The 288,358-nt window shown below is 37.4% G+C and overlaps 9 protein-coding genes across 33 annotated transcripts in view; 4 read left to right on the top strand and 5 right to left on the bottom strand.

Annotated features, from left to right (window-relative positions):
• The first annotated feature begins 5,420 nt into the window (after nt 1–5,420).
• On the top strand, nt 5,421–129,475 carry srcin1a (SRC kinase signaling inhibitor 1a). 18 transcript variants are annotated; one of them, XM_058768761.1, is made up of 21 exons: nt 5,422–6,060; nt 19,273–19,356; nt 74,342–74,658; nt 87,293–87,319; nt 94,955–95,150; nt 97,779–98,071; nt 100,633–101,444; nt 103,360–103,449; nt 105,386–105,426; nt 105,975–105,995; nt 107,593–107,753; nt 114,613–114,788; nt 115,519–115,649; nt 115,767–115,914; nt 116,012–116,321; nt 117,217–117,630; nt 118,609–118,761; nt 122,512–122,571; nt 122,673–123,422; nt 124,639–124,752; nt 129,337–129,475. In XM_058768761.1, the coding sequence occupies exons 1-21, from the start codon at nt 6,039–6,041 to the stop codon at nt 129,337–129,339; spliced, it is 4,323 nt and encodes a 1,440-aa protein (XP_058624744.1). In that variant the 5' UTR covers nt 5,422–6,038; the 3' UTR covers nt 129,340–129,475. The 18 variants fall into 18 exon arrangements, with proteins under 18 accessions (XP_058624725.1, XP_058624742.1, XP_058624744.1 ...); XM_058768746.1 differs by having other exon boundaries at nt 103,357–103,449; nt 105,299–105,426; nt 129,337–129,470; XM_058768742.1 differs by lacking the exons at nt 124,639–124,752; nt 129,337–129,475 and having other exon boundaries at nt 5,421–6,060; nt 103,357–103,449; nt 105,299–105,426; nt 122,673–124,628.
• A 5,100-nt stretch (nt 129,476–134,575) lies between these two features.
• Nucleotides 134,576–150,999, bottom strand: fmnl1a (formin-like 1a). Its single transcript, XM_058768762.1, is given in 27 exon segments — nt 134,576–135,053; nt 135,208–135,313; nt 135,475–135,573; nt 136,411–136,512; nt 136,605–136,768; nt 136,852–136,981; nt 138,359–138,439; nt 138,520–138,588; nt 138,681–138,915; nt 139,009–139,211; nt 139,539–139,663; nt 139,752–139,859; nt 139,862–140,002; nt 140,897–141,176; nt 142,321–142,422; nt 142,548–142,697; nt 142,848–142,958; nt 143,064–143,138; nt 143,708–143,801; nt 143,884–143,960; nt 144,048–144,159; nt 144,307–144,450; nt 145,080–145,163; nt 145,296–145,369; nt 145,559–145,645; nt 147,290–147,373; nt 150,136–150,999. Coding segments are annotated over 27 exon segments (3,267 nt in total). The 5' UTR covers nt 150,301–150,999; the 3' UTR covers nt 134,576–134,988.
• Nucleotides 151,000–158,280: 7,281 nt separating this feature from the next.
• mlx (MAX dimerization protein MLX) lies at nt 158,281–165,905 on the top strand. Of its 2 annotated transcripts, none has more exons than XM_058771700.1 (8): nt 158,281–158,389; nt 159,320–159,359; nt 159,588–159,677; nt 160,029–160,138; nt 161,819–161,921; nt 162,003–162,102; nt 162,311–162,512; nt 164,478–165,905. In XM_058771700.1, exons 1-8 carry the CDS (start codon nt 158,348–158,350, stop codon nt 164,532–164,534), a joined length of 744 nt encoding a protein of 247 aa, XP_058627683.1. In that variant the 5' UTR covers nt 158,281–158,347; the 3' UTR covers nt 164,535–165,905. The 2 variants fall into 2 exon arrangements, with proteins under 2 accessions (XP_058627683.1, XP_058627684.1); XM_058771701.1 differs by having other exon boundaries at nt 158,333–158,389; nt 159,323–159,359.
• psmc3ip (PSMC3 interacting protein) lies at nt 165,851–170,770 on the bottom strand. Its single transcript, XM_058771703.1, has 8 exons — nt 170,637–170,770; nt 170,390–170,490; nt 170,136–170,225; nt 169,930–170,041; nt 169,685–169,830; nt 168,435–168,488; nt 168,026–168,085; nt 165,851–166,138 (listed from the first exon to the last, which is right to left on the bottom strand). The coding sequence occupies exons 1-8, from the start codon at nt 170,656–170,658 to the stop codon at nt 166,082–166,084; spliced, it is 642 nt and encodes a 213-aa protein (XP_058627686.1). The 5' UTR covers nt 170,659–170,770; the 3' UTR covers nt 165,851–166,081.
• Nucleotides 170,771–171,259: 489 nt separating this feature from the next.
• Nucleotides 171,260–182,922, bottom strand: retreg3 (reticulophagy regulator family member 3). The gene is made up of 9 exons (XM_058771256.1): nt 182,278–182,922; nt 179,755–179,861; nt 177,883–177,913; nt 177,649–177,775; nt 177,183–177,267; nt 176,959–177,096; nt 176,098–176,177; nt 175,795–175,927; nt 171,260–174,798 (listed from the first exon to the last, which is right to left on the bottom strand). The coding sequence occupies exons 1-9, from the start codon at nt 182,517–182,519 to the stop codon at nt 174,236–174,238; spliced, it is 1,506 nt and encodes a 501-aa protein (XP_058627239.1). The 5' UTR covers nt 182,520–182,922; the 3' UTR covers nt 171,260–174,235.
• A 1,267-nt stretch (nt 182,923–184,189) lies between these two features.
• tubg1 (tubulin, gamma 1) lies at nt 184,190–204,553 on the top strand. Its single transcript, XM_058771224.1, is given in 12 exon segments — nt 184,190–184,524; nt 186,098–186,210; nt 187,688–187,855; nt 191,427–191,495; nt 193,609–193,634; nt 193,636–193,686; nt 194,005–194,131; nt 196,299–196,385; nt 198,747–198,896; nt 199,215–199,367; nt 199,441–199,602; nt 201,546–204,553. Coding segments are annotated over 12 exon segments (1,353 nt in total). The 5' UTR covers nt 184,190–184,475; the 3' UTR covers nt 201,744–204,553.
• Nucleotides 204,554–206,417: 1,864 nt separating this feature from the next.
• Nucleotides 206,418–210,361, bottom strand: LOC131536870 (unconventional myosin-X-like). Its single transcript, XM_058770034.1, has 3 exons — nt 210,089–210,361; nt 209,535–209,726; nt 206,418–207,948 (listed from the first exon to the last, which is right to left on the bottom strand). Exons 1-3 carry the CDS (start codon nt 210,218–210,220, stop codon nt 207,811–207,813), a joined length of 462 nt encoding a protein of 153 aa, XP_058626017.1. The 5' UTR covers nt 210,221–210,361; the 3' UTR covers nt 206,418–207,810.
• plekhh3 (pleckstrin homology, MyTH4 and FERM domain containing H3) lies at nt 210,241–251,175 on the bottom strand. 2 transcript variants are annotated; one of them, XM_058770031.1, is made up of 12 exons: nt 250,568–251,175; nt 240,052–240,107; nt 225,544–225,632; nt 222,739–222,921; nt 220,498–220,655; nt 217,805–217,928; nt 215,827–216,145; nt 214,962–215,169; nt 214,179–214,315; nt 212,781–212,901; nt 211,601–211,735; nt 210,241–210,519 (listed from the first exon to the last, which is right to left on the bottom strand). In XM_058770031.1, exons 1-12 carry the CDS (start codon nt 250,700–250,702, stop codon nt 210,241–210,243), a joined length of 1,944 nt encoding a protein of 647 aa, XP_058626014.1. In that variant the 5' UTR covers nt 250,703–251,175. The 2 variants fall into 2 exon arrangements, with proteins under 2 accessions (XP_058626014.1, XP_058626015.1); XM_058770032.1 differs by lacking the exon at nt 211,601–211,735 and having other exon boundaries at nt 250,568–251,077.
• A 16,491-nt stretch (nt 251,176–267,666) lies between these two features.
• cntnap1 (contactin associated protein 1) overlaps nt 267,667–288,358 on the top strand; it is a 35,687-nt gene continuing 14,995 nt past the window's right edge. For 4 of the 6 annotated variants that reach the window (XR_009270435.1, XR_009270437.1, XR_009270436.1 and 1 more), the window contains exons 1-9: nt 267,667–268,068; nt 284,197–284,298; nt 285,142–285,335; nt 285,587–285,740; nt 286,482–286,685; nt 286,778–286,962; nt 287,095–287,247; nt 287,655–287,916; nt 288,084–288,233. Coding sequence is in view for 3 of the 6 variants with exons in the window: in XM_058771680.1 (XP_058627663.1) it covers nt 268,005–268,068; nt 284,197–284,298; nt 285,142–285,335; nt 285,587–285,740; nt 286,482–286,685; nt 286,778–286,962; nt 287,095–287,247; nt 287,655–287,916; nt 288,084–288,233 (1,468 nt within the window). In the remaining 3 variants the exon portion in view is untranslated. Of the gene's footprint in view, nt 268,069–274,903; nt 274,953–284,196; nt 284,299–285,141; nt 285,336–285,586; nt 285,741–286,481; nt 286,686–286,777; nt 286,963–287,094; nt 287,248–287,654; nt 287,917–288,083; nt 288,234–288,358 lie in introns of those variants that run through there. The other 2 variants (XM_058771677.1, XM_058771679.1) reach the window with 2 other exon arrangements.

Below are 288,358 nucleotides of genomic sequence, written 5' to 3' on the forward strand. Positions count from 1 at the left end.
ACTAAGACCAAACCACAAACATAAAATAGCTGTCGCCAGAAATCTGCCTCAGAATGTAAGCATTTTAGAAATATTTGACGATAATGAGCTTTTAAAAATGTATCACCTTTGGCTTTGGAGGTTATCCCAACCTTAAATTATCCTTTGATTATATCCTTGTTTTCATTAACCAGTTGGGCAAGAAATAACAACTGTTCTCGTGTTGAGTTTGTAATTAAACCAAAAAAAAAAAACAATGTTGTTTATGAGGAGGGTTTATATGAAGGCTGTTTATATGCATATCCACTAATTGTTTACAAGAAGCTGTTTTTTTTTTTTTTTGAATGTGAATGAGCATTTTTATCAGGCTCCTATGTTTATGTTCAGTTATTTCAATTTAATAGCAATGAAAAGAACCTATTGTGTAAAATTAAACCTATGTGAAATTACTGAACTTACACATAGGAGCCTAATAAAAATGCTCATTTTAGAAGAAAATTTCAGACGGCACTTAGAGGCTTCTGCATCTGAACTCTTCATATAATAAATATATTATTATTATTATTATTATAAGTAGTAGCAATATTATACATCCTGCTTGCTAACACCCTGAAAAAGTTGCTGTGTTTTTGCTGAGTCTGAAGGTTTGTCCTAATATATCAAATTAGACAAGCAGAGCGCTGTTTCCCCTGCATCAATATCTCAGTTGTTTTGCATTGTTCTCTGCTGGTTTTGTCAGTTTGTTGCAGGGTCCAGTCTTGGTAGGGGTTCAAGGACTAAACTGACCCTTTCAATGTTTTCTCTCTTGCTGTTTCCAATAAATCCATATTCTTTTCTCCCTTTCTCACACTCATTGTTCCCTGTTTCTCAATCTAGTTCCAGTTTCTCCTCCCTCGCTTTTCTCCATCATGATAAAAATGACCTTGAGAATTACTCTGCTATTATAATCATTCCCATCATCATCGTCATGCGGTGTATGCGCTAGATTAGAGTGACAGTGAAAGATGAGTGTGATTGAGGGTGTGTGTTTGAGTGTGTTTAATCATGCACTTGTGTTTGAGTGTGATAGACCCCTGTGGTCCAACTGTATCGCATGCAGTACTGCATATTAATGAGCGTGCAAGTGTGTGCGTTTCTCATCTGACTCATCCGTAGTTTTGCTCTGTAATAACCACTAACAGAAACCACACTGAGGCTGATTTACAATCAGATCTGACCCATCTCATTATAACACGGCGACGAGTTTATTGGCTAAACTGATCTTGGACCTGCAAGTGATAGATTGAACTATGCATAACTCCCTGGCACAATGCCTGAGATATCCTGTGATCTCCCTCTACTTAATAGAGGTATAGCAGCAGGTTGGATCCTGTCCTCCTTTCTTTTTTTTCTGTAATTTACCAGATGGACTGCAGGCAGGCAGTCGTGTTCCCTGAGCCTGAGCTTGCCTGGCCATACATTATTAATGATACAAATCATTAAGAACTCTCTCTCTCCCTTGCCGTTCCTTTATTTGTCAATCTTAGAAAGCCTTTCTTTGAAGCATCCGTGAAAAACACATGCACAAAACAGACCCTAGTGCGCAACTCACCTGCACATACATGTTGTGGTTTCTTCTTCTGGCTTAGTTATGATCAGAGGGATTTTTGACCCATGAGTCAATGATCTATCATTAATGTGCTCACATGGATTCACAGCACTTTCTATAGCTGGACTGAAGTATGACCTTAATACAACCAACATCCTCATGCTCATTTAAACAGATTTTTGAGGCACTTCCATATAAATATGTGTGTATTTTTAATAATAATGACAATAATAGTAATAATCAAAATCATCAATGCATTGTTATTATCCTTGTATTAGGCTATATATTTTATACATGCACACAGAGCTCCTTCTGTTCAGTTTTTTATTGCTTTTAATTAAGTCTCTTATGCTTACCAAGGTTGCATTTATGTGCTTAAAGGGGTCATCGGATGCGAAATTCACTTTTATATGTTGTTTGAACTGAAATGTGTCATGGCAGTGTGTGTACACAACCACCCTATAATGATAAAAATCCAACCAGTGTTTTTTTAAAATGCCAATAAATAATAAGCAGTGTCTCAGATCAAGCCGTTCACAGACTCTTGGCAGAGTGATGTAGTTCTGCACAGGCCCCTCCCACGACTGTCGACGGACACTGCCGTTTTATCACAGAATTAAATGAAATGTTATTATTCCGCTATTGTTTCGATGCTGGAGCAGGAGTAGACAAGAATGACTCCTAAGCGATTGAGGTGTTTTGTTGTTGGATGTAATAATGAACATAGCAGTCATCATTTACTCCCAACATCTGAGCCGCTGAAGACGGAGTGGATTACCTTTGTTTTTGAAGGGAATGCGCCCCCGATCTGCTTAAATGCGTTTATGTTCGCACAGATCATTCGTGATCTAGGTCTGTGCTAAAACGGCCGTGTCAGTCAATAGTCATGGGAGGGGCCTTGGCCTGTGTGACATACATCAGGCCAGAATCTGTGAATGGCTTGATCTGAGAAAGGGGTTATTATTTGGGGGGATTTAAAAAAAAGCACTGGGTGGATTTTTATCATTATAAGGTGGATGTGTACACACACTGCCAAGACATATTTATGTTCAAACACCTTGTAAAAGTGAATTTTGCATCTGATGACCCCTTTAAATTAACCAAAAGTGACAGTAAAACGTTTATGATGTTACACAAGATTTCTATTCCAAATAAATGCTGTTCTTTTGAACTTTCTATCCATCAAAGAATCCTGAAAAAATGTTTCCGCAAAATATTAGCACCTCCCCCCAAAAAAGAAAAGTTTTTAACACTGAAAATAGAACCATTATTAAATTTTGTGTTTTTGGTGTACTACAATACTACAGCGAGAATAAAAGTCCCGCCCTCTTTCATTGCGTATACGTTTGGGCGGTGTTATGCAAATCTTCCCACACTGTGACGTAGACATGTGGGGGCGTGTTTGAATGAGCCGTTTTAGGAAGGCGTGGCAGAGTCTTAACTTTTATAAAGAATATCTCTTTGGGTTTGAGATTTTAATCTTTGCAACTTTACAGATCTTATCTATGCACAAACAGCTTGTAACACTACAAAGACAAAGGAAAACATGAAATCGCATCATATGACCCCTTTAATAACCGAGCACCAGCTTTGCTTCACAGGAATGAACTACGTTTTAAAATATATTCAAATACATTTTTATTTTATTTTACTAAGAGTTATTTTAAATTGAAATAACATTTCACAATATTACTGTTGTACTATATTTTTGAGCAAATAAAGTCTTGGTGAGCATAAGAGACTTTTAAAAAAATTTAAAAATCAAAATGTTTCCAAACTTTTGATAGGCTACTATATCTCTTAATATCTAATAAACTCATGTTATTAAAATATATCTTTTTCTTTGGTCATGTGTCCTGCTGCAGGACTAAGTATGAATTAGTATGAACAGTACTGAAGTATGACCTTAACGTGACCTTCATTAAAATGTTGACCCATTTATTCCCTTGCTGTTGCTCCTGGTTTGTCCATGTACCATGATGTGTTGTTTTAGCATGTGCTTACGTGTTCTCTGCATGATCCTTCATGTGTTTCCACCATCTGTTCCATGTCTATTCTCCTGGTGTGCATGATGTCACAGTTACACCGTGTCCACTGTGGGCTCCATGTGATATTGTGACAAGCGATGAAAGCTTTCTAACATGTAAACCTGAGCTTTTGTCCTAACTAGCTACAACTGTGGCAGGACATTTTGTTGATCACTTGGTTTCTATTTTTACAGCATTGCATCAAGCAGCCTCATCCACAGTGAAATCTCATTGGTCCAAAGTCCCTCTCAGTATATCTGTACATTAAACATCATACATCTTCTGATTGGCTGTGATTGTGTAACATTGTGCAGCAGTTTCGTATTCAAACTTCCCACATTGTAGCACATTTTTTATGTGACCTTTAGAAAACCTTGATGAATTTCATGGTCATTATGTTAATGAGAAGGTGGCTTGATTTGTGATCAGAGGAAAATAACTGATTTAAAGTGAGTGAGTGTTTGTGTGACTGTTTATTAAAGTGTTTTTTGTGTATGTATATAAGAGAGGGATGTCTGTGTTTGTTGCACTTAATGGACACAGAGTCATGTCCTTCATCTGCTAACTTGGGCAAAAATTCTCCCCTTCCCATGCAGAAGGACATGCTGCTGTCATGGCAACCTTGCCATATTTCATTGCAATCATGCAACACTTGCTTGACACTTCCAAGCTGAGCTCCTGTCAAACCCTCACACACTCAGGATCACTATCACAATGTGTTTCCTTATGCTTAACACACTCATGCCTTCACACATCCGTGCTCTCCTGTCTAAAATTGTCAATGTCAATACCTTCACTCATACTTTGTTAAATAGCTGTCATTGTCTTAATTATTTAAAGGGCTAGAGTAACCAAAACTTTAAATTCTGTCATCATTTATTCACCCTCATGTCATTTGAATGGCTTTCATTCTCCTGTGAAGCACAGAATGACATATTTTAAATTCCATATAATGGCCGAAACATGTTGGACTTCATAGTTTTTAAATGTATTGAAATGTTTTTAAATGAATTGAAATATGACCTTTCTAAACTAAAACAACATGTCCATTTAAACGAACGTTTGAGACAAGTATGTGTGTGCATTTATTTGAGAATAAGAATAATTAAAAACAAATAAAACAACAGCAACAAAAAGTAATTAAACGTAGTTCCCTACACATTGAGAAATGACGCTAAAGGGCACCCAGTTAATAAAAGTAATAGTATATTTAAGGATAAGAATAATGTTTTAAAAAACAATAACAAAAACAAAAATTAAGCATACGTATGAATAATAAAAATAAAAATATCAATACAACAACAATTAAACATAATAATAATAAATTATTATTATTATTTTAATAATATTTAAAATTAACCATACAACCTCAATACATATAATAATAATAATAATTTTTATATTTTGATATTTTAAATAATATTTAGAAATACAAATAACAACAACAACAACAACAACAATAATAATTATTATTATTACAACAACAACAATCAATGTATTGGTGGTATTATAATTATTGATATAATATAAATATATAAGTAATCTTTCTGCAAGTCAAAAAGACAGTCATAAAGATGGTCAACATGAGGGGGAGTAAATTATGATAGAATTTTTATTTTTATTTATTTATTTATTGAGTAAACTAACACTTTAACTCCTTCCTACCTTCATTTCCATGTTAAATTTGATCACCTTCCTTTCCTGGTGGTCTCTCTGAGCCTATAGAGGGACCTCCGTGGCTCCCCCTCCCTCCCCTCGCCTCAGAACCGCTCCCTAGGGCCCTTACCGTGACTTTCAGAACCACGGAGAGCTCCGATCCCTAGAGCTCCTAATATTCCTCTACAAAGGAGTCTGCAGAGACCGAGAAAGAGAGAAGGGCAAAGAGAAAAGAGATTAGCACAATCACTGCAGAGAACAGACTGTACCTTTAAGAGAGAGAGAGAGGAGAACAACAAAACCATGCTAATCTATCACTGAGTGTTTTTTTCTTCTTGTTTAGTTCAGGCTGTGTATTTAGTAAAAGCTCTTTGCAGCTTCTCCAACACTCGTAAACCAGCTCAATTGCACAGCGCCAAGCAAGGACGTATACACACACACACACACACACATGCACACACGACCGCACACGCTCGTTCTCCCTGAGTCGCACACACACACACACAACGCCTCACACGAGTACAGCGCTGCCCGCGAGAACCAGCTGGAGAAAGCCCATCTCGGACGCTGAGAGAGAGAGAGGGAGAGGAACAGAGGACAGGAGCGAGAGAGCGAGACAAAGGAAGGCAGGGACGGAAGGAGAAAAGGAGCGAATAGAAGCGCAGCCGGCTCCGGGAGAGGCTAACGACACGGAGTGAAGACAAGAGAGAGGAGGAGGACCAGGAGGGTGGATCAGGAAGCAGGCTGGTGGCTCTCTCTTGTAGGCAGCGGAGCACGGTGAAGGCATTATGGGAAATGCACCATCCCAAGGCATGTCAACCTTATCTTCATCCATTCTTATGTAGCAGGTATTTTGTTGTTTGCCGTGTTTGTTGTTTTCCTCATCCGCTGTTTTTTTCCTTTTGGTGAGGGGGTGGGGCAAGGTGGGGTTGGAGGGTGTGTGTATGTATATGTGTGTTTATGTGCAGAGTGTCCTTTGGTGCTTTGTGCCAATTGCTCTGTGTCTGTGGGATCCAAGGGCTCTGCCAGTGAGCAGGGTTTCCAGGGATGGGAGCGATGAGGATGGCTCAGTGGGTGTGGGAGCTCAGAGATGAATTGAGGGATCCATTCCTGGAGAAACAGGAGGATGGGAAAAAGGGAGAGGGGGAAAACAAACGCCGCTAATGATGCTTGAACGTGTTTGTGTGTGCGTGCTCGCATGTGTGTATATTTGTGGTTTTGTGTCTGAGCTTTCAGTGGCTGTGTAGGAATACCATAGGAAGCAGAGGAAGTCATCACACCCATTAAACCTGGAGTGAGTGTGTGAGCATGTTGTCGGAGAGAATTTTGTGGTGCTTGTGAAGGCAATTACTGTTTTAACCCTAAGGAATAAACTTCTGTGCAACTTGACTTGACTTGTTTGTGCTATGGACCTCAAATCATGTGGCTTGTTAAGTAGAAGTGTACTATGCTTTTGATATTACTTTTCTAAGCATTTGGACTTACCTGTTGGACTATAAAACATAAAAAATGACATATTTCACTCATGTCATTCCAAACCTTAAGATATTTTAAAGAGTGTTTACATTTTTTTGTCCATACTGTGAAAATCAATGGGGTCTAAAACAACATTGAAACGCCATTGACTTTCATTGTAAGGACAATTTTTAGTCTCCAAATATTTTCTTTTGTGATCTTGAGGGTGATAAATAATGCCAGATTTTTCATTTTTGCATGTTTTCATTTTTTGGGAAACTATTTCTTGGATCATACTTCAAGTTCATCCAAAAATGAAAATTCTGTCATTAATTACTCACCCTCATGTTGTTCCAAAGCTGTAAGACCTTCATTCATCTCTGGAACACAAATTAAAATATTTTTGATGAAATCCGAGAGCTTTCTACCATGTTCAAGGCCCAGAAAGGTAGTAAGGACATTGTTAAAATAGTCCTTGTGACATCAGTTGTTCAGTTGTGTGTGTGTAATTTTATGAAGCTACCAGAATACTTTTTAGTAACGATGTCCTCACTACCTTTCTGGGCCTTGAACATGTCAGTTACATTGCTGTATATGCAAGGTCAGAAAGCTCTCGGATTTCATCAAAAAGTATTTTCATTTGTGTTCCGAAGATGAACGAAGATCTTACGGGTTTGGAACAACGTGATGGTGAGTAATTAATGTTCAGAATTTTCATTTTTGGGTGAACTGTCCCTTTAAGGTGTGGTCCAACTACATGCAAATTTTTTACGCAAATGCAAACTCGTGAATTTTGCTGTTCCAAAGTTCACGTTTGGTGATTCATATGGTGAAAACAGTGTCTGTAGTCTGCAGTGTCTGTCGAAATTTTACATGATCAAAGTCTAATGTGACCACGGCTTTATGCCCACTCAAAACACCCTAGCTACCATAACATACTAATAAACTCTTAGTAGAAGAACTACTAAGCAACTGCATACCAACACCCAGGCTACGACCTATAGCAGTGTAGCATCATGGTGGTGAGGTTTGCATTCTTTTTCTTGAGAAACTATAAAAATCTAGTTTTAGATTCCTCTTTTGTCTTGTATTTCACAGTTTCAAAGTAACTCTTCCACGAAGAAGGCTGCGAAATGCAGGCAGAAAAACAAAAAAGATAGAAAAAGCCAAAGGAAGAGAGATGGGCAAAGAGGAGCTTAGAGGCATTTGTCCCTGAAGTCTGCTGGGAGAAAATATAAAGCATGAGAAGAATGATAGAAAGATTTCATATGAGGCCTGAGACAGAAATGCTACTAGAGAAGACAAGACAATTCTTCATCAGAGTAAAGCACATATACAGCAGATGAGATATAGAGGGATGGATTGAAACTAAGGGAATGCTTGCTTGGAGTGAGACTGGGGAAGGCAGGGAGAGGAGAGAAGGAGGCTGGCTGCTGAAGGCATACCCACAGTCTCTTGGGACAGACCAGCTTTGGTAAGCACAAAAGAGAGGGCCGGTATACCTACAAAAGAAGGAACAGAAGCGGATGGAGAACACTGATGCTCATTACAGGAGCTTCACTACAGATAATCTCAAGAACAGCAGAACAAGACAGCATCTGACAAGTTCTCTTCTGTTCTTTCTTTTGCTGTTGAAAAATCTTACTGATTTATAGCACTGTTAAACCAGTGGTTTCAACATTATTTTAACTCCAATGATTTTTTACTCAGTTTCTACCCGATAAAATATTAAACAGTTGGTTTAACTAGAAAAATGCATATTCATAAAATGTAAAAAAAAACAGCCATAGAGTTATAAGATTTTGTTCATTTACATGACTTCTCCAGGTCTAGAAATCTCACCTTTGTAATTGGACTACCTCATTTATCCAGGGTTTCCAAGACTGAGATCCATTGTTTTTCAAAGAAAAACACTTTTGTGAGGTGAATTAAAATATTTCCTGTACTTTTGTTAGGCATTTTTATTTTTTTAAATATATTTGATAGTAAATCAATTAAAATCATCATTAGACACTTTTAGAAGTTTACTGAGGCCTCCTAGTTGGCTCCGGTCCCCTGGTTGAAAACCACTGTGTTTAGGCTAAATGTAACAGCCAGCTAAATGTAAATTCTGCACCTGAGTGAAAGGAAATGTCTGTTTGTTTTTGTCAGTTGACCGTGGGTTGAATGGTGTGCCAAGGCCTTCAGACCATTTTATACCAGCAACATACCGGTTACCATATACAATACTAATGTAATGTGGTTATGGTGGTTTTTGAAAGATGGTTATGGGTTGGTCAGTTTGTACCAGCTACTGACTAGCTGTAGACCAGCTTCGACCCCTTAATTGGCCAGCTTTGACCAATTAACGATCAGGTAATCACTAGCCTTGACTGGTTAATGACTAGTTTTGAACAGCTTGGGCAAGCTAATGGACTGCTTGGATCAGTGAACAATTAGCTAATGAACATCTTGGACCAGTTAGAATATATATATATATATTAGTGCTGTCAATCGATTAAAAAATTCAATCGCGTTAACCACAGTCATGGACTGTGATTAATCATGATTAATCACAAATTTAAAATACTAGGATTTAGCTGTAAATGTGTTGAAATAAAGAAATGCATGACAAACTAGTTTAAGGAAACAGAACCTTTCACACTTCTGCCAGGTATGAGACATAATCCTTATTATTCTTTTATCATTATTCTTTTGTTTTTATTCAGCCATTATCAGCCTTTAAACTGGCAATAAAACGTTTACCAAGCCACATCGCTTCAATCCCAGTATACATTTACCCAACTATTATCAAAAGTATTTCTAAATAAATACAACAAAAGATTTTCTTGTGACCTTGCGTGAAGTATTATGACAAAATGCATTATGAAGAAGAATTGGACCTGTTCTGCAGGTGCATTAGAACTAATATTAGCATCATGCTTCATAAGACAATTTATGAGATTAATAGTGCACTTTTACTCAGAACTCACTTCAAACCACCATCGAGTGTTTGTAATAACTTCCTTTTGCGATCACATGTGGAATTTGGTCGTTTACTGTTGTTAAAATATGCTATTTATAGCCTTTTATATCGCTGCACAAATTAGCATTTCAGATGTACACATTCCCTCAAGAAAATACAAATACAAATATACACATACAAATATCCTATCGTAATCGTGTGTTTATTACCTTATATAATCTATAGTGGCTGTTGTCATGTTTATTTCTGCTGTGTAAAAGTCTTAACATGTATGCTCTGCTGAAACTCACAGTTGTTTGATGTTACAACCGTCTCTTCGTTCTTAAGTTGCCAGGGATACATTCCAAGTATAATACACATTAGTAAAAGGATCTATTTGAATTTTTATTTGTCTATATACACCTTGTATATAGATTACACCTTGTACATTATAAAAGTAGCCCAAAAAATCGCAACCCACGGCCCTGTAATTTTTCCCGCGACTGTATTTTTCAAAATAGCCCACTTGTGCCATTACCCTGGCAACACTGGTTTGCTGTACCCTCATCACACAATGATAGATAACCTTCCGCACTGCGATGACGGGAAGAAGTTGGGGTCAAACCTTATCAAATGATTAATTTGCGTTAAAAAAAAATATTAACCCATTAAAATGTTTAGATTAATCACATGCGTTAACGTTGACACCTCAAATATATATATATATATATATATATATATATAATCCATGGTCTGTCTGAATACTGGATTCTGACTGGCTGGCAGGTATTTAGTATAACCGTTTAATGCACAGGTAGCTCCAAGTCAGTTTAATCACCGTTCCATATTAATGCGCTGCTTTAATTGATGCACACTAACCAACACGCATAACTCGCTGGGACACAAGAGAGATATTACTATTAATAAAATAAAAGATAGATACTAGATCGCTACATTATATTCCCCCGCAACGAGGTGATAAAAAAGCTGTTTTTTAAGTATTTTTTTTTTTTGTAGAGAGAGCACGCAGCAAGCAGGTACACACAACTGTCATCTCTCTCTCTCTCTCTCTTGATCGATCGGTAATTAATTGAAATACATGCTATAATTCATTGAAATAAATGTGGTCTTACAGCACCATTTCATCTCTGTGTCTGATTTGAAGCTGGCAGAATGCTAGCGCTAACGAGCTGTAACTGATGAAAATACCTGTCATTTTTACCCATTCGTTCAAATACTGTGCTGCAAAGAGCAAGACAAGTTTTAACTCGTCTATTACTTGGCAACTGACCATGGAATAAGCGGGATAATCAACGGCTAGCCGTGCATTAAAGGATTTTAATGCACTTCGCGGAGGCAACCATGTAGTTCCAGGCAGCTCTTGACCGCATTACATGTCCATATCACTTCGCCAAATGATTTCTGTTATTTCAAAGGTCTTACAACAGCAAAATAACCAAAACCCACAACGACACTGGCCAAACAAATAAATATAGTAAGCAATATGATAAAAAACGACAGATCATTTCCATGTTTTTGCCACAAAATTACGTTGTATTATGTACGGAAAGCACATATCTCTCTCTCTCTCTCTCTCTCTCACACACACACACACACACACAGTTTGCATTCTCATTAACATACACGCTAATGTAGTAAGCGCTACTCTGATGATTTTATTAGTAACAGTTAGTTTAACAACTTACAAACCATGACTTCTCACAAGCGAGGTAACAACGGCCCTGTTCGTGAAGAAAATTATGTTTAACTAACGTTAGAGACATTAGCCGAACACTTTTGAGAGACTCACGGACTCACAGGTAGGCTAATTCACATGCTCTCTCTCTCTCTCTCTCTCTCTAATAACTTAGTTATTAACTGCATTAATCTGCTATCATCAACGGTTTAAGCCTCGTTACTAGGTGTAAAATGACGTTTTGGACTTAGCAACCGAGGTGATGGATGAGATGCGGAAGAAATTAATCCTACTCACAATAGCGTTTTAAGTACAAAAACCGGACAAATACCTTGAAATATATCATCTGATCGATGTCTTGAGGTGTGGCAACCGTAGTATAAGCGGAATAATTGACTCCGGGCTGTTGAATTATTATTTAAATTATGCTCACCCGAGGTGGTGATTCGGGTCGTGGCCGTTACACCTTGGGTGCATTATTACCAGCAGGCATCACATTTGAAATGAGCTCATTTAGTGGATACAAGTGTAAAATTTATACATTTACAAATTTGTTATGTTCTCTATGTTCTATTGTGAATAAAATATTGGTTCATGTGATTTGAAAGTTTTTTAATTTTCATTTTATTCAAATTTAAAAAACGTCCCAACATTTACGGAATTCGAGTTGTATGTATATACACACACACACACACACACACACACAGACACAGACAGACACACACATACAAATATTAAGTATGACTCGTATGTAAGTATGCTTGTTGTCTGATATTTTGTTGTGTGATGTGCTTTTCAATGTTTCCCAATGCAATGCTGTATATATAATACAGAATCTCTTTCCAAGGTCACGATCAGTTTAATGCATCCTTTTTGAATAAAAGTATACTGTAAGTTTCTTACAAAAAAAATATATATAGATGTTTGAACATTTGTAAATGTTTGAATGGTAGTGTACATACATACATACATACATACTGTGAGTGTTGTAATTTATTGATGTACTTTGCTTACATAGCAAAGCTATTAAAATAATCATAATTGATGTACAGAGTCATATACTTGATCATTACATTTTAATGCAATTTACATTCAATTTAAATACATTTAATAGAGGAGGCTCACTGATTAATCAAATTCTTAAAGGCATAGTTTACCCAAAAATTTAAATGTGCTGTGAATTTATTCACCCTCAAAAACGGGCAGCCGTTGACTTGCATTTTAGGAATCACCAAAGACCACAGTTTCAGCTAAAAATCTTCTTTACTGTTCTACTGGAGAAAAAGGTCACCTACATCACCATGGCCTGAGGGTGAGTAAATTAACAGCAGATTTTCATTTTTGGGTGAACTATCTCTTCAACTAGAGCTTTGAAGTTAACTTGTTAATTTTTTGCTCAAAATTTAGCTTGAGAACAAATCATAATTAGCAGACCACCTGCAGTACCTGTAAACAGTAACTGTGATTTAAAAAAGCAAAAACAAAAACGGTACTTTTAAAACATGAATACATTTGAAACATGTACCTGAAGTATATATAATCTCACTGAATGCACTGTCACAAGTGTCTTCTCTTATCCTGCTTCTGCACTCCACACTACTCGTAATTGTAAACACTCCCATTAACCTCCCTTTATCTGTTTAACAGGAGAAAATATTGTGTATTACATGCATCAGGTTAGTCATGTTCAAAGCAGCGTTTATACCTGTGATCTAGGTAAAAAAAAAATAGCCATCCTGACACCACCCCAATTTTGCCTCTGTTCTGATTGTTTGAGTGCTGTTGAGGTGATTTGCGCCTGATTTGAGTTTCTGCTCAGAATATGTCATTTTAAAATGAATGGCAGGTAGAGGAGTGGTTACAAATGACATTTAACAGTTCTGACAAACAGATATTAAGAGGGACGTATTGTTATACTCAAGAGGTTAGACGATTATTCAGAGTATAGTGATTTACTTCACAGAGGATTACCCCTTTAAAACTGTTTGTGTGTGGCATTGTAAAATGTGTTGTATTTGTCTGCTTCTATATTCAACTATTTAGTCTCAAGCAGTCCTGAAAATACAACAGAAGTCAACCCATTTTTCTAACTCATATTTAACCACTGTTAAGTATTAACCGTTTAATATTTAATATTGTCCTCACAGTACAAGGTCAGAATCTCCCTGTCTGTTTTCTCAGCTGATTGGTAGAGCACAGTCTGGCAGCAGAGTAAAAGTGTAAAAACACTGATTCAAATCAGCTTGGATTTGCTCCTTTACTGGTGCATGATAATCAAATCCCCACCCAAAAGTATTGTTAGGCAGGAAACCATCTTGCTATGTTCTTGAATCTTGTTATTTGTAAACTTCATCACATTGCAGGAGAAGCAGAACCTCAAAAGATGCATACAGCATTACTCAACACTTCTTGAAGTCCAAAATTTTGTTAAACTTTTAAAGGTCAGAATGAGGAAAAGTGCAATGATCTAATATTTAATTGACAAGAGTGCGATTTTGCAGAGAACATTTAAAAACTTAATGAGAGTTTTGTCTCTCTGCAACCACACAATTACATCCCAAATATTATTGGTTTCCAGTAAAAATACAACCCACAAACCCTTCTCAAAATTTGGTTGTGACTGCTAAAAATGTAGGTTGTATCTGTGGTTGTACACTGAAATGTCTATGAGAAGAACAGTATTAGCACTTCAAACAGGACTGACAGCTGTATTCTGCTGCTGCGTGACTATAACCCGAGGTGCTGTAATAGTGCGCTAGTGATGCTTTGTGTGTTTTTTTCATTCGTGTGTATTTGTATAGAACAAGCCTTGCATTAATATTACTGTCTGAATATAAAGCCATGGATTGAGAGAGGATTTACATTATGCCAGGTCTTCAGTTGTATGGATTTTGAATTAGTGTAACAGGGTTTGAGAGGAAGGCTCAATATAATACAGAGATTGTATCATACAGCAGCACACTTACAGCCTCATATGAAAGAAGAGAAGCGGTCATTCTGCCGATGTGAGAACGATAACGGGGAAATTACTAAACCTCCATATCTAGAGTGTCAGAATGATGTTTTTTTTTTTTTTACAGTGACTAAACTATGCAAACGATAGCTGTGCAAAACCCAACTTGTGTTATTAATTTCAAAATGTGTCTTATGCTTATCAAGCCAGCATTTATTTGATAAACAGTAATATTGTGAAATATTATTACAATTTAAAATAATTGTTTTCTATTTTAATACATTTTAAAATGTAATTTATTCCTGTGATTTTATAGCTGAATTTTCAGCATCATTACTCCAGTCTTCAGTGTCACGTGATCCTTCAGAAATCATTCTAATATACTGATTTGCTGCTTAAGAAACATTTTTGATCATTATCAATGCTGAAATGTGGTAATGTGCAATTGTCATTTACACAATAGTGTAAATAAAAAATACTTTGGCTATATTAAAAAACACCAGGCTTATTGAATTGTAAAAAATTATAGCTGCAACAGTAAATTCATCAGGGACAAATATCCATTATAACTACAGCTTATGAATTTTTGATAGCTGTGTGATACTACCTCAATATTCCTATCTTAAATTAAATTTTTGGCATGTTAATCTGAGTGCATTTAACCTCAGGAGAGCTCTGCCATCAGATCCACGTTTTAATGTTAACTCTCCTGTGATTGGCTAACGATGACATAATGGTTTTCTGACAGTGTGTTGATGATTGGATGCAGTGTTTTTTTAAGAGGAAACCGTAGAGTGTCACTGCTGCTGCATTAAACATCAGCCAGAGATCTATTCCACAGTATAGGGCAACATGGGATACACCGGCCTCCAGCAATGACATTGCTGTGACAGGTAACCTTGAGGGGCGTCCATCTATCCTTTCACATGTTCTCTTCTTGTTTCAGTCACACACACAAACAGGTGCATGCTGGTATAATCACCGGGGCTTTATAACAGCAGGGACAGTTATTTCTTTCCAGACTCAATCTGAATTAATTGGAGAGCTGCAAAGGGTAGATTTTTCTCTCAGTTTTTAATGGCTAATTTGGGCCCAAAAATCCTTTACTAAGTTGTCAGAGTCAGTCTATTTGTATATATGTGTTTGTTTTTTGTGTATAAAAGAGGATTTACTGGGAGGTTTTAGGTCTTGGCTCACAAGATAAACCCTAAAATAAATCAGAAAATTACATCCCTGAATACAGCTGTGTGTGTGCATTGCTTTCGAATGTGTGTGTCCATATCTACAGATTTAGTTCATAAATCCCATGCTTGGCGGCTATAGGATCCATATCAATCAGTGTGTAATTTGCTGGGAGCACAGAAAGCCCACAAATGCTTTCTTAGCACTTTCCTCCTGTGAATCGATTAGTCTTTATGAATGAACTGCCAGATCCCCTTTGACATCCTTCCTGTCCTCAATGTCGTGTTTATGCCCTTCTTCTCATCTTTTTCTCTGTGTTTTCTCTCTTCATCTGTCCACCTTTGTATATGTTGACTTGAACCTGCTAATGATAATTCAGTCATTTTGCTTTTGTCAGAAAAGAGAATTGCTGTACTGACTGACTGTTTTGTTTTTGATGGTCTGGATTAAATCACGGCCCTATTTTGTCCTGGTTGTCTCGGGTGATCCGAACACAAGTAGACAGTGCTAAAGTCCAAATGGCTCCAATATGGTTTTTGATCCAACCACTTTAAAACCATTAATTTACTCAACTATAATAACAGCAAGGACTCGGGTTAATGTCTCGTTTGTGCTTGAGGTCTCGTTTTCGAAGTTAAGAAATTCAATTACGAGTGGTGACAGGAGAAGCATGTTAATACTAGGTGTAAACGACGATCTGTCTCACCAGATTACTTGTGAACGGATTACTCAAGACAGAGGTTAATACAGGCTTACACAAGACCTGTGTTCAGATATGTGATTCTTCAATTTATCTGTTTAACTGTTGTTTAAGTCAAAAATATTACTTAACTTGACTGAATTAACCTGACTACACTACACTCTCAGAAAAAAAGGGTACAGAAGCTGTCACTGCTCAAAAGTTCCATATGGGTACTAATATGAAAACCGCTTTTAACTGTTAGTTAAAAAGATAACAATTACTTATTACCACATTTTACAGTCTATAAATACCAAATTAATATATATAAATACAGTGTATAGCGCTACTCCTCAGAAGTTCGGGTTGAGTTGAGTAAGAGTAAAGACATTTATAATGTTGTAAAAGATTTGTATTTCAAATAAACACTGATCTTCTGAACATTTTATTCATCAAAGAATCCTGAAAAAAATCAATTTCCACAAAATGGTAAACAGCAGCAGCGCAATTGTTTTCAACATTGATAATGCTTCTTGAGCAGAAGACCAGCATGTTATAATGTTTCCAGAAGGATCACGTGACACTGAAGACTGGAGTAATGATGCTGACAATTCAGCTTTGCATCACAATGATAAATTACATTTTACAATATATTAAAATAGAAAACATTTCAAATTATAAAATTTCACAATATTACTGTTTTTACTGTATTTTGATAAAAAAAGACAGCTATGGTAAGCATAAGAGACATTAAAAAATGTTACTGACCCCAAACTGTCGAACAGTAGTGTTTGTGTATATAAATACTGTGTATTTAAAGGGAAGTTAAGAAGTTAGGTTAGTTAGGGTAATTTAACCTTTTGCCACTCAAAAAGTAGGAAATAAAAAGTTAATGTGATCTCTTCTTTAAACCTAGAATGATAGTTGTTGTTTTTTTTTTGCTTTAAAATCATTTTAGGGGACAGAAAAGTTCCCCTAATTCACCCATATATGAAATTAAATTATGTGCACACCTTTATTGCTCTGATTCAAAATGGTCTCTGATATTAAGCTGAACATGAAAGGAGGCTTTCAGAAGTTCTAACTTCTTGATAATATTCGCTTCATGTCATTCTTCAGTGATTCTTATCATTAGCTGATATAATTCAAACAGTGAGGCAATCACACAGCACCACAGACTACGCAGGGGCCCGAGCCTGTTCTTCCTCTCCTGCAGTCTCTGCGCTCACTGGCTTTGTCAGACTCACTGGACACTTTGGCAGTTTCCTGCATATCCACTGTCTCTCTTTTTTGTTTTTGCCTTTTTTTTGTCTGTTGATATCAGTAAAAAAATAAAAAAAACCTTCTACCCATAAGTCACTGTCATGTATTTATCTTAAACATGTTCACTTGAACTTCGACTGTAGGTTCACCTTGAAATCACACAAATTGCTCACTGCTTGACATATTTGATACTTGACTTCTATTCTATTCTACTCTATACTTTGCCTGTATTTAAGCATTCTCCTGATCTCCCTCTCCATGTCATTCGTCTGTGAATGACTGTTCACCTGTCAGGACTGGAAGTAGTGCTGCGATTTGTGGCTGGACTGGTCTTAATTCTCTTTTTATCGGCAGCAGAACTAGGTCAGACTGGAGCCTGTGTCTGTGCCTGCAGACAGAAACAAGCAATCACCACTTTGTCTGGCCTGAGGAGCCCACAGTTGTTTGCTGTTAGCCATTAGTACCAGACAATGAGGCTCCATCGGCACCGCGCTCCATCACTCAATTCAATGAACACATTCAGCGGAGCGTCCCATGCAGACAAATATCTGCTTTTAAAAGCAGCCTGTGAGATGTCTCCCTATTTGCAGATCTCACTCTTTTAACACTCACTAGTTTATTTAAATTGTCCTCTAACAATTCCAACATTGTCCATTGTCCAACATTGTTTTTTAAATAAATGAATACTTTTCTTCAGGAAAGATGCATTCAATTGATCAAAAGTGACTGTAACAGCATGTTACAGAAGATTTCTATTTCCAATAAATGCTGTATTTTTAACTTTTTGTACTCCTGATTTCAGTAAAAATATTAAGAAGCACAACTATTTTCAACATTGATAATAATAAGAAATGCTTCATGAGCAACAAATCAGCATATTATAGTGATTTCTGAAGGATCATGTGACACTGAAGACCGGAGTAATGATGCTGAAAATTAGGCTTTGCCGTCACATGAATAAATCGCATTTTAAAATATAGTATTGGTTATATATATCTTCAATGTTTAATAATATTGTAATAATATGTCACAATACTTCTGTTTACTGTATTTATTATTAAATAAATGGAGCCTTGTTGACGACAAAAGACTTTACCCCAAACTTTTGAATGGTGATATGTGTTGAGTTTAACAGCATACTGTGGTGGGAATGATTGTAATAGAAATTACATTTTTAATATTTTACTTGAATAAAATGATGAACGCTAATTTTATAATAATACCTAAATACTCACAAAAAAAAAAAAAAATCTAAATCTAAAAATCTAATATATTGGCAAAATTACAGTTTGACTGTGGGACTGTGATAATTTTTGTAAATGTTTATATAAATCTTTTTCACACCATCACACAAAGCTTCTGAAAAGATTTATTCCACTTTGTGATTATCATGAGAAGATCACAGTGTTTCTCTTGTCCCAATAATATGTAACCTAAATTGCACTTTATGTATGGACTCCATATGTATAGAGATGAGTATGAGAGCAAAGTTACTCATGTAGTCTGTGTGTTTGCAGGATGATGTTTAATGTTGAGTGACAGAGGGAGGGAAACATCCGGTACCAGCTGCATATTTAAACACTCATGGATTTGCTTGAGGCTCTCTCTCACACACACACACACACACACACATTCATTCACACAGCTGCATCTAATCTGTAAATGTTTAAATAGTGGCCTTCAGCACAAGGTGAGGGATTCACGGGTATTCCTGGCACAAATATGTCATATATATGTATGTGTGCATGAGTCTGTTGTGTCACTCTGAAACCGTGAAAGTGTGTGTTTGCACTGAAATGGTAATCGGCTGGTCTCCCTCTGACACTCGTCTCCCTCCCTCTGTTCTTCAGCCATCACTGCTGGAAAGAGAGATAGAGAGAGAGGGCACACGGCAGCGCGACCAGAATACAAAGCAGGCCGAGATGATGTGGAAGGTGTGTGGGGGCGGAGGGTGTTATGGGTAGGGCTGAGGTGATGCACTCATGACACCTTGCTTACAATCCTCCAACATTCTTTCATGAGAAAATCACTGTTTTAATTTTCTATCCCAACAATATGTAACATAGATACTGAATTGTACTTTCAAATGTTATATTTTGGTTACACTTGATTTCGATAGTCCACTTTTGCAACTACATGTCAACTAACTCTCATTAGACTAGAGTAGTAGACAGCTAGGTTAGAGTTAGTAGAATAAGTTGACATACTTGCAAAGTTAGTTATAGCCAGTAGAATGTCTACTTTAATACTCTAATGACTGCTAGTAAAGTTAGTTATAGGGTCATTCCACATCAACTCAACCAAAGATTCCTGGCCAAAAAGTTTGATTTTTAACTTCTTGAGTTAAAGGCTTGCACGCTTCAAGAAACAAATTGCTTGTTCCCCATTTTTGAAATGTCACCATTGGCATATAATGCAACAGATTGCTAAAATCAACAGATCTTATATACTTATTGTGTAAAAATATCATAATGATGCTGTCATCATTCTGAAGTCATTTTTCCCCTTGTAATTTGCCCCCATCTTTAAAATAGTGGATAGCTTATAGTAAATATACGTCCATAACATTTAATGTTTTGGCTTTCTTCACTATTTATGTTAGTCCTTCTTAAGAAAAAATATTAATTAAATATAAAATTAAAGCCAGAGAAGTTTCTGAAATTTGTTTGATTTAACATGGAATGAGCTTATAGTTATAGTTTAGATAGGCCCGGTTTCACAGGGCTTAGACTAAGCCAGGATTAGGCCATTGTTCAATTAGGGAATGTAAGAAATTTTTACTGTATTAACATGCCTTAGAAAAAAACATTACTGGTGTGCATCTCGAGACAAAACAAAGGCACTGATTATATTTTAAGATCAGTCAGTGTAAGTTTCTTTCAGTTAAAACAGCTCAGACTTACACTTATAGGCTTAAGCCTTGTCTGTGAAACCGGGGGATAATGTCTAAAATGGACTATCGAAATAAAGTGTTAACTATATTTTTTCAAAAAAAGCTTTTTGAAATCCTTAATATATTCTTGTGTATATAATTCACTACCATTTTGCATGATTGTTTCAACTTCCACACTGTCTGCTCATGGTCATATTATGAAGTGTTGGGAAGTAACCAGGTGCAAGTAACAGTGTTACATACACTGAAAAAAATTATAAACGCAACACTTTTGTTTTTGCCCCATTTTTCATGAGCTGAACTCAAAAATCTAAGACTTCTTCTATGTACACAAAAGGCCTATTTCTCTCAAATATTGTTCACAAATCTGTCTAAATCTGTGTTAGTGAGCACTTCTCCTTTGCCGAGATAATTCATCCACCTCACAGGTGTGGCATATCAAGATGCTGATTAGACAGCATGATTATTGCACAGGTGTGCCTTAGGCTGGCCACAATAAAAGGCCACTCTAAAATGTGCAGTTTTATCACACAGCACAATGCCACAGATGTCGCACGTTTTGAGGGAGCGTGCAATTAGCATGCTGACTGCAGTAATGCCCACCAGAGCTGTTGCCCGTGAATTGAATGTTCATTTTTCTACCATAAGCCGTCTCCAAAGGCGTTTCAGAGAATTTGGCAGTACATCCAACTGGCCTCACAACCGCAGACCACATGTAACCACACCATCCCAGGACCTCAACATCCAGCATCTTCACCTCCAAGATCGTCTGAGACCAGCCACCCGGACAGTTGCTGCAACAATCGGTTTGCATAACCAAAGAATTTCTGCACAAACTGTCAGAAACCGTCTCAGGAAGCTCATCTGCATGCTCGTCGTCCTCATCAGCGTCTCGACCTGACTGCAGTTCGTCATCGTAAACAATTTGAGTGGGCAAATGCTCACATTCAATGGCGTCTGGCACTTTGGAGAGGTGTCCTCTTCATGGATGAATCCCGGTTTTCACTGTACAGGGCAGATGCAGACAGCGTGTATGGCGTCATGTGGGTGAGCGATTTGCTGATGTCAATGTTGTGGATCGAGTGGCCCATGGTGGCGGTGGGGTTATGGTATGGGCAGGCGTATGTTATGGACAACGAACACAGGTGCATTTTATTGATGGCATTTTGAATGCACAGAGATACCGTGACAAGATCCTGAGGCCCATTGTTCTGCCATTCATCCACGACCATCACCTCATGTTGCAGCATGATAATGCACGGCCCCATGTTGCAAGGATCTGTACACAATTCCTGGAAGCTGAAAACATCCCAGTTCTTGCATGGCCAGCATACTCACCGAACATGTCACCCATTGAGCATGTTTGGGATGCTCTGGATCGGCATATACAACAGTGTGTTCCAGTTCCTGCCAATATCCAGCAACTTCGCACAGCCATTGAAGAGGAGTGGACCAACATTTCACAGGCCACAATCAACAACCTGATCAACTCTATGCGAAGGAGGTGTGTTGCACTGCGTGAGGCAAATGGTGGTCACACCAGATACTGACTGGTTTTCGGACCCCCCCCGGACCACCCCAATACAATAAAACTGCACATTTTAGAATGGTCTTTTATTGCGGTAAGCCTAAGGCACACCTGTGCAATAATCATGTTGTCTAATCAGCATCTTGATATGCCACACCTGTGAGGTGGATGAATTATCTCGGCAAAGGAGAAGTGCTCACTAACACACATTTAGACAGATTTGTGAACAATATTTGAGAGAAATAGGCCTTTTGTGTACATAGAAGAAGTCTTAGATTTTTGAGTTCAGCTCATGAAAAATGGGGGCAAAAACAAAAGTGTTGCGTTTATAATTTTGTTCAGTGTAATTTAATTACAAAATAAATGTAACTGTAATCTGTAATTAAATTACAGTTACTTATGAAAATGTTAACAAATACAAAAGGGGTTACATCTGAATAAGTATTAATATTTACCATTTCTTGTTATGAATTTAAATCTGTATTTAATATTGATCTCAAAGTAAAAAGAGGTGCTAAATTCTGATTTTGTGGTGGCTGTGCTTTAAAATTAAATGATCATAAACTTTATTCAAGTGATGAAGGATTTTGAAAGTCTGACGGTAATCAGTGTTGAGTACAACTGTAAGGTTAACCCTGCCTGCTTTAAATGTTTGAAAATGATTTGAAAACATCTGCTAGAAATTTAGAAAAGTAATCAAAAAGTAATCAAATGTAGTCAGTTACTTTACTTTAATAAAGTAATTGAAACAGTTACTCTACTTATTACATTTTAAATATGATAACTTGTAATCTGTAACCTATTACATTTCCAAAGTAACCTTGCCAACACTGGTCATATGTCATCGTTGCATGCTCAGTCATGCTCAGTGTCTGAGACACTGTTTGATAGTGAGGTCATTTTGTTGTCTGTAATTACCAAGTCTTTTAGCTCAGTAATAAGAACACCAGGGTTTTGTTTACAAGCAAAGCTATAGGGGTGCAGTGCAGTGAATGCACATTTGTAGTGGCTTAATGTTACATGTAAATTTGGAGCAAGTGGTAGTGAGCTGATGTTTGGCTTTAGCGTTCAATGCATTATGGTAATGTGCCGTTAAATTGCTTATGCTCTCTATGGATTTGTGACATGAGGATAGAGAAAGGTGGAAACAGAAAAGGAAAAGCTTACAGCCTGGAACTCTGATGAGGAGTGAAGTAATGGAAAGGGAATGAGAGAGAGAGTTGCTTTCATGCCCGTGAGTGAGTTAAACTGCCTGTTGTTTGACCTTCGTCAAGACCAAAATCACAACACGGATTGATGCCAGAACACACGCACACACAGAAATCAATTACGCATTAAGCTACATCAGATGGCTTCTGAATGTGGTTATTGTATTGTCCATCCATTTTCGTTTCTGATTTAATCATATTTCCTTCTCCTGGGTGTATATATGCAGGAGTAAGGCCCAATTAGGACCAGTTTTCCTAGTGGAAGTCAGGTAAATTCATGTTTCAGGAATGTACTTTGTGTATATTTTAGTCCTGTTCGCATCAAACACTTGTGTTTTTCTCGCACAACCTTGGAAAAAAAAAATTACAGAGCAAATTACCTGCTGTTTTCTGGGTGAATCAAGTATTCTCTGAGAATTTTAATTCTGTTCAGATAGGGTTGTCTGTGGTTGCAGTATATTTATTTTTTCACTCTTCTCCTTGTTTGTGTTGACTTTTTTTGAATACTGTAGCTAATAATGTATAGTTATATAAAGCATGTTTTATAGCCTGGTGCAGCTCCATTATGGATTTAGTGGACTGTGGAATAATAGTATCCCATTTGATGTAAAGGGAATAAGCAGTGTTGTAATCAAGAGCAGCTTATTTTTTTAAGTCAGAGTCAAACCTGAGAACAGGGTAGGTTGAGTCTGAAGGTGCATCCAGCTGTCCATAAGTGTGTTGTTAAGTGGACTTCAAAGGATATTCTGCCATATTATGTGAGATTCCATTCTGAAGGAGACATTATGTTCAGTTCGAAGGGCATTGACATAGGAAATAAGGGAACATCGATACATCACTTCACAGGAAGTCGAGAGGGAATTTAACCACCAGTCATTATGCATCACTCCAGTACTAAAGAAGTTTGAATAAAATAATTGCACTGAAAAAGAGTTTAGACCTCAGCGTTTTTGAGTTTAATTAGTCCCAGGTGTGGTTTGTATGCAGATGTTTTGCGAGTATAAAGTGCACAAGATCATCTACAATGCAGCTATCATGATTACGGTTAAATAAGATCAAATACACAGCTGATAGAACCATATTATGTTTATTTTCATATTAAACATCAACAACAGGCATTTATAACTCAGTTTAATGCTTTCAAATGACAATTTATATATAAATCAATCAATCAATGATAATTTAATATTTATATAAATACACATGGATGTATTATATACATGTATGGTATTTATGTCATTAAACATTAAACTCCTATAATATGCATGAAACAAGTGTCATGTATGTTTGATGACGTTGCAGGATGCAGGATGTATATAAATGCTTTTTTTATTCAATGGCCACTTTAGTAGCAGTATCAGATTTGATCTAAATTAATTACCTCCCTTATTTATGCATGTTGCTTCAACTACACCACATCACAAGTCTTATTTCAGAGGGTTTTGTGAAGCACACATCCTGATCACATGACCGTGTGTGACGTGAATCCTGACAACAGACCCTTCTGAGATCCTAATCTGGTCTGAAACGCTGCATAAAATCACAGACGGCCTATATTAATAATTGTAACTCTCAGATGTCATTTAGAAAACAAATCTCACTTGTTCGTGCACTCACAGATGTGTAACCATAAATAAAATAAATAAAATAGCCTCATTCGGCCAGGCAGATGTCGTTGTCATGGAGACATTTGAAAGAAACCTCCTTCACTTTTATTCCTGCTCTCATGTGTTCATCTATTCATCTTCCATCACAACATCTTTTGCGAGGCGGAAGATGTTTTAGAAAGCACCCGTGGCAGATAGCAGATGACACAAACCATCTGTTGCCCCCTGCTGTGCGGACTGGATGTGATGTCATCACAGTTGGACAGGTATCAAAGTGGTGCCTTTTCTGCTGGCTGGCATCTGCCTGGGCAAGATGCTCTGGGTGTGTTTCAGTGAACTTTCTGGAACTTTACAAAGAGTTGCCTTCCTCTTTTTTTTTTTGGCCATCCTGGAATGCCATCAATAACTGTTCACTACTCTTGTCACTTAGAGATCCACTTAGATGGCAAAAACGGTGGCATTTCCTTCACTCTCTCTATCTCTCTCTTTCTCTCTGTCACTCACACACACAAAATCTCAGGCTCTAAATCTCTCTTGTGCACTCAGTTGCATTTCTCTCTAACATTCTTTGTTCCTGTCACATCTCAGGTATGGAATCTTCAAATATTCATGAACTTCTGGAATTATTGATGCAGAGTGTGAGTGTTTCCCGTGGGAGGGCTTCTGTGTTTTATGGGTTTCATTTAAACAGCCTGTTTTTCCGGTTGGTATGAAATGCCAGAGAGTGCGAAAGTATGTGTATTAGACTGAGTATGTGTGTGTTTGTCCACTGAGAAACAAGGTCTTGCAAGACAGTTTATGAGATTCCATCTGCAGTCATTTCAGCGGAATTAAACAACCATGAACAAGCAACTAAGGAAAATCCATGTCCACTGTTGCTCAGGGTTTTTGAACCAATGAGACTGAAGAGTAGAAGAAACAGAATGTAAGGTCATGCATACAGGAACTGATGAAGAGCTTTTAGCTTAATGGAGTAAACTTACATAAACATATGCATTTTACACAACCCAACACTGAAAAGACCAATTCAAAAGTCACCTAAAGACTTCATAAACACTCAATTAATTGGCACTGTGCTTAACCTAAACATTGCTTGGGCGTTAAATATATGTTCAAGTTCCCTCCATAATGACAATAGCTCTTGATTAATTCGTTCATTCATGACCTCAAGTGACTAACTGCACTGAACCTAAACAAAGTCTGTTAACATAAACATCATTGCACTGAACCTAAAGACATTCAGAATGCTAATGTACACGTCATTGCACTGAACCTAAACATTGTCTGAACGCTAATGTAAACATCACTGCACTGAACCTAAACAAATTCAGAACGCTAATGTAGAGTCGCTGTACTGAACCTAAACATCATCTGAATGCTAATGTAAACGTTGCTGCACTGAACCGAAACACATTCAGAACGCTAATGTAGAGTTGCTGCACTGAACCTAAACATTGTCTGAATGCTAATGTAAACGTTACTGCACTGAACCTAAACATTGTCTGAACGCTAATGTAAACATCACTGCACTGAACCTAAACAAATTCAGAACGCTAATGTAGAGTCGCTGCACTACACCTAAACATCATCTGAATGCTAATGTAAACGTTGCTGCACTGAACCTAAACACATTCAGAACGCTAATGTAGAGTCGCTACACTGAACCTAAACATCGTCTGAATGCTAATGTAAACGTTACTGCACTGAACCTAAACGTTGTGTGAACACTAATGTAAACGTCCTTGCACTGAACCTAAACAAATTCAGAACGCTAATGTAGAGTCGCTGCACTGAACCTAAACATCGTCTGAATGCTAATGTAAACATCAATGTATTGAACCTAAACACATTCAGAATGCTGATGTAAACGTCGCTGCACTGAACCTAAACATTGTGTGCATGCTAACATAAATGTCGCTGCACTGAACCTAATCATCGTCAGAATGCTAACGTAAAGGTCGCTGCACTGAACCTTAGCATCGTCTGAACAGTAATGTAAGCGTAGCTGCACTGAACCTAAACATTGTCTGAACGCTAATGTAAACGTCGCTGCACTGAACCTAAACATCGTCTCAATGTTAATGTAAACATCACTGCACTGAACCTAAACATCGTCTCAACATTAATGTAAATGTAGCTGCATTGAACCTAAACATCGTCTCAACATTAATGTAAACGTCACTGCATTGAACCTAAACATCGTCTGAACGCTAATGTAAATGTCGCTGCACTGAACCTAAACATCGTCTCAACGTTAGTGTAAACATCACTGCATTGAACCTAAACATCGTCTGAATGCTAATATAAACATCACTGCACTGAACCTAAACACATTCAGAATGCTAATGTAAACGTCACTGCATTGAACCTAAAAGTCGTCTGAACGGTAATGTAAACATCACTGCACTGAACCTAAACTTTGTCTGAACTCTAATGTAAACGTCACTGCATTGAACCTAAACATCGTCTGAATGCTAATGCAAATGTCGCTGCACTGAACCTAATCATTGTCAGAATGCTAACGTAAAGGTCGCTGCACTGAACCTAAACACATTCAGAACGCTAATGTAAATGTCGCTGCACTGAACCTAAACATCGTCTCAACGTTAGTGTAAACATCACTGCATTGAACCTAAACATCGTCTGAATGCTAATATAAACATCACTGCACTGAACCTAAACACATTCAGAATGCTAATGTAAACGTCACTGCATTGAACCTAAAAGTCGTCTGAACGGTAATGTAAACATCACTGCACTGAACCTAAACTTTGTCTGAACTCTAATGTAAACGTCACTGCATTGAACCTAAACATCGTCTGAATGCTAATGCAAATGTCGCTGCACTGAACCTAATCATTGTCAGAATGCTAACGTAAAGGTCGCTGCACTGAACCTAAACACATTCAGAACGCTAATGTAAATGTTGCTGCACTGAACCTAAACATCGTCTCAACGTTATTGTAAACGTCGCTGCACTGAACCTAAACATCGTCTGAACGCTAATGTAAACATCACTGCACTGAACCTAAACACATTCAGAACGCTAATGTAAACGTCACTGCATTGAACCTAAACATCGTCTGAATGCTAATGCAAATGTCGCTGCACTGAACCTAATCATCGTCAGAATGCTAACGTAAAGGTCGCTGCACTGAACCTAAACACATTCAGAACCCTAATGTAAACGTTGCTGCACTGAACCTAAACATCGTCTCAACGTTATTGTAAACATCACTGCACTGAACCTAAACATCGTCTCAACGTTAATGTAAACGTCACTGCATCAAACCTAAACATCATCTGAACGATAATGTAAAAATCACTGCACTGAACCTTAACATTGTGTGCACGCTAACATAAATGTCGCTGCACTGAACCTAAACGTTGTCTGAACGCTAATGTAAACGTCACTGCACTGAACCTTAACATCGTCTGAACAGTAATGTAAACATCGCTGCACTGAACCTTAACATCGTCTGAACGCTAATGTAATCGTCGCTGCACTGAACCTAAACATTGTCTGAATGCTAATGTAAACGTCGCTGCACTGAACCTAAACACATTCAGAACGCTAATGTAAACATCACTGCACTGAACCTAAACATCATCTGAACGGCAATGTAAACATTGCTGCACTGAATCTAAACATCATCTCAGCGTTAATGTAAACATCACTGCACTGAACCTAAACATCGTCTCAACGTTAATGTAAACATCACTGCACTGAACCTAAACATCAACGTTAATGTAAACGACCCTGCACTGAACCTAAACATCATCTGAACACTAATGTAAACGACCCTGCACTGAACCTTAACATCGTCTTAACGCTAATGTAAACGTCACTGCATTGAACCTAAACACATTCAGAACGCTAATGTAAACATAGCTGCACTGAACCTAAACATCGTCTGAACACTAATGTAAACGACCCTGCACTGAACCTAAACATCATCTGAACACTAATGTAAACGACCCTGCACTGAACCGTAACATCGTCTTAACGCTAATGTAAACGTCACTGCACTGAACCTAAACATCATCTGAACGCTAATGTAAACATTGCTGCACTGAACCTAAACATCGTCTGAACGCTAATGTAAATGTCGCTGCACTGAACCTTAACATCATCTAAACACTAATGTAAACGTCGTTGCACTGAACCTAAACATCGTCTGAACGCTAATGTAAACATCGCTGCACTGAACCTTAACATCGTCTAAACACTAATGTAAACGTCGCTGCACTGAACCTAAACACATTCAGAACGCTAATGTAAACGTTGCTGCACTGAACCTAAGCATCATCTCAACGCTAATGTAAACGTCGTTGCACTGAACCTAAACATCGTCTCAACGTTAATGTAAATGTCGCTGCATTGAACCTAAGCATCGTCTGAACGCTAATGTAAACATCACTGCACTGAACGCTAATGTAAACGTTGCTGCACTGAACTTAAACTTCGTCTGAACGCTAATGTAAACATCGCTGCACTGAACCTTAACATCATCTAAACACTAATGTAAATGTCGCTGCACTGAACCTAAACACATTCAGAACGCTAATGTAAACGTTGCTGCACTGAACCTAAGCATCGTCTAAACACTAATGTAAACGTCGCTGCACTGAACCTAAACATCATCTCAACGTTAATGTAAATGTCGCTGCATTGAACCTAAACATCGTCTGAACGCTAATGTAAACATCGCTGCACTGAACCTTAACATCATCTAAACACTAATGTAAATGTCGCTGCACTGAACCTAAACATCGTCTCAACGTTAATGTAAATGTCGCTGCATTGAACCTAAGCATCGTCTGAACGCTAATGTAAACATCACTGCACTGAACGCTAATGTAAACGTTGCTGCACTGAACCTAAACATCGTCTGAATGCTAATGTAAACATCGCTGCACTGAACCTAAACATCATCTCAATGTTAATGTAAACATCGCTGCACTGAACCTTAACATCATCTAAACACTAATGTAAATGTCGCTGCACTGAACCTAAACACATTCAGAACACTAATGTAAACGCTGCACTGAACCTAAACATCGTCTCAACGTTAATGTAAATGTCGCTGCATTGAACCTAAACATCGCCTGAACGCTAATGTAAACATCACTGCACTGAACCTAAACACATTCAGAACACTAATGTAAACATCGCTGCACTGAACCTTAACATCGTCTAAACGCTAATGTAAACGCCGCTGCACTGAACCTAAACATCGCCTCAACGTTAATGTAAATGTCGCTGCATTGAACCTTAACATCGTCTAAACACTAATGTAAACGCCGCTGCACTGAACCTAAACACATTCAGAACGCTAATGTAAACGCGTTGCTGCACTGAACCTAAGCATCATCTCAACGCTAATGTAAACGTCGTTGCACTGAACCTAAACATCGTCTCAACGTTAATGTAAATGTCGCTGCATTGAACCTAAGCATCGCCTGAACGCTAATGTAAACATCACTGCACTGAACGCTAATGTAAACGTTGCTGCACTGAACTTAAACTTCGCCTGAACGCTAATGTAAACATCGCTGCACTGAACCTTAACATCATCTAAACACTAATGTAAACGCTGCACTGAACCTAAACACATTCAGAACGCTAATGTAAACGCGTTGCTGCACTGAACCTAAGCATCGCCTAAACACTAATGTAAACGTCGCTGCACTGAACCTAAACATCATCTCAACGTTAATGTAAATGTCGCTGCATTGAACCTAAACATCGCCTGAACGCTAATGTAAACATCGCTGCACTGAACCTTAACATCATCTAAACACTAATGTAAATGTCGCTGCACTGAACCTAAACATCGCCTCAACGTTAATGTAAATGTCGCTGCATTGAACCTAAGCATCGTCTGAACGCTAATGTAAACATCACTGCACTGAACGCTAATGTAAACGTTGCTGCACTGAACCTAAACATCGTCTGAATGCTAATGTAAACATCGCTGCACTGAACCTAAACATCATCTCAATGTTAATGTAAACATCGCTGCACTGAACCTTAACATCATCTAAACACTAATGTAAATGTCGCTGCACTGAACCTAAACACATTCAGAACACTAATGTAAACGTCGCTGCACTGAACCTAAACATCGTCTCAACGTTAATGTAAATGTCGCTGCATTGAACCTAAACATCGTCTGAACGCTAATGTAAACATCACTGCACTGAACCTAAACACATTCAGAACACTAATGTAAACATCGCTGCACTGAACCTTAACATCGTCTAAACGCTAATGTAAACGTCGCTGCACTGAACCTAAACATCATCTCAACGTTAATGTAAATGTCGCTGCATTGAACCTAAACATCGTCTGAACGCTAATGTAAACATCGCTGCACTGAACCTTAACATCATCTAAACACTAATGTAAATGTCGCTGCACTGAACCTAAACATCGTCTCAACGTTAATGTAAATGTCGCTGCATTGAACCTAAGCATCGTCTGAACGCTAATGTAAACATCACTGCACTGAACGCTAATGTAAACGTTGCTGCACTGAACCTAAACATCGTCTGAATGCTAATGTAAACATCGCTGCACTGAACCTAAACATCATCTCAATGTTAATGTAAACATCGCTGCACTGAACCTTAACATCATCTAAACACTAATGTAAATGTCGCTGCACTGAACCTAAACACATTCAGAACACTAATGTAAACGTCGCTGCACTGAACCTAAACATCGTCTCAACGTTAATGTAAATGTCGCTGCATTGAACCTAAACATCGTCTGAACGCTAATGTAAACATCACTGCACTGAACCTAAACACATTCAGAACACTAATGTAAACATCGCTGCACTGAACCTTAACATCGTCTAAACGCTAATGTAAACGTCGCTGCACTGAACCTAAACATCGTCTCAACGTTAATGTAAATGTCGCTGCATTGAACTTAAACATCGTCTGAACGCTAATGTAAACATCACTGCACTGAACCTAAACACATTCAGAACACTAATGTAAACATTACTGCATTGAACCTAAACATGGTCTGAATGCTAATGTTAACGTCGTTGCACTGAACATAAACATTGTGTGCAGGCTAATATAAATGTCGCTGCACTGAACCTAAACATCATTAGAATACTAACTTAAACGTTGCGGCAATCAACCAAAACGTTGTCTGAATGCTAATGTAAATGCCGCTGCACTGATTCTAAACATTGTCTGAACGTTGTAGCATTTGGACCAATCAGACACACATTTGTTCATTAGATTTAACAAATCAGTTATTCATTAGATTAATAAACAATCACAGACCCCTCACCCAACACCAGACTCGGTGCCTATATGTCTGTGAACGATCTCCTGGCCAGGACACCGCAACCAGATCAGATAAACTTTACGACCTAAAAGTATGTAGAGAGAATCTTCCTCCGTACTCAATTCTCTCTAAAACCGACACATACTGCTATAGGAAACGACTTCTTTCATTAATTCATAGACAAATTCTTCTATGACTTTCTTATCGCAAATATCCCCATGTCTTTGTGTATGATTAATGTTCTTGTATATGTTCTTGTGTATTGTATACTGTTTTATGATAGAACCACTCTTTCATGTAAGCTTACCTATGCCATGTTTAGTATCTATTCGTCTTTGGATGATCTAATCGAAAGTGAATATTACATGTTGATACCTATGCAACATATTAATGTCCTAAGAATCTTTAGTAGTTTTTGCATTAACCCCAGGCAAATTACATGTGCAAATTACCATGTTCAGAGAAAAAGTCGTAAACTTTCCCTCCAAAATTGAAAGTCACCATTGGCTCTTTGACACCCCAGAGGTGTGACCTCTATATCAGATAAAGTTCTCACATCAGTGACCCGCCTTGCAGTCTGCGGTTCTTTTAGATCCTATGAGGATGAGGAGGATGTGAGCTCCTCAGCAACCCTTAATTTTAGGCGCCAGGCCTTGCGGCCTTGACTTTCCATTCAATAAAAGATCCTCGGATCTCAGCAGATCTCTTTCTTAGCTCTTTTTCACTTTCTACCTGGGAAGAAATTCCCAATCACCATTGAGTCAGGACATCTTTGGAATTCATCACTCTTCAACCCAGAAGAACATGATCTCAAGTCCAAAACCTTGAAACCATCCAGACTTTCATCCGAGACTGCATCCAGACTCTCGTCAATGACCAAGGCAATGCAAGTATCGTACATTTATCTAAACGAAAGAGAGATTTAGTATAAGTTATAGATCCTGTTATAAACGACACTGATGGTTTTACTCAGGTGGCTAACTGACTCTTTCCATAACTGCATTCTCTGGTTTCTCTAATGGCTTCATTCATCCACTTTAGCTCCCCTTTGTATGTACGTGTTAGTGTATGTTTATTCGTTTGTTTGTTTAGATTAGTTATGTGTGTTAGCATTTAGTTAATAAAGGTTTCTGGTTCTGCCTTGCAAATTAGTGTATCTTTACGATTTTGACCCTCGCTACATGCTCTAATGCAGTAATAGGAAAGTATTTTCTGTGGCCACGGAAATATCCTTTCTTAGAGTTGATATGAATTTACACTGAATGTTTGCTGGACGAACAGATCAATTTATGGCAATTTAATTCTGTCAGCCGATATAAATAATTGTAATTAATCATAATTAATTGTAATTATTTATATACATTTCCCTTTTGAGCTGATTTGCTACAACGTTAACATAAACAGTACTGAATCTAAACAGTCTGAATGCTAATACAAATGTCATTGCTCTTAACTTAAACACTGTTTGAACATTAACCTAAACACCACTGTACTGAACCTAAATGTCACTGTGCTGCACTTAAACACTTTGAGCGCTATCCTAACATGACTTCAGCAAGCTCAAACTTAAACACCTAACCTTTTAATAACATTCAGCACATTTCACTGTCAAAGAACTTTTCTCAATATCATTGGTAGCCACTTGCATATCTAATTTTGAAAACAACACTGTAGTAATATCAAACAATTGCATTATGCTGTTGGAGTTTAGTGCCCTGTGAATCATGTAAAATCTAATTGAGGTAGTGGTATACACAGTGCCCAGTGTGTGTATGTGTAACTGAGAGAATGAGAATGAATTCCTCGAAACAAACAAGCACACCAATACCACTGTACCTATTCGTGTCTGAAATTTCCTCTCCTCCCCACTCGTCCTGCATGATCTAACTTTTACACGCACTGCATATAAAGCAGTATTGATTTAGCTCTCTTTCCTTCCTGCTCCTCTCTCTGTTTGACACATGATTTGCTGTGATATTGCTATCTCTCTTTCCTGTCTCCCTCTGGATTATTCCTTCCATCTTTTGTTCAGTGTGCATAAAGGCTATTGACAACCAATGCCCGCCCACTCTTCAACTTGGAGCCCTGAGCCACAGATCCTGCTGTTCTCTACATGGCTGTGAACTGTGCTCCGTTAACTCGACCTTTGGCATGCACAATGCTCTAGTGAACGAGGCCTGCCATTACTAGACTGTGAATGTTTTCTAAAGTTGTCATTGGTTTACATGTTTTATACCTGTGAAGCTGCTGGGAGTGTTTAAAGGTGTGTAATTTTTGTGCCACCAAATGGATGTGCAAAAATAATGACAATGTTTTAGTGCAATGTTTTCTTGACTTGTCAGTGCTTTTTAGTGAGTTGTCTCTGCATTTTTAGCTTGAATATAAGAAAGTATTTTTGGGATGCACAATATATCCTTGGCATATCAATAAATCGTGTTTTTTTTTTTTTTTTTTTTTTTATAGATTATTGATATAATTTATTATTCTCATTTACACTATTACCTTTGCTATCATCTAACTGTAAGGTCTGTTTTGGGTTTTGTCATGTTCATGTTTTTATGTTTTTTATTCTGAAGTTTAGTCACAGTTCCTGTTTGTTTCATGCTTCCCTTGCCCTTGTGTCTTCATACTATTGGTTCCCTTGTCCTTTGTGTCACATTGTGGTTGGTTCTCTTGTTCATTGTGTCATGTTCTGATTGGTTGGTTCTTGTCATGTGTCCAGTCTTGTTTGCTATAAGTAGCCATGTCATTGCCTTTATTCCTCGTCATGTATTGATGTTTTAATCTGCTGTCGGTGAGTCTAGTTTGTCCATGCTAAGTCTGTTCAAGTCAAGTTTCGGATTATGTTTGTATTTTGGATTTCACCTTTGTAAATAAACTGTACTTGGGTTCATCACTACGCTTGCCCTCAGTGGACTCTCATTACACTAACACTCACCTAAAGTTAATCTTAAAGTAATAATTTAATAACACTGTTAAATTTAGTATAACAAATCTCAAAATTAATTTGAGATTAAATTTTTCGTATTGTACAATAATATCATTGAGTTGTACAATAATTTTTCATTCCATGCCATGAAAATAATTATTGGCTTCTTATTATTGGAATTTTAATGTCAGTACATCCCTAAAGTATTGAAAATAAATTGCATAAATCACCTCTAAAGAAAGTAAGTCCTACTTACTTTCATAATACATGTCTAGGGTGTTCATCAGTGCATGTTACTGTATAACATTTTTTGAATAATTTATAACTTACTATAAATGTAATAACTTTCTGTACCTCTGAAATGGCGAGCAAAAATATTAACTAATAACTTTATAGCCTAATGGGTTGCCTAATGTTTTCACGATCCAATCAAATCTCAGTGGATGAAATGAAGTCCTTGTGAACATTATTTTCCAATAAAAATTCTGTTTTCTTCAAATTCATGTCACATTACAGACATGCTGCAAATGGCATTACGTTGCCATATAATTTTACGCATGTACATAAATGCATAGAAATGATAAATGGACAAATTCTGGTACATCATTTCGACCGCAGCCAGATGCACGTTTTCTATTAGCTATAATCAGCATGTTATTCCTCTTTTCTCTGCATACACACACGCGGCACACCACAGTCTCATAATCACTTTAATTGGAGGCAGCAGAAAGGAGGTAATTTGGCAGAGAGCGGAAGAGGAGAGAAAAAAGATAAAAAGAGCAGGATTGAAGAGCTGTGTTTACTGAGCGACTGATGACTGGCTTTTGGCTGCTGTTTTTTGTTGATGTGTTTTCAGTATTGTCTTTGGGGTTGAATAGAGGTTAATTCTGTCATTTAAAAGCACGGATCAACCTTTAGCACACACGTGCCATAAACTGCCATTTTACTGCAGGTTTGTTGACATGCAAAGGCTTTTTTTTTCTTTTTTTTTGCTTGCATGTACTGTCCTTAATTTGGATTTTCTTACAGTTATTGGATTTAAATATAAATACAAATACAGCATTTAAAATATGATGCATTTAGCATCACTTTGTTCATTCCTTTCCTTCCCCTCTAGAAAAACCTAAGGGGTTTAACCTAAGTGCTTCTGTGCCCTCTAGTGCATGTTTCTATTCAGAATAGTAATGTTGTACAGTGCAGATCTAAGTATGTGTGTACCATTATGTATAGCATTTCTCCTATTACATGTGGTCACAAATGTATGCACACACACATGGGGGGATGGTGCATTAAATGTGTATTTGGACAGCAGTGGGCTGAAGCATCACATCACATCCTACACTTTTTGGGCTGATAGTCATGCTGCAGGAAGACTACCTGCTGTTTGGGCTGGATGGGGAGGGCTTTTACTCACCGGACTCGCCTCCATGCAGTAAGTTTTGACCAGAGTGTTTCTGGATTGGGTCCAAGAGCTTTGAGAAGTGGCTGGAGGTTTAGCTTCTTGGGTTGTGTTGGAATGTGAAATACTGTTTTAATTCATAGAGGAACTTTAATGCAGACAGCAGCTTTCTTCTCTCTGTCTGCTGTGCAGATTAGATTGTGTTGTGTTTGGATTGCGAGACAAAGAATTGAAAAGCTTTTGTCTTTTTCTTAATTGTTTGCACACATCATTAGCAGGCCTGAGATAAATGTTGTGCTCTATGGCATTTTCCCCGTGTGTGTGTGTGTGTGTGGCACAGCTTGCATATTTGATGCAATATAAAACCTTTTTAAGGGAGTGTTGAGATAAAAATAGAAAGCTCTCTGAGCTGGAATTTTAGGAGATTATGACTGTAATTGTGGGATACATTCGCCAGTGAAAAGATATAACGTTAATGATTTATTAAAAACTATCAAATTAAATTCCATTTTATTCTGTTTTATTTTATATATAAAATAATGTTATTTATAATGGAAATGCATGGATTTCATAATGTGTCAGTATTTAGCTTGTTCCTTATTGGCCTTTATGACAACAGCACTCAAGCTCCTTGATATTTTTGATTATTACGTTCTCCAGTATGGTTTAAGATTATCCAAAGAGCATCTTGAGCTTCAGTGGAAGGAAAGAACATCTCACCATCTGTAAAAATAGTCGCATGATCATTGTAACTACGGTAATTTACTTATTTTATCAGTGCAGGAATAGTGGAGAATTACATAGGAATAGTCCAGAATCCAAAAGATATCTTACTCATTTTTTGTTTTTTAAACTAGGTTTTAAAAGAAAAAAAATCAGATTTTCAGATTTTCAGATTTTCGTTGGTGTCAAGTCTCCCCACTCCCCACCCAGAAACCAATTTGAAGAAACTATAATAGTATAAAACAGTAACTTCTGTATAAAACTGTAGAGACAACTTAAATAGTGCTAATTGTTATTTATCGAATCTAACGTGCTTTATTTTAAGAATGGCTAGTTAAGAGTAAATTAAATGTGTGCAGCAGTGAGGAATGATGGAATGAATGTGACAGTGAGGAGAGATGGAGTAGGTTTCTCACTACAGGCGCTCCAGCTGATGTCTTTTGATGCCGGCACTTTCCTCTTTCATATTATGCTCTGTGGCCTTTGACAGCACAGGCCAATTAGTGCAGCACATCAGAAGAGCATGCCAGAGCCAAACTACCATGGGAAACCATGAAGCAATCCACTATTCGTATTGAGTTTGGAGAGCCGCAGTCTTTGCATATGTAAAAGTGGTTACTGTAGGCCTGTTTACAATGTGATTTATATTAAACAGCCAGGGGTCATATACTGTAAGCTTTAAAATTCATGCACCCTGTAAACTCATGTTTTTCTGAACTGTATGGTGAACTTTTCTCATTGTGCCAGGTGTTGCGAAGCAGGCAATTTACTTGACAGCCGTTGCGGCATATTGTAAATGCAGTCATTATGCATTAAAAATAACCACGCGTTGTTGGAGGCCCTGTCGGATCCCATGATTTGAAGTGGTTTAAGCTAACTTTTTTTCATCTGAATGGTGTTATATTCCTCTCATGTGCTCTGTAGTCTATCCAGATTGTGAGGAATGAGTCACACGCAGCAATCAGTGGCAGGAAACAGACTGGTCATGACTTTCAGAGAGCATTAGTGAGCGCAGGAAGGCTTAGCTAATGTTCCTCCTCCTAATTCTCTTCCCTGGGACTTTTGTGTTTTGTATGAATGGAGGGAAGCTAATACGGATTGCCGTGAGCTAATCAGGTGTGGATTTGGTGTCATTTTAAAAGTTTTTCAAATTTCTTGAAACTAAGTCATTCAGTGTATGTGGCATGTTGTGTTAAAATTGTTCAATACACTTTTCTGAGAAAAATAAATATATATGTGTATATACTGTATGTGTATATGTATATGTATATATATGATTTTTGTTTTTGACACACACATTCATTATATAGAATATTTTTCTATTTATTTACAATACATTTCAAAAGTTGGGGGTCAGTAAGATTTTTTTGAAAATAAATGAATTAATTTTGTTCAAGGATGCATTAAATTAAATTCAAAAGTGTCAGTAAATACATTTATAATGTTACAAAATATTTCTGTTTTAAAATAAATGCTGTTCTTTTGAGCTTTCTATTCACCAAAAAATCCTGAAAAAAAATCACTTTCCATATAAATATTAAGCAAATCAACATATTAGAATGATTTCTGAAGGATCATGTGACATTGAAGACTGGAGTAATGATGTGGAAAATTCAGCTTTGCCATCACAAGAATAAATTAAATTTTAAAATATATTCAAAGTGAAAACAGTTATTTAAAATTTTAGTAATATTTCATCATATCATTGTTTTTACAATCTTTGTTTTTTAGTTAAATAAATGTAGCCTTGATGAACATAAAAGACTTCTTCTAACAAAAATTTTTTTAGCAACCCCAAACTTTTGAATGTTAGGGTATATAATATTATGTCGTATTATTATATAACATAATAAAAATCATTTAATAGTGATGTGGCAGTCTCTGCAAACTATTGTTTTTTTGTTTTTTTAACAGTGTACACTGATATCTGCATCAATATTTAAATAGATTTTTATTTATGTATGAACTGTATTATTGGTAACATTTTATTTTAGGGTCTCTTAACTAGTTGCTAATTAGCATGCATATTACTAAAATATTAGTCATGTATTAGTAGTAATTAAGCACATATTAATGCCTTATTCTACATGACCTTATTCTACATCCCTAATCCTACCCAATACCTAAATTTAACAACTACCTTACTAACTATTAATAAACAGTACAATAGGAATTTATCGAGAGAAAAGTCGTAGTTAATAGTGAATAAGTGTTCCCTATTCTAAAGTGTTACCGTATTATTTTATGGTTGTGGTTTAATCTATTTCACCATCTGAATCCAAACAACACATAAAACAGAAGTTGCTGTGGTGTGTTGCTTTAGTCTGTCAATCTGACGGTCTCTTGTATTGTGGGTGGTACTTGGCCAGAATAATTTGGACCAGATCTTCTGCCATTTAGTGAAAAATTTGGCGAAGCAAGACTGTGCTGCTTATAAGACTTTATTTGCACACTCGGTCTGATATATCTTTCTCTAACTCACTCCTTACATGATTATTGTTTGTATATTGTGTTAAGATTGCCTGTTGCTATGGTTGTTGATTGTTTATCTTAAAGAAGTCACACAACAGCTTTGATCTATAACATCAGACTAAAGCTATAAATTGTTTATGTCAGATCAAAGGTTTCAAGGTCGAAAAAGATTCATCAACTTTCTGCGAACTCTTCAGCATAATGAGTCATGAAGTATGCCACAGTGCTAAACTGTTCAGTATCTATCTATAGCCGTGCGTGCGCTGTTCTGTGTGAACGACAGCTGGGGAAAATTAACAAGCACTCTAAAATCAAAAGACCCCATCCATCTTTTCTCCTCAATCGCGTTTTTATTCTTCCTCTTTTCCGCTCCTCTGCCATTCTCCGGCTGAGTGACAGATTGAAAAGATGCAGAGATTACTTATTCTTTGTCCCCGAAGTGAACAAAAAACAAAGCAAAGGAGGAGAGGGAAAATTAAAGCAGCGATATTTGGTTTAGGGGAGGAGGGAGGAGAAGGCAGAAGTATGTGTGATAGAGATAAGCACAGTATAGAGACAGAGAGGGTGATGGGGTCTTTCTCAATATAAAGATACCACCTACTAAAAAATGAGGGAGAAGAGTGAGTGGAAGAAGAAAGAAGGAATCGATCAGATACATGTGTTTCATTTTATTTTAACAAATGCCAACCTTAAATCACTTCCACTGCTGTGATCAAACACTGATTTTTTTTTCTTTTACAGTGGACACGAAAACATCTTTTGATATTGAATTGACCCAGAAATGTCTTTGAGTTATATAGAGACAGACTGAGTGCAATCCATATTTAATCACTTGTAGGGTGCATATCTGACTTTTTTTTTTAGATATTCACAAATAATTTTTGTCCTCTCAGGTTTCCAAAAGAGCCGTAATGTAGTTTAGCATGCCCACTGTCCAACTTCTCTCTCAGTTAAGTAGATTGTGTTTGCTACTATACTTAAAAAGGGATAGTTCACCCAAAATTGAAAGTTCTATTGCCATTTACTGACCCTCATGTTGTTGCAAACCTGTATGAATCTGAATATGGAACACAAAAGAAGAGCACAAAATATTTTAATGAATATTGGTGACAGGATAACATTGGACCCCATTGACTTCCATTGTATGGACATTTTTTCTTTCTGAAAGTAAATTATGTGAGAGTTTTCTTTTTTGGGTAAACTATCCATTTAAATCTATATGTAAATGGTCTCTGTTGTGATTGGCTAACCTGCATTAGTTACTGCATTACAGTGTGAAAGGTGTCAAAAAAAATCCATGCTTATATGTACTGCACAACATTTTAGTCAGATTGAAATTCACTTTGGGAACAGAGATGGTTGAGTGATACGTTTTTGCAGTTTAATTTTCATTAATGGTAGGGATGAAGCTTTGGATTGTTTGGTGTACTAGTACTTTGGCTGTTTTAATTCAGAAGAGCAAGGGAAATCCTGATTTACATGATATGCCTCCCTTTAAAAAGTGGTTTAAAATGCTAGAGGAAGGAGAACAAAGGATGCTGTGAGTTGAAGGGCGAGTGAAGGACGGCTCTTGAGAAAGATTGCGCTCTTCCTGTCCCACTGAGAGTGCAATCATTCGATCTTTACATCACACATACTGCAACTCTCCCATCTGAACCTCCATTACGTTTTTTATTCATTCCCCTCTCTAACAGATTCACATTTTCAGTTGATCCCTGTGCATGGCCCATAACAGAATGCTTGGCACTGTGATATTTGCATTGTGTATTCAAAATGCCTCAAACGTTTGTCCACCTCTACATGGAGCTGCTCTTTATGATCTTTGTTTGTGCAGATCTTAAGTGTTGTTGAAAGAGCTGCTATTTGCATTGAGAGGTGCACTGGTGCTGTCCATGGTGCTGATAAACTGGGCCAACCTGGAGCTGTCCTTGGTGCTGAAAATAATGCTGACTCCTCTGTTACCATAAATGCTTTTGTTTACGGCATATTATGCATTGTTGCTGTCTAAAATGGTACAGATCGTGTTGGTTGCAGTGATGCTGTTCTGAGAGTATGTGATTAATGTAAGTCTTACAGTATCTTGGTGTTGATGAGCTGCATTGCTTCTTATTTAACATTGTGCAGTCATGCGCAGCATATCTCGCTGCTGCCTCATTCCCTTCACCTCTTAGACATTTACATTTTTACATCAACATTGAAGCTTAAGTGTGTTGGAAGAGGTCAGTCTTGGTCTCTGCTGACTGAGCCTTTCTGATAAATGACTGTTGAGACAAATGTCCAAAGTGTTCCTTTACTGCCAAAAGCATTCAGAATAAGTTTCTTTAATCATGTGTGTTTGTGTAAATGTATTGTTAATGCATAAATGCCCAGTATTTTTTTTAAAAATCAACAACATTTAGTAAACAATAATCAATAACATAAATTAATCAAATAATACTCAATAAAATTAATTGTGTATATGATATTTCATACACCGAAAGTTTTAACACATTTTTTATAATAAATAATAAATTGATAATAAAAAAAATATTTAATCAAATGTATATATGTAATGTCAATAATAATAATTTAATAATAAAACAATATAATTTACTGAATATTTATATATATATATATATATATATATATATAGATAGATAGATAGATAGATAGATAGATAGATATAGATAATGCTGTGATAGGCTATGATTTCTCTTATAAGTTTCACTTTTTTAATCAGCTTATTTTATTCAGCAATTCATTATGGATGACCTGTGGTGTGACAAATGAGTTTTTAAAAGTACAAATATAGTCTCTCAAATGATATGAAGTGAATAAAAATTTAAAGTAAAGTATTATTAAAGTAAATAATTTAAAAATAGTATTTAAATAAATTACTTAAGATAATAAAGTTTTGTTTTGGGGGTAAGAGTAGGGTTAGTCTGTAGTTATTATAACTATCTATAAAAATATAGCACCAATAGAAGTCTATAGTATGTCTTGATTTAGCTAGAGGTGTGTGTGTGTGTGTGTGTACTGGTATATATGGTTTATGAGGACACAAATGTGTATAATAACATGGGTACTACAACGTAAACATGGTTTATGAGGACACTTCTTGTGTCCCCGTAAAACAAAAGGCTTAAAAAACATACAAAACGGTGTTTTATGAAATTAAAAAATTGCCAGTAGTTTCCTGTAAGGGGTTGGTTTAGGTGTAGGGTTGGTGTAGGGCAATAGCACATACAGTTTGTACAGTATAAAAACCATTATGCCTATGGAGAGTCCTCGTAAACTACAAAAGACTGTGTGTGAGTGAGTGTGTGTGAGTGTGAGTGTGTGTGTGCATGTATGTATCATGCGTGCTTACCACAGTGAGGCGCTGTGTGTTTCAGCAGAACTCCTCCTGCTGCTCCTCCTTTCTACACACTCTTTCTCACTCTGTCCTTCTCTCTTCTTTCTCTTTCCTCCCTCTTTTCTCTATCTGATGAGGATCTCTCATCTCTTCCACTCCATGATCAACCGGTTTAATCAAATCACCGTGGACACGCTACCTTCCGCTCTTCCTCCTCTCTTTCACCGCTCTTCATACTCTCTCTCTTTCACTCCATCCAGCTTCTTCTTTCTTTTCTCCCTCTCTTGTTCTGAATCTGGGTCATCCACTAGCATGACGGACAGTCTCCCATTATCACCCTCTCCACTTCTCCCCTAAAGCAAGAGAAGGAAATAAGAGAGGGCTAAGGGATGAGAGAAAGTCACAGAGAGTGCCCTGTTTGTCTGAACGCACGCTCTGATTGGCTGCTCGTCCCGCTGGTGTCACATTCTGCCCTCTTCACATGTTCACGCATCGGCAGCATCCACACACACACATACACACACACACACACACACATACACACACAGAGACTCATGAGTGCTGTCGGACACCGCTGGATTAATGGCTTCTTTACACTGGATTCCTTCAGCCTGTCCTCTTCTAAAGCTAACGGACTAACCATCGTCCTTGTCGGTTCAGATGAGTAAGTGACAGCGCAGTCTTCTTCAAAGATGCCTGTTTCTTACGTGCTCTTCTGTATCTGTGTGTGCTTAGAGATGCATTCTGTTACATCAAGCTGACAAGCATGTGGTGAAGCTCTTAGATATGCTTTTGCATATAAGCTTGTAGTTATGCTTTTTTAACATCATCTTATCTTTTCCGTCAGTCGTTCATCTGACAGTGTCACTCATCCTCAATCCTTTTATTGTTTTCTCGATTTGGCTAGCAATCATATCTCAACTCATCTTATATTGTTATCTTTTTTGTGCTCTCTCTCATTTAATTTATTATACTATTAATAATAATAATAATAATAATTATTATTATTATTATTATTACAGGTAAATAAAATAACGAATTATTTGTATGTGTGTATCATAATATATTAATGATAATATTAATATATATATATATATATATATATATATATATATATATATATATATGAGTGCTGTCAAATGATTAATCGTGACTAATCGCATCCAAAATAAAAGTTTTGTTTATATAATATATGTATGTGTACTGTGTTTATTTATTATGTATATATAAATACACACACATTCAGTATTTATATTGAAAATATTACATGTATATACATTTATATATTTATTATATTTCATATTCTATATAAACATATTTAATATGTAAACATAACATATTTTTCTTAAATATATACATGTGTTTGTATTTATATATACATAATAAATATACACAGTACACAGTTTGACAGCACTATATATATATCATTTATATATTAATGATACAGACACGTTTACATATATAAATAACAGTTTTTATTATGATTTTAATTCATATAATTTATTTCTCTGTTTTAATATATTAATGATATATACACTATATACACACACACTTTATAATTATTATTATTACCTTGGTTACGCTTTATTTTAAGATGTCATTGTTATAATTATACATATTAGTAATTATAGAGTAAAATTATAGAGTTAGTTGCTTAAAATTATGCACTAAAAGTTTTGTTTACACATTTTAATAATAAATAATATTTAATTATATATATATATATATATATATATATGACAATAATTTTAATTACAATTTAATATATCTGATTATTAATTCATATTATTATTAAAAATAATATATTAAATAGAATAATTATTTTATATCAATAATAAGAATTAATACATATTTATGTATATTGTGACAAGCTATGATTTCTCTTAAGTTTTACTGTTTAATAATTTACTGTTATTGCTGTAAATTATTAAACATTACAAATTTATTTATTACAAATTCACTTTTTATATATATATATATATATATATATATATATATATATATATATATATTTTTTTTTTTTTTTTTTTTTTTCATTATTTAATAACTGCCTGAACTATCCTTCAATATCTTTTTGAAACCAATGTAAATTTTAAATTAACACAGTATCTTTGGCAATGTGCAAGACGTTATATTTAAGACATAATTGCTAAGTATTTTGTTGCAGTATAATGTTTTGGTGGTGTTGGTATGAGTTTGTCTGGCTGCTGATTTGATACTATGAACAAGCTCTAGTTTGTGTGCTCTTGGTCCGTTGGTAATTCAGCTCAACTATTTTGAGCTTTATGTGTGTCAAGTGCAGCTCTGTGAGGAATTTCTACTGTTAGTGCCACCATTATTTATTTTCAAAGCCGGGGCGTGAAAAATTATGATTCCTTGACACATTGTTCTGTGGCTGGAGTCTGTAGGCGTCAGATCAGAGAGGTTGCATCTTGTGATCACCAGATGGCCTTATATTTCAGCTAACACACGGACACATCCAATGCATATGTGGTTTTGTACACAAACACTCTCACACACTCACACTTATATATCAAACTGACATTTCCAAGCTCTCTATGTGAATACTAAGTGATCCTCCATACCCTTCACAACTGAAAAAAATCTAGAATTAAATGGTTTGAACATTGGAAATACGCATTTTTTTCCCAAAAGTCTAAGCAAATTTGTAAATAGATTCAGGCTATACATCCTTTGCCAGTTTGAAACCTCCAGTCTTTGTCATTGTGCTGTCTGAATGTGTATGTGAGTGTGTGTGTGTGCTTGTGAATCTGTGTTTTTATGTGTGACTGATGCATTACATGACAGATTTCCATGTGTGACATTCTTTATCTGTGCTGAATTTGTTATTCTCAGCGTTCAGAGACACTTTGTGCTTGTTTGTGTCTATGTGTGTGTGTGTGTGTGCAGCTCGCCATAAATGTTTAATGTTAATACAACTAAAATCTTGGAAAAACATTTTCAAAAGGATGAGACGTTACAGAATACATTCACCCTGTCGGTATCAGCCAAGATACATACCCACAATGCACTGCTGCCATGCAGATACGCTCACGAAATGTGTCATTTAAAGTTTGCTGATTTAATTCGTAATTGTTGTATGTAGTGATAATAGTGTCTGGCAGCTGTAGATAATTACATGCTGTTTTTATGCTGCAATTTTTCCAAAATGCAATTCCCATTTGCTCTGGCATGAAATGCAGGGCTACTGGCTGTCTGCTGAAAAATCTTTTACCCTTAATAGTCCCATGGCTGTTTATCTATGTTGTGTAAGACAGTATAGGGCTAGAACATAAACATATGTGCTTACTGATATGCATACAGTGTGTGCTCACATTATATATTTATATATCAGCTAGTGTATGTAGACATGTTTAGACATTGCACACACACACACTCAGCTTAGCCAGACTGCTGCTCATCTGTTTGCTCTGTAACTTTAAAATGATATGGAATATTTCACTTGTTTTTAGTGACTGCCTCGGCCATGTTTTCTAGTTCAAGTTCAAGTTAATTTTATTTGTATAACACATTTACGTTTTCACATATTTTCACACATTTACATAGCACATTTTCTAACTTATCATTCCTCATTAATACTGTAAAGCTGCTTTGACACAATCTGTATTGTTAGAGGTGCTTTATAAATAAAAGTGACTTGACTTGACTTTCTGGTAAGATTTCCCAAACACTCCAGTGTTGTCCACAGAAAAGCCTAAGTCTTGCCATGTGTAGCCCTTAAATTATTCAGCACTGTTTTGGATCTAGACGTCTGGGCTGACTGGGAGTCTTCGTGGTCTCACAGTGTTGTCTGGTGAGGTGTGAGTGTGTGTATCTCTGAGTATGTTATCAGTCCCTTCGAGCTTGCCAAGGAAGGAAAACAGCCATGAAAGTGCATTAGATTTTAGATACTCTGTATCTCCCTCTTTCTATGTCCCCGTCTCTTTCTCTCACACAGAAATGTTCTTTTTTAAAAATGTTTTTGTTCAACTATGGGCTCTTTTAGAAAATAAACGTTGTAATTTTCTGAAATAACATGAACAGAGAACATTTTATTTTATTTTATTATTTTGAATAACGCTGACTTATTGGTCCTGCTAATGTAATTTCATAGCCAGCATTTATGTATCTTAAAAACACACCTTGTATTATTCGAGAAAATTACAGATTGATTTGAATAACTACAAAAAAAGGAAAAGAAAAAAAAAACATTCACAAGTGATAATTATCTTGATTTTCTTTTTCTTCACACATCACATGTGTCATATTCTTTCTAAAGCTTGGTCTTCACATTTGTCATTTCTGAGAACAAGCACATTTTTGATAACACTTAATGGCAAATTTGTTGATAGTGGTTGAAATTATGCAAAAACTGAGGCAAAGTTATTATTAATAAATTATTCAATTAATTTCCATTATAAATATAAATTATGCAAGCTTTTGTTTAATGTTGTCATATTTATTATTTGTGTATTTTTTTAAATTTTATTTAATTATTATTATTATTTTTTAATGATTTTATTTTTTTAAATCACAAGGGTAAAACAATAAAAGTGGCAAAAATTAATGAAGCCAAATTTTCAATTTATTTTTGCTATTTTTCTTTTTATTTAGATGGGCCAGTATATAGAACAGAGAGAGAGGGGGGACTCGAGCTCAGGTCACCCAAAGTGCAGTCACGCTATATGCTGGAGACACTATCTGTCCGTTTTAATACCTTAGTTGAAGAAATTCTCAATGTAACTTTAAACCCAGTTTTGCCAGGAGATATTCAATATAGCCACACTCACTCTCTCAAAGTTCAGTGCTGTGTGTTTGTGAGTGATAATTAAATGGCAGTTAGTTTGGACTCACACTGTTTCAGCCCTGCACTAATTAAAGAATCATCTGTTAATTCTGCTGAAAGACGGCAGACCTCAGTGCTCAAAGAGCACACTGGCAGGATGCACATAAATTACAGAAATTAACTCTTGCCACCTCCAGGGTGTTCCACTTGATGTATATCACTTGATGAATATTCAAACAGAAAACTATTTTTTGCTGAAAATCATGAGATTCGGTATCTAACGACCCTTTAGAAACTCTCTGTGTGAATGTTAGTTCCCTAAAGCTACATTCTCTTGTGCAACTGACGGAAAAAAAGAGTGATTCTCAACAAAGCTGGTTTGCCTTCACAACACAAACACACACACACACACACACACACACACACACACACAAGACTTTCTGCAAGTACAACATTTGAAAACCATTGCTCTCATTGCATTGAATCCAATTAAAAATAAACACTTACCATAATAATTAGTTTCTCAAAGCATAACTTTTGAAAAAGAGTCGATCTGTCTCTCTCTCTATTGTCTCTTATACAGAGACACAAACTTTCTCTCTTACACACACAAACAGAGTATTATTATACAGCAGGACTAAACGTGAATTATTTTTATGTGTATTTTTAAGCTGTGAGTGTTTCTTTTTCTTTATAGATTTTAATTATGTGTATGTGTTTTTACTGTTTTTGAAAGAAGTCAGATATGCTCAACAAGGCTGTTAATTTGATTTATTTAATCAAAAATACAGTAAAAACAGTGATATTGTTAAATATTATTACAATTTAACATAACTTTTCCATTTGAATATACAGTGTTTTAAAATGTAATTTATTCCTGTGATAGAAAAGCTTTTTTTATTTTTATTTCTTCATTACTGTATTTTGAAATAAATGCTGGTGAGCATAAGAACCTTTTTTTTTTTTTTTTTTTAAGATAATTTAAAAAAATTTAATTATTCCAAACTGAAGTTAACTTTTTCTCCCAATGGTTTATGTATTAATGCATTAAACACTCACATTTAAACTTAATCTCACTAAAAGTGAGCAGAAGTTGAACTATGTAACAGGAGTAAACTGTCTAAAAAGTTCCCGAATCCTGACTAATTACCTGAAGGGCAATTAAAACATGGTTCCTCAATGCAGAGGTCCTGACATCGGCCAATTAAAACACAGCACTGGGGAGCTGGGGGTCTAAACCTCAGGACAGGAGCTGTCTGTGTACTCATGCTTAAAAGAGCTGTTCTTGGCCCAAAAATGTAATTTAGCCACCTAAGATTCCCTCAATACATGCCATACTCGGTTTTATGTCAGTCCAAGAGTAGATTAAACAAAAAAAATCATTAACCAATTTACTGAAACCTCTTTAGCTGCAAAGAGGGTTCACTAACAACCTGATTTTTATTCAATGTTTTTCTAATTACAAACCTTTTTTCATTAAAAATTCACATTTGTGAGCAGTCAAGTGTGGGCAAAAAAGGAGAATATCTCTGGTTTTCAAAGTCATGATGCTGAAGAGTTACAGGAAGTATAAGTCGCTTGTTGCTGTATGCATGCTTTGGCCATTTAGCTAAAGCAGTTCTCAAACTTTATCACATTTTAAAATTAATTTTTGAGTGTATGCTTGTGTAAGTATGTTTGCTTACCTCCGTGCAGAGCAATGTTTCCAGCAGAATAAAGTGAGTTCAGTGGGTGATGGAAAGAGAAATGATTGCTTTAAGCAGAGGAGGAAAAAATCTGCCACTGTTGGTGACATCCAAATACTGCCTCAGCCTCCTACGCTCTAGACGTTCATCGATAAAGATGCCCTGCATGCAAACCTAACAGAAGGTTTGTGTCTTTAAAAGAAGATCAAAAAAAGATTGTTTTGGTGATGGAACAGTTAGTAAGCAGACAGGTAAATCAGGGCAGCAGTCTGTCTGAAGCTCGTTAATTATGGACGTCAGTTCCTCAGTGGAGCTGCAGCCTGAAGAAAAGTGAAATTGAGAGAAACAATCGTTCTTTGATCAGCTTTTGTTATGTAGTGCTGGAAGATCAGAGTGTATGGGCCTGTATTTGTCTTGTGTTAATAGCGGCTCGGTGCTGTAGGTATCAAGGGAATCGTCTGATTCTTGGAAATATTTCCCTAAAGGAAATAAAACTCTTAAATGTGTGTTCTGAGTTTCACAAAGACTGACAGCCCACTGTGAAGATTTACATAGGATCATGACATCCACTTTAGAGGATTAGTTCACCCAAAATGAAAATTATGTCATTATTTACTCACTTTAATGTTGATTTTAAATCTGTGTGACTTTCTGGTCACACTTTATTTTAAGGTCCAATTTTAGCTAACCATTAACTATGATTTTTGCCTCAGTAAACGCTTAATTTGCTGCTTATTAATAGTTAGTAAGGTAGTTGTTTGTCACATGTTTGAGTTCCTGTTTGCCCTTATTTGGTTTTGTTCCTGTCCTCATTATCAGTTAGTCACCTGTTCCTTGTTAATTTACTTGATAGTCCCTTGTTTGGTTGAATATTTATAGCCCTGCCTTTCCATAGTTTCTTTGTCCTGTCTGAACGTTATTTGAAGTGGTGGTGTTTTCCCCGTTTTCCCTTATGGATTTATTAAAGACTCATTTGATCATCTGCCTCCTTCGTACTCCTTTGAGCTCCCTGCTCCAGCAACCAGTGACATTGTTAAGTTTAGGTATTGGGGAGGATTAGGTATATAGAATATGATCATGCAGAATATGTGCTTTATAAGTACTAATAAACAGTTAAGTGAGAATTGGTCCCTATACTAAAATATTTCCGACTTTCTTTCTTCTGTTGAACATAAAAGATGTTTTGAGAAATGTCTGTGCTGTTTTTCTTTCTTTCTTTTTTTTTCTTTTTTTTTTGTCCGTACAGTGGAAGTCAGTGGGCACCAAAATGTTTGGCCACCAGCATTCTTCAAAATATCTTCTTATGTTGTGCAGAACTCTAGTTGTTGCTGTCACATGCATGTTCTTAAACTGATTAATAAGATGACAATGTGTGTGGTCATATCAGTGAAATGTCATAAACAGCTCAAGCATAAATTGATCAACGCAGCTAGATTTTTGCCCATTACTCCGATTTTGCAAGGCATGTAAACACCTTAACCTGCATTCTATTGGTTTATTAAAGTGAGCATATGTAATATATGTGACAAGAAAGTGTCCTTACGGCAGATCCAACCGCAGTGAGTGTTTCGCGGTAAATACGAGAGGAGAATGAGTCTGAATACTCTAGGGTTTTTAATGCTTTATTTAACATATACTCTCAGAAAAAGGGTACAAAAGCTGTCACTGGGGCAGTACCTTTTCTAAAGGTACACTTTTGTACCTTTTATGTACTAATATGTGCACTTTAGGAACAAAAGTGTACCTTTTAAAGAGGTACCGGCCTAGTGACAGCTTTTGTTCCTTTTTTCTTTGAGAACACACATATCAAAGAGAATCCTTTAAGCAGAATACAGAAATGCTTACGAGAAGTAACCAGTTTATTAATAAAGTCATAATTGTTATTTAAAAGTAAATTACATTTACTTGCATTGCAGGATTATTGGTAGCACTTTATTTTACAGTCATGTTACTCATGTACATACTATGTAATTATTAGAATTACAATAACTAGGTAAAAATTAGGTACTAAGCCTGAACCTACCCCTAAACCTAATCCTACCCCATGTAGTTACCTTATATTACCAGTACTTTCTTAGGTACACTGTAAGTACATGTAAGTATATGTGACCCTGGACCACAAAACCAGTCTTAAGTGTCAATTTTTCGAAATAGAGATTTATACATCATCTGAAAGCTGAATAAATAAGCTTTCCATTGATGTATGGTTTGTTAGGATCGGACAATATTTGGCCGAGATACAACTATTTGAAAATCAGGAATCTGAGGTTGCAAAAAAAAAATGTTCAAATGAAGTTCCTAGCAATGCATATTACTAATCAAAAAAGTTTTGATATATTTACGGTAAAAAATGTACAAAATATCTTCATGGAACATCTTTACTTAATATCCTAATGATTTTTGGCATAAAAGAAAAATTTATCATTTTGACTCATAGAATGTATTTTTGGCTATTGCTACAAATATACCCCAGCGACTTAAGACTGGTTTTGTGGTCCAGGGTCACATATGTACTGTAAAATAAAGTGCAACCAGATTATTTATTTGCATGTAAACTGGTAAAAATGATTTTTGGTAGTTATCAGTATATCACATTAGTTTACATGCATTGGAGTGTCATTGTTTTTGTACCTTATTTACCTTATTTTGGTGCTTTTGCTTGTTTTTTATAGTTTTAAATGTAGTTTTAGTTAACAAGGTTGCACTTTATTTTAAGGTGTCCTTGTTACAGTGTAATGCATTTAAATACTGAGTAATATTATTTAACTACATGTACTTACTATATGGTTAGGATTAGGGTTTGGCTTAGGGTTACTTGCATGTAATTATGCATAATTAATTGTTATTATAATAGTAAGTACACGTAACGTGTAACAAGGACACCTTAAAATAATGTTTTACCGTTAACAATAATAACCCTGGTACATGTACTACTTTAATGTACTAATATGCACTTTTTAGGGGTAGATAAGGTACAGAGTTGTCCCTCTACATGTACTGCACAACTGTAAAAGCTAAAGCTGCTGTAGCACTAGAAGTACAATTTTTGTAATGTTTTTCTCAAAGTTTCTAATAATGCAATATGCCAGTATGCCTTGGCTGTTGTGTGTCTGTGTGTGGGTCAGGCTTTACCTACTCTGTGGGTGCAGTAGACGTCAATGGAAAGTGGAATGTTTGTGTGTATTTTCTCAGTAGGCCTGTCAGGTAGCCAGGTTAGATATTACTGATGCCTCAGTGACACATCCCACCTTATCCATCACCCACTGACTGAACAACACCGCCGTCTGCTCATTCCCTCACATGCACAGACACGGACGCACCCACATTAAATCTTTCTCTTTTCTGTGCTTCGTGCAGTGAGCTGTGGATAATGAGAGAGATGTGAGTGAAACCGAGAGAGAGAGAGAGATTTCTGTAACCAACCCAAGCCACTGGAGCCAACACTTGCTCCCACCCTCTCTCTCTCTCTCTCTCTCTCTTCTCTGTCAATGCTTTGATATTTTCAGTCATATGGTTGACTGTTTTGGAAATGGATTGGAATGATGGTGGGATAAAGCTGGACAGAAGAGATAGGAAAAGTGATGAGCAATGAGGAACAAGAAGAGCCAGGTTGGATGCAAATTGTTCTCTTCTTATTCATCTTTAACTTGATATTCCCAGCTCTATTCCCTCTATTGCTAATTTTTAGTGGAATGAGTTGTGTCTTTGCCAGGGGGGTAATATGGTAGTTTGGATGTTTGTCCTTTTTCTGTTTTTATTTTTTAAGATGACTTGCAGTTATTGGGGTCAAAAAGACTACTAATGAAAATTGTTCTGTTTTGTATTCATTTATAATTTAATACTGCATGTTTCATTACAGCATATTGACGAAGTGAAGTGAAAAGTTCAATTAAAAATGTCTTTAGTATTTTTTTTTTTTTAATGGCAGCATCCAAGATGATTGAACTCCACAAGTTTGTGTTGAGCCTGATGATCATGTTCTCCAGAATGATTTGAGATGATCCATAGAGCATCTTGATCTTCAATAGAGGAAGAACATCTGACTGTCTGTACAAATAGATACAAGATCAGTGTCACTAACTAATTTACTTTGTGACCTGGAAATACTGAAGAATCTGAAACTTTTCCTATTCATTTTACTTCATAAATAAAATGTTGTTTATTTCCAAGTTTAAATTACATTTTGAACTCCAGATTTAAGGGATTTCGTGAAGTGATTTCACTTTGATCCCAGAAGGAAAATTGTGTGCATGCTGCACTTTGTCTGTCTTCTCCATTGAGAGTCTTTCTTCACTGAGAGATTATTTTATTTTATTTTATTTTATTTTATTTTATTTTATTTTATTTTATTTTATTTTATTTTATTTTATTTTATTTTATTTTATTTTATTTTATTTTATTTTATTTTATTTTATTTTATTTTATTTTATTTTATTTTATTTTATTTTATTTTCCATGCAACTGATTATCTCAGGGCTCTTATAGGTATAAAATTACAGGTGTAAAAAATAAGTTTAAATTAGATTTTGAATTCTAGATTTTGAATGTGGAAACTCACAGTATATTTGCTCTGAGAATAAAAAACATTAGACTCGTCGTCCACTATAGAGGGGCTGAAGAAGAGACGGAAAGTGCCTGTGAGGGTTTTTTTTTTTTTTTGTATCTGTGGAAAGAAATGAGACCATTTTCCCCTCCCACCAATCAGAGCGTTTAGAGAAAAGATAGAAGCAAAGTAGCATTGATGCTGGAGGGAGGATATGAAAAGGAAATAGAAAGTAAAAAGGACCAGATGGAAGTAACATAATAAAACAGAGTAGATTAAATGCAATCTAAAGGGGATGAAAAAACAAAATATAGAAAGAGGAAATGGAGGAAAAGAGGAATGAAAAATCAGAGGAGAGGGGAAGGAAATAAGGTCTATATGTAAGACAACACTGACGGCTGTAGAGGTCATATGTAGATATAAAGGATCAGGGATGTTTTATACACTCTAAAAAAAATGGTGCTATATAGCACTAAAAGTGGTTATTTGGCTCGTAATCATAGGGGAACCACTTTTGGTGCTGTATAGCACCAAGTCTCGGTGCTTCAGTGGTTCTTCAGTGGTTCTTCAGCAGTTCTTTGGTATGACTGAGGGGCTATATAGCACCGCTACCATATACAGAACCTGTTAAGCTCCTGTATGGTTCTTCACCAGTTCTTTGGGGTGATTAAGGTGCTATATAGCACCACTGCCATACAAAGAACCTGTTAAGCCCCTTTAAAGCCACTGTTGAACCACTGTTGGTGCTGTTTAGCACCATTTTTGTTGAAGAAATACAATGCAATATGGCACCTCTTATGGTTCTACATAGCACCATTTGACAAAGGTGCTGTATAGCACCTTTAAAGATATGGTGCTATATAGCACCAAAAGTGGTTCCCCTATGATTACAAGCCAAGAACCACTTTTAGTGCTATATAGCACCTTTTTTTTTTTTTTAGAGTGATAAACAGATGATGGCCTGATGAATTATGTAGAAAGGAAGGGTGTGGTACTTGGTTATGCTAAAAGAAAAAGAGGAGAACTGAAGGAATGGGGCTTTATTAAAAGATCATTAGAGCCTAGAACGGTACAGGTAATTAGCAGTGGGGGTTGTGCTAGATTTGAGGAGGAATAAACAGAAGGAGAAGAGGAGGCATTTGGCTGTGTGTTGGATTTGGGGAGCAAGAGAGACAGAGATGGAGAGAGCGAAAGAGAGAGAGGTTGCGTTTGGCACTTTAGGGGCCATGTGATGATAAATGCTCCACTGACACAAACCAGAATGCACCTTGTTCAACATGAGCTATGTGATATTTTTAGCCAATCACAGTGTGAGGAAGGTTGAGGCTAACAAGACATCAAGTGCTTCACCAAATCCCTCATGCCTCTCTCTGTCACACCTATTCCTCCAGCTTGGGCCGCCCATAAGTCATTCTCCTCTCTTCTGTTTCCCGTTTCCTTACTTTTCTTCTTTGACCACCTCTTGTCCCAGTTTTGCATGCTCTTTCGATTATTCTTGCCTTCTTTGTTCTCTCTCTCTTTACCACACACTTTCCTCTCGTGGATTCAGAGCTGACATTTTGACTTGCGCTGAAAACATTTTGTTTTTATTGCTGTTGGTTGAAGTATTTCGAACACAGATCATGATCTGTTTTGAAATAAGGTTATGATTTTGGTTGGGAAAATAGTATAAAAGTGTGTCCACTGTCCACTGCTCTACTCACAACAGCAGCAGTTAAATTCCCTTCAAACACACACACGCACACACATGCACAAACAGGCCATTTGACATTTCCCAGGTTTCTGAGGGGCAGTTCTGTCCCCTCCACTGTGAACATGCTAAAAGGGATGTCACCGAAAGAATGATGAAGATCATGAACGTTCTTCTTGACAGACACTCTGACCTTATATAACACAATGTGCTTACTGTATATCTGATCAAGTGTTTGGACTTGGTGTGTGTGGAGTTGCAAACGTATAAAACTTTACATTCAGTTTTATTTGTTTTTTATTTTTATTATTTTAATAACTTTTATTTTATTTATTTATTTATTTTTTCATTTTATTTTATTGTATTGCCCATGCAATTGATTATTTTAGGGCTCTTAAAGGTGTAAAATTAAAGGTGTAAAAAAATTATTTTGAATTCTAGATTTTACATACACTTTAACAAAAATGTTTAGTATGAAAAAATCAATAAAATTAGAATCAAATATTGAAGTTTATAAAAAACATACAATGCCTAACAAAATGCAAAATTACTAATATTACATAAGGTGAGTAAGAAAATCATGTCATGTAAATTCATTAACAGCAGCAGAAATGAATAACCAGTTTAAAATACTTTTATTTTTTATTTTTATTATATTATTATTACCAAGTGACAGGTGAATGTGTGCCAAATATCTGATTGAGTGTACATTTGACATAAACAATATACTGTTTGGCAGGGAACCTCAAACATTTTTTTGGCAGACATTATATTCTAATTATATAGTTCTAATTATATATATAATTTACTTAAAGAACCCTCTGAGTGAGGTGATATATCAATAATTTGCACATTTACTGTTCTCTGATGTCAGTTAATGGTAAATAAATGACATGACACAAAATATTTAATCTTTGTAATAAGTGTTTTAATTAGTTTGTTTTTATTTTTAAAATGATCCTTTACCATTTAGGGATGAAGGATTTGTTTTTAAAAAACTTTATTGCGATTATTGTCGTTTTCATTGATTATTTTGTTTTGTTTTGTTTAACTCCTCGTGCTGTTGTAGCTTCCATCACCTATGGGTAGCTGAGTATTAGGATAGATGGATATTTCCTGGCTGGGATTAAGTTCCTTCCAGGTGCGAGAGCAGGTGTTGTCATACAGCTGTATCTGTAAGGTTGATACCTGTAGTTTGTATAACAGTTGGTGGAGCGGTAGGCATGTTGCCATGTGGGTTGTGGGTGTTGTGGGTGAGGGGCAAGACACGTCATCTCACCAAACCACTGCCAGATGGCTCCTCTTCCTCTTCTTCCTCGCCTGTAACCACGGAAACCTACCCACCAGCCCATCTGTGAGGCTGCCCCACCCGTTCCTCCTTCCGTGCACCACTCCCTATGGGCGACCGCGAGGGACTGACAGAGACACAGAGAGCCGGAGGGACTGAGAATAAGAATGAGATTTAGACAGGCCTTCTAGGGATTCGGCTCTGTTAAAGCTTTCCACATGGAATGACAGACAATTCATTGATCCCAAAAGGGAAATTTTGTATGCCTGCTGGTTAACTTTGACAGCAAAAAAAGCATTTTTCTCCATCGACAGTTTAATTTAATTGAATTTAGTGTTGTGTTGTGTGTTTTTTTGTTTTATTTTATTTTATTTTTACCAAAACTGCCCAATAAACAATTAAAAATGTTTGTCCTTGACTGAGCGTTCGTAAGCAAAGATGGCAAATTTTGCCTCATTAACTTTCTACAAAAACTTTAAGTTAAGAAGAAGGATGTCTCTTTTGCTCTGTCGGTGTAAGAATGCCCTCCGTTTGACTTCAATGTCTTCTCATGAGGCATTCATGTATAGCACTTGGGAGTCTCTGAGCCAAAGTCAATACAACAGAATCAATGGAGGAAACATTCTCTATCCAGAAACAAATGAGCAAACACACGCAATAAAACACAATGCCCTCATCCTGTATTTGGGTCAGCCAAATACAGCAATGACTCATCGTTTCCATTGCAAATGTACGGCATGTGACCTGCTGAAGCTGATGACATGGACAATTTCTAAAACTGCCATTTTCAACAGTTTTCAGAGTTCCTTAGTACTCAGTAACATTTTTTTTTAAAATGCCTTTGTTTCTCAACTAATGTCCTCTAACTTCTCATTTAGTTGATTGTGTTTTTTTGTAAGTGATTTATTTATTTATTGCAGGAACAGCTGGAGAAACTAAACAGTTGCCATATCAAGTCACCTTTATTTCTATAGTGCTTTATACAATACAGATTGTCAAAGCAACTTCACAGAGACAGTAGTGCCATCATCCAACTTAATTAAATTCAAGTTTCGTTTTCATTCATGGTCATAATGCAGAATGGGGAACTCTCTCAAGTCACCTAGGAGTCTTAAAGGGACAGTTCACCAAAAAATGAATATTGAAGATGAGTAAATGAGGACAGAATTTTCATTTTTGGACGAGCTGTAAGTAGTTTATTCACAAAGCTTCTTTATGGAATCGTTTGTGTGTAGCAAGAATGGGGACATAAAATATTTCTGAATCTGTGGTTTGTCATGGTGAATAAATCTCTTTTTCAGCAAAGGACTTCAATTCTTTCCCTTTGCTTATTATGCTAATATTTGTTTTTCCAAGAATGTATTACTCATCATGCATTGATTGTGTTCAATTAAGATGTTCTTTTGTGCGTACAGGTGTACTAGAGCATTGTGCAATCTGATATCAGATGTTATCTTAGGTCACAAGCATTCTGCACACCCACTTTATGCAATATTTGCATCAGCCTTGCCTTATTTATAACTCCACCAGCCTTTTCTTTTCATCTACATTCACTATGCCTATGCTTTTTCTGAGTTCACCGTAAGTCAGTCTGATTCAAGTTTGTCTGTTGTGCTTGTTTTTAAAGTTTGCAGCAGTGTCGTTCGTTAATGCTTAGTCAAACTGAACTATTCAAAATCTTTTTTGGCAACCGAAATAAAGTTGGAATAAAATAAAATGTACCTATTAGATGAAAAAAAAAAAGATGAAAAAAAAAAAGCTGAAAGAAGTTTAACTAAATAATCAAACTTAAACTAAAGTTAAAATGAAAACGGAAAATAAAAAAGCAAATGCAAAATACACTGGTTTGTATTTTTAGTATTTAGTGTATTTAATGTGTTTACATCCACTCATATCTGATAACCGTGTGCAGCAGTAGACTTTATTTAATCATGATAAAGTTAAGATTCAGTTTTACTCTAATTCCCCATGACCTTTCTCCTTCAGAGGTCAGCCAGAAAAACTGCAGGGTGATTTATCATGCAAATTTATGGGAAATTTATTCTGCTCCAATTATTAGACATTGTCTTACATATTTATGTTTACATGATACTATCAGTGAGGAAACGCATGAAAGGGATTGTGTGTGTGTGTGTGTGTGAACAGAGAAAGAGTGTTTGATGATAGTTTATATGCATAAAATAATCGCTAATTTGTATAGATTCATAGGACTAATTTAATTTAATTTCACTGTCAAAGGCTTAATCAGGTTTTATCCTCAAGTTATACATCATTATGACATCATGATTATAAAGCTTCAGCCTCCCGTAGCAGGTTTAACATCTGCCGCCTCACATCCAATAAAGGAACAGACTAATCATCAACTCTGATTCATTCATTTCAGTTGTTTTAAATTAAATCCATCACTTAATGAATGAAAAAGCAATGCGTGCCTAAATGGTATTGCAAAATCTCAAAGATTTTTAAAGGAATTATGAAGGCCTAAAATATAAATGTGATGCTCTTTTGTGTGCGTCAGTGAAGTGGGCAGCGTGGAGCGGGACCGCTTGTCTTTCTTGAGAGAACTTGAAAGTGGGTCGATTCTTCTGCCTGCTTCTTCGCTTTAAGGTAAAGAGATGAGTGAAGAAGCACGCGTAGCTCTCCAACACGTCTGACCTGGCAAACCCTGTTATTTCAGCAGTTATAAAAAGAGAGAGAGCGAGAGGAAAAGAAGCAGAGAAAAAGAGACAAATATTGCTGCTGGTAACACTCCCATCCAAAATAAACCTGTTTTATTGCTGGACCTTCCTGCTCTTTGCTTGCATTATATAACAGTTAAATAACTGGAGATGCAGAACCTCGTGTGACTCAACTTTTCATGAAACAAACACTCATGTCTCTCTCCTTCCTGCTTTGTGTTTATTTTCATGATATTTAAGAAATTGCCTTTTAAAGTGATCTATGTGGATCTGTTTTGAGGAATTGATTATTTTATGCAGTGTTCAAGTTAATGAAGTCTCATGTAGACAGTGATTAACCGAATTTAGATCATGTAGGTGGGAACAGGTTGATGTCTGTGTGTGTGTGTGTGTCTGAATGCAATAATTTCCTGCTGATTTTAAGGATTATTCTGTACTGGCATTAAACTAAAACCTGACCTAACTCCACCTGACTGGTACTGTCACATCAGCAGATCTGAATCCATCAGTATTTTATTTCCTCTTTAATAGGCATGGTGAAATGGTGAGCTAACAGCTAACTAAACTCAACAATAAATGAGGGTGTGAGTGTGTGTGCAAAGAGCGTTAAAATTAAAACATCAAATATTTATAATAATAATTTAGTTTTTCATTAATTACAATCCTGTAATTATGTATTGTTGCAGTTTTCAGGGTCCTGTTTGGGTAAAATTTGGTAGCAGTCTTATTATCGCAGTGATTGAAACATTCTACTTGTACAGATGTTTTCATTTGTACTGGTTTACACATATGTGACCCTGGACCACAAAACCAGTCTGAAGTGTTAATTTTTTGAAATTGAGATTTATACATCATCTGAAAGCTGATAAATAAGCTTTCAATTGATGTATGATTTGTTAGGATCGGACAATATTTGGCCGAGATACAACTATTTGAAAATCTGGAATCTGAGGGTGCAAAAAAAATCCAAATATTGAAAAAATTGCCTTTAAAGTTGTCCAAATTAATTCTTAGCAATGCATATTACTAATCAAAATCGACATTTTGATATATTTACAGTAGTAAATTTACAAAATATCTTCATGGAATATGATCTTTACTTAATATACTAATGATTTTTGGCATAAAAGAAAAATCTATAATTTTGACCCATACAGTGTATTTTTGGCTATTTCTACAAATATACCCAGCGACTTAAGACTGGTTTTGTGGTCCAGGGTCACATATTAACTGACAGTAGTTGTAAGAGTAAAATCATTAGACACACTTAGATATGTTTTAAATGGAAATTGTGACATAAATGCTAGTGTACACGAGTACACAAAAAGTACACAGTATACGACAATCAACAGTTTACTTTGTTACACCAGTAGGTCTTTATGAGTGATTCAGTGAATCATTCACTCAGTTCATACTTTTAAATGCATTGATTAATGCAGGAACAAATCAAGTGACTGCTTGTATAAGTGAGGCATTCACTCTACCATTTCATTCAAAAACACTGAATGAAAACACTGATTACTTCAGGAACAAATCATCAATAACAGTTCACACTTTTTACTTATTTGAAACAGTTTTATTGGCAAAGCAGAAATGTACAAAGGAACTGGTAATATTGTGTCATTAAAGGGTTACTCCACCCCAAAATGAAAATTTTGTCACTAATCCTTTACCCCCATGTCGTTCCAAACCCGTAAAAGCTTCGTTCGTCTTCGGAACAAAATTTAAGATACTTTGGATGAAAACCGGGAGGCTTGTGACTGTCCCATGGACCCTTTTCACAAGACTGTGATGACGCGTTTAACGGTCATCAGCATCATAAATCCTCGAAAGTTTTTCATATTTGTATTTTTTTTTTTAATGTATGTACATTTATAACACTATTCTTTGTATTGTATCACCTTGCATCAAATTACAAAAAAACTAGTTTACGCTAATGCGAGAGTGTTTCTAATGCAGAATCTATGGGAGGGATGGTAAATTTGACATCGTTCTCTCTTCTGACTGCCGTTATCAGTCTCTCTCAGTTTTTTTCCCTTTTATTGAAAGTCATGAAAACACTATGGTGGAGTTTTTCTATTGCTATTTGAGCAAATGGGAGTGCAAAAAATATATGTGTGGTACTCTCCCATTCACCGCTCTTCAAGTTAACCCAACTATGACGACTTCCGCTGCTGAGAAACCCGGAAATGTGAAAAAGGTCCATTGACTGCAAAACAATTAACACTGTGAAGGCCCAGAAAAAAAAAAAAACGACTTTATTCAACAACTCATCTCCTCTGTGTCAGCGTAGCGCCATTTTGGAGAATATCCGCTTGGCGCAAACTGCGTATGCTGTTCTGTGTCAGCCGTGCCGCACGGATACACAATTTTTGTTCAAATCAAAGCGTAAACGAATGTAGAAGACGTATCTGTGTGGAATTGTATACAATATCACACTTGCAAGTTGTAGTGGCAATGTTGATCTGAGCTGAGCATATCTCCCAGACTGTGGTTATGTAGCAAGTAATAACAGCCTTTTTAATTATATTTCATTTATAATATCTCGCATCTGATTTGATTTTACATTCCTGTACATCTGTTATCGACTGCTATCTGAAACCGTTTGACAGTAAGTGTTCTGCTAGACTGAAGGTCTGTGGAGCAAAACTGCGAACAGATGAAGTGTTTCTCTCTCAGCTCCTTTAATGATGTCTCTTATGGTTTTCACAAGCATATTAAAGATGAATTCCGCATAGACATACATGCACACGCTTATGTGTATTAAAATATCCGTTCTTAAGTTTAAAAACTGCCTCTGTCTCATCAAACATTGACATTGTTAGCAGTCTTGTTATTGTAATTACTCGTGGGATGAGTCTCCACAGCGACTGAGAAAAGAGAGACGGGGGATGGCGATCTCTTGTTTAGTTTAATTAAAAAGCCTGCTATTAACACCAGGGGAAACAAACAAGCTGGTAATCCGCCCAACCATAGTGAGTGAGTGTTTGTATAACGGTATTGTGAACATTAAGGGCGAAACCAGATTGATTCGCAATCTCACTGTTTGAGTCTAATCAAATCTTACAGGGCAGAGCTAAATAATGAACACTTCTCAAACATCTGATGTTGATGACGGGGAGATAGGACACGGCATGCAACAGATAGAGAGGCTGCTACTTTTGTTTGCTTTTCTCAGTCCGTGTATGTCTGTGAATGTGTTTCTGATTGTGTGACTCATCCATAATGGACTTGTTAGAGAAAGAGTTGTTTCTCAGTCAGTTTGATGGCCCCTAGGCGGTAATAGCAATTATACAACAGTGAGGAAAGGTCTCTTTGCTCTGTCTGCAACCACAGAAAGAGAGAGGAGGAGTGATTGAACAGTTGCAGTTGTTTAGTTTTGTTTAACAACATCTGACCGATGGCACCTCCTCCCACTGGATGGAATTTGCATATCTTCTGAAATTAACTGATTTTTTGCTTTTTTGTGTGTGTGTGTTTCAGCTATTCTCTCTACTGTAGTAAGTCATTACATTTGATAGGGCTCCATTTAGAATATGCCTTTGGCTTTTTAAAATAATTGCAATGTTTTGAATATGAAATGTACAGTGTTTACAATACCAAAGGAATTAATTAGTTTAATTCAATTAGTTCTTACTGTACTTTCTGGATGTGATGGCTAAATCGAAAAGAGAATTTATGAGATTCATTTTTCCATTTGTCAAATAAGACAGTTTAAGTCTTATTTGGTTGGGCTTTGCGAACCCCTGGGGGTTTGTGTTTTCATGAAAAGCTAATAATTAATTATAATAAAAAATTCATTTAAATAATTTACATTCAAATCAGGCAAGATAATACATACACACATACACACACACACACAAAAATATTTTATTGCATCTCATGTGACCAATAGCCGACATAAAAATGTGTTGTTTAATTATTTGAATATGTGCTCTCATGGTAGGTCAAAGGGCTTTGGCTGACAAATACTTTTGGGAGTTATTGGGATACATGCTTAATTTTGAATGGCTCAATGGAGAAATATGTTTTTGGACTACAAAGTGTGTAGTAACTGCATCTGCCAGGAGGGTCTAACGGGGTTATGCTAACCAGCAACACCTTGACAACTTGGGTGACACTAGTGGCACAAAAATGACATATTCCACCCTTGAAAAGGTCCTTGGTGAAAAGCCAGTGTTGTTGTTGAGCAACCAAACACTAGAGGCCATTGTAAAACAGGCTGTTGCTGTTTTACTGTGTGCACTAAAACACTGATGATAAACAACAGCCTCCGATGTTTAGTGCTGGCTTTGTGTGTTTGCTGCATAATGAGCATAATGGAGGGTTCTGGGCACATCTGTAAGTGTGTGTATTTAAGTAAAGATGTTTTTGTATATCTTTGTAGGATTTATGTCATGTATTAGAAAATCAAAGGGTAAACAGGAACAAAAAAGCAACAGATAGGAGAAGTGTCTCTTATAGTCTGTGTTGAATCAATAAACTTGGCTTGTGATCTTATTTTAGCAGTGGTTTCGTTTCTTTCTGAGAATTTCAGGATATACCTCAAATATATGTATAAGAATACAAACTCACTTCAATGGAATTAGCATATATATACGTATATATATATTTATATATATATACATGTGTGTGTGCGTGTGTGTATGTAGATGTGTATATATATATATATATATATATATGTATATATGTGGCAGCCATTACTTATATATGGCAGCCATTACTTCAGTGTCACATGATCTTTGAGAAATCATTATATGCTGTTTTGCTGCTCAAAAAACAAAACAATTCTTAGTATTATGTAGCAAATCAGCTCAAAAGGGAAATGTATAATTGTATACTGCATTAGAGCATGTAGCGAGGGTCAAAATCATAAAGAGACATTCATTTGCAAGGCAGAACCAGAAACTCACGTAATTTGTGCAAACAAACTAAATGCTAACACACATAACTAATCTAAACAAACAAACTAATAAACATACATTCACGCGTACATACAAAGGGGAGCTAAAGTGGATGAATGAAGCCATTAGAGAAACAGAGAATGCAGTTATGGAAAGAGTCAGTTAACCACCTGAGTAAAACCATCAGTGTCGTTTATAACGGGGTCTATAACTTATACTAAACCTCTGTTTCGTTTAGTTAAATGTATGATACTTGCACTGCCTTGGTTATTGGCGAGTGTCCGGAATGCAGTCTCGGATGAAAGTCTTGATGCTTTCAAGGTTTTGGACACCCGATCACGTTCTTCCGGGTTGAAGAGTGATGAATTCCAAAGATGTTCTGAGGTAGAAATGTTCTTCCCAGGTAGAAAGGGAAAAAGAGCTAAGAAAGAGATCTGCTGAGGTCCGAGGAGCTTTGGTTGAATGGAAAGTCAAGGCTGCAAGGCCTGGCGCCTAAACTTAAGCGTCCAAAAGAGTTCTAGCTCACATCCTCATCTTCTCAGAATCTAAAAGATTTGCAGACTGGAGGGGCGTTACTGATGTGAGAGCTTTATCTGCTATAGAGGTCACACCTCTGGGGTGTCAAAGAGCCAATGGTGTCTTGAACTTTTGGAGGGAAAGTTTTACGACTCTTTGTCTCTGAACATGGTAATTTGCATAGCTAATTCGCCTGGGTTAATGCACAAACTACTAAAGATTCTTAGGACACTAATATGTTGCATAGGTATCAACATGTAATATTCACTCTCAATTAGATCATCCGAAGACGAATTGATAAGAGACCAAACATGGTATGAGTGAGGTGATCTCAACTAGTGATCTATCGTAAGCATGCATAAGACAGTATACAATACACAAGAACATATACAAGAACAGTAATAATATACACAATGACCTGAAGATATGTGTGTTCATTCAAAGAAAGGTTTTTCTATGAATTAATTAGAGAAGAGTTCATTTTTATGTCTTTCCTATAGGAAAAAGGTAGTGAGAGTTGCTCTGCCTGCATGCCATGAAACCAGAGGCCTGTTCTGCCTTTCTTAGGTGTTAGATGCATTTCGGGGGAAGGGTCCACAGACCCTCATAGGCTCATTGGCCCTTTGGTTGGTTGAGGGAGCATAAGAGATTATTTGTTAAATATAACAAATAGTTGTGTGTCTGATCGGTCCAAACACTACAATTATCAATTTGGAAACACTGTGGAAGGAAACCATAATGCATTTTCCAGGATTCTTTGATGAATAAGTTCAAAAAAGTTCAAAAGAACATCATTTATTTTAAATAAGTCTTCTGTAACATTTTAAATGTCTTTTCTGTTACCTTTGATCAATTTAATGCATCCTTGCTGAATGAAAGTAATCTTACTGAGCCTAATCTATATAAATATATATACATACATATTCAATTTTTCCAGTCCACGGGTGTCAGAACTGCCACTGGTCTTCCTTCAAAACAAATTGGTGCATGATGCTCCTGCCTGTTTACTTACTGTCTCTCCTCTGCCTCCCCATCATTCATAACCTCCTCCTCTCTCTCCTCTCCATATGCTCCTGATGGGCTCCCAGGCGAGCAGAAGGCAGTCTGTCTCCCTAATGGCAGCATGTGTGTGTTTCGCTGTGGTTAAAGGAACGGCCAGGGGGAAGATGAGAGGGGAGGCATTAGAAGATGTACGTTTAGGGTGCTAAACTTAAACTACTGTTTGTGTGTTTCAATACAAAATATGTAGCCTTTGATGTCATAGCTGGTTCTTTACTGTCCAGTGTCCTAGAACGTGCCAGGGATTCTCTCTTCTCTGATTGGTCACCTGTTTCACAGGCGTATTTTGATTGGGTGCAGCTGCAGTCACACAGTTCCCCTTACTTATCCATAGTTCCATCATTTTTATTTTTTATTTTAAGATGCTAGTGTTGCCAATATGATGCAGATGGAAACTTTTTTAATTTAGGAATTTGAAATTGCTTCTCTTATTATTTTTTTAGCTGCAAACTAAAGCTGGAGCTCAAGTCATTCTAATCTCTGGAAGATAAAAAAAAAGGTCTCTAGAATAAATATACAGCAATACAAGGCTGTGCTGTAAAGTTATCAGAAAATTCACAAAGACACACATTTTATTGAGCACAAGTATTGCCTTTGCACACGGTAGTTCTTCATAACAGTGGGATAAAGATGGCTTTAGTGTTTAGAGTTTGTTAGCTCTCATTTCCTCTCCCTCACTCCCTCTTGCTCGCTAAACATCATTGTTCTCTTGTACTTTTTGAAAAGGTCTTGCTAACAGTTCTCTTGCATTGATTTTGCCTGTCAGAGTAATTCTAGCTTGGCTTCTGTGATGGATGGAGGCAAACAACCCGTCTCCACTTCCGGCATTGTGTGCTCACTCTCTCTTTCTCTGTGCCTGCGGCAGTTACCTGCTTTTAGCACATCAGATGGGTCGACTGTCTTTGCTGATGATATCTGCTTCCATGCACAGGTCAAATCAATGCCCTTTGTTTCCTTACACTCAAGATGGTTATTTTGTTCCAGCATTTTGTCTTTATTAGGAGAATGAGTAGCTGAAGGTATATGATCTGAGATGAGAGAATGAGACAGCAGGGTGCAGTTTTCTTGGAATCAATGCTTGAAGCCTTTTGGCTTTATTGCATTAATCTGGCCCATTGTGGACTCAAATTCAGCCGAAGTGGTCCCCTTTGACTTTGCACTGCCTTACTTTAATTTAATACAGCTCTGAGCAGAGCTACATGTGATTGCCTTATTTATCATACGCATTAAATGTAAATTTACTGAAGTTTTTGCATAGTAATCATGCTTCAGCTCTAGCATTTTTATTAATGTATTACGTAAAGCTACAATATCCACAAGTAAGATTTTTACCATAGTTAGAGGATTACAACTACTATTATTGAAGCCATTTCAATATTTTTCTATTATTAAATAATTTAATTAGTATTTGTGTGTCTGTATATTACTATAATTAATACTTTTATTCATTTTATGTCATACTGATTTAGAATGTTACAAAAGATTTCTATTTATTTCATATTTAACTTGAACTTTTTTTATTTAACACTGATACTAATAAATGTTTCTTGAGCAGCAAATCAGCATATTAAAATCATTTCTGAAGGATCATGTGACACTGAAGACTGGAGTAATGATGCTGAAAATTCAGCTTTGCAATCACAGGAATAAATTACTTTTTAAAATGTATTCAAATGAATAAGATCTCACAATGTTCTATAAAATAATAATAGGTAAGACCATCAAATTACCATAGGCTCGGTTTTATAAGTTTATTAGTTTAACACAGTGCTATCGCTCAATTATTCAGCCTGTTTAAGTGAATTGAACATGTCCTTCTTGCTTCCATTCAAAGCTCTTACTGCTAAAGCTTACACAGTTTAGTCACATTGTCAGGGTGTATTAGTGGTTCAAACTCCCTAGAGCAAGTATCGTGGTAAGTCGGTATCAGTTCCGTCTGTCCTTCAACAGGCTGCTCTCTGAAAGATAATGCTCCTTCTCAGGAGAGTATGAGTGCTATTAAAGTATTCAATGCTAACAACATTAACCACAAGGTCATTCAATTTAGCCATTCCTCAGGAGCACCGCTGCTTTCTGTTTCTCAGAACAACCCTGATGTTTGTTTAAAGCACCAACTCTGCTTAGTAAAACACCATCTGCTTTCAGATTCAATGCTTTAAATAATATGTGAATAATTCATTGGATGGTGATGGTGTTTTTAGCCCCAAGCTTCCTGGAAGGAGGTGAAGAGGCAATAGGGAGACCATGGTGACAGTTGAGTCAGTGAAAAGAGTGATTCAAATCCCACTGAGCTGGAAGTACATGATATGTTGTTCCTCACAGAAAGAATGACTTTGGGTCTTCATTCTGTTTTCTCAAGTTTAAAATGGCACGTATTATAATAGAATAGAATAGATATTATTATAATATATTAAGTGTCAGTTCATCACAACAGTTCATACTTCTTATGTCAGGCTCTCAAACATTTCTCACCTAATTTACATTCACAAAATTAGAAGGATGTGAATAATCACACTTTAATTTAGCAAATAATTTGTTTTTGTCACATCATTTGCTACTAGTGGCAGATATTTACACTACAGCTCAAAAGTTTGGTCAGTAAAAATAATGTTACAAAAGATTAAAATTTCAAATAATTGCTGTTCTTTTAAAAATTCTGAAAAAAAAGTCTCATGGTTACCTCAAAACTATTAAGCAGCACAAACTCTTTTCGACACAGACAAACGTTAAACAGGATTTCTCAAAGATCATGTGATACTGAAGATTTGCTGCTGAAAATTCAGCACTGCTATTATAGAAACAAAATACTGTAACACTTTACTTAAAGCCTTTATGTATAATGCACTATAGAAGTAGTTTCAATGCATTAATTATGCCTTGTAATGCACCTCATAATGCATTGTACAATCTTATGAATATTTGTAACCACACTTAATACAAAACCTATCAATTCATTGTTACACTATGTATTCTTTTATTCGCTTATAATTATTTTCAACAAGATATAACATATTGCAACACACATTATGAATAATTGTAATGAATTATACCATTTAATAATCCTTTATAATGCATAATACACAAAGGCTGTAAGTAAAGTGTTACCAAATATTATAGTTAAAAAATATCAAAATAGAAATGTTATTTTAAGTTGTGATCAAACTTCACAATACAGCTGTTTCACTGTATTTTTGATCAAATAAATGCAGCTTTAGTGAGCATAAGAGACTTCTTTCAGAAACATAAAAAAAATTCTTACTGGTCCCAAACTTTCGAACAGTAGTGTAGTTTGCCATAGAGCTATTTTCCAGTACTGGCAGTTTATAAGTTTGTTGTACATACAGTAAATTGTTCTAACAAGGAACTGTGGAATGGATTGATTAGTGAAATAATGAATCTATATGGCATGATGAATAAATGAAGTAACATACAGTGAAGATATATTTCGAGCACTATGTCACCTGCAGCTTTCGGCAGTTTTGTTATGCTCGGTGTGTTCCTGTAATCTGGCCTCAGGATTAAATGTAGTATTCCATCACCAGGGGCTAGATTTTTTAGCTCACTAAAACATTCAGGTACTTCATGAACATTTTATTAACAGAATTACTCCACACAAGCGTTCAGGGCCAATACCTTCTTCTCTGACCTCACTCCCTGCTGAAAACTTTCCTAACACACAAATGCCTCACAACATCAGTTCTTATAAGATGTATTTATTGATGTGTTAGTCATAAGAGGTTATAAGGTTTGAATCTGTTACCGTGTGAAAGAGAAAATAAGTGAAGAGCAGTAGCTAGAAGGTGGAATGGTTGTTAAATTTAAAGTTGAATGTAGTGATTGTGTGGGTGTTTGTATTTGTTTGTTCAGAGGCTTTAAGGAAGCTGACAGTGAGACTCATAAATTCTTGACAGAAGGTGCTCAGGAAGGTTTTCGGTTGGAACCCCTTTCTTATTGAGGATGTTTACCAAAAGCTTCTGTTTACACACAAAAAAACGACAGCAGCAATGTGAGAAGCGCCTTTATATTTCGTGAACAGCAGTCAGAGAATACGCTCCTCGTGTAGGATTTCATTTTTTGTGTTATTGACTGAACAATGTTCCTATTCCTTTTGCATAATACAAAAGAGAGAGATGATTTGGGAATCAATTCTTGCCAACAGCACCAAAGCCAATTATCGTGCGTGTATATGAAAGAGAGATAAAGGGAATGAAAGAGAGAATGAGGAGCTTAACTGTGGTCGATGTTTTTGTTTTTTTTCTTCAGCCAGTGTTGGGGCCTGCTTCCCGAAGCAAGGTAACCACAACAAGCTACTCCCATCCTCTCATGTCGGCCTGCCTCTGGCCAATCAGGGCCTCTGACTGGCTTGTCATTTTGTTCCACTGATTTTGTCAGTTGTATGTCAATGTCTTGTCTCTGCATACTGCCTGGCCCGGTGTTGTCTGCGTGCCATGTGCATTAGCCACCTGTCTATATTAGTGAGAGAGAGGGGTAGTGAAGCTACATGTACATTAGATTGCGCCTCTTGTCCTTGGAGGCAGATTTTGAATGCATAAACATATTTGTGCCGCTCTGTCAGAAGCGTCATGCACTTTTAAACTGAGGGGGCCTGAACAGTAAACCAAGGTGTCAAGGCTTGGCTGGTTAGCATGGTTTAGTTTGCCCCTGCTGGTAGATGCTGTAACTGCAATTTGCAAGTATCTGTGGAATAAAATGTAGGTCACATATGTTTTTCACTATATTATAGAATCACCCTTTTTTAAAAAGATTTCCCTCACCTATTTGTTTTGTTTCTCATTGACTTCCATAATATGGAAAAAAAAAAACACTATGCAAGTCAATGGGGACCAGCAACTGAAGGTGAACTATCCCTTTAACGCTTCTTAACTAAAGGATTAAATGAAATGTCTGTCATCATTTACTCAATTGCATGTCCTCCCAAACACATTAATAGACTTTTGTTTATTTTTGGAACACTAATGAAGATATATTTTTTTTAATTCACTCATCCTTTTTGTCCATCCATTGAAAGTCCATGCAACCAAAATCTTAACACATCTGGAAGTACAAAAAACATTGTAAAATTAATCCATATAAATCAAGCATATAATCCAAGTCTGAATGTTTAATCCAAGTCTTCTGAAGAGACATGACTGCTTTATGCGATAAACAGATTTAATTTCTCATATAAACATTAACACACATACATAGAACACATCAAATATGGTAAACATTAATTATTTTGAATAAGAAATTACTTCGGGACTACTAAAAAAAGTATGTTTTATATAGTACAACCAATTCCGCAAATGTTGGGACATTTTTTAAATTTGAATAAAATGAAAACTAAAAGATTTTCAAATCACATGAGCCAATATTTTATTCTCAGTAGAACATAGAGAACATTACAAATGTTTAAACTGAGAAATATTACACTTTTATCCACTAAATGAGCTCATTTCAAATTTGATGCCTGCTACAGGTCTCAAAAAAGTTGGCACGGGTTCAACAAAGGGCTGAAAAAGCAAGAAATTTTGAAAAGATTCACTACATTAACTACATAAACATATTTGGCAACGAAAAATGCAACTATGAAGCAGTAATGATTTGGGTCCGTCACAACTTTCTATAAGCAAAGTGATCACACAAACAATTACAACACTTTCAGAACCTTATTGTGTCACTGTTCATTTCCTATTAAATATGTTAAGTATGACAGCATGGTAAATAAAAAATAAAGAGTATATATACATATATAATGTATGTGTGTGTGTGTGTGTGTGTGTGTGAGAGAGAGAGTGAGAGAGAGAGAGAGAGAGAGAGAGAGTACGGTAAAACAAATTCCTGTAGTAAAATTAAAGTAAAAATTATTACTGTAGTTTCAAAGTGAAGGCTTATAATAGACCCTACTCTTAAAAGTGCTCTTTTATTTCCTTCTTGGACAACCAACCAATCACAGTCTTCAAAAGACTGTGTCATAGCTAGCAACGGGGCCAGCCCCGCCTCCTCACTAAGATAAATGTTTTTGTCTTTTCCTCGCTCAGAGTTGCTCTCAGATTGGTCCTGAATCACTTTTAAGCTAAGACTCCTCGTTAGAAATTTTTAAGCTTAATTAGGAGCTCTCTGAGAGGATTCTTAGAACCTTTAAGAATACGGGCCCAGGTCTGTAACATGATTAGGTATAAAAGGGATGTAAAAATGGGCAGAGGCTTTCCAATCTGTGAAAGAGTGCGTAAAAAGATTGTGGAATACTTTAAAAACAACGTTCCTCAACGTCAAATTGCAAAGGCTTTGCAAATCTCATCATCTACAATGCATATCATCAGAAAAAGATTCAGAGAAACTGGTGAAATCTCTGTACGTAAGGGACAAGGCCGAAGACCTTTGTTAGATGCCTGTGGTCTTCGGGCCCTCAGACGACACTGCATCACTCATCGGCATGATTCTGTCATTGACATTACTAAATGGGCCCAGGAATACTTCCAGAAACCACTGTCGGTAAACACAATCCGCCGTGCCATCTGCAGATGCCAACTAAAGCTCTATCATGCAAAAAGGAAGCCATATGTGAACATGGTCCAGAAGCACCGTTGTGTCCTGTGTGCCAAGGCTCATTTAAAATTGACTGTTTCAAAGTGGAAAAGTGTTCTATGTTCAGACGAGTCCAAATTTGACATTCTTGTTGGAAATCACGGACGCTGTGTCCTCCGGTCTAAAGAGGAGGGAGACCTTCTGGCATGTTATCAGCGTTCAGTTCATAAGCCAGCATCTCTGATGGTATGGGGGTGCATAAGTGCATATGGTATGGACAGCTTGCATGTTTTGGAAGGCACTATGAATGCTGAAAGGTATATAAAGGTTTTAGAGCAACATATGCTCCCCTCCAGATGACGTGTGTTTCAGAAGGACAATGCAAAACCACATACTGCAGCTATTACAACAGCATGGCTTCGTAGTAGAAGAGTCCGGGTGCTGAATTGGCCTGCCTGCAGTCCTGATCAGAGAACATTTGGTGCGTCATTAATCGAAAAATACGTCAAAGACGACCACAAACTCTTCAGCAGCTGGAAAACTATATCAGGCAAGAATGGGACCAAATTCCAACACCAAACCTCCAGAAACTCATAACCTCGATGCCCAGACGTCTTCATACTGTTTTGAAAAGAAGAGGAGATGCTACACCATGGTAAACATGGTCCCAAAATAGTTCAACTATTTTGAGACCTGTAGCAGGCATCAAATTTGAAATGAGCTCATTTTGTGCATGAAATTGTACAATTTCTCAGTTTAAACATTTGTTATGTTATCTATGTTCTATTGTGAATAAAATGTTGGCTCATGTGATTTGAAATTCTTTTAGTTTTCATTTCATTCAAATTTGAAAAATGTCCCAACATTTCCGGAATTCGGGTTGTAAAATGTGTTGCTTGAATGTAATCAGGTTGTGCTTCTTTTGCCATGTTGTCATTGTCATGTGATTTACCAGCGTCAGTTGTGTCAATTCACTGGCATTCAGAAATCCTCTCCTGTGGCCTCATGAGATAATAATTGGAAGCGCACTTCAGACTCTCGTCTGAAGTAGATCATCTGGGTACTTTTTGCCTACTCTTTTATGAGTACTGTGAATTCTGACATACTGCTTTTGTCACATACTTCAGCCTTAATTTTTGATGCGTTAAATGGTTTGAGGGTGAAATAATGATGACAGAATTTTCATTTTTGTGTGAACTATTTCTTTAAGTTGCTGAAAAGTGCTCAAAAGCACTTATCTCGTCTAGGGCATAAAATGAGCCTGAACTGCCACTGGTGCCCCCTCAAAAAAAAATTGTACATGATGCCCTGACCTCTGTAGTCAATTTTTTCAAATGCTTTTCTCCCCCAGCTTGTATAAACATATTTTCACGTGAGTATATGTGAAATTGCATGCGGAGGAGCATGCACTTAGGGTGTGGGATCCAGTATGTATGCTCAGAAAGTAAGAAATGTCACATCGGATGACAAAAGCGAATCGACAGGCAAAGTAAAATGTAATCTCCTACAGAGAAATTTTGGCTCCATTCTTTATTCTGATCTATAGCTCAGTGCTTTTACTTTTCCTTAGTTCCCTCTTTTCGACTAAACCTGAGATCAATAACTCTGCAGGGAGCAGCCACTCACTCTTGTGCTTCTTTCTGTTGTAATAAGTCTAACATTTCATCCCATTTTTCTTTCTTCCTCCCCTTCACCCCATTCTCCTCCACCGTCTGTCTGTGAATTTGTTTGTGCTATTGCATGTATGCGTGTGGTCGTGCATGACCGAATGGATGCTGGTGCCACACTCTTCACTCTCAACTCCTCCTCGCCCCCTTTCATCTCTTTCTCAAACCAGACCCGGAGCGTGGCGGAGGTCACATGATCTCCACCGATGACTTGGAGTACCCGCGTGAATATCGCACGCTGGGAAATAGTGCGCGGCGCTTCTCCAACGTGGGACTGGTCCACACCTCTGAGCACCGGCACACGGTCATCGCCGCCCAGAGCCTGGAGGCCCTCACCAACCTGCACAAGGCCGACATGGAACGCAAGCGGGACGCCTTCATGGACCACCTGAAGAACAAGTACCCTCCCCAGCACTCTTTACCACCCTCTCCATCCCCCTCACATGGCAGCATGAGGGGCACTGCAGAGAGAAACGCACGTGAACAGGTATGTACGAGGCTTACCTTGTTTGATGTTGCTGGATCAATCAGGGTTGCTGCAGGATTTTTAAGCTAAAATTAATATCATATGTGCAGGGTAGGGCAATGTCTATGGTAAACTATTAAACTGTAAAATGACTGTAAAAAGCATGATTTAAAGTTCAGATAGAAGTTTTCACAAAAACAAATTTTTTTATAAAATTATTCACTTCACATTTCAGTCTTTAAACCATTGGTCTCAAACTCAATTCCTGGAGGGCCACAGCTCTGCACAGTTTAGCTCCAACCCTAATCAAACGCAGCTGATCCTGCTAATCAAGGTCTTCATCATTGCTAGAAACTTGCAAGCAGGTGTTATTTGGAGCTGGCTGGATCAAAACTGTGCAGAGCTGTGGCCCTCCAGGAATTGAGTTTGAGACCACTGCTTTAAACCATTTTTTAAGAAAATGGATGAGTCAAAAGTATTAATTATTATATTAATTTAAACAATTATTATCAATAAATTATTATATTAATTAAATAATAAACAAACACATTTTACTGTTTAGATTTTCATAATGAATTATCTTCTTATCGATCCACCAGTTCACATTTACAGCTCTGCATGTTTGCAGGGTGAAAACATGGGTCGATTTTCGCATTGGTCTGAACAATAACAACCCAATGTTCCTGCAATACCGGAGGCTACAGTTCTAGGACTGCATAGGACCCTATTTTTTGGGACAGTGCCATCTAGCCAATTCTATTCCAACAGAGGAGACCTGATTCAAACATCAAACAAACAGATGCAAAGACTAGATCCATGAAAACTATTCATTTTTCATCTTATTTAACATCTTATTTTTAATGTAAGAGCTAGCGTGAACTTGAGTGTTCAAGGGGGTGTCAGCAATCTCCATTTAGCCTTTTTAGCTGTGCAAAACAGTTCATTGTGCTGCTGGATGTTGTAAATTAGCATTTGTATTTAAATTATTTTACATTTATTAAAGTACTAATTAATCACACTAATTTGAACCGCAATTGTTTTACCGTTTACTGCACTTTAAGTGGGTCAAACATCAGACGTGAAGCGCTGCGGCTAATGATCTGAAGTCTCGCAGAGACACAAGTCTTTCCAAGAAAACTGAATTTTAAACCAGAATATATAGAATATATTTAAATAAATTAGGTTAAATATTTCAAGAGGGTTACCAACGGGTATGTTTAGGGTTAGGAGTTGGTTAGGACAATAATTAAGTTTATACAATAACTACATAAATAACTACATAATTCCTTAAAAATAATAATATACAGAATTGAATACCAAGTGCTATAAAATAGTATGAGCCACTAATATTTAGTCATTTAGCAGACGCTTTTATCCAAAGCGACTTATAAATGAGGACAATGGAAGCAATCAAAATCAACAAAAGAGCAACGATATGCAAGTGCTATAACAAGTCTCATTTAGCCTAACGCAGTACACGTAGCAAGAGATTTTTTAAAAATTATATAATAAATAAAAAGAAAACATAAAATAGAAAAAGAATAGAGCAAGCTAGTGTTAGAGGCCTTTTTTTTTTTTTGCTTTTGTTAATTGTATAATAAATAAAAAGAAAACAGAATACAAAAAGATTAGAAAAGACAGTGTTAGTTTTTATGGTCCCACTTTATATTAGGTGAATTAACTACTATGTACTTATTGTGAACATACATGTGTTTACATTGTACTTATATTTTTAAAAATACCTATATGTAATTACATCTGTAATTAATTTCTGTAATTACATTTATAATTACACTGTTGACCCATCCCTTTCACCTTAACCCACCTTTAAACCTACCCATAGCACCAAACCTGTCCCTAACCTTACCCGTATCCCACCTCAATAGCTGCAATAGTGTTTTGCAATACAATATGAACACATTAAGTACATTGTACTTATTTTTTGATGTAAGTTCATAGTAGTTAAGGCCGCTTAATATAAAGTGTGACTGTTTTTATTTTTTTTTAGAAAACAAGCAGTAAATTAATAGAGTGCAAGTCTAAAAGAGACAAGTTTGTTTGTTTTTTTTAAGAATAGAATTAGAATAGAGAGTGCTAGATTTAGAGGGTCAAATAAAGATTGAAGAGATGTGTTTTTAGCCAATTCTTGAAGATGGCTAAGGACTCAGCTGCTCGGATTGAGTTGGGCAGGTCATTCCACCGGGTGGGAACATTTAATGTAAAAGTCTGTGAAAGTGATTTTGTGCCTCTTTAGGATGAACAATAAAGCGACGTTCACTTGCATAACGCAAGCTTCTAGAGGCACATAAGTCTGAAGTAATGAATTTAGGTAAAGGGCTGCAGAGCCAGTGGTGGTTTTGTAGGCAAACATTAATGCCTTGAATTTTATGCAAGCAGCTATTGGTAGCCAGTGCAAATTGATAGAGAGAGGTGTGACATTCTTCATTCTTTCTTACATTCTTTTTGGCTCATTAAAAATTAATCTTGCTGCCGCATTCTGGATTAATTGTAAAGGTGGAAGACCTGACATAATACATACATACAAAAAAAATAAAAAAATAAAAAACAAACAAGTAAACAAAAAAAAAAAAAATACCATAGGGTCCTAAAAATCCAGTTCTTAAACTACAGCCTCCGGTATTGCAGGAATACCCTACTCACAACAACAGCCTTATTGAACATGCACATTCATTCTCTGCCAGCAGGAGGCGCTTTCGAACTGTTTCCGCGGTAACAGCGGAACACAAAGCATGCAGCGCAGCACCAGACTTTGAAACGTGCCGCGCTCATATTTTATTTATAGCCTTTTTAAGATTAATCGTCACGTTGAGCTGTATCGCGATTCTGGTCTGTACCCAAATTTAAGACCTCTTGAAATCATAATTAAGACTTTCTTGTACAATTTAAAACTTTTTATGACCTTAAATTTGATAAAGTACAAAAAAAGTAAAAAAATAAAATAAAAAAATTATATATATATATATATATATATATATATATATATATATATATATATATATAGTAGTCAACATTTGAAGTGGATCAAAAAGTTAATTTTACTATTTTGTTTTTTACTATTAATATATATATATATATATATATATATATATATATATATTAGTATAATTTTTAAAAGTACAATAACTTAAACTTCTGTGAAAAAAACCACTTCTGTGTTTAGCTATTTTATTTAATAAGTTGATGTTAGAGATTATGTTTTACACTAACATTCAAAAGTTTGGGATTGTTATTTAAATAAGTCTCTTACGCTCACCAAGGTTGTGTTTATTTGATCAAAAATACAGTACAAATAGTAATATTGTAGAAATTATTACAGTTTAAAATGAACATATTTTAAAATGTAATTAATTCCTGTGATGTTAAAGTTGAATTTTCAGCTTTAAGTGTCACATGATCCATCAGAAATCATTCTAATATGCTATTTTAATGCTCAAGAAACATTTCTGATTGTTATCAATGTTGGTATAGTGTGTGTATTCGGAAAAATGCACACACATAGGACGGGTTCTTGGTTCAACATCCTTGCAACATCCTTAAGCCTCTGACTGGTTAATAGCAGTGTTACTCCAGTAACTACAAAAGGATGTTGATTCAGGAACATATGCTGCTTGTGTAAATTACATTAAGCATGCATGGACACACTCTTTCACACACAAGATGCACAACATGTGGCTTTGAAATTGTACCCATCTGAGAGGTCTTCTGAAGGAGGCATTGACACATGGAGCCTGCAGTACATACAAACACTTCAGTCACTATTAATATGCCCCCATCTCCCCAGCTTTCACACAGCTTTAGAAACGCTGTCAAAATGTCATTGAAACATTTTGTACTCACCATAGAAAACAGGCAGTTGCATGCTAGACTGCAGCGAAACAGCAGCCACTCTGTGAATGGAACAACTGGTTTTATGGAGGAGGGTGACGTAATGTTGAATTCAAATATGGATGATGTCACTGCATCAAACCGGTATCAGCCAATCAGCTGTGCGCATGAAAAGAGTGAGAGACACGCAAGTATAACAGACATGTTTACGCTCAAGTCTTTCAAAATCCACCTGCGCTGATATTTTCAGAGGGATGAGTGTTGAAAAAGAGACTTTTCTGCCTCGGCTTTCTAATTATACTCATCATCCCATTATCTCTCCATCAATATATCCCCCTAGAAAATGATTTACTGTTCAATCCTTTGTTCTTCTTTTTTTTCCTGTTGAAATGACCTGCAGTACTGGTCAGCAGCATATACTGTGTTGTGGCATACACCGGTGTCCCTATCAGGCTTCTTAAACTAGTTTAAAGGGATTGTACACCCAAAATTTCTGTCACTATTTACTCACCCTTGACTTTGATGGCAGATGTGGATCCAGAGGGCAGAACGACAGACTTAAAGCTGAAATATGTATCACACAATTTAGAGATAGTAAATAACGCTGCAATGAAATTAACATTAAAATTTTATTCAATTAGAAATTTATACAGTACACTGAAAATGAATCAATATGAAAAAATAGTTTAAACTTGATGAACAAACCTATAAAATAAACTGATTCAAACTGTAGCCTATTTTTTTACAAATAAAATTATTAAAAACATAATACTAAAAAGAAAGTGAACACTGTAACCAACACTGTTTGCAAAATCAAATATTTATTAGATATTCAACAACTTATTTAAAATATATAAATGTGTATTTGCTGAATAATTTGCTTTAAAAATAAACTAATGAAGATTGAAAACAGGAGCATCTGAGCTCAGATGCTGGAGTTTTCAGTGATGCCAAAATAAAGGTCCTGCTTGTGGACAGAAAAACTTATTGACTGATGACGATAATAAAAAAATTCTAATGAATTAGTCTAGGTTACATATTGGTCGATTACTAGTCTCTCTTGTTGTTTCCATGCAGTTAAAATGAATGTCATTTAAAAAAAAAAAAAAATGCAAAGCACCATAAAATTATTATAAAAGTAGTTTGGTCGCCTTATTTTAAGGTCCATTTCTCACTTTTAACTATTAACTACGACTTTTGCATCAATAAACTCCTAATTCACTGCTTATTAATAGTTAGTAAGGTAGTTGTTAAGTTTAGGTTTTGGGTAGGATTAGGGATGTAGAATATGGACATGCAGCATATGTGCTTTAAAAGTACTAATAAACAGCCAATATGTCATAATATGCATGCTAATAAGCAACTAGTAAATAGTGAGAATTTGTCCCTAGACTAAAGTGTTACCAGTAGTTCTTATTAATAAAATTTAAATCATTATTTGAAGCTTGAAAGGTTGTTGTTGACTAGAATGACCAGTACAATCATATTGTGCATCACTGAAAGTCATGCAAGTTTAAAACGACATGAATAATGATGCAAATTTTCATTTTTGCATGAACTATTCCTTTAAGCAGATTGGTCATTGTGCATTTTTTGTTGGCGAACAACATATGAAACGTCACTATCTGTGACATTATCATTATCATTATCATGTGTGAATATGTCACTAGAATATGATAGTCCACAATCTAGATAGCACCAAACCAGCATAAACATGGGAACTCATGCTGGTCTAAGCTAGTCTTTTCAGCAGGGCTCTCTTTTGTCTTTTCATCACCTATTTTACAGCTCTTTCATCCTCATGTATGTGATTCTCATCACAGTATATACCTGAGTGTGACATTAATGCCCAGTGAGTGTGAGAGAGATGATAGGATCAAATGAGAGAGAGAGAGAGAGAGACGGGGAGGTTGGGTGAGAGACAGGTGGAGTCCATGGTTGCCAAGGCAACACCGCCCTTATATGGAAACTGGTGATATCATATTGCAAAGGTCAGGCTGGAGAGAAAGAGAGAGCGAGAGAACAAGGAATAAAGAGAGTGAGAGAGAGAGAGAGACAAGAAAAAGGGGAAGGCTTTCGGAATATCCTCACCTCTGAAGGAAGACGCTTCACAGGAATTCCTCCTTATTTATTTGCCTATGGTGGAATAATGGAAAGGGGGAGGGGAAGAGGAGGACAAGAAGAGAGCGAGAGAGGGGACAGATGAGTGCAACGGTGTGTAAATCGGCGGGAGGAGAGTTAATTACCCTCTGCCAGCCTTTTCCAGAGACTCCAGCACGGAAGAGTTAAAGCAGCAGCCAGTAGCCAGCCGATGCTGTAATGAATTAAATAAAGAACCTGCCGTCGCATGTGCCGGAGAGAGAGAGAGGGCAGGAATAAGAGAATGAGTATTCTGCACACCTGACAGCCAGCTGCTAAGACTGAAGGCATCTAGCTAGTGTGCACGCGCGCGCGTGTGTGTAGGGAGGAAGCACACTCACTAGCGCACATGCATGCAGGTGCAGGTGAGATTCGCGCTGATGGCTTCATTTGTTTGGTCATTGCGAGATTGTTTGCTGTGGTGACTGCATACAGATGGACACTATGGTTTGATTTTTTTCAGTGTGAGTGTATGTATTTGTATGCGTGTGTGCATGTGAGGGGAAGGAAGAGCTGTTTTGCATGCGGGGCAGGTGGTGTATAGCTGGATGTCGTCTTGCTGGGCTGACACATGTTTCTCAGGTGGAGACTAATGCTGGTCACAGGATCAGATGCAACTAGTATTCAGGCCTGATTGTTGTGTTTAGCGCGCATGACGATGTGCTTCTGCTTTAATAAAGGTGGATTGGGTTGTAATGCTGACGTATAGGTGCACATGGTGGCATTTGACTTGCAAACAAAAGCCACTATGTTTCTGATGCATGCAGGAGGTGGATTTAAAGAGGACTTGCTCTATTGCACTTTTGAAGTATTTTATTTTGACCTCCTGATTAATGCTAGTTAGGGATTATTGCATGAGGATGTGTCATAATTTATATTTCAATACCAGTTTTCTCTTTATAGCATTTAACAGCATGTTGTATTTGTTCCTGTACCTTTTAAGACTTACTGTAGGATTGAGGTCGGCTTATGTAAATAACCTCTGATAGTTTAACTTCCATGTGTCAATGCAGTTCAGTACCGATCACAACTGGTCAGCTGTTTTCACCTGATAGTAACATGTTGCAAATGAACATGTTGCATGTTTTCTGAAATGCGCTGTCTGATTTTGTGACTACATTTTAAAAATGATTTTTCGAACTTGTGTATAAAGCGAAGAATATTAGAGTGCATTTTACAGTAAAATCCTATTTTAGATTTTTTACTTCAAAATTTCATGTTCAACTCCGTGTTACTTGCCATTTCTTTGTAATTATTTGTTAAATGTACTACAATTTCTGGGTGAAAATGGTTTCAACATCAATGTTTTCAAAGTCACTCTTAAAGTTAGTGCATCAGTGCATGTTGATAAAATGGCACAATAGTATCAAAATTACATCCAAATTTGAATCTCACCACAAGCATTATGTTCTGAGCAGAATTTTCAGTTATTTTAGTCAAGTAACTGTATTAACTGTACTTTGGATGTGATTTTTCACATGATCTGTGTTGCTGCTTGTTGATGTCAGGCAAATTCTGCAAAGATTTCAGCATTATTTTATGTTCAACTGTTGAATAAACACTTACATTAGGGCAATGGGTGATTGACAGGTGAGACTGATGGATTAGCATTTTCAGCTGCTTCCAAATGTGGGTTGAGTGATCGAATCACAAAACAATTTGAACCCCTTTTATTTAGTGATGTACATATGAAATAAATGTTAGTATCAGGTATAAACAGAGTTTTAGTTTGCATAGATGGACTGGGTGATGTGGGAAGGGAGCTTTGCGTTCTGAAAGAAATCTGTTTTGCATTATTTATCCCTTTTTTTAAATGTTTCCTTTTAGATGCACCTGTATCATCTATTAACCCTTAAACATGCTGTTGATTTTCCGCTGGCAAAAGCAGCCGCAGCTTAGACAGTCAATTATCCCCCATTTAGTGTTGTTTCTTAGCAACTGAGGACGCCGGCCTCATACCACTCCATGGAATTCTGCTTGTTAGGGGAAAATAACATCACCAAGCCGCAGCTCACCGGCCCTGCAGTGCATAAATCCATAAGACGCTGAAGCGGCCCCTCAATTATGATCCAATATGATGGCGTCGGTAGTTGTGTTATTTCAGTTATTTATCAAATGCTATGTCAAAGTGAGAAATTTAGGGCTGTCACATTGAAATGATTTAGGAAACTTTTCATTGCTGTGAATTTTTCACTTCCTCTGTGGTTTGGCCGGAGACCACAGCACAAATTGAAATGGCCGTGAAGGGTGTGTGTGTGTGTGTGTGTGTGTGTGTGTGTGTGTGTATGTGTGTATGTGTGTGCGTGCTTCTAACTTAGCCATACTTTTCAGACAAATGTGCTATGATATATGTTGCTAGGAGTTTGCTAAAACTGACAAAATCTCATTTGGGAAAATGTGGTTCATAAATAAATGTAATTTTATATATTTACTTTTTTATGTAATTTTATACATTTACTTTTTTGTAAATTGTATTAGTACTTTTCTGAGAAAATAATTTACGAGCATCATTTAACTATATATTTATTTAATGTAAATAATATATATATTTGTGAATCCAGTGAATCATGCACCTTTAATTGACATTTTAGGTGAATGTTTGAGTGTGTGTGTGTGTTGAAAATAAGGGGTGTATAGACTGGCTACACTGCCATTCCTTTCATGCTTCAGACAATCATGTCCCACGTAATACGAGAATGCTTTGGCTTAAAAATACTGCTGGGAGACATCTAATATTACGTCCTTGAGCAGGCACTTGAATCTCAAGCTGTTCCAAAGTACGGTTTATCCCAATGGATTGACCATCAACTGCTCAAAATGCTTGGCTTTAGGCTGAACTTCAGTACCAGAACACCTCCTGGCAGCAATGCAATGGGTCCATCTGCCGCTCAGTAGTACCTGACATCAGGTAACCCAGAATGAATCCCTGCAGGCGAGGCCCTGCCCCTATATCTGACCCATTTCTGTGTGGAGGGGCAGAGTCAATCATTAAAACAGCCCAGACGCAGAAACCAGTTAAACCTGCTTTATAACAGAATAAACACAGAGAAGGGTTGGCCAGTTTTTTTTTCCATATATCAGCAACACAGATACACTGAACACTGAAATATATATTATATGATTATAGGTAAATGTGGTATATTCTTTTTGGAGAGACCCTGATGCAATGTGTGTATACTAGTGTCTTAACCTCAACTTTGGGGCGTTTGTGTGTATTTGATATAAATACATGCAGCACATGTTTGCAGAGCTGTATGTATTTTTTATATTGCTGCTCCTTGTAGGGCATTGGCAGGATGAACTTGCACAAAGTTGAAAGCAGGTGAATGAATACACAGATATTATTTTACTAGAAATATAATGCTGAAGTATTACTATATGAGCGGTGAGCTATTATACACCAATGATATCAACATTCTGCTTCAAGGGAGTTCAGCAGCATTTTTGGCCTTGTGTAGAAGGAGATGTTTAGTTGATGTTAAGCTTTCCAGTTGATACATTTCCCTCTCTAAATGTTTGTACACACACACACACTTTTAATCAGCTGACTATGAAGTCTAGACTTGGCCATGAAATATTCAAAGATCTTGATCGATCAGGGTTGGGTTCACCAAATAAGCGGCAGTCTGAGTTTTATTCAAAGAATATATGGGAACTCGGGGCACTTTAGGCCCTTAATGAACTGAATAAAGAAAATAAACCACTTTATTAACCATTTATTTAACTTGTCTTCTAATAATGTGATGTTGTCTGTCTAATAATGCAGTGGGCATACGTACAAGACAGACGAATTAGTGTTTAAAATATTGTTTTCACCACGGTGTCATTTCCATCACATCTCAAATCATTCTGTGGTGGAAATGACAGTGATTTAAATGAGTTTTCTTTCTCTCTCTATCTCTCTTTTTTTAATAAAATTGCAACAAAAGAGTAAAAAGTGACCAAGAAAATAAAAAAGACAACGTCATAATCTGGTTTTAGCTGGTAATGTCTTTGACTTTCTGTAAATTTGAAATTCACGGATGAAATGAGAGAGATAGGTGTGAGCGCTTCAGACAGCTGACCAATTTCAGTATGATTGATAGATCTGGGCAGCAGGCCAGACATAGACACAGAGGGGTTCTTTTTAATTAATTTTTTTCTCATTTGCTGCAATCTTGTCAGTTAGTCCGTCAGGCAGGGCAGCTGATGGACAGATGAGAGAAAGCCTCAAAATACCTTCATGCAGACTCATTTAGAGGGCTGGCCCATTCAGAACAGCTCCATATGATGACCAGACTAGAGGAATCATGTGTCACTGTCTCACCATCTGCTTTAATGCCGTCATTTTGCAAATCTCTGTATATGAAGCCGCATATGTGGTGTAAAAAGACTGTTTATCGCTGCTTATACACTACCAACATTTTTCGACTCGGTAAGTTTTTTAATTGTATGCAATGTAAATTGACCAAAGGTGAGAGTAAAGACATTTACAGGTGCATCTCAATAAATTAGAATGTCCTGGAAAGTTAATTTATTTCAGTAATTCAACTCAAATTGTGAAACTCTTGAGTTGATTCTGTGTGATTGAAAATTCAATGCACACAGACTGAAGTAGTTTAAGTCTGTGGTTCTTTTAATTGTGATGATTTAGGCTCACATTTAACAAAAACCCACCAATTCACTATCTCAACAAATTAGAATACTTCATAAGACCAATAAAAAAAAACATTTTTAGTGAATTGTTGGCCTTCTGGAAAGTATGTTCATTTACTGTATATGTACTCAATACTTGGTAGGGGCTCCTTTTGCTTTAATTACTGCCTCAATTTGGCGTGGCATGGAGGTGATCAGTTTGTGGCACTGCTGAGGTGGTATGGAAGCCCAGGTTTCTTTGACAGTGGCCTTCAGCTCATCTGCATTGTTGGGTCTGATGTCTCTCATCTTCCTCTTGACAATATCCCATAGATTCTCTATGGGGTTCAGGTCAGGCGAGTTTGCTGGCCAAACAAGCACAGTAACACTATGGTCATTGAACCAGCTTTTGGTACCTTTGGCAGTGTGGGCAGGTGCCAAGTCCTGCTGGAAAATGAAATCAGCATCTCCATAAAGCTTGTCAACAGAAGTAAGCATGAAGTGCTCTAAAATTTCCTGGTAGATGGCTGCGTTGACTGTGGACTTCAGAAAACACAGTGGACCAACACCAGCAGATGACATGGCAGCCCAAATCATCACTGACTGTGGAAACTTCACACTGGACCTCAAGCAACATGGATTCTGTGCCTCTCCACTCTTCCTCCAGACTCTGGGACCTTGATTTCCAAATGAAATGCAAAATTTACTTTCATCTGAAAAGAGGACTTTGGACCACTGAGCAACAGTCCAGTTATTTTTCTCCACAGCCCAGGTAAGACGCTTCTGACGTTGTCTCTGGTTCAGAAGTGGCTTGGTAGCCCTTTTCCTGAAGACGTCTGAGCGTGGTGACTCTTGATGCACTGACTCCAGCTTCAGTTCTCTCCTTGTGAAGCTCTCCCAAGTGTTTGAATCGGCTTTGCTTGACTGTATTCTCAAGCTTGCGGTCATCCCTGTTGCTTGTGCACCTTTTCCTACCCAAATTCTTCCTTCCAGTCAACTTTGTATTTAATATGCTTTGACGCAGCACTCTGTAAACAGCCACACCTTTCAGTAATGACCCTCTGTGACTTACCCTCTTTGTGGAGGGTGTCAATGTTCGTCTTCTGGATCATTGCCAAGTCAGCAGTCTTCTCCTTTATTGTGGTTTCAAAGAACAAGAGATACCCAGAATTTATACTGTAGGGATGATCATTTATTGAAATTCAAATGTAAATATTCTAATATTTTGAGATACTGATTTTTGACTTTCATGAGCTGTAAGCTCTAATCATCAAAATTAAAACAACAAAAACTTTTGAAATGTTTTACTTTACATGCAATGAATCTAAAATATATGAAAGTTTCACTTTTTTAAATAACTTTTTCACAACATTCTAATTTATTGAGATGCACCTGTATAATGTAACAAAATATTTTTTATTTCAAAGTAATGCTGTTTTTGAACTTTATATTCATCATTTATCACAATTTCCACAAAAAATAATCAGCAGCTCAATTGTTTCTTGAAAATGCTGAAAATTCATATTGAAGTAATATTTTGCAATGTTACTGTTTTACTGTATTTTTGATCAAATAAATGGAGCCTTGATGAGCATAACAGACTTACAAAAAAACCATCTGCCCTTAATTTTGAACGCAAGCTTTGGTGATATAAATACGTATTGCATCAAATGGTGAATGAAAATATTATATTGTAATTAGAGAATAAATAATAAAGCAGTAATTAGAGCAGCTCTACCTTGCTAGTAGAAAGAGGCCTTAAGTTATGGAATATATTAGTTGTAGTTAATTACAATTGCTTATTATTAAGAGTGATTTGAAGTGAATGTGAGTCCAAAATTCTCAGTAAATTTTGACAGATATCCTCTCTGGAATCTGTTCTCTCTCTCTCTCTCTCTCTCTCTCTCTCTGTTCATATTTTCCTTCACATTATTTTATCACAAAAGATGTCAAATGGTTGGGGATGGTGACTGTGTATGAGGTGTCACCACACACAGAGATAAATGTCTAAGTAACGCTATCTCTCTCTCTCTCTCTCTTCTCTCTCTTTCCATAGCAACAGCCAAACTACTGGAGCTTTAAGGTCAGTACTTTGATTACTTCTGTGTGTTCCTATATCAAAAACTTGTTCTTTTGATACCTGTTTGTGTGTTCTTATGTTGTATGTACATGGTGTATATTGATGTCTGTTGTAGGCCCACTCTGAATCCACATCAAGTTTTAAACACCTTACATCCCAAAAATCAACAAAGAAATGCAAAAAATGACAGCGGATTCTGTCTGGGCTGAGCAGTGGGGACATAACTGTTGCCAAAAGTGAGATAAATCTTACAAAAAACAACCCTTTGGTGGCTCGCATGGACATCCTTAAATGTTTAAAATGATGATAGTCTGTAGTAATTGCAATGAGCAACAGATAAAAACAGTTGAAATCTATGGTGTTGAATAGGTGTGTATCACGTGTCAGGTGTGTTAAAGTCATTGATCTGTGAGCCGCGCAGGTCTGATTTGTGATGATCTGCTTCACTGGTTTTTATCTTCTAAATTTCATTCCCCTGTTATTTCTTTCTATCTCTCTTTTCCTCTCCTCCATTTTCTTACACACCTGCCCACAGAACCCATAAAAGTCTTACAGCTGAAGTCAACTTAATGGAACTGAACACATGGGTCTCTATAGATGTTTTTAAGAACTAAATTTCTTTTAAGTTGTCACAGCATCTTAAAAACCCAGGGAATGAGACCGTAAGAAAAAATAATCAGAAAGCCACAGCAGTGAGTATGCTGGTAGGATGTTGGTTCAGAAACTTTACAGACTTCCGTACTCCATCAAATCCCTCGTTATTGAACCTGTCCTATATTGTGAATGATATTTATTCTGTCAGGGATAAAATGCCTATTCTATGTATTAGCGATGTTGGAGGGTGTGTATAATTGTCGAAGGACACAGGAAATGGCCTTAGGCTGTGATAAACAGTGTCATTAGACTGAGACTCAGTAATTGGATCCTCCTGATTCTGTTCATTCATATTCACTCTCACACTTATTTACTCACGTTACACTCCTCCTGTCAACGGACACACACTCATTCTCTATGTCTGGCAGTAATGTCATGTTTTTTTTAGATTTGACTATCCAGATACTAAATAACATGTAGACAGCATGTTTGAGTTTATGTCGACATTGATTTGGGACTAACGAGATCTTGCTGTGTTTTTCTTCCAGAGTGTTGGGCATCTCAGTTGGGTTTGTGAATCAAATCATCATATTATTTATTTCACTGTAGACTTTCTAGAGTAATGGACTCCTTCTAAACCCCCCCCCCAATCTCTGGCAACATGATACACCTCAAGCTCTCTCGTTTATCCAATACTTCATTTTGACACTCTCTATTCTTGTCTATTTGTTTCCTGAATTATGTCTCTTCTCTTCTCTTCTCTTCTCTTCTCTTCTCTTCTCTTCTCTTCTCTTCTCTTCTCTTCTCTTCTCTTCTCTTCTCTTCTCTTCTCTTCTCTTCTCTCTTCTCTTCTCTTCTCTTCTTCTCTTCTCTTCTCTCTCTCTCTCTTCTCTTCTCTTCTCTCTCTCTCTTCTCTTCTCTTCTCTCTCTCTTCTCTCTCTCTTCTCTTCTCTTCTCTATGTTTTCATGTTCTTGTCACGGTAAGATGAATTGTCAGATGCTTTCAGAACATTTTTTCCTTTAGGTGTGGATTCTAAGGCCCCAAACAGATGCCTGTTAAAAGCAAACGTCTCCCTTGGCTGGTTACGCCACACAAAATTAGCCTCTCTGCAAATTACTGTCAGAGCTGAGATTTGTTGGTTTGATTCCTCTCTCATTTGCGCTGCCTTGTTTTTTACTTTGATAACTTCCTCATATGTTGAAATATGTTTTGATGTCCAATTGCTGGTTCATTAGCATTTTCTGTTGTTCTTTTCTTTATCAGATGTTTCAAATGTTTAGAGCTAGCCATATGCTAACAGTGAAGAGAGGGCAGAGCTCGTCATTGACAGCATTGGGGAAGAGCTAAGTTCAATTTGTGGTGCTACGAAAACATTCAGTAGCTCGACAATAGTTTTCCAATTTTTCTGGCTTTTTAAGTAACTAGCATTTTTCAGGTAGCTCTTGGAAGTCTGATTCATTAATTAAACATTTTGTGAGGATGCATGAAAGATTTACTGAATTCTAAATTCATCACTTAAATGTTTTCCTTTATTTTAGTAAAATGTTTTTCTAAATTCTGTTGCTTATCATAGCGTTTTGTATAATTAGGGTGTTTTGTTTGTTTTATTAGTTGTTCTTTTTTTGCTATACAGTTGTATCTACCAGTTTGGTTGTGTTGGTTTCAGGTAAAGATTTCTCAGATTCAACTTGGGAAAACAATTGGGCTGTGTATCATTTCTGACAAGTGCATTTCTTTCACATTTTGCAACACTTTCAAAGTGAAATGTCAGTTCAGTTTCATCCAGAACCAATATACATGAACCACACAACCTTTCATTTTGTTTGTAGATATCACAGCGGTTTTTAAAATGAAATGTCCAGTGAGCAACGCGAATGGTTAATGCTCTATCACCTGTTAAGAAAAGCAAATTTGACATAAAAACACATTTGATGAAGAAAAAATGCCATTTTTTGTGTGCTTCTACAAGTCTTTGAGATTTTTTATCGGTTCACATACCTGAACCCTCCCCATCAATAGTGCAGTGCTGTACCAGGTGTGCTACTAAGCAAGTTTACTGCATTTAAATCTGGTTCTGTGATGCATCAAACTGTTAATTTACAAATCATGCACTATTATAAGTGTTCTGAGGTCATAACATATTATGCAAGAAAATGTCTTTATTAACTGATAACCTGTCCTGTAATCATATTTTGTCTGAAAAGTGTTGGTGTTTTATTACCACTAGTGGCAGTTTCAGCTGGAAACTGCAGACAGTGCAATGTACAATATAGGTAGGTTTTTGAACTTCTGCAAAAATGTGGGTAGAGGCACGGTTCTCCAATGAGCCTAGGTTCAATAGATATAGTTTTAACTGTGATTTTATTTATTTATTTTGTAATATGTGAAATAAGAAATAATAATATCGTTTTTTTTTTTAATGTAGTTTCAATATAATTAGGTGTTTTCCAAAGAGTAACCAAAGTACTGTAGCCTGTCGAATTACATCTCCAAAAACAGTCATTACCAAATTCAGCCCATTGAATGAGTTTCAAGGTATCCTAAAAATCACATGCAACATAAACAAAGACACACTGCCTGTATATCCAGTTTAGCATTATTTTTCTGTTTTTGTTAAACAGTGTCACCTGTTATCTCTTGTTTTGAGAGACCGCTCACAGCTTGTCCTCCAGCAGACAGTAAAGGTGTACTGAACTAATCCATTTTCCTCCTTCCCTTCCTCTTATCATTTCAGTCTTCATCATTGCTATAATTCCCCAACGATAAGTGCAGAGAATGCCGCCATTTTATGGCCACCTACCAGCTTACCATTTCCTTGCTTTCCCTGCCTCTCTCAGCATTGAACTGAATAGGCCACAATCTACTGCAATTTGTTGGAGCAATTTCTGCTGTGCCTTCAGCCTGTGTCTAACAATAGCAGGAGAGAGAGAAAGATTACTCTCAAGAGCAATTATTTTCTTTCCTTTTCTCTCTCTCTCTATCTGATTCCTTTTCCTTCTCTGTCTGTCTCTTTGTAATAGTTAATAATGTTATTTTAATAAAATTGTGCACATTATATCTTATATTATACTATGTCTCCCATCAACTTATCTGAAATAGACACACTTCTCTCATGTACAAGGAAAGAAAAATATGCCTCTCTCTTTTTTTATTTCATTCCCACACGCACAAAAGAGGTTTCTGTAATATCTTAATTGTTACTCATAGACGGCAATGAAATTAAATGGAGAACTAATGGAGACTTTTGCTTTTTGCTTTTTCTCAGATTTTTCTCATAAGAAAAAGATAATGGTAATCTCATATGTCAGAAGAGCTTCAAATAATGTGCTCAGTTTGAAATAATCAGAGATGTCGACATGAACTCATATTTCAAAAATTTGATGTAGGCTATGCTGTCCACGTTAATTTTACTGCACTATACGTCTGCTGCATATTATCTCATAATTTAAATTTGTCAGGATTTTTAGGATAAGCACAAATGTGTGTGTGTGTGTGTGTGTGTGTGTGTGTAGTATGTATGTATATATGTATGTATGTACACTCTCAAAATAAAGGTACAAAAGCTGTCACTGGGGTGGTACCTTTTCAAAAGGCACAGTTTTGTACCTATTAGGTACACTTTAAGTACTAATACGTACCTTTAAGGTACCAAAATGGACACTTTAGGTACAGACATGTACCTTTTGAAAAGGTACTGCCCCAGTGACAGCTTTTGTACCTTTATTTCTGAGAGTGTATGTATATATATATATATATATATATATATATATATATATATATATATATATATATATATATATATATAACATAATATAAAGCCAACAAGCTCAACCTGTTTACCACTATTGCTCTTTAGGATTAAAAAGGATTATTAAAACAAGGTGAATTAAACACAAACTGAGAATTTGATTATGTCCCCTGAACTAAGTGTAATATTTGTGCATTAAAATATTTCTCTTGGCACTTTTCTCTGAACAGCTAAACAGTTTTGTTTACTTTATTCCAAAAAACATATGCACACAAATATAAGAAAGAAAGTACTGACAGCTCAGGAACTTTATCCATTAATTTTAAGGACATTTCCGATAACTCTAAAACAATGCAATGCAATGTAGTGTAAAATTCCAAATACTGGTAAAACTTGAAAAATAAATTCCTTTCAGAACATTGTGCGCTATTTTTACTTTGAGTCATTCATTTTATTATGATTAATTTCATTATTGCATGGTATTTAATTCAAAGGTTGTTTGTTCACTGTGTGGTACTCAGTATAGTGAGTGAGCGAATAATAAGTGATTTCGTTCTCAGATTTGTACTGCCTCATGTTGCATTTAGTATTACTGCTTCTGTTGTTGTAGTGGATTTCTCAGCTGCATCTGTATTTACCATAATCATATGCCGTTCACACTACAGTCCTGTCAGATGCTGTTACCTTCATTTTATTTTATAGTCAGATGTATTTTGGCATGAGGTTGTCCTCCTTGCTGTTGGAACAGAACTGAAGTGCGTGTGTGTGCAGTGAAGGTGGAGATTTATTGCAGAGAATCCTGCAGGGATCCCTGATTCTGTTTAATTCAGAAAATACAGGCACTTTAGGATTTAATATGACACACACGCTGACACGTTTATTGACGCAAATACAAATTTGAAAGGAAACTGAGAGCTGGTTTGTTTATTGCATTTGACAAAAAGCCGTTTGAAAGTGCATTAGTGCTTGAGAGAGAAGGAGATCTTGATTATGTGGATGGTCTTAAGGGTGTTTTCACTTGCAGCATTGATTAACAGTGTGCTGCGTTTTCTCCCTCAGTTTGGTTCAGGTTTGAAACCGCATCAAAACAACTGAGAGTTTGCCATTTGTTGGCCAACAGTCAGAATTAAAGTATTTATGAAAGCTCAAATGTATTTAATCTATATGGAAAGTATCAGCAGTTTACACATTTAGATATCTGTGCTCTTACCTGCAGCAATGTGTCACATCATTCCTTACCTTCTGATCTGTATTTACTCATATTTGCCCTTATCTATTTTTTTGATCTTAAAGAGATTCCCTTTACAAAATTCCTCATATGACGCAGTCAAACCTCATAGCAGATTCATGTTCGCGTTATAAACTCAACAAGAAAGAAACGTCCTCTCACTTTCAACTGCTTTCATTTCCAAACATGTAAATATTTTTTAATATAAAAATTTAAACTAGTTTACAGCTTGTTCAGTCATAAACTGAACAAGTTTCACAGACATTTGATGTGTCCACCAGCTGGAGGCCTGGAGAAGTTTTGAAATGCCCTGACATTTGTGCTTTTTTCAGTATCTTAAAAACATATTAATGTCTAAAGTCTGATTACACTGCAATCAGCACAAACTGTGATACAATAATACTGTATGTGAGCAGCATGAATGAATGAATACAGACATTTTTTTCTTGCTGAGTTTGTAGGCCTATAGCATTTAGTTTAGCATTGGATACATGAAAGCTATATGGCTATGTGTCTTTGTGTGGATAAACAAGCTCTTATTTTATAGATGTATGTATGTATGTATGTGCGTTTGTGTATGAGTAGCACCCGGACTGCTCTCTGTTGTGGATAAATGACCCCATTATAGTTAAACTGGGAGGGGTCATCTATCAGCTCAACTCGGCCCCTTTGTGCTCAGACACTGTCTGCAAAGGGACGGACACAGCACTGCTTCTTTGCCTCAGCATTTGTGTGTGTGTGTCTGAGCTTTTACTGCTTTTATGAGTTTTATTTTTATGTGTATTAGCTGATTTGTTTTTGTTCACTTTTCGTGAATCAAATCTAGTTTAAATCTAATATAAACTTTTCTAAATGTTCCTAAATGAATGGTTAAAACAAGAAAAAAATTATTGTTTATTAACTGTAAATCAAGATATACACTATTGTTGAAACGTCTAGGGTCGGTGAGATTTTTTTTTCTAAAAAAACAAAAAACTTTTTTCAACAAAGATGCATAATTGGATACAAACTGGCAGTAAAGACTTTAAAAAAAAAAAAAAAAAAAAAAAAAATTGTAATTCCATTATGAAGGATCATAAGACTGGACAAATTAATAAAATTGTAATTCCATTATGAAGGATCATAAGACTGGACAAATTAATAAAATTGTAATTCCATTATGAAGGATCATAAGACTGGACAAATTAATGGAAATTTCAGCTTTGCCATCACAATAATAAATTATATTTTAAAATATATTACAATAAAACAGTTATTTTAAATTATTATAAAACTTCACAGTATTACAAATTTTGTTCTATTTTGATCAAATAAATTCAGCCTTGTTTTCTTTCAAAAACATTAAAATATCTTAAGGAACCCAAACTTTTGTACGATGTTTTATATTCTCTGAAAATAATATTATAGTATAGTAAATTTGTCTAGTTTTAAATATGTTCAGCTTTAAAAAGGGAAAAATACTGATTTATAAGCAGATTTATTTCAGTACAGAGGAGAATTGATTTGATGTATGGTGATGCCGCTCTGTGGATGTGTCCTGCTCTGCAAACCAGCTTGCCAGTCTTTCCCCAGTGCACCCTGGGAGCTCATTACAGGTGTCTCTGAGCTCGTGAAACACACCAGGATGCATTTGTGTGGATCCTCTTCATTAAATACTACAAAATAACCAGAAACATCTGACAAGAAATCCACAGATGTGCGATTCACCGTTACTGTATATGCTATAGTGAGGCAGACTGTTTTGTTCTGTGTAATTGTTAGCGTCTCTGTCTGTTTGTAGAGACACATCCATAGAGACTTGTTTGTTTGTGAGTGATTTTCCTGTCAATGCATTGCTGTTTTTCCCATCATTACACAAACAGAGAATCAGGTCCTTTTTATCTGCCTTACTTTCTCACCCTGAGCTGGAGCAGTGAGTGTTGTTGGGTACAAACTTGGGAGGTTTAGGTGCAATTTACTCTGGTTGGAGGAATTTGCTTTTGGTTTCTCCTTGTGAGTTAGTAATGTCTGCCTTTTACATCATGCCATTTAAAACGCTGGAAATCTCTCTCTTACTTTGTCATTTAGAGCCGTAGTCCACGTCACTCCCAGTCCACTCAGTCAGGTTTGGCAGACCAGGCGTCTAAACTGTCCTTCGCGTCTGCTGAGTCTCTGGAGACCATGTCTGAGGCCGACATGCCGCTGGGCTTCAACCGCATGAACCGTTTCCGTCAGAGCCTCCCACTGTCCCGCTCTGCAAGCCAGAATAAACTACGCTCTCCAGGTAACATATACACACAGTATCAGTCTACTGCTCTCAGGAAATCACTCCCTTTACCTGACACTCAAATGACTAATACGCCCATGCCCACATAAACGCAAAGCATTTTAGCAAAGATGCATTATATTGAACAAAAGTGACAGTAAAATCATTAATAATATTACAAAATACTTCGAAATGAATTCTGTTCTTTTGAACTTTCTGTTCATCAAAGAATTCTGAAAAAGTATATCACAGTTGAATGATTTCTGGAGGATCATGTGACACTGAAGACTGGAGAAATGATGCTGAAAAATCAGCTTTGTCATCGCAGGATTAAAATGGAATTTTAAAATATATTAAAATAGAAAAGAGTTATTTTAAATTGTATTAGTATTACACAACATTCCTGTTTTACTGTGCTTTTGATCAAATAAATGCAGCCTTGGTGAGCTTTAAATTTGATTAAAATTCAATTTAGTAATTTTCCAAACACTTCTCTTCTGTTAAGGCCTGTAATGCCCCACAAAGCCCATAAATAATAGAAAATTAAACAACTTCACTAGTGCCTCTCATTCATCCAATCGACTTTCTGTAACTTTCAAATGAAATGATTGTTTATGAATCTCTTCTGAACTGTTACTGCATAACCAATTTAAATTTAACTCTAAGCCTCTTGAGAAACTATTTCAAAACAATTTCAGGGCGCAATTCAAAATCAAAATGCTTTGTTAAAATGTAAACATCATCCCAAAGGTTATGCAGAAAGTTACTTGAATGTTTAACAATCAAGTATTCATTATGATAAACATTTCCTTGTAAATAACTCGGGAGTACAAGGACAGTTCAAGTTGCAGTCAAATTAACCTCAGGAAATATCTGTGCTATTTTTAATAGTGATGTGACAGAGTGCTACATTACTTCTTTTAATGTCACATTGCATCACAGTTGAGTGAGATGACACCATAATTAAACACATTCTGCTGTTGTTCATTTGTGGTGATGGAAAGTCTGATTCATTCTGTTGAATCACTTTGTTTGAATGGTTGGATGTTATAAATGAATCAGTGGGGGTAAAAAAAAATAAAAAAACATGTGCCCCACAGTTCTGGTTTGCTTTTGGCAGAGGATGACATTTTGCTGTCCTGCAATTAGATACTGTGAAATGTTTTCTACTTGTTGGTAGTTAATAGCAGTGCTTTAATTACAGCAGTACAATGCATTCAGATGAACTGACCTTTGTTTTTCAGCTTTGGTTTCCATGGTGCAAAGTATCTCTTAGACGTGATACAGTGTTGTTGAACTTTTATAGCTGAGTGCGTGTTAGCAGCAAGCGCACAATATTTGCTGAAAGTGATTCGGTTGGAGCTCTTCCCCACAGAGAGATTATTGTCCCATCAGCAGGAATTTTAGGATCACCTGCTGCCCCGTTAGGTGAAGTGCGCCGAGATAAACTGACTAAAACTGATGACAAAAAGTCTGCAGGAGGAGTTCAGCAGCCCTGAACGAGAGACTTGCTGTCGCTGACATCCCTCCTAAAATCTGTCTGTCACTCTCTCTCACAGTGGTTTACAACACTTAAAAAATATTTATGACTAAATGTATTATTTATGCAAATGAATTGCATATAAAATTTACATGTATTTGGATTACACAGTTTTAACATAAACAGACAAATAAACCTAATGTGATGCTTGTCACACTTAATATTTGTCAGTCACACATAAATAGAACAGATAAGCAGCAGGTAAGATTTCTGCACAGTTTATTATCAGCAATTTTCATCTATTTGATTTTATTTAAATTTTTTCTTCTAAATGCATTCATTCAAATTGCTTAAAATCTGCATAAATCTGTTCATTGTGAAAAACATTTGAACTCATTCCATTAGAATAGAATGAGATTTATACATAGATTTATACAATAAATAAGCTTTCCATTGATGTATGGTTTGTTAGGATATTTGGCCGAGATACAACTGCTTGAAAATCTGGAATCTGGGGGTGCAAAAAAATCAAAATATTGAGGAAATCGCCTTTAAAGTTGTCCAAATGAAGTTCTTAGCAATGCATATTACTAATTAAAAAATTAAGTTTTGATATATTTATTGTAAGAATTTACAAAATATCTTCACGGAACATGATCTTTACTTAATGTCCTAATGACTTTTGGCATAAAAGAAAAATCAATAATTTTGACCCATACAATATATTTTTGGCTATTGCTACAAATATAACCCAGCGACTTAAGACTGGTTTTGTGGTCCAGGGTCACATATGTGAAACAAGCCAAATTCAATTAGTTAAAATGTATTAGTCAGAAAGTAACTGAATTTATGTATTGAGAATAACTATTGTGGCTTTTTGAGGTTAAAACACATTCAGTTTATTAATACTATTACAGAAATCTTACTTTTTTCTTACCTCTTTCATTTATGTATGACTGATGATAAATACTGTATACATCACATTAAGTTTGTTAGTTTATGATAAAACTGCGTAATCCAAATAGATGGGAGTTTGATATGCCATTCAAATACATACGGTAAATCTCACATTTAGCGTATGGTGGAGCGTATGCTTCACCATTTTCATCTTCATCATGGTGGTCTCACCTGCCTTTCTTCTTACTTCTCTCCTTCTCTCTCCTCAGGTGTCCTTTTCCTGCAGTTTGGCGATGAGACCAGACGTGTTCATATCACTCACGAGCTCAACAGTTTGGAGACCTTGCACGCACTTATCGTGCACATGTTCCCTCAGAAGCTGACAGCAGGAATGCTGAAGTCCCCAAACACGGCCATCTTGATCAAAGACGAAGCGAGGAACGTCTTCTACGAGCTGGAGGACGTGAGGGACATACAGGACCGCAGTATCATTAAAATCTATCGCAAAGAGCCCATCTATGCCTCCTATCCTGCAGCACATCTGGCCAACGGAGATCTCAGGGTGAGATATTCCTCCTGCATTCAATGATTCAGCTGTTTGCCGTCTTACATTGTCTCAGCATGGGCTTATGGGTAAAAGGCGCCAAGCATGATCCAGATTTAAAGAATGTTTTCTTTCCCAAGTCAAAATACGAAATCACAAGGTTAAGGATGTAGATCGCAGTATGTGGCGAGATGAAAGGCAAACCTAACCTTCAAATCAACGTCACGGTCCTTTTTGTGTGTTAAATATTTTAAAGGGAAGTACCCGTTGTTTGATCCATTGAGCGACGTCTTTCAGATTCGGATGTTTTTGAACTCGGAGGTTTTTGAATTATGCACAGTTTTTGGCATATCACTTGGGAGTTTGTTTCACTTTGTGAGCTCGCTGTGCTACCACAGGAGTTTGATGTGGGTTGACTTTGAAATGCAATCATGTTGCGTCACTTTGTTGATCAAATGTTCTTTTTTTTTACCATTTCATACCTACTGCTATTAGACATGAGTCTCTCAGCTAACATTAGACATGAGGCTGTTAATGTATGCATATGTTTCTGTTTATTGTCTGTTTGTGTGGGGTGTGCTGTATGTGTGTACACTGATGTCTGAGTGTTTGTGTGTTTTTTATAGAGTGTTATCAGAGTTGGGAAAGCAGAATGGGTTTTCACTCATTTAGACTTAAATCAGTGTAATTAATTACTGACTGGTTGCTTGTATGATAATGGGATGCTAAAGATTCACATCCATAACAGATTTTTGTTGTAGCAAAAGGTTATTTAGTATATATTTAAGACCAATAATTGTTTACCCACTAAAACAGTCACTTAATTCAGGGATTTTCAAACTTTATTATGCCAAGGACTACAAAATATGATGATCCCCTGTGCAGGACTGTGTCATAAAATATAAAGGCAGTTATATATTTATTTACTTATAAAAAAAAATTAGGTGTGGTATTACAAAGACAACATGTTTCTGACTAATTTCATGATTTCTAATTAGATAGAATAAAACAGTAATAATATTATTTTAATGTGTTAAAAATGATCAAATGAAACATGTAATTAATTATGCACTTTGCTAGTCCTAAAATAAAACCTCCTAGCACTTACTTACAGCACCCTAGGACCCAGTTTGAAAATATTACCCTGGTTTCATTACTTACGATTCCCATCTTAAGTGTTTATGCAATTTGTGTATTTGTGTGTGTGTGTGTGTGTGTGAGAGAGAGAGAGAGAGAGATTGTGCAGGTTTTTTCAGTTTTCGTTTAAAAATAATTAATACTGTACAAAAATTCTATACACTCTAAATTGGAACTTGACTTTTTTTTTTTAAGGTTAATTGCTGCTTTCATATTTTAAATAAAATAAGAGGTTCAAAAGTGGCAGCCTGCAGTGACAAACTCATTGCACCTTTTGACCACTTTGAATTTGTTCAAATTGCCACTCGAGTTGAAACTCCACAGCCCTTCGCTGTTTGTGTGTGTTTGAGTGAATATATATAAAGCCCATTTCTCTATCATCAACAGAACTCTAGACAGAACATGTCAACTGCTCCCTGGAGTGTGTACTTGCATTTATGTCAGTGTGTCCGTGTATGCAGGCTAACAAGCTACATCCCTGTAATGCTTCAGTAAGTTCGACTACTCTCAGAGTAGGGGAAAAAAGGGAACAGAGATGTAGAAAAAATATAAAGAAAAGATGGACGAGTGCCTTAAAATAAAATAAAAAACAAGCTGTGGAATAAATGCAAGTGAAGTGACAAGCAGATATAACATTTTTAGAATGATATGCAGGATGAGGCAAAGGAGAGGTGAGAATGAAGAGAATGAAAGATACTGAGACGCAACAAGGCAGAAAAAAGGATCTATTAGATGAGTGTGGGTTTCCTGGTGTTTGTGAATGGAGAGTTTAAAAGCTCTTCCTTCTGCTCATTGTAGCTTAGTAAAGTATATGCGCTCACTCAGAAGCGCTGGTGAAATCTGAATACAGTGTCATGTAATCCAATGTTATGCCATAGCTTTAGCTAGGCTGGGTGAAAGGAGTGAATAGGGTGAATGGAGCTCCCCGGAGTTGAATTACAGACCCATGAAAAGAAAGAGTGTGAGAGAATGGAGGCAATGAGTCTAGAGCTCTCCTCTTGGTTTCATGCTAACCTCAGAGGACTGCTCTTGCTTCGAGATGTTTGATTTGTCAGCAACTCATTTTCACTTTTGAGTGATTTTTGGCAAATATCCACTTTAACACTTTTTTAATTGACTGTGATGTCAATTTATTTAATTTATCAAATGTTTATTATTATATTAATTACATATTATTATTTTTATTTATTTTATATATTTAAAAAAAAAAAAACATTCCGAGTAACAGAAGTTAATAATTATTTCTGTAAATATATTATATAATATATTTAAGTTTGCACCTTTGATCTATGTAATGCACTTTAAATGTTATGAACATAAATGTACTCCCTTCACAGAAAGACATCCTTTAATCATTTCTATGTTCATTCATTCAATTTTTTTTCTTCGATGACTTTGACAGATTATTTATATAAATTATTATTTTCTCTGTTTTATTTTAGAGAGAGATGGTTTACTCATCACGGGACTCGTCGCCTACCCGTCGCCTCAACACTCTCCCTTCCTCCACTGCCTCGCCCTCCTCCAGCTCTCCTTCCCGATCCCGTCTCTCCTACAGTGGAGGTCGGCCCCCCTCTTTTGCTGGTCCGGGTCACCCTCACCCACAGGGTCCCCAGCATCCGTCCCACTCCCACCACCCTTCGCCCTCTCACGGACAGGCTCAAGGCCTAACCCCCTCCTCCTCGGCCATCCTGGAGAGGCGTGATGTCAAACCCGATGAGGAGATGTCTGGTAAAGGCATGGTCCTCCTGAAGAATGAAGGACTTTATGCTGATCCGTACAGCTTGATGCACGAGGGTCGGCTTAGTATCGCTTCTACTCAGTCCCTGGCCACCATCGCCGACCCCTTCGGCTTCCCGGTGTCAGGAGGTCTGTACCGCCGAGGTTCGGTGCGGTCTCTCAGTACATACTCAGCTGCGGCACTTCAAAGCGACCTGGAGGACAGCCTGTATAAGCCTGGAGGTTCCTTATACTCCGATACCTACAGCAGCTCCACGCTCGGCATGGGCTTTCGTCTGCCGCCCTCCTCCCCGCAGAAGATTCCCGATGTGCAGCTGAGGGACAGGGATTCGTTCACTGGGTCTCCCAGCCGAGGGTCGCCTGTGAGAACCACCTTCCGCAAAGATTCAGCTTCCTCTTCAGTGTTTGTGGAGAGTCCGAAGTCCAGACCCAGCTCCAGTTCTGAACCCCTAGGAGATGGGAGTAAGGGACCTGGATTTGGGTCGTCGTTACCTGGGGGCGAGACGGACACACGGTGAGCACTAACAAAAGTACATGTAGGCAAGGCCTATATAAGTTTATTTATATAGCACATTTCATACACAGTGATAATTCAAAGTGCTTTACATAAAAGGAAGTGAAAAAGTCATTAAAAAAAAAAGTCACAACAATAAAACAAGGAATTAAAAAAATAAAATAAAAACAAGATATGAAAATTGATTTAAAAAGAATTTAAAACAGTTAAGAATAGAAAATGATTATACATAGTGCAATCATGTACATGTATGTGAGGTTATTTTTTTATTTTTTTATTGACAAACACATTTTCATGGACAAAAACTGAACGTCAATCTACACACCCTTAACATCAATTAATAAACAGCATTTCGAGGGGTGAGAACCAGAAAGGCGTAAGTGACATTTTTGGTGAAATGGAGACATATACATCAAATGAAAGCTCTTAATGAGCTCTTTCTACTGGCAAAAGTACTGTCATCCATGAGTGTACAAATTTGTATTATAAACAATTGAAATCAGTACACAAAGTCAGATCAAACTATGGTAGAATTTTTGTTTTGGCTCTCCTGTAAAGTTGGTGAAATGTCACTTACGCCCTTTTGGTTCTCACCCCTCGATTTATTATTATGCAAATGCAAGAAAGAAATCCTTATTGAAGGGATAGTTCACCCAAAAATGAAAATTCTGTCATTAATTACTACCCCTCATGAAGTTCATCTTCAGAACACAAATTAAGATATTTTTGATGAAGTGGGAGAGCTTTCTGACCCTCCATAGACAGCAATGCTCGTTCAAGGCCCAGAAAGGTAGTAAGGACATCATTAAAATAGTCCATGTGACAACAGTGGTTCAACCTTAAGGTCCTTGCACACTGAGTCCGAAATTTTCTTTTGCGGGTTTTTTCGTATTCGTCATCCTTTCCTATCAAAATGCTTGCTACGGTTACGAAAACGCAGAATTTTTTTTTATGACAGATGAAAGTTTCGGAGGCAGTGTGTAAAAATGATTGAGAGACAACGCGAGATCGTATTTATTTTTTATTTATATTTCGAACAAGAATTTCAGACTCAGTGTGCAAACACCTTTCATTTTATGAAGCTACGAGAATATTGTTTGTGCGCAAAGAAAACAAAAATAACAGACTTTATTCAACAATTTCTTCTCTATATACAGTATACTTTTGAAAGTAATTATTTAGGAGCATATGTTATTGTTGTTTACTTCATGGTTACTCCACATGCATTAAATATATTAATATATAGAGTACATTTTTAAGAACTTGGCACATGATTTAAACAAGCTTTTTAATATCTTGTTTGCCTTATGTTATTTATATCTTTATCTTATTTATTTTTGGCATTGTCTTTTCATTGGGAATTTCTGGGATGGTGTGGCACATTTTTTAAAGATACTGGATTCTTCTTACTCGGACTTCTTCCAAATGTTATGATCCAACAGCTAAACAGTTTTTACTCTGTGCTAAGCTACACCTACTCACTAGAAAACAAAACCTGTGCCCGGGCACTGGCACTTTATTATTGAGAGATATTGAGTGATGCCCCGAGGCCAGGGGTGTCAAATCCTGCTCTTGGAGGGCCACTGTCCTGCAGAACCCAGTTAAACAAACCTGTACCAAAGTAATCAAGGTCTTCAGGATTGGGAGAAGGTAGAGCTAAAGTCTGAAGGACGTTGGCTCTCCAGGACCTGGATTAGACACCCCTGCCCTAGATAGTCCACTGTTAGGGGAAATGTTGCTGTCTTTGAACAGATATGACTGCCAGTAATGGAACATCTACTACTGCAAAGAGAAAATCTACTACTACTACTACTACTACTGCAGTCTTTAAGAGAAAATTTAAGCAAAAAACCCTGGGAAATGTATGTTAAAAAAGTATACACTTATAAATTTTTTGTCTCTGTCTCGTTAGCAGGGATCGTATGGAGGCAATGGAGAAGCAGATAGCCAGTCTGACTGGACTGGTTCAGAGCGTCCTAACACGAGCACCAGACAGTGACAGCACGTAAGACATGACTACATCCACAGAGCCATCTATGATCCATTAACATGGAACCAGTGCCAATCAGATGCTCACTTACATTGACAACCAACCTATAAAAGCCATCTCACTCATACAGGCTTCTGATAAGTCAGTCACAATAAGCATCTGACATGTAAAGACCATTGTACATGGTACACAGTAACTGTGAGTTCACAGTTCAACTTATTTTATGGAGAAATAACATTATATGGAGAAATAAATGGCATTTTGTAGTTTGTAGTTTTGTATCGAAGCAGCCTGTGGTTTGTTAGCATTGAGCTAAAGCAGTAGTGAGTGTTGTTGTGCTCTCTCGTGTATATGGAAAACATATGCACCTAAGAATGTGTACCATGTAAAATGTCCTTGACACTAAAAAACAGTTTTACACAATACATTCAACCATTTCACACATGCTCAGTGTTGTTATCATGGTACCGTTTTGCTGTCATGCGGTAATATCCTGTGTTCTCTTGTTTGCTATATAGCCATTGGCTTTTCTTATGTTTCATAAGCTTGCAAAAATGTCTTCACTTGCTGACTGTAAAGTGCTTGTATTGTATAATTGTGTGTGCTGGTGGTCTTTTTTGTCCTGCGATGGCCATGAATCTCTTTGTACCCGATGCTTTGATGTTGCTGGACATTTATTATCATTCATATTCGATGCGACAAGTCATTCACATCAACTATTTTATGAAAGGAAATGAATAATATTTAGATTCTAACTTCAAAAAGAGAGTTTTGAAGAAAGCATTGAGTAGAGATTATAAGATTATTGTACAAGTAGGGTGTTTCATTCAGATTAGGTGGAGTTTGAGATAGAAATGCCAGATGTAAATCCTATTGATTAGATAGTTTTATTTTTTTTGAGTGTATGGAAAAAAGTCAGATAATCACAGTGCAAATCTGTGCATTTTGGTGTTAAAATCCTTTTGTGCTGAAATATTTGCTGATAATTTACCCTGGTGTAAATAGGCCTTAAATATACTTTTAAGTGAGAGTTCTTTGCTGAACTTTAGATGTTATTAAAGCCAGTGACGTGTGGTTAAGGATAGTGTTTAAATTGTTTTGGAATATAAAAATAGGTAGGTCAGAATGAAGAATAGTAGCATATTGGATTGTATAGCTCAGTTCTAATACACCACTATTCAAAAGTTTGGGGTTGGTAAAATTGTTTAATGTGTTAGAAAAAAGTCTCTTTTGCTCACCAAGAGTGCATTTATGATCCACAAATACAGTAATAACAGTAATATTGTGAAATAATATTACAATTAAAAATAACTCCTCAATTTAAATATATTTTAAAATGTAATTAATTCCTGTGATGCAAAGCTGAATTTTCAGCAGTCATAACTCTAGTCTTCAGAGTCAAATCATTATAATATGGTGATTTGCTGGTCAAGAAACAATTCTTATTACTATTAATGCTGGAAACAGTTGTGCTGCTATTTTTTTTTTTTTTTTCAGGATTCTTTGAATAGAAAGAAGTGAATTTGATTATAGATATCTTTACAGTCACTTTGGATCAATTGATCTCATCCTTACTGAATAAAAGTAATAAATAAAATCTTATTGACTCCAAATTTTTGAACAGCAGTGTACATGGTTTAACACAATTGTTTCATATGTTAAATAAAGCTGTGTTACTCAAAGGAATTGTAATGTGTGGAGATAGTAAAAGGTGCAATAACAGTAGCATAATATAAGATAGATAGCGAAACCATTTGTTAGCCATAGAGAAGGCTAGTGCAGTGGTCGTGTTAGAGTAGTGCAGTGTCAGTGTAGTAATAGGTGCTGTAGTACAGTAGTAGTATCATGGCTGTATGATCCTCAGATGCGGCCTGCTGCGTCTCTGCATGATGGCGGGCTGCCCTCCGGACCAGGGGGCGGACTTTTCACGGCCCTTCCCTTTCTCTTCCAGCGAGAAGACCGAATCCACCAGCGACGGCTCCGCCACAGGAAGTGAGTCCAGCTACTTCTTTATGGTTGTTCAGAGCAGTTGTGAGGCAGGCTGTAAAACTAATGTCTAAAAAACTGCTGATCTCAAACAGGCCTTTGACGTATTAAAACAACCAGACACGATTCTGCAGAATGCACTTGAATGAAGGACCCTACTTTGTTTTCACTCCTTTGTTCTTCTTTGTCAGAATAACCTTGATGTTTTCACGGATATTGCTCAATGCTCCTTTTTTTGTTAGTTTTCAATTTTGTTGCTTTTCAAATCCGTAACGGTTGTCCTCAGAGAGCGTCTTCATCAGTGGCCAAGCCTTCAAAGGCTGCAGCCAGAGTTTTGATTTGCTAGATTTGTCTTTGAAGGTTCTTCACGGTTAAGAGAGGTGAGTCTAAGTCGACTCTCACCTCAGTAAAGGACCATCGAGAGAGTTTCCCATGAGTCCTAGTCTCCCCCTTTGAATCTGATCCACGACAAGTCCAATTCAGCACTCTGCTTCTTTACTTTATTATGGTTATTTAGTTAACTGCAAGCTGAAAGCTTCTAATGTATGTTACAGCTGGCCGGCTGAAGAAGAAAGGTAGCCTTGTCTCTGCTCTCTCATATTTAATCTGTCTTTCCTGGTGTATGTAGTGGGCGTGCTTGTTTTTATCTATATGAAAATGTGATCCTTCTGTTTATTTAAAAAGATAGACCACCCAAAAATGAAAATTCTGTCATCATTTACTCACCCTCAATTTGTTTCAAACCTATATGAGTTTCGTTCTTCTGCTGAACACAAAATAAGGTATTTTGAAGGATGTTGGTCAAACATTTGATGGTAGCCATTGATTTCCATAGTATGGATAAAATACTATGGAAGTCAATGGCTACCATCAACTATTTGATTATTCACATTCTTCAAAATATCATCTTTTGTGGTCAATGGAAGAAAGAAACTCAGGTTTGAAACAACATGAGGGTGAATAAATAATGACAGAATTTTCTTTTTTTTTGGGGTGGACTATCCCCTTAATGCCTGATCTCACTGTAGTTTTCTACTGTATCTCCTCTGTGGCCTGCCTGCACTAGATATTTCTCTCCCTCAGTCTGTTTTCACTCCTGAACTTAACACATTCACACGCTGAAAATGAAGCGTGGGGAGGATGTGTTGGTTTTCTCATTTCCTGAATCTTGGGGAATCAGTACATGTACCCTTTTGTTAAAAACAGCTGACTGGAGAGTGCTGGTATCTCTGTATTCCTCACTAACAGCATGTTCCTGAATGGGTTCTGGCGGTGACAACACGCTTTGTGTGTGTGTGGGTTAGTGTATCTCTGTCTGAAAACACAAAGAAGGATGGGTGTAGAGGAAAAGTCCTTGATCTGGTTTCTGGAGATCTTCCTTCCCGCAGAGTTTAGCCTCAATCCTAATCAAACACACCCGATCCAGCTAGTCAAGGTCACTTGATTGAATTTACAGCCAGGTGTGTTGGAACATGGCTGGAACAAACTGTGTTCAAATCCTCCTGGGAAGTTCCTCCTTACAAGTTCGGAAATCATAATTATGACATTATGAAGTGATTTTGCTCAGAATAAAATAGACTCGCTGGGCAGTTTCATATTTCTTTCTCTTTATTTTCACTTGCGGACTAAGACAGAAAGCTTTTAGAGCTAATGAAACAAAATAAAGAGCAATAATGAACATTAATTGTGTATTTACTGTTGTGTTTTATCACTCCATGCTTTCATGGAGAATGAGAAATGTACATTACTTGTTACATTCCATGCCTATAGTGTAAAGATAATGCAGGTGTATTCATTAGTGCTTATCTACGGATACAACAGAAAAAAAAAGAGCTTTTCATTGTTTCGTTTTGGATATTGTGTTTTCAACTTGAAAGTGTGATATATCCTAAAAGCAATTACCTAACTTGGCTGTAAGAGCTTCCCAGGTGGACTTGAATCCAACATTATCCTGCATTTCCGACTATTAAATATGACTTTATGTTTGCATTAAACTTTTAAACACATTTGTTGTAACATGAAAGCACCATAAACTCTGTTGTAAGGTCGATCTCCAGGAGCAGGACTAAACAATGCAGGTGTAGATGGGTAAGTGCAAACTAATTCGTATTTGATTGAGTGCGTCTTTCAAGCTCACAGTGTCGAATCTTTGTCCTGTGTTGTGGTTATTAGCGCTGACTCCATCTGCCCCGCTGGCACTGATGCCTCCGCCTTCATCTGGAGGCTCTCAGGCCTCCACCGTCTCCAGGCTACAGATGCAGCTCCACCTGCACGACCTACAACAGAACGCCACCGATCTGCGCAAGCAGCTCGCACAGCTCCGTAAAATGCAGGTAAGACGTTACAATCTCGTGCATCTTGACACACCGCAGGTAACTGAACAGGCATGACGTGATAAAGCGGCATGTGATAAATCACATTTCTTCCATGCTAATCTGAGTTTTTGTCCTCACCGTGGGTGACCATCAAAAGCGTAGCATGTCAAGACAATTTGTCACCTGCTTGGTTTCTATTTTCGACACATCGCACGCTAGGTAGTAATTTCATTGGGGCTGCTCCACATAGCTGGTTATGAAACTTTAAATCAAACTTCAAACTTGTTCTGATTGTGGCATTTAGCTTTCAGGAAGTCAAGTTAAATCACATTTATTTATATAGTGCTTGGTATAATACAGATTGTGTCAAAACGCAGCTTCAAACTAATAAACAGGAAAATATTAGTGTTAATATTGCAGAATTCCTGATGAAACAAATCCAATTTCAGCTGTAAGCAGCTTTATAAAAGACAATAGTTAAATGTTGATTCCATTTAGTTCGGTAACAGTGTAAAGGTTGCAACGTTCATCAGTTATGAAACAAATCCAGTTCAGCTGTAAGCAGCTCTAAAGAAGGCAATAGTGTTAATATTCAGTTCAGTTCAACGTTGAGGACAAATGTTTCGTGAACTTTGTAAATTCTCTCCTACTTGGAGAGGTGTCACTTTTCGATTGACAACAACACTCATTGCATCAGTGCAAATGATCACACATTACACAAAATACTGCTCCAGATTGCTTTCATTTGATAGCATAGTTTCAGTCATAGAAACACACACTATTGGAAAAGTTAGAAAGTCAGACATTGTCATTATTGTAAGACCTCAGTCTCAAAGTAAGGAATAACTGACAACGGACAGCTGAAATATTGAAAACTGAATGCATACCTGAGATCGAAATACAGCATGATGCGAAGCCAATTACCAGTTACTAAAATTTTAATTCTTAAGCAGTTCATTGTCAATGATTCCATTTATTCCATGGAAATCACTTGTACATGTGCTTATCTCTAGACATTAGTTAAATGTAAAACACTATTTGCAGACCTGGAAATACTTCATAGCCATATTGGAATGAGTGTCAACCAGTCCGAATCGAGAATTGAACAATGCTAGGAAGTGTTGCACTAACCTGCACCTAACACTGCAAGCCATCTAGATGTTTGCCTGCTGACAGGGAGGACGATTTAAGGAGGTGATACAGAAGGTGGTACAGAAGGCACAGACGGCAGGAACAGCAGCACCGATTTGTAGTCTTCACAATATCTCACAGTCTAATTTATTTACACACAGCAGCGAAAAACAAGGAGGACGTGCTGAATGGCCTCACCTGGTGTTTACGGCAGATTTGTTGCTCCGTGTCCCGATGGTGTTCAGTGTGCGTGGTGTAGAGGAGGAAATGCATCGATCTCGGTCATGTTTACAGTTCAGTATGGAAAGTTTGCATGCGTTACCAAAGATTATAGAATACCCAAGACGTGTCATTCGTATAGTTTTGAATGGGGGGAAATGCAACGCTCAATATGACCGCTCAATCGCCTTCTGAGCCAAAGAGTCAATCGCTAATCGGTAAAGTCAGCGCCGTTGAAGTCCCGGTTTCTATAGAAACAGTCGGCATTCTGAGACGTGCGCTTAGGACTGCGCATGCGCACTGGTTGGTCTAGCCTGAGAAATAAGCTTTTTTAAATGTGATTTGAGCAAAATAAACAAAATTTAATCGTAAGCTTGGCGACCAGTTTTGGAGAAATAGATGTATCCCCATTTTAAGATAATAGGAGCTGCACTTGCGTGCCCGAGATGCGTTTCAAAGATGGCCGCTGAGTGACATGACTTGCCTTAAGGACTTTGGCGTTACACACTTGAACATCCAAACAAGAGGACTTGATGGTAAAATCAAACCTATTTGAACGTTTTTGAACATTTTCGATTGTGTTACTGATGATACATATTTACAAAAGATAGACACTGAAAATTTTGGATTCAAAATCGCTTACTTTTTACATTACAGAAAGTTTAGATTGAAATGCTGGTGTTCTGTACCTGTGTGTGTTAAATTGGGCAGAAATACAGAGAAACAGACAGAAAAAGAGGGAGAAGAGTGATGTTTGATAAGTTGCCTCTATGGGGAACAGGGAACATTCAGATACTGTATCAGTCAGAAATGTATCTGTCAAAATGTCAGATTTTTTTTTAGATATGGGCCAACTATCCCAGGACAGCAGTCGTCTCTGACGAGCAGGATGGATATAGAATCTGATGTCTGAATGGGGCAAAATGTCTTAAAAAAAATACATATGGATACTGTTGTAAACTGTTGAAATTCCTTGTACGGCCAGCTGTCAGATTATCATGGTGACATGTTGAGCAGGAGTATGATAAAGGGAAATATTTGTGTTGGTGAATGTGTGAAGGAGGAGAGAAAGGAAGGATGTGGAGGGAGCTTTAGGGAGGGCTGAAAGCCAGCAGAGAGGAGATGGCACACTAACAGTCTGACAGATCCTATTGGGTTGTGTGTCTGTCATACGCTTTCCTTTCTATATTCACAGTTCCCATAGTCTTGCAACACCTAGAAATGTGAGGGAATTTTTAAATGATTTTTTCTAGCCTCAAAAAGTCATGGAAATTTTTACAGCGGAAAATAATTTTTTCAAGTCATGCTCTGCTATAAAATTGCATCAGACATTTCTCTTTGTGAGTGCAGTGTCTACAAACAGGGATCGCACAGCAATGAATCTTCATGACTTTTCCAGTCATCCATGATTTCTAAAAATAATTTTATATGGATTGCACTCACGAAGAGCAATTTTAACTCATTAAATATTTCAAAACCAAGTATGAATAAATAAAAAAGAAAAAATATAAATATAATAATATTTTTTTATTTTATTTGTTTAATGTACAATGTCCCTGTTAACTAATATAATATTTCTGTAAATGAACCAGAATTAGCCTATTTTAGGCTAATTTTTCAATCTCTTGAGCAACAAATCAGCAGATTATAATGATTTCTGAAGGATCGTGTGACTCTGAAGACTGGAGTAATGATGCTGACAATTTATTTTAACATTTTAAAATGGTATATTACAATATTACAATTTAACTGTATTTTTGATTAAATTAATGCAGCCTTGGTGAACATAAGAGATTATGATTACATTACTTGATTACATTACTGTTCATAAGTATATCTAAGTGTGTGTGTATTTATGTGTAAGTGAGCATGTGTTCAACTAGTCATTAATTTTCCGGCTGCTGCTGTGTGTGATTCACTCCTATAGCAGGGCAGGCAATAACTCTTAATATCATACTCGATGAGATGGTATGGGCCAACAGGGATACATAGAAGAAGAGAGAGGAAGCCGGCCTCAAATCAAGTCAGCTTTTCAGTCAGCAGTGCTTTAATAAAAATTGACTGTGGAATGATAGCTACCGGTGTGATTCACGAGTTAACACCCCCATCTCAACTCTCTGAATAAACAGAGTAGAAAAACAGGAAAAGAAGCTTCTAGAGAGACGTCTGTTTCACTCAATGCAAGCAAGGAAATTTGATCTTTTATACAAAGGAGTTCACATTATTAATTTGCTTATTCAATTAGTGACCTAGAAAGAGTGCAGGATCTTAAATATTCCTTGTTATTTCATACACAATGGTTCTTCATGTTCAAAAACCTAAAACCATTTATTTCCATATGTAATTTTCTAAAAGATTTAGATTTCAATATATGGAAGATGAAACATTGTAGTCCTTATTACATAACATAAACCCTGCAGCTGTAAAGAGTCTGCATTTGCAAAAAAAAAAAATAAAAATACAATCCCTTAATGCAAAATGAACAAATAATTATAAAATATTAAATATTCTTAATTATGAAATAAAATATATAGTATATATTAAGCATAATAAGTATATGTAAGTATCAACTAGTTCTTAAAACAAGATAATTTTGCTAGAGAAGCAAACCTGAAAGCAACCTGCATAGGACATTTAAGAGCTGTTTAGCAAATATTTAGAGGGAGATTTTGGTAACACTTTCCTTAAAGCCTTTATGTATAATGCATTATAAAAGTAGTTTTAATGCATTGTAATGCACCTTATAATGCAATGCACAATCTCTTGACTAATTGTAACCACAGTTAATATATTGTAACACTTATAAATTCATTGTTACACTTTGCATTTTAAATTCGGTTCGAATTATTTATAAGTTATAACGAATCACAAGGCACATTATGCATACTTGTGATTTTGTGAAATGGTGTGATGGTGCCTGTTTGCAATTGAATGTGTCCAAGACAAAAGATATGACTTTTAGAATAAAACCACATTCTTCCCAGGCTACCATTATCAGGGGTGAGAAGGTAGAATGTGTGGACAGTTATAAATACTTGGGCACAACTATTGATAACAGATTGTGTTTTGATGTGAACACAGAGGTTTTATGTAAAAAGGGACAGCAGCGCCTATATTGTTTAAGAAAATTAAGATCATTCAATGTAGATAGGACAATGATGGAATTGTTCTATAAGTCTTATATTGAGTCGGTACTATCCTTTTCTATTAGCTGCTGGTTTGGAAATCTCAGTGTGAAACATAAAAATGCATTAAATAGAATAGTTACTCTTAGTGGGAAGATTATAGGCAAAGAACAAACAAGTTTGTCATTTTTGTTCAGTAGGAATGTTTTGAGTCGGGCCCAATCTGTGCTTCTGGACAGTGACCATTTTCTGCATCCAGTGTTTTTAATGCTTCCTTCAGGTTCCCGTTATAGACTACCAAAGATGAAAAGTAACCGATATAAATACTCGTTTGTACCCTGTGCAATTCGGCTGTTAAATGGTCTTTAAGGAATCTGTTAGGTGAACTTTATTGTATTTACTGTATTTTATTTATATATTTTTATGTATTTATGTTTTGGAATGTATTGTATGGGTCTGCTGTGCTTATGATTCTTGCTGCATCCAAATTGCCTGTAAGGGATCTTAATAAAGTTTGACTTGACTTGACTTATACTGCATTATACCCTTTAATAACCCTTTATAATGCATTATAAATAAAGTCTTTAAGTGTTACTGAGTTTTTTTTACTATATAAATAGAGAGAGATTTATATATTTGTAAGGGATGTAAAAAAAAACTGATTGAACCCATTAAGATGTCACTTTTGCAGCTTATGAACATTTAGCACTGAAGCAGAGCACTATACCCCAATTTTGGGGTGGATGTGAGTTGGAAGCCAATAAGGCAAATGCATGGAGAAGTAGAGGGGATGTTGCGACAGTCTGAGCATGTCGCGTGGGGACTGTGAGATTGGTGTCAATTGCTTTGGTGTCGAGAGCCAAGCCACTGGTGTCATGACAACTGCAGATTGCTGAGTTAGACTATTACCTGCCTGAATGCCAGAGCTCAAGACACGGCCCCTGCCCTCATCCCGTTACCTAGGAGACATGGATATGTTGAATAATGCATGAGACTCATAAATAATTCAGCTCGAGGAGGAACTACCGCCAAATGACACTAAAATCGTATCGTACACACAAACGTAGAGTGTGCAAAAACACAGTTTTTACACACTTTTCTCATTATCGGCGCTACGCAAGTGACAAAGTCCACTCTGTTTTTCTCTCAGGGCAAACAAACATTGTCTGCAGAGTGCTTACGCATCACAAAATTATGGTGATAACTGGCACTCTAACTCCCACACAACCTTCAACATGCACAAATTGAAAATACTAGAAAATAAACTCAAGGACATGGATGCGCATTCACATTAGGGCGTTCAAGAGACCTTAAACGAATGTGATCCATCATAAACACTATCAAGGATGGTATACGTTATATATGCACACACTGTCAAAGTCAATTCTATAATCTCATACCTTCACATTCAAGATGACAGCTGCATATGGTCAAAGACAGGTCAGTGTTACATATGGATACATATTTGAGTCATCTGATAGCTGTGTTGTGATGGATTGTGACAGCTGACCTTCTGTAAAACGCTCCCACACCGATACACCTGAAACGTCTGAAGACTGTAATTCATAGATTAATACTGAACATAGAAGGGCTTGCGACTGGTTGTTGTTCTAGGAACAGTAACACTATTCTAGGTTGACCATATAACATGTCCTGCATTATTATTCTCAATTTTTTGACCAAAAGCCTCTGCTGTCCAACACAATATTTTAACACCCCTGTCACATATTGGCATATATTTCCTGTATTTCTACGGTAATTATAAAAAGCTGCTCAGAAATTGCTAGTAAATTTCACAAATAATTACAATAAAAATGCTCCCAGCTTAATTGGATTTACACAGCCATACATGTTTATAATATGCATTTACGTGACGAAGGCATAGCTAGTTTATAAAACTGTAGTAACAATAATGACAGTTGGTGAAAAACTGTTTAGCGGCCTTACTCCACAATTCAGTACTACATAGTTAACAGTCTTTGTAACGTGTTTTCAGCAACACATTTATAACATTTATCATGTGTTTAGAAACGGGGTCGCACTTTATTTTGATAGTCCACTTTAGACATTCTACTAACTAAGTAACTTTGTAACTACATGTCAATTAATTCTCATTAATTTGCAACTACGTGCCTACTAACTCTCAGTAGGTTTAGGGTTAGTAGAATAAGTTGACATACTTGCAAAGTTCCTCATAGTATGTTGTATGTTGTGGACCCATCAAAATAAAGTGTTAGAAGACATTGAGCAGACAGTTTACTAATACTCTAATGACTGCTAGTTGACATGTAGTTGCAAAGATACTTACTGTTAGTAGAATGTCTAAAGTGGACTATCGAATTAAAGTGTTACCAGAAAAAGTGCCTTAACACGGACTTAAATTGGATTGTGTTTGTGTGTAGTTGCAGAACCAGGACTCCATACGCAGTCTACTGAAGAGGACCGAGACAGAGCTGAGTCTGCGTCTATCAGATGCGTTGAGGAAACAGGAAGACCCTCTCCAGAGACAGCGCCTCCTAGTGGAAGAGGAGAGACTCAAATACCTGAACGAGGAGGAACTCATCATACAGCAACTGCAGTGCGTCTCTCACACAATATGTGCTGTAATACTGCAGTCTGAGGCACTAGCTTAGTGACACTGCTGCATAATGTGCAAAAAATAATTTCCCAGTTATTTTTATTGCACAGATTCTCATGAACTCATACCCGAAAGTGAATAAATGCATGACAATGAGTCATAGACAGTCTCAGTTAAAGACCTGCAGACCCACACCTCAGCGTTAGCCCGTACAAACAACGGACAGCATCTCATTGATTTATTTTCTTCCAATTAAAAGCAGCAGGGTGACTAAATCCGCCTCTTCAACTCGCTGCCAGATCAGTCGTGTTGCTTTTAATTGATAGCGGTTATTAAGTATAGCTAACAGCCAGTTGATGTGATTCAATTATTAACGGGACGCTGTTTGTAACAAACCATTTTGTGGGGGGTGGATTTATTTGACGTGGTTAAATTGGATTTCGAGTGTAAACACTCCGACTGTGTCTCAGTCGTTTAGTGCTAATACACCCTGCTGCACTGACACTTATTCAAATGCGTGCCGACGCCACAGTGCAGGGAGGCGGGTTTGGGATTTTCACGCTCATCTCGTGCTACATTTTTGAACTTTTAAATGTCAGAAACATCAAAATGTGCAAGATTCCCTTCTGCTTTGTGATAGCGTCAATTAATATGTCATGCAGGTTTATGCTCTTTCTGAATCTCAATCAATATGTAACGAAGCTAATGAGTGGGTGTTTGCGCTTGACAGTGATCTGGAAAAGTCAGTGGAGGAAATCCAGAAGGAGATGTCTGTCAATCACCGACATGTGACAGTGCAGGAGCTGGAGGAGAAAAGCTCGCTGCTGAGGAAACTGGGAGAGACTCTCACCGAGCTGAAGAGTGAGACAGACTCAGACTCTTTTCTGTCCTTCACAGCCAGACACTTGAACCTCGCTTACTGAAGAGAGTTGTTCACTTCTCTGCCTGTCTGTTTTTCTCTTTGTCTCTCTCGTTCAGATCAGTTCCCGGGGCTCCAGAGTAAAATGCGAGTGGTGTTGCGAGTGGAAGTGGAAGCTGTGAAATTCCTGAAAGAGGAGCCACACAGACTGGACGCTCTGCTTAAACGCTGCAGATCTATCACAGACACTCTCACCACACTGAGGAGGTAGACAAACACTTATTTAATCATTCCTTGTCTAGCTACACGTCTCAAATGTAATTTACTCTTCATTATTTTGAGTGCTGTTTTATGGTTTCATCAGGCTGGTGAATGAAGGAGTGTGGAAAACCCAGGATGAGTATTCCGGCCCCTCTCCTAAACTCGGAGGAGGGGACGAGTACAGGAAGAACACAGACTTTGATATTCCAACCAGTCCACCGCTAAACCTCAATGAGACCAGCCTGGCTAACTGGAGCCCTCACTCTGGTCAAGTCCACAGCCACTCGAACCCCTCTAGTGCACAGCGTGAGAAGGATTCTCATGGGATGGTGGGCTCGTTGAAGGGACGGGAGCTGGGCGAGCTGGGAGGTCGAGGAGGGTCTGATAAGGCCTCATCCGTGGAAGTTAGACTGGTGAGGAATGAGATTTAAAATGAAAGAAACCGTTTGTCTAAATGTATATAATAGCAATTCCTTTATTTAGTAATGTTGTTTTAATATGTAAAGGCCAAAGTCTGAAGTCATTAAATTAGACAATAGTACGAAGGTATGTTTTTAAATTAGAAATGAACCTTGGACAATTTGTGTTGCTAAAAAGAATGACAATGTTTTAATCAACAATTTAAAATACTTACTATGCAAAGGGGCACAACTGTTGATGAACTGTTATGAAGTTCAAATGTTTGAGGTCAGTTTTTTTTTTAAAGAAATTATTTATTCAGCAAGGATGCATCAAATTGATTAAATGTCATTTATAATGTCACAAACATTTTCTATTTTAAAAAATGCTGTTTTTTTTTAGCTTTCTATTCATCAAAGTGTCTTTAAAAAAGTGTCACAAAATATTAAAATATTTCCACAAACTATTTTCATCATTAATAATAATAAATGTTTCTTGAGCAGCAAATCAGCATATTAGGATGATTTCAGGGAGGATCGTGTGACACTGAAGAGTTAGAGTAATTGTTAGAAATTGTTAGAGTAATGATGCTAACAATTTAGCTGTGCAACACATTACATTGAAACGTATGTTAAAATAGAAAACAGTTATTTTAATTTGTAATAATGTTTCACAATATTACTGTTTTTACTGTATATTTAATTGAATAAATGCAGCCTTGGTAAGCATAAGAGAAATGAAACGAACTCAAAATATCTTACCATCCTCAAACTTTTGAATAATTGTACATATTTATGTTTTTAGAGTTGAAAATTCTGACTTGGTGTGAATAGGCTTTAATACTTCAGCTTCTTTAGCTGTTTTGAAGCACTAATGATCTTGTAAAATGTAATCTGTATGTCTCCTCAGGCAGCTGAGCGGGATTGGGAAGAGAAGAGGGCCAGTCTAACACAGTACAGCGCTCAGGACATTAATCGACTGTTGGAGGAGACTCAGGCTGAGCTCATGAAGGCCATTCCTGACTTGGACTTTGCTGCCAGGCAGATCAAACCTGCTCAGAACCAGATTCAAAACCAAAACCAGGGCCAGGGTCCATCTAGCACCAATGCCACACCTGAACACAAGCCTAATAAACCTCAGAATAAACTTTCCAGTAAAGACGGCGGATCCAGACGAGGCTCGGATGAACTGACAGTGGCGAGGTATCGAACAGAGAAGCCCTCAAAATCCCCCCCTCCTCCACCACCCCGCCGGAGTTTCCCCTCCACCCCTGGCCTGACTACACGCAGCGGAGAGATGATCATTCCTGGAAAGAGTATAAAGGTGACTGGTGACATTCAGAATGACACCCACACACAGATGATTTTGCATGTGTGTGTTTATGCATGCAAACTTTCTCAAACATTCATATGCAAGCTGTTACTGAAAGAGCAGCACACGGACCGTCAGAGGAGTCAGGGGAACACATAAATCACTTTTATTTGAGTGCAGGGTCTCAAAAATGTCAGGCATCTCATAAAAGCCGCCTGTGTTTGTGGGTGTGTTAGTCATGGTTGATATTTTACCTCAGTTGTTCCTACGCTAATAAATCACCTTTCGGTCACAGGTGAATTTGAGAGAGATTGAGAAAGATTAAGATGGTTCTAGGTGTTCATTTCCCTTGTCTTTACTTTCAATTAAGATTCAGTCATTACATTACAATGGGATATATTCTATACTTTTGCAGCCTTTTAGTTATTATTTTCTGCAATTCAGTTATCATGTCAGTCTTAACAGCCATAATTATTTTGATTCATTCATTCTTTCAACCATATAAAGAAATAAATATTTGTATTTTTAAATATTTATATAATTATTTATTCATTCATCCATTCATGACGTAATAAATGAATGTTTACATTTTCAAATATTTATATATATTATTTATTTATGAATGATTATATTTTATATTATTCATTGATTGATTGGTTCTGTCATCCATAAATAAAATATGTATATTTCATAATAAGTTTTCATAAAGAAAAACAAACAAATATATAAATGTATTTTATATTTATTTATTAATTCATTCATTTCATACAGTCTTGTTGCAGACATTCAGACATTAATTGTAACTTAAGTGTCCAGAAATATCTAAATCTGTTTATGTAGATACATAGACAATGTCTCCATTACATTACAGTACAACAAACATATTTTAAAAGAGAAAATCATATATATATATATCTTTGAAGTAAGTCGCCTTTTTTAAAATGCATATAGTATATACAGATTTGTCCTTTTGTCTGTGTATATAAACAGAAATCAGAATCAGAGGAGACTGATTCTCAGAAGCCACACGTTAAGCTGAGGAGGAGTATATCTGAAGCCCCCCGACCGGCCTCCACCCCTCCGACCATCGCTGGTGGAGAGCGAGAGGAGGGCAACGAGGAGAAGTTTGCAGCTGAGCTAGAGGTGAGCACGTGTATTACCTGAGGAGTCGTATCAGACCGTCTGTACCCTAACGGCTGAAGTGTTAATGTTGGTGATTAATGTCCATATGTCACACGCACCAGATGTGTCTGGTGTACACCCACAGAGCAGTGCAATTACATTCACACACACACACACTCATACACACATTGGTGGCTTCTACCAGTTGGCAGGTTCGCTCATTCATTAAACACACATTAGCAAGCAGGAGATCTGAATTTCTGTCTGTGCTCTTTGGCTCATGAACTATTAAGTTCAAATGAGTGGTTTGACAATGTTGTGTGCTGTACTGATGTAAAGTGCTGTTAGTTAGGCACTGGTGAATATATTGTGGGATACCGTTTGTGTCTAATTTAACTGTACATAGAATCAACAACCATAACATCTAATATATGCCATCTCACTTACCCATATACTTTATCTCTAGATACATTAGCAACTTCAGAGCAGGGTTATGCACCACTCAAATTGAATTGGGAATGCCTTCTACATACTAATTTTATTCCAGAATTTAAACTGAATTTAAAGAATGCAGAACTGTAATTCAATTAAAAATTCAATTCTGAAATTCTTAGAATTTAAGAAAGTTGACACTTTTTTTATTTATTTTTTTTTTATAAAATTCAAAGAAATTCATATACAGTACCTGCTGTAATACTGATGTTCTGTCATACCTACGTACAACACACACTGGATATTTCTAAAAACAGTACACATTATCAGTCTATGTAAATTCTATAATTAATTTAAATTTCATTTGATATTTTCTATTATATTACACACATACACTGTTGTTCAAAAGTTTATAATGTTTTTGAAAGAAGTCTCTTATGCTCACCGAGGCTGTGTTTATTTGATAAATACTTTAATACTGCAATATTGTGAAATATAAAAAAAATTGTTATTTAATAACTATTTATTGATAAAATTGTTATTTAAAATAACTATTTTAATATATTTCAAAATATAATTTCAGCAGTCATTACTCTGGTCCTTTAGATTCAGCTTTTTAAGAAACATTTGTTATTATCATCAATTTTGAAAAAAAGTTGAGCTTCTTAATATTAAGTTCTTTATATAGTTTTAAAGTTCAAAAGAACAGCATTTATTTGAAATAGATTGTAACATGTAAATGTCATATAATGTAATATAAATAGAATGCGTCCTTGCTGAATGAAAAAAGAATAAATCTTACTTACCCTAAACCTTTTAACAGTAGTGTATATATGTATAATCTATGGGGAAATTATTATTTTTGAAAATTGTACCTTTTAATCAGTTTATTTCAGTTCAGTTTGTTTTATTTTAAACAACAAACCTTAAGGATTTTACCCAGTCCTACTTCAGAGCATGCATCAAATCTATTTATATTTGTTTAATTGATGCACAATTAAAAATTCTATCCTCTCTCCCCAGCCGCCTCCATTGACATATTATCATTTTGCCACGGGGCCATAACAGTGCATTTCTCCTGACTGACACAGCTTGAGCCTTGATTTTAGGCTTCCTTGACCTGCTTCAGGGCAGCAATACACACACACACACATACACATGGCACACAAACTACAATGCTCATTAACACCAATAAGCAGACAGATTTTGTTGTCTTGGTTGAGTGGATGACAGCGTAAGCGAGCAGATGTCTCTTGTCCTCCATCCCCACTGCATGTCTCTGTTGGAAACCCTGTGGAGACCTGTGGAGATCTGGGCACTGCTGCAGTGACCCTCTCAAACCTAATGAGGCTCACAAGCTGCATCTCAAAACAAATCCATACTCCGTAACACCCACACTCTACATACACATTCATGAAGAGAAATAGCTGAGCTCTAAACATTGTTTAAAGGTACAGCGTGTCATTTCTGATGTTCCGTCAAATTATAATGTCATTTTGTGTAAATTGTTTTAATAAATTATGGGATTTTCCCTTCTGTATGTGAATGTGCATAACCTAAATGATTGAGTTTCAGAGTTTTTTCATGGAAAATCCTGAAATGTCACAGTCTGAACTGATATTGTGCATCCCGTATTTTTCATTCATTCTCTTCAATCTCCCTGACCGCTCAGCTTTTTGAGCGACATCTGACTCTCCCCCTGCCCTCTCCCAGGAAATATCCTCCTCCCTCTAGTTTACAGCTGTTGCCCCATGTGTCCTCGGCTGGACAGGTAACAACCCCTGCTGCGAGCTAGTGTGGACTGCTGTTGTGTACTCATGCACACAACTACACAATCACCACATACTGTGCATTGTGTGTGAGTGTGCACTTGCCAGTGCATGTCTGTTTTTATGTTGAAATGCCCAATTTCCTTCACTGAATCTAGAAGTGGTTTGTTGTGGTGGCACTTGCCCCGATTTCTGAATTTTGCTGTTTTGTGAGCACAGAAGCAAAGCTCTGTGATCTTGAAAGGAATAGTTCACCTAAAAATGAATGTTCTATCATCATTTACTTACCCTCATGTTGTTCCAAACCCTTCTGAGGAACAGAGGAGGAGACATTTTGTTTTACTATGTTTTTTTTCATGAAGTAATATTGAGAGGGGACTGAAACTTTCAAAATTCAAAAAGTATTAATGTACTAAAGATATAAAAGTAGCCCATATTCCATATTCCAAGTTTTCTAATTCCATAATATTTTTAATACTAAATGTAATAAGTTCATGAGAGAAATAGCTGGTATGTAATTAATTCTTTTGAATTCTTTTGGATATTTCTTTGAATCAGTTAATCCGTTTCACAAAACTAGTCTGAATGATTTGTTCACGAATCACGCTCGAGTTCAGCACACTGACTCAATGATTCAGTCACAAGTTAAAGGGTTAGTTCACCCAAAAATGAAAATTCTGACATTAATTACTCAGTCTCATGTCGTTCCAAACCTGTAAGACCTTCGTTCATCTTCAGAACACAAATTAAGATATTTTTGATGGAATCATAGAGCTCTCTGACCCTCAATAGACAGCAAGGGAACTACCACCTTCAAGGCCCAGAAAGGTAGCAAGGACATCGTCAAAATAGTCCATCAGTGGCAAAGAAAACAAAAATAACACATTTATTCAATGATTTCTTCTCTCCCGGGTCTGCCACCATTCACAGCAGTACCACAACACATGCTTGTGGAAGAGAAGAAATTGTTGAATAAAGTCATTATTTTTGTTTTCTTTGCACACAAAAAGTATTCTCGTAGCTTCATTACATTTCAGTTGAAGCACTGATATCACATGGACTATTTTAATGATGTCCTTACTACCTTTCTGTGCCTTGAACGTGTCAGTTGCATTGCTGTCTATGGAGGGTCAGCGAGCTCTTGGATTTCAACAAAAATATCTTAATTTGTGTTTCTGAAGATGAACAAAGGTCTTATGGGTTTGGAACGACATGAAGGTGAGTAATTAATGACCGAATTTTCATTTTTGGGTGAAATATCCCTTTAACAACTCAAATAGAGGATAAGATTATGAATGAATAGCTATGTAGATTTTAGTCAGTTCCTCACAAAACATTACAAAAGACAAGATTAGCATGAGTCAAATTGACTATTTTGAACTATTTTGTGCTTTTCCATTCAGACATTAAAACATTGTAATTACATGAAAAAGAGTAAATGTAAGTAGTAAAAGTAAATGAGGACTGAAAGGTTTTTGAGTGAACTATTCTTGGGTGAATGCTTTTAAATATTTGTGATTTCTTTATTTAATTTTGTATTTGTATGTGTGCTACGCTACGTATGTGCCAGCAGTTGATCGCATCTAAGGGTGGTGATAATCACTCCAGTGATTTTACAGAGAAATCTCTGGTAAGTTTACTTTAGCCACCTTTACATTAACCTTACAACCTCAGACATTTATGATTCACATTCACTGGTTAATTATACAAATTACTCCTGTTAAATTGCAGATACAGCACGGGATGTCCTCCACTCCAGTTCCCCAGATAGTCTTAACCGAGTGTAACTCTCTTCCCACGTCCCCCTCTGAGGACTCAGCAGAGACCCGACGGTCTGACAGCGCGCAGACAATTAAAGAAAATAACACTGGAAATGACATCAGAGTAAGTTACTTCAGCCACATTGTGAGGACTCCCCGTCTGCCGCTGTGGAAACAAGACTTGTCAGCCTGCCAAAAAGTCCCTCGATTACAAGACTTGGATGCAACCCAGAGGGAGCTCCAGAGTCCCGTCCAGGATGTGACCCAGTCATGCCCGCCCTTAACAAGTGAGAGAGCAATTAAACAGCCCCTGAGGAGGGAGCCGAGGGTTCAGGATTCTCTCGAGGTGGCGACAGAAACGAAAGAAGAGCGAATGAGAAAGTCGGACACTACATTGTCCGTCTCGCCGCAAAACGGGCCGGCAGAGACATCTCAAGTGGGTTTGATCCGCACTCAAGGCGTTGGAGGGGAAAAGGAAGACATCTGCCACAGCACGTACCGTCGTCTGGACAGTCTGGAGGAAACCATCCGTGAGCTGGAGCTCAGCCTGATGGAGTTCAGCACTGATCCTCACACGGGGAACATCTTCCCAGCATCCGTCCAGACGCAGAGTTCCTCCACCAAGAGATCCGGCAGCACCCGATATACAGCAGACGGAGGAGACACAAACAAACCCACTGTCCCACCTAAACCGTCCTGCATCAGCACATCCACAGCCAAGGTTCAACCTAACCTTCAGTATCTTCTCCAGCCCTGGTCTTTCTGTCTTTTCCATCTTCTTACTTCCTGTCTGGTGGAAGGTTTTTGGTCTCTTCCGCTGGGTTGCTCAACTAGATCAGTTTGTTCTCTTTTGCAAATGCTTTGATAAATTGTTTGCCTCCAGACTCTGTAGAAATACATATTGTATCTTTCTCACAATAAATTCTCTTGTTTCCTATTCTTTATTAGCCCACTCTTTTTTTTTCTCCTCTTAAAATGACTTTGCAATTTGATTACTTTCCCCTTGTCTTATTTTCCTCTGGTACATAGGACATAATATGTGGTTTTCTCGTAAAATAAAAAGATAAAGCCAGGGAAGCTCTTCGTAACTACTCAAGTGATTTTGTTGCGTAATTTATGCGGTATTGTCTCCTCTCGCATTTGTCTTTCGTCTTTAGAGAGTAGTTGTCAGGATAAACCGCTATGAAGCAGCGATCCACCAGACGTCATGTGTATTACTCAGCTCCGCTGAGAACAGGGCTGATCTCTGTGAGTGACAGAAGGGAAGGATTGGGATGAAGTCACTTGTGTTTTCCACTGTGTTGCTTTCAGCCCACACATTTGTATACAAGCCAACATTGCATCATCCCTCCTAACTGTTGTGTTTGAGCCCCTTGCTCTAGGTCCTTGCACGCTTTTCTCATAGGACAGATGGAACCTGGCACCCGCAGGTCCACCTGATTGCAAGCATTAGATCCTCTTACAGAGCCCTTCTTTCAGTGAGGTGCTCATTAGCATAAAACACACAGCTAATGTGCCTCCTTGAAGCTTTAAAAGGACTGTTGGCTGGTTGTGACTCTAGACTTTGGTCTAGTGCTTGATAGGTAATATATGCAGAGAGAAAAGACTAGAGAAAGCGTCCATTATTTTGTATTGCACTGAGAGCTTTTGTCAACTTCGTGCAGAGGCGTATAATTTATATTTTCTGAATTTAATACAAGAAATTATAGGTAATATGTGTCTGTGTGTGTGTGTGTGTGAGAATGAATGAGAGGACTGTGCTGAGATGCATGTGTTCTATTAAAAACACATCACCCTCCTGCCTGTCTTGCACACTATTCTCCTCCAGCACTTCCTTTGACTGCTGGTGATGGCAAATACACTGTTGGAAATTGGGTGGAAAATATTACCAAATATAGAGCACAGATTGATCTCTTCTTCTCTATCATCCTTCTCAGACTGGTGGTGGAAAGGCATTGTCTCGTCTCAAGCACCTACAGCAGAGCGGATCAGAAAAGAGCAAAACAAGCAAACAGAGAGAGGACTTCCTTAAGAACCAGGGTCAACAGCAGGTATGATCTGTCTTTCTGTCTATCTATAGTTGTGCTCATAAGTTTACACACCCCTTACAGAATATGCGAAATGTCAATAATTTTAACAAAATAAGAGGGATCATGAAAATTGCATGATATTCTTTATTTAGGACTGCTCTGAATAAGCTATTTCACATTACAGATGTTTATATATACTCCACAAAACAAAATAACTGAATTTTTTTAAATGACCCCATTCAAAAGTTTACATACCCTTGAATCTTAATACTGTGTGTTGTTTCCTGGATGATTAAACTGCCCGATATTCTTCAGACAAATCCTCCAGCTCCTGTACATTCTTTGGTTTTCCAGCGTCATCTGCATATTTGAATCCTTTCCAACAATGATTGTATGATTTTGAGATCCATCTTTTCACACTGAGGACAACTGAAGGACTCGTGCATAACTATTACAAAAGGTGAAAACATTTACTGATGCTTAAGAAGGCAACACAATGCATTAAGAGTCAGTGGGTGTAAACTTTTTGAATTGGATGATCGGGGTAAATTGTATTTATTTTGTCTTCTGGGAAACATATAAGTATTTATGTAGCTTCTGAAGTGCAGTACTAAATGAAAAAAATATGATCTTTAAACAAAATAAGAAAAATGTAATCATCACCCTGTTCAAAAGTTTACACCCTCTGGCTCTTTTTTCTTGTGGAGTAAATATAAACATCTGGTATGTGAATTGGCTTATTCAGGGCAGTACTAAATAAAAAAATGACATGGAATTTTCATGATCCCTCTTATTTGAACATATTTGCATATTCTGCAAAGGGTATGTAAACGTCTATTTCAAAACTATTCAAATATATCTATGCCTAGTCTAATCTCAGTCTAGTTTTGGTCTATCTTTAATCTTAGTTTTGGTTTATTGTTTGTTTAGCCTAAAAATTAAACTGTGTGTAGTTTTAGTTAGAGTTTTGGTCAAGTCTTAATCTAGCCTAAGTGTCGATTTTAGGCTTAGTCTGGTCCCAGTTTAGTCTTAGTCTATCTGTAGTCTTGGTTTGTTCTTTTTTCAGTCTTGGTTTTGCATGTAACATGGTTTTAGACTTGTTCTTAGCTTTACTGTTGTGTAAGTTTGTATTAACTTTTAAAACGGTTTGCTGAAAGCTAAGAAGATCATTTTCAGCTTGAAACCAATTCATAATGTCTGTCTGAGGGCATTTCAGAGCTTAGATTCCACAGCTCAGACTATTGCCGAAAGCCTTAGGAGAGATGTGTGTGTATATGTGCGTGTTTGTCTGTGTGTGTCAGTCACAAGTGAAGTGAGGCTGGGAGAGAACTTTCTAGCAGTGACGCTTTGAAAAACTGAATTGGAGCGTCAATCGCAGAACATTTGGGACTCTAAAGTGCACTTAAAACCCTCGAACAGAACAAAGAAACCAGAGACAGGTGGGTCTCAGGAGAAGGGGGAGAGAGAAAGCAGGAAGCCAGAGACTAGGGAAATGTGAGCTCTACAACATAAGCGAAGTGAACGAGACAGGTGGAGAAAACAGGGGAGGGTTTGAAAGATGGATTAGTAGGAGAAAAAGACGCACACACACACAGACAGCTATGGGCCTGTGTGCTGTAGGTAAGGAGAAGATAGATATGCTGGTGCTCTGTAAATCTCCTCAGTCTGTGTTTAATAAATCTGGCCCCTGTTCAACAGGCCATGAATATTAGAAAAGAATCTAATCTTTTATGGGGAAGGAAGAGAGAAGCAGATATTGGCAAGAGAGCGAGCAAGATCAGAGGGTTCATTGCAACTATAATTACAGGAGAGCATATTTGCTGTTATAGGCACTCCTGCTAAGCTGGATATGATCAGGATTTAGTCTTGTCAGTGTAACAGCTAATTATTCCCTTTGAAGTGGACTGGGTATATCTCCTTTTTGTCTTAACCCTCTTAGCAGCAAATGGATACAAACATTTATGCACACTCATCTTTTCACCCGTACTTTCATCATTTCATTGAGGCTTTTTTTCTGCTTGCTGTGCCTTACACTGTGCCTCTCGGCCTCTTCCACGTTTGATTTAGTTTTGTACTCTATAGCCTTCTCTCGAAAGACTTCATCTTTGAAATGATTGCTCTCCCTGACTGCTTAAAGTAAATTAACACATCACTGCTCCTCAAACACTTCACACAGTCAGTACGTTTACATGGACATCAATACTCCGATTTTAATAAGGCAATACTCTGGTTAAGAGTCTACCATGTAAACAGAGATTTTTGATTGCCTTAATCCGGCTAAAGTCATAATCGAAGTAAACACAAATCAAATTAAGACATGTGGAGTATTCCTATTTTAGTCGCATTATTGAAGGGCAGTACAGACATGTAAACACCTTAATCACACTATTACCGTCGTGTAGGACTTTTCGCCGCATTTTGCGACAGGATACACACACGGCAGCGGACAACCGGCAAATAAAAGAGCTTCAACACCGCCATCGTCTATATGCACGTACAAATAATTAACTGCACTTGAAGCTTTCATAACATTAAAAATGAAACACCCAAAGCTGTATATGGCATCATCACGAAGACGAACTATGTTTGTATGTGAAATTCTGGAGGAGACGTCAGATGTCGTCGCGTGGGGACGTAATGACGCATGCCATTAATCGATCTATGTACTGTAAAATGGGAACATGAAAGGATTATTCTAAAAGCAACTCATGTAAACACCTTAATCATAATATTGTCTTATTCAGAATAAGGTAAATAATTAGATTACTGATGTCCATGTAAACGTAGTCAATGTCTTTTGGTCTGATTCACTTGCCATTTCTGACCTCTTCTCCCTGTCTTTATTGGACTAATTGTAAATGAAATGCACACCACCTTTCAAAAGTTTGGGTTAGTAATAAGTCTCTTATGATCATCACAAAGTCTGCATTTATTTGATCAAAAGTACAATATATTAAATTAAAAAAAAAAAGTTTTCAATGTTAATATATTTTAAAATGTAATTTTAGCAGCCATTAGTTCAGTGTCAAATGATCATTCAGATGTCATTCTGATATTTCTAATATTTTTGGTGCTCAAGAACTATTGCTTGTTATTATCAATGTTGCTTTTATATTTTTGTAGAAACTGTAATGCATGTTTCAGGGTTTTTTTAATAGAAAGTTCAAAAGAACAACATTTATTTGAGACAGAAACCTTTTGTAACATTATACGTGTTTTTACTGTCATGTTTGACTGTTACATGAATCCTCCTTGCTAAATGCAAGTATTAAAAAAACAACAACAACAACAAAAAAAAAACTGACCTAACTGACCCCAAACTTTTGAATGGTATTGTACAATTTTCTTTTTTTCTGGTAACATTTTAGTATAGGGACCAGTTCTCACTATTAACTAGTTGCTTATTAGCATACCAATTATTAACATATTAGCTGTTTATTAGCACTTATAAAAAGCACATCTTCTGCATGACCATATTCTACATCCCTAACTTAACAACTTCCTAATAAGCAGCAAATTAGTAGTTTACTGAGAAAAAAAGTCTTAGTTAATGGTTTGTTAATAGCGAGAATTGGACCTTAAAATAAAGTGACCTCTTTTCCCCAAAAAAAATGCTGTCAGTAGAATGAAGTAATCACAAGTCTTGCAGACAAAATTGGTTTTCTCAATGCAAAATGCAAAAAAAAAAAAAACACCCTTATACATATTTCGTTAATGTATCTTTTTATCTCTATCTCAAGTTGTTTGTGTACCCCCCTAGCACCCATTTTCATTTCACATATGACTTCCTTGAACAGCTTTATGTCTATTCTCAATTACATGAGCTTGTGGCACATAAATCTTAAAAGGGCAGAGAAAGTAAGTGGGAAATGGCCAAAAGGGAAATGTATTCCTTATGACTGTGCAAAAGCAGTAGCTATTTTAATCTCCATCATAGTTGTGTTCTCCAGGGACTTTTTGAGAAGGCTCTGTGAAAAGGACATGGGCCAGCAGGTTTGGAAAAGAGTGAGAGAAATGAAAGAGAGGGAGAAGGTTAAAGGGAAGAGAGATACGGGCGAGAGAGAGATGGAGAGTCTTTTTCTGCTCTATCAGGGTGGAATAATTGGCACTTCATGTGGAAAGACACAGGCTCTCTCTTCACCCTCATCGCTCTCTCCTCTTTGCTCCTTGTATCCGTGCTGTCCATCCATCTCCCTCACAACTTATTAGAGTTTGAGCAGATCTCAATGGAACTCTTTCAGCGTCCTGTCACACAGGAACCGAAAGAGTGTTTGTGAGTGACTGATGGTTATAGAGACGCATATACGCTCATGTTCAATAAACCCACCAAGATCTTGTCAAATGGTCAGTTTCTTCTAGCATAATGCATTGTGGGTGTTATAAATGTACGTGGATTCGCCCTCATGTGGTGAAATCCACACGCAAAGCTGTGTACCAGGCTAGCATCATGCATGAATGATCCTAACCTGAATAACGTTGTCCTGTGTTTGTCTTCATCCTTCCTCCCATTGTCCCCTTCCTCTTGCATTTTCCTCTTTGTCACCGCTACCTGCCATCCTTCGTCGGCCCTCATGGCAACCATTCACGTCCAACTCCTTGACCCAGTGAGCAGAAGCGAGCGACCCAAACCAACCTGACCTGACCGAAGCTTGTCCACCTCCTCCTCTGCCGTCTTCACCACCACTTCTTCATCAGCATCTCCTGACTGAAGCCCACAATCCTTTACCCAGTTCCTCCTAGTCAGTCCTGTATACTTTTATGGAAAAAACATCATGCAGCTGTCAATATTCACCAGAGCCTCATTCATTCCTTAAAGCAAGTGTCTTGTGAGAGAGATTAATGATGTATTGCAGCCAAGCCAAACCTTAAGAGCCTCCCAAAATGTTCTTAGTTTTTACTCTGTTCTTCTCTACCCACTCCTCTGTCCTTTATCCCCCCTACTTTTGCCCTCAACACCCACCCCTCAGGCTCTGAGTCTGAACATCAGCAGAGCCAGAGCAACCGAGTCGCTCCTCGCAAGCACCAGAGCCGCAAGCTTCTCCGGCCACCTGCCCTCCAGATTGCAAAAGTACCCCCAGGAGGGGGCGCTGTCCTCCTTGACGGCCTCCTCCAACCAGGCCAAAGCATTTCTGGCTAGCCTTTCCGCATCCGGCCTCTCGGCCGAGGCACTCCTCCTGTCGTCCACCTTAAGACAACACCGGTTTCTCAGAGAGCAGAAGTTCAACTCCTCAAGCCTTCCTCCTCCCATCTCCAACGGCCGCTCCCCTCCCTCTCCGACTTCACCTACTTCCTCCTCCTCACCCTCATCGCCCTCTGCTCTCACCTCGCTGAGTCTGTCCTCGCTGGCCCTGAAACCCTCCGTCACCGGCAGCTTGGAGCGGAACAAGACTGAACCCAAGACGGCGACTCCAGATGATAGTGATTAAGGAGCATGTGGCTGTAAATGATCCATATATAAGGTGTGGACAGTGCAAGTAGATGAATTGAAATGTGACAGAAACTAAGCCTCCAAAAAACCTCTTTTAGGTCAATGGCGTTTTGTTTCCCTGACTATCCCTACCAAGACGCCTTGCGGAGAACGGTGACGTAGGGCACGGAGGCGGATGACTTACCGCTTTGCATCATAGGTTCACTTTTTTTCAGTTTGTGAACGGATCCAAACTGTAAACCCTACCTACTCTGCGTTTCTGCCAGTTCCCCAAACTAGAGAACCAACAGATGGGCTTGGACACTCACCACCAGCCTGTTTCCAGCTCCACTGCACAGCCAGCATCACACCACCCACGGGAGGCCTGGGGAAGGACTCTTTACCCAAACCCTCATTCATTTGCCAAATCTCACATGTTGGAGATCTAGCTGAGTTCGGTAGATGTCCATCAAGTGTAAAATCAAGACTGTAAGACTATGTAAAACCAAGTAGAGTTGCAATAATCGAAAGTGAGTACTGTAGTAGTCGGTGTTTGTTGAGATGTTTTATTGCTCATATCTATATTAACGAAAGGAATGTTAAAAAAAAAAAAAAACAGCAAAACCTTAATGTTGAGGCAGCATCGCTCGTTCTAATGTAGATTTTGGCTATCAGTCGTACTACTAAAGGAAAATAACTGAAATTGGTGCTATGATTAACATTTTGATGATTATACACTCCCTTAAAGGGATAGTTCATCTAAAAATGAATGTTCTGTCATGATCTACTCATTCTTGTATTGTTGCAAATGTCTTGGTTTATTGTCTATACAATGGAAGTCACTGGGGTCTAACATTGCTTCGGACTCCACTGACTTTAATTGTGTGGACAAAAACCTTCTTCAAAATATCTTCTTTTGTGTTCTACAGAAGAAAGCAATTCATGCAGAATTTTTATTTTCCAAAGAACTATCCCTTTGATATACATACACTGCCTAAGAGTCTATTTTTGTTCTCATTTGCACTCAAATAAGTCTTCATACAGCCATTTTACATGTTTGCTGTAACTTAGCACAAGTTGTCATGGCAACAGAGGAATTGTGGGAAAGTGGAGGGCTGCCTGCTTTTTTAATCACTTATTATGGGATGGTGTTGTTAGGCTATCGTTTTCTTCAGTCACAGTTTTCCTACATAAGGATATAGGATGCTCCCCTGTTCTTGTCATTAAAGAAGCACAAGAAGCTAGAGAAAGTACAATGATCTGACAATCATCAAACATTCGGCACAAGCTGTCTTAACCTTTGGGCTTCCCAGATTGTGAAACTGAATTCCAATTTAAAATGAACAAACAGATGGTTAGGTTCACCATGTAGGGGTTGCACAAGCAAGAAGACTGAGGGTAATTCCACAGCACGTATGCCAGTGGACGTGATCCATCGAGTGAAAGACATCTGTGCAGTAGAGCATTCCAACTCATCCTTTCTCCTAATGAGCCAGCCAAACCCTCCGCTTACTTTTCTATCAAACCACAGACACTCGGATTCAGTATCATTTTTAGAAGGTAATTGTGTGCCAGTTTATGATTACCTAGAAGGTGATACAAATATGAATATCACCACCTCCATTCTTTGGTTTCATTGCTCTCCACAGTCATAATACTAAAACGCAAGAGCATCCTTTTTTTTTTGGTCATTGAGGCTCTGGTTCTGCCCACCCATCTTCTTTTCTCATTCCAGTCCTCATGACATGCACACACACACATACACACACTCACAGATAAAAGATTTTTTTTCTTCTCACAAGGGTATTCCTATGTTGTGAATTTGTCAATGCAACAACCTGCAGGTTTCCTCATGAGCCCAGAGAATTTAAATGTGTAAAGGTGAGTGAAAGTGGAATAGAATTAGATGAGTAGAGCAAGAGGGGAGATTTTTCCAGCTTTCTGACGAAACGAATGTGTGAAATTGATTGCTTGTGGTGCAGGGTTTAAAATAATGGCTTAAGCACTAGGTCGACGTCGAGAGTAAATGGCCAGAGGAGAGATTAGTGGTGTTAGTCCGTGTCTCGCAGCCAAATCGGCCTGTAATTCATGTCTGAAATGTGTAATGACTCACGAGGGTGGCAAAAAGGTCAAGCTTAGGCTATTACATGCATGGAAACGCCTTCATTTAAGCCATGTTGTTTGAATTTAACATCTGTGAATGAAAGAAAAACAAAGCTTTATTTGAAATTCATGCCTGGATCTGCTAGTTGCACAAAAAGTTGAGCAGTGGCTTGCAAATTCCTTAAAATTACTTTTGATAAAATGATTAAAACTTGATTTGTACTCCAGATTTGTTACACTCTATTTGTCTGGAAGGTTCACAGCAAGCATCAGATTCACAGCTCGGTCTATTTAAGGACCCAGACAGAACTATTATTACAATCTAGCAAATGAGACAAATTTAGCAATTGGTGCCGCAGTGAGCGCTCTCAAACATTCAAAACGTTAACCTTGTGGCTACAGTTTCGCAGAAACGAGAAGCGGGTTTCGTGCTTAAATGGAGATGGTAAGAATCTACAGCACTTCCTGTCAGGAAGTACACTTCATCCTCATAGTAAAGCCAGAGGTAGAAATTTGTAAGCTAAGAAAAGACTTTCTTGACCCCCTCAGAGACTGCGATGGATAAATGTAGGAAGGTGGTGAAATCTCCCTTTTTAAAGTAGAATCTTTCTCTCAAAGCATAGTAAGATAACAGCTCAGACATGATATATAAATACATCTTTAAAGTTAGTCATTTATTTTTCACTCAACATGGTTGGTAAAAAACAAAAAGTATGATGCGAGATTTGCGTTTGTATATTTTTTTGTTTGTTGATTTTATATTAACAGATTTATTTGTACATATTTTTGTTTTTTGTAAACCTGAGGAAATATATAGCACACTAGAAAATTATTTATTCATAAGAGAAGTGTTTTGTATATTGAGTTGAAAATATTACTCTGTACAGCCCAGTTCATGTATAAAGTATAGCTGCATCTAACCACGGGTTGATATTTTGTTAATTTTCCGAGTTGTTTTAAGTGTTGGGTGAATCTGAAAACGCCTTTATCCAGCCAGCCATTCAAAAGAATTGAATTAATGTGATCCGAGTGAAATCGGGTTCATTGTTGATACTTATGAAGCTCTAATCTGTATTGTGACCTGAGAATGTCATTTGCTAACTCTTAATTTGTTTGCTTTGGGTGAAATGAACTATGTGGATATAATGGCAAATGTAAATGAACTGTCACTCACGGCCCTCTTCTGCCCTCTAGTGGTAGGGAGTAAGTCTGCAATTTCATTTCACTACTGAATAACAGATGTTTAAACTGTCAATGTACAAATGCCTTGGTCAAGGAAACAGTTGCACAAGTGTTTCTGCCACATTATGCAGGTTAGAATTTCCCCCGGAAAGACTGCAGGAAATAGGAGGAGCTGGATGCTTCTGCTAGTTATGTCTGGCCAAAAATAACACAGAGTAATTTGGAGAAAGCACATTCTATGATGGAACGTCTTTATGTAGAATATTTTACCAGAGCTCTTTAGTCCCTTAAGTGAGATTTTTGTGTGGATGTTACAAAATTCTGACATCAAACGATAATAATAAAATACTTGAAAAGAGTAAAAGGGGAAAAAAATTATGAAAAGAATATAGCGTGTAAATAAAACCGTAATTATTAGAGAGTCCTACAAAATTATGTCCAGAAAAAAAGTTTTATTTAAAAGATGGAGTTATAAGGTATATATTAAAAGTTTTAAAAAATATTAAAAACAATAATTATAGCAATGCATGTACATTCTAAAAGCAATCGCACGGTGCAGATGATTTAAAAAAAACAAAGTTATCTACATTTTTTTTTTTTTAAGTCAACGGAGAGAATAGTGAGGTCAAGTGCACTGATATGAGGTTCACAGCTGTAGAGAAAGTAGGAAAAAAACTTTTTTTTTTCTGTCTGATTTCTTTGTGGCTCAGGCATGTCCAGTCGTACTGTAACCTGTGGTGATGTGGTAACCAGACTTGAGTGGTGAGCTCTGAGTGTGTTTTACTGAGCAGATTAAACTCCGCTCTGACCATCAGCGCACTAGTAATGGTGCGAGCCCTTTACCCACGCTGTGACCCTCCCATCTCTAGAGTAGAGTAATATACCAACTGAGAATCGCTCTATATACAAATAAGATATATAAACACCTATAGATACAGAAGAAAAAGAAATTAATTTGTCAGTGTGGATGCCATGATAACTTTGTGAGAAATGTGACTTTTTTTCTTTTTTTTTTTTCCTGTGAGAAATCGTTGAGAGCTGAGACCTTTTGTACATACTTGCTGTGGTTGTGTGTCTAATAAAGTACAGCTCTCTTCTATGACAATATTTCTACTGAGTCTTTTTTTGGTTTTTCATAATAAATGACATGTCTTACAATGTTTTCACTGTTTTATTCAAATATCTAAGAATTCTTAGGGTATTCAGGGTATGCTGTAGTGCCTCTATGAGCACTTTTTACAATTTCTTAAGCAATATAAACACAGCAAAATGTGAAAATTGAAGCTCAAGGAATTGTTTACATATTCCAAAAATCCTTTTTGTGCCTTATGTACAATCCTTTTAAACATTTTCAGAAGGTTACGTGTATCAGAGCATATATGTAAAATAAGTGTGTGTGATGATGGGTGTCTGTTAGTGTGACTCTGTGTTCAGCATCTGTTGTTGTGTATGTTTGGGAGTCATTTTCTGTACAGATTGAAAAGGTTTTATTATATAAAGAAAAAGACCAGGTGTTATGTACAGAAGTGTCCGGTGGGAAGGAGAGAAGTCTCTGCAGGTAACCCTCAGTTGTCTTGTCGTGGAGTTGCTCTCCGACCATCACCTCTTCTGTAGGGTGCATTTCTCAAATCTGACACAGACAAATGAAAAATAAAATTCTAATTCTTAAAAAAAATATAGATTATAGAATAGTAGGTGGCTAATAGCTCTTGCCAGTTTATACCATAAGGGAAGTGCTTAAGGTATATTTTGACTTTATGACTATTTTGGCTGTATATTTTTACCTGTTATAATGCCCTCGATGGCCCCATCTGTGACTTGGGGCTTCACCTGTCTTTTCTTCAGCTCTGCAATCAGGTCCATCTGAGGCATTTTGGGCATCATGGGACCCTGATCATAGTAGGAAAAGGTTTTCAGGGGAATAACTTCAGGTGTGCAGTTCCACTCAATGCTTTATTTAAATCAAATAATAACCAAATAGTTGATATATTAAAAAATATATATTTTATGAATAAAATTACAAACACATTTTAGAATTACACTTTTCCAACCTTTTGATGAGTGCTATCTTTCTTCTTTGGGGAAGGGGTTGCCTGTTCTTCTGCTGCAATCTCTTGTTTCTTCTTCTGTTCATTGTCTTGTTCTGCTTTCTGTGACAATAATAAACCACAGTTTTTAATAATCAATTGATGAAACACTTGCAGTATCTTTGCTCTTTGTGTAGAGCACAGCTCCTTTAAAGTGCCCCTATTATGGATTTTTGAAAATCACCTTTCATGCAGTGTGTAACACAGCTCTTAAGTGAATGAAAACATCCTGCAAAGTTTTAAATCTGAAAGTGCACCGTGTATAAAGTTATTGTCTCTCAAAAGAAAGAGTCGACTCCAAATCATTTAAACGAGTCGTTTTAAAAACGAATCCCAAGCCGTTTCATGTTGACTTCAACATGAAACATTAGCATATTGCCCGCCCACTTGTTGCACGCACAGACGTGGGAAAACTTGATTTTCGCGTTGGTCTGAATGAAAATGCAAATTCATTCTTTGCCACTAGGAGCCCTTTTGGAGCAGTAAAAATAGCTGTTTCCCTGGTAACGGCTGTACACAAAGCATTACATGCATGATGAAATGGAAATGAAATCGACCAATCGGACCAATCACCGCAGATTAGTGTCACGCAAAGGAGGGGTTTGGAAAAATGAATCATTGAGCGAATCATTTGGGAGTCGTTGAGCAAAGTAAGGTAATAATAAATGCATATTATAAGAAAATGAAAGTGTTTTTTGACCTTGCATGCATGTCAACCTGTTGTTGGGGACTCCCAAAACCAATGCTTATTCAACATTTTATTCATTTACTGTATTTACAGTACTTCAATCAATTCCTATAAGCATGTGAACGATCAAATAGTAACAGCTTTGTTATTATGTGTATGTGTTGACATGAACAAGTTGAATAGCTGTGGATAAATGTTGCTGTATCTCTCACCTTATAAGCTTTGATAAACCTGACGAAGAGTGGGAAGAACATGGAAGGCTGTGTCGTCTTCGGATTCTCTCCGTAGTACTCCACCACAGACATGTATGCCTCCTTGTTGGCAAAAGAGAAAAAGTCAGCAAGACTAATTAAGCAGAATTGATGTCAAATAGTTTGTGTGCATTGAGCATACACTGTGCTCTCACCTGTGCTGTCTTGCCATCTTTAACAAGCGAGTCTAATACGTCACTGTTAGCCTTAACAAACTCTTTCAGTGCCGTGATGTCGTCCTGCACCATGAACTCCTTCTTGGTCCCTTCCATCCCTCTCTCCAGAGATCTCACATCCTGGAGCACACTGTCCAAAGACACTGAGAGAGCAAAGGAGTGAGAAACAGAAAAGTCTACGTATCCCCATGTATGCAGTATGTACAGTAACTATGGCATGTCTTACCCAGAGCAGCCTTGTCTACAAAGCGGAGTTCAGTGTGGAAGGAGGCAAGCTCAGGGTATTTCTCCTGCACCATTTTCGCAATGAAGTGCAACAAAGTCTGTGTGCGGTCTGTGGACTTAGTGTCCAACAGCTGAAAGACACAAGAGAGTGAGACTGAATGAGGACGCTGGGAGATTTTACTGTGGCCACCAAGGACAAATGCAGAGATGAGATGAAGTTATTGCAAAGGTAGAGGGTAGAAATAAGGTAAGGTAGATGCAAATATAAGATCCTCATGAAGAAAAGAATCAGATCAACATATTTGGTAACACTTTATTTTAGAGTCTCTTAACTAGTTGCTTATTAGCATGCATATTTCTAGAATATTAGCAGTAATTAAGCACATATTAATGCCTTATTCTACATGACCTTATTCTACATCCCTAATCCTACTCAATACCTAAACTTAACAACTACCTTACTAACTATTAATAAACAGCACATTAGGAATTTATCGAGGGAAAAGTCGTAGTTAATACTGAATAAGTGTTTCCTATTCTAAAGTGTTACCATATATTTATACAGCAATTATAATGTGAATATGAATGTATGGAAACTGCTTCAAATTTTGAGATATAAAATTTGATAGATGACTAGTTTCTTATCAGTTCTTTGTAATTAGTAAACGAAAATGTGAGATAGGATGCTTATTTTTTTTTAAATTTGAAGTTTTTCAAGATTTGAGATCTATTTCATTTGAAATTACAAATAACCTGCAAATTGTCACTGTTGGTATTTATTTTAATGAATTTTAATTGGGGTTATTATAGTTTAAAACTTTCATTTCTTGAAACAAAATGAACGTAAACTGGAATAAAATATTATATACTAACTTATTTTATTTCAGCTACTTTATTTCACCAACTTTTACATTTTCATTTAGTTTAGCTTGATGTACTAACATAACTGAAAGTAAAACTGAAAAAAAAAATATATATATATATATATATATATATATATATATATATATATATATATATATATATATATATATATATATATATATATATATATATATATATATATATATATATATATATATATATATATATATATATATATATTTTTTTTTTTTTTTTATTTTTTTTTTTTTTATTTAAACATTAATTAAAAAGATGTGGTGGAGGGGCAATCTGAAACATTTGAAAATCTAGAAAACAGAGATAAAGGTCAAATTTATTATTTAAAATGTATTAATTTATAGGAAATTTCAGCTACAGAAGATTAGCGTGCAAAGTTTTCATTCACATGCAAAATTTCAATCCCTATTTTTTCAGAATCCATTAGCTTCTTTGTTTCAGCATCAAAGGCCTCTACATCAAAGGTCTCTCATAACTAATATAAAGAGAGCTTCCTAAAACACACACCTGGGCCTGTAACTTTCTGATGTTATTTACAAAGCATACATAACACTTAAGTCCTGCATAAAAACATGAGCCTTAAAGCTACAACCTACAAACTCACTCACCAGGTCAAGGCTCTGCAGACGGAACCCATAGGCTGCTCCTTTTTTACTGCTGTTCATGTAGTTCCCAAAAGCCAGGATGATCTGAAGCAGGAGACTGATAAGTGAGCTGCACTGAAGGAGCACACCATTCATACCTCTAAGCACAAATGCGGTCTACTCACCTCTAACATCTTCTTCAGTTTTGACGAAGACTTGAGGGACACAGAAGCTGCAATGATCGCATCTATTTGCTACAGAAACAGGTGGGGGGAAAAAGGATGACTTTTGAATAAAACATATGAATTGTACTAGGTACAACAGCCAAAGAGTGATGTGAACTGACCGGCTGCAGACGTTTCATGCTCTCTGGGAAGTTGCCCATGAAAGTGAGGGTGTTGATCCGCTGAGCAAGGCGTGGGATTTTACCAAAGCGGCTGATGAATCGGTCCTCGTCGCTCAGGTCCTCTAGTGGCCGCCCTTCCTTCTCGTAGTTCTGCAGTAGCTTCATCTCATACTCCGATGGGATAAAACGTTCCAGAAGCTCCAGAAAGTCCAGACTCAGAGACTGCTGATCATATCTGAGAGTGAGACAGAGAGAATAGAGTTTCCATGCTGGTTCAGGTTGGTTTAAAGCTTTTTTTTTGCTGCAGTTTGCTCTTGTTGAAACACACCTCTCAATGGCTGTGCAGATGTCATTGGGGCTCATGCCTCCCTTGCGGAGGGTGATAGCAAGGTTTTTGGCTTTGTTGGCTTCCAGCAGGGACACCTTACTAGGTGCCTTCTCAACCACCTTAACCTTGAGCTTAGAAAGATCTGTTGGAGGACCTTGAGCCTTGGTTTTAAACTGCTCTGCAAATACATCCATATTCAGCTCCTGAGACAGAGAGAGTGTAATAGATTAACTGACTGATTAATTGACCAATTAATCAATTATTTAAAGATAGTTCACCCAAAATTGTCAATTCTTTTACTCATCATCTTTATTCCAAACCTGTATGACATTATTTCTGCTGTGAAACACAAATTAAAATATTTTTGAAAAAAATCCTTTCATCCACACAGTGAAAGTTAATGGGTCCCAAAGTAATTTTGTACCTCACTGGCTTTCATTATATACATTCTTCAAAATATTTTATTTTGTGTCCTCCAGAAGTCATACAGGTTAATTTTGGGTGCATTTTAAGGATTTCTTTGCTGTTACCCCTAACAGTTGCTCATCATTCAGCTCACTAAACACCGTTCCCGTCACTTGATTGGGCTTCAAAGCCTGCCAGTTCAACAGAGGCATCCTAAACTTTGGTTGAACTGGTTTACGTCCCTTTGGTCCTGTGCGAAACGATGGAAGATACAGTGACTCAGCTCAGGTTGCATGTCTGTAAAAGTATTTCTTAAATTTCTTTAGTTGACCCTTCACCTGTTTCAGCCCCAGGGGCAGGAGGAGCTCCTGGAGGGGGTGGTGGCCCACAGCCAGGTGGGGGCGGGGGTGGTGGTGGACCTCCGCCAGGAGGGGGAGGAGGAGGGGCGGTGGAATACCTTCACTTCCAGGAGGAGGAGGTGGTGGTGGAGGAGGTGGAGGGAGTGCTGCAGCTCCAGGTAGTGGAGGAGGTGGAGGCGGTGCTGCGGCTGGAGGGGGCGGCGCTTGAGAAGCTGGATCTGACACAGTCACTGTGAACATTAAACAGACATTATGATAATATCCATGTAGTTAGCTAAAGGTAAACATTTTAAGTTCACTAGAAGCATTAAAGGGGTCATGAACTGAGAAATCTAAATTCCCTTGATCTTTCGATAGAGGTCATTGTGCTATTAAAACATCCTGTAAGTTCCAGAGCTAAAAGAAGCCAATCTACAAAAATGTCAGGTTGTGGAATGTGCCACTTTATGACGTAATAGTGTGGCTGAACACCGCCTCCGCAGAAGAATATCAACGCCTGCTTCTACATCGCTGCTTAAATAACAAGAGAGGTAGACGCAGGTCTACGCAGATTTATTTTTTAATGAAGTGCCAGACCACATCAGTAAGAACTTGGTCCTTTGTTCACTTCATTTTACCATGGATTCATTTACAAACAAGGCACAATTCGACGCAGGATTTTCAGAGAGATTGAAACTAAAAGACGATGCTACGCCGATTATATTGAATCCGATGTCGCACCACACAAGTGTGAGTAACTGTTTTCATTACATGGTCACTATTGCTTTGTCTGTTATAACAGATTGTTTGATATGTACTGAGTATTTATGCGATTTTATTCTAAATCAGAGCAGTGTTTATTTGTGAAGGATGTAGGCTGTCAAACATACACAAATGTTAGCCAATCATAGAAGTGGGCGTTTACTTCCGAGTCTACAATCCGCCATATCTATTCAAACAGAGCATTCTGATGAGGAGAGTTAAAAACAGGACAGAAAATAGCTTATTACTTCTAAATTATGATGTTTTGATGTAAAAATCTGGATAAAATTATAAGTGGACCTCAGAGAACAGCATCTAAAATTAAAGGGGTCATTTTTTTTTTTTTTTACTAAGCAGGAGAACTCTTGCAGAAGTGCTCCTACCTGTTTGAGTGACAATTTTCTCTACGGTGACTGGAATCACTTCGATGTCCAAGCTTCCAGAGGATGTACGCTCCAGTCGGACTAAGCCTTTCTCCTCCAGTTCCTTCAGCTTCGCCTCCAGTTTGGACTCCTTTTCACTCGTCTCTCTGTTTCTTTCTCTGTTTACCTGTGAGGGCTGCGACAGACGCTCCTGCTCTCGTTCCCTCTCTCTCTGAATCTCTCGTTCTCGTTCTCTCTGCTGCAAAGTGCTCACTTGGGCACAGGACTCTCGCAAGCTCTCCTGTTACACACACATGTAAAGGTTTGAGACAATGACTGATTCCCAGTTTTGATATTCTTATTATTCTAAGAATGTACTGTATGTACTGCATTTGGCATATCGTATGTAAGGCATACCGCATATTTTACATCTAAATATCTAAAACAAAATACATTTATTTTCATAAGATGAGATCTTGAATTATTTTTAATTAAATTTAAATTAAAAACAAATAATGATAATTAAAGATACAGTCTCTGACACAAGTACAATTATTTTTCACAATTTGTGCTTCTCAGGTAAACCCATAGTTTTTATACATTTTTATTAATTAAGTTAATTATTTTTAATGGTTTTAGTTATTTCTTTCTTTATTTAAAAATCACAATTAAAACAATCATGGGTTAACCAAAGTGCCGTACATAAAATCACCTTAAGGGCATTAAATAATATATAAATCGATATACTAATTTTCAAACAATGCTATGAAACATTTGACTCAGTCAAAAAAAAACATTTAAGCCATAATCACCTGTTCAAATAAATAAGATTTAATCATAGATTGGCTGTTTGCATGGCTACAGGGAGATAGTTAATAGTTATAATAACCCTGAGACTCACTCACTACATCTAATCTTATTAATTAACTCTTCTAATTAACTGTTAATGTTAAATGTTCTAATTAACTGTTCCCTCCTGGTGGAATGACCTGCCCAACTCAATCCAAGCAGCTGAGTCCTTAGCCATCTTCAAGAAACAGCTGAAGACACATCTCTTCCATCTACACTTGACCCTCTAATGCTAGCACTCTATATTTTATTTCTATTTTATCTACTTGTTTTCTTTTGATTTATTTAAAAATAATTGCCCCAATAACATTTGCCCTCTCTATTCTGTTTCTATTCTAACTTGTTTTCTTTTAATTAAAAAACTGACCCTCTAACACTAGCATCCTCTATTCTTTCTCTATTCTTTTGTCCTTGCTACGTGTACTGCATTAGACTAACTGAGACTTGTCACAACACTTACATTATTGCTCTTTTGTTGGATTGTCCTTATTTGGATATAAGCGTCTGCAAAATGACTAAATGTAAATCTAATCTAAAATACTATTAGATTATATAGTGCAGATAGAATGCAATGAAAGGAAAATGCAGTGTGGTACCTTAAGCAGTGCTGACTCTTTAGTGGACTGCATTAGTTGTTGCTCTAGTTCTGCCATTTTTTCCAGTGCTCCATTCTCATATTCCTGCAATCTGGCATTCAGCTACAACACAAGAATATGCACATACTTATGAGGAACAGAACAGCCTACCTGCAACATGAGAGCATGTGCACTATGCAGTAGATGATTATGTGCAAATGTGTTTGTGTCCATAGAGTATAGTTAACCTGTGCATTGGTCTCCTGCAGTTCTGTTAAATGCTCCATTATTTCCCCTTTATTTTCTGCATCCTCCAGCAGAGCTCCAACATCAAACACATTATCCAAGTACGCCTGGATCTGTACTTGCAACTTCTCACTTTCCATCTCCTTTAAGGACTGCGGACACAAACAGTTGTGTGTTACACTTCATGAATACACGCTGCATATAAAACATCTCAAATCTAACATCCAGTCCTGTGTTAATTATATGCAAGATGTACGTTATGCTTTTATAAAGTATTTATCTGTCCTGTTCACTAGTCTCACCTCTAAGTACTGGTCGAGACCCAGCTGGGTGAACTCATACTGAAGATGCACACGGAAGTTCATGTTCTCCACTGAGTGAACCACAATGTTTATGAACTGCATGCAAGCCACCTGTGAAGAAAAACATCAAATGGATAGAGTTTAAAATCAATCATATTACACAAAAAAAGTGAGCAGGTTAACTGTCGTGTTATTGTGATTCACATCAAAGCTCACCATGAAGTCTATATTGCTGTCATCATTCATGAAGTACTCCATTAGCTTCTCAAAGCGGTTCTTCTCTCCACTCACCTGTGAGAAAGTGGGCCAAATTCAGAGGTAAGTGTTGAGCATGACGCTTGTAATATTATATGCTACAAAATGTCTAGACTTTTAGTAGTGTCTGAAAGGCATTAGTGTAGTATGGGTAGCATAATTTGTGATATTTGTGTCACATTAACTACCGTTCATTTTTTTTTTTATTGAAAGAAACTAATTTTTCAGGAAGGATGCATTAAATTGATTAAAAGTCAAAGTAAAGACATTTTATAATATTACAAAAGATAAATATTTTTAAAAAATGCTGTCTTTTTGATATTTCTTATATTGTTTTCCACAATTACATTAAGCTGTTTTCCGCTTTTATAATAATAATAATAATACATGTTTCTTGAGAAGCAAATCAACATATTAGAATGATTTCTGAGCACAGTGAGAGGAGATAAAAGATTAAAAAAAGAGTTATTATGGTTAAGTTTTTAGAGAATACATCTGGGCAGAAGAAAATGTATCAAAACCAGACCAAACCATTTCATGAGGACATCCCATTTGATTAAAAAAAAATGAGTATGTGTATATGTGGTGAAGGCTGGTCATCTTACTTCTTTAAAGTTGTCAAAGGCCAAGATGATGATATCATGTCCTCCTCTAACCAGACACACTGCAGCCAACAGCTCCAGCACAAGTGCCTTAGTCCTAAGGACGGTGTATTTAGATGTATTACACGCTCATAACAACATAAACACACAAACCCCTACACTCCACAAAAAACACTCACCTGGGGTTTTTGTTGTTGAGGCTGAGCGTAATTTCATTGACACATCTGGGGTGAGTCATGACTAAATTGAACCCAGACTGCAAAAAAATAATAATAATGGTGAATCACAAAGTTCATAGTGCTCAAAGTCCTTGTGTTTGTATGCATTTCTCACGCCAGCATACCTGATAATTCATGATAGCACGCAGACACATAATGCAGAGGTGAACGTCATCTCTTTGGGTGGCCAATCGGGCATTTCGCATAGTTTTTCTGGCATGGGTCAAGTTGCTTATTCTAATATGGAAAGGCAGGGAATGAACAAAAGATGAACACTGAATATACTGAATAAGAACAATATCTAAACATCATGGTTTCTTCATTTTAGTCCTTATACTGAGCAGCGATCCCTGTATTTTGGGGTGTGCTGTAGTGATGACTCACCGGACAGTGAATGCACGTGCCGCTCTGGTCACGCCGTGTGTGGAAGAATGGTTAACATTTTTGGCTAGATCCTCCACTGATCTCTCTGACAACCTCCTGCTGTCTGATACAGATCCGCCGTTTTCCACAGATTCTACCTCAAACCTGAGAAACACGTCAGCACACAATCGGAGTTCATTTTTAGCCACTAAGAGACTACATGCTTAAAAAGAAACTTTCTTTATAAGCATCTATGGTTCCATGAAGAACCTTTAACATCCATGGGACCTTTCCATTCTACAAAGGGTTCTTTGGATTTTTAAAATGTCCTTCACACTACACTCTCACAAAAGAAAAAAAAAAGGCTGAAAAGGGGGCTTTTCATAGCAACATCATGAAAGAACCATTTTGGGTTCCCCTAAAAACCTTTCAGTGAGCAGTTCTTAAAAGAAGCATTTTTTTCTTAGAGTAAAGAACACTGTAATAATCTAAAGAACATGTTTACACTATAAATATCCTTTTGTGTAATGGAAAGGTTCTATAAATGTTAAAGAATCTTTATGGAACCTTTATTTTTAAGAGCTGTTCACTGAAAGGTTCTTTAGGGAACCAAAAATTGCCCTTCTATGGCATTACTGCAAGAACCCTTTTTGGAATCTTTATTTTTAATATGGCAAGTGAATTGTAGTTACTTCTTGTCAAAATCTACTGTAGGATTTACTCATAAAATCTTTTTGGACACCCATGATGGTGTTAATGGGAAATGTTAGACAGAAATGACAGAATAAACATACGGCACATCACTTTGAGCATATGACAAGTAGTCCACCAGGACATCCAAGCCTTGGTTTTCCTCATTCAGAAACTCCTGAGCCCACCTATAGAGTACAAAAGGAATATCATGATATGCATCTATGGAGATTTTCCATTATTCAGGTCTTTCAGGTTTATTCAGGAGTAGCGGTGAAGTCTATCTTTGCACTGCACAAGAAAACAAAGCTGCCACTAACCCAATGTGATTGGTTCTCAGCGAGATCTCCAGCTCTCTCAGGACTTGAGTTGACTCCTGCACACGTTTCTTGAACTGTGGAGAAGGAATCACAGAGATAAAATGACTCGCTGACAAATAGTCATTCACTTCTCATCGAGACTCTGAACGGAGTTTTCATTTGGGCTTTTTGAGCACGTGGGTGTCAGCACTGATATGGGTAAGAGAAATGAGAGTGTATGGAGGTGTTGAGGGAAAGAACAGAAAGAGAGTGATGGTACTGACCCTGCGCGCCACTCCACCATGGTCCTGGTAGAAGCTCCTGATTTTAGTCAGATAAGCCGAGGGAGGGTTTTTCACCTGAAAACGCTCCTAATAGAAAACAAGAGAAAGAGAAGCAATAAACGGACTGGTTTCCAGCTGTGATGAAGATATTTAAATGCTTTTTGATGCAATAGAATAATAGAAAGGATGAATAATAGCATTCAAATGTTTGGGGTTAGTAAGACTTTTTAATGTTTTTAAAAGAAGTCTCTTATGCCCATAATTACTTATTTGATAAAAATACAGTTAAACAGTAATATTGTGAAATATTATTGCAATTTAACATAAAAGTTACATTTTATTTGAATCTATTATTTTAGAATGTAATTTATTCCTGTAATGCAAAGCTGAATTTTTCAGCATCATTACTCCATCAAATGAGTATGTCACATCTCACATGATCCTTCAGAAATCGTTCTAATATATGTACTGATTTGATGCTCAAGAAACATTTTTTGAGAACAGTTGTGCTGCTTGATATTTTTGTGGAGACCAAGATACGTTTTTTGATGAATATAAAGTTCAAAAGAACTTGAAGCTTTGAAATGTATTTACTGACGCTTTTTGAACAATTTAATGCATCTCTGCCACATAAAAGCATTAATTTCTTACAAAATAAATAAATAAAACTTCTTACTGACCCCAAACTTTTAAACTGTGCTGTACACCCATCTCAGATACTTATTGATTTTTCTTCGGTCGTATTAATACATATTTCCACCTGAAGGTGGTATATAGCCTACAACATTTTAGTTGTGTGCATTCATTGCTATAACAACCTGTGCTCTCTGCATGCATAGCTACAAAACTTGCATCCCACAGTTGTCATGGAGACACAAATATTAACACCGGAAGTGCGTAGACAGTTTCACCACCATAAGAGTCTGACCTCATACCGCTGCTCTTATTTTCCCCTTGAAGCCTTTTTCTCCTGTTGAGATGTCTGCTCTCTATCAGCCTTTACATCATCTCCTTTAACCGCACACTTGCATCATTTTTTTTACTGTCATTAAAAGGTTCAACAAAAACGTATCTGAACTTAAGAATACACCTCCTTTGCAAAACCTACCATTGCGTCTTTGTAAGCCTACTTAAATTAACATCATTTTACATAAAGAGTCTACCACGGTTGATTTTTCCTTCTTAAAGGCCATGCATTTTCTGAAACTGATCACTACAAATGCCTCAACCTGTATTTTAATTATTTTGTCACAACATAGAACAAGAAAAACAGGTCAGATCATTAAATTTGAAGCATTTTTTAATAAGCCCTAGAGACATTTGAAAAACATTTCTCCTGATACATGTATGATTAGTCTTATATAAATTGGTTACAGTTGCTTGAGCCCTGGTTTCAGTCCTCATATAACTTGTATAAGTTTGGTTTTTGTATTTGTGTCAGTGTCAGTGTAAAGATCTCTTTTATGCTTCTGGTGTGTCTAAATGTAGCCTACCAGATAACTTCCTCTTGAAGGTCACACCTACACTGCAGACATGAAGTATTATGACAATACACAGATAAAAACTGCTCAAAAATGCACTGGCTTACGTATTTCAATGTGACTAATTCATTACGTATTTCAATATGAGTAATGTCTCACTCTCTAAATGAGAAGTAAATGGGAGAAACGATCAAGATACTCTCAGTTCTACTTTGCTGCCATTATTTAATGTTGAAGTTGATCGACTCACCTGATCGCAGACCAGCTCCCATTTCTTCTCATTGTCATACTGACTCAGAAGCTTCATCTTGTCAGGAGGCAGATTCATGGAGCCCTGAGAAGAGAAATTAGAGGTTCATCACAGTAACCTGGAGAGTGGGTGAAATCCTTTCTAGAAGAACTGTACAAACATGCTAGCAGACTCATGGAATCAAATGACTGCAGTATCAATGTTAATACACTTATAAGTAAACATATTGCTATTCTTATTGCATATCCGTCACACAGTACTGGATTTCAATAGACAGATTACATCCATAATATTGGATATTAAAAAAGTTTCATTATTGCCACCAGTGGTATGTAACCCAGAACCAGGCTTAAACTGTTTAAGAAAACGAAGAGAAGTTTGTCAGTGTTATAATACTAATTGGTTTGTGATGTTGATGGCAACATCCGAATCCTGGAGTATAGCATGGGAAAGTCGGAGTTTATGAAAGAGACTGGCATTAACGTGTGTATACTGCAGTCTTTCAAATAACGTCTGACTTGCCATTTACATCATGAATTTGTAATATTGATAATCACCATTTATATCTGATTCAAGACGTTGGTGGAACAGACATAGAGAAGGAAATGTCTACATTACAAAACGTGCTATGATGCAATTATTGTTCCTTCTTTAGCCTACTTCAGATTGTTAAAGGCATAGTTCAGGCAAAAATTTAAATCCTGTCTCTGACTATTTTGCTTCATTTCATTTTAAACCTGCATGGCTTTTGTGGAAATTTGAAAAACTGTCACAATAAAAGTCTACTCTTGTTTCTCAGAAGTCGTACAGGTTTGGAATGACACGAGGGTGAGTAAATGATGATGCAATTTTCATTTTTGAGTAAACCATTTTATTATGTACATATTAATTTTCCCTTAAGTTTATCTACTTAAGATCATATGCTGTGTCAGTCATCAGTCTGACACAATGTGACTTCCTGAAAACATGGCACTGGGGCTAAGTTGCTACATGTCTTGCACTTAAACGCATATAAAAATTCATCGTTAGCAACATGTTTTGTACATTCACACCAGATCTGGAATTGCACCTTTCGACCAAATTAAGCGGGTGTGGTCTGTAAAAAAATATATAAAAAAGGTGTAAAGTTTAGTGTAAAAACGCCTGTGATCTTGGGTGTTTCCTCCTAAAGCACTAAGATGTTTCCGCTCTGAGCAAGGTTATTTTTTTTTTAAGGCTGTGTGCATAAAGAGCGAAAGTGCATTTAGAAACACATTGAGCGGTTACTGGAGGAACAGAGAGAGCAGGGTGCGAGGGGTGGGGTGGGGTGGGGGACTAACTGTGGTCTACTGGTTCAAGAGAGTGAATAAAGTGTAGACTAGATTAAGTTAATATTATATATAAAGCACAGTTCAGGGCTTATGGCGGTAGGGCTTGAGGACAGCACTCTGAAGTGTGACCCTATGTAATGCATATGTGACCCTGGTCTTAAATGTCAATTTTTCGAAATTGAATAAATAAGCTTTCCATTGATGTGAGGTTTGTTAGGATCGGATAATATCTGGCCGAGATACAACTATTTGAATATCTGGAATCTGGGGGTGCAAAAAAATCTAAATATTGAGAAAAACACCTTTAAAGTCGTCCAAATGAAGTTCTTAGCAATGCATATTACTAATCAAAACTTAAGTTTCGATACATTTACGGTAAGAAATTTACAAAATATCTTCATGGAACATGATCTTTACTTAATATCCTAATGATTTTTGGCATAAAAAAAAAATCTATAATTTTGACCCATACACAGTGTATTTTTGGCTATTGCTACAAATATACCCCAGTGACTTAAGACTGGTTTTGTGGTCCAGGGTCACATATATCCATTAGCACACACTAGTAATCTAATCATGGTAGTAGTTACTTGAATTTATGGGGTCAAGGACAAAATTGCAGGGATTGTCCCAAATTCCTTCATACAGTACTTTACAGAATTGTAAAGATGAGTTTAGTCGGTCCAACTCATCACAGGGCCTGGGGCAGTCTGGTTGTGCCCACCTGTGCATAGACCAATAACAGTATGCTCAGAAGGATCAAATGGCCATTTTAATAATCAAGTGCTTTTGTTTTTTAACGTTGGTAAAGTTATAATGTTATCTTGAGAAGTTAAAAACAAGAAACAAAATCATTCTGAGAGATTTAAAAGTCACATTTATGAGAAGTTACAATATTTATTCTGAGATGGAAACAGGCTTACAATGTGTTGCTGAAGTGGAACCAAATGGAAAATAACTGAGCTTCCATTAGGAATCAATTAAATGATACAACGCATTGCTCAACACACGGGGTGGCATAACTAGGAGTAAAACCAACTGACAATGTTGTCTTGTCATGAAGCGAAAGACAAAACAAAGGTCAGTCGTCACCGAGAATACAGGACCTCTTTTTATCTTATGACTTCTCTTAAGAAGTTGCCTAATTTGTCATCCCGCCACTGCCATTTCCTATACCAAAAGCCCATGTGGAACTAAAGTGACAGTGATCAGATTGTACTGAGTCAGAAGTGTTTTTCCAAATGTTACTTCATTTTGCATTTCAGGTGGACGACTGCAATTGCTTTGAAATGTTCATATTGTATTTGATTTTGTTTTTAGATGATCACTGTCAAGAATCATCAAGAATACAAGAAGTTCCTGTGGGGTTTTTTTCTACAGCTAGTATTTATGTTTCTAAAAGGCAAAGACAGAGAATCTAATACTGTTGTAGTTCCTAACACGGCTGTTGTTTTTATCAGAACAGGAAGTATCAAGATTAGCTACTTTTGTTGTGTTGATATATAATGTTTACATGTCCGTGTATAAAGAACTCACCAAAACCACGCTGAAGCGTTCTTCGAGCTCTTCCTCAGGAGGCATGGGTAGTTTAGCAGGGGCACATTTCTTTTTGGGTGTGGAGGGAGCAGCGTTTGACCCTCCCGTTGAGCCTTTGGCCTCTGGCCCATCCACCTGCTCCAACCCGCCGGCTGCGTTACCCATCACAACTTTCCTTAGGAATTCCAGGATACTGAACTCTTTCTGGATCAACCCCTGACTATTCCAAAAGGCCGAACTCTGGAGAAACCCAGACAAATCACTCTGCGAACCACAGGTAAAAATCCACGAAGGTTTCTAGTCACTCAGATCCTGTGTAGGTGGAAGCACATGGAGTCTTTTAGGACATGCTGTCAAACAGTATGGATACCTTTCAAACCAAAAACGGTGTCCAGGATGTTGCAAGTGATTGTGAAGTATCTCTCAATGAGGATGCGAACTTCAATCAAACTCACAATCAGAAAATTCCTCCGATTTCAAAATGGAGGGTACAAAGAACTTTCACCTTTGCTTGGTCAAAAAAAGGAAGAAGAAAAGCCTCTGTTTATGCTTTCACAATAAACACAATAGAGGTCCTTTAAAAGTTCAGCTCTTCAGCCTCTCAGTGTGGCTGAGTGTGTTGATTACCAGTGTAACAGGCCTTTTCTCCAGTTGTCTGCCTCTCATGTGAGTGCTTCAGATGTTGGAGCATCTTCCTTTAGGTCCACCCCCTCGGATCAAGCCTGCAGAAGTTTCTTCCAGAAGAAAATACAGATGTTGGCAAATTTACATGAAGGCACCTGGCCGAGCACACTGGTGTTTCTTACAGAAATGAGAGAAAAGCAGTTGTGACAGCAGGAGGAAACCACAGAAAAAAGCAGAAGCATCAGCGCTTCCTGTATACCTCGCACTAGAGAGAGAGAGAGCGAGAGAGAGAACGCTGGGTGTGTCAGTTTAAGTTCTGTTTGTATTTAAAAAATATGATGATCTAAAACATATCACAACACTCATGTGCATATTATGTACTGTATGTATGTTACGACACTGATGCTGTTGATCAGGGCTTGTTGTCACAAGGCTACTTGTTTTCTCCTTTTTTCCAATTGTCCTAATATCATAATATTTTTTTTTGTAATGGCCTAAAACAGGGTTCCTCAATTAGTTTTCGCCGAGGGCCGAATTCTGCCAACAATACCAAGTCAAGGGCCACTGACCTATATAGGCTATATATATATATATATACAGTGAGGAAAATAAGTATTTGAACACCCTGCTATTTTGCAAGTTCTCCCACTTAGAAATCATGGAGGGTCTGAAATTGTCATCGTGGGTGCATGTCCACTGTGAGAGACATAATCTAAAAAAAAATCCAGAAATCACAATGTATGATTTTTAACTATTTATTTGTATGATACAGCTGCAAATAAGTATTTGAACACCTGTCTATCAGCTAGAATTCTGACCCTCAAAGACCTGTTAGTCTGCCTTTAAAATGTCCACCTCCACTCCATTTATTATCCTAAATTAGATGCACCTGTTTGAGGTCGTTAGCTGCATAAAGACACCTGTCCACCCCATACAATCAGTAAGAATCCAACTACTAACATGGCCAAGACCAAAGAGCTGTCCAAAGACACTAGAGACAAAATTGTACACCTCCACAAGGCTGGAAAGGGCTACGGGAAATTGCCAAGCAGCTTGGTGAAAAAGGTCCACTGTTGGAGCAATCATTAGAAAATGGAAGAAGCTAAACATGACTGTCAATCTCCCTCGGACTGGGGCTCCATGCAAGATCTCACCTCGTGGGGTCTCAATGATCCTAAGAAAGGTGAGAAATCAGCCCAGAACTACAGGAGGAGCTGGTCAATGACCTGAAAAGAGCTGGGACCACCGTTTCCAAGGTTACTGTTGGTAATACACTAAGGCGTCATGGTTTGAAATCATGCATGGCACGGAAGGTTCCCCTGCTTAAACCAGCACATGTCCAGGCCCGACTTAAGTTTGCCAATGACCATTTGGATGATCCAGAGGAGTCATGGGAGAAAGTCATGTGGTCAGATGAGACCAAAATAGAACTTTTGGTCATAATTCCACTAAACGTGTTTGGAGGAAGAAGAATGATGAGTACCATCCAAGAACACCATCCCTACTGTGAAGCATGGGGTGGTAGCATCATCTTTGGGGTGTTTTTCTGCACATGGGACAGGGCAACTGCACTGTATTAAGGAGAGGATGACCGGGGCCATGTATTGCGAGATTTTGGGGAACAACCTCCTTCCCTCAGTTAGAGCATTGAAGATGGGTCGAGGCTGGGTCTTCCAACATGACAATGACCCGAAGCACACAGCCAGGATAACCAAGGAGTGGCTCTGTAAGAAGCATATCAAGGTTCTGGCGTGGCCTAGCCAGTCTCAGACCTAAACCCAATAGAGAATCTTTGGAGGAGCTCAAACTCCGTGTTTCTCAGCGACAGGCCAGAAACCTGACTGATCTAGAGAAGATCTGTGTGGAGGTGGGCCAAAATCCCTCCTGCAGTGTGTGCAAACCTGGTGAAAAACTACAGGAAACGTTTGACCTCTGTAATTGCAAACAAAGGCTACTGTACCAAATAATAACATTGATTTCCTCAGGTGTTCAAATACTTATTTGCAGCTGTATCATACAAATAAATAGTTTAAAAAATCATACATTGTGATTTCTGGATTTTTTTTTTTAGATTATGTCTCTCACAGTGGACATGCACCTACGATGACCATTTCAGACCCCTCCATGATTTCTAAGTGGGAGAACTTGCAAAATAGCAGGGTGTTCAAATACTTATTTTCCTCACTGTATATATATATGAAGAGTTCAGATGCAAAAGCCTCTAAATGCCATCTGAAATTTTCTTCTGAAATGAGCATTTTTATCAGGCCCCTATATTTATGTTCAGTTATTTCACTTGAATTGCATAGAAAAGGACCTATAATAAAATTACTGAACCTAAACATAGCAGCCTGATAAAAATGCTAATTTTAGATGAAAATTTCAGATGGCATTTAGAGGCTTTTGCATCTGAACTCTTCATATATAATTATTATTATAATGATTATATTATTGTTGCTTTAGTCACAAGATGGTCACAAGATAAATATTCAGATATTTTCCCCCAGTAATCTATTCTTGCATTTAGATACAGAAGAACTTTGCCTGTTGATTATTAAAAACAAATGAACAAACTAAAAATCTGGATCTCCAAGTCTGCCATTCAAATCAACTTTTCCTGCCCATCTCCAGACTGAATCTCTTCTCTTCACTTTCCGTGATTGCGGAGTCAATTATTAGATCTGTCAGCATTCATATTTTTACTTATTTATTTATTTTTTTAAATGGGGGGGTATCTTTTCCCGCAACAGCGACACGTGACAATAAGCGACACGGTATTCTATTTTAGAATTTTTTTTTTTTTTCTGCGACGTCGCGGCAGGAACAACATACAAAATATGACAGTGATAATCTCAGGTAATGATTATGTGCTTTATTCAATGTTAAAAGTGAATGTTAAAATGTGAATTTGAATATTATTTTGCGTGAGGTTTATAGCCATAGTGAAAGCAACAATAGATATTTTACCTCAGATCTTGAAAATAAATTAAAGCAAACTTACGTTAAAACTGTGAACTCACTGCGAACCAACATCCATAACAAAGATAGTATCAGTCACTCACTCAAACTATCTGATGAGAAATGAAAAAATAAAAGCTTTTTACAACTTGCATATCCATCTTGTATCTGTAAATTCACATAGTTATACAAGTAAAACCCAGTCTCCACAATTTTTTTTTTACTTTAGATTAACAGTACACCAGCCCAGGGTGTCACTCAGTCAGCCCTCCAAAAACTCATATATAACCAGTTTTGTCTGATTTTGAATAGCTCTAAAAACGAAACTCCCTGTTTCCACAGACCAGTTTTAATTCAGATTGACAGCCCACTACCCCCCGGTGTTACTTAGCCAGTGTCAGGATGGTCTGATGTAGAATTACATAAGAGGGGGGAGGGGGGTGTTCTTGTGGCTAATTTTACACAATGATTACAAAATTGGTCTCATTTTTAAAAAGGTTTCTATTTAATGAAAAATTAGCCTTATTATACGACGGCGTTTTAGTGCCTCGTTAAAAAAAATAAAAAATCTAAGATTACGAGATTAAAGTCGTAATATTTCGAGAATAAAGTCGAAATGTTACGAGAATAAAGTCGAAACTACGAGAATAAAGTCGAAATGTTACGAGAATAAAGTCGAAATGTTACGAGAATAAAGTCGAAATGTTTCGAGAATAAAGATTATATAGTTATAATATTTTGAGATAGGCTATTCTAGCCTTTTGTTCATGCAAATGGCCCGGATTTGGAGCACCGGGAGATATTCCAAATCTCAGTTTTCGAAATCTGTCAGTTTTATAGCGAAATACAAACAATATGTAGGCTATATTGCAATAATGTGTTTGTTAAGCGGCATGTGAGTCAATCATCTTTCCGATTACAATAACGAACGACGAGACATTTTCATTATAAATTAGGCTAAACTTTTTTTTTTTATGCCTTATGATGTTCCTTCAATTTATATCTTGCTATAAACTTGAAATAAAGAGCAAAAACACATTTATAATTTGTATTTCGTTATAAAACTGGCAGAATTTGAAAGCTGAGCTGTGTGTAAAAGCAACAAAGCACAAAATTGTTGTGATTACTGGTTGGCTGGCGCGCTACAAATAATGAATGGAAGACATTAAATATTATTTCCTCATTTACAGTATAAAAGGAAAAAAACAGTTTGTGAATGGGCACTTAACGTTTACAGCAGAAAAGACAACAATATAACATGTTAACAAATTTGAGTCCACTTCAACCTTTAGAACGTTTTATTGCTGTTTAATTAAACAGGCTACATGTGAGGAATGAAAGTTTGGGACGTTTTCGCGGAGCAGGTGGAATTTTCACAATAATTGAATGAATTTATTCACATAAATACAGCGATCTGTCACGCCACATTAAAGATCTTGAAAATCACATTATTGTAAGACACATAATTTGTGTTTCGTTATAAAACTGATTTTGAAAGCTGAGACTTTGTTTTATATTAAAAGCACTAAGAGCACAAAGCTTAAGCTACTGCTATTGTGTGGCTGGCGCACTACAAATAATGAATGCAATGGAATACATTAAATATTATTTCCAAGCATACTGTCCCCGCGAGTATGACACATGGTATGATTTCTGCTAATAATCCCACATAGCTATATTTGTAGTGTATTAAAAAAGGGTTAAATAAGAGAGCTACAGCGCCCCCAAAGGAATGTCGATTGAGTGTGTGAGCTGATGTTAAGATAAACAGTTGTTCCTGTTCAGTCTGTTAATAAATATCATATTCTTCATATTAAGCTGTTCCCGCGAGTCCTTAAAATTGACATCCCAGTAACATGATGCGGTCGCTCGGACGCAACAATATTCAAATCAATTCAGGAGGTCTGGCAACTTCTCCCGGTGCTCTCAACGCGGGCAATTTGCATGCGCGATATAGGCTATATACTCTCAAAATATTATAACTTTAATTTCTACGATTTAAATGATCGAAACATTTCGACTTTATTCTCGTACACTGTAAAAAAAAAAAAAAAACTTAAAACATTTTTTACCAGCTTCAGCAGATTTTTGAGTTTGCTCAACTTGTTTTTGTGGGAGATTCTCAAATTTTTGTTGTATAAACTTAAAACAACAAGTTGAGAAAACTCGAAAATCTGCTGAAGTTTGTTGCCTTAAAATTTGAAGTTGGCTCAACTTTTTTTTTTTACAGTGTAGTTTCGACTTTATTCTCAAAATATTACGACTTTAATCTCGTAATCTTAGATTTTTTTGTTATTTTTTAACGAGGCACTAAAACGCTGTCGTATTATTAAATGAACTTTTTTTTCCTTCTGGGGCCTGCCCTGAAAACAGGGGCGAGGCCAGAAATGTTTAAGTGGGTGGGCCGACATAAAACCGGGTGGGCAAGGTGCGTGTAAGAAAACTGCATAATTGCCAACAGAAAATACAGCGCAAATGTTCAATGCACAACACTTCTAAAGCATTAATTAACATTAATTTTAATTTCAACATTTTCTAATAATTATTAAAATTAAAATGTATCTGTTAACATTCGTACCTGAGCTAACAAAAAGTTGTAGCCTATTTTTATTAACTAACCTTAAAAATGAATTAATACTGTAACAAATGTATTTCTCATTGTTAATGTTAGTTAATGCATTACCTAACCTAAGTTTATTGTAAAGCATTACCTTAGTCTGAGACGACGGAGCTTCGCAGATGATCTTATAATCAGTCTCTGTCAGCTCGCGTTCAAAGGAGAGTAAACGAATACCGCAGAAATGTGCACAGCTGCAAATATGCAGTTTGTTGTGGAGAAGAGTATGTATCACAACGTTTATGTGTTTCTTTCTACAAAGGACGCATCTATTTAGCGGTTTAAACACGTTGCTAATATGATGCTTTAAACACACTCATAAGTTTCCAATCTAAATCCATCACCCGGTGGTCTGGTTTCATTTGTAGACGGTCTGGATTCAGTGCTGAGACTTAATTTTCATTTGGGATATCCAATATTTTTAAAGACTGATTGAGGTTTGTTTCACTATTTTCAAATTCAACATTATTTTAAAACGTGCTCATTTTACTATGTTCTTACGTCGTAAACATAAATGTGGGTGGGACTAACTGAATCACTGAGGAATCATCATTTTTGACAAGGGTATGCTATGCACCTATAGGAAGAAAACTCACGTTAAATATATTTTAAAGTAAATATATGAAGTTATAGGGAAACTATACGTTTATTATTATTATCGTTTAATAAATATCATTCATAAATATCATTTGCTGAATGTGTTTTTGTGCTGGCACCTTGGCTGGTTTAGGTCTGTCATGAATTAATAAACATGACAACACAACCGCCAGTAGGTGGCAGCAAGTCCCTGTTGTAATAAATGACTTACTGAATCATTCAAATCAACCGATTCGTTCAAAACGGCTGATTCAACAGAAACGAAACAAGTGAGTCCATCTGAATAGACCGCTGAATCACTGGCTCACTCGATTAGTTCAAAAACTGATTCATTCACGGAATGAAACACCGTGTTGCTCTGAGCTGTTGTATAAAACTAATAGCACATTTGTGCTCGCGGCCTCGCGCACATGTGCTGATATACAGAAAAGCACATTGCTTGTGCAATGAATATAAAAACGTATATATATATTTTTTTTTTTTTGTTTCATTGCTGGAATTATAAGGTCATTCTAACTGCATTCTAATGGGTTTCATCGCGCAGTGAATGCTTTTGGACTCTCAAGACGTGTTTTTTTTTCTTTCTCAAAGTTGGATAATATCAGCTCTCCTATCCTCTCTCAGTCCCTCACAGTCACACACACATTATGTCAGGAGAATGTCTTTAAATTCTAATCAAGGAAAAATGATTTTCCTCTTTTGAAAGAACTTCAAAAGTTGAAGTTCCATTTTGAGCGAAAAATGATGAAATTGTTTCCGCTTGTATGCAGCTTGTTACAGTACCAAGTTCTGATTGGCCAATCGCCGTTATTTAGTTCATAAATGATCATAAGTAGAGAATTTTAACATTTCATGTGCATGATAAGTTTCACGTAATACACAAAATTAATAATGCAAAGGGGATGGTAAGGGAGGATGGTGGTTTTACAGAGGGGATGTTTTGTGTCATTTTTTTTCGACCAGGGGGGATGCCATGACAAACTCTTAGAGCTCCACCATGTGGAATACATGACCACACACTGATGTTTGTCTTTACTCATATAGGTGACCGATGTAAGGTATATGTGAATAGGCTAATATAATACATAGACAATGCAATGAGTGGACACGGACTCAGACTTTTTTCAGAAATTTTTCAGAGTACAGACGAATGCATGTCATGTGTGACATATATATATAAAATAACAACATAAAATTAATATGAAAAGACATTAATAAACTCGGCACTGGACTCGGATGCAACACTGGAACGAACAGATAAATATATGAATGAACTAGAGTGCATCGGAAGTCATAGTCGTCGGCAGTCAGGAGAAAGACAGCAGGAGAGAGTGGAGGATGAGTCTCTAGAGGTCAGACCAGATAATAGCCGATAGGGGGCGCAGCTCGTAACATCCAGTCATTGTTTATTTCAAAATGACTGAAAACAGCGCGTCACCGGAGGATCCCTGGCTCAAAGTAAGGAAAAATATTCAGATAAAAACTGTCCGTTGATTTTAAACAGCCATATCCTCCCAAATCGCCCTCGTGAAGTGTGTTTCTGTTTATCTGTGTAACGTTAGGTCTGCAGCGGTTGGTTTCACTCTCTAGCTCAGCTGGCTAACGTTAGTCGTAAAGTTCAGCAAGTCAAAAGAACAATTACCCCGCTCCCCACATTATCGTGGTCTGAAAATGCAGTGTATTTAGCGGTGATTTAGACAACAGATCACTACAGAAACGCGGCCGAAAGCTGTTCTGCGACTATTCATGTTGTAAATGTTAGAATGGAAGCTATAACACATGTGTAAGAGTTGAATCCGCTAAGCTAACTTGCTTGTTCGCTACATTGACTCTTTATGGCTGTGTGTTTCGAAACGTATTTAAATTGTCACTAGATAGAATTTTTGGGCTTCGAAGGCGCGTTCGAACGAACGAATCGACTCCCCAGAGAACGGGATTCGATTCAAGTGACAGATCATGCCCCAAAATACTGTCAAGACAGCAAAATAAAGCTCACTAGTTCTCTTTGTTTGTGCCTTCACTGTATTTGTGCTGCTGTTCCAGTGCATTATAACGTCCTGACAAATTCATATGCAACGAATAAAATAATAAAATATGCCCTCAATTGCACCGACTGTAATGACAGCTTGACAATACGACAGAGATTGCTCAATCGGAGAGTTTGGAGACGCATTATGCATGTATATTAAATGCACCCTTTAAAGGGGTTATTTAGGACACTTCACAGTGGGGAGTTGATAAGTGTCCTAGATAAAGGTAAGGCAGGACAGGTCAGGCTCTGTTTGCATATGTGATCATCAGTTGGCTGGTCTCTGAATATTTAGTCTGGCTGGCTTTGAGTTGTTCTTCTGTTTGTCTTTTTATATCACCCGTCTCACCATGTCTCAGCAGACGGACGGCGCCTTCAGCGACAACGGCTTCGATCACAGTGAGCAACAGAGATATAAAATATTACTTTATAAGTCTCAACTAATGTGTTTTTTTCTTCTCCAGCTTATATACCAAGATTAAGGTTAGACATGCAGTTATAAAAATATAATTAACTCGTAGGCTGGACTTGACAAACTGAAACTACTTTGTGCTGTCAAATGTTTAAGTAACCAAAAATGAACACTGGTGTATACATTTATACTTATTTGAATTTCTATATCATTAGGTTTCTTTGCCGAGAGTGCTCGCAAAGGAAGTTTGGTGTCAAGAGCCAACAGCATCGGATCCACAAGTGCCTCTTCAGTACCAAACACAGGTAATGATACCTCAATCATCTAATATCAGACATGGCCATTATTTTATAACCTTTGCTCTAAAATGGTCATCGTTTCACTGTCATGAAATACTAAATTCACCCATCTATTTTCTAAAATGCATGTTAGATCTAATTGTGAACAATTAAATCCATGCATACGTACTGTATGCCAGACCATTCTCTGCTCTCTCTGATGCAAAGAACCAAGTCTGTGGCCTATATTGTTTTCTTTTTCAATTATGTTACACTCAGCTGTGCGATATAAAGGAAAACATATGTTGAATATTGCAACTTTAAAGACAGATATCAAGATGCAGTCTGCTACAACATACATTCTTCTCTTTGGTTTAGACGATGAAGACAGTGATAACAGACATGAGACACCCTATAAGGAGTCGTATAAAGACCGGAGGAGACAGGCGCACACACAGGCAGAGCAGAAACGCAGAGATGCCATCAAGGTAAGAATGAGAAGAGCAAATTGGTTTAGGGAAAACAAAGACAAAGAAAATATGTGACCCTGGACCACAAAACCAGTCTTAAGTCACTGGGGTATATTTGTAGCAATAGCCAAAAATACACTGTGTATGGGTCAAAATTATCGATTTTTTGTGCCAAAAATCATTAGGATATTAAGTAAAGATCATGTTCCATGAAGATATTTTGTAAATTTCTTACCATAAATATATAAAAACTTAATTAGTAATATGCATTGCTAAGAACTTCATTTGGACAACTTTAAAAGGCGATTTTCTCAATATTTAGATTTTTTTGCACCCTCAGATTCCAGATTTTCAAATAGTTGTGTCTCGGCCAGATATTGTCTGATCCTAACAAACCGTACATCAATGGAAAGCTTATTTATTCAGCTTTCAGATGATGTATAAATCTCAATTTCGAAAAATTGACACTTAAGACTGGTTTTGTGGTCCAGGGTCACATATTAGGGGTGTAACGGTATGTGTATCGAACGGTTCACGGGCAAGTTCCAAATGGAAGTGATCTGCTGACGGACAACATGCTGCGTTGTCACAGGAACATCCCAGCTGAAGATAATGAGGAAATTAGATCGCTCCCTTTGCCAAGTGCATTCCAAACGACTAAATAATGGCTCGCATGTGCCCTGCTCACTCCAAAGTCCCCACTCCAAGGGGATAGGGATGATCACTTCCATTTGGAACTTGCCCGTGAACCGTTCGATACACGATACGTGTACCGTTACACCCCTATCACATATAGTAGCTTACATAAGCACAAGGGAACCTAAGTACTTGGAAGTGACGGCAAAAATCAATCATAAAAGCACAGTAATTACTTGACTTGATTACATTCAGTTTGAATTTCTTCCAAACATTCCATTTTCAATGTTACATTAGGTAATGGTGGTCTTTTGGGTGTTACCTTGTGGTTCAGTTGCTTTTCTGACAGCAGCTGTACTCTGTGACTTTCAGTTCAGGGCAGCAGCATTGCAGTTCTGTCTGATGCAATGAAATGGAGCAGTGTCATGAGATGGGTTTTTATGTTGAAATATGTTTAACTTCACATGCTGTCTTGAAAATATAGCGCAAGATGAGATGTAACTGCCAAAGATGCCTGTCCTTGGATTGATTTAACTTTAATTTAGCACTAGTTTAAGAGTCTAGATCTGGGTGGGTGGGCATTTTTGCCAAATAGAAATACTGATTTTGTAAGCATAGGTCTGCACAAAGAATATTACTTTATTCCCTGATAAAAATGTTTTTTTTTAAGGCTCCAGGTGCTGTGCTTGTTTGTAGGGCTGCTCAATTTGGCAAAACACTTTGTGATTATAGAAATATGGCAATAATAATAATCCATCAAGCTTTCATTTTGTTGGAAAAATTATGCAGGGACCCTTTAAATCATCTCTTCTGCTGACAACAGCTGGTTTGTAAGTGCTTTTTATTACAAATTTGGGAAGATGATCAGTGCATGTTGTGTTCCCAAATACACAGTACAAGCAACCCAAAACATGCAGAGATGAGTTTATGTGGAGCAGAATTTACTGTGAACAGAGCCGTTTTGAGATCTTAAACACTGGATTGTGAGCTGCTCGTGTGTAAAAGAACACAGCGTTGTACTTCTGTCACTCAAATGTGTCTGTATGGATCTCTGTCCCACAGAAAGGCTATGATGACTTGCAGACTATAGTGCCTACATGCCAGCAGCAGTCTGACTTTGCCATGGCCACACAGAAGATAAGTAAAGCTACAGTCCTGCAGAAGAGTGAGAACCTTCATTATATTTCCTTGTCACATGTCTTTCACTCTGGAATGGAAAAGCTTATCAGCTTGTGTGTGTTTGCAGCAATCGACTACATTCAGTTTCTCCACAAAGAAAAGAAGAAGCAGGAAGAGGATGTTTCCACACTTAGGAAGGAGGTGATGGCGCTGAAAATTATGAAAACGTGAGTGGGGGGTTATTTACAGGGGGCCGGGACATTTTTCACTGCTTAAGCAGATAAATGTAGTTTCACTTATTCTCACGCAGGGTTGTTTTCGGCTTTATCTGAAACTGTCACTTTTCTGCCAAGAAAGATAACACCCTCAAGACCTATAAAAGGGAGGGAGGAAGAAAAGTCTCAGATACTAATGTGTTTCCAATGTTGTTTTCAGGAACTATGAGCACATTGTGAAGGCCCATCAGAATAACCCTCAGCAGGGCAGCGAGCAGGTTTCAGATCAGGTGAAGTTCAGTGTGTTTCAGAGCATCATGGACTCTCTGTTCCAGTCCTTCAGTGCCTCAGTGTCGGTCAACAGCTTTCAGGAGCTCTCTGCCTGCGTCTTCAGCTGGATCGAGGAACACTGCAAGCCCCAGGTATAGCACATACACGTGCTCGCACGTTTAAAGGGATAGTTCATCCAAAAATGAAAATTGTCATCATTTGCTCACTCTCATGTCATTTCAAACCTGTTTGAGTTTTTTTTCTTATGTTGAACATAAAAGATGATGTTATGAACAATGCAGGTAATCAAACAGTTGATGGTCCCCATTGACTTCCATAGTATTTCAATGGGAACGAACAACTGTTTGGTTTTTCAACATTTTTCAAAATATCTTCTTTTGTGTTCAACTTAAGAAAGAAACTTATACAGGTTCGGAACGACATGAAGGTAAGTAAATGAAACAAAATTTTCATTTTTAGGTGAACTATTCCTTTAAGGCTTGTTAATTGCTGAATTATGACATGAACAACGAGTTGCAGTTCTCAGCTTTTTTTAACGTAAAGGTCCACAACAATACTTAAAGGCCCCATGAGTTTTCCAGTTGTTTGTGATCTACTGGATAAGGATTTTTAAAAATAGTTTTCAATCAGTTTCTACCTGATAAAATATTGTAGAGTTTGAAAACTAGAAAATAATGTATATTCATTAAATATTTTTTTATATTTAATTAACTTGACTTTTCTAAGTCTAGAAATCACATTTAAAATTAGGTACGGTACACAGATGTCATGGTTCGGTACGTACCTCGGTTCGATACGATTTCGGTACAAGGGGGAAAAAAAGAAATCTACTATGCTGTTTCTTTTCATTTATTTTTAACAGACAGTAGTGCAAATTTAAAAAAATTCCATCTAGATGTGAAAATACTAATTATTATTACATGTTTTATATATATATATATATATATATATATATATATATATATATATATATATATATATATATATATATATATATATAAACTGTTTTGTTTTCATTGTGAGTGTACACAAATAAAAGCAGACCTTTATACAGTGATTATTAATAAGACAATAACTGTTTAAAGCTGATTCTGCTGGTATAAGGAAACGGAGCGCACACACACACATCAGTTCCAGCATTGCTAACTTGACAGCGCAGTTGGTACTTTATCAAAATAAAATACAGTGAAACAAACATCAGCGCGCGCGCCTCTGTGTCACCGTTGGTACGCAACTGAAGTACAAAGCCTATCATTTACATAATAAATAATAGTTTAGCATTCAGATACGTTACATCGCAAATATGGAAATATTATGGAATATTTGGATTTGTGCCGAATGAGAGAGGTAAGATACACGAGCACAAAGCTCCATTTCGCAAACAGTTGAGTGTGCAAGCCTTTAAAGTATACTCCCTTGTCAGTCTATGTGAGAGATGCATTCAGAATCAGCACATGATCACTGTCTGGGGGCTTTGTTTTCAAGTGCGCAACTCATGGCATTCGCTATTCATCTGCTGGCGGTTATCAAACAGCGTTGCATTACTGCTGGCGCCCCCTTCTGGATTGGGGGTGAATTGCCTGTATTCGTCATAAGGCCTCATGCACCGAACCGAGATGCCTGTACCGTGACGGAATACATGTACTGTGCCACCCCTACCCTTTCATTTAGTCTGACTTATTGTCAGTTGATTTAGTTCAAAATAAGTCTGGCTTTTTTGGTAAACCTGTTTTATGAAACAGGCCCCTGGTTGAGAATTACTGTTTTATAGAACATTTACACACTTTTTTTTTTAAATCACATAGCTGACTGCTATTTTTCTTAACAGGAAAAATGCATGAAGCGATCAAGTATAAATGCCCCTCGCCAAAAACACAAAGTATGTGCTCATACCAACCAGACAAAGCAACTGGAAATGCATTAAACACGCAAAACATGCCATAAAAACATTAATAACACTCTACTCAAATCAATGTAGACAACCAGATCACTACACAAGCAACAAGAAGCTTCAGCTTTTCAGTCAATCACCTACACAGGCTTAGATAAACGCGGGAAACTCACAGACTGATCATGTTTTTCTGTATTGTTGACAGACGCTGAGGGAGTTTGTGGTGACCGTGCTGCAGCAAATGAATGGTCAGCTGTACTGAAGCTGTCAGTCTGTATGTTTGTCCGTCTCTCAGGCTAATATCTCATTCAAGAACAGTCTCTCTTTCACACACACACACACACACACACACACACACATACACACACTATGCAGCAGGGTATCAGCACACTAATGGACTGGGGTGCGTTCAAGAACTCTAAAGAGATGAAGTAGCGCTAATTTATTCCAATCAGTCATTTTATTACTAATAATTTGGAAAGTGATAATCTGATCCAAGATGTTTGCGATTGCATATTGTTTCCTCAAACACCTTCAGCTGGTTTAGAAATGAAAGAATGTGTAAGTTCTGTTTAGTCGATGTTTTCGAACACACCTCAGTCCTGAAGTTTAATAATTTCTTTTTGTTTAGTCTAAAACCAGAAGAGTTTCATCAGTATTCATATTTTCAAAAGTTTGCAGTTGTGATGCTAAGATAAAATAGCATCTTGAGAACCACAAATATGAGGAATACTCAGCTGTCAGACAACTTCACCCCCCGTATACTGAGGTGAGAGATATGTCTCAATTTACTGCATTTTAAACCAGACAGCTGCCTTTGAATGATTAAGCTTGGTGTGTTGCATTCAGTTATCATCTTTACCTCATGTTCAAATCATTTTCCAAAGCACAACTACATTTTCACCTTTGCGAACAGCCTAGTGCTGGAAAGGGGAGCCGAGAGGTCTGGTTACACTGTGATGTATCACTGTCAGTTGGTTTTTACGTCCAGAAACAGCTGTCTGGCATGCTTTAATATAAAGTTAGGCAATGCTGAGCCATCTTAGTTCCTCTTTGTCCTTGGGATGCTGTGACCAAAGATTGCAGTGTCTATGCACAAATAATGGAAGATAAACCTCTTTTTTGTCATGTTATGTCAGTTTTTGTTCAGCTTTGTGTAGCGCAATAATGTTTTATTCTACATTTATGTAAATGATTTAAGCTCTTGTGATCAGTATGTTTTGTGCTGCATAAGCTATCAATGAAGACACAGTCGCATCCGTGCGTGGTTGCAGCTTCACATGGTGTGACCGCCCAATTCTATTTATATTTTTAATTAATGTTAATTAAGGCGTAATGAAAATTAGAATCGAAGTGTACTCAGGACACAGATTTTTAGGTATTGAGATCTTTTTTTAAATAGCAGATGATAGTACAATCAACTGTTTGACCTGTGCTGGAATAAGGGACATCTTTACAAGTTAAGCCATACAGTGGAGCGAATGCCAGCTCACAGAAACGAGGCTACATTGTGCTGAACTACTATACTAGACTCTGTGCTTCTGCATTTCTGACTTCAACGGAAGAATCTGGTGGAAATATTTTTGTATCAGTATAATTTTTTTAATTGAAAAATAAACAATGTTCAAACTTATTTACAGCTTGTTTGTTCTTTCTTTCTCAACAGAACTTTTATAAATAGGATTGGTTTTTAACAAAACAGTTCTCTCAGTGTCCTAGAATCCTCTACATTACTTTCCAACCTTTCCAAAGGTCTGGTGTCCCAGCAACGATGTTGGCGGCATCTGAATTTAATCAGTGAGTCCTCCATCAGATGCTGGGCATTGTCACTTTATGGTCCTCATCTGTTTCAATCCCAGCCTCCTCCTGATTTCAAACACAAGATGTAGAGGAAAGAAAGTTTTTCACTTGCCAGTATAAAAATACTCTAAGGCAGGGTTTCCCAAATCAGTGGCTGTGAACTCCTAGGGGTTTGTGAGGGAACTGTGGGGGGTTTTAAGTTGATGAAAAGCTAATAATTAAAGAAATAGTTCGCTCAAAAATGAAAATTCTGTCATTAATTACTCAACTTCACGTCGTTCCAAACCCTTCGTTCATCTTCAGAACACAAATTAAGATATTTTTGATGAATTCCGAGAGCTTTCTGACCCTCCATAGACAGCAATGGAACTGAAATGTTCCCAGGCCCAAAAATGTAGTAAGGACATTGTTAAAATAGTCCATGTGACATCGGTGGTTCAACCTTAATTTTACAAAGCTACGAGAATATTTTTTGTGTGCAAAGAAAACTAAAATAACTTAATGCGTTGGGGTACTGTCAATAATGGCGGCCAACAGGGCTGCGGAAGAGAAGAATTGTTGAATGAAGTCATTATTTTTGTTTTCTTTGCGCACAAAAACGTATTCTCATTGCTTCATAAAATTCTGGTTGAGCCACTGATCTCACATGGAGTATTTTCATGGACTGCAGTGTTTCCCATACGATGATTTATTTGTGGCAGGCCGCTACAAATACCTACCACTGCCCCTGCGTCTCACACACACGAGCGCGACTTTAGCGCAATATTTAGCAACTTTCAAACCCTTTTAGCGGCTTTTTTTTTTTTTGCATAAAAAGGTACTTACTGACAAACCTAGCGACTTTTTTGAAAAAGCCTTAGCTTTCATTCAGTTGGAAGATGTCTCCAGTACTGCCCCGCTCCCGGTGCAGTGTCGCCTCGCTCGGCGTCTGTTCTATTGGCCGTACTGCAGCTGACTCCTCAATAAATCATTTACAAATTAGCGTTTCCAAGCACCTGTCGCTTACTGACTGCTTGGACTTTTAAATATAAACATAATTTGTCTGTTAATATGCTCAGTTTGTTACTCAGCAGTGCGTGGCATGAGACAAAACAGTAATATAGCCAAAACCACCGCATACAGTCGCTTTTTAGTGTAGATGTTGATTTTACCAGACAATGTCGCGATTATAAATCAGGATTTAAGGAGTATAGTGAGAATGATTCCTGGTTAACAGGTATTATTAATGGGTCGTGATTAGTCACTATTTACACTTGTTTTATGTTTTATGACAACAGAAAATATATAAATGTGAACAGCTTTATTGGGCATTTAATTGTATTGCAGTATGTGACGGTTCATAGAGTAGAATAGATCTGAAGTGCCAAAACTTGTCTTTTTTTTACAGTCTATGGTCTGAACGCAAACTTGATGCAATGACGTCATAAATATGCAAATTAATGTGTGATGTCACCTGCTGCCACAAGGCCCACAAAATTGTGTGGGAAACACTGGACTGTTTCTGGGCCTTGAACATGTCAGTTGCGCTGCTGTCTATGCAGGGTCAGAAAGCTCTTGGATTTCATCAAAAATATCTTAATTTGTGTTCCGAAGATGAACAAAGGTCTTATGGGTTTGGAACGACATGAGGATGAGTAAATATTGACAGAAATTGAATTTTAATTAAAATCTCTTTAATCATATCCAAAGTAAAAAGACTATCTCCGCATGTGCTGCAACTTTAACATGCATTTGGCTATGTTACTTGAGGTAGGTTCGCTTTATGTACAGTCACAATTTCCAATATTTTAATAGACAGAAGTTTAAAGTTTACAGCATTTCAATAGTATTAGGGTAAAATAAAAGCTAACGTGATGTAACTGAAATATTAACATTAAGTAAATTTGTTACTTCTAAGGGGTTTGTCTGTCAAAAAAGTTTGAATGGGAAACCCATTTTAAGGGAATGACTCACCAGAAACTGTTTCTTGCTTTTTGGGTACCCCTCCAAAATAGCTCCAACCATATCGGTAACCTGGCAGGTAAAGAGACATAAATGACTTAAAAGCCGTGCGTGGAGTTTCATGTTATGGTACATAAGACTAAATATATACCTAATTATCTGTATAGTGTAAGTTATGTAGCATTATCACAGGTATCATTTGTTAGGTCAGTTGACCTTTGGCGGTGATAGTTAAGACCATAATGTGCAAGAGCATTTTCCATTCATAAATAAACCATAGTGCTGGGGACACAAAGATAAATCTGAAATGATTGCACTTTCATAAAGACACGCCTTATGGCTGTATCATTAAAAACTAGCTGACATTTTGTCTCCTGGGCAGAATCTGAAGTTGTGAATAAATGTTTTTATGGATCATTACCATTCTCTTCCTCTTCCTCCACTCCTTCACATAAGTCTCTCTCTCCTTGTAAACCTGAGGGGCAAGAAATACATTTGTCAGCAACATAAACAAGCGTAATACACTGTCGACTGCCCCAGGACATCCACATTATCTGTATAAACTTCACCTAATGAATCAAACATACTGCAGAGATGCTAGAAGGCTTTAGATTAGTATTTTTGCATTGCTTACAAGAAAGCTATTTAATGTGCAGGGCTCAACAATAAGAATGGCCCAGGGCCAGTGTGGGAGAGATTCAGGTCAGTGGATGGACTGTCATTTGCACTTACTCAACACTACATTTTGTGTTCATTAATCATGCACAGAGCTGGTAAACATTAACACTTGGTTTTCTGTCATGTATTGCATATTGTTGTTATGATTTAGCTCATTTAAATAGGTTACCAATGTAATGTCATGTAACTGTTCAAAGAAACTGATCAAAATTATGAGACTGAGAGAAAATGTTGTGCACAATATGCCAGTTTTCAGCAAAAAAAAATTTTAATAGGGATCATGGTGTTAAAATATAGCTGTATAATTCCAGATATTATTGCAGAATTTTTTTGTTCAAACATTTGATGAAAAATGCAGTAAAGTAATGAATTATTGTTACAATTTAAAACAACTTTTCTATTGGAATATGTTTTGAAATGCATATTATTCCTATTATGACAAAGCTGAATTTTCAGCAAAATTACTCCAGTCTTCAGTGTCATCTGATCCTTCAGAAATCATTCTAATATGCTGATTTGCTGCTCAAGAAACATTTATTATTATTATTATCAATGTTAGAAATAGTTGTACTGCTAAATATTCAAGTCTAAACTGACTTCCCCCAAGGTGAATATAAAGTTCAAAAGAACAACATTTATTCGAAATAGAAATAGTTTGTACTTTGTAGCATTATTTTGTAACATTACTGTCATACACACAAACACACTACTGTTCAAAAGTTTGGGGTCAATAAAATATTTTTCTAAAAGAAATAATAAATATAAATATATATATATATATATATATATATATATTTCCTGACATGTATTGCCAAAAAATAAATACTATCATTTTTTGGGTGGGTCTGAGGTAAAAATGCTGGCAGGAAGTAAAAATATGAACCACTAGTCTGACCTACTGTTGGTCCCAGAATAGATCCTGCATGGTTAATTTGACAAATGGTGCCAAGGCCAAAGGATCACCAGATATTAAAGAACACAGTGATTTCTAACCTTCTGCTTCTCCTCAGGGGTCACATGGTTTGTAGCTGACTTGATTTTATCCAGCCTCTCTCTGTACCCAGAGCACTCCGCCTGCAGCTCCTGGATCTGTGCCTTCATCTCTGCTGTGGTTAATGAGCCGTTCAGCTCCTTCAGTTCTGAGGGCAAAAAGATGAACTTTTTTTATCAAATACAGACAGTCTGTGCACAAGTTCAAACCACACGTCTTTTCCCAGCAGCACATGTTGAGTGCACACCTGTATCCAGCTGCCTGCAGCTCTGTGAGATGGTCTGTACTTCAGCACTGAGTTCTGCAACACGAGCATCCATCTTCTTAAGTTCAGCATCACTCACATCCGCAAACTGAGACTGAAGGGTTAGAAAGGACATCTGTCAGGCTGATTACCCAGCACCAGTTCTCTTCATATTAACAGCAAACTGTCTCCATCCTAATCAGACCAACCTGATCTGCAAAGTAGATCTTCTGCTTTCCATAGACTTTCTCTTTAATCTTTCCTTCCTGGGCCAGCTGCTCCATTGCCTTGACCACAGCCTGAGAAAATAAAGGTGTTTAACGTCCCAAAATCATATAACATAATACACTCTGTAATATTTAACACAACGGTGGTGAGCACCACAAAGAGCTCTTGTATCATCACACACAGATGCCATTGAAGCAGAACGGGTCAAAAGAGGTAAATCTGAAATGCGTTTTACCGTTTTACCCATACCACACTGCTTCTGTAGGTTTGTAAAGACATCCTGAGCACTATAGGGTCTGTTTTTCTCATTCAGGTAAGCGAGGATCTGTGCGACACCTGTGTGGGAGACAAAGATGGAAATCTGATGTAGTTTAGCTGATTATTGTATTGTAGCGTCGTGCTATAACGCTACCATTTATGAAATCACAACCAAATGAAGGCATAACATGTTCAGTAGGGTAAGTAAAAGATGCATCGCCAACCTGCGCTGTCTTTTTTGCTCATTGTGTAGATTTGTCAGCGAGCTGCACTTCTTCCTGTTGTTTACCTCAGTCAGCTTTCGCGCGCCGCCGAGTTGAATTGTGGGAATACCGGTGACGACGACACGCAAGTCATCCTGATGGTTATGAATGAACGTGTGTCATTGTGTATAAAACATTGTGTCGTTATAATGTACAATGTACTCATTATGTATACTGTATATAAACTAATGAGTTTATACATTTAAAATTCACAATTAAAATGTCCTTCGCTAATGCATTCTTCTACATCTTTAGCTTTTTTTTTTTTGCTTCTTAAACATAGAATAAAATAAACATTTTTTTTTTCAAATTATCCATAGTTTATAATATTTCTAAATGAATTAAAACAACTTGCCAATTTCATGTAAAAAGTTGATTGACTGTTATTTGTACATTCATGAAATTTGCTGTAGAAGTAGAGCTAGTTAAGATTGACCATGTTTGCTGTTTATTTTATTTACTTTTTTATTTCTGTGTTAATAATAGTCATTGTTATTGAAAATTAGACTAGAAAAAAATTTGGTCAAATAGGTCACAAAACAAAATTAAATGTATCCAATAACTAATAGAAGAAAAATCACACCTTTTACATAGAGAATATATTCATTCATCTCTTTATTGTCTTGCACATCAAAAGTTATCAAAAACCAATTACAGGGAATGGAAGAGGGAAATAGTTCTGTACAGAAATAAAAATCACTGCAGAATCCAGCTACAGAAAGACTCCTGTAAAATGCTCACACAAAGAAAGAAAAGATGAGTGATTCTGTATTTTGCATTTGCCTCAACATGGTAGACTGCTAACTGATTTATGTTTAAATCACTAACATCAATACAACATCAATAGATGACGCTGGGCATAATTTTCTTCCAGTATATAAACCACCACTTCATCATCCCATTTGAATTGCTGGTGATTTTTGTTGAAATTGACCACAAAAAGGTGAATAGCTAAAATGGGCAGAGAACTTTTGCATTTAATAGTAATCACACTGACACGCTTACAAACAAAAATCTTGCCATGTTTTTTTCAAAAGTAGTATTGATAACCAAACCAATGAATCAATATTCATAAAAGAGTGTGTCCATATAAATAGCTAAGTATATTATTAATAATAGTATTAACTATAAACAGGAAAGTAAAAAGGGGAAAAATAAACGGCTTTCCAATCTACGAACTTACTATGCATTACACTTCAATGTCACATTTAACACCTAAAAAATGAAAATAATATAATAATAAAATCAAACCTTTTTTAACACAGCAATCCAAAAAATTATCATCAGCAATTCAGCAATTAGGGCTCACAACCAAACAAAAACAAAACTGAAAAGAAGAAAAGAGGTTGAATAAAATCACAGGAAAGTGGCAAAATATGAAACACTCCAATAAACAGTACTGCTCTTCTAACCTAACTCAAGTTGGCTGGATAAAGTAAGACTGTTTGAAATGTAATAAACAAACTGGAATAGCAGGAAGTGACAGACTGCGAAATACACATGAGAAAGATAAGACGCTTCCTTATAATTCCTCAACGCTCCATTACCTTAAATTAAAATGAGAAAACCAATGCCTGGAAAATAGAAAACACTTCACTGATCTCTGGTAACAGAATACCTTTTTATCGCTACAGCAGTTTTCCGGTACGTTTCCTACTTTCCAGCGTACACAATAATGAAAGCTTAAAGCCAGCAATGATGGCTCTCATTAGCATTAGGTCAGAAACAGAAACAGTTCACTTGGGAAAAGTGCAATGAAACAAAAAAGGTTCAGCATCTACTAAAGAAACAGCAAAGAAAACAGCAAATTGAACTCATTTAATTCCACCAGCTTCATCATACCACAAGAAAGGAAGTGAGAAAGGCGTTTTCTCAAATCCTATGACCTTTAGTACTGTACTGAATGTTAGACTTTGCTCTAAATCTCATATCAGACCAGACCAGATGAGATGAGAGGATGCAGAGATCTACAGTTTTTCTGCTGCTACCTGTATAAAAGTTCCTGCATAAAGTCAGAGCAGTTAAAGGTGTGTTTGAAGAGAGGAGGCTGTGTACAAACGGGTGGCAGTTACAGCCGAACGTCTTGTTTGAGGTAGAGTCATTACAAACTAAATCAATGTACTGCCATATTATCCAGATGAACAGCATTGCTGAGCTGTTAAACAAGTTGGTATTGTTAGATTTTGATTTTGTTCAATTTGACTGATGAACAGACAAAGAACAGCCATTTGAAAGACAATATACTGTCATTTTCCCTATTTTTACAACAGAGGTCTTTAAAAGTTTAGGAAAGAGCTAATGTCATTTATTAATATGTGGTTTTCAAATAATGCAGAAAAAAAAATCCAGCCTGTATGAACTTAAATGTAAATATCATTGTGGAAGAAACATCTTCTTGACTACTAAATTTTTAAAATCGTGTTGAGATTAATAATTAATACATTTTTATTGTATTACTCCTGATTTAAGAAATTTTCATTGGCATCAGATAGACATGATGAAAAAAATGTGTGCAGTTACCATATAAAGAAATAAACAAATGGGGGGAAAAAACAGGTGCAAACAAGGTGAATTCAAGTTATTTGGGACATTTTCCCCAGTCGTTTCAATGGCAAAAAGCATCCCAATTTACCTGAATTCACCCCTATATGGCAAGATGAGGTAACTTGACTGCTGTTTATCACTCGGTGACCTTAAGAAAAGTTCATGTCTCAGAGTCTTAAAGTAATAGGCCACCCAAAAAAGAAAATTGTGTCATCATTTGCTCAGTCCTCATGTTGTTCCAAACCCTTAAGACCGAACAGTTTTTGTTGCCATTGACTCCCATTGCATGGACAAAAACATTTCTCAAAATATCTTGTATGTTCTACAGAAGAAAGAATGTCATACAGGTTTAGAAATTGCGAGTTTAGATTTTTGGGTGAACTACCATTTTAAAAACATGAGATGAGGCTGCGGCACCGCTACTTCATCAGACTCCTCTGCTCAGCGACGTCTTGACTGTAGATTTCAGAGTCTTTCTTACAGGCGACTTCATATCTGTGTACATTGATGATGGAATGTCTGATTTGGTCCCATGTGTTATTATTGAAGACACAAACAATACAGCGATTGATGTGAAAGACCTTTAAGACTTGGATGTAGTAAAAAGATCTGGTGTTTGTTTTGCTGGTTTCTAAGAAGTTAAAGAGATTTTGGATCTTTTTAAATGTTTCTATGATTGTTGTCCTATTGCTTAGCCTACAAAGTAAATCGGAGTCTTTCACACAAACGAGTGAGAGAGGACACGGAAGCTCACGGAGCATGAACAGAGAAGATTCAGACTACAAACAAGATTACTTCACAGTGATATCAACTGCAGCCAGTGGAGGAAACCTGGCAAGTGAATATAATATTACATTAACAGTGCAAAACAAACACACTCTCTCTCCGTCGCACTCACTCAGATAAATTGAAAGCATCTCAGTAGACATTCAAACCAACACTGCAAACTTCTACTCGGATCAAGGTGCGAGGGACATGAGGAGCAGACAGACGGAGGGAGTTTCTGTAAGATGGGCTCACTGTGGCTTCCCCAGCAAGTTGGACAGGAAACTGGATCCCTGGGTTCTGTTCTGGCCCCCCTGCCCCCCTCCAAAAGGATCCAACTGGTTCAGCTCGGACTGATCCAACATCTCAAACTCCTCGCCATCAAAGTCCAGGTCTGTGTCTAACTCAGAGCTCGACTGCTTCCTGTATCCCCTTGGAGCAGCTCCTGCCCGTGGGCCGCTCTCTCTCCGAGGGCCTTGCGGTGGGCGGGGCTGCATGGCTCCTGCGATGGCTGCTTGGATCATGTTGCTGGCGATGACCCCTGCCAGGTTACTAGTTAGGTCAGAGGTAGCATTTAGGGAGCCGAAGGAGATCTCGGGGTCGAGGTCTTCCTGATCAGAGTCCATCTGGGTGTCCAGGTCCAGCAGGGCGGAGGTAGAGCCGCGAGGGCCAGAGAGCGCGGCTGAGTTGAGACTGGGCAGCCCGATGCTGGCATCATCATCGTCCTCCATCAGGGTGGCATCTGGGTTGATGGAGGGGAAGTCTGGAAGCCCACAGGCAAATGATTCTTCTGGATCACTGTGTCTGTCTAGATCTATTAAGTGAATAAATAAAGATTAATATATTATAGCATGAAAAAAATAATGATACATTGGTCATCGACATAACTCTAATTTTTGTCCTATTTATGTTATATTTTGTCCTATTTAATTATTAATAATTGATCATTTGATTTAAAAAGAAAAATTATTATTACACTTCAAAATAATAAAAATACAAAAATTACCTTTTTTTATTTTAATATATTTTATAATGTAATTTATTCCTGTGATGCAAAACCTGAATTTTCAATATCCATTACTCCATCTTCAGTGTCACATGATTCTTCAGAAATCGTTCTAATATGCCGATACATTTCTTAATATTATCAATCTTGAAAATGGCTGTGCTGCTTAAAATTTTTGTTTCAGGATTCTGTTATGAATAGAAAGTTCAAAAGAACAAGATTATTTGAAAGAGAAAACTTTTATAACATTTTAAATATCTTAACTGTCACTTTTGATCAGTTTAATGCATCCTTGCTAAATAAAAATATTAATTTCTTTACAAAAAAATCTTACTGACCCTAAACTTTTAAACAGTACTGTATCAAAAATAGAATTCATGCATACAGTCATTTAATTTCAACTGATTTTGATATTTAGTTTTGTTTGATTCTTTTTTTTTTCAACTTACTGACACAAAAAAATTACTTTTAACCTTGAAAAATATATATATTAAAAAAACAATGATTTTGATTAGATGTGTACACTCACATGTATTCTATGAGTGAGGAAATATTTTATTACCTATTACTTGATCGTTGTACCTCATGAGTCATTAAACTGAAGATTTTCTTTAAAATGTTATAAAGGTCTTTCAATACCGTATGAAACCAACGTGAATACAAAATGCATATTTCTAAGAATTTGTTGTGTTTTAAACCAGATTTTTTTTCTCCCTTTTCTTTACTGTAGACAATCTTGTGATTGACTCACATACAAAGACTGAAAAAAAAGAGTCAAAGAGTAAAGACGCCAAGGTGTCTTACCCTCTGAGCCCTCTGTGAGGGGTGTTTGACCCCTGGAGAGGTTAAAGGTGCCGTTATCCATGTACGACACCTCAGCATCCGAGTGCTCGGAGTCAGTCAGTGCCAGCTCCTTAGCAACTGCTGCTTCATCAAACTACAGGTGCAGAATATTTAGAGAAGTGCGAGTGTATTAGAAAAAAAACAACGATCTTCCAATTTGCTTTTTACTGTCATGAACCCCTACAGATCCCCTAACCTCATGAGTCATGACCATGCAGCTGCTCTAAATCCCTGTGTTATAAATAACCCTGTTTCTGGGCTCACCGTTGGGCAGAACGCAGCCAGTTCTTCTTCGCTGTCACTTGCGTCATATGAGGTCCCGCTTCTGATGGGCTTACGAAGAACTGCAAAAACAGAAGGGTAAACATTAGTTTGGATCAAAACTTCTGAAAACTACTACACAGTAAAAGACAGACAGCTACAAGAGACATCAACTGGTCATGTTCACAAATGCTTATTGTAATATTTAACTGTCAAATACAATTGAGAACCTGTGTCTGTCAAAGTAATTCAAAGTTTCTGTACAACATTCAGTATTACCTTATGTGTTGATTCATTCTTGAGCTAAAATCATTTTTTGTTAATTTTGTTCTACTGTCAAACAAGCAACTGCACAACACAGCGATGCTATTGTATGCAATAGAGCCTTGTTAGGTTAGATGCCATATGAATATCTTCATGTCAACAAAATATATATCAACAAACATCAAGAACATTTGTAACTAAATTACATGGAGAAGACAGTGGTTTGGAGCTAAAATGGCACTTCCATTTGCTACAGCAAGAAATTTCGCAGACGAACTCCAGTCTTTTCAATCAGAATTAACTAAAAATTTTGTTTCAGGGTGAAATATTTCCACATGCAGGTTTTGCATTGTGTTCGTATTTTACATGCAACTTTGCTGGGTTGACCAACAGAGAGCTGCTTAGTTTAAAAGTGACTTCTGTGTTAGCTGTGCATCACTACATTATTAACAATACACAATGGACCTTTATGCCCACAAAATTTTAAACTGCATCTTCAGATACCTGAACAGATATAGTCCTTAAAATACAACTCTAAAAAGGCAGAATTTGTCTTCAGTTTGATGGGACTCACACTGTATAGATCTACAGTGTACTTACACTGGTTGTCTATAGGCTTTAACATCATATATCCTTTGGCACTGAAGTCTAGCCACTGCAGGGCCGGCTCCAGCTTCACACATGCATGCTGCCACAGCCGATAATATAGAGCCAATGGGCACAGCAACACACCCAGCACTGAGGAAGAGAAAGAAAGTAAATATTTTGCAGTTGTTAAGGCACTGGAGAGGATGAGTAAGCCCTGAAGGATTTCTGCTACTCACAAGCCATGTATGACAGCACCAGTCCAGGGATGTAGCGCCCCACCATGGCCACTGAGGTGAACAGGCCACAAACCAGCATACAAAACTGTAAAACAATGGAGTTTCATGATTTGATAAATGTTTAGCATTAAAACAAAAGTCTTTGTATATTATACCAATAATATAATAATTCAACCTCATAAAGCAGTCATAAAAGCCATAATAATAATAATAATAATAATGAAAGGCCTTCTACGACACGAATGCAAAACAAAATGCATCGTGGTTGGTCACTTTACATGTTGGTCAGAAAGTCTCTTCCTGTCTAAGTGGGCGGCTCTTAGCCAGAAAAAAAAAATAAAAATGCAAACTGGATCAAATTATTTTCCGCAAGTCAAAAGTCTGGCTACACAAACAATATAGGCCTCACTATGCAATTGTAACAAAGTCGATTTTAATAGTGTTTCAGGTTTGGACGTAATCTCACCTTCCCTGGATTTTTCTGTTTGAACTGCACAGTATCTGTTGCACAGGAAGAGCCCATAACCCAAACTTCAGCCAGGTGGTGGCATAATTCCGGTACACTCAAAGTCCCAGGCTGCACCAGGCCCCAGCTGAGAGCCAATCAGAGAAGAGCAGAGAGAATTAACAATTAAATTAAACAACTCTCAAGTCTCACACCACTGGAAAACCCTGAAAAGAGTAAACAAATAGACATTACCTTTCATTCTCACTCTCATCTTGCCTTTTAACTGTAAAAGAACAAAAACAAACAATGTCTGGTACATTTGTGAGTATTACAAGACTTTTTTCACCATTTGTTTAAAGGGATAGTTCACCCAAAAATGAAAATTCTGTCATTAATTACTCACCCTCATGTCGTTCCAAACCTGTAAGACCTTCATTCATCTTCAGAACACATTAAGATATATCTGATGCATTCCGAGAGCTCTCTGACCCTCCCATAGACAGCAAGGATCCTTACACGATCAAAGCTCAGAAACGTAGCAAGGAAATCGTTAAAATAATCCATGTGACATCAGTGGTTCAACTGTAATTTTACGAAGCAAGAGAATAATTTGTGTGTGCAAAGAAAATAAAACAACGACTTTATTCAACAATTCGTCTCCTCCGCGTCACCCTATAGCGCCATTTTGGAGTGTATCACATACGTAAACAACGTATGCAACGTATGTATGCAGATACGTTGTTTACGTTCAGATCAAGGCGGAGAGCTCTCGGAATGCATCAAAAATATCTTAATTTGTGTTCCGAAGATGAACGAAGGTCTTACGGGTTTGGAACGACATGAATGCGAGTAATTACAGGGATAGTTCACCCAAAAATGAAAATTTGATGTTTATCTGCTTACCCCCAGGGCATCCAAGATGTATGTGACTTTGTTTCTTCAGTAGAACACAAACGAAGATTTTTAACTCAAACCGTTGCAGTCTGTCAGTCCTATAATGCCAGTCAATGGGCACAGAATCTTTGAGAGAAAAAAAAACATGCACACACAAATACAAATTAAACCTTGCAGCTCGTGACGATACATTCATGTCCTAAGACACGAAACGATCGGTTTGTGCAAGAAACTGAATAGTATTTATATCATTTTTTTACCTCTGATACACCGCAATGTCCGACTGTGACAACATCTGGTGCGTGACGCGTCAACCTGCTCTGGCACATAGATATATATACATAGATGCCTCATTAGCGACGGTTTCTATGAGCCGCGATACCTAAGGATCTACATATATATCTATGTATATATACATCTATGTTCCAGAGCCGTTGAGGCGTCACGCGCCAGATGTTGTGGATGAGCTAAAGGTAAAAATATCAGAGGTAAAAAATGATATAAATACTGTTCAGTTTCTCGCACAAACCGATTGTTTCATGTCTTAGGACATCAATGTATCGTCACGAGCCACAGGATTTAATTTGGATTTGTCTGTGCATGTTTTTTTCTCTCTCAAAGATTGTGTGCCCATTGACTGGCATTATAGGACTCACAGGCTGCAACGGTTTAAGTTAAAAATCTTCGTTGGTGTTCTACTGAAGAAACAAAGTCAACTACATCTTGGATGCCCTGGGGGTAAGCAGATAAACATCAAATTTTCATTTTTGGGTGAACTATCCCTTTAAATGACAGAATTTTCATTTTTGGGTCAACTATCCCTTGAATTACATTTTCACTTCCATCAGAAATATGAATATGTTGACAAGTTTTATGAGAGTAACATTGGCTTTTAAATTAGTATCTGGTTTTAATTCTATTAAAGACTTCCCAGAATGCAGATCAAATACTAATAAGCCATTGTGTAACAGCTACATGCAAAATATTGATTCAGGTCGATACTGTTCTCCTCCTGGAAATGCACTAGTAGGAACTGTCAATTTCATAACTTGCTAGGAGCTGAGTGAATAAGCAGGGTGAAAATGAAACTCGAGTGGGTCACAGCACAGGGAACACAGAGATTTTAATTACAGCCAATATGATTCATATTAAAATAACAAACAGATGGAAGAAAGATGAGGTCTTATAGGTAGCAGTTGTAGACAGGCAATAGAGGAAGATCAGTTGTACCTCTGATCTTAGGCCAGATCTTATTCCTCCAAGTGTCGACACAAACAGCCAGGGCCAGACCTGATGCCAGCAGAAAGAGCAACCTCAAAGAGCTCAGAGCAAAAAACCTGAGAAGAGATCAGAAAGACTGTAGTCCATTATTTATACTCTCTTTTTAAATGTTTTCGTCATGAAATAACCTTGAATAAAGGCCTTTTGATCATTTTTGTGAAATGTCTTTATGGATTACAATGTGTGCTTTTTACTGCAACAACAGCTCTGTTGTGGAATCTCTGACCAAAACCTTGTGACGGCATCTGTCACGCATTTATCATGCTGAATGTATGAGGAAACCTTTGTTACACAGGTGTTTCCGGCCTCAGTGTCTTCCTGTGCAAATCTCAGAGACAGCGTGTGCTGCACAAGCAGTTGTGATTTCCCACAGTTTCACAGCATGACTAATTACCGCTATGTGCTACAGTACTTGACCAAAAGGTGAGCCGCCACTGAGACCAGGCTCAATTCTACTGATCTCTCGCCGTGGAACCAGACAGCGAATGCTGTTTGATGACTGGATCAAACAGCATTCACACACGACCTGTCAAAACCACTACAACCAAATGTGAGGGTTGAAATGTTCAATTATAAATAAATGTCTTTACAGCACAGAAATGCCACAAGCAGTTCCTCTGCTGTTCACTGAGGCAAATAAAAGGAGATAATAAGATCAGGGAGAATATTTCTCTGATGGAGAGGGTGACTGCACTAAGTGAATGAAGACTGCATGCCTGAACGGCTAAGAAAAAGAGTGAGCCATCCAACCTATAACAATTCTTCCCTGTACATCTTTCCCTCCTGAAGCATTTCATCTGAAGCTTTTCAGACTTATTGATCATTTTTATAGCAAATAGTCAACATGAAATCTCATTCCCAACTAATTTTACTTCTTTAATGTGACATATTTCCAAGAAAGGAGGCAAAATTATCAGGACCTTACCCATTAAGGATTTAAATAGGATGGCAAAAAGTTGGTGTCACGTATCAGAATGGAGCCTTAATGCAAGTTTGCATAACAAATTCTTAAATATTCATTTCAGAGGAAGAGCATGTTGTTACATTTTGATTAAAGTAGGGCTGCAAAACGATTAATCACATTCAAAATAAAAGTTTATGTTTACATACAATGTGTGTACTGTGTACATTTATTATACATAAATACACACACATACATGTATATATTAAGACAAAATGTTAGAATTATAAATAAAATATTTATATATAATATAAATTATACATACACAAGTATTAATATATATATATATATATATATATATATATATATATATATATATATATATATATATATATATATATATATATATATATACACACACACACACACACACACACACATACAAATATATATATATATATATATATATATATAAATAAAGGTGTGTGTATTTATATATACTTAATAAATCTACACAGTACACACATAGTATGTAAACAAACTTTTTTGAATGCGATTAATCATGATTAATTGTTTTGCAGCTCTAGATTAAAGATTACAGAGGCAAACAATTTGTAAACTTTGTAGTAACTGTACAAATAAAATGACTCATAATAAGAAAAGGACATGCATTAAGAAAGTAAATAGGGTCCAATTTGAACTTATGTTGATTTTAAAAGCACAAATGTCTAAGTGTGTACTAACAGCACACGGCTTCCCAAGTTAGGCTGGCCTGAGAAAAAGTCTTAAGGCATGAACAAGAAATCATACAACTGTAAGGCCAGGCCCAACAAACCGGTTTGGGAACATAATGCATTAGTTGGCATTATTATTCAATTTTAACAAATAAAAAAAAAAATAACAATACAACTTGTTGCAAATCTTTTTTTTTTTTTTTTTTTAAATAGTATAAAATCATGATAATGCCATGATTAATATATTACTAATACAATAATAGTAATATATATACACACACACACACACACACACACACACACACACACACACACACACACAGAGTATATATATATTTGTATGGTAGTGTCTCTCGTAGTTCCATGTAATTATCTACGGTCCACATAACTGTGGGAGGTGGAAGACTACATGCAACATATATAGGCCACAGAAATCCAGTGCAAACTGATCTCTGCTTAACATGCCTTGGTAAAAGCTGTCAAACATGGTACCTAACACAAGATTAAACGTAATTGTTCGGTCAGTCACAAAGTAATTCACAAAAACACAAAGTGTGCGCACACAGCATTGTGTTTACAGTAGCACCAATACAGCCAGAGCTCAGTCTAAATATAGGCACCCAGCCTGACCATCTGTTTCTTATCTTAAATTAAAGGGGCAAAAGTCTGGAACATGTCGACACGTATACATCAGATACAAAAATAAAGGCTTATACAAGATCCTCAAAATGTTCATGAATAATGTAAACGTTTCATCTGAAAGCACTAGGTTGTAAACAGAGTCCGAGTAACTAAGAGATAACGTTAAATCCATGGAGATAAAGCTCAGCCACTCACCAGAACATGACATTGGCGGCCGTGTACAGTAGGACGCTGTGAAAGGGTCTCTCCCACAATAATACAGACTGCAGATAGGTGAGCAGGCGCTCGTGGGGTCCCAGCCGCTCCAGCAGCATCGCTTTCACGGCGAGGAGCTGCTCTTGACTCTCGCCGGAGCACGAGCCGCTCCGGAGGCCGACCCGAGAGCGCAGCTTCCCCGCGCAACCGCTCCCTTCAGCCGCGTCTTCCGCTCCAGCCATACTTACGCGTTTGGAAAAACGTGACAGCAAAAATAGCAACAAAATCTAGAACAATAGAGTGCTGCAAATAAACCCCGTGCTTTAGAAATGATCTGGACGTATGTATCGCTAGCTAACGTTAGCTTTAGCCTGAAGCCGCTCAGGGCAGAGCAGCAGAAGACAGACCTCGTGCGTTCAAGAGGCTGCCGCCGTTGATACAGAGCAAATGTGAAATAAAACCCATTTTTTGGGTCTGGTTTGCTATATTTATATGTTTAAGTGTCTGCACAGGTCCTTTTTATGTTGTCACCGTGCTGCTGTCATGTCCAGTCGCTGTTTTTGTCGCGGGAGCTACAGTGAGAGCTGCGGAGGACGGGCTTGATCTGGCCAATGGCACCAGGATTACAGTCAGAGCTGGAGAATAACAACCAACACCTATCAGTCAGCTCTCTCTTCAGATGCCTCCCTCCACCAATCATTCGTGAAGAACTTTCAAAATGTCCCAAACAAAAACTACATGTTTGTTTGTTATAAAAGGGTGTCATAAACTCGATTTTACAGTGTGGTTTATAAAATATCTCTTATAATTATTATTTTATATAAAAGAAATACTAAAGATATTTTTGGATTTGATTTTAAAGGTTTATATAATTAAGTGCAGAGGTGCCCACATTTTTCACTATGAAGCACCAAAAATCCAACTTGATTGAGGGCCAACAGTGAATGTTACATTATATCAAAATTTAAATTTCATAAAAAAAATTAATAAAAATCTAATTCACTTCCAATATATTCTCTACACTTTAATGCAAATATAAAACAAAAGGTAAGGATAAATTAGACATGTAGATATGCTCCAATCACACACACACTCACACACACACGCATGTTTGTTTCTGTGGGGCCTTTCCATAGACTTCTATTACTTTTATACTGTCCAAACGACATTTTCTATCCCCTAACCCTAAACCTACTCCTTACAGAAATCATGTTTGCATTATTACACTTTCAGATAAACATTATTTACTGTTTTTTAATATATATATATATATATATATATATATATATATATATATATATATATATATATATATATATTTTTTTTTTTTTTTTTTTTTTTTTACTACAGGTCGGTCCCCACAATGTCAAAATTTCAGGTTTTACTATCCTTGTGGGGACATTTGGTCTCCACTATGTAGCATAAACAAGTACACACTGTATAAACAAGTACACACACTGTATATACACAGACACACACACATATGCAATTGGAGCATATCTACATGTCTATAGTTTAGAACATGTATTCTCTTATTTTCTCAAACAGAATAAATGGGTCTGTTAATACATGTTTGCAAAATGTAATCATATAAATAAATTATATAAATTAATACATTTTATAAAGAATCTTAAGGAGATCGTGATATTTGGGAATCCTTTGCATCAAAATGTTTGAAAACCCTTTATATAAAAATAAATGGTAAACTTGTTGCATTTTGCCAACAGTGATTCAGTGACTACAATTATCACACTATTACAATAGCCTATATTAAATTAAGGCAATACATAAAAAAAAAAAAAAATTGCTATACACTGAGAAATTGAACAAATAACCTGCAATTTAAACCTGACCTGAATTCCCTCTGTTTGCGCAACTGATGCGCAGCTTTGATGTTGTTTAATGTATACGCATACGTCCTACGTCATGCATCACGGCGCGTCACGAAAGTCTGTTCTTTCTGCTTGTTTGTGTATTTATTTTTCACTTGTTTCGATAAAGAGTTATTTCGGTACATTTTCAGCAAGTATCGATCGGTTCACGTTTGCTGGCCTTCACATTGTGAAAGTATACGTCTGCGCGTGCGCAGTGCGCGTCCGTTAGGCCGTTGCTGTTGGAGCGGGAATACGCACAGTGGTTGACAGACAGCAGCACATCTCTCACCTTTACTGGTCCTACAGCTGAAATAACAGCACAGCATGCCTCGAGAGATCATCACCCTGCAGCTCGGACAGTGCGGGAATCAGAGTGAGCCATTCGCTGTGTATCACGCTCTGTTTGATAGTCTCTAACGTTACATAAACAGTTAACGTTAGCTAGCTAACGTTAACTAGCCAGCTAGCTAGCACACTGGATAGCTTTGAAATGACACAATAGATACAGTCAATGTGGTTTTGGTTGTTTACAGGAGCTTTTCGTCAGCAAGAAGCCAACAACTTATTCACTACTTTCCACTTATTGACTGCTCTTAATTTTTGTTTGTGATAATATTATATAATGCTGTCAGTTGGAGATAACTGTAATGATGACTCAAATTGTAATGTAACCAACCTGACCTTCTAACTTAGTGTGTTTATGTATGCAAATAATTCTAAACGCTGCTTTGTATTATTTACAGTCACGTTTGGCAGTGTGAGCTAGAGGGATTTGCATTGTGTTTATCTTTTACTCTGAGAAATATGGGGTTCATATACAGTGTGAGTCTCATGTGAGCTGAGATAGACTGTGTCAGACTTGGTCATTAAAGGCAAATGATCACTGAGTGCAAGATATGATTTCTGTCAAAGATGTGGTATAAACAATAGCCATTACATTAATATCCTTAAATCACACCACTATATAATGGCATGCAGTGTTGGGCTAGTTACTCAAAGAATGTAATATATTACTCATTACTAGTTACTCCTTTCAAAAGTAATATTGTTACTTTACTTATTACTTTCTGGCAACAGTAATTAGTTACACTACTAGTTACATTACTTTTTCTTCACACCCCACAGAAATTGTAACTGTGTATCTTCCAGATAAAATTCTTCTAGAATGTTACTAACAACATATTTCTGCCTCATCATTTGACCAAAATCCACATTGGATCGCAGTCAGAAGTTATTACAAACACTCAATGATTGATAGTGGCATTCAAGTAGAAGTGTTGTATTCATCTCATTGATTGTCATGTGTAGCTTGAAGTAATTTTTCCGTTACCCATATGTGATTAAATTTAATTTAATTTTAATCATATGCGTTATGCATTTTATCAAATCACATGAGTTTGTAAGAAACTGTTAAATTTTCCAAAAATATTTTCAATTATATTAATATAATATACCACATGCTGATCAGAGGGATGCAACGCCAGAGTAAAGTAAAGCCACAACTTACACAACAGATCTTTTTTTCCTGACAAAATCAATATAATGCAATATTTCTATCTGCTGAATGTAAGCTTTTCCATATTCCAAGCTTGCCTGCTGCACTGGGGACATCACATGCATGTGTGAGTCATGAAAACTATGAAAATAAATCTAGGAATTATCGGATTGTTAGATTTGAAATCAGCGGGGTTGAGGCATCAAAAGTAACTATGTAACTAAGCTGTTTTATGAAAAGTAACTGTAATATTATTACTGAAATCTTATTAATAATTAGTTACACTACTAGTTACTGCAAAAAGTAATATTATTACAGTAACTAAATTACTAGTAACTAGTTACTGCCCAACACTGATGGCATGTGACAATAGCTTACAGCCTTTTTACAAGTGTTCTTAAGAATCCAGCATTAATGGACTGAATGGTGTGTTTCTTTTCTCTCTGTGCAGTTGGTTTTGAGTTTTGGAAGCAGCTGTGTGCTGAGCATGGCATCAGCCCAGAGGGCATCGTAGAGGAGTTTGCCACTGAGGGTACAGACCGGAAAGATGTCTTCTTCTATCAGGTACACAAATATAGACTAATGAGGCATTTGGAGCTAATCAATCACCAACCATAATCACTACACAACAAGATTTCTGCTCTAAAGTCAGCGATATAAACCACTGAGTTTGTATGTAGACACCTACCTTATCATCAAGACAACAAGCAACATATGGATCATATTACAGTGGCTACTTGGCCAGCGTGAACAATTTCAGTTTAAATTTTAAAGTACTTCACTAGCATGATTGTGTTTACATACAATATTGCTAAAACATTATACACAAAAGGTAATATCAAGAAAAATAAATACTGCAATAACAAACAAGTGCAATACAAATACTACTAAAACAAAGCTACAAGTAAAAAATAAAATAACAATAAAATATAATGTATATATAATATGAAAAACAAGATTTAATTTCTCGCTAAGATTCTTCATTGTTAGTTGGAGTTCACATCATTGACCACCAGGTGGAGCTATGTTCCAATGTTTGCAGCTGTTGTAAGTCCATTATCCCGCTGCAGTAATTATGTGGAGGCCTTTTCACAATCTGATGGAAAATTAATTTGAAATAAATGGCACAGCTTCTAGTTCCATTTTTTTCGGAACAAAAGACTATTCCAATTAAAGAACAAAATTAGTTATTTCACAGAAACTGCAGTGAAATCCTAATGTTTTCAAAGGGACTGCTTATATTTTTTCTGAAATGAGGCATAAAGTGTTAAAGCTCTCCTCTGATGTGAATAGATTGCGTGAGTCACAGTATTATAGTAATTTCCTCTGTATTGTGGCTAGCTGTGTGGTATGTAAATTAGTGATCTACTGATATAATTTTTTTTTTGATGGTGATGCCAATATCTTAGAGAGCAGGGTGGCCAATAAAAAGTGTGTGTGTGTGTGTGTGTGTGTGTGTGTATATAATAGATTTATACCTATTGATATCAAAGTCTTGATTCTAGAATCTTATTATATTATTTTCACACATAAAGAAATTTAGTCTGGCCCGTCGCTCAGGCTCTAAAATGCACACGTCTAAGGAACTAACTGCTAGATTCGCCAACTTTTTTGTGGATTGTGGAATTAAATAGTTATTAGATATTCAAAAGCTTTAAGAGTTAAAGAGTTTAAATTATGTGTATTTGCTTGGATATGAGAAGGTATTATTGCATTTGCCTTTCAATTAATGCATTGATTTTGTCAGCACTGTCAAAATAAAAGTTCCTCTTCTGACAACTATAGACAGAAAAGATTTGATCGATGCCGATAAGTAAAAGATGCTAATTATCTGCCAATATGTCAGCCTTGCCTATACATCGTTCAGCCACTAATGTAAAGCAGCAGTAGTCAGTCTACTACTGATACATTCTAAGATATATTTTGGAATTCTCGTGGATGCTTTCATTTTTTAAATTGAGCATCCAAGTTTTGTCCTTTCCTTGTAAGGAGTATTGAGAAGCTTCCATTGCTCTTTTTCTCCTCTGTTTCGCCCCCTCAGGCAGATGATGAGCACTACATCCCTCGTGCTGTGCTGTTGGACCTGGAGCCCCGAGTCATCCACACCATCCTGAACTCTCCCTATGCCAACCTGTACAACCCGGAGAACATCTACCTGTCTGAGCATGGCGGTGGAGCCGGTAACAACTGGGCCAGTGGCTTCTCTCAGGTACACTGAGTGATGTTACACATCAAATAATTGCTGACTAGTGTTAATTTTGTCAGCTATTTTCAATTTTAGTCACCTTTCCACTGCACACAATGTTTGGACACGACTGTTGCATTTCTTCCCCTAGTGGCAGTCGCACAGTACTTTCAAACTGGTCGTGCAGCAACCGTTACCTTGGCATATACACCATGGTAAAATTAATGATTTTAATGATTATAAGTAATGTATGAATGTATCGTCACAAAATAAATGACCCCCAAAATGAAAACATAGTAGATTTTATGGGGCTAATCAATGTAAATAATGATTTAATAATTATAAAATAATTATTCTGCCATAATTACTCTAAAGCACCATTTTACAGATACAGTGTTTAAAGAATAATGTTAAAGTGAACAAAATATTGGTAATTCTAACCTTAAGCTCATATTTTTTAATAGAATACATCACATCCTGTCGGGCAGTCATATATTTTTAATTTAGTCTTAGTCTTACTCAAATGTACATTTTAGTTATCATATTTAGTCAACCTTGTCCTATTTTTGTTTCGTCAAGTTTAAGTCAATGAAATGTATGAGCAATTTAGTAAGGTTTTAGTCAAATCTTAGTCACATTTTGTCATGCTGTATATTGGTTAAACTGATCAAAATGATTTTTATAATTGTAATGATTGTTGTCATTTGATAAATTCACTTTTGCATTTCAGTTATTGCACTTTCACCAGTAAGCACAAATCAATAGAATGTGGACTCATGGTGTATTTTACCTCATCTAGTGTACTGATTTATTATAGGCTTTTTAATTATATAAATTTATACCAAAGACTAGGGGTGTAACGGTACACAAATATGACGGTTCGGTACGTACCTCGGTTTTAACGTCTCGGTTCGGTATGATTTCGGTACAGCAGGAGGGAAACTAAACTTTTTTTTTCCTTCTTTTTTTTTTTTTTAATAAACAGTGGTTTACTGAACTAGTTGCTCTTTCTTTAAATACATTCAGTTGTAGTTTAAATTTTCTTAGTGATAAAAATCTACCTTAGCTTATGCTTAAAACTATAGGGAGCCCTTTTACATTATATAAGGTTACAATTAGGCCTAACGACTTAACCTAAACTTAAATTTAATTTCTATTTATTTTTAAATAGATGATCAACACTCAATTAAAAAAAAAAAAAAACAATTGTATGCAAACATGTAAATTGCACATAATGCAGTTTTTAAATTAACTTATAAATAATAAAATTTCTAGGCTATTTGTTAAAATCTATTCAGTTACACACTGGCTGTCATAGCATGTTTCATAACAGATTAATTTAAACATGCATTAAATAATTAAGACTAACAGGTTCAGTAAAATATAAAGAGTATATGGTGTAATATTTTGCGAAATGCTCCTCTCTAGACTTCATTTGTCTAGTGAACTAACGAGCTGTGGACACTGATGACTTGAATGAAATGAAATGCTACGTGACATTTTATTTCCAAGCTGTTTTGTTGATGTCTTTCCGCGGTTGAAACACTGATTGAGCAATTACATGAGGCATGAGATGTTCAGTCATGTTTATTCGCATTAAAACTAGTAGTAAGGAATGATCACGTTCACTCGTGCTCCGCTCTGCACAAGTTTGTGGCGCGTCACGGCTCAGACACGGGAACCAGAGCTGATCGCGGCCACTTGAGTCAGTGCTTGTGTTGGGTTTATGGTTTATACCAGCATGTTTCTGAACCGTCCCAGAAGCGGCTCTCCAAGGCGTTTATACAGTGATCTGTCATGCCAAATCAAAGACTGTCAAAACACCATTTATTATTTGAATTTCCTGAGAAAAACTAAAACAAAAAATACTGTATTTGTTCGGTGCACATGCGTACCGAACCGGTTTGGTATGAATACTTGTACCGTTACACCCCTACCAAAGACTTATGCAATCTCTCTGTCTACACTATGAAAACTGCCAAAAACAAACGAAAAATATTATTATAGTGAAATTCTACTATAATTCCAAATTGTAATATCCTATTTCTTTATTAAAACAACAGTGGTTGAGTGCATTTATTCAGCGATCACAATCGCAAACAATATAGTCGAGATCTCATGACAGAACACAGACCAGCTGAGTGACACTTTCATTTAGATCACTAAACTCGTTTGTCGGTGTTTTCAGATAATCGGCGGTGGCGCTCATGCGCATGGTTGCCAGATTGCTTAAAATAAGAAAAGCACTGTGCAGAAAATGTATCCTTGTAACAGCAAAGCTCTGATTCGGGGATTTGAACTTTTGATATCTGGCAACTGCACTCACGAAAGCTTGCGTAGTCGAGGCGTGTAGAGCAATCCGCAATAACATTTTGTTTTTTTGAATACGTTTTAGTCTTGTCTTATTTCGTCAATGAACTATTAATATAGTCGTAGTTATCGTTTATTGACCTTATTGTCGTTTCATCTTTGTCTTGTCTTAGTCATGGGAAAAACGCTCGTCAACGAACATTTTTTGTCATAGTCTTCGTTAACGAAATTAACACTATTGCTGACTTTTATTTTAGGTTAAATTTCGGTTATATTTTAGGTGATTATAACTTGTCATCATTCCTTTTAAATTTTTCACGATGTTTAGTCACTTTTTTTGCTGTTCATGTAGCGTGACAATTTAATTTTTAATTAGATATTAATAATGACTATTAGAGATATTTAATGCAGTCCCTCGGAGGCCTGAATTTTGGTGTGGGATTGCAGAAACTGGACATAATTTTACATGATTGTTTCCTGCAATTTCTGCACTTATAATGCAACATTTATTCAATAACATGTAGGTTGAATTAGCAAATTACTCCAAACAGATCATGTCAGTAATTTGAAATCTTTCTGTCAGACTGTAATTTCAGAGACAGCACAAGTGATTCAGCGTTTTTGTAGTTTTGTGTCTATGAGAGTGTGAAGGCTGATAATTAAAGCAGCCTCTGTTTCTGTCAGACTCGGTGATACCGGTTATACTCGCTACGATTGGGATGACGTACTGTTTCAAAATTTTAATATAGTTCCTATATTAATAGTCAAATGAACAGAACATCTTTAAATAACGTGTCAGAGATGTGTTCTTTATCGACGAGTCAAAACCACAAGCGGCACAGGCTTGCACTGACAGCTATTGATGAACAACACAAAACTCAGTCTGACTGCACTTTATTTTTCCAGTTTCATTTTTAGTTCAAATAAATTCAGAGTTTTTCACTTTGTGTAAGCAGTTGCACAAGAAACCTAGCCCATTTCATCATTTAGCGAAAGTTGTACACTTTTAAATGTATGTATGTATGTATCTTTCTAACAATATAAACATGATTCAGCACATTGCATCAATTGTAGGTACACAAATACATTGAGTGATTTAAACATTTAGGTGATATAATTTCTTAACAAATTATGCCGTTTTCCAAAATGAAATTCAATTATGATGTGGTCAAACAACAGTTGTATAATTATTGTACTTACTGTTTGGGGAAAATATTACAGGCTCATGTTTAACAACTTTAACTTGTTTTGGTAATTATGTGGTCAATATATTTGTTCGTTTCAGGGAGAAAAAATCCATGAGGACATCTTTGACATCATTGACAGAGAGGCAGATGGCAGTGACAGTTTGGAGGTATGATTCTCAATGAGTGCACTCTTCTTTGTGTATTATGAATGGGTTGGTTTTTACCCTTTAGTTGTGTGTCATTCATTAATACCTTTTTCTTTGACTTATGAAGAGCATTTGTGTTTTTAAACAGATTCAGTTTTTAAACAAAGTAAAACACTTTCTGATGATCTCCAGATGGTAAAGTGACGTACAATTTGACGTACTTCCATTTTTTTTTCCGTTGCTTTTTTTTTCTCCTGCACCCCTTTCTACGGTGCTATGTCTGTTCTTTTTTAGGTTGCAGACATACATAGACCTATTTAAACGTATAGCTACATTTATATTATATATATGTATATGTATATGAGATTGCCACAGATGGTTATACAAAAGTGCTATTTTATAACTTTTTTGCACTCTTAATTTACAAGATACAGATGTTCCTCCCATTAAAACAACAGACTGAGCCCTCCCTACATAATCTGGGTCGTTCACTTTGTTAACCACAATTACTGGTGTGTGCGTGCACATGTATAACTTGTATGTATCTGGAGGTTAGGGAGTGGTTTGGAGGATGGTGTTACCAGTCAGTTAGTTGCATGCACGTGTGTGAGTGTGTGAGCGTGTAGCATATCATGCTAACTGGAAAGGTGAGTGACTGTCACAAATACTAGTTAAGCCTTGAGGCAGAAAAATTCCCCAGATATTTCAAATGTGGGGGCAAAAAACACTCCCTCAATTTACCCAACATGTGATATATTTCACAGTATTCTGAGAGGAAGAATGTGATAGAATTGACCATATTGTTTAATTTTGGCTTAATTATACCTTTAAAATATATTCCAGCAAAGTGTTTCTTTTTTTCTAAACAAAAAATAATTATTTAACCTAACTCCCTGTTAAGTGAAATATTAAGTCAAATAATTTAGTTGTAGTATTGTGAAATATTATAATTAAAATGTTAATTCATTTTTGAAATGTAATTTATTATTGTGATGCAAAGCTGAAATTTCAGCATCATTACTCCAGTCTTCAGTGTCACATGATCCTTCAGAAATCATTCTAATATACTGATTTGCTGCTTAAGAAACATTTCTTATCACTGTTGAAAGCAGTTGTGCTGCTTAATATTTTGGTGGAAACTGATATTTTCTTCAGGATTTTTTGACAAGTTAAAAAAACAGCATGTATTTGAAATAGAAATGTTTTGTAGCATTATAAATGTCTTTATTGACTGTTTACTTGTGCACCAATAATGCGATTATTTCCAATCAGAGTAAGAATTTAATTGCAGTTAGATGTTTAATTGCACTTTGCCAAATACATCAAAAGCAAAACATGACTACAGACGTATTGGAAGGTACTCAGTGCTCTTTGATTTGAACAGAACTTAAAATCAATGAATCTCTCTACACTGTACAGTGAATCACAATGCACAAAATGTCTGCACTTTGTTTGTTATAATGAGAGGATTCGCAAACTTGCGTAACTCAGCAATGGACAAAACTTTGGTGTTTTGTGGTTGCTGAGAGTGCTCTTGCTTTCGTTTGAGGGTGATTAGCACCCCTGTAGAACTGGGCCTGCTTAAGAATAATGTCAAGGAGTTAATTTGTGTAGTTGTGTGAACAACACGTCCGAGCATATGCACACTTTGGTCAGAGCTGTAATAATGGGATTAAGGTGTTTAAATGCCTATTTATTGCAATTAGAATTGGCGTACACCACATATTTTAATACAAGTATGCTTACTACAATCATGATCTTAATCCCGTTATTTTGATTAAAGTATTGTTTACATCATGTGTAGTTTAATCGCAATATTGCCAAAATCCCATTATAATTGCATCATGAGGGTGCATGTAAATGCACTGACTGAAAATGCTTTGTTATTGTTTATATAATTTGAAAGAATATTTCTTCGTAAAAGGCTAAAAATGTCTCTGAACATCAGTTCTAGTGGGGTAAATATTTCCCGTTGATAAACTGACACTAGAGAGTGGGCAGCACAGCATTAATCTATTTGAGACAAAGAACAACTACTTTTTTTCTGGTCACAGCTAGCATCTAAAGCATCTTAGAACTCACATACATGTGTTTTGAATGTGAAACATTCTGTTTCTGTGTTGTTGTTTTTTAGGGGTTTGTGCTTTGCCACTCTATCGCTGGGGACAGGATCTGGTCTCGGGTCCTACCTACTGGAGCGACTGAACGACAGGTGCGAAACACAATTCACTGATACAGGACTTTGAATCCCCCTGCTCTGACTGATTTTGCAGTCCACACTCCCTCTCCTGAAGCACAGACCCACGCCCTCTGCATTGCTCGTCTAGACTTACAGTCATGAAGCGTTTGGGTGGCAGTCAGTGTAATTAGAGGGAGATGCAGGCGGCAGCGGCCGTCACCGGGTGTAATTACCTATCTTTAGGGGTGTGTTTAATACCATTGCTTGTGCAACCTCAAGGGCACCAGGAGCGTTCAGCTGGACGCGTGTTCTTGTGCCTTAAACATTCAGCCATTCTTCTGTCTTTTTTAGGTATCCTAAAAAACTGGTTCAGACCTACTCTGTCTTTCCTAACCAAGATGAGATGAGTGATGTTGTCGTACAGCCGTATAATTCTCTTCTGACGTTAAAGAGACTGACCCAGAATGCAGACTGTGTGGTGAGTGAATGAACACACGCGCACACACACACACACTGTCTCTTAACCTTTTCAGCTGGCCTTGAATTCGGGAGGAGGTGTTACACACTGGTACACACACACACACACACTCCAGGGTTGTGGAACTTAAATGAATGTGTTTCTATTTGAAACAGAGCCCCTCTCATATACAGCCTGCTACTCTAACTGCACATTTCCTCAGTTACACAATCCACCTTCCCAAACAGACCTTCTTTCTTCCTCTCCTGCTTTCATTTCCCAAACAGCAGCGGATGGAGAAAAGAGGGTCAGTCCTATGCGATTATCCACTTCTCTCCTTCCATTTCTTCCTTATTAACAATAGCTTGGTCCGTAGGTTCATTTCATAAACCATGCAGAGTACTGCCATATCTGTACATCTGGACTGTTAATTTATAGATATGTCAACAACACTTTCTATTTTACTTTCATACTGATATCCATCAGCACATGATTGAGCAGATATTTATTCAACAAACACATCCTATTGACTCTCTGAGGAGCCAGTAATTGTGTTTGTATATCCTTATTTGAGTTTTAAAGGGATTTATGGGTTTGATCACCATAGCAAAAGACTAAAGCATTACATCATTATTCATATCTCCAGCTAATCTCTATGTGTGAGGGCTGCGGTTCAGAATAGATTGGGCTTTAGTGGAGCAAATGTCATAAGTAAAGGGTAAGATCTGTTTTAAGCATATTGTGTTTCTTGCAGCTGTCTGCTAGATTCATTATCATCTCTGGCACAAATAATAATGTCAGATCAGAGAGTCAGCACAAAAGATGAGGAGGTTAATAGAGGTAGATGATTTTCTGTCTGTGATGAGAATACAGATCTAGAGTCTGAGGCATTATTCTTAACTCTTAATTAAAAAGAAAGAAATTTATTCATAATTTGTTCACCACCATTTTGTTTTAAACCCATTAGACTTTTGCTTATCTTCGAAACAAATTTAAATGAAATCAAACAAGATTTCTGTTCTTCCTTTAAAAAGTCAGTTTCACTCAAATATTCTGGCTTGTATACAAAAATATTGTATCTATACCAGGGGTTCCCAATAGGTAGATCACGCTTTAGGTCAGTGGTTCTCAACCAGGGAGGTGCGAGATAACTTAAACTAAAATAGAATATATTCACTAATGTTGTGACTAATATGTTAAGTAATGTTAAAATCTATAGCCTATAAATAAATAACAAAACCACCTCTACGTATTCTGTGATATTCTGTGTTTCGGAACAGCAAACCATTTCTCATCGTGCTGTGTGAAATACAGACTGAATGGCAGCTCAATTCGTGCATTAGGCGTGCGTTGTGTCTGTTATAATTGGTGCGCAAACGAACCGTGTATGTGCGCTCTCGGCACACTGATCACTATAACATTATATTTCTGCTTGAATACAGCTCAGTATATTCACGTAGTTCAATACAGCAGGTGTTTTAGATCAGATGCTCACATGTGTTGAAGTTTGTGAGGATCGGTGGTGTTTATGTACATACGGCATCAGACTCTCCAAACAGCTTGTTCTTACAGACTATTCACTGATGGCGTTTCTTAATGTTTCTTAAGCACGGTCAAAAAATGAATGGAGCCATCAAAAGAGTGTATAATTGTTTTCCATACCACATAATGTTAACCACATTGTTTTGAGATGAAAATAAATATTGATATGAAATTCTGTTGGAAAAATAAATATTGAGATTGTTCTACACTGTGACTGTAAGCAAGATGGCAATTCTTGATACAACTCTCACAACAAAGGATTTCTTTCACTCTGATTCCACTTCTTTAAATTTACATTTATTCATTTGGCAGACACTGTTGACTTGCAGTGTTTTTAAGACCAACCTTGTATCCATTTGTGTTTTCTGGAAATCGAACCCATGACCTTGCCGATGTGAGCGTCTTGCTCTACCACTTGAGTGTTGCTTGGTTCTGCAAGATTCTCTATTTTCTAATTTGAAGTGCAATTTTAAATACTGTTGCTATCTTAATTCAGATATAATTAGCATTGTCAGTTCCATTCAAAATGGATTTTTCGACTCAAACTGGCTACAGCTCTTAGGACCTGAAAAGACTTGCAACACACAGTCTTGACATGTGGTTAAAAATCTCTTCCCTTTTCTTTCTCTCTCCATGTCTCTTTCAGGTGGTGCTTGACAATACTGCTTTGAACAGAATCGCCACAGACCGGCTGCACATTCAGAACCCCTCGTTCTCTCAGATCAACCAACTGGTGAGTTTTAAAAGTCTGTCATTTACAAATTTAACATGTGAAAATACAGGCCCCTATTCATCCATCCTGAGCTGAGGCATCCAACCCAAAGAGTGTCCTTTTTAAAGCCCATCCCTGCAGCAGATAGAGGGACAGGCCTGGTGTGGTTCATGCAGGGACAGTAGAGTCACTCCTCATCTATTAATCACAGTTGGGCGCTGGCAGCTCTCCTGCGATAAGGGACAATCAGAAAATCAACCTAACTAAAGCCAGCCGTGAGTTTGTTTGGCAACGAGACAAATGAGAGAATGATTTCGGTGTATACAGTGGGGCAAAAAAGTATTTAGTCAGCCACCAATTGTGCAAGTTCTCCAACTTAAAAAGATGAGAGAGGCCTGTAATTTTCATCATAGGTATACCTCAACTATGAGAGACAAAATGAGAAAAAATCCAGAAAATCACATTGTAGGATTTTTAAAGAATTAATTGGTAAATTCCTCTGTAAAATAAGTATTTGGTCACCTACAAACAAGCAAGATTTCTGACTCTCACAGACCTGTAACTTCTTCTTTAAGAGGCTCCTCTGTCCTCCACTCGTTACCTGTATTAATGGCATCTGTTTGAACTTGTTATCAGTATAAAAGACACCTGTCCACAACCTCAAACAGTCCAACTCCAAACTCCACCATGGCCAAGACCAAAGAGCTGTCAAAGGACACCAGAAACAAAATTGTAGACCTGCACCAGGCTGGGAAGACTGAATCTGCAATAGGTAAGCAGCTTGGTGTGAAGAAATCAACTGTGGGAGCAATTATTAGAAAATGGAAGACATACAAGACCACTGATAATCTCCCTCGATCTGGGGCTCCACGCAAGATCTCACCCCGTGGGGTCAAAATGATCACAAGAACTGTGAGCAAAAATCCCAGAACCACACGGAGGGACCTAGTGAATGACCTGCAGAGAGCTGAGACCAAAGTAACAAAGGCCTCAAATCCTGCAGTGCCAGACGTGTCCCCCTGCTTAAGCCAGTACATGTCCGGCCCGTCTGAAGTTTGCTAGAGAGCATTTGGATGATCCAGGGGGTGGAAACATCATGCTTTGGGGCTGTTTTTCTGCAAAGGGACCAGGACGACTGATCCGTGTAAACGAAAGAATGAATGGGGCCATGTATCGTGAGATTTTGAGTGAAAACCTCCTTCCATCAGCAAGGGCATTGAAGATGAAACGTGGCTGGGTCTTTCAGCATGACAATGATCCCAAACACACCGCCCGGGCAGCGAAGGAGTGGCTTCGTAAGAAGCATTTCAAGGTCCTGGAGTGGCCTAGCCAGTCTCCAGATCTCAACCCCATCGAAAATCTTTGGAGGGAGTTGAAAGTCCGTGTTGCGCAGCGACAGCCCCAAAACATTACTGCTCTAGAGGAGATCTGCATGGAGGAATGGGCCAAAATACCAGCAACAGTGTGTGAAGACTTACAGAAAACGTTTGACCTCTGTCATTGCCAACAAAGGGTATATAACAAAGTATTGAGATGAAATTTTGTTATTGACCAAATACTTATGTTCCACCATAATTTGCAAATAAATTCTTTAAAAATCCTACAATGTGATTTTCTAGATTTTTTTTTCTAATTTTGTCTCTCATAGTTGAGGTATACCTATGATGAAAATGACAGGCCTCTCTCATCTTTTTAAGTGGGAGAACTTGAACAATTGGTGGCTGACTAAATACTTTTTTGCCCCACTGTATATATATATGCAACTGTCAAGAAAATGTATAAGCTAAACCACAAAATGTTAGCATTAGAAAGCAGCTGGGTGTTCTGTCACAGTCATATTGTATTATCTGCGTAAAATTTGAAATAGCACAGCCTGCCAGTTTCAGGAGGATGAAACATGGGGAGTTGCCTGATCCGAAAGTTGTCATCAGCAGCCTGACATTCTATTGTGTCACATTCTAATGAGCTGGTAATAAATAACCAGTGACATCCCGTGCAACGCTCATCTATGCTTTCCTCTTATACGCCCATTCTTATAGCACCCTGCTCCGAGGTGAATAGTTCACTTTGTCAACTCATCCATCACTGTCTTCAACACCTCTAATAGACTCAGTCATATGAAATGGTGAACGTTAACAATACAGTGTGTAGATTTCTGTAAAGGGTGACTAGAGTGCTAATAGAAGACTGGTGAAACAGGTTTAGGCTGTTGTGTTCTTAAACACCGGCTGCTTTTATATATTATACGACACGTTTAGTATACCATTAGCACACCCAAATAATTAAGACAACACAATATAAAATGAAAATAAAGGAGGCTGGCCTATTTTTTTCCCCACCCACTTGGATTATCAAAAGACAAGTGTGCTTTTCTTTTAACAGGTGTCGACTATAATGTCAGCAAGCACAACAACCCTCCGTTACCCTGGATATATGAACAATGATCTGATTGGTCTGATTGCATCACTCATCCCCACTCCCCGCCTCCACTTCCTCATGACTGGATACACACCGCTGACCACCGATCAGTCCGTAAGTTGGTCAAACGTAGGAATTTGCATTACGATCCTTTGCAGAAATGCAAAGTCGGTTGAAGCTCTTTGTTCAACTCACTATTGATTCCAGTAGTTTTATATTAGCATGTTGCTGAGTTAATGACTCTGAGTACAAATGACTCATTTTTGATTACATCAAATTTATTTGTCAGTTCCGTCTGTCTGTCGTTCTGCCTGCCTGTCTGTCTGTTTTTTTCATTAGTAAAGACATGAAATTTCTAATTTAGTTTCTCTCTTTTGCGTCCACTATCTTGGTTTTTAATATTCTTCTTAAAATTGAATGTCATCTTTTCAGGTGGCAAGTGTGAGGAAGACTACAGTTCTTGACGTGATGAGGAGACTCCTGCAGCCCAAGAATGTCATGGTGTCCACAGGCCGAGACCGTCAGACCAATCATTGCTACATTGCCATTCTCAACATTATTCAGGGAGAGGTGGACCCCACACAGGTGTGTGCGTGTTAAATAAACATTTATTTGAAGTTATATGTGCATGTCCTCATGTTTATACGTGTCCCTGCAGGTCCATAAGAGTCTGCAGAGAATCAGGGAGAGGAAGTTAGCTAATTTTATCCCATGGGGTCCGGCTAGTATTCAGGTGGCACTGTCCCGCCGATCCCCCTACCTGCCCTCAGCTCATCGTGTCAGTGGACTTATGATGGCTAATCACACCAGCATCTCTTCAGTAAGACCTGATCCTAAATTCTCTCTGTCTGTACTGCTTAAAAATGGGTTTGAACTAGGTACTATACTGGTGATTAGAGATCTATATCAATTGGTATTGGTATCTATTGGTACATTTGAAGTCTCTTATGCTCGTCAAGACTGCAAATGTTAAATTAAAAAATCAGTAATATTTAGAAATATTTTAAAATTTAAAATAACTGTTCTATTTTAGAATATTTTAAAATAATTTATTCCTGTTGCGGCAAGGTTGCATTTTCTGCATCATTACTCCAATCCTAAGTGTCACATGATCCTTCAGAAATTATTGTAATATGCTAATTTGCTCCTTAAGTAACAGTTATTCTTATTATTAATGTTGAAAGCAATTGTGACGCTAAATAGTTGTGGCGCTAAATATGACGCTATTTTATTAAAAAAATTTCTGAAGTAAATCAATAACAGTTACATTTCTAACAATATTTTCAAGTGAGTTATAAGATTTGTTGTATTTCGAATCCAATTTTTCTTTATAAAAGGCAAAAAGATGATCATACGAATTTCAAAGTTAAGGATCCATTAGTTTGAATATACATTGATTGATTGAATCAGTAACTATCATAACATCTTAGTTGATAATTCAGTATCCTTTATTTTTGACAAAACATGTTTTGGTAGTGACTGCACATTTTTGGTAGTGACAGTAATGCTTTGGTAGTGACCACATCACATTACAGAATTTTAACTCGCATACTAAAACAAAAAAACTTTTGTTTATTTCCCCCAAATATGAGGATTATGTGTTCCCTTTTGTCACTACCAAAACAATGATGACATGTTTTGGTTGTGACCTTTTCGGTAGTGACAATTCTATGGGATAACCCCCCCCCCAAAAAAAACTTTTTTAGAAACTTTTGAATCTAGGTCAAAGATGCTAATCAGCACATGGTTAGCTAGCACAGTTCTGAACATTGGTGCACATATAAAAACTAAATGTTATGGAATAACTCCCAAAAAAAGTTGTGGTAGTGATGTTCCTTAAAGTTACACACAGATTTTCAGACTTTTGAACACGTTTATCTCAAAATTATGGGACCCATCTACTCACACCTTGTAGATACATGAGAGGGGGACACAGGAATATTTCCTGATCATAAATTTAGGAGTGTAGTTAAAATCAGTCTCAGCCAGTGGGCTAAAACATGCGCTGTTGTCGATAGTGACATGAAAAATGCAGTACACATTTTTTTACATAAAGTTTCATAATTTACAAAGAAAATATTTAAAAGAATCAAAAAGATTTTAAAAACAGCAATGGAAATAAATACAAATTATTACAAAATATTTTCATAAGTTGAAATTTAGGGTTCGGTACAGGCACCTTCCAATTGAAAATACCCAATAAATGATGATTTTATATATGTTAAGCTTACTAATGTTTTAAACATTATTGTGGGTTTCAATAGATAATAGAAGGATCTTAATAAACATCTAAGATTTGAATACTTAAATGCTTTTTAAATGTGTTTCCATGGTTATGAAAAATATCCAGGATATCCAAATATAAACTTGTCTGGTTATGCTCAACTCTAAAATAATTAATCAGCTAGACCAGGGTTGTCAAACTCAGTTCCTGGAGGGCCGCAGAGAGTTTGGTTCCAACACACATACTATGTAGTTTTCAATTGAGCCTGAAGGACTTGATTAGTTGGATCAGGTGTGTGTAATTAGGGTTGCATCTAAACTCTGCAGGGCTCCGGCCTTCCAGGAATTGAGTTTGACACCCCTGAGCTAGACTGTTCAAGTGTGCAGTTGCTATGAAATGTTTTTAAAAATTCATATGCATTAATTGCATATGATTGGAAACTCAATCAAAGATGTGGGGAAAAACCTGACGTCTTGTATGTAGAAAGGGTAGATTTGAGCAGACTCCTTAATCTCTGATCTCCTCTCCCTCACTCCTAGTTGTTTGAGCGTACCTGTCGTCAGTATGATAAGCTGAGGAAGAGGGAGGCCTTCCTCGAGCAGTTCAGGAAGGAGGACATATTCAAGGACAACTTCGACGAGCTGGATAACTCTCGTGAGGTGGTTCAGCAGCTCGTGGATGAATACAGCGCCGCCACACGTCCCGACTACATCTCCTGGGGCACACAAGAGCAGTGAAATCCCCTCCGCTCACTCCCTAAGGAGGAGCTCTTAGAGCGAAAAAAGGCAGGCTCTAAACTCATCCTGTAAAATACACAGTGACTCCAGTAGCGAATAACAGAATTTCAGTAGTGAACGCACCTCCAGAGACTCGTGTCCATAAATCTTTCACCATACTGTTCTGTGAGAGGCTTCTCTGCGTTACCTCTCACGTATGTATATACATGTCATTTGTCATGTTTACGGGCCTCTTCATAACCTGGTGCCTCTATCCCGAGCTGTAACTTTCACTCTTTCTCTCTCTCCTCCCGATTTCCTTGATTTCTTTGATCAGAGAATTTATGGCTCCGTCTTAATCTATTTTTGTACTGCACTCTGCACTCTTCTGCACAAAATCTACATCAATCTACGTCAAGGTGGCCTGCACACAAACTTCCCTGACCACACACACGTTGGACGTCTACACCGATAAGACTGGGTGGTCTCAGATGAATGTAACCGTAGGAGGGAGTGTGAAAGATTAAGCCTCTTAGAAGAGATCAGACTAGAAGCAGCTTATGAATACACCATCTCACTCCCTCACGTTCATGCATGCATGCTTTTAGACAAAAGGCGCTTGCTTTCAGGGGATAGACTATGATTGTGCGATTGAATCAGTTTTCCTCTCGGCCTCTTCGTCGCGGATTACTCTCGAAGATTATCTTGAGTTTTGAGAGACGATCGGTAAAGTCAAGTGTTATGCTGTACCTCAATCCATCCAATCGGCGAACCCTCATCGGGTTCTTCTTCTAGTCAATCAAATCAGTGAAGTTACCTCAAAGTCTGGCAGAGTCAATCATACACCACAATCCCAACACATCACGTTTGATTTGAATAGTTTATTCTTCTGCTCCGGTCTTCCTTGTGCTGGAGTGAAACTTTCATGCCAGATTTCTGTCTCAATGCTTTTTTCCCCCTTGGTTACCACGTTCTTATTATTAATATTATACTGTGTATATAGTTTGCTGTCAGACTTGATGCATTTACTTGAAGTTCATGAGATTTGAATAAATGTTTTTCTACAAGAATATTTCCATAGTGTGCAAATACTGATTACTCTCAAAACCATCTGCGCTCATGTCATAGTCACTCACATGGGTCATTTGACCTTAAAACACCAAATATCTCAGGAATTAATGCCTTTACCTTTGATAACCTCTTTGGTCTTTGTCTCATATTCCACTGATAAGCTGAGTCAAGGACATACTCTATATCAGGTGTGTCCAATCCTGCTCCTGGAGGGCTTTGTTTAGCTCCAACCTGTCTTAACACAGTTGTCTGCTAGTTTCTAGTAATCCTGAAGACCTTGATTAGCTGGTTAAGGTGTGTTTAATTAGGATAGTGGCCCTAGGACGCCCCACATGGTAGCAGTTACACTTTCTTCCGAAATGTCTTCCCAAGCAGTTTCTGTTTCTTCCAAAGGTTGCAGACATTTCATGTCTCTCCAGTGGAATTTTTTATTAGGGACATGCTGGTCCCAAAACGTAATTTCATATATCAAATCAAGAGACCGTTTCTCAGAACTGCATGTTACTTTCCTTGTAACTGGCATGTTTATTTTCAGCAGTTGGTTTCAGTGGGGTTTTTAATCTTTTCTACTCAACATTATAGGATCTTGATGCCTGGTTAAACTGAATGCTTGAAAACATGACAAACAGGCAAAACCATCTAGATTTGGACTATTCATAACTGTTAGCAGTCAATGCAAGTTATTTATAACATTTCTAAATATTATTACGTCTATTAATACACACTGTCCGTCCAAAAAAAAAAAAGTCACCACTTGGATTTAACTAAGCAAATAGGTAAGATCCTCACATTGAATAATTACTGCATTGATGATTGTTATGTGCCCAAAGAATGAAGTCAGCTGACTTCCTGTATATACTGAATGACCAGGTTATTCCATCAATGAATTTTTTCTTCCCTGATGGCACGGGCATATTCCAAGATGACAATCGGGCTCAAATTGTGAAAGAGTGGTTCAGGGAGCATGAGACATCATTTTCACACATGGATTGGCCACCACAGAGTCCAGACTTTAACCCCATTGAGAATCTTTGGGATGTGCTGGAGAAGACTTTGCGCAGCGGTCCGACTCCCCCATCATCAATACAAGATCTTGGCGAAAAATGTATGCAACTCTGGACGGGAATAAATATTGTGACATTGCAGAAGCTTATCGAAATGATGCCACGGCGAATGCTTGCCGTAATCAAAGCTAAAGGTGGTCCAACGAAATATTAGAGTGTGTGGCTTTTTTTTTTTGGACGGGCAGTGCATATACTAACATATCAAGGCACTATATTCTTCTAATATTTTTCTATAAATCGGCTTTAAAATAGTAAGCATATAGAATGAAATTCACTATATTATTGAAATTATATCACTTTAATATATACACTACTGTTTAAAAGTTTATGGGTTGATAACATTTTTAAATGTTTTTGGAAGTCACCAAAGTTGCATTTAATTGACAAACTAAAAATTAAAATAAAAAAAGTTATAGTGTGAAATATTACAATTGAAAATAAGTTTTTATACAAATATGTATATACAATGTACAAACTGTAATTTATTTCTGTGATAACAAAGCTGAATTTTCGCCAGCCATTAATCAAGTCTTCTGTTGAAAACAGTTGTGTAAACCATGATGCATTTTTTTTTTTTCAGAGTTAATGAATAGGAAGTTAAAAGAACAGCTTTTATTTGGAAAAAAAATACATGTGTGTGTGGCAAAAACTTCTACATTTTACAGAAAAATTACTAAAATTATTTATATATATATATATATATGTGTGTGTGTGAGACCCTGGACCACAAAACCAGTCATAAGGGTAAATTTTATGAAATTGAGATTTCTTCCATTGATGAATGGTTTGTTAGGACAATATTTGGCGAAAGTTGTCCAAATGAAGTCCTTAGCAAAGCATATTACTAATCAAAAATTAAGTTTCGATACATTTATGGTAGGAAATTTACAAAGTATCTTCATGGAACATGATCTTTACATAATATCCTAATCATTTTTGGCATAAAAGAAACATTTATAATTTTGACCCATACAATGTATTTTTGGCTATTGCTACAAATATACCCAGCGACTTAAGACTGGTTTTGTGGTCCAGGGTCACATATTAATTTTTTTTTTTTTGTAAAATGTAGAAGTTTTGCTGTCACTTTTTATCAAATTTATGAAATTATCTTTGATGAATAAAGTATTATTTCATAAATATGTAATGTACCAATAATATATATTTTTTATTTTCCACATAAACCGCACATCTGACACTCAAGTGATGTTGTAATGGTGCTGCTTTTTATTACATACAGTATTCATCATTTTGCATTATTGCACATTTAAGTTAGCTGTACAAACAATAGTGCAATTGACTATTACACGTGTAACATCATTAAGGTACCATGCAGCATACAAACCATCTAAAGCATCAGAGGTTGTCATTCGAGTTTTGTTACATGTATGACAGTGGGCGGAGCTGCCTGCAGCTAAAGAGTGACATGAAAAGAACATAAAAGCACGTGACAACCGCTACTGCCGTCACAGGGGCTGTAGGAGCAAAAGACGCTGCTTAAAACAAAAACCAAAATAAACAACATTGAAGATGTGATTGCCCTCCACCTTTGAATTTCAAGTAGCTGGTAACCTTTTCTCAGATTTGTATTCAGACAGACAAGCTGCCCTAGAGCAAAGATAGTGCAAAACAAAAAAAAAAATTAAAAATGCGCCTGATTATGGAGTATGAGTGAACTAAAGATTGTACAGACTGTCTGACAGGCACTAGTGGCTCCTCTTTAGGCAACCTAAAGCCCCACACCGAAAATGGGCTCATACTCAGGACGACTGGGCAGGTTTTATTGCTTCAGTAATAGTTTGGCAGTCATTTGATGGGGGGAAAAATAAAAGAAAACGAGGGGAAAAAAGCTATTTGGTCCATGTGACTTTAAAAGGGGCAAATGACTCTTCATTTTTTAGTTATGACAAAATGTCAATAATCCTACTGAATATACAAAAACGGATTACTTGCCATATGTAGACCTCTCACGACAGGGGGGAAATAAATGACAAATAACCAAAACGGTAAATAAACATTATGACATCATATTTTAACTATGACATCATCTGCTCTTTTGTAATTATTTCAATGCAAGCACTAAAATACAAATACAGGTCTTTATGAAAGATATATAAAACAAAAGTAAAAAGGACAATAAAAAGTCACTTCCACACAATGTATACAACAGACAGCCATAAATAAAACTAGTGAAAAGTAACACAAATTAAAGAAGGACAATATTAACTCTCAGCAGATAAAAAAGCCGGCATAAGGCTTCATAACAAAAAGCACAACTGACAGAGGCTACAATTTACGCTCAAAGGAATAGTTCACCCAAAAATGATCATTTTGTCATCCAAAAAAAAAAAAAACTTATATATATATATATATATATATACACACACACACACACACACACACATACATACATTATATATATATATATATATATATATATATATATACACACACACACACACACACACACACACATATATATATATATATATATATATATATATATATATATATATATATATATATATATATATATATATATATATATATATATACACATACACATATATATATATATACATATAATTTTATTTTTTTTAATGAAAGTCAATGGAGTCCAAAGTAATGCTGTTTTGAACCCTATTTACTTTCATAATATGAAACTACCAGAAATATATCTTCTTTTGTGTTCAGCAAGATGAAAGAAGGGTTAGTAAATGATAACTAAATTTTCATTTTTGGGTAAACTATCCCTTAAATGGAAATGTACTATCATTAGAATACGGGATGACAATGTTGCATATCAATAGTGTCGATTATTTGTCTATCTTCAGTGTTTGAAAATGTGTTCGAGAGGTCTGGGAAGCTTGGTATGAACCAAAATTGTCTTTTTGTTGTGTTTTTGAAAATGTCAAAATGTCATTTACCTTCACAGGTACCAGGCTGCAAACGGTTGTCTAAGTTAGTCGGCTTTAACCGGATCTAAAGATCTGAGGCTGTTGTGGCTACAGGACGCACAGTGCAGAGTTACTGTAAGCTAACAGCACAGTCAAGCAGCACCAGGTCAGGCTCAAAGCATTTCACAAATACACTCACATCATACAGACGAGCTAAAGATCCTTTGGTTTCTACAGCTTAAAATGTTCAAATCTGTCTCTCACGCACACACGCACCACCGTCGCTTCAGTATTGGACAGTTCTGAAGGTCGACGCGAAAGTGACTTGCACCTGCTTTCATTTCAAGGTCAGGTACGGTTTGATGAATGAGTTTAATGGCGATCCAGGCAGGAGTCTGGAAAGGAACGTTTAAAGCTGAGCGAGTGTTTGTGTGCGAGTGCGATGGCAGCGTGAAATACAAAGACATCACTGCAAAAAAAAAAAAGTATTTTTGTCATGATTTCCAATAAAAAAGAAACATCCTTTAAACAAGGTCAATTTACATGAGATGCAAAATAAGAAAAAGAAGCTTCCTTGAAAAGTTACTCTTAAAATAGTCTTAATACTTGATGAATTTAAGGAAAATTAAATGTATTTAAATTTTTCAAAGCAAGTAAAAATAAATTAATGTTGTTTTAAGGATGTTTAAATATTTTTAAAAAAACAAGGCAAAAATACTGCTTAAGAAAATGATTTTTTGCACTCTGAAGTCGGGCTATTATGCTCTCTGTGATATTTGGCGGGCTTCCAGGTGGCAGGGGCCGGTTGAGGGCCCCGTGTCCTTTCTGGATTTGGCTGGTGGTGTAGCAAGCGAGTTCCTGAACCTGCTCTCCTGTTTGTGGCTCCCTGGACACCTTCCAATCCTCCTCCATTTCCACAGCATCTGCTCCTTTCAGTCTCATTTGAGTTTGTCCTCTTTGCAAAAGCTCCTCACAGGGAAGCATTCGGTCAGGACTGCATTTGCATGTGTGCATCAGTCAGAGTCCGTGTGTGTGCGCGCGCGAGTCCTTCTCTCTTCACACCGGGTGAGAGGGGAGCTCAAGTAGGGAGGGGCGGAGCTTAGGGTTTGTCTCCATGGAGATGCAGTCATCCTTGCCTAGCTGGCGACGGGTGGCACTGAAGTAAGCATTCATCAGCTGCATGATCTCAGTCAGCTGAGAGAGAGAGCGAGAGAGAGAGAGATGACTTGAGTAAATTTCCACTGTCAAATGTGTGTCAGACATTTTATACTTTTGCAATCACTTGGTTATACTCTTGAAGGCTTTGTGCACTAAACTTTAGGTTAGCATGGCTCTAGATTTATTCATGTTTTTGAAAGAATTCTTGTGGTGCAAAGCTGAATTTTCATCAGCCAGTCTTCAGTGTCACACGATCCTTCAGAAATCATTCTAATATGCTGATTTTATTATCAGTGTTGAAGCTGTTGTGCTGCTTAATATTTTTTTGAAAGCTGTGATACTTTTTCTTTGATTCTTTGATAAATAAAAAGTTAAAAAGAACAAAGAATCCTGAAAAAAGTATCACAGGTCCCAAAATATATTAAGCAGCACAACTGTTTCCAACATTGATTATAAATTAGCATATTAGAATGATTTTTGAAGGATCATGTGACACTGAAGACTGGAGTACTGAAGCTAAAAATTCAGCTTTGCATCACAGGAATAAATTAGATTTTAAAGTATATTAAAATAGAAAACTGTTATTTTAAATAGCAATAATATTTCACAAAATTACAGAGAAAAGAGAAAAGTTCATTTAAATGAAATCCAACAGAAATTTACAGTTGCACTTGTTTATCACATTTAACATTCTTAATTTGTTATACTGACTTCCATAAGAGTGATTATGGTTCAGAATAGCTATAGGCGTATGTTGATGACTGACAATGACTGGACGTTATTAACAGTTTATGTGTGAACAGATGTTCTTGCATCACTCAGAAGGCAGGCAGACGTGAAGTCAAGCGGTTTGGTATGAAAACTCAAGAGATTCATCGGGTTAAAGTGCACAGGAGTGACGGCACAGGATGGGTGTGAGCCTGCAGCTAATATCAGGAGAAGATAGACTGGTTGTCTCAGTGTTTCCACATGTGAGCACACAGAAACACACAGCTGGTCTGACCTGTATTGTTCGAGGACTGGAAAGAGGTTTATAGTACGCATGATACAAACACTTTGACGTCAATGTCTTTCTAGTTTAGAACTATTGAAGGTTACATGTTTCATATGTTAATTCTTAATTTACATAAAATACATATGATGCATTTTGTACTTTGGTGTAAAACTCTGCCTTGGCTAGGGGTATATGCTTCCCCTATTATATCTGGAGTATTTTGGCCTAACAGTATGCATGCATGATGCTAACATGAAGGCATTGTTGCTAGAGTAAAACTACAGGTAGACCTGCATAAAATGCTCTGGCAATAGTTTTATTCGTTAAATGTTTTAGATTTTCTGAAATGTGAGTGGTGTTTCCCTGACGCAAAGATATTGTGAGTGGTTTTGTGGCTACCAGTAATTTAGTATTATCTATATAGTATTATAACATTTACTAATATTTTAAATTAGCTCTTATTTTTATTTTATTTTTTCATTTTAAGTTTTGGGTTTTTTTTTTTTTACTTTTTAAAAATATCAATATCAATTTAGCTTTTTTGTATTTTAGTTTTAGTCACTTTATTGCTTTAGTTATGACACCAGTTAGGGATATTGCTGATATAACAGCTATGTTGCACGCTTACCTTGGAGGTCTCGAAGAGCAGATCTCTGTCTCCTGCAGTGATCCTGAATGTGTTGCTATCAGAGACGCCATAGGAACAGATCTGACCAATCGGCAGAGACTCCAACGCTTCAGCCTCACCCTGACGATACAGAGACACACAGGAAGCCGCCACGCCCAGCCACAACTTCTGAGAGAAGCTTCCTGTCGAGCTCTATGAGAAACAGGAGGATGATAGGCACAGCTCTGATTGTCTGGTGGTACAAACGTTTAAAACCTTTAAGATTTTTTATGTTTTTGAAAGAAGTTTCTTAGGCTTATCAAGACTGCATCAATTTGGCAAAAAAATAAATAAAACACAGTAAAAACAGCATTGTGAATTATTATTACAATTTAAAATAACTGTTTTCTAATATATTTTAAAATGTAATTATTCCTGTGACGCAAAGCTGAATTTTCAGCATCATTACTCCAGCCTTCAGTGTCACATGATCCCTCCGAAGTTATTCTAATATGCTGAAAAAATGTCTTGTTATTATCAATGTTGAAAACAGTTGTATAGTGAAAAGCACTCACGATGTAAAAGTCCACTTCATAGAGCGTGCAGCCAAAACCCGACCACTGCCGGGCGATGGTGAGATAGGCGGCCATGCTGTCTCTGCGACTGTATCCCGCCAGGGCTTTCCAGCGCTCCAAAATGGCCGACATCACCACGGCTCCCTCTTCCCTTAGTCTGGCCCGCAGTCTCTGGTCCTGTTCCTGACGCCGCTTGTGTCCCCACAGCGTCCCAGCCAGCAGACCCCCGGGGAATGAAGGACAGCCAGGGGGATCAATGGGGCCAGTAGGGCCCGGGCCTCCACCACTTCAGCCGGAAAGAGCTGCTCCAAGGGCGGGTACGGTGAGAGGGTGCTGAAATCTCCCAGTAGACACTGCAGTCTCAACGCTGCCAGGGAAAGAAGGTCATCCTCACAGGCTGGCAGCTGCCCCCGCACCACCATCTCATGACACTGAGACAGAGAGAGGGAGGAGGAAGTCAAGTGAGGGAAAGTTTACCGAGTTCACTAGTGTGCTGTGTTTGTATGTTTGCTTTTCACTCAACTGATAAAGACGTTATGCACACATCGGTCCACACAAGTGTGAAACTAGTTGGCATTAAACAAACAGAGGAACAATTGGAAAGTCCCTGTTTAAAATGTTCAGAGGAAGATATTCATTATTATTATTAGCCTTTTATAAAACACATTCCACTATAGGCCACTTCTCTTTTAGTCTTCTTTTTCGCTGTATATTTTTATTCAACAGTCAAATCACCTTTAGTTCTTCACAGTATTGCATTGATGCAAACTTCAGAAAGGAGGCAAATCCAAATTCTGCCATAAAGCAGCTGTAGCCAGACAACAGTGTCATTATTCAGCTTCAGTCAGTTCAGTGTTGATTCATTTTAGTTCAACAACTGTGTAAAGTTAATTTGTCATAAAACAAGTTTAATTCAGCGATAAGCAGCTCTACTGAAGACATGTTGTTACTCAGCTCAATTCAGTTTAACGTTAATTCAATTTAGTTCAGTTCATTAATGTTGCAAAATTCATGAATTTCAATCATCTACATTCAGCTTAGGGGTGGGCGATATAACGGTGGACACAATTAACCAGTAGAAATACATGTAACCGTTTGTATATTGGATCCGGGCAGCTCTTAAAGTGACAGCAGTCTAATATTCCTGCTGCCTGTCATTCATGTTAATCAAACACCAAAAGAAAGAAAATCTCTCACTGCTCTTGACTAAATCACTTTTGTAACTTTAATAAGAAGAAGTATATATTTAATTTACACAGGAAGAATTTGCACTGTTTTTATACTTATTTGATTACTTTATACAATGAATGTATAATTTCTTATTTATTTGTTCTATTGTAGTTTTTATGTCCTATTGCTTGTAATTAGTTTCTTATTTAAATCGCTGACTGTCTATTTGTCTTCAGTGTGCTTTTTTTTTAAATTTAGGCTAGTATTAGTTTTTTTGTGATATTGATACTGGTGACAAGAATTATGAAATTTCTATGGTATCAAAAATTTTGATATAAAGACCTTATTTAAAGCTGCGGTCCGTAAGTTTTGCCTCTTTGTCGCCATCTCTGTTTGAAAGCCTGGAATTGCAGCTCTGTGCGGAATTATCTTCCTTGCGTGGGGTGTTACTCCGACACAACTCCAGCGCAGATGAATCTAATGTTTTGAGGGGTATATGTGTCAGTCTGTCAGTCACCGCACCGGTGTGGATACTGTACTTAGGAATCACAGATTCTAGCCTACATCTTGGAATATATGACCCAAATAAGAATTTTCACCGTATATTGCCATCTGAACAAGTAAGTAACAAGTCTGCCACGTTTGTTCTGACCAACTGAGGAAAAAAGCATTACAATAAATCACGCTACCAACGGTGATTAAATCTAACGATCGGTTAGTTCATATCACATCTAACCGTGCAAATGATTATTATTGTTATACTTTATTCTCAAATTATTAATGTTAACAACATCAGCATTGCATGACAATGAGTATAGCGTGTATTAGCATGTAGATTTCAATTTCTGTACAGTCTAATCTCTAATTGTCATAACATTCAAATTTCATATTAAGAAATTATTTTAACCCAAAAAGCAAACTATGCTCCCTTTGAACTGGTTTTCTTTAAAATACAAATCTTGAGTAATCTCAGGCTATCTGTAATCAGAAGCACATTTAAACCTGGAATATAATTTAATTTCATTCACATGTGTTTCATAAACACAATCCTTTCTGGATTACAATCCGCCAGCAAAATGATACATTTAATTATTCCAGCTGCTGTGAGAAAAGGCTATAAATGATCCGCCACCTGCAGGGGACAACTTCTTTATGTTTACAGACGTGACGTAATGACGCAGTGCCATGCTTGAATTTCCCGCGAAAACCTACCCGTACCACTCAAATTACAAAACATATATATAAGAAGCTAACCGTTGTGAATTGGGCTAAAGTAAGGTGATAGTTTTGAACACTGGCTGGTTATGTACTTTCGATGATTATGTACTTATGATTTCGGATCATTTTTAACCCAAAAAAGTTACGGACTGCAGCTTTAAAGCAAAAATCACTATATTGTGATATATATCGTTACAGTCAATTAAAATGACTCATATCGTGATATAAGATTTTGGTCATATCGCCTACCCCTAATTTAGCTTTCTCATTTCTGCTCATCTCTGCCTGTCTCTTGTCGTTTTACCTGCTCATACAGGAAGAGGTACTCAATGCTGTCTGTACTAATGTTGTCGGTGTCCAGCAGACAATACAGTTTAAAGCAGAGTCGGCACTGGCAGTCAGAGTCTGGATCTTTAGCTGACAAACTGGAAGACAGAGATAGAGATTCATTAATGGAAAATACATATGAATCAGATACACATCTGAAGAGGGCCCGGCCCTCTTATAGGCTTATTATTTAACCCCTTCTCAAGCAACCTAAAACTATGTATTTGTCTTAAACTAGGAGTCTTCAAGTAGCTCAGAAGACTTGTCGAGCAGAGCACGGCAACAAATGAAACCCGCCAACGCTTCCTAAACACACGACTAAAATCACCCCAACAGAGCAATGTCATCATTCCGAACCATATGACTCACCCTGATTTGTTAAGCTTTTTCTGCTGCATGTGCAGTTTTGTACGCGCGGGTTTGTTTGTGTGTGTACACATGAGTGTGAGAGAAAGACTAGGCGTGTGTCCATGAACCCTCTTCTGGGAAGAGTTGGCACTGAGACGTGCAAAAACACACATAAACACACTTCCCAGAATAAAGTGGATGCCTTGAATTCAGACTGGCTTGGCTTATCTCTCCTTCAGTTTGCTTTCCACATCAGTTAATGCTGATGACATCAGTCTCACCTTGAGATCCCTACTGGAACACTGAATACTAATAAAGAGCTGCTTGTCCATTCTCACAGTGTGTGTGTTCATCAGGGGGGTTGGTTAAACTGTGATTTATTCACTTTCCCAGCACTTTAGCAATGATGAAAACACAGTTCTACACTGTACTGTACATTGGTGCTATCGTGGATGGTAATATCAACTTGACATATACATATTGGGAGTCGTGGCCTAATAGATAGAGAGTTGGACCTGTAACCCAAAAGGTCGCGGGTTCGAGTTTCAAATCTGGCAGGGATTGTAGAGTGAATGTCCAGCGCTCTCTCCACCCTCAATACCACGACTGAGGTGAGACCCTTGAGCAAGGCACCGAGCCCCCACCTGCTACCCAGGCGCCGCAGCATTGGCTACCCACTGCTCCGGGTGTGTGTTCACGGTGTGTGTGTTTGTTCACTTCTCAATGCTGTGTGTGTGCACTTGGATGGGTTAAATGCCGAGCACAAATTCCAAGTATGGGACACCATACTTGGCCACACATCACGTCCTTTCCTTTCCTCTTTCCTTTCCATGGTACTGATTGATTACGTGGTCTTTACATAGTACTTAAAAAATACCATGGTATTATCATGGTTAATGTTCAAAAAACATGGTACTTGCATAGTACCATGTCCAACAAACTATAGTGCTGTGGTACTTTAGGTTCAGTACATTAGTTGTATTACACATATTACAATAGGCTGAAGATATTTATTAAAAATATTTACTTTTCAAATCTGGTGATGACATCTGCAATTATGGTGCTGCCTCCGATAGCTTTTTCCCAGCACGAGTTCTGCTCAAAAAGAGCAAATGTGTTTCGGCTGTCCTGCAGCCCGAGGCGTTCCGCCATCTTCCTCACGACCTGGACAGAGAAAATGAGAGTGAGATTGTTATTTTAGTATTATTTATATACTATTATATTATTTATTCATATTTTGAATGAGATTTTATTTTTGTATTTTCAGTTTTGATTTTAGTTTAATCATTTTATTAGTTTACTAATTATATTAGTTTATATTTCTGTTTAGCTTTTATTTATTTCTATTTGAGATTTGGTTTACTTTTCCCTGTTAGTTTAGTCATTTAATGCATAAACTTCAGTCACTTAGTTGCCAAGTTTTTTAAGTTTAAGTTTATCATCTAATATTCATCTCTAGTTTATTATTTTTTATTTTCTTTTATTTTAGCCTTATTTCAATTAACAAAAACAACTTTGATTTAAAAGTAATTATTTTAGTTTAAATAACAACTGCTCGAAAGAGGAAAAATCCATGTTAAAGTAACCATGTTTAAGCAAATTAATAAATAAATACATATTCTTACATTTTTGTGGAAGGGTAATTGCAAAAACAAAATTTAACACTACAAAAATAAATACACTTATAAATAAATGCATATGTCTGGTTCTTATTGCTTGCATGCTAATGATTAAGCCTTTGTGTGCCAATGGTGGCACATGGGCTTAAGGTTCCCAACCCCTGCTATAAAGGAAACGGTTGATGCAATACCTCATTAGCCGTGGTGTGCGAGGTGATCGGGATCTGGCAGCAGCCCGGTCCAGGGTAGTGCACAGTACACAGTATCTCCTGCCTTCCCATCAGCCCCTGGATCTCCTCCCACGAGGGGACACACTCTCGACCGCGCGTCTTCTCCAGAGCCTGGGCTATGAAGGATGCGTAGCTCTCCACCTCCGGGTCCACACTCAAACTCTGAACCCTGATAGTAAAATAAAGGGATTTTAAGGACCATTTCCATAATTTTGCAATGGCAAAATTTCCCTCCAAAAAAATGAGAGGGATGTTGTGTGGCCTCTCTGTTTAGTTTGTCTATTTGCGATATAAATTGTCAGCCACTTGGTAATCACATGCATGGTGTAGGCCCTATTTGTGTTAAGTAAACACATGCGGGAAGTGTCTGGGGGCCTCAGGAGAACAGAGACTCGTCCGTCTCCATTACACCAGCCACCTCTGTAATCAAAGCCCTGTGGTCAACACACCATTTCCTCACGGCACAAATGATAAGATAAATGATAAATAAACCATATTTAGCCATTCTCTTATTTTCTGTCTATCCTCCGGGCCTGGCTGTACTTTAAGAGTCAATTAACCATGGGATGCAGAAAGCATCGTGCCGTTTCCCAATCCCTCAAGGAGAGGAAAAGAACGAGCGAACAGGAAGTGCACTTTCCAATCCAGTCAACCTCAGGCAGCCCATATTTCCTACACACTCGACCGCAGGACCAGAGGCAGTTGTGCGTGTTTATACTCAAGGACTTCAAGGTAATGTATATGTTTGCATGTTGAGATCCGGCTGGTGGGTTTGTGAGTATACACATCCAGTACACTGTATAGATTTGTGATGTGCATAACTCACCTCTTCAGGTGAAAGCGTAGGTATCGGAGTATGCTACAGCTAGGCAGGAAGGTGCAGCTCATGCAGGTGAGCAGCTGCCAGTATCTGAGCTGTGGATTCGGTTGTATCTGCGTCTGCGTCAGGACACGTGAGTTGGTAACGCTGGTCTGTTTGATTAGCTGGCAGTAGAGTTCATCTCGGAGCGGCCGGAGGTCGAGGCAGGTCTGGAGGATCCCCTGTATGAGAGGAATGGGCTCGCGGGCCGACTCCAACTGTTGGAGGCAGTTAAAAAGTCTCACCGCCTCTTCACGGATGGATGTGTAGCCTTTACCTACCATATCTATGAAGAAAAGTGAGAGAAGGTATGTTAACGGTGTATATATATTTGGTAGTCACTAAAGATTCAAACTTTATTTCATATGTTTCAACTTCTTTATTCAATAACTGTCCTGGAATATCACACCTTTGTCTCTGTAAATGGTCAAATAAAATTGGCTGCAGGTCAGATTCTTTGCTTGTCAAATCAGAATGCCTTTGAGGTGCTTTTTTGCCTGTCAATCATTTTGCGCATTCAGAGTGACATATATAGTATATAGTAAGCCAGATGCTGAGAGCAAGACAGATAAGCTTGATGCATTTTGGACCAAATTCATGAAAAATGCTTCAAGAACAGCTTATATAGCCAAAAGTCATTCAAGTCACCATTGAACAGAAATTGTGATTGCATTTCTTCACTATTGTGATATATATTTGAGTGAAACAGCTGCTTGATCAAGAATAAAAAATGTAGGACAGGACTTGATTTTGTCCATCGGGAATTGATTTGATCATTGAATGGCTGTTTGTTATTTGCTGCAATCTCATGTCAGCAAGTTGCTGGAGGGGAAAGGTCATCAGAGATGAGATGTTGCAAAGGGGAGGAGACTTATTTTTTATTACGTGGGGAACATGAATTTAAAGAAGACCTATTATGCTCCTTTTAACACTATGTATTATAAGTCTCCCCAGTGTCCCCAGAATGTGTCTGTGAAGTTTCAGTTCAAAATACCCCACAGATCATGCATTATATCATTTTGAAAATGCCTACTTTGAATGTAAGCAGAAACTGTTTTCATGCATGTCTCTTTAAATGCAAATGAGCTGCTGCTCCCTGTCCCGTTTTCCAGAATAGAACTTTGCCTTTACAGATTGTTCCTCAGATATTCTGCTAAAAAACATCAGTTTGATATTGATTATCATGTCTATCACGCTGAAATCTTGTGTTTTGAAGCATATTAGTTTAAAAATCTGATATATACGGAAAAAAAAACGTGAGGTTGTATTTATTTTTTAACGTGCGAAAATTTCGGAAGAAAATTTCAGACTCAGTATGCAATGGCCTTAAGAGGTGGTAATATTATAATAAGATCCCCTTTCTACATCAAAGGAGAAGCAAAAGCTTGCAGAGAAAGGCTTACCAAAAACTTTTCCACATTTTCTGGGTTAGCAGATGCACCAACGGCACGATTATAGCACTTAAACATGAAAAAAGGCAGATTTTCATGATATGTCATCTTTAAATGATTCAGTATTTAACACTGCGATATTCCGTAAAAGACATAAGAATGGTCAGTTCTGATTTCATGGCGAATTTAAAAAAACAGGAGACCAAAAAACATCGGTAAAGGTTTTCATTTCATAAAAGGTTTTCAAGGAAGCTGAGAGCTTCAAAGCACTTGAAAACAGATGCTGAGCTTGCTTTGCTTCTGCTTGACGGGTAAATATATTGCTTGGTGACCATGGTTACACCAAACAGCAGGGTTGTAGAAAGAGAGGGTGTGTCTAATCTGATTGGTTCATTGAAATGTTCTTTATGTGAGCAGTGGTGTGTATATGTGATATATGCAACGTAAGTAAGTAAGTAAGTGTGTGTGTGTGTGTGTGTGTGTGTGTGTGTATGTGTATGTGTATGTGTATGTGTATGTGTATGTGTGTGTGTGAGTGCGAGTGTTTGACTCACATGTGTGGTGGAGGCTGCCATAGGGGAAAGGCAGCAGTGGGGCATAGAGGGGGCTCGTCGTGTACCTGAGGATGGGATTATGTTCGTAGATGTGTTCTACAACCTCTGGATTGAATTTATTCTCCTGTACAAAAACAACACATATAAACACACATAAAGCAATGCAAGGTCAATTAAACACTTTGATGTATAAATAAACTCAAGACAGATATATCTGATGTGTATCATTATATCCCCATAAACACATGACCTCTTTGTTATGGGGTCTGTAATGAAATGATGAAATTATGTTTTATATGGAAATGTTGTGTTTGGGAGAATGGCTGAGGGGGGATGAATGAAAGGGAAACATTTTCAGCTTACAGATGGACTTGTTTATGAGAGGTAAAATAAATAGTACATACATATATAAACTTAAGATTACAACACTTTAATCAAAACAAAGCTTATTTTATTGTATATCATTTAAAGGGGTCATATGACGTTGCTAAAAAGAACATTATTTTGTGTATTTGGTGTAATGCAATGTGTTTATGCGATTTAAGGTTCAAAAAACACATTATTTTCCACATACTGTACATTATTGTTGCTCCACCCTTCTGAAACGCATCGATTTTTACAAAGCTCATCATTCTGAGAAGCGAGGCGTGCTCTGTTTGTCCAGCTATCCAGTGCATTGTGATTGGCCGAATACCTCAAGTGTGAGACGGAAATGTTACGCCCCTTACCGTATTGTGATGCTGTGTCCCGGTGCGACGACACAAAAGCAATAAAACCCATTACAAACGAGGCATTTGTTGCATCCAGTGGGGACATAATTACTGATTATAATGTCTTATACTGTCTTTTTACGCATCGCGCCACGTAAACATTACCATGTCTGCATTTGTGATCGGAGAAAGGACAAACAACAAGCGCTACTCTACACAGCTCAAAACTCGCGTTTGAATAGTCAGTGGCAAATTCTTTAAATAAGAAAACGTACTTACAGGCTGAGAGTCAGAAGCGGCAGACTGTCCTTGCAAATTTGGAATTGCCCCATTTTGTAGAAACAGCCTTTGCGCAAGCCAGAATTGTAGGCTACTCTTCCAGGTTCAGGAAATAGTCCTTAGTAAAATGCGCTGCACATACTCTAATATTTGGGTTGAACTGTTCTGGAACAGTGTTGTAAATACAACTGAACCACTGATTTCTAGTTGTGTCCTCTATTGGAAGGCCAAACAAAATACTTTCGCTTTCACCACGAAACAAAACAGACATGGCGCCGGTGGCAGCAACAATACTACAGCGAGAATAAAAGTCCCGCCCTCTTTCTTTGCGTATACGTTTGGTTTGGGCGGTGTTTTGCAAATCTTCCCACACCGTGACGTAGACATGTGGGGGCGTGTTTGAATGAGCCGTTTTAGAAGGGCGTGGTCGAGTCTTAACTTTTATAAAGAATATCTCTTTGGTTTTGAGACTTTAGTCTTTGCAACTTCAGGGATCTTATCTATGCACAAACAGCTTGTAACACTCCAAACAGAAAGGAAAACTTGAAATCGCATTATATGACCCCTTTAAAAAAAACAATACGGCAAAAATATAGGCTAGTGTCTTTTAGCCAAGACTATATTGAGAATAAAGCACAGCCTCTCTTTTCTTATTGTTTAAATATTTAATATGCATGCATATCTTATCTATAAGAGATATATAGCAATCAGCAAGGTCATTTAGGGGTCTGGGCACTTAACATTTCAACCACTGCGGTTTTCACGCCTGTCTGCCTGTCTGTCTGTCTGTTTATGTGCGACCTCAATGGGATTCCGGGGAGTTCTGTGGGCTAGCAACTAGCATCCTATTAATACAGATCTATCCAAGAGCGCCGGCATTACATCATAACAACAGGGCTATTCTGAAGAGCTACTCGCTGCCTTCAAAACTATTTCCAGAGACACGGGATACCGAGGAACACATCTATAAGTGTAAAATCACTAGCCAACAAACTAAGAATAATATAGTGGGGCAGAAAGATGACAGTGGGTGGGGTTTAGCTGGTTTACACACAGTGCCTGTATATGTGTGCTATCCTGAACTTGTCTTTAGGAGCTAAGCTGCCACACACACACATACATTGTGTGGAGACAAAAAAAAAAAAAAAAACTATTATTACATTATGCACTATTTTCCAAAATCTGGGTTCAATAATATTTTTAAATATTTCTGAAAATGTTTCACACGCTCAACAAAGGGGCATTTATGTGATCAAAAATACAGTAAAAGCTGTAATATTGTGAAATATTATTTGAATTTAAAATAACTGTTTACTATTTTAATTTTAAAATGCAATTTATTCCTGTGATGGCAATGCTGAATTTTCAGAAGTCATTACTTCAATCTTTAGTGTCACATGATCCTTCAGAAATCATTCTAATATGCTGATTTGCTGCACAAGAAACATTTCTTATAGATGCTGAAAACAGTTGTGCTGCTTAATACTTTTGTGGAAACCTTTTTCAGGATTCTCTGATTAAAAGAAAGTTCAAAAGAACAGCATTTATTTGAAATAGAAATCTTTTATGAATGCGTTTAATGTCACTTATGCTCAATTTAAAGCATCCTTTCTAAATAAGTTGTGTGCATGCAACATTTATAATCCTTTTTGATATATGTTGACATGCTGTCATGTTCATCTCCGTTGCTGCTTGTTCTCTCACCTCAATGTCTCGTATGAGGAGCTGTGTTGGCGTCTCGACCGGCGCTTTGCTGTCTATGACTTTCTGTACAGCACACGCCCAGTGCACCGCCTCATTGTAGTGCTTTGTGAAGAGTCTGTAGCAATGTTTGCGGCCATACACCGTCAGACTCCAGTAACCTGTCACACATACACATTAAAGAGGCCCATATTTAGTGCAACTCTTTAAAAAGTGCCATTCAACAAAGTGGAACAATACAAAAATAGCATCTCCTAACAATTAGGAGAGTACATAAACAAAGAAAAACAAAGAAAAGCAAAAAAAACAAAAAAACAACAATAAAACATATGGTAATACTGTTTCTGATTAAAGACAAATGTCCTAGAGCTCCAGCATTCTGACAACCTCATATTTCACATGTCTGACCTGCAGTAAATGTGTTCAGATGTTCTGAGAGAGTTGGATCTAGATCTTTTATGAGGATCTAACTAATATCTCGTTTCTCCTCTGTTGTTAACTTTGGCAGTCAAAAGAATGAAGCTTTGGTTCAAAACTGAGGTTCAAGACACCATTTCTGTATAATCTCCATGAAGTCCACCAATCTCTCTCTAGACTGTTTGGGGGCAAGTATTCACTCTACACAAGCACTCACAAAGAGCAATATCTAGCAAATAAAATATTTTACAGCAGAACAATGTATATTCGCTGTGGAGATTCATTTCTATGACTATTTCATGGTTACATTCCCTGGTATTTCCAGGTTTCTCAGAACCAGTGGGTGTTCTAAAATTTACAGGCCAAAATATTTGGTGACCACTGTAAACATCTCCGATTTCTTAGGTGAAAATTGTACCTCATTAATGTTTTCATTAACAGATCTGTTTTACTCTGTGGACGAGCCAAAGCATTAGCCATGATATTATATGACAACTTGTTTTTTAAAAGAAGAAACTGTTTCTATCGTGTCCGCTGTGCTGGATAATGAATGACTCCTGACCAACTGCTGCCCTTGTACACACACACAAAGCTTTACTTTCAGACATACACACACTTTTATCTAGGAAAGTCCCTAAAGTTAATCTGGGAAAAGTTCAGAGTTTTGTGGACGGTGCTGGTTGAATGTTTGTGTGTATGTGTGTGCGATTCAGAACTCAAGCTGAATATGTACCACGTGAACACACACACACACACACACACACACACATACAGTATGACTAAGCCTCTGAGTCTGTCTGGTCATTCCCTACCATCTTCCCAGACAACAATGCCTCTCGTTTGTCTGCCTTCATTTCTCTTGTTTTTTATCTTCTCAAACAATTCCGCATTTCATTTCCTCAATCAAAGTCTTCCCACAAGAAAGAATTCACGCCAATGCCGACAAGAGATCAACAGGTCTCACGGCCTCTTTGTGCCTGTGATCGGTCCAAAAGATCAGCTCTCTCTGAAAAAATGCATCTCATTGTGAGTGCAAACCCTAAAATAGTGAGTGAAATATTGTGTTTATATTCCACTGGACTATGAATCCTGGCTCACACTATTTACTGACCAGGACAAAAAGTGACAAGCAAATAAATCATCCAGGGTTTCTGCAGGTTTTATGAAACCTTTTTAAAAGACCTTTTTAAGACCAAGTAAAAAAATAAAGGAATAAAATGAACAAAACAATATATCAATACGTTTTCTAAATGTAAATCTCTAGGGGGCAAACAATGAGTCTATGAAGCGCACAATTAAGTTACAACCGATCTCCATGACTGAAAAAAAAAAAAAATTACAAACCATTTTCAATCAAAAATTGCTAGTAAATTTCACAAAAAATTACAAAATAAAAGCAAGTAACACTTTCAATTACACATTACGTTTTAAGTAGAAAAACTGAAATAGTATTTTGTTGTAAAATGTAACTGTCATCTCCTCAGGGGTGTTCGTTCATACTGATGCAAATTTTGTCAGTATATTTTTGTGGTATCAAACAATGTTTAAGGAGAGGTTGATTGTGGAATTTAAAAAAATAATAATATTATATGATAAAAATCACCAAAACAACATTAATCATCAAAGTCATGAGAAACATGTACATATTAGTAGAAAAATAACATGTACCTTTAGGGTACTATGGTACCCCTTCCAAGGGTAAATAAGACAGAAAATTTTTCCTTTAAGTGTGACAAGCTGTTGAACTTCTAAATGTAGAATCTTGCACACTTTTTCTGAGAGTGTATACAAGACTAGACTGTCCTAGTTTAATTGCAGACGTGTTACCTGTCTGTTTGTAGGTGTGTTTATCCGGCCACAGCACTGAACAGAGGGATGTGAGTACTAGCGTGCCCAGTCTGCGAGCATCTCTGTCCGGGCCGCTGTAGTAGTCAAGAGAGTCTGTTGTCAACACAAACCAGAACCTCCTCTGCCGGAGCCAACCTCCCTGTACCTCCCGCAAGAGCCAGCCTGAAAAACAAAACAGAGAACAAGACCCATATTATACATGGTAAATACTGTAACAGACCAATTAAATGAGGATATAGAGATTTAATTTCAAAACCTGACAGAAATGAACGATGTGTCATTTGAAATATCATTCTTTGAGAGCTAGTTCACAGCGCTCATGCAGAGTCAGACTGAGTGATCATGGAAAAAGGCGAAACAGCACAAACCAGCCCGTCCACATCCAGCCGAGAGCAGGATACCAAACCACCACTCACCCAACTTAATAGAGGGTTGTGTAAAGGTCACACTGGGGATAAAATCTCCTTACAGACCTTCAGAAAGTTTGTTTTCTACGCACAAATGTGTATCAGAGCCAATAATCAAGAAACATATCATGGGAAAAGTGCTTTTTTTTTTTTTTTTTAGTAAACCCTCATGACACTCGGACCATGTTACCTTTTTTCCGCTGCGGCTTGCAGATGCATTGCACCTGCTACCTTTCCCTTTGAATATGTGTGTGTGTGTGTGTGTGCGCAAGTGAATTTGTATAATGACAAGGGTATGACATAGGTGTTACAAGGAGAAGGTGACTTTTCAGGACATTACCCCATGTCCCCACTTTTCAAAACGCTTATAAATCACAGAATGGAGTGTACTGAAAATCTGAAATAGCACAAAGTTTCCTGTAAGGGGTAGGTTTAGGTGTAGGGCAATAGCACATACAGTGTGTATATGTGTGTGTGTGTGTGTGTGTGTGTGTGTGAGTCAGCCAGACAGACTGGGGGAAGACTGTCTAATTTAGCAGCTCTGCGGGCCAGCATGAGACAGGCTGGCGGAGTATTTGGACCCCTCTACACTAATATTACTCTGCCCTGCTTATTATTACTCATTACATGTGATTGAGTATTATTACCACTCCAGTGCAGCAAATACCGCATAGCACTCACATTTACACACTCTGAGATCATGGACGACTCTGAATAACACACACACACACTTAAATCTGTGGTCAGCAGCTTAAGTGTTGGTTAACGATGTCTAACTGTCTCAGTTGGTGTGCAGTATGTCAGTCAATTTGAGTGTCACCAATAATACCTGAAAGCTATAACTGATGTGCGTGTGTGTACTGGGGACTATGGACTGTTCTCAAAAGTGAGCTAAAGCTGAAAGAAAAAAAAAACTTCCTTTGGGTGAATTTGAATTTATACTAAAAATATTATTTGTAAACGTAGTGTTTTTTAATGCAAAATGTGGATTTAATTGTAGGTATAGGAGTCACAGATTGATCAATATTGGTATTTCCCAACAAATACAAAAAATAATAGTGATTATTTTTAAGTGTTAAATAATCGATGTGTTGTCAACTGATAAATATTGTTTAGTTTCTGGTGGGGGGGGGTGACAGTATTACTTGAATATTACTGTAAATGTAAATTCTGAATGTTACAAAAGATTACAATTTCAAATAAATGCTGTTCTTTTGGAATTTTATATTCATCAAAGAATCTTGAAAAAATATAGTTTTCACAAAAATACTGACAATAAGAAATTCTTGAGCAGCAAATCAGCATATTAGATTGATTTCTGAAGGATGACACTGAAGACTGGAGTAATGATGCTGAAAATTCAGATTTGCATCACACTTGAAAATATTTTCAAAATATAAATAGTTACTTTATAATATTTCATAATACTTTTACTGTTTCATATTATTTTGAATATTTTTTATCAAATAAATGCAGCCTTGGTGAGCATGAGACTTCTTTCAAAAAAACATTTTAAAAACTTTTTAATAACTAACTTTTGAACAGTTGCATGTTTATCTGTACACCTGATAATTACCAATAATGATAAAGTTGAATATTAATATCTCTAAACAATATTGCTTAATTTATCACATGTTAGTCTATTTGAGTTAGTTTATACTAATTGTAATTATATTTATAAAAAGACGGTAGAGATATATGGTATGTCCTCATTTAGATGGCTAAGTTTGTGTGTGTGCGCGTTTTTGTGACAAATGAGGACATAAATTTGTAGAATGACAAGGGTATGACATAGGTATTACAAAGAGAAGGTGACTTATGAGGACATTACCCCATGTCCCCACTTTTCAAAACGCTTATAAATCACAGAATGGAGTGTATTGAAAACCTGATATAGCACAAAGTTTCCTGTAAGGGGTAGGTTTAGGTGTAGGGCAATCGCACATACAGTTTGTACAGTATAAAAACCATTACGCCTATGGGATGTCCCCACTTATCACAAAAACAAACGTGTGTGTGTGTGTGTGTGTGTGTGTGTGTAGACATTGTTTAGCCTGCTGCACCCTGGTTTATACAGAGGTAATTATGAGTCAGATTTGAGATTAACTCACTACAGATAAAGCTACCAGAGTGTCAAAGTTTAAAACACAATTCAACCTTTGAAACTATAATCGACATGCTGTAAAACTGAAGCAAGTACAAATCTAATTTACTTCAGATTAAGGTTTCCAAGTAACCAGCAGAATAAAAAAAGGGGACATAATACACACAAATGCACAAATGCATGCAAAGAATACGTTTAGTTTTACAGCCATGATGACAAATATGACTTGATCTGGTGAATCAGAGTTATTAAGAAGAAAAATTTCTTCCTCACCCTTCACAAGCACCTCAGGGTCTTCGTCCATCGTCATCTTACTCTTCTGTGTGATGAGACTTCTCTTCTCCTCAGGAACTCCTGACAGACTGAACAACATGAAACAACACAGACGTCAGCAATGTGCCTACTGTAACCCAGTAAGTACTGTACAACCCCCTCCCCTAGCCCCCAAAACACACACACACATATGCACACCCACCCCTTGAGGGAAGTTGGGGTCAACATCACACTTCTGCTGCTAAAACGGACCCCAACATAGCACAAAACCACTTCACATATGCAGACATTTCACATCTCGCACACACAAACACAACGCACACACGCACATCCCTCCACACTCCACCACCATGGCCAGGCAGGCAGAGCTTTATCGGTCTGGCAGCCAGGGAAAAAACTGAAAATAAACGTGACTAAGAGAAGCCAAGGACACTCGCACGCAAAGAGAAAACTAGGAAGAGCCTAGGAGAACGAGTGGTCTAGAGGAGTACTGACAAGAAAATAGTTGTCATCACTAAACGTTCACAGGGCCTGGGACAAAAATGTCATGGGTGGGTCCACTTTTCCTCGGGGCTCAATAAATATGCACTATACTATAAAGGACCTTAGTAGGACACTCCTCATCATTTTAGACTGTTTCTTTGGGAATTTTTTCCCATTCATCCAGCAGAGCACTTGTGAGGTCAAGCGCTGATGTTGGAGAAGGCCTTGTAATGTGTTCAATGGGGTTGAGGTCAGGGCACACAGTCAAGTTCTTCCACACCAAACTCATCCAACCATGTTTTATGGGCCTTGCTTTGTGCACTAGGGCACAGTCATGCTGCAATAGAAAAAGCCTTCCCCAAACTGTTCCCACAAAGTTGGAAGCATTGCTCAAAATGTCTTGGTATGCTGAAGCATTAAGATTTTCCTTCACTTGAAGTTAGAGGCCTAGCCCCTGAAAAATAGCCCATTCCATTATCCCTCCTCCAACAAACTTTACAATTGTCACAATGCTGTCAGACAGGGAACATTTTCCTAGCATCCATCATTAGACTGCCAGATTCATCACTTCACAGAACAGGTTTCCACTGCTCCAGAGTCCAATGGTGGCGTGCTTTAAACCACTCCATTAGACGCCTGGCATTGTACTTACTGATTTGAGGCTTGCATGCAGCTGCTCAGCCATTGAAACCTATTCCATGAGGCTCCCGCCGCACAGTTTTCTGCACAGGTATTATTGCCAGTAGAAGTTTAGTACTCTTCAGTTATCGAATCAGCAGAGCGTTTGCAACCTTTATGCACCATGCACCTCAGAACTCTGTGACTTTACAAGGTCTTCTGCTTCACGGCTGAATTGCTGCTGTTCCTAAACACTTTAAGTTTCCAATAATAACATTTAGAGTTGACCATGGAATATTCAGCAGGGATGAAATTTCACAAATTGCTGAGGTTGTTTCTTGCAAGAAAAAAATCAAGGTGTCAGTGAATGGCTGATTGTACACCTGGACTAAAAGACTCTTGTTAAGAACAGAATAACAGCTTGTAACGAGCAGGTAAAAGATTAGTCAGAGGACGTCATTAGCTAACAAATGATAGATGTTTTGGGGAATGCTGGGAGCACAAGTACCTTGAAGTAGACAGTGATGGATGGATAATCACTGGCACTCAGTCTAAAACACACACACACTTTGGGCCGCAAAGGAGGAACTGAATGTGACAGTGTCGGTTAATCAAACGAGACATTCCTGAATATCCTGTTATCTGAAGTCAGAAGTTCATTTGCCACTAATTATCTGGACTTGCTTATTTCTCACCCAAATTAGCCATTTGTAAGTCAATCAAATGGAGAGTCCTGAAAGCCCATTTCCTCATGCTGATGCTCTGGAAAAACATCATGGTATGTTACCAGAGATTATATGATCATTTACTGGCCCAGTGTCGCTAATGGAAGAGCCCGATCACACACACAGTATGTGTACTTATATTAATATTTTGGACAATATCAATATGCTTATTTTCATGATATGTCCGGTAACAAAATGCTGAACAAGCTAAATCAAGCAAACTGAAATCAACTGTTTTAAATGCTACAAGTCAATTTAGGCATCACAACATTTTAATGTAGAATATGAAAAATTGCTATTCATTTTGAGATTTGCTCAAGATTTAACTGTGGTATTAACAGTTATCATTAAATTTACATTTAGTCATTTTGCAGACGCTTTTATCCAAAGTGACTTACAATTGGGGAATACATAAAGCGATTCATCTTGAAGAGGCAATCCGACAAACGAAGTGCTTGTAACACCAAGTCTCAGGCATTGTTTAAATAAGTACAAGCTAGCAAGGGAAGGAATAAATAAAGAGAAATCTTTTTATTTTTTTTTTATTTAAGTGTAGGGTGAAGTCAAGTAGTGTCGAAAGAGATGAGTTTTCAGCTGTTGCTTGAAGATTGACAGGGATCCAGCACTCCGAATTGAGGTGGGAAGATCATTCCACCAGCCAGGAATGGTGAACGAGAATGTTCTAGAGAGTGATTTTGAGCCTCTTTGTGATGGTACCACGAGGCGTCGCTCACTAGCAGATCTCAGACTTCTGGAGGGGATGTAGATTCTTAATAGTGAGTGCAGGTAGGCGGGTGCTGGGCCTGTGGTTGTTCTATAAGCAAGCATCAGTGTCTTGAACTTGATGCGAGCTGCGATTGGTAGCCAATGCAGTGAGATAAAGAGAGGTGTAACATGGGCTCTTTTGGGTTCGTTGAAGACCAGTCGTGCCGCCGCATTCTGAATCATTTGTAGAGGTTTGACTGTGTTTGATGGAAGTCCAGCCAGAAGAGCATTTCAGTAGTCCAGCCTAGAAATGACAAGGGCCTGGACAAGAAGTTGTGCAGCATGCTCCGTCAGAAAGGGCCTGATCTTTCTGATGTTGTGTAGTGCAAACCTGCAAGATCGAGCAGTCTTTGCAATGTGGTCTTTGAAGGTCAGCTGGTCATCTAAGATTACACCAAGATTTCTGACCGAAGTTGATGGGGTAATTGCTGATGAACCTAACTGGATCGTGAAGTCATGCTGTAGAGTTGGAGCGGCGGGAAAGACAAGAAGCTCAGTCTTTGCCAGGTTGAGCTGAAGGTGATGTTCTTTCATCCATGTCGAGATGTCCGCCAGGCAACCTGAGATCCTTGCAGCTACCGTTGGATCATCTGGTTGAAAAGAGAGATAGAGCTGTGTGTCATCAGCATAGCAGTGGTAGGAGAATCCATGTGCCTGTATGATGGGACCCAGTGATGTAGTGTATGTGGAGAAGAGGAGGGGTCCAAGAACCGATCCCTGAGGAACCCCAGTGACCAGTGGATGTGCTTAGGATACCTCCCCTCCCCAGGCCACCCTGAAAGACCTACCAGTGAGATAGGATTCAAACCAGCAAAGTGGAATTCCAGCGATGCCCAGTGATGAGAGGGTGGAGAGGAGTATCTGATGATTGACAGTGTCAAACGCGGCAGATAGATCCAGCAGAAAGAGGACTGATGATTTGGAATGGGCTTTTGCAATTCGCAGGGCTTCAGTGACCGAGAGAAGCGCAGTCTCAGTTGATTGGCCACTCCTGAAACCTGACTGTTTAGAGTCCAGTTTGTTGTTCTGTGAAAGAAACAATAAGACCTGGTTGAAGACAACACGTTCAAGTGTTTTCGCTATGAATGGAAGGAGAGAGACAGGTCTATAGTTTTCTATAAGAGAAGTGTTTAATGTAGGTTTTTTGAGCAGTGGGGTTACCCGAGCCTGCTTGAACGCAGTGGGGAAGATGCCTGTGAGGAGGGATGTGTTGATGATGTGTGTGAGTGCCGGTAAGAGTGTGGGAGAGATTGCTTGCAGAAGGTGCGAGGGGATTGGGTCAAGAGGACATTGGATACTTCAGACTCCGTCAGGGGACAGAAGGAGAAGATGGGAGTTTTAGCAGTGGATGTGGTTGGTTGGGGGTCCTGTGTGCGTGGAGGTGAGAACTGATCACTGATCGATCTAGTTTTGTCTGTGAAAAAAGTTGCAAAGTCATCAGCTGTAATAGAAGTGGTGGGAGGTGGTGGAGTTAAATGACGACAAAGGTGATTTCAATTTAAGAATACATATGAATATGTACAATTAAATATCTGTTGTACATTCTGGCTTTAGTCTTTCTGATGCTGTACTTTGAAGCCTGCCAATCTGGTCTAAGAGTATGTTGCCTCTTCACTGACCTCAGATACGATAGCGGTGTCTGAATATTTTTGTGTTCTTTGAATATCTTGAACCCTATCAGTGTTCTGTACATTTATTTACAGGTCTGTTTACAAGTGTATGTGTGTAATGGAGATGCAGTGGTAGATCCCTGCGGATTTGTATCACTCTCTAATTTAAGTTGAAGCTCAGACGGAGTCAAGAGTTTACAGACATCCATCAGAAAGAGAGAGAGAGAAAATGAGAAAGAGAGGCAGGCAGCACAAAAAGAGGAAGCCTCTGATCGCAGGAGCTGTGAGGGCTGGAATCAGCCAGTCAGAACCTGCCAGAACCGGTTCATGGATCAGAGCAGAATCAAGATCAACAATCCGGTTTTAACAAAAAACCTTCTCTGTCCCGCAGGCATGAGAATAACCCTCATCCTAATCTAGACAGCATTAACACACATATACACACACACACACACACACACACACAGATAAAATGAGCTGAGGTCTCTACTAGAGGCCACTGGAATGAGACCAGCGTGCAGATACGGACAAACATGCTCTGCTATATAGAGACTTTAGAGGGCAGTAAGATATCTTATGGATGGATATGCGGTATAAAAGTGGAGATGAGCTTTATGACTCATGTCTCGGGGGCTAGAACTGTTTTACTATCTGTCTAGACTAATCAGTAAAACTAAAAATGTTTTTTATGAATATGGAGTTAAGAGAGGTCTGTAATGGTGACCTAAAAGGACAGATATTTTGGTACTAAACAGAAAAACCGGAGCAGCAGGCGATGACTGATCCAGGTCGGCGCACGCCTCGTTTCACTTAAAGGCTATAGAGAGATGTGAAACACTGACTCATCGGATTATCTCCTACCACTGTTCAGGACATGACAGTACAAGAGCCTGTAATACTCAACACAGAGTGTGCACTACAAAGGAGGAACTCACAATCCAAGGCCTGTTTCCAAAAGCAAGCACATGCATTGGCACTGTGGCATAACTGCAAAAGTAGACTTACAATATGCACTGGCAATGTTTATGCTACATAAGAGCTGTGGCTTCATGTAGAAAATAAAGTGATTTCTGGGTTGTAGCGGAGAATTTATTTATAGTGAAGATAGATAGATATATGGATAGGTAGATAGCTAGATAGATCTTGTACTTTTAGTATACTAAACTGGTATACTTAAAGGGTAGGTCCAATGCTGTTTCATGCATATTGAGTTATTCACACTGTTAAAGAGCTGGATTCTCATGCTAAACATGGCCAAAGTTTAAAAAAAACGATTTGGACGTATAACAGAGAATGTCTGTGCCAAATACACACTTCCGGGTTTCTTACCAGTTTCGGAAAGTTTTTTCGATCATGGCTCTTCATGACATAATGAAGGGTGGAACTACTTGTATGGGCATTTCTCCTGGAAGAACGCGCCCGTGCACACATCGACCAGCGTGAGCGCAAAAGCGTCCATCTCTGCACGGGACATGCTCGGGAAGAATGTCTCTAAAGAGTGTGTTTTTGGTTGTAAGGGAAAGATAACCTTGTTCAGCTTCCCGAAGAAACCAGCATTACGTAAACAGTGGATGCAGTTTATTTACCGGGGCAGCAACAGAGTTTTGCAAGTATGTTTTTTTGATGAACTTTTTAAAAACAAGGCCCAGTTTGACGCTGGATTTGCACATCGTTTGATACTGAAAGATGGAGCCGTCCCAGCTATAAAAGATCCTGGTCATGATTCAGAACTGCAGATGGAAAGTGAAACGGCATCAAATGTCTGTGTTTTGTTGGCGATCAAGTGCTCGTCACTCTTCAGCTCCGCCCACGGCGTGCCAACAGGAGCTCGGCTGTTTTCGGAAAGAATCGTAAAGCCGTATCTTTCTTTTATAAATATGATAAAACTAAAGACATTTTGGAGATATGAAGGATGCAGTGCTACTCTGTACTCAAGATTAACATGAGATTGGGTGAAACTGTGTGTGTTATGCACCTTTTAAAGTCTGTTAAATTGGAACAACTAATTTTGTGCTTAATGCACTTAAATTGTGCAGAATTAATCCAACTGAAAATATACTTAAGTATATTTGATTGTGCTAAAGTGGAACTATTGCAAGTATACTTCAGGTGCATTTTAAAGGGATACTCCACCCCAAAATGAAAATTTTGTCATTAATCACTTACCCCCATGTCGTTCCAAACCCATAAAAGCTTCGTTCGTCTTTCGATCACAATTTAAGATATTTTAGATGAAATCTGGGAGGCTTGTGACTGTCCCATTGACTGCCAAGTAAATTACACTGTCAAGGTCCAGAAAAGTATGAAAGACATCGTCAGAATAGTCCATCTGCCATCAGTGGTTCAACCGTAACATTATGAAGCGATGTGACTACTTTTTGTACGGAAATAAAACAAAAATAACGATTTTATTCAACAATTTGTCACTGTAATGTCACCATAGCGCAATTTTGGAGAGTATCCACTGCACGCAAAATGCGTACGCTCTTCTGTGTCATCCGCGACACAAGGATACGTTTTCTACGTGGATTTACATTTTGATTTGAACGCAAACAGCGCATCCCTACGGAAGAGCGTACGCATTTTGCGTGCAGCAATACTCTCCAAAATGGAGCTACGGTGACCTTACGGTGCCGAATTGTTGAATAAAGTCGTTATTTTTATTTTATTTTTGTACAAAAAGTATTCTCATCGTTTCATAACGTGGCAGTCAATGGGACAGTCACAAACCTCCCGGTTTTCATCCAAAATATCTTAAATTGCGTTCCGAAGACAAACTAAGCTTTTACGGGTTTGGAACGACATAGGGGTAAGTGATTAATGACCAAATTTTCATTTTGGGGTGGAGTAACCCTTTAAATATCTTAAATATCTTTCATTTAAAGACTGATATTATACAGAGATACACTCACCCCCATGCCATCCAAGATGTTCATGTCTTTTTTTTCTTCAGTAACAAAGAAAGTTTTTTGAGAAAAACATTCCAGGAATTTTTTCCATATAGAGGATTTCAATGGCAGCCAATGGGTTGAACATCCAAATTGCAGTTTTAATGCAAGTGAACTAATCATTTAATATTACGAAATGTGCATTGTGCACAAGTTATACTCCAAATAAAGTTGAATTATAATTTTATATCAGTAAGTCTTGAGTGATATGTCAGTAAATATGTTAATAGAATTGAACTATTCTTGATACATAAATGTATTTTAAATATATTACTTTTTAGAACCATAGATAAAGCAATGAATAGATTAATAGACAGAATGATAGATGGAAAAAAAAAAAAAAACGATAGACAGATAACTTAAGATAAGAAACATACCATATCCAACTTAAGACGCCTACACAGTAAAGAATGGCTCTTGATAACAATGGTTTGTAATGGGGCTAAAGAACCTTTGTTAAAAGTGCAGGCATGAACGCAAAACCTTGTTATCTACCCTTTTCTCTGGGAAAATATAGTTAGTGGCTAAAGAAAGCATTAAGAAAGGCAGGAAGTGAGGGTTACGGTAGCTGGCCTTTGGCTGTCTAAACAGTGGTGCCCTTCTGAGTGAATGAGCCACTCTAGATCAATATAAGCACCTTGGACCCCAGAAGTCAGATAACATGTAACACAATTATGTAGTCGATTACCTAACAATACAAGCTCCCGATCAACACGAAGCAGGTCACGTCTCATTCAAAAGTATACGTGTACACATGCGCAAGTGAACACACACATGTCAGTGCAGTTATTGTGTGTCTGAACTTGAAATGCCACACCTACACGCGAAGGCACTGATAAAGCACAGGGTTTGGCGTGGTGTGACTGTTTGATCCATTATATAGGATAAGAGTGGCGCACAGTGACATCAGCATGGCAGTACGCCAAACCTTTGCGCCCTGACTCGGCCATTCCTGTCAGCTGTATGAGGGTGAAGAAACTAATACTTGCTCTATAGAAAAAGGCATGCAATGAACGAGCCGCTGCCATTCTGACTGAAAAGTCAGTGGTTTAAATGATGATGCGATCGTTTTTTAAACTATTAATGTGTATCATGATGCCGTTATCATTAATGTTTACAGAGTGTGTGGATATGTTTGCCCAAATTAATATTTTATTGCTCAGACACTAATCTGTGATTGCTTAAGAGACTTTGTGGAATTTTAATTTGCGTTTCATATAAGTATCAACTTTGTCCCAGATGTTACTCCTACAATTAATTTGGAGACATAATGTAATTGTAGAACTATAAAATTTATGTGAACAGCACAGCTCAAATACTGTATGGGATGAATTTAAATCCAAAGTGATATTCATATATTCAATTTTCCAGGATGTGAATAAAATTTGCAAAATGCTAGAAAAAAAGGATATGCTCACTTGAGGCGGATACATTTTTTATTTTGTAAGAAGACATGCATAAACTACAATAGAAACACACCAAATTAATTCCTAGGTAAAGTCATAAGACTTTTGTCTCAACAAGCCAAGTAACTAAACAATTTGCATCTTAATTTTTCCTATCAAAATGATTGGCTCATTCGCTGTTGCTCTCTAAAGTATTTACTGTCAGTCGCTTATTGTGCTCTAAAACATAATTAATTCATCACATTTAATAAAAGAGCCACAGTGGCTTCCCCAGTGTATACCACTTCCATTTCTATTTTGTGCCAATTTCCCTCCATTTCTACAATGTTCAAATTTCCTAAGAAATGTTTAACACAATTTTCGCAATAACTTGGATGAAAACATATCTATTGCTAAGATCTATTATTTAAAAAAAATCTCCATTTGCTTTCTATTTAAACTTGTCATGTAAGAGAATAAACTGGGACATTTAGAAGTCTCATTTGTCATTTTCTTTCCAATGTGAGACTGAAGATTGAAATTTATAGACAGATTTGTGTTGTGTGATTGTGTGAGTGAATATGTGTTAGATGTGGAGGCGTGTTTGAAGTTTATGCCTGGAAACCGTAAAGTAGAGGTTTATTCAATAGTCACAGCTGGAATGCAGGTTTGGACTGGTGTAGTGGATCTGTAAAGAGGTGAGGGTTGTGAGATAAGTGTGTGTGTGTGTGTGTCTACAAGGTTTCCACAGCTGTCCAATCAAACCCATCCCAATGCTACCCACTGCTGCCCACTCTTTTCCCAGAGTCCACAGCAGTGGCCCCCAAGAGGGGCCCACAAGTCGACTTCCTGTAAGAGGGAGAGCAGAGCAGGAAGCAATTTGTCACACAGGATTAAACGACAGGAATAATAAAAGGAGGAGAGGAAAATGAGTGTGCCTTTCTCCAAATCTAGACATGGAAGCCTTGAGGGAGAAACAGCAAGAGAGAAATACAAATAAATGGAAATATAAGATAAAGTAGCCTAGACAAAATATTAAACCAAACTGTCAGTCAAGTGGGATGTTGACTTTACTGAAACATGGATAGAGACATGGACATCAATTCAACTCATACCAAGATGGTTAAAGAAATTGAGAGAAAGGAAGAAAGTACAGGAAGGACGATTTGGAAGCGCTGCAGAGAATGTAGCTGTTGTTTGGTGAGAGATGTAAAATGAAACACCCTGAGAACTAATTTGATGAGGGGAAGAAAGGAAAATAAGCAAATCGAGCTTGTTTACGGAAATGAAAGCAAATTCACCCTGAGAAACCTATGCAGTCCAGCTGCAAAACCTTCTCTCTCCTGACATTACAAGTACAAAACTGTGCCTGGACATTGAGAGTCTCAAACTAAAATGACCTGGAAACCAGTTGAGTAAATGAAGTCGTTTTATAAGCAAAATTAAAATATGCAAAGTTAATTGATGAATATTTGGGGTCAGTAAGATACGTTTAAAATAACAATTAATGGTTGTGTTCAAGGATGCAATAAATTGATCAAAAGTGACAGTAAAGAAATTTACGTTAGAAAAGATTTCCATTTCTAATTAATGCTGGTTTCTTTCTATTAATCAAAGAATCCTGAAAAAAATTTCACAGTTTCAGCAAAAGTATTAAGCAACACAACCCATTTCAACCCTGATAATATTAAGAAATGTTTCTTGAGCAGCCAATCAGCATACATTTGCCATCACAGGAATAAAATGCATTTTAAAATATATTAAAATAGAAAATAATTTTAAATTGTAACAATATTTCACAATATTACTGATTTTAATGTATCTCTGAACAAAGCATGAGGCTTCTTTCAAAAAGTTCAACAAAATCTTACAACAAACTTCTAAACGATACTGTATAAAGACTAAAAATACATACATACAAACATATTTCAGTTAGATGTGGTGTAGTTGTGCAGCATGTGAAAAAATGGAATAATATTAAAAGCCGAAGAAGACTGATTTGCAGATTTAAGGATAAAGGTGTGAGGTGGCCGTATGAAACCATTTTGTGATTGGAGACGTGAATTCAAATGTTTTGTATGTTTTCAGTGGAATAGCGTCATGGAACTGGAAACTCTGGTTGGTAATACTGCCAGGCAGAATGGTTAATATGAAGGCAAAGTAGCAATGTGTGTGTAACCCTCCCTCTCTGACGCTCTCGGTGGCATAAGCTCACTAACCCAAACCAGCTGTGTGGCCCACACTGACAGGAAACTGATAAAAAGAAACGGAGGGATGGAGGAAAGGTAAAAAGAAGGGAAACATGTTTTATGTGTTTCTCCATAAATGTCCGCTGAATCAAGGAGATTCTTTTACTTTTACTGCCAATTCCATGTGACTTACAGTAACAGACATCAATAGCCTGATTAATCAATGGTTAACACAATCATGATAAAAGCTAATATGACCCAGTTATCCATTATACACTCCCACACACACTTTCTAGATTTAAATAAATCATTGGTTTGTTACAGGAAGACAATATGAGTTTTTAGGCAACTAGCCTGTGAGGAAAAAGGCTAACTGCCAACTCCCCCAATGTCATAGCATTATTAAGACATGACAAACAAAAAAGTAGTAGGCGATCTTCATTCTTTGTTACACTGTGAGTGCATACTTCTCTCTGTAGTACACTTAACATTATTCTCTATAGTTCACTTGTGGTATGTTGAACTGTAGTCAATTGATGATTGATTTTAATCCAATTAAAATGCAGTGCTGCTTATTTATTAACTATATAAGCAATGTCCTTGCTGGAAGGCCTGCACACACTTGACCACATGTGTATATATTAGGGCTGTCGATCGATTAAATTTATTTTATTTTATTTATTTATTTTAATCGCGATTAATCACATGATTGTAATGAGTTAACTCATGATTAATCACAACTTAATCACACATTTTTATTTGTTCTAAATGTACTTTAAATTTATATTTTTCAAGTTTTTAATACTCTAATCAACATGGGCATGGACAAATATGGATGCTTTATGCAAATGTATGTTTATTATTATTGAAACCATAGTCAACATAGAGCATGAAGAGTAGACATGTTTCAGAGGTCATAGATGTTTTTCAAAGAACTTGTTCATGTCTATTAGACACATGAAAAAAGAAATTACAGGTTCCCATTACTCCTCTTTATTTGCACTGAGCAATTTACTTACACATACACATACACACACATCTGTTTACATTTTTGCACAACAGGGCAGCTCACTTCTTCTGAACATGCATCTCCATTTCTCCAACTACAGGCGAGGCCACGGGTCAAACAGAAAATGCCCGTAGCGTTAATCGCACATTAATACAATTAGTGCTGTTAAATTTTTTTTGCGTTATTTGCATTAACGCATTATTAATGCGTTAACTTTGACAGCACTAGTATATATGTATGCACACTAGGGCTGTGCGATATTGAAAAAAAATTATATCTCTATGTTTTTGGGGATTTTTTCGATAACGATAATTAGACGATATTTTGCCGAGTGTGTTATTGTGCTGATATCGGGACTACCGTGGACAACTGCAGTTTTTGATATTCTTCATATTCTGCGTGGTCAGTTCACATCAGTGATAGAAATTAATCTTTTCATATAAGTTTAAATAGATTTTTACCTTTTATGGGCAATTTTACCTTTAATAAAGCCATTTTTTCTAAAAGTGTGCATTTTTTGAGTCAAAATGTTACATTTAATCAGTCAATTAGAATAATAAGACATTTAGTCTGTTACCAAAACAAATGAAACCAGTATCAACAAAATTAATCTTTGCAGAAGTTGCATCTGAAGTGGCATTTAGATGTATTTACACACTGTTTAATGCAGCTCAGAGGGACATGGAGTGCTTTAACCTGCAGTTACAAATGCATAATGTTTTGATATTTTAAACATAAAACATTGAATACTGATATTTTGAAATTATTTTAAGAATGAAAAGATACTTTAAATGTGAAATTAAAATCACCAGTAGGTGGCAGCAAGTCACTGTTAACAAGTGAGTCATTGCGATTGAACCGAATCATTTAAACGGTTGATTCATTCAGGAACTAAACATCGTCATGTTGCTCAGAGACGTGTTTGGAATTATTTTTGTTGGCGAAATGGAGCAAAAACAGGAGGCTTAATATTAACATTGTTTTTTGAACTGTTGTATAAAAATCAATATCACATTTGTAATCATGCCTATTTTTGAATAAAAAACAGCACTCTTCGTGTGATTTTAACTATATGAAATGATATACACACACACATTATATATATATACACACACACACACACACACACACACACACACTTTATGCCCCCGTATCTTGAATTTTGTGATCATTAATGCATTTTAATAGACTCAATCATGCAGTGAAAAAACACACTCTAAATGCACACGTGCACTGTTTAACCCACTAGACTTCATCAAGTAATGTATGTGTGCACTCCGTAGGTGTTTTGTTTGGTTTTTGCAAAATACTCGATAATGTCAAATTGCACATCGTTAAAACAACAATTACAATATTCTCGTAGATGATATATATATATATATATATATATATATATATGCTTATCCACACTATTACATCATAGAGTCGTACATTTCACAAGCTGTTGTTTTGGCAGACAGCCTTCAATATAAGCTCTTTTTAGACTAACGAGAAAGATTTGAGTTCTGAAACTTTTATAGTACAATGACCTCTTACATGTCAAAAGATCAAGGGAATTCTGGTTTCTCAGTTCATGACCCCTTTAAAAAATAGGTTAAAAAATATTTCAGTCAAAAACAACAACAAAAAACAACAGATTTTAACCATGAAAGTCCAAGCGCTCAGCTGTTAAAACGTGAGAAATCACATTAGCACCAAGCTGTGACCTGTCAGGTTGATCCATTAATGGACTGACAGTACAGAACAGCTGGCAACAGGAGAAAGCCAAAAATGAGCAAAATGTTCTTTGGTTTGAGATTTGAAAAAAAAGGCACAAGGAAATAAACCAAGAGTGACGGATACAAAGACAATGCTTTCTTTTGGATATGGTGACTGAGGACAGTATGATGGAGTGAGTCTTTCTGTCCTCTGCTAAAAATAATACAGTTTACTCAAGAATACTGCCAAGACATTCCACATCCAGCCAGCCGAGAGAGACAGAAAGCACTCAGGATGACAGCACGTGTGTGTCTAATCCGTGATGAGACTGAGCGACCTCTACATGCGATAAAAAAGACTGAGTCACTGTCTGGCTGAAGGTTTCCTGCAAATCTCAACCTGCTATAACACACACACACACACACACACAGACTTCCTCTAGATTCAAAATTTCGATAGTACAATAAAATTACGGCTCATTTGCACGGAGTTTTTGATGATTAATGGTAAAACATTTTGTGTGTGTGCTTGATTCTTTGTGCTGTAACACACCCAAAGCTGACATACAGTAGTCAGGCTAGCTCACATACTATTATCTTACAAGTGGCTGCTGTATAACATGGTACGCCAAGTGTGTACATTTCAAACAATGCTTTTAAACTTTTATTCATCAAAGAATCCTGAAAAAGCATATAAACACGGTTTCCACAAGAATATTAAGTAGCACAACTGTTGTTTTTAAAAACTGAAGTATATTATATTTTTAAATATGTTCAAACAGAAAACACTTATTTTAAAAAATAATACTTTATTTAATATTATATATGTAATAATATTTCACAACATTTGCTGCATTTTTGATCAAATATACATAGCCTTGGTGAGCAGAAGAACTAATTCTGTATGCTATTTATATCAAAATAAGTTGGTATTACCATCTGATACAATCCACAGTACTTTTTTGTAAGGATATGTACTGTATGCACTGACAAATCGATCTGTCCAGGTTGTGAGGGAGAAGTAGGACAGAGACACACACACACACATCTTATTAAACATCATTAATTGCTGAACTCACCAGGGTGTGCCGTTGGCTGTGCGAGTGGGCTGAGACAGAGTGACCTCTAGTTGCCCCTGTAAAAGAGAAAGGACAGAACACATGGGCATCTGGCAGGTATTGATCTCTCACTTCCCTTCCAGTAAACTCTGCTAGATATTCTCGAAGGATGTGCAGTACATGAAGAACAATCTGTCTCTTTCACTTCCTTTGTTTCGATATGTTCAACACACATCAAATGGTTTTATTTAGTACTTTAGTTTCGGGTTGCCATGATACCAAAATTTCCGTGGGCGATACAAACTGTAAAAAAAATGTTTCTAGGGTAAACGCCTGTTAATTGGTTAACTGTAAGTTATATTACCATATATGGTGAAAAACCGTAAATGGTTTAGCATCACACTGTATGTAACATTATTGTAAAATTCTGTCAAATGTATGGTTTTTGCAAGTAAAAACTATGAATTACTGTATAATTTAAGTTAGTCTCTTCATTTGTGCCATCAGTAATGCACAGATCAGGTTGTTGTGTTACATTTTCTATATACAGTACATTAGTTAATATTTTTGCATTATATTAGTGTCATATGTGTTTCCCTTAAAGATTAAACGAACAAAAATCCACATTCTGTTAACATTCCAGGTGGAAAAAAATAGGTTGCTCATGAAACAGCTGGTCTTTAATTATGAATCATTATAAATAATTATGACTTGGCATTATACCAAAAATCTAATGCCAGCATATGGGTGAAAACATAACCGTACATTCAACTCCACTGTTGCACAATGTGCTAGCAGTGGCCTCAAAAACTAGCTGTCTGAGATGATTGACAGCATGGCGGGCTACAGTTCGAGGGATGTCCGGATTCTTTAGTGCATTCCTCAGGTCTGGCTTCCCATTCCCCATCTCAAGAGCTCATATTAAAGAGTGGAAGACGGAAGGAGAAAACAGCTCTGGACTGCAGCAGGGGTCCAGGAAAGGTCAACCAGAATGACCTGGAAAGCCTTTGATGTGGCTCAACGTGACTAACCAAAGAAAATGTAGCAATTGGTCATAATAGCAGTCAGCCGACTTTATGGTGTTTCATCGTTCATAATTGTCAACTAATGATGAGTTAAGTCATGTAATTTGTATGGTAATTGTCAAACAACTGTACAAATACCTAAACCATGCTGTGAGCCATAAGGTCATTTACTGGATTCTAAAAGTCTCCCTTGGTTAAAGAAAACCCCGTGGGTTTCTGCAGATGTAAACCAGAATGGTACCAAACTGACCACACTTCCTATTTGCTACATACATACAGAGTCATATTCTGAAACTACCACACGCACAAACACATAATCACCTAGCAGTCTAACTTTGGATTTCTCATTGACCTTTACTGTTCTTAAATTAAGCTAGACAAGCCAAGCTCACGCTTAGGGTTACGTATTTGAACAAACCCTTAGGTATTAAACTAGGCCTCCACTATTTGATATCTTAAACCACATAGCTTATCAGGAAGAAGGGTGCTATTTCATATAAGTGGACTTACAATTTCATATAATTTCAGTAATTTTTACTTGGTATCAATGCAGTAAAAATACACTGCACAGTGCTAAAACAGTCGTAGCAAATCACACAGCAGAACAACCTAGAAACTCACAACATCCTAGCAACCATTTAGCAATGCACTAATGACAACCCAAGCAACTGCACAGGAACGTGCTAAAAACAGCAAGAGCACTCTAAAAACTGCACAGAATCACGCTAAAAACAAGCACATACCATAATATTTAGTTTAATTTTTCTGGATCTTCCGGTGCAACAGCAGACTAATGCATGTCTCTGGTGACGTACATTATGTGGGACTTGACCCTAGACAAAGAGCTTGATTGACAGGTGATCTGACCAATTATAACACTGAATCCGCCATCTTGTCTAACAAACAAGTCAGACAAGAGAGAATAGATTAACTTCGGTGGACATAAACTTGAAAAATTGTGTGTATTATTGTCATCGTTCCACAGTTGAAGTAAAATATGTTCTGATGCCCATACATGTTTATTTCATGCTTTAAATATGAAAAGACGATCGGTTCACATGCTGCTTGAAATGAGGTGCTACAGTGATCTGTCATGACACATTAAAGAGCCACAAAATCGTATTTATTGTTTGAATTTCTTACAAAATGATCAAATTTGAAAGCTGAGACCTTGTTTCATACTAGAAGTAACCTGCTCTGTCTTGACTGTCGGCATGTTGTCAGTTTCCTCTTTCCTCTGAGATGTATTTTTCAATGAGCGAGAACATGAGTGAAGTATGAGAGCGGCATGGCTTGTCAGACATAGCAGTAGCAACTAAGGAGGGCAGTTTTTTTAAAGATTTATTTTTTGGCATTTTCTCCTTTATTAAGATGTGGAAAAGAGATAGGGGGCAGGATCGGGAAAGGTCCAAGAGTCGGGATTCGAACTCGGGATGCCTGTAGTGCAATGGCGCTACATGTCAGCGCACTGTCCACAAGGCTATCAGTGCCGACAGGAGGGCAGTTTTTGTAAAGGGTCAATTAACTGCAAAATTCACATTCAGATCAGCAACCAATTTTTTTTTCATTATTATTTTCTTTTATTTAAATTTTTTTATTATCTGTTTTACTCAAATGCATGTCACAATGCAGAATAAAAGATATGTTGCTACTTCCGTTTCGCTAGAATTTTACCATTTTTCGACACTACATTATGAAAAATGTAACATTATTTAGTTTCTTTGTAAAGCATTTTTGCATTTGAATTTTGCAATTTGGCTAACACTTAGTCACTAGGTGACTTAGAAACAGCACCTCTTCTGTAGTACTTGGCAGTGAATTCAAATACACAAACACTTAGCAGTCCTGGGCACTTGACTGTTGCATGCATAAAATTCGAAATAAGGGCTGTTCTTAGAACTGACAAAGACACAGCACTTTTGTGCTCAATCCGTCTACATGCAATACCAACCCAGTTCTGCCCCACCCAACCCCTCTGGACAAACTCTGTCCTGCAGCGAGCACTCAGACCCTTCACACCCAATGGACAGTAAATCCACACTGTCCTTCCCTGCGAACAGATCTGATGTCAGCTTTAGTTTCCTCTCTGTGCTACCTGACATGCATGTACTTGAGCCTGAATATTACAGTAAAAATTCAGTCACTCATGTCAAACCTGTATGGCTTTTCATTCTCCATTCACTTTCACTGTATAGACAAAAAAAAAAAAAAAGTCAGTCATACAGGACTGGAACGACATGAGGGTGATAAACGATCCCTTAAATGGCATACATGAGGAAGGGACGAAGAGAAACAAACGTCAGACGTGGAGGGAAACATTTCCTGCTTTGAACTGTGTTGCTTCTGTCAACACTATTAAACTAAAACACACACAAAGTGAAGCCTCGAATACCTTCTGGGAGGTGACGGCTAAAAAAAAAACATGTACAAAAGTATCCTGAAAGATTAGTTGGCTCCTACAGTTTTGCCAGCAATTTTCTTGTGAATGGCCCTGTAGTCAATAAAAGCAGTGTTTCGCAATACAGGCAGCGAGCACGCCGCAATTTGCAATAAATACTGTTTATGAGTGGATTCTAGTTAAAGTTGATTTCCAGGAAAATTACAAAGAGGCTCATTTACACAACCATGTATTTCTTCCCACTGAGATGACCATCTGACCCCTGTCAAGCACCCACCCACTGGCAGGCCCAGGCTGCGGTGCCACGCTCGGCTCGCCTGCGGGTTCCCGTTAATGACTGGTATGCATTGGCTCCGATTCTGCCCTTTGGTCCAGTGACTCTGTGAGGTTTATCAGAATTGATCCCGGCTGTAAACTGCCTCAGTCTGACTCCCCCACATCAGCTGTAACTCTAGCCCCCCCCTCACCTTGACCTCTTTCACAGACACGCACCTCTATGTGTGTGCGACTAAGTCTGTGCCGCTCTGTGGCATCGTGTTTCAGGGCTCTGGCACGGCATTGGAGGAACGTTCCGTGCCGGGCTGCGGGCTCCTGAGGGTCATGAGGCTAAAGAGTCAGGAAGACGGTTCTTTTCTTACACAAACTCTTTCAAAGAAACAACAAACATTTCATTTGAGTGTGAAGAAAATATTTTTTTATTTTGTTTACATAAATAATTATTTCTTACTTTAGGCCATATCTTCTCTTTGTTTTAAAAGTCACCATAATACTCATAAAAATGTCTATTTTTCAGGTATCGATCAATGTTTTAATGGTTATAATATACAGTATACACATGCATTAGGACAGTAAGATTTTTTGGAACAAAAATATTACTTTATTCACCAAGAATGCATGAAATTGATCAAAAGAGACAGTATTTATAATGTTACGATTACTTTTTAACTTTATATTCATTAATGAATCCTGAAAAAAAAGTATCAAAGTTTCAGTGTATCAGTGCAGTCAAATCGAATTAAATCGCATTCAAAATAAGTTTGTTTACATATTATGTGTGTGTGCTGTGTATATTTATATTTTATTTACATAAAATATCAAAATAGGTTATATTTCTTAAACATATACATGTAATGTATGTATATAAACTTACTTTAAATTGTAATATTTCACAGAGTTACTGTTATTACTTTATTTTCGATCAAATAAATGCAGCCTTGTTGAGCACAATTTATCTCTTTCAAAAACATTTACAAAATCTTATCAACCCCAAGCTTTTGAACAGTAGTACGGAGGTTCTAAAGCTTCTAAAAGTATTCACATAATTGGTTAAATGATCAAACACAGCAAAATGTAAAGCTAAATGCTATTTGAATGTAAGATTGATTGCTGTTAGACAAATATTGAAATATTATTGTATTCTAAGGTGCATGTGACAGGTTTGGCGCTAAATCTATGAAACGCTATCCAGGTCAGCGGCAAGACGCTTCACGAACCAGCACGCCACAGTTTACAACTAGAGCTGCTAAGTTTAGTACATACGCACACACATTAACAAAGATGGTGTAGGGAGTAGGGAAAGTTGTAAGTCCACTTGGCATAGGGAGATGGACTGGCTGAGGTCCCTGGAGTTAGAGGAAGAGTGCAGTTAAAAGAGCAGGATGGAGGTGAGAAAAAGTGTGTTACAGAGCAAAAGGGGCGTGTATAATGAGACTCGCTTAATGTTTAACCAGGGTGGAGAAGCACCATAAATGTTGGACAGGCTCAGCAGGAGAGACTCTCTCTCGTTCTCTCTTCGCCATTCGGTTTCTCTGAGTAGCCCACGCTTCTCATTCATTTACTAATGTGGTGTACGTGCATTTCTTCACATGTTAAAGATGTCCTTTTAACCTGTAGGGCTTCAGGCAAAAAAAACACAGATCAGAGTTCAAATTCAGAAGAATTTCAGGAAACCACACATCCAAATTCTTGTTCAATGTCATACGTTCCACTACGAACCACTTCCCAAGACATATAAAGAGTTCACAGCACTGAAAATGAGTCTGTCTGTTTCACATAATATCTAATAAAGCTTAATCGGGGGATTGAGTCGGTTAGGAAGGCTGGGAAAGGTATGGCGTGTGAGCGGGACCTCTGGCAAGAGCGTTCCGGGATGAGGAGCAGGATGATTCATCCGGGCAGGAGATGCCGTGATGGGTTCGTTCCGTGGCTGACTTCCGTTCCTGTGTCCCAAGAGATGGGGTTGAGTAAGCGGGCGGAAATGCCGCTGCTCTGCCAACCATGGGCCTCTGGAGCAGATGTTCGTCTGTGTGCTTTTTGTTTTTTTCTATGCTTCTACCCTGAGGGGACTTTTAGGGACAGGCAGGATTAGCCAAACAAAACAAACTTCATTTACTTTTTTAAATTTTCCGAATGGCCCGAAAGACCACCACTTTAACTTTTTATATTGAATTTCAAGGTATCATGCAATCCGTTTTTATGTTTATGTAACAGTTTGTCAAAGTTACTGTGTGTTGCTGGGAAACTAAGTCTAAAAAGTGAAAACATAAGGGGAAAAAAGCAAATGTAGCGTTATGGAAAATCAGTTTATTTTGCCCATATCGCTCCAACAAAAACAACAACAAAACATTAAACCTCAATTTAAACCTGCATAGCGCAAGATTTTGGCTCACCGTAGAGGGTGTGGGGGAAATACCATCTCAAAGCTCTGTGGTTCTACCGTTATACATTAACAGCACTGAGTCTGTGCCAGAAACTCCTGCCAGTTTGTGTTTCTTTCCCAGGATGCCCTGCTCCTCACCCCAACAGCTGCAGTGGGCGGGTGTCCTGGTGTCATAACATCTTCAAGGCACAGCATGAATGTCAAAAACATAAAGAAAGAAAGTTCTGTGTCTCCTAAAACACGGAAGAGTGGAGCAAGGGATGTTCGTCGCTCTAAAATAGGAAAGAGGGGGAAGAGCAAGAGCAAGAGCGTGCAGGACAAACAGAAGCGCTCTTTCAGCTTGCCCGCTGTCTGTTTGGCCAGCTTGATTGGGGAACGCTGCTGACGTCAGAAGAGCAGATCCCTGAACCAGCAATGCACCGCTGCGTGCTTACTATTATGAAGGCCTTAAAGGGAAAGTTTGTCACCTTCATGTCATTTCAAACCTTTATAACTTTCTTCTGTGAAACCAAAAAAAAAGATATTTTGAAGAATGTTATTGGACCTCTTTGACTTTGACAAAGAAAAAAAAAAAAAGAAAAAAAACGGTTGAAACATATCTCTTGTGTTCCACAGAAGAAAGAAAGTCATTCAGGTTTGGAACAACATGAGGGTGAGAAAAGCATTAAAGTTAGCATTAAAGTACAAAGTTATAAGCCTGAATGTCAGCTTTACATACTGTAGGACAAAATGTAGGGCTTGTTTCAGCATAGATATAGTACAGATGTACATGTGATTAAAAGTGGATCTGTGGAGATGATACATTCAGCTGCGGTCTCCTGTGGCACAAAAAAGGACCGTTAACAGACGCTGCAGAGAGGAAGTATCCAAACACACACGTCTGTGGGGTCTGACCACCTGCTTGAGTGTGTGGCCTACAGAGGGTTGGGTGCAATGGAGGAGGTCTTTGTGTAAACACGTCAATGGATGTTTCCAGAGCAGGCTTTCCTAGACTTCAGCCAAACCAGGCCTCTCTGTACCCTCCGTGTCTTCCAAGCATGCATTTCCTCTTCGGCAATAATAGTTGACAGTGAAAGCCCAACTTCTATAAGTATCTGGTTTTTAGTTTGATTTGGGGGAAAAGGTTACTAATACTTCATCAAAACAGAGCAAAATGGGTAAAGTAATGAAACTAAGCCAGAGTGATTTAGCCAGCAAAATTCCCAGCTTGAAAATCCAGTTTAAGCCCTTATCTATATGACGGAAAATGGTAGATATGGTCACATTAGCAAAATTTCAGTGAAATTTTGTGGGCAAAGCACAAGCACTGCTCACACAGAAGTCACTTTGAAAGCAAGTAGCTTTCTGTTGGTCAATGAGGTGAATTCACATGACCAACTTGAACCAGATGTGAAATCTGAATGGGGAAATCTTTTGCCCTTACACAAAATTCCCATTTGCGTGGATTCTTAATGAAATTCCTGGAATTTTGCACATGGAAATTCGCTGAGTAATGGTAAATGTGACTGCACATTAAGCCAATCATTAGTAAATCCAAAATGATCATGGGCTGGTAGACAATTTTGGACTCACACCACGATGGTCAAGCTGGTTTTTGGTGGCACATGGTGACTGGTCAACCAGTGAATGTCTACGAACAAATTTAATCACCAGTTTAGTCCAGTTAGAAACCACCTACCACTTTAAGCTTAATATTCCAACAAGTTTTAAAGTCCTTAAAGAATAAGCTTTGATAGTTCAAACCACCAAAGGGGCTAATTATGAACAACAGAAAAACACGCGCCACCCACCAAGACCTGATCAGCAACCACTTAGTTTGTCTTAGGAAGGACAACTGAAGGTTGTTTGCTCTGACTATTGATCCTGCCTGGCACGAAGAGGAAGCCTGGCTTTGCAGATGCACTCTAGATATCAATATCTTTTATCAATAATCGATAAAGGCACAGTGGCAAAAGTGAAAACAGCAAAAGTCAATTGTGGTGGTGCAACAGCAAGAAAAAATTTATAAATCATAATAAAAGTTCAGGCTCTGTATGCTCTAAAACAATGACTCAGCAAATGGGCACTCATATTACAATAGCCATTCATATAGTTAGAGCTGAAGTCTTTAAAGCTGCTTCATTACTGTATATGCGATACCCCAAGATGTGGCATGCACTCAGTTGACTATGTAACATTATCTAATGGTTACATCACATACTGGAGACTGACAGTGTTCAGTGGATCAAGTTCATCAAATTTAATCATCCCATCAAATTCAAACTGAGTTTATCTGAAACTCTGTGTCAGAAATCACCCATTCACATGTCTAAATTTGTCTGTATTATTAGACTATCCCATATTACAACACTTTAAAAAGTTTTTTTCATGTCTTTTCTTGCCAGTTGGCTACAAGGACTCACACTGGTGCCTTTTAAAAAAAAAAAAAAAATTAGGCGTATGATGACCCTGGGGAAGAGGGGGATGCATTGACCTATTAACCTCCTATATTCTACCCCCATTACCCTGAGACACACAAACACACACAGAAATCCTTCACAGAGCCATAAATGGGTTAATGGCATAAGACTTCGGCAAGGAAATATGGGGATTATTGATCTCAGGGCGATTAGTCCATAGAGGATAGATGGAGTGGGGATAAAGGGAGTAGGGAGAGATAAGAGGTCAGTCCATAAGAGATTGGCGCAAAAGGTCCCTTAGGCTGTTTCTTATTGATTGGCCCAGTGCATTTGTGTGTAACACGGTTTCACAATATGTGACTGATTAGAAAACCAGTGGGTGTCTCGTAAAGCGTGTGTGTATATGTCCAGACATGTCAATATGTCTTTATACCCGCCTATCAGAGAACTGATATGAACTGTAGACAGTACACTTGAGGTAAGCCAGCATTACATGAGTGTTGGGTCATAATGGGGTGTGGAATACTTTTAGATGTAGGCGATTAGCCATCCCAAGAAGTACACGGGGTCTACTGAGTGTGAGATGGAAATATTTCTGCTTTAATTCAGAAGTGCTCAAAACTGTCTTTGTGTGAGTGTGAGAAAGGCTCGCTGGCTGTTGAAAAACTCATTTAGTGTACAAAAGGGGATCAATACCAGAGATTTTACTGACAGAGGAGCCATTATTAAATATTTGATCATGCGGATGTGTTCAGTTGCACAGAGGCGTAAAATAGATGGGGAACCTGAATGCTGCCTCAGCTGAATGTCCTTCACTGATCATTACATTTCACAGGAGCCCTTCATCTCTGTTCTTCACTATGATTTGTGCCTTCCTTTTTTAAACGCACATGGGCTAATCATAAAACACCACAACAATAAGATCTTGTGTGTGACAACAGTGGAATACTTTTGGATGCATAGTTGCCTTACAGACAAAGGACAATTACATATTTTATAACTACATATTTTGACATACATGGTGTCCCACTAACAGGATTGCTGGAATTAAAAAGCTCTCAAAACCAAATACATAGTGAGCATACGTATTATTGGCTCACAAATGATACTTTGGGAGCATTGGTATCTTAGCATGCAAACCCAGAGCGCTTCTCTTTGATTCTCAAAATATGACCAGAAAAACTAGTTTTGCTAGAACAACCTTGGTGTTCTTATCACACACTATTTCCAACACTTAAAACTGAGAAATCAATACTATCAATTTGCACATGTCTGTGCTTCAAAAATATGTCTGTATGTCTATAATGTCTGAATATATATATATATATTAGTTACTAGTAAATAATCCAGTAGTGACAACTAGTATCCTTTCCAATTTCACTAGTAATTACTATTTATTTAAATATTGGTGCTTATTCATTATATACTTATAACAATAGTGACTAATAGCTATTCAATAAACCACTAGCACTTAAAATTCTTTACATGAACACTGGTTCCTTTACTACTAATAATTAGTTCTGAATAAATAGACACTAATACTTAATCATATATGACAAGCTAAACAACCACTGAATGAGACAAGTAATGTAGCTAGTGGCACTTAGGATAGATACTAGTGTCTAGATAAATATATACATGTATCTAGTAAATAAGTACTAAGCAGAACTAATTACTAGTTAACACCCAACAAAAAAGTACTTGTACCAAATGAAAAGGTACTAGAAAAGTAGAATAGGTATCTGCAACAACTAACGTTAGCAATACATGCTAGCTGGAAGTGAATAGCTGAGATCTGAAACACATCCCCATACAATTCAATTGGGGGGTGCCGGGGGTGCCAATATGTTACTTTATTTTACTTCAAAACAATAAAAGTTACTTGTTATGTATGGGATCATGACTAGTGAAATAGTAACAAGTATATAAAAAATAAAACAAGTATACAAAAATACTGTTACGTTTTCAAAAAAAAAAAGGCATCAGAACAGCTATTAGCTAGTTTAAGTTACACAACATTATTGATAGTTGCACAGCTTTAGTTTTGTCTACATACCCGTCCCGTGTGTATGTGCTCGTCCTGATTGCGTAACTCAAAAGACTCTTCCTCCTCTTTCTCCCCATGATCCCGAGCCAGCAAACTGAAGCCTTGTCTGCAGCACACAAGCCAGCAAAGTCCCTGCAAAGGCATTCAAATCACGGCGTGTCGTCCAGTTTCTATCCGTAAAAGTCCAGTGATGTCCACCGTCCTGTCGTGCAGATGGGACAGATGGAGACTGTCTAGTCGCAGGAAACGAGATGATCCGAGAGCATAAACTCCTCGATTTCGGTTGGGACACCTGACAATACCGCGTTTTATCGCGCGGGATGTATCCAAATACGTGTCCAACTTCAGAGAAAAACTGATATGATAAAAGTGCTTTTTATTATTATTTTTATCCCACGGCTACTTTCAAAAGGAGAGTTGATAAAACAACGCTTCTTATCGCCTTCTATTGCGTCTCTGATTCTGCGGGACATGAGCATGCAGACTTTTTGAGAAGCATGAGTGAAGGGGCGGGGCGAATCACCCCATGCGTTAGGATTCGCAACATGATTGGATCACCACGCACACGCCCAGAACACGCCCCGCCCACTGTCGTCTGGCTCGCTGCACATGTGAAGTAGGCATTTCAGGAAATGAAAGCCGATTCGGTGATGGGATCAGAAATGTTTGAGTCTCTTGTAAAGCAACAACAAATGTGACCACAAAACCAGTCATAAGGGTCAATTTCTTGAAATTGAGAGTTATACATCATCTGAAAGCTGAATAAATGAGCTTTCCATTGATGTATGGTTTGTTAGGATCGGACAATATTTGACCTAGATACAACTATTTGAAAATCTGGAATCTGAGGGTGCAAAATATCAAAATATTGAGAAAAGCGCCTTTAAATTTGTCCAAATTAAGTCCTTAGCAATGTATATCACTAATCAAAAATTAAGTTTTGATATGTTTACGGTAGGAAATTTACAAAATATCTTCATGGAACATGATCTTTACTTAGTATCCTAATGATTTTTGGCGTAAAAGAAAAATGGATAATTTTGACCCATACAATGTATTGTTGGCTATTGATAACAAATATACCCCAGTGACTTAAGACTGGCTTTGTGGTCCAGGGTCCCAAATGTCAAATCCCTGTCATTTACACTTTAAATTTAGGTTCAAATGTAATTATGAACCTGACGGCACTCTTTGCTTTGTTTACTATTTTCTAGGTTTTACCCAAATCTGTCATTGTACAAACTATGATGTCATCATAGAAAGGCTATCTACTTTGAATGGCAAAGTGAAATTCGCCTTCTATTATTTGGATAGTGCTGGGACGTGGAGACTGTGCAGTATTATCAAGTTAGTGTGAAGTTCTGGGTAAAGGGGTGAATGAGCACTCTATGTTTTGTGTGTGTGTGTTGGGGGGTAATGTAGTCTCCTGAAACGCATTATGTGCCTGAATGGAAAGCAGATGGACTCCTTTATTCCAGGAAACTCCTGTCACGAGAGGCTCTGAAGAGAGGGAGACAGACAGAGAATGAGGGGAGAGGGTAGAACACCAGAAAGACTTTTTTGTGTGACTTCCAAAAGGTCTGATGATCCCTCTTCCTCTTTATTGTCTTGTGCAATGTCTGGTTTCTACATTTTTTTTCTGTCATTTATTATATGTTTATGGCTTAGAAAGCAAATGACTCCTTGTGGACACCAAACAAACATCACTCATTTTCATTTAGTTTTATTGTACCTGTCTTCCAGGAAATAACTGGTCAGATCAGAACTGTTAGTATGAATCAAATAAATCAGTCTGAAAACTGAATTTAAATAGCTGAGAGATTAATAAAAAGATCAAAAGAACGATCAATAAAAGTAAATCATTTAATATGCGGTTTTGAAAATTTTGTTTCAGGATTATTTGATGAATGGAGAGTTCAAAAGAACAGCATTTATGCAAAAAAATATACATAATATAAATATACATGGAAATATACATATGAGACAAAATATCATGACTTTTGATCAATAATAATTTGTCTAAAAGTATTAATTTCTAAAAAGAAAAATAATAATAATAATTATACATTATATTGCCAAAAGTATTGGGTCACCCCCTTCTAATGAACAGGTTTGACTACTTTAGTAATTTCCATGAGTACAAATCTCAATGTTTAAGCATATAATGATATTCTAGGGAATTGTGTGCTTCTACTTCTATAGCAACAGTTTGGACATGACCTTTTTCTATTCTGACATGACAATGCCTCTGTGACTAAGGCAAGGTTCAAAAAGAAATGATTGATTGAGTCAGTGAGGAAGAACTTGACTGGTCTGCATAAAGCCAAGTCCTAATCCAAGCTGAACACCTCTGGTGTGACTATAAATGCAGACCTTGAGCCAAAAACTCATCACCAAACACCAAGACATTAAGATTTGTACTCATGGAAATGACTAAATTAGTCAAACCTGTTCATTAGAAGGGGGTGTATATATATATATATATATACACGAGACAAAATATAATGAACTTTGATCAATAATAATGTGTCTAAAAATAATAATAATAATAATAATACTGGCCTTAAACTCTTGATCTTTATAAAATAAATGGCTTATGTAGTTGTAGTGATGATTAAGTATTTAATCATTGATAAATTCCAAAATTCTCCCCTAAAAATCCAATTTTTAAACAGGACTGAGTGCAAATACAGCTTCTTGAAATTTGATCATTTCCTCAATGTGCGTTCATAATTTTTACCATTTATGTCTTAAAGCTTAATTTTTCCATCACACACATTGTCAGTCTTTCCACTCTAATCCTTCTTTTCCTGAAGTCTCACACAGAACGCAGCTCACTCACTTACTCACTCATGTACACCCATAAATCACGCTTTCTAAAAGCACACCAAACACACTCTCTCTTGCTCACATTCACGCAGATGACACATGATATTTTTCAAGGCCCCTATGTGCCTGTGCTCCCTTCGCACTCTCTATATGCCTTCATTTCCTCTCGTTTGCTCTGCTCTGCTCTCTGCTGACTCTCTCCACGCATTCATCATTCTGCAAGCTGGCCCTGGTGTTTGTCTTTAAGTCTGCCTGTGGCTTTACCAAACACACATGCACACAAACGCACACACTCGTGCAGGGGGCTAGCTAGTGTGCTGTCCAGTAAAAACCCCCTGCTTGGCATCGTTCTTTCTCTATCAGTCAGTTCCTCGTCCTCTCTCTCTCTCTAACAGATTACAGTATCGTTTTCCTCACGGCTTATACCTCTGCTTTTCTGTCTTCTCGTCTTCCTCGTCATGGCGCTTCAGACCTGCCTCCCACCTGACCTGCTCCTGGAACAGATGTTTTATTTTTAGAGCACTGTCTCTCTTTCTCCCTCTCTCTCAATCTCTCTGCCCACGCTAAGAAGAAAAAGGGAGTCTTGTGTCTATATATGGCTTGTGAGAGAGTGAGGTTTTCAAGAAAAAACAGACTATCATTATCACACCCATCTTTTGTCTCTGAATACAAGGGAGTGAGAGGAATTTGACCACGCTGATGTTTTCAGTTTTCTGTCTCATTTTCACAAAACAAACCCTAAATCTTCATTTGGGGCCCTTTTTTTGTTTTCAGTCTTGATGCCACAGTCTGTTGTGCTTCCACATCCTCCCAACTGTTCAAATGTGTATTTTACAGCTTATAATGTTTGAAACACCATTTTATATATAAAAAATGACTGAAATGCTTGTAAGGGCTAAACATTAATAATATCTGAAACTTTATTTATTTTATAGATTCTTTACAATTTACAGGGACATATTTAGCAAATAGTTTAATAATAACATTGCTTTATGGAATGCTTCATTCTGACAGGTCAATAGCAGAATTCTCTGATCAGATAACAGCATTAAAGCAATAGTTCACCAAAAACTGAAAATTACCCCATGATTCACTCACTCTCAAGCCATCCTAGGTGTATATGACTTTCTTCTTCCAGACAAATACAATCAGAGTTATATTAAAAAATGTCCTGGCTCTTCCAAGCCATACTTTGCATAATTGCAGTGAATGGGTGTCGTGATTTTGAAGCCCAAAAAAGTGCATCCATCCACAAGTCTCTACAAGTCAAAAAGGCCTACTAAAGAGAAGCGATGCGTTTGTGTAAGAAAAATATCCATATTTAAAACTTTATAAACTGTAATCTCTAGCTTCTGCTAACTGTTGTATGCATGTTCACGACAAAATGGTGTTCCAGCGAATGACGTAGGCGTAGCGCAACCTCCAGTGAGAAGTGACGAACACGTAAGCAGAGAGGAGAGAGCAAAACAAAACACTGGTTACTAATTAGGATTTGCAAAGAAAAATGTCTGAAGATTTCGATATAGGCCAAGAGGAGACTGGTTTTCTTTTGCTGTAAACAAAACTTTATTCTCACCGGAGCTTACGCTACACCTACATCCTACGTCATCCACTGGAACACCACTCTCTCTCTCTCGAGGACACGTGTACGACAGTAAGCTAGAGATTGCGGTTTAGAAAGTTTTAAAGATGGATATTCTTCTTACACAAACGATTCGCTTCACTTCAGAAGGCCTTTATTAACCCCCCAGAGCCGTGTGGAGTATTTTTTATGATGGATGGATGCACTTTATTGGACTACAAAATCTTTGTACCCAGGTCTCGGTTATCCTAATGGACAACATCGGCTGCAACCCTGGGCCCCGAACACTGGGGGGCCCCCGAGACAAGCCGCAGCCCTGCAGAGTTATTCTTCAACCCTAATCAAACACACCTGAACATGCTAATCAAGGTCTGAACGGTTACTAGGAAGCTACAGGCAGGTGAGTTTATTAGGGTTGGAGCTGAACTCTGCAGGGCTGCGGCTCTCCAGGACCGGAGTTCGCCACACCTGATGTAGACCATACAAATAACAAATGAATTATTCCAAATCGTTGTTTGAATTGCGAACGTAGTTGAATCACGGAATCCTATGCAGCCTAGTCACTCCTGCTTCACAGCGAGTGGAACTCGTGATTTCTGCAAATAGTTTTGGGGAATGCAAAGACGTGACTATTGATCATAAGCACAACATCCAGCTAGAAAACATACAGTCTACCTGAGGAAAGACGTCTTTCACTATTGTAAGTTAATGTTGTTAAATAGAGAAACAAAATTATACATTTTCAAAATTTTAACTTATTAGAAGAAGAGCAGGAAGAAGCCCTTTTAGTGGTTAGTGATAGGCTATTTAATTAATTTTATTAGCTGGGATGTTTCTGATTTGTAAGATTATTACTCGATAATATTGTTCATTTATGTACATCATTTTTAGCCTACTATAAGATTATGACGTGCGCATTGTGTTTTCTTTATTTTTATTTCATGAGTACAACATATGCGTCAGTGTTTGATTGCACATTTGATTTACTAATTCATTGAATATAACCGGCATGTAACGGGGGATGAGGGTGGGTGGGCCCAAATCTGCATTAGCCCATGGCCCCACAAAGGCTTAACACGACACTGTTTGTACCTTCAATATTACACACTAAAGGAAGTTGAAAATGTAAAAAAGCTTAACAGGACCCCTCTAATGTTTAATTGCATGATTTGAATTAAAATCGTGAAACTTGGAGTCAGATTGACATGAAATCATACAAGAAATTCTTGTATTATAGTTGGTCTTTTTCCCCTCCTGCTTCACGTCTCCTCTCTCTCTTCATGACTTGCACTCAAGTCAGAACTTGGTGTAATTGACGTTTCCTGTCTATGAGGTCGTTTTAGGCCTTAAGGTGTTGATTCTACTTGAGAAATGGGATAGAGTCAATCCCTGAGTCAGCGTGACAATAGACAGACACCAAACTCATAGTATTCATCCTATAAAGTTCTTCCACCTTGAACTGCTCTGTGTCTCTTTCTCTTCTTTTGTTAGTATGCAGCCTTATTCTCCAGACTTTTTTCTTACTTTGCCTACTGGCTTGTCTGAAATGTGTCTGAATAGCTCATAGCTGTAGAAGTCAGAGGTCACCCGAAGCCTTGTAAATCTAAGTTGAGGACATCACAAATGACCACCATACAAACATTTACTATACTGTGTCATGGTAGAGTTGTTAGAAGGAAATAGTGCTGCCTTTAGGGTAAATTTTGTGACACTGGTGCAGTTGTCAGAGTAAAGACAAGGTTTATATAATATCTGTGTTTGGTTTATTAAAGGTTATTACTGAGAAGGTTTGCTCACATATAAGTGGCACCAAACAGCACAAGCTGCCTCGTAAATGAATACATTGTTTTAAACTTTTCTGGGCAGAATAGGAGAGTTTGAAGGTCTGTTTTTTTTTTGTTTTTTTTAAAAGATGAAGTTTAAGAAAAAATAGTCACATTATGAGAAATAAAGTCACATTGTGAGAGTCAAAAGTCACAGTGTGAGATATGCTATCACATTTTGAGATAAAGTCAAACTGTCAGATGTAAAATCACATGAGATATACAGTCACACTGTGAGATATGAAGTCACATTATGATATATGCAGTCACATCTTGAAATATGTCACATTATGAGATATAAAGTCAAACTGTCAGATATAAAGTTATTTTGAGATATACAATCACACTGTGAGATATAAAGTCAAAGGTTACGTTGTGAGATACAAACTCAAATATGAGATATGAAGTCACATCATGAGATAATCACGAGGTTACCAGATTTGGTGGTTTGGAATCTGGCAACTCTGAGCATTTTAAATGCTCATGAAAGCTGTCTACAGTAAATGAAAAGTGTTTTTATAATAAATGACCTGCAGGCCTAAACCATATGAATTCTGAATCCAGGCTCTGGCGCATAGTTTGCAAATGTCTGCTTTAAGAGAATCAGTGTATTTGTATATGACTCGCTCTTCTTTGTTTTTCTTTCTGTGTGTGTATGTGTCTTTCCTTCTTTCTAAATCTCTCTGGAAGGAGGGGTTTTAGGGAGAGGGCACATAGGAGAAAAAAATATTCTCTCCATAAACTTCTGACCTCTCTTCCCAACCCCCTCTCACCTCCCTTCATGGTCTCCATTACTCTATCTTTAACCCTGGTTCCTCCAACTCCCTCCCAAAAATCCCAAATCACTCTGACAAAAAAACTCTCACAGCCCATTTCATTTCCATAAAGTGCACTGTATGTGTCCCTTAACCATCTCCCTTGTGGACACATTCTGCTGCTCTTTTACAGGAAGTTGTTGTTTTACTTATGAGAAAGAAAAGTGCCACTCTTTTTGTTCATGTTAATGCCATTCATCGTGAACCTCCTGGTATTTCCTTCTGTGAAATGTTTCTCTTATGGTCACGGCACTGACAGAACAGGATCTGAGACACTTCTCGGCTATCTGATAGTTTGCTGATTTCTGTCCATTGTGAACTGGCCTAGAAAATTAAAGGAGAAAGGAGGACATAAACAAAAGCAGACCTTATCATGTCTTGCATCAGCGTCGTACAGCAATATCCAGGAAGAAAGGCACAGATCTGTGAATGCATATGCAAACACAGAGATATGTTCATATAGGGCTGGTTGGAGCACAGGAGGAATAAGACAAAACAATGGCAAAGCAAAACAAGCAGCGAGAAAGATCCAGCACCCAGCATCTAGACGCCCTCATACTGCATGGTATATGCACACACAAGAGGGAGAAAGATAAGACCAACCTCTCTCTTATGTTGAACATAAAAGAAGATATTTTGAAGAATGTTGTTCTTCGTCAGTTCTTGGTCCCCATTGACTTCCATTTCTTTCCCTATGGAAGTCAGTGGGGACCAGCAACTGTTTGGTTCTTCAAAATTCCTTGAAATATCTTTTTTTGTGTTCAACATAAGAAAGAAACTTATGCAGGTTTGGTACGACATGAGGGTGAGTAAATGATGACAACATTTTCATTTTTGAGTGAACTATTCCTTTAACTCTCTTGTTAACTGTAGGCCCAGACAAAATGTGCAGAAAATCTGTGGAATTCACCATTTAAATTTGGTAAAATAGTTTAAACTGAGCTGACAGGACTAAACTCTTGGCAGCTAAAAGTACAGATGCACTGATATTCAAATTCTAGCTAAATTTCTTGTTAAGAGCGAAACCGACAAATGACTGCTAATAAAATTATATACAAATTAAATTATTAGTAATTATGTAATGTTATAATAACATATGTAAATATATAAGGCATGCACAATCCCCTATATCAGCTGAAACAGTATCTTTAATATCGACTGATAGAAAACATTTTTAAAAATCTCTAATAATAACCAATTTTACCATTATATTGTACATTCCCTGCTAAAACATCATTAATTAGCTGCAATATATAATAAACTATCACTCAAGTAGGGATGTGTAGAACTCATAATGCTTCTGATATGCTGTGGGTAGCTACATTTTATTTCACAATTCTGTGTGAGAGTGCCTGTTTTTAATAGAGCATAATGTAAACTAGAGTGAAAATGCAAGCTTATTAACTTTTTCATCCAAGCTTCAAAAAGCTATAAATTACCCATCTAATGTTTCTAAAAGCATCCAAAATCCAGTATATTTATGAGCATGTGTTTACGTTCATTTACATGGTGTATGCGCTCTTAAAAGAGGCTTTCTTACAGGTTTGCGTGTGAGCAGAAGTGCATGGCCCGTAACTGTAGGGTAGACCCACTGGTTATTAAGAGTTAAGGAAGGGTGGGCAGTCATCCAGAGGCCTTGCTCTATTTATAGCCTCTAGACTGTGTGAAAGTACTCAGAACTCGTACAGAGCTGCCAAAATCCCTGAACTTCTGTGTGTGTGTGTGTGTGTGTGTGTGTGTTTGCATTTTGCATGCATCTTTATACATGTGACAAAGTATTAAACCATGTCTGTCTAAAAGGAAGATTTCAACTTCAATGTGCGGTAGGGGCAAGGAAAAGAAAAAGGAAAGAAATGTTGGCACATTTAGGGTAAATAACCAAGGGTCTGTTAAACTGAGTGGAAATCTGTGTGTGTTCCCAGATCTCATATAACTGTGCTGTGATTTCATATGCATAAGGCCTCAGAAAAAGCTTGGCTTGCTTTGCTTTAGGGAAGGGTGGAAGCCACAGTGAACAATCATAGAAACCTGCAATTTCACCCCAAATACACACACACATACTCACATTAAAACATATGGGTGAATGAAACCTATTTCAGTATTGAGGTGGGACCGAACTGTTAACCATCAGACCAGTGTGTCGAATTTACAAGCTATTGTGGTCAAATGCCTGAGCAATTATGACTGTTAATGAAAGACATTAGCTTGCTGCTTAGCCTGCAGACACGCACACAAGGAGACGTATGCAGACATCGACATATACACACATTCATATTGTATGTATAGCTGTGCACGCAGTCTTTCGCAAAGATACAGACGGGGCAGCCAAGAATAAGAGACTGTGGGTCAAAGGGTTGGCAGGGCGTCCACATGCTCGCTGGATCAGTTTGCACTTGGAGAGTTCAGTAAAGCTTCCAGCACACACAGACAATCACACTGCATATACAATATACAGTCCATTTGTCATATTGACGCTTTTACAAAGCCTTAAGCAGCTGGAATGAATTCTGGCACTGGTGGCTGGGGATTGTGGATTAAAACTCGGACCCCTTTTATTTCAAATATTTACTTCGCACGTCACACCACATACATCATATACACACATTCTCCCTTACATTCAATTTGTGTGCACTGAAAAAATTAGGTGTTTGTAGAATGTCAGAAAAAGGGCAACAGTTTGCATTGTTTTGTTTTTTTTAGTTTTGTTTTCTTTAATGCGTGCATAAATCCAGTTGAATCCATTCTTGTCATTGGGTAAATGTTTTGACTGAATGTAGAGTGTCAGGCTGTCTTGACTTAAAATTGTTACATATCTATTTAGAAGTGCGTCCAAGAAGAAGTTGTATGCAAATTGTTCTCTTTATTTAAATGGATTTAGTTTATTAATATTATATGCTTCATCTCAGGTTTTCTGTGTACACATTGTACAATGTGAGCATACTGTAAAAAGAAAGTGTTTATTATAATTAAAAAAAAAAAAAATTCACCACAAAAATAATGAAAATGTCAATATCATTATATCAGTTAACTCAAATCTGCTTTGGAGTACAAAGTGCTTGCTGTCTTAAACTATGACAATATCACATACTTTGTCAAATACTTGTTATGTGTGCAATGATGAGCCAAAAAAATGCCTTATAAAATTGTTAATGCCCTTGATGTCACCATAAATTTCATGTATTGGCCTAAAACCTCTGCAATCAGTGATCTTTTTATTACATAATAATGATATGTATGATTACTGGAATAAACTTGGCCCAGGTTTTTCCCTTTATTTATTTGTTTGTTTGTAGATTATTTAGGAAACTCATCTGCATAACTCTACTTGCAGTTAAAGTTAGTGATTGCAATAGCAATTTAATAGACAACAGACCAATTAGAATATAGTTTAGAGATGTGTTTGTTGTGTGTGTACCTGTTTTTCTATTCAGGTGGCGACTTAAACCTGAATACACACAGACTCATGGGGACTCGTGTCACAGTGGGGACCTAAATTGAGATCCCCACGGGTAAACAAGCTAATAAATCACACAGAATTAAGTTTTTTTAAAATCTAAAAATGCAGAAAGTTTCATGTAAGGGGTATGTTTAGGTGAAGGGTTGCACAGTATAAAAAGCATTACGCCTATGGAGAGTCCCCACAAGGATAGCAAACCAAACATGTGTATGTGTGTGTGTGTGTGTGTGTGTGTGTAATGCACTGCATTCATAGTTTGTAGTGTCCTCTATCAAAGCAAAATCATAAGGATTTATTTGGCTATTATCTAAAACCCAACAAGTGTGTTTCCAAACTTTTGTAGGACATGTACAGCTTAAAACATTTCATCATGACACAACATAGTAACTTAATTAACATGACAATAAAATGAACATGTAAATAAAACTGGTAAAAGCTCAAAGAACACAACCATATTAATAAATCATGTCCAAGAGCATTCTGGGAAAAGGGAAATTCGGACTGAACCACAAAACCATTTTTCTTAGTAGCCAATTTGAACTCCAAAATTCCAGCTGACCTGCTGTGCATGATATTTTGACTTGAAAAACCATAGTGCAAGTTCCAGACTAGTATTTGAACTAAAAAAGCGACAGGTATTTTTTCAGAATTATTTGTTTATCTAAGAATTTTTTTACTGTATAGACAGTGACACACACAAAAGACATATCTCTCACTGCTCACAGACATACAGCAGCAGCAGCTACATATAGTCTATACACACACACACACACACACACACGGTTTCATCTCTCACACGTCTGACAGGCCTTGCATATTTGGTCTCCCCGTTTGTTTGCACGCCAAAGTGTTTGTTTGATATTGACAGCACTGTGCTGACTATCATACTTGGCAGCGGTAACCAGTGTTGTGTTTCAGTGGTCGAGTCCAACGTGTGTGCTTGTGTGTCAGCAAGGGTGCAGATAGCATTTTGCATTCTTCCATATGCATTTGCAAATGTTTGCAAATTTTCCCCACTTGTAATTCACTAATACATCTCTCTTTAGGCTTCTGCAGTGACTTCAGTAAAATCATAGAGAGAATGGATGGGTGCTAATTTCATTTCAAAGGTGTTGGTGGATGGCCATTGACACCCTGATAAGGCAAACACTATTCTAGCCTGTGAGCTGAGCTGCAGTCATGGTTATTTAAAACTGTAAAGTGGAACTTGATGACAGGACTAGTCTGGGCTCTGTAAAATACAATACTTGCTTACACCGCTTGCACTCTAATGCGCCTGCTATTGAAACTCTTGCTGACAGAGCTAGCACGCTAACCTCCGCAGTGTCTGCATGCAGGCCCCAAAACTGTCCAAAACAGATTATTACTTGAAGGAAATTTGCAGATTTAGGAGGTAGTAATTGGTCATTTTCTCTTTTTAGATGGAAAGTTCTCTTTATTGTCTGTGGTAGATGGTGTCAGGCAGCTGGCCAATGCTTGCGGTCAGGATACTTATTTGTTTATTTGCCCATTAAACTCCACCACAGCCATCTTGTTGTAGCAGCTGTCCTGTCAGGGGATGATGAGCCACGGAGATGCTACAGGTGCCCCCCACCAGCACCGTCAAGACTCCGTTTGCCCCTGCTGGGCTGCAAAGCAGCTGAAGTGTTCCAGGACCTGACAAGAACAAAAATAGCTGGATGACATGACGCTCATTTTTCTCGTTTCTAATCATTTTAAATCTATTAATCCACTGAAAATGTAATTCATATATGCAACAACTTGTTTACACCTCTTCTATGGCATTGCTCACAACAATATTTGACTTGTCCAATTGTTCATGATTTACAGTATGTTTTACTCATAATTTCTACCTGATAAAATATTTTAGAGCTTGATGTAACCAGAAAAAATGATATTCGTTCTAAAAATGGTCATGGTGTTATAATATTTCATACATTTACATGACTTTATGGTCTAAAAGTCACATTTTTAAAATTAGGTTTCCTCATAGTGTATAGGTTTTCCAAGAACATACGAACCATGGTTCTTCAAAGAAAAAAATCACTTGGTGAGGGATTGAATTAAAATAAGAATTATCTTGATTTTTAGTTGTTTCAGCTCATTTTAATTATTGTTTTGCTTAAATCATTTAAAGTCATCTTGAGGCCTCCTTGAAAGTTTGCTTAGGCCCCCTAGGGGGTTGAGAACCACTGTTTGATGAGCATATTTTAAAAATGTTGAATTAAAATTACCTTTTGGTATTTTTGGTGCCTTTTTGATGTCAGAGTTATTCAACTGTCCTGATGTCATTTTGCATCTTACTATTATTTCATTTAAAAAAAAAAAAAAAAAAATGTTTTTACTTCTTTTCACTACTTATTAATATTCTAAACACTTTTATCTGACAAATCAAACCCATTAAAACAAAACAAAACAGGAAATGATATCATAGAGTCATTAATAGAGTCTGCAAGACTTGAACTGTATGTGGCCTTATGAGTGAGACATACAAAATGTGTAGTGTTTAGGGGTCCCCAGGACAGGTTTGAGAAGCACTGACCACTAAAGGCACCTCATGATCATGTGCTATGGTCAATAAGTCACTTAAAATGTTAGATTTACCTTTTATGTAAATTAGTGCTTTCAGAACTTGTCACATTTAAACTATTCCCTCCCTTTCCAAATTCTATAGCTTATATGACTTAGTTCCCTACATAAATAAACATGCATAAATTTCAGCCATTTGTATGCTTTTGTATGTAGACCTTCAAGCAAGTCTGTTCTGGATTTTCATAAACTTTTTTTGACAACTAAATGCCAACTAACATACAAAACTATGTGTTTTGTAGTACAAAATTAACTTGGAGGTCATATAATGCAAGTTTTTGCCTGATTTATCTTAACTTCGACGGACGACACCGCAAAACTATCTTGGGTATGTTTAGAGAATGACCAAGAGATAAAAATGCAAATACCCATATGGAAAATTCATATACAGCCTGTGACAACCACACACATGCCTACATAGGCTAGATCGTCTGATAAACCGTGAAGAAACTATTAGATCAAAGGAAAATCCAGCTGAAGGGAGGAAAACGAACAGAAGAGAATTGTTTAGGGACACGTGTGGTTTTATGTTCATTGCTGGGTACAGAATTTGTGTCAGAGCAATGCAGAGACTATGGAAATTATTTACAAAGCAGAAGAGATGAAGAGGAAGTGCATTTACATTTGAATGTATAGTTCCTACTGTCTCTATTTGCATGATTCTGTAACCTGAGCTAAAGCAGCACACTTTGTTAGATCAGTGGTTTCACTTTCCATCCAAAGATGTTTCACAGCCTGAGAGGGAGAACTGAACCAGAACCAGCTAAGCTTTAACCTGACGAATGGCTACCTTGAGACCAAAGCAAAGTAAAGTAAACCAAACAGCTGTGCGTATGCCTCAACGTGAAACTTCCCTCACGTGTAAAGACCCAAAGACAGAAATTCTGTTCCTCACTGAGTCACACGAACAGCTTTATTTCCTCTTTTTATTGGGGAGGTCACTGGTTGGAACAGAAAAGGGAAGTGGATATGATGGACAGTCCCAGATTGTTTGACCAGCTAGCTTCGTTTGGTAGTTTCTAGGTTTCTCGCTGGCATTTGTTACACTGGAAACCTCACGCTATGACTTGTGTGCGCCATCTGGTGCTTATATGAGGCATTTTATCAGTTCATGTCGAGTGCTAGTCTTTACTGTACATACACAAACAGTCTAAATCAGGGTTATTGCAGATAACTAAAACCATAAAAAACAACAACAACAAAAAACGTCGTTACTTGAAATAAAAGCCTAATAAAAATAGCCTAATATTGAACATATTATTTCAGTTTATTTTTCATTTAGTTTAAGTTGATGTACTAAAATAGCTAAAACTATATAGACATTAAAAAAAATTAAAATGATCAACACAATAAAATTGCTAAAACATAAACTAAAATTAAAATTAAAAAAGAACATAAAAATAAAAACTAATCCAAAATATTAATAAAAAGAATATTATATCAGTAATAATACTTAAATAACACTGGTCTAAATACAGAATTGATAATAGAAAACTTTTTTTTTCAAAAGATGATATTCTGAAACATGTTAATAACCAAACCGTTTTGGTTACTATATTGACACTGTATGGACTAAAACAAATAATAATATGCAGAAGAAAGAAAGTCATACAGGTTTGGAAAAACATGAGGGCGAGTAAATGATCACACAGTTTTCATTTTTGGGTGAATTATCCTTTTTAGGGGCTATTTCTACCTGGTATACTTTGTGTAAGCTAATGCATCCACCCAGGTTGATACAATAATATTAAATATTATAGAACAACCACAGGCTCAGCACCCACCTACATGCACTCACTATTAAGAATCTACATCCCCTCCAGAAGTCTGAGATCTGCTAGTGAGCGACGCCTCGTGGTACCATCACAAAGAGGCTCAAAATCACTCTCCAGAACATTCTCGTTCATCATTCCTGGCTGGTGGAATGATCTTCACACCCATATTCGGAGTACTGGATCCCTGGCAATCTTCAAGCAACAGCTGAAAACTCATTTCTTTCAACACTACTTGACTTCACCTTACACATAAAAAAAAAACTCTTTCTCTTTATTTATTCCTTCCCTTGCTAGCTTGTACTTATTTAAACAATGCCTGAGACTTGGTGTTACAAGCACTTCGTTTGTCGGATTGCCTCTTCAAGATGAATCGCTTTATGTATTCCCCAATTGTAAGTCGCTTTGGATAAAAGCGTCTGCAAAATGACTAAATGTAAATGTAAATAATAGTTTTGACTTATCTAATTTAGATGTTATCACAAAACATGATTTTATAATGTATGTAATGAATTCAGGACCTTAATCTCAAACTTATTAAACTAACACATTGACACGGTTGTGTTTTGGACTTGGAACAGATGGTGATTTAGGGATGATGTTAGGATTATAAAGATAGTAGATTTTGTCGGTGTGTAAAGAAAATCAATGCATGGATTTATCACTTAATCCTTTGAATCTATTGACTTCTATTTTATGTAAAAGCAATAACTGATGCTTTAAATGTATTATTCTCCTGCCCATCAGGATGCCCACATAACTTGATAACCAGTAATCTATTTTCACAAATCAAATAATGTGAAGTTTTCCTCAATTATGTAGCGATTGCGAATTGTGTGTGTGCATGAGAATAGAGACCTTAGGCCTATTTTTATTTTTTATTTTTTAAAGAAAGAAACATCTTAACCCACTGCACTGCAGATTGCTTTCCCATGCATATTCATATTCATGAATGAGTATTGATGTGTGTAAAATGATTGTAAGAACAGGGAGGGACTTTGGTAAATCCCAATCTGATTTGATTAGAAACACTGCAAATCCCCCTCTGCCCCTGTATGTGCCCTTGCTCCCACCCTGCTCTGTTGCTGTCCTACAAACCCACTTCTTAATCCCAAAGCCTTTTTATATCACAGAATCATGGACAGACTGCCTCTTCCAACACAAATCTGGATTTTCCACCCACCTTGTACATATGACCCCCACAAACAAATCTGATTGTAAGCAGTTGGACTGATTGTAGTAATGGACTTGTGCTCTCTGGGCAAACCCACGCTGCAGGGAAGGGAGACACGGCAAGATGTTGGTTGATGCCATGTTGTTAGATCTCTGCATTGGAATTAGTGCTGTCAAATGATTAATCGTGATTAATCACATCCAAAATAAAAGTTTTTGTTTACTTAATATATGTGTGTGTACTGTGTATATATTTATTATGCAAACAGTATATAAATACACACACATACAGTATATATTTTGAAAACATTTACATGTATATATATATTCATATAATTTATATTATATATAAATATATTTAATATTTAAACATATTTTTCTTAAATATATACATGCAAGTGTGTGCATTTATATATAGGCTACATAATAAATATACACAGTACACACACACACACACACACATATTATGTAAACAAAAACTTCTATTTTGGATGCAAATTAATCACGAATAATCATTTGACAGCACTAACTGGAATACAAGGGACAACTGTGCTGAACTATTATATTTCTCACATGACACAACTAAAAATATAAATCATTGAAATGGTGCATGATGCAATACTTCAAAGTGAGTGATGTCTGGATTGTGAACAAATCGAGTCAGATCTTTTCAATGAATCGGTTAATGAGTATTTGGAGTGAACTGAAGATTTGGCTAATTAGGTAAAATTTGTAGGCCTATTTAATTTAAATGGCTTATCAAGGCTGCAACAAACGTAAGTGAGACACATTGCAATAAAGAGTCCTTCTTAAAAAAATAATTTTTTTTTTAGATTTTAGGCCTGTTTAAATCTATATAAACTCAATTTATGTGCCTTGTCAATCAAGAGCAACGTAATCTCGTCATTACGTTAAAGAATCATTTTAAGAGGTTCTGTTCAAAAGAGCCGATTCACGGAAATGATTCGGACTTTCCATCACTGTGACGAACTGCTTGAGTCCAAAACTTTTATTTTTTCTTTCTGTTCTCATCTTGCGCCCCTCCCTCACTGCGAACCCGGACACTTAAGTCGTGACTGTCCACCGTCTACCCAGACCATACGACTGCACATTCCCTCTGTATGTAATAACAGAGAGTTTATATATGTATGACGACCAGACTGTCACAACTTTCCAAGTTTCAAGGAATTTGGTTTAATGAAAGTATGCGCGCTCCCGCCAAAGCGCAGCATCAGCACCACTATCTCGCGCGCGCGCCCGCATCTAACGATCGAGTCTATCGCCATCCCGGCCGAGAGAGTTAAAGTTGGCCGAAAGGACGGATAAACGATGCTGTACTGTCCGGTGACGAGGAGAGGATAACATTTGATTTACTCATCTAATAGCGACTCCATATCCCGGAGAGGATGGCTATCAAAATTCTTGCCCCAAGCCTTTTACTCTTTCTCGCCTTTCAGCATTGCTCATCACGTAAGTCAAACCGCAGATGCAAAATGCAGTGCAAATACAGTGTTTCTTATTTGCTATAAACGTGACTGTTATTCTCTATCAGGACAGGTGCATCAGTAAAGCTATGACATAATGATTTTGATCTTAAAATTGCGATATTTTAAGCTTGTATTGTTTTAAATCAGCGCGAGATTGTAAAAATGGTTGCTAATCCATATTTAGGTTAATAAGTCAAGAGGGTTTCGGCTGAAAGTAAAGCACTGTTGTAGTCCTGAGTCCGGGCTCGCGACTTTGCCTGTGTCTATGGGCTCTTTCTGCATTGCAGTGCTTCTGCGCGCTCACTTGGGCAAGTTTCTGCATGGAAAGGTGCGCCTTGCGCAGGGGACACGCGGGAAGGACACACCGTCCTGCTGTTAAACAGAGACCCTTGAAAGCACGTATGAGCGGAAGTAGCCGTGTCTTTAGTGCCTTACGGGGGAAAAGTTGAGATTATCCGTGTATTTGAAATGGCGTGACTCGTATTCTGTGAAGTTGCTTGTGGGAGCAGCCCTATGCGGAGACAGAGGGCGGGCGCATTAACTCACCGAACTCCCAAATTCACATGACGTAGAACACTGCATGCGAATCCTCACGTAAGGTTACCTTCAAGGCAGCATTTAAATATATCCTAACACAATCAGCATTCTATTCTTTGATTTAAAGAATCTCCGCAAAACACCACAGTTAGGTTGTTATACTGATAAAAAAAATAAAATATTTTTTTTAAGTCGCTTTGGATAAAAGCGTACTGCTAAATGCATAAATGTAAATGTTATTTTGGCGCAGTAAGAAAGCTTGTGATATTTTATCTTGCATGTACTTAAAATGATTTCCATTGTGTAGTCATTCTATAATTAAGGATGCATTTCATGTCTATTGATGGTAATTTTTCAAGCAATTTTTTCATATTTCATCTATTAAGAGAATGCCTATTATAATCTCACACCAATATTTTGAGCGCTCTGTTTCAGATTGCTTAAAATTACCCTGTTGTCCCTTAAATTACAGTTCTTGCAATTTAAAAATGAGTTTAAATTTAATTTTCTTAAAATATTCTTATGTCAGCAAAAGTTCTGACAAAGTGGATATCCTTGTTTATATATCAGCTCTAATACTACATTTGCTAATATTAATTAGTGACTGTTTTTCAAAACAGTGTTAGCATGAACCATAATAGCACATTGTATCTTGAAACAATGAGGTTTTGTGAAATCCCAAAAGTGGGTTTTTGCTAGGCTCCCACTTCACTACGTTGACAACAATGAGAACTTCAGTATGACGTATTGTGAAAAGAAGATAATCCAGGCAGCACTGAGCAGGGAAATGAGACAGAACAAACAGGGTATTTGGCATAAATCTTTGGAAGGGAGTGGAAAATGTCCAAACTGAAAACGGGTGCTCTGTTGACACAGAAAAACTGCTTGTAAATGTCATTTTTAATGAGATTGAAGATACCATGTCTGTCTGTATGCTGATTTTAGGGAGCGTGGTTGGTGAGATAATGATAGAGAGTACAAATGTTGTGTTTTGGATTTGAAACAGGGCTACAGATTTGTGTTTGTGTATTTTTAGTCTGTGTCAAGTGGGTGCGTGTGCTATGTAGAAAGATGTGTTTTGGCGTCTTGGATTGACTCAGTATTTTGAAGTCCTTTTTGAGCTTATCTTTTATTTCATTCAAAGACTGCCACCTACTGTGCTGCAAGTCTTGTTATGAATAATTCATGCCAACGTGACCCCCCTGGTTTCTATTCACCATGATAAAAATGTAACCACAGCCTCTACACCTATATGATAGTTAAAATCTCAGCCAGCCCAAAGAGATTGATCTGAACTAGCAATCTTAGTCTAGACCCATGTGTACTGCGGCCTCTTCCCAGTGATGAAAGATAGCTCACGTGATATGCACTCGATAGAGCAAAGTGCTGCGTCAGCCTGCAGAGACTGGGGGAGTGCCTGTAATTCAACACATGTGTTACAGAGAGGGAGAGAGAGAGAGAGAGAGAGAGAGAGCGTTCAAGGAGCTGCTTCACATGTGTCACTGTTCTCTCTTATCTTTGAGTGGAGAGCAGCCAAGGTCTTTGGAGGGAAAGAGGAGAAGGAACAATTGAGAGTGAAAAAAATAACATCACAAGGGAGTGAAATGGAACCGTTTAAAATTCAACAAGGCGTTTTGCAAAAATTAGAGCACATAGAGCACAGATTGAGTGAGAGGGAGCAAGAGACGGATTATTTATAGATTATCAAGAGTTAAAGGGTTAGTTCACCCCAAAATGAAAATTCTGTCATTAATTACTCACCTTCATGTCATTCCAAACCTGTAAGACCTTAGTTCATCTTCGGAACACAAATTAAGATATTTTTGATGGAATTTGAGAGCTCTTTGACCCAGCATAGACAGCAACGCAGCTGAAATGTTCCCAGACCCAGAAAACAAAAAATCAGCATTGTTTACGTTCAGGAGAAAGCATGCATCGTGGTACTTGAGGACAAGAACTGTTGAATAAATTATGCTATTTTGTTTTCTTTGCGCACAAAAAGTATTCTCGTAGCTTCACAAAATTGAAGTTGAGCCACTGAGGCAACAATTTAAAGGCGTTTTGGTGAGATCTTTAGATGAAGATTGTTGGTAGCCATCTTAACTATGAAGCCCTCTAAGACAACCTCATTGTGTCCCAAATGACTCACTTTTACTATAGGCTAGATCAGTGGTTTTCAAACTTTTTTCAGAGCGACCCTATTTTTGACTTGTTAAATTGACGCGACCCATATTTATGTATGTATGTATTTATTTATTTAGAAAGAAAGAAAGAAAGAAGGAAGGAAGTAAAGACAACTGCGCTACAGACCGATCTCGAGTCGCACTGTAGAGCTCTGGAAGCAGGGCCGGATTATCCATAGACGGGATTGGGCGAGTGCCCTGGGGCACCAGCCAATAGGGGGGCACCAAGTGATTACGATAATGACAAGACCTTTAAAATATTTTTTCATGTTTTGTATATATTATTTTGCTGGAAGAGATACAGATGCATAGAAAATGAACAGTTAATGATACAATATACAGAGAGAATATCAAATATATGCACGCATATAAAGAATTGCGATTGGGTCAGGTCCCAGTGTATTTGCCCCTCCCCAGTCAGAGTCGAGCATATTTATTCACAAATGGATAGGCAGCATCGACTTGGCGGTTGTGCGAAACGTAAATTTAAAAAAAGAAGAGAAAATATCATGACACATTGCCAGGGCTATACAGGGCGACTGAAAAGTAGCTACTGTGTGCGACTATCAAAACATATTTAGGAGCACCTGTGCGACTAACCCGATCAGCCAACCCATTCTCACTCCCAAGGCGTCAAAAACTGAAGCATGGTCAAACGCCTTCGCGTCACTATGAAGACGCCAAAAGTGCCCCTAGGCGTCATTATATGACAAAATAGGAACTCCATTGCTTTCAATTGCTTGCTTTATCGTCAGGTCAAGACGCTTATGGAAAATGACAATCGTTCTCCGCCGTTGTTTTCAGTTGTTTGTCTTAGTTTAATGGTTTGCATGCATTTGTAAAAAATATAAATAATTTTATATACATTTATACTTTTATTGGAGCACCTTACCCACCCCTACCCTAAACCTACCCACTTCTGAACAACATAAAACACGTAACAGTTAACAGGCAAATGTAAGTTAAGTCACCGGTGTTTATTGCAAAACTGCCCATAAACAAGCAGTATAAAAGCATTACAAACAAGTCGTGCTGCATTCCAGGTCTTCTGAAGCCATACGAAGTCTTTATGAGAAGAAGAGAGCAAAACATAAGGTTTTAATCGCTGAAAATGACCCCGCTCCGTTAACGCTCACATCTCATTCAAAAGATACTCAAGTCCCGTAGCATGACGCAATTGGTCACGAGACACAGAAGAGCCAATAGCCTGTCAGAACAGCAAAACGCAATCGGTCACGAGACACACAAGAGCCAATAGCATTTCACAACCAAGGCTTCTTCTGGCGGCATTTTTTGAATTCGCGCACAGACTGCATACGGGATGAGCTTAACGCGTCTACTCCTCTCACAAATCAAATGTTTTGCCTCGGAAGACTTGGAATATTAATATTTTTTGAATAAATTATGACAGTAGTTGTATCTGCCTGTTATATCTTGTGTTTTATTGACAAATTTAGGGGCAGGGGTTGGGTTATGTGCTCATAATGTGTAAATAATGTAATATAAATAAAACTGTTGTGGCTGTTTACATTGAAAAATCACACCCCAACATATATGCAATAATGGCAATGTTATTACACAATATATAATTTAATTATGACGATAAAATTCCCAGTATGGCGTCGGCATATTGACGCTAAGGGTTTCCTATTTAAAGCAACGGAGGACCCTGCAAGTCGAAAAATGACGCTAAGGGGTACCTTGAGCGTCAAAAAGCGACGCCAAGTGGTCCTGACCAAGCTTCAATATGTGACGAGTTGGGTGTGAGAATGGGTTGGATCAGCATAGGCTATTTGTGTTTGCGCTGAGAGGAGCTTCAAAGATTTCTACTTGCGTGTTTGTGCAGCGTTGAGTAATGTATCGCAGACATATGTTGATTCCTTGAATGCAATGTTAATCAGAATCCACTCACTGCTCAAAATACTTTTGTTCATTGCTGAGTTATGCACGCTCACAAATGCTCTCGTTATAACAAACAAAGTGTAGATGGTGTAAATAAGAGATTCGTTGTGCAGTGTAGAGAGCTTCATTGATTATAATGGAGTTTTGGATTGACTCAGTATTTTGAAGTCCTTTTGAGCTTATCTTTTATTTCATTCAAAGACTGCCACCTACTGTGCTGCAAGTCTTGTTATGAATAATTCATGCCAACGTGACCCCCTGGTTTCTATTCACCATGATAAAAATGTAACCACAGCCTCTACACCTATATGATAGTTAAAATCTCAGCCAGCCCAAAGAGATTGATCTGAACTAGCAATCTTAGTCTAGACCCATGTGTACTGCGGCCTCTTCCCAGTGATGAAAGATAGCTCACGTGATATGCACTCGATAGAGCAAAGTGCTGCGTCAGCCTGCAGAGACTGGGGGAGTGCCTGTAATTCAACACATGTGTTACAGAGAGAGAGAGAGAGAGAGAGAGAGAGAGCGTTCAAGGAGCTGCTTCACATGTGTCACTGTTCTCTCTTATCTTTGAGTGGAGAGCAGCCAAGGTCTTTGGAGGAAAGAGGAGAAGGAACAATTGAGAGTGAAAAAAATAACATCACAAGGGAGTGAAATGGAACCGTTTAAAATTCAACAAGGCGTTTTGCAAAAATTAGAGCACATAGAGCACAGATTGAGTGAGAGGGAGCAAGAGACGGATTATTTATAGATTATCAAGAGTTAAAGGGTTAGTTCACCCCAAAATGAAAATTCTGTCATTAATTACTCACCTTCATGTCATTCCAAACCTGTAAGACCTTAGTTCATCTTCGGAACACAAATTAAGATATTTTTGATGGAATTTGAGAGCTCTTTGACCCAGCATAGACAGCAACGCAGCTGAAATGTTCCCAGACCCAGAAAACAAAAAATCAGCATTGTTTACGTTCAGGAGAAAGCATGCATCGTGGTACTTGAGGACAAGAACTGTTGAATAAATTATGCTATTTTTGTTTTCTTTGCGCACAAAAAGTATTCTCGTAGCTTCACAAAATTGAAGTTGAGCCACTGAGGCAACAATTTAAAGGCGTTTTTGGTGAGATCTTTAGATGAAGATTGTTGGTAGCCATCTTAACTATGAAGCCCTCTAAGACAACATCATTGTGTCCCAAATGACTCACTTTTACTATAGGCTAGATCAGTGGTTTTCAAACTTTTTTCAGAGCGACCCTATTTTTGACTTGTTAAATTGACGCGACCCATATTTATGTATGTATGTATTTATTTATTTAGAAAGAAAGAAAGAAAGAAAGAAGGAAGGAAGTAAAGACAACTGCGCTACAGACCGATCTCGAGTCGCACTGTAGAGCTCTGGAAGGATGCTCTGTTCCAAAATCAAATCACTGTCGGTGCTTCTGCAATTAGTGAGGGTGCTTGCCTTCATGCACATCTATTCTGATATCATATTTTGCCCAGTCCATATTATGATTATCACAATGTCATTGCGATTTCGAGAGAATATGTGGTTGTCACTTCCGAAACTTAGTACGCCACATTGGTCCTCTTAGCAGCATGAAAAACGAAACTTTTATTCAAATTCTGAATGGAGGCTATATACAGCAAAGAAAGTGCGCAAAGTGTGCTTCCTTAAAAAGCTGTCACTCATTTCAGTTTATCACGATCTCTAATTCTGCTATAATCAATGAATATGTCAACACAGCACAGTTAATCTCTTATTTACATCACCTACACTTTGTTCATTATAATCAGAGGATTCGCGTTGCGAGCTTCCAGAACTCTGGACTGAACAAGAACCCTCGAGTTCTGAGCGGTGAGTGGATTCTGACTCACTAATGCTGAGTTCACACTGCACAATTTTCAAACTCGTCGGATCGCTGTTGTTTTCACACTGCGTGACTATCTGGGGAAGCATTCAGTCGCTGCTGTGTTCACATTGCACGATGGATCGGCGACAGGGGCTTTCACATTGCACGATTTCACAATAGGAAGAATCGCCGACAACTCTGATCCGCAAACCACGTTTCACAACAAAACACGCGCGAGAAGTGATAAGGAAATAACGCGAGAACCTGCGTGCGCGAGACTGGAAGTATTAAAAAAATATAGCCCGCAAATTGTCTGTGCGCTGATTTCCAGCTAAAAAAAGAAAAACAGATTATGCAGGAGGGAGATGCAGGGAACAGGGATTGTGTTCTGCAGAGTGGTAAATAATACTTTTGCAGTAACTGTTATGCTGATGTTGCGGTTGTTCAAGCTTTTGTGCGTGTTTCTGTATGATATAATTGTACATATTAAAATACTGATATGGTCTATAACTCCTCACCGAACTTCCCTCTGCCCTGTATCTTTGTCTCTCATTGGCTGAAGGTCATCGTGATGTAGTTTTCAGTCAGAAATCATTGCACACAGCGTGATTGTGAATCGCCGTGTAACGTGGCTGACGAGACGTGAGACGTGCGGATCCATGTGCAAGCTTTTATTTAAAGGCATGGTCATAAATACAGGCAGGGTCGAAACAATGGCAAACAGGTATGGCACGGACAAGACAAAGAGTAAACCTAGGGCAAGCGTGGGTCGACGATCGGCGAACAGTATCAAATGTGGCAAGGCAGAGAGATAATCCAGGTACATGAGCTATAATCCAGGCAAGGGAAATAATCAGAGTCGAACAGGAGACAGGGTAAACACTAGGAACACAGACTAGAAAACAACAAAAGTTCCAGATCGCAGCTAACACTAGGGGAGTGAAAAACGCAGAACAATACAGGAACTGAAAAGAAACACGGAATGGCACAGAAAGGGTTAATCCAGGAAACACGGGTTAGAAACAAACACAGGTGAACAGGTAATCCAAGACTATGATACTGACAAGGGCTCTGTAGAGTAGCTACAGCTAGAGGAGCGGTAAACGCATACAATACTCAGCAGTGAGGCAGAGAAAGTCCAAGGTTTAAATAGAGTGTGTGATTGCGTGTGCATAGGATCAGGTGTGTGTGATTAGTGCAATGAGTGATTGGTCACAGCTGTGATATCTGTGCAATGGATGATGGGAAATGTAGTTAGATGGTGAAGTGCAAGAGTCCATGTGATGAGCGGGTGACCTCTGGTGGTGAGGGAGCGGAAGTGAATGGACCAGATTCGTGACACGCCGACAGCTCCAGATATTTAGCATGTCAAATATTTCACAGGCGTCGGCGACGTGTCGGCGATTCTCTCAGATCGCGTCTTTGGTAATTCACACTGCGCGATTGTCACTGGCGTGAACGAGCTCCGATTTGCCTCCGATATCGGGCATTTGTCGGCGATTTATCAAAACCTGTCGGCGAGTGAAAAATCGGGCTAAAATCGTGCAGTGTGAACTCGGCATAAAGCTCCTCTGATTGGCCATTGCGTTATAGAAATCAACAGATATGTCTCTGATTTGCTACAATGTACAACGCTCCAAAAACAGAGCGCAAACACAAATACACATTTGATTCTGACCTGAGGCGGCTGCCGGTTACTTTCGTTTTGTTGTTTATGTTATTTAATTGCTTCTTTCCTGAGTCTTGAACTTGGTTACGTTTTCCTTAAATCATCCTGGCGACCCATTTTTTTAAAGTCTTTTGAAAACCACTGTGCTAGATTCTCAACTGTCTAGTGTATAAATAGTATAAAGGTTATTTTGTCATCCAGTGTATCACAACATGGTGTGTATAATGATCCAGAAGGACGACGATGAAGAAGAGTTCAATAATATTTAATGTGCAACAATGGTAGATTAGTAGACCCGACAAAGACACACCGAACAGAACTAAATACACAAGCAAATGAGGATAATTGATAAGACACAGGTGAAGGAAAACTGGGTCAAGGAACACACCAGGGATGAAAACACAACAAAAAAGTCCATGGGTGTGATACCCACATTTCCACATTCCACTTTTTTGTTTTGTTTAACCCTATAAAGCCTGTACTGTATCATGTTTGAAATGTTTGATTATGTTTATTCATGTTTTTGCTATAAAGTTCTTAATGGTTTTTATGAAGTAAATACAAGAATAACTTTTATATTGTTTGTGATATTTTAAGATGAATACTTACTGGACTGAAGCAGCTAGGTTTACTTGATTATACGTACATAGTTTTTAGAAAAATCATGTTAAAATGTGAATATGATACATCATCTCTTATTTGTATTGCATTGCACTGCATTGCATTATTTGTTTTGCCCCACAGAGCTTTGATCATAAAACTATAGCATTTAATTATCATGTTACTAAGACATATTATTGGGAGATATAGGTATATTTATATGTTCAACTGATATTTAGATGCATTTTATGTAAGTAGTTTGCTATGCAGTTAGAAAGATTTCATCAGAATTCAACAACAGCACCAAATTGCATATATTTTCTCAGTTTGGGCCTCATACTATTTTTTGCCATAAAAGCTTAATGTATCAAAAATGATGCTCAACCAAACGCACACCTGCAAATATTTTTAGTTTTTATTGTGGATATTATTTTTTTATTTTTTTTACTATAGATTAATAAATTGTGCCATTACAAAATTACAAAGAATTCTTCATAGGTTTAAATAAATGTGTTATCCCGGAATTTGAAGTGAAGTTCTTCTTTTTGGAATGTATGGTGTGAACACACTATTCTATAAAATGGGATAGGATAGTGCGCAAGTGGGACACACCTATTGTTTTAGCCAGATTTCAAAGCAGAATTGCTTGTGTCCTTCACAGAGAAGACAATCCCAGAATGCAATGGGAAAGGTTCACTGGGGGGGATGAGATGAAGGTGAACAAAACAAGGGTGGTTTATATTTGATAAAATACTAGAAATTATTGGTTATAAATAGTCCAGTGTTCATCCGATTTGTATGTGTGCTGTGTTTTTGTGATTATTAAAGAATTGCACTGTGCAACATGCTAACATCAAGCTACTGAAATCGATGGTGTGGCGAGCATCCTGTGCTGTTTGCAAGGTGTGCACAATTGCTGACTGAGTAGAGCATTCTGAATCCATCACTTATTAGCTTCCATAACAGTTAGGATGCTCCTTTAGAAGGCAGCTGCCTATGTGGGCTATATAGAAGGTAGCTCACTAGTAGGTTTTTGAACAGAGCTTTTGTATTTAAATAGGCAAGTTTTGCACAAGCACGTCTATGTGCAAGTCTCAGCATATATCTCCATGACCCTGTCATTGCTTATTCCCAGTTTACCTCACAGCTCTTCTGCACTGAGTGCTTTAATAACTGTAATGCTTCTCCTGCAGGGCAGGCACTCCTCTGCTCTGCACAGCTGTAGTGGGGAAAGAATAGCACAGGGTGGAGATCATCGATCTCAGAGCTGGTGAAGAGGGACAGACAATCTCTGCGTCTCATATTTTACAAAGACAGATGGGGCTGGGTCACATTGAATCGATTAATTTATCTGCCTAATGTGAATCAGAATACTGCACTGGTGCTGGTGCTTTTGGGACAGTATGGAAGTGAGGCTAATCTTAGATGAGAGTCTTCAACATGGATCTTGACATGGATTTTTTTAGCTTATGCTTATAGCACTATATTAATGTCTTTGCATTATTATGATAATTACTTCGAAATGTATTCAAATACCTGTTGATATACAGATTCATACATTTATTTGAATATAATGTATCAATGTCCAAATGCTACTGATATCATAAAATTCAACAGCATGAATAATTGTCACCTTTGACTAGAGAATCAAGGCCACATCCTGACCAAACCCACACCCACACACATGTTTGTTTTTGTGAAAAGTGGGGACACCCCATAGGCGTAATGGTTTTTATACTGTACAAACTGTATGTGCTATCGCCCTACACCAACCCTACACCTAACCCTACCCCTTAAAGGAAACTTTGTGCTATTTCAGACTTTCAATACACTCCATTCTGTGTGATTTATAAGCGTTTTGAAAAGTGGGGACATGGGGTAATGTCCTGAAAAGTCACCTTCTTCTTGTAATACCTATGTCATACCCTTGTCATTATACAAATTTATGTCCTCATTTGTCACAAAAATGCACGCACACACACACACACACCTTCTTTGACCAGCCAAGGTCATTCTCGGTCAGCATGTTTTTCACTAGGGAGTCATATCTCAGGGAACAGATGTGCAGCTCTTCCCATGGATCAGCTGGAATAAAGGAATATTCACAGGATGTTTCCACCACAAGCCATTTCTTTCAGAAGACTTTCATAATGGAGTTCATGGCTTGATGAATCCGGCTAGTCAAAGGCTGAAAGATGACAGAGCAGGGGACTTTGAATCAGATGGGAATTGAAATCACTTGAGAATAAACTAGATGACTCATGCAGTTTTCTGTTATATTCCTTGCTTTCGCTCTCCATCTCTCAATTTCTCTCTCTCTTTCCATCAAACTGTTTCTTTTTCCACTCTGTTCCCTCACTGGCAGTTGCAGTGGTCAGAATACTAATAACCTCTGCTGTGTTGAGCAGTCTGACCCCTGCAGTCTCTTTGTGGTAGCTAAAGTTAATACCTTGTTAAGAAATACACACAATTAAATAAGAACATTACATAATGGACTTCTGTTTTTTTAGAAGTTAATTATAATAAAACAAATTAAGCCTGACCCAATCATTAACTGTATTCTCGAAAGAAAACATTGTAACTTACATTGTAAGATTGTAAGATAAGATGTTATTTATGAACCATTCTTCCCATTAAATACATCCCCAATGGTGGTTTTAAAAGACTGATAAAACATCAGGGAACATTTTTAACAGGATGTTGTCGTTGTTGCAATGTAATTGACCTTTTGCAGGGAGTTTGATTGACAGGCAATCTGTCCAATTATAATGCTGAATCTGCCATTTTTGTCCGACAAACAAACCAGACAGGAGAGCAGCTTAACGTTGGTGGACTTGAGCTTGAAAAATGGTGTGCATTGACGTCTTTCAAGATACCGTCTGATGTTCATTTATGTTTATTTCATGCTATAACTATCAAAGAGGAAGAGATGATTGTTTCATATGCCGCTTGAACTGAGGCGGCATGTTTTTACCCCCATGTTGTTCCAAACCCTCAAAAGTTTCGTTTGTCTTCGTAACACAATTTAAGATATTTTGGATGAAAATCGGGAGGCTTGTGACTGTCCCATTGACTGCCAAACAATTAACACTGTCAAGGCCCAGAAAAGTATGAGAGACATCGTCAAATTAGTCCATCTGCCATCACACCACACGGATACGCTGTTTTCGTTCAAGTCAAAGTGTGAATAAACGTAGAAGATATATCCGTGTGGTGTGGCTGACACAGAACAGCGTACACAGTTTGCGTCCAGCGGATATTCTCCAAAATGGCGCTATGGTGACGCAGAGAACACAAATTGTTGAATAAAGTCGTTATTTTGTTTTCTTTGCATACAAAAAGTATTCTTGTAGCTTTGTAAAATTACGGTTGAACCACTGATGGCAGATGGACTATTTTGACGATGTCTTTCTTACTTTTCTGGGCCTTGACAGTGTTATTCACTTGGCAGTCATTGGGACAGTCACAAGCCTCCCGGTTTTCATCCAAAGTATCTTAAATTGTGTTCCGAAGACAAACGAAGCACAGAACTACAGGTTTGGAATGACATGGGGGTAAAGGATTAGTGACAAAATTTTCATTTTGGGTGGAGTAACCCTTTAAGTTGTTTGTTTTTGTGTCTTTCTGCCTTTAGTTTTGTCTTCAGCAAATTAAATGCATGCTCAATCAGGTTGAGATCAGGAGATTGACTCGGCCATTGCAGAATATTAATTTTTTTTACCTTCAAAAAATCCTGGGTTGCTTTTGCTGTATGTTTTGGGTCATTGTCCATTTGTACTATGAAGTGCCATCCAATCAGCTTTGCTGCATTTGACTGAATCTGGGCAGACAGTATAACCCTATACACTTCAGAATTCATCCGGCTGCTTCTGTCTTCTGTCACGTCATCACTAAACACCAGTAAGCCAGTGCCACTGGAAGCCATGCATGCTCATGCCATCACACTGCTCCACCATGTTTCACAGATGATGTTGCATGCATAAGCTGTTCCAAGCCATTTCCATCCTTTTTTCTTCCCGTCCGTTAAAATATATTGATACAATATTTTAAATTGTTCTCTGATATCTACATAGAAGGTATGTGGCTTAGGTAAGGTCAAAAAAATCTCCAGAAACAGTTTTACATGTCCATTTACAACCCTAGGAATTCTCCCTAGAATGAAACGGTCTGTTATTGGCTTATTTGGAAGGGTCATGAATAATAATGTTGAGCTCTGCTCTGATTGGCTGTTTCACAGTGCAGCTCATTTCAATAGCTTACAGGAAGGAAACACAGGGAAAATATATATATTTCAATACTTTCTCGCACAGTTATATCGTCGGGTAATTATACTGTAAATAAAATGCGGACATCAGGGAGCCGCTATTAATATGCTGGGCATTGAAACTGCATTCAAATGCAGGATGGCGTTATAGTTTCACTTTCGCTTTCGAGATTCGCGATTGCACGAACTCTGTTTATACTATGGAGCGGCAGTACCACACATTTTACAAGATCAGATGCTTGTCAGTGGTGCTCAGGATCTGTAAATCATTCGCCATCATCCTCAGTCATCTCTCCTTACTCTGTTTATGTGGTAAGTGAAATCTTATGTACTGTAATGTAACAGGCTACCGCTAACAAGCAGCTAACCATGTCCCTTTAGTGGCTCGCGTTATTTTATTAGAACGCGTTATTTGTTTTCCATGCCTTTCTGAATACAGACACCAACCCATCCCTGCACTTCACATCCCCTGCACAACCTGGAACATAACATTTATTTCCATGATCTGCCATTTTCGCTGTTGTCCTCGCATGTTTCTTCACAATAACTGCAGAACTTCTGATGGTTCGGCTGGTGGCTGGCCTCGAACATGGGCGTGTATATGCAAATGTTGGGGGCGTAACTATTAGTGATCCCAGTCGGTGTTATGTTCTGATTCGCCTATTTTTCAGTGGTCTTTTTTATTCACGAGATTTACATAAGAAGGAGGAAACAATGGTGTTTGAGGCTCACAGTATGTCATTTCCATGTGCAGAACTCTTATTATTCAAGTATGCCAAGGTAAATACAGTTTTCCATTCTATGGCACCTTTAAACCCTCTGTATTTGCTCTCAAGAAGTCTTCTCTTGATTGTAGACTTTGACAGTGACAAGCCTACCTCCTGGAGAGTGGATACTTCTCTTGGCTGGATGTTGTGAAAGGGTTTTTCTTTAGGATTCTCCGATCATCCTCTGTGGACATCCATGCTTTTTTATGTTTCTGAGCTCACCAGTGCGTTCTTTTTTCTCAGGATGTACCAAACGTTGATTTGGCCACTCCTAATGTTCCTGCTATCTCTCTGATGGATTTGTTTTGTTTCTGAAGTCTAACAATTGTCTGTTTCACTTGCATGGAGAACTCCTGACTGCATGATGTGGGTTTACAGCAAAAGCTTCCAAATGCAAATCAACACCAGACCTTTTACCTGCTTAATTGATGTAGAAATCTGTCCATGAAATGGCTTTTGAGTCAAATTAAAGCTCAGAGTGTGCACTTTAAGCCCATATTCATTATTTAACTGTAATTTAAATATGTTTTGGTCAGCAGCTAAAATAATAAAAATTGTGCCTGTGTCCAAATATATACATCTTCAATAAGGCATAAATAATCTCTTCGTTTTCCAGTTTTTTTATTTTAATACTGTAATGCTGCTTTGACACAATCTGCATTGTAAAAAGTGCTATATAAATAATGGTGACTTGACTTGACCTTCAGTATTTCTTTCTCAAATGAACCCCATAAATATGCTACTCTACTGTCTGTATGCTGTTTACTTGTGCTATTTCTATAACCTAAGATATTATCGCCTTATTTGTTATGTTGTACTACTCCTCCCCTGTTGTTTCATTGGATAAAAGCATCTGATACATGAATAAATGTGAATGAATACAGTATTTTGGGTGGAGAACACAATTTGACTTATGTTGTTTGTAGAGCAATGCTATAATTTTGTCCGTGAATTACAGGGCCTATTTGTCTGTGTCCACATGTCTGTGTCTTGCCTCTTGGTTGTCTTTTCATCTTGGTAGCTTGTCAGCAATCTCTCTTCATGTCTTCCTCTCTTACCCCTGTTGTTTTGTGCGTCATCTGTTGTTAGAGAGGTGAGGTGGATGGGCTTTGAGATGCGATGCCATTTGGGCAGATGGCTTTATTAGAGCTCTGTTGAGAGGGTGAGATTGAGGTGGGTTTATCTGACTCTGCTGTTTAGATTAGGCTGAAATGTTGCCAGGTCTAATTGAAGCAGGGATTTGTGTACCAGAGGGACTGATGAAACGCCACAGCAAGACTTGCTAAAAGGGCCGTATTTATGTTCTATCAGTCCACTAAGTAAGACACATATTTTTGTATGTTACAACTGCACCGCCTGTTTCACACATGATCCGTGTGCAGTGCACATGCTGTACAAATGCGGTGCAAAAGTACATTATACCACAAACAATCTATTCGTTCTCCATTATTTTGATTTTAAATCTAAACGTTGTTGAAGTTACTGAAAAGGCTTTTTCAGTATTGTGGACAGATGATTTTTTATAATATAAACATTCAGAAAAGGACCTGAAGGTGGAGGATGCCAGGACTTGAAGTTAAGAGCAACACAGCACAATAATACAATCTTTGAGAGATGTATTTATGTTTAAACTCAATAAGTATACTGTAAAAATGTAATATTCCATTCATTACTTCTTAGATTTGCATATTAATTTGCTATGCAAATTAGCAAGAATAATTAGCAAGAGGCAAAATATTTAAACATGGAACTTTGTCTGAGCTTACAGTAATTCGCTCTCAAAGATGTATACGTTTTGTTGTTTGCTTTGGCATTGAATAGGGTTACATGGTCGATTAGATGCCATTTTCAGCGCAATGGCAAATGTCATTGTTGTTCATTAGGCCTAGTAATAATCTCAGCTATAGAACAGCCAATGCATTACATTATGTTGTCCAGTCAATTTTTCGCTTTGGAGAAATGGATATTTGAAATCACACTTAGTTCTAGGGTGGTTTTATTGCGTTTATGGTGGTGCTATGAATTGGATAAACTGTATATCATATACCAGCTAAAGGATGATTTTTAATTTGAAAAACTACAACTTAAGTTGGAAATATTATACATAACAGAAATTTAAATTATTTATTGCTGGTAATTTATGTAGATAACTTCACAGAGTTTCATTGTGTTCTTCCGTTTGCATTAAACTGCTATCTTGTTTCAGAAGTAAAAAAAAAAAAAAAAGAAAGCCTCATCTTGCTTTTATGATAATGCTTTCATAATTCATTCATAATGCTTTTATGAAATGCTGTTGTTGTTGAATATTCTCAGCAATTTTCTTTTTCTTTCTCTTTATTCAGGGCCATGCTTAGATTCGCTGATCTCTCCGCTCTACGCTTCCTCTTTCCATGCTTCCTCCAGATATAACTTTTTTTACTCTGCACACTTTGCCAAACTGTATGGTAAGTGACTACACCACAAAAAGCATGGGTTGTGGAAAAAAGTTTGAATAGGTCTTATTGAGAATAGTGAAGTGAAATAATATTAACCTTCTCCTCTGACTTTTAGAATTAGTAGACATTGTAAGCCACTATAATTACTAGCAGACTGCTGGATGGGTTCCCTTTTGAAGCAAAATATCTTGCTTTTTGTGAATAAAAGCATTTGTAACTATATCTGACATTACTGAGCTATGAATGAAAAAGAAAATAATATACTGTATGAGAGAAAGTAAATGTCACAAAATCACTTGAAACAGAGCTAAATGCTGCACTAAATGCTGACTACTTCAAGACTGAGCAAGTATATTGTCCTGTAGTGTTATCAGCCTGATTATATTTTAGGCAACAGAACAGCCTGTATTTTATTTTATTTGTTTTGTTTTGGTTTTTACCTGCCGTTAAATCTGTAAAATAAGATCTTCTGTACACATACACATTTAAATGAGGGATTCTATAGGCATGAATTCAATTGGTTGGTGGAGAAAAATATCAATTTGAACTTTTTGCTTTATTTGAAGTGCCAAAAACACACAAGGGATTTGAGGAATTTCTCTTTATTTTCCCCCAGAGGAGAACTCAAAAATACAAAAATTATTTTTATTTTTTTCAATATCTATCAATTTATGAATGCCCAAAATAGGGACCAAGGCCCTACCAACTATAATAGTTCCTGCAGCCCATGACAAGAATGGCTCAAGAATGTTTTTTATGAACTGAATTTCTCAAATGTTTGTGTGATGCATTTGTAAGTAACTTTGGATAAAAGCATCTGCTAAATGAATGAATGTAAATGTGATGATGTAGGGAGCAGCGGCTGGTCTCCGTCCCCTCGGGACAGGCAGCCATGGATGCAGATTGACTTGGGGAGGAAGTATCGTATTATGGCCATTGCTACTCAGGGTACCTTCAACTCTTATGACTGGGTCACCAAATACATGCTGCTGTACGGGGACCGATTTGACGCATGGACTCCATACGTCATGAAAGGAGGCAACATGGTAAAAATAATCTATGTTTTATGAGTGTTTGGAAAGAGAGTGTTTGTATGATTTGTGCTGATCAAGGATCCTGATGTTTGGTGGTTCAGGACAGGTTAAGAGGTCATGCATTTGTATCATTTTTGACTCAGAATTTAGAGTTTACATTAGTTTTCGATGTAGGATTAGTTGTAGGTGAGAGAAGCGGTTTGTTTGTTAAACGGTGTGTAACATTCATAGAGCCTCTAATATAAGCTTTTTGTGTCTCTCAGACGTTGCCTGGCAACTGGAATTACTACCAGGTGAAGAGGAACGTCTTTCATTATGCGTTCACTGCCAAACATCTGCGCATCTATCCCATGGGCTGGAATACTGAGAACGGAGGAAAGATCGGCCTTCGCGTAGAGTTCTACGGCTGTCCTTACGGTAAACAGCACACTGAGTTACTGGCAACAGCTTTGGTTTTATCAGCAGCCAAGAACTTTATCTTAACATGATACAGAAAATCTCCTCAGTGTTTTGTAATGTTAACTGGTCCTTTGAGCTGTACTGCAGAAAATAATAATTTAATCAGTATTTTGGTCTTGTTTTCCAGTAAATATATCCAATATGTGCTTAAGAAGGAAAATGGCATAAGATCATTTTCAGAAGTCATTTTCATCAAAATAAAAAAGTGAGGTTTATGAAACATTTTAACCCTCTAAATGAAATGATATTTTCTTACTGCAAAACATACTATATCATTTTTACTCTTGTTTCAAGAATGTTTAAATATTAATACTAGAAATCATGAGATGTTTGTGCGTGTGTGTGTGTGTGTGGGCAGTGTGCCAAGCAGAGTATCATTTAAATGTTAATATCTTTGCACTGCAAAAAATAACAATACTTTTTCCAGATACAATATCAAGCACTCACACCTGCCTGTTAAGCTTATGGATTAATTGAATATTCATTTGTAAATTCAACAACTATGAACATTGTATTATGCAAGCTAGAAGCAATTAGGGAGACACTGTGTACCCCTTGATGATCTGGGTTCCTGTCGCTCAACTAGTAGAGCCGGACATATTAGCTTGTCTGTTTTGTGTTTGGTTTTTAAGATGAAGAACATCTTCCAATACAGTTTTTGACAGTCCTCTTCATACTCTTGACCTTTGACCCTAACAGACTCATATGTGATGCAGTTTGAGGGGGATGACATGGTGGCGTATTCATTCCCACGGGGCAGGATGAGGACTCTTCAGGACCACTACGCTTTAAACTTTAAGACTTTGGAGAAGGATGGTATTCTCCTGCACAGTGAAGGTTTGCAGGGAGACTCCATCACTCTAGAGCTGAAGACTGGGCGCCTCTACTTACATATCAGCTTGGGTAATGATGACAAATCTGTCTATCTGTCTATCTATCTATCCATCTGTTGTTCTATCTACATTCACAGAACATGTATTTCTGCTCTTTTTCAGGGAGTAGCACTGTCCATAACACCAATGGGATGACCACAATGATGCTGGGAAACCTGCTGGACACTCAGCACTGGCACTACGTCACCGTCAAGCGCTACGGACGAGAGGTTAACTTCACCTTGGACAGCCAGACTGAGACTGCTGTCCTCAACGGAGAGTTCCAGTACCTTGATCTGGACAAACAGGTGTTATGTTGGATTAAACACATGAACTATTAATGCACACTTCACTAAAGGACTCACATTTGTTCAGAAGATTTAAATGAGGAATCAATGTTCCCTACATCCTGATCATAGCAATTATCCATTTCTCTTTAGATTTATGTTGGCGGCGTGATTGAGAAAGACGTGCCCCATCTGCCCGGTAAGTTTAACTTCCGTGGCTGCATGGAAAACGTCTTTATCAATGGAATCAATGTCATCTACAAGACACAGTACCAGGAGCCTGAAATACGACTAGCTCCTAAAAAGGTTTGTAGAGTTTTCCTAAAATTCACACAGTCAACAGCAAGAGCATAGTGTGGGGTGAATTATTAGATGAAGAATCACATCGAGGGTGAGAACCAGACTCAACCAAACTTTACAGGAGAGCCAAAACAAAAATTTTACAATAGTTTGATCTGACTTTGTGTACTGATTTCAATTGTTTATAATACAAATTTGTACACTCATGGATGACAGTACTTTTTCCAGTAGAAAGAGCTCATTAAGAGCTTTCATTTGATGTATATGTCTCCATTTCACCAAAAATGTCACTTACGCCCTTCTGGTTCTCACCCCTCGATATGATGTCACATTTGGATGGCCATTGTATTGCTTTTGCAAAATATTTGTAATATTAATTTGTATATATTTCCATCTCATCTGCCTTTCTTCAGAAAAAGATGCATTATACTTGCCGTGATCTCCTCTGGAAGCCCATGACCTTTGCAGGACCCAACAACTACCTGCAGCTGCCCGGCTTCTTCCGGAAGAACCGTCTGGCAGTGAAGTTTAAGTTTCGCTCATGGGACTACACAGGGTTACTGATGTTCACCAGGTTTGCAGATGAGTTGGGCTCTCTGGAGCTGGGCCTCAGCGAAGGACAAGTCAATGTCACTCTAATGCAGCCTGGAAACAAGAGATTACGTTTCGCTGCAGGTATGATTGAGGATTGTGTCCATAGTATTCGTTATGACATTTTGAACACTGTTTCTATAAGAGAGGACTGAATGGAACCCCTGTAGAACAAGAGTTTAGCAGAACCAACACCAGATGAAAGATTATATACAGTACAGTAAATATTATCCTATTTTGTCTTGTCTCAGGGTACCGTCTCAATGACGGCTTCTGGCACACAGTAGACCTGACCGCCAAAGACAACTTATTAACTATCACTATAGATGAAGATGAAAGCTCACCACTGAAGATCACCAACCCCTTCATGGTTCGTACAGGAGACCGCTACTTCTTTGGTGGTAAGTAACAGAACATAAGGACGATCAGTCTGTTATGATTCAGTGCCACATGACTAAAACTGCATGACTCTCTCCTCTAAAACTGCCTAAAATTACTGTGAAACAATGTTAATGTTTGCAATAAT

The sequence above is a fragment of the Onychostoma macrolepis genome, chromosome 03 (assembly GCF_012432095.1).
Source record: "Onychostoma macrolepis isolate SWU-2019 chromosome 03, ASM1243209v1, whole genome shotgun sequence".
Classification (NCBI taxonomy): domain Eukaryota; kingdom Metazoa; phylum Chordata; class Actinopteri; order Cypriniformes; family Cyprinidae; genus Onychostoma; species Onychostoma macrolepis.

What these genes read in the sequence shown, in the direction of transcription:
- plekhh3 (XM_058770031.1), bottom strand. Translation starts at nt 250,702, where the DNA reads ATGCCTTTGCAGGGACTTTGCTGGCTTGTGTGCTGCAGACAAGGCTTC. An exon ending in ACACACCTACAAACAGACAG is followed by an intron (nt 220,656 to 222,738) that starts GTAACACGTCTG and finishes TATGTGTGACAG; the next exon opens with GTTACTGGAGTCTGACGGTG. An exon ending in GTCATCACCAGATTTGAAAA is followed by an intron (nt 212,902 to 214,178) that starts GTAAATATTTTT and finishes TCTGTCTTCCAG; the next exon opens with TTTGTCAGCTAAAGATCCAG.
- mlx (XM_058771700.1), top strand. Translation starts at nt 158,348, where the DNA reads ATGACTGAAAACAGCGCGTCACCGGAGGATCCCTGGCTCAAA. An exon ending in AACGCAGAGATGCCATCAAG is followed by an intron (nt 160,139 to 161,818) that starts GTAAGAATGAGA and finishes TCTGTCCCACAG; the next exon opens with AAAGGCTATGATGACTTGCA. An exon ending in AGCTACAGTCCTGCAGAAGA is followed by an intron (nt 161,922 to 162,002) that starts GTGAGAACCTTC and finishes GTGTGTTTGCAG; the next exon opens with CAATCGACTACATTCAGTTT.
- retreg3 (XM_058771256.1), bottom strand. Translation starts at nt 182,519, where the DNA reads ATGGCTGGAGCGGAAGACGCGGCTGAAGGGAGCGGTTGCGCGGGGAAG. An exon ending in GGTGCTGTCATACATGGCTT is followed by an intron (nt 177,097 to 177,182) that starts GTGAGTAGCAGA and finishes TCTCTTCCTCAG; the next exon opens with TGCTGGGTGTGTTGCTGTGC. An exon ending in CCTCACAGAGGGCTCAGAGG is followed by an intron (nt 174,799 to 175,794) that starts GTAAGACACCTT and finishes TTCACTTAATAG; the next exon opens with ATCTAGACAGACACAGTGAT.
- srcin1a (XM_058768742.1), top strand. Translation starts at nt 6,039, where the DNA reads ATGGGAAATGCACCATCCCAAG. An exon ending in CAAACTACTGGAGCTTTAAG is followed by an intron (nt 87,320 to 94,954) that starts GTCAGTACTTTG and finishes TTTGTCATTTAG; the next exon opens with AGCCGTAGTCCACGTCACTC. An exon ending in ATTTTACAGAGAAATCTCTG is followed by an intron (nt 122,572 to 122,672) that starts GTAAGTTTACTT and finishes GTTAAATTGCAG; the next exon opens with ATACAGCACGGGATGTCCTC.
- LOC131536870 (XM_058770034.1), bottom strand. Translation starts at nt 210,220, where the DNA reads ATGTCGGCCATTTTGGAGCGCTGGAAAGCCCTGGCGGGATACAGTCGC. An exon ending in ATGAAGTGGACTTTTACATC is followed by an intron (nt 209,727 to 210,088) that starts GTGAGTGCTTTT and finishes TGTTTCTCATAG; the next exon opens with AGCTCGACAGGAAGCTTCTC. An exon ending in TGCTCTTCGAGACCTCCAAG is followed by an intron (nt 207,949 to 209,534) that starts GTAAGCGTGCAA and finishes TCTCTCTCTCAG; the next exon opens with CTGACTGAGATCATGCAGCT.
- psmc3ip (XM_058771703.1), bottom strand. Translation starts at nt 170,658, where the DNA reads ATGAGCAAAAAAGACAGCGCAG. An exon ending in CCCCTGAGGAGAAGCAGAAG is followed by an intron (nt 168,489 to 169,684) that starts GTTAGAAATCAC and finishes CTTGCCCCTCAG; the next exon opens with GTTTACAAGGAGAGAGAGAC. An exon ending in GGAGGAAGAGGAAGAGAATG is followed by an intron (nt 168,086 to 168,434) that starts GTAATGATCCAT and finishes TTTACCTGCCAG; the next exon opens with GTTACCGATATGGTTGGAGC.